At 39.4% G+C, this 247,189-nt stretch overlaps 21 protein-coding genes across 28 annotated transcripts in view; 9 read left to right on the forward strand and 12 right to left on the reverse strand.

Moving 5' to 3' along the window:
• Positions 1-7,989: 7,989 nt before the first annotated feature.
• gpr25 (G protein-coupled receptor 25) lies at positions 7,990-9,211 on the reverse strand. The gene has a single exon (XM_074664911.1). It carries the CDS (start codon positions 9,209-9,211, stop codon positions 8,084-8,086), a length of 1,128 nt encoding a protein of 375 aa, XP_074521012.1. The 3' UTR covers positions 7,990-8,083.
• Positions 9,212-26,180: 16,969 nt separating this feature from the next.
• gdf11 (growth differentiation factor 11) lies at positions 26,181-47,554 on the reverse strand. 2 transcript variants are annotated; one of them, XM_074662923.1, is made up of 3 exons: positions 46,667-47,554; positions 34,093-34,466; positions 26,181-29,556 (listed from the first exon to the last, which is right to left on the reverse strand). In XM_074662923.1, the coding sequence occupies exons 1-3, from the start codon at positions 47,079-47,081 to the stop codon at positions 29,176-29,178; spliced, it is 1,170 nt and encodes a 389-aa protein (XP_074519024.1). In that variant the 5' UTR covers positions 47,082-47,554; the 3' UTR covers positions 26,181-29,175. The 2 variants fall into 2 exon arrangements, with proteins under 2 accessions (XP_074519024.1, XP_074519860.1); XM_074663759.1 differs by having other exon boundaries at positions 26,181-29,553; positions 46,667-47,551.
• Positions 47,555-51,478: 3,924 nt separating this feature from the next.
• On the forward strand, positions 51,479-59,670 carry LOC141786926 (uncharacterized). 3 transcript variants are annotated; one of them, XM_074665372.1, is made up of 6 exons: positions 51,479-51,724; positions 52,019-52,093; positions 54,137-54,172; positions 54,412-54,573; positions 54,707-54,790; positions 57,067-59,670. In XM_074665372.1, exons 1-6 carry the CDS (start codon positions 51,632-51,634, stop codon positions 57,559-57,561), a joined length of 945 nt encoding a protein of 314 aa, XP_074521473.1. In that variant the 5' UTR covers positions 51,479-51,631; the 3' UTR covers positions 57,562-59,670. The 3 variants fall into 3 exon arrangements, with proteins under 3 accessions (XP_074521473.1, XP_074521552.1, XP_074521631.1); XM_074665451.1 differs by lacking the exon at positions 51,479-51,724 and adding an exon at positions 51,743-51,798; XM_074665530.1 differs by lacking the exon at positions 51,479-51,724 and adding an exon at positions 51,747-51,873.
• Positions 59,671-60,345: 675 nt separating this feature from the next.
• avil (advillin) lies at positions 60,346-72,341 on the reverse strand. The gene is made up of 21 exons (XM_074668327.1): positions 72,215-72,341; positions 68,781-68,917; positions 68,497-68,575; positions 68,251-68,325; positions 67,900-68,096; positions 67,710-67,818; positions 66,918-67,028; positions 65,627-65,832; positions 65,425-65,503; positions 65,192-65,290; positions 64,826-64,979; positions 64,590-64,690; positions 63,874-64,011; positions 63,597-63,755; positions 63,276-63,455; positions 62,096-62,253; positions 61,850-61,994; positions 61,580-61,768; positions 61,429-61,503; positions 60,893-61,003; positions 60,346-60,564 (listed from the first exon to the last, which is right to left on the reverse strand). Exons 3-21 carry the CDS (start codon positions 68,554-68,556, stop codon positions 60,451-60,453), a joined length of 2,460 nt encoding a protein of 819 aa, XP_074524428.1. The 5' UTR covers positions 68,557-68,575; positions 68,781-68,917; positions 72,215-72,341; the 3' UTR covers positions 60,346-60,450.
• On the forward strand, positions 72,317-75,689 carry olfml3b (olfactomedin-like 3b). Its single transcript, XM_074668339.1, has 3 exons — positions 72,317-72,491; positions 73,484-73,769; positions 74,280-75,689. Exons 1-3 carry the CDS (start codon positions 72,393-72,395, stop codon positions 75,062-75,064), a joined length of 1,170 nt encoding a protein of 389 aa, XP_074524440.1. The 5' UTR covers positions 72,317-72,392; the 3' UTR covers positions 75,065-75,689.
• A 526-nt stretch (positions 75,690-76,215) lies between these two features.
• cdk2 (cyclin dependent kinase 2) lies at positions 76,216-79,888 on the reverse strand. The gene is made up of 7 exons (XM_074673556.1): positions 79,399-79,888; positions 78,768-78,845; positions 78,537-78,657; positions 78,263-78,433; positions 77,885-77,986; positions 77,592-77,795; positions 76,216-77,163 (listed from the first exon to the last, which is right to left on the reverse strand). The coding sequence occupies exons 1-7, from the start codon at positions 79,512-79,514 to the stop codon at positions 77,059-77,061; spliced, it is 897 nt and encodes a 298-aa protein (XP_074529657.1). The 5' UTR covers positions 79,515-79,888; the 3' UTR covers positions 76,216-77,058.
• Positions 79,889-84,743: 4,855 nt separating this feature from the next.
• Positions 84,744-91,923, forward strand: LOC141793128 (melanocyte protein PMEL-like). The gene is made up of 12 exons (XM_074673541.1): positions 84,744-84,841; positions 86,177-86,272; positions 86,362-86,505; positions 87,123-87,263; positions 87,674-87,835; positions 87,941-88,225; positions 88,321-89,091; positions 89,186-89,302; positions 89,397-89,499; positions 90,085-90,290; positions 90,377-90,467; positions 91,609-91,923. The coding sequence occupies exons 1-12, from the start codon at positions 84,778-84,780 to the stop codon at positions 91,760-91,762; spliced, it is 2,334 nt and encodes a 777-aa protein (XP_074529642.1). The 5' UTR covers positions 84,744-84,777; the 3' UTR covers positions 91,763-91,923.
• A 6,634-nt stretch (positions 91,924-98,557) lies between these two features.
• prph (peripherin) lies at positions 98,558-105,804 on the forward strand. The gene is made up of 9 exons (XM_074673285.1): positions 98,558-99,232; positions 100,741-100,801; positions 101,071-101,166; positions 102,945-103,109; positions 103,197-103,322; positions 103,430-103,650; positions 104,000-104,052; positions 104,853-104,926; positions 105,061-105,804. The coding sequence occupies exons 1-9, from the start codon at positions 98,688-98,690 to the stop codon at positions 105,130-105,132; spliced, it is 1,413 nt and encodes a 470-aa protein (XP_074529386.1). The 5' UTR covers positions 98,558-98,687; the 3' UTR covers positions 105,133-105,804.
• A 776-nt stretch (positions 105,805-106,580) lies between these two features.
• On the forward strand, positions 106,581-116,739 carry timeless (timeless circadian clock). 2 transcript variants are annotated; one of them, XM_074680488.1, is made up of 30 exons: positions 106,581-106,726; positions 107,187-107,317; positions 107,455-107,608; positions 107,834-107,948; positions 108,084-108,146; positions 108,242-108,343; positions 108,454-108,609; positions 108,699-108,832; positions 109,016-109,103; positions 109,206-109,382; positions 109,533-109,750; positions 109,829-109,932; positions 110,033-110,202; positions 110,290-110,415; positions 110,560-110,711; positions 110,796-110,893; positions 110,974-111,094; positions 111,210-111,411; positions 111,485-111,624; positions 111,772-111,851; positions 111,947-112,070; positions 112,192-112,274; positions 112,368-112,522; positions 112,964-113,186; positions 113,422-113,490; positions 113,621-113,739; positions 113,899-114,148; positions 115,949-116,000; positions 116,104-116,162; positions 116,255-116,739. In XM_074680488.1, exons 2-30 carry the CDS (start codon positions 107,221-107,223, stop codon positions 116,383-116,385), a joined length of 3,762 nt encoding a protein of 1,253 aa, XP_074536589.1. In that variant the 5' UTR covers positions 106,581-106,726; positions 107,187-107,220; the 3' UTR covers positions 116,386-116,739. The 2 variants fall into 2 exon arrangements, with proteins under 2 accessions (XP_074536589.1, XP_074536590.1); XM_074680489.1 differs by having other exon boundaries at positions 107,207-107,317.
• Positions 116,740-119,047: 2,308 nt separating this feature from the next.
• LOC141796556 (transmembrane protein 198-like) lies at positions 119,048-132,032 on the forward strand. 3 transcript variants are annotated; one of them, XM_074677749.1, is made up of 5 exons: positions 119,048-119,561; positions 129,376-129,613; positions 129,741-130,316; positions 130,548-130,696; positions 130,803-132,032. In XM_074677749.1, the coding sequence occupies exons 2-5, from the start codon at positions 129,460-129,462 to the stop codon at positions 130,950-130,952; spliced, it is 1,029 nt and encodes a 342-aa protein (XP_074533850.1). In that variant the 5' UTR covers positions 119,048-119,561; positions 129,376-129,459; the 3' UTR covers positions 130,953-132,032. The 3 variants fall into 3 exon arrangements, with proteins under 3 accessions (XP_074533850.1, XP_074533867.1, XP_074533858.1); XM_074677766.1 differs by having other exon boundaries at positions 130,548-130,625; XM_074677757.1 differs by having other exon boundaries at positions 129,459-129,613.
• Positions 132,033-132,476: 444 nt separating this feature from the next.
• mmp19 (matrix metallopeptidase 19) lies at positions 132,477-136,737 on the reverse strand. Its single transcript, XM_074677778.1, has 9 exons — positions 136,570-136,737; positions 136,389-136,474; positions 136,086-136,216; positions 134,832-135,044; positions 134,502-134,747; positions 134,295-134,420; positions 133,748-133,912; positions 133,535-133,662; positions 132,477-132,816 (listed from the first exon to the last, which is right to left on the reverse strand). The coding sequence occupies exons 1-9, from the start codon at positions 136,657-136,659 to the stop codon at positions 132,586-132,588; spliced, it is 1,416 nt and encodes a 471-aa protein (XP_074533879.1). The 5' UTR covers positions 136,660-136,737; the 3' UTR covers positions 132,477-132,585.
• Positions 136,738-142,052: 5,315 nt separating this feature from the next.
• Positions 142,053-153,131, reverse strand: suox (sulfite oxidase). Its single transcript, XM_074679579.1, has 5 exons — positions 152,868-153,131; positions 150,265-150,329; positions 149,819-149,990; positions 147,155-147,427; positions 142,053-144,708 (listed from the first exon to the last, which is right to left on the reverse strand). Exons 2-5 carry the CDS (start codon positions 150,321-150,323, stop codon positions 143,485-143,487), a joined length of 1,728 nt encoding a protein of 575 aa, XP_074535680.1. The 5' UTR covers positions 150,324-150,329; positions 152,868-153,131; the 3' UTR covers positions 142,053-143,484.
• A 2,224-nt stretch (positions 153,132-155,355) lies between these two features.
• On the reverse strand, positions 155,356-161,305 carry mcrs1 (microspherule protein 1). Its single transcript, XM_074672095.1, has 14 exons — positions 161,117-161,305; positions 160,095-160,249; positions 159,818-159,956; positions 159,558-159,722; positions 159,352-159,461; positions 159,147-159,255; positions 158,811-158,949; positions 158,159-158,234; positions 158,042-158,070; positions 157,773-157,865; positions 157,598-157,680; positions 157,377-157,464; positions 155,892-156,019; positions 155,356-155,788 (listed from the first exon to the last, which is right to left on the reverse strand). The coding sequence occupies exons 2-14, from the start codon at positions 160,247-160,249 to the stop codon at positions 155,702-155,704; spliced, it is 1,401 nt and encodes a 466-aa protein (XP_074528196.1). The 5' UTR covers positions 161,117-161,305; the 3' UTR covers positions 155,356-155,701.
• A 606-nt stretch (positions 161,306-161,911) lies between these two features.
• Positions 161,912-168,266, reverse strand: cyp27b1 (cytochrome P450, family 27, subfamily B, polypeptide 1). The gene is made up of 9 exons (XM_074671565.1): positions 167,653-168,266; positions 166,884-167,074; positions 166,299-166,489; positions 165,281-165,481; positions 164,324-164,487; positions 164,067-164,233; positions 163,886-163,967; positions 163,554-163,751; positions 161,912-163,099 (listed from the first exon to the last, which is right to left on the reverse strand). Exons 1-9 carry the CDS (start codon positions 167,887-167,889, stop codon positions 162,986-162,988), a joined length of 1,545 nt encoding a protein of 514 aa, XP_074527666.1. The 5' UTR covers positions 167,890-168,266; the 3' UTR covers positions 161,912-162,985.
• A 10,703-nt stretch (positions 168,267-178,969) lies between these two features.
• Positions 178,970-186,300, reverse strand: mettl1 (methyltransferase 1, tRNA methylguanosine). The gene is made up of 6 exons (XM_074672336.1): positions 186,063-186,300; positions 185,680-185,807; positions 185,402-185,586; positions 181,507-181,620; positions 179,916-180,017; positions 178,970-179,421 (listed from the first exon to the last, which is right to left on the reverse strand). The coding sequence occupies exons 1-6, from the start codon at positions 186,140-186,142 to the stop codon at positions 179,299-179,301; spliced, it is 732 nt and encodes a 243-aa protein (XP_074528437.1). The 5' UTR covers positions 186,143-186,300; the 3' UTR covers positions 178,970-179,298.
• Positions 186,301-187,089: 789 nt separating this feature from the next.
• Positions 187,090-197,881, reverse strand: LOC141787631 (E3 ubiquitin-protein ligase MARCHF9-like). The gene is made up of 4 exons (XM_074666224.1): positions 196,346-197,881; positions 192,825-192,980; positions 191,464-191,656; positions 187,090-189,193 (listed from the first exon to the last, which is right to left on the reverse strand). The coding sequence occupies exons 1-4, from the start codon at positions 196,694-196,696 to the stop codon at positions 188,874-188,876; spliced, it is 1,020 nt and encodes a 339-aa protein (XP_074522325.1). The 5' UTR covers positions 196,697-197,881; the 3' UTR covers positions 187,090-188,873.
• Positions 197,882-201,001: 3,120 nt separating this feature from the next.
• On the forward strand, positions 201,002-209,123 carry cdk4 (cyclin dependent kinase 4). Its single transcript, XM_074666598.1, has 8 exons — positions 201,002-201,260; positions 205,020-205,254; positions 205,351-205,486; positions 205,609-205,776; positions 206,564-206,673; positions 207,186-207,236; positions 207,309-207,444; positions 208,449-209,123. The coding sequence occupies exons 2-8, from the start codon at positions 205,037-205,039 to the stop codon at positions 208,548-208,550; spliced, it is 921 nt and encodes a 306-aa protein (XP_074522699.1). The 5' UTR covers positions 201,002-201,260; positions 205,020-205,036; the 3' UTR covers positions 208,551-209,123.
• Positions 209,124-210,183: 1,060 nt separating this feature from the next.
• Positions 210,184-233,010, forward strand: LOC141787884 (arf-GAP with GTPase, ANK repeat and PH domain-containing protein 1-like). The gene is made up of 20 exons (XM_074666586.1): positions 210,184-211,019; positions 211,540-212,818; positions 218,687-218,745; positions 218,841-218,928; positions 219,970-220,055; positions 220,170-220,311; positions 220,393-220,527; positions 220,611-220,732; positions 220,916-221,068; positions 221,586-221,669; positions 221,958-222,062; positions 222,144-222,312; positions 222,787-222,912; positions 223,021-223,158; positions 223,303-223,362; positions 224,100-224,251; positions 225,981-226,071; positions 227,880-228,102; positions 228,298-228,601; positions 230,420-233,010. The coding sequence occupies exons 2-20, from the start codon at positions 211,627-211,629 to the stop codon at positions 230,690-230,692; spliced, it is 3,702 nt and encodes a 1,233-aa protein (XP_074522687.1). The 5' UTR covers positions 210,184-211,019; positions 211,540-211,626; the 3' UTR covers positions 230,693-233,010.
• Positions 233,011-233,742: 732 nt separating this feature from the next.
• On the reverse strand, positions 233,743-241,050 carry LOC141792169 (phosphatidylinositol 5-phosphate 4-kinase type-2 gamma-like). 2 transcript variants are annotated; one of them, XM_074673004.1, is made up of 10 exons: positions 240,826-241,050; positions 240,636-240,733; positions 239,332-239,428; positions 238,611-238,760; positions 237,762-237,908; positions 237,433-237,471; positions 236,442-236,555; positions 236,105-236,360; positions 235,897-236,000; positions 233,743-234,842 (listed from the first exon to the last, which is right to left on the reverse strand). In XM_074673004.1, exons 1-10 carry the CDS (start codon positions 240,973-240,975, stop codon positions 234,759-234,761), a joined length of 1,239 nt encoding a protein of 412 aa, XP_074529105.1. In that variant the 5' UTR covers positions 240,976-241,050; the 3' UTR covers positions 233,743-234,758. The 2 variants fall into 2 exon arrangements, with proteins under 2 accessions (XP_074529105.1, XP_074529114.1); XM_074673013.1 differs by having other exon boundaries at positions 240,822-240,888.
• Positions 241,051-242,523: 1,473 nt separating this feature from the next.
• LOC141790867 (insulin-like growth factor-binding protein 6) lies at positions 242,524-244,445 on the reverse strand. The gene is made up of 4 exons (XM_074671009.1): positions 244,130-244,445; positions 243,604-243,632; positions 243,395-243,514; positions 242,524-243,302 (listed from the first exon to the last, which is right to left on the reverse strand). The coding sequence occupies exons 1-4, from the start codon at positions 244,443-244,445 to the stop codon at positions 243,198-243,200; spliced, it is 570 nt and encodes a 189-aa protein (XP_074527110.1). The 3' UTR covers positions 242,524-243,197.
• Positions 244,446-247,090: 2,645 nt separating this feature from the next.
• LOC141790862 (SPRY domain-containing protein 3-like) overlaps positions 247,091-247,189 on the forward strand; it is a 15,052-nt gene continuing 14,953 nt past the window's right edge. Inside the window, exon 1 of the mRNA XM_074670983.1 lies at positions 247,091-247,189. This exon is cut by the window's right edge and continues 40 nt beyond it. The gene's annotated coding sequence lies outside the window, so the exon portion shown is untranslated.

Raw genomic sequence — 247,189 nt, forward strand, 5'->3', positions numbered from 1 at the left:
TTATTTATACCCACCAAGAAGGTTTATAAATAACGAGTTCATGAGGTGTTCGTGAACGCCGCACGCATCATCCACGTTTCCGCTACTGTGTGGGCGGTTTACGGGCAGGGGACTCTGAATGATAACAATTTATCATATTTTTACCATCATACCTACTGTAGCATCTGTTATACTGGCCAGATTAATGTTTTGTATTAGAGAAGACAGTGTACACTGTAATAGACTCACAGTAAGTTCACAAATACTTTATTTCAGCCACTAGGCGGCAGGAGTGCGTTGCGTAGACTGTAGAGCCTGCTGTGTGAAAACACGTGAAAAAACAACATAACAATAAGGAGACAGTCGACTCTGCTGAAGTGACCATAAAAAGTCTTTCGATCCCTAGAGCCACAGTTTACTTCGGAATTGTTTGCAGTGCTCTTGTGTCAAACCCAGCAGCAAAGCAAAGAAGTCACTTCATTCATATTTGTTCCAAAGGGAAGTTTTTCCACAGCATGTGGAACACAGCAACATGCAGGTCAGTGGGCTAGCCAAAGACATCATAGCCTGGTGGACAATCAAATAAATTAAATTCATAAATTAAATAAATGGTAGAAAGTTAAGATTTGAAGGTGGCCAGTCTGGAAGCATCCTTTCATTAAAATAGACACAAACTGTGGTCAAAATTCAAACTGAGCTGATTTGGTCCACGATGATAAAGGCTATACCGTTTATCTTCAAATGAGAATGTCCTGTTGTGTTTTACAACCTATCTACTTACTGCCAAAAACTCAGCTGGCAACTTTTGCTTGTATATGGCAGTCAACATTGGTTGACAAGCTGAAGGAGTTTTTTTTTAATATAAATATTGTTGTTTATTGTAAAAATTAGAGACTTGAATGTTATCAATTTTTTAATACAAGTTACCAAAATTTTACTCACTTCAAGTGGTTCTGAAGAACATGTCGTTAGAATAAATATTTGACCAACAGGTTACAAGAAAAGAAGCTGGGTCCATAGTTGTTTTGACTTTCCACCATACTTATGATTTGAATCCAACCCTTTGACAGTTAAGTAGAGCAGGGACTACTGGTTACAGAGTGCTGTTGAAATCAAATGGGTGTAGGGCTGCACGATATTGGGGAAAAAAGTGATATTGCAATATTCTAGTTTCCTGAGATATATACTGTGGTGTTTTCTTAAGTTTACTGCTTCACTCTATTGAGCTGAATTTTCCCTGAAATTATAATTTGTCATCTTATTGCCTCTGTCTCTCTTTGGCTCTGTGAATGTTATGTATGTTAGCAAAGAGTTTTGATCATATCTGTTAATTATTGATATTGATCTATCATACTTTCTGCAAGTGATTCTCGTCACATCAGGTCAGACTTTTTGATAAAGCGCTCCAGCACAGAGGTTCCATCTTTTAAGTTTCCCTCTGTGACCAAATAACATTATGGGCATATTCTTAGAATATGAGCAGACACATAGTGGCCCTCAAATATGGCCTCCTCCCATGTTTTGCCTTTTTTGTAGGATTGAATATTTTGCCAAAGATATGAATCAATGAAAAGTAATGTTTGGAGACATTTCTAGAACAAGCATAATGTAAAGCATATACCATAACCTTTCGATATGAATATTGCACAAACACATATTGTGATGACAATACTGATAATACATATTGTGCAGCCATAAATAGGTACATGGAAAGTTCAAAGAAAAAGTGTTAACTTTGGCAAATCAAAGAAATTGAGAGACTTTTCAAAACTAAAACACATCACTTGAATATGGTGAAAGTAGTCATGGTTTGTAATAGGTGAAAATTTATGAAGCCCTTGATGATATGTAAAACTCTTAAAATGAAAACCACATGGGGCCTTGTTTTTTCAAAATGTAAATGCTGGACCTCTATGTTAACATGTTTTCAATAGTCTTCTCTGATCTGTTGTATCATGTCTTCCTCTAAAGTTAAACAAAGTATTTTCATTAGTCAGTATACTTCCTTTTTGTTTGGTCTAATAAAATGGCAACCACAGAAGCTTCAGTGTTTGTATTTCTCAGGAAGTTGATAAACCGAAAACAATCCTTTAATACTTTTAAACAAAGGAAGATCTGTTGTAAGATGAGCAGGTATCAGCACATACCAGAAGCATGATCATCTTTCATGATTATGTGAAATGCATTAACTGACACTGAAGCCTTGTGGGAGGAAAACAGAGAAGTTATTCATCTGCGAGTCATAAAAAGTACAAAGGTGTCAGGTTTGCCAGCAGATCAGAAAGAAGAAGAAAGATCTTTTTTCTTTTCTCTTTATCAAGAGATCAAATAAAGCTCATGTCAACTTGTGCTGACTTTAATTCGTTAGCAAGGAATCCACAGCTAATCAATCACCTGGTCTGAGAGCTACAACGTCAGTATAAATTGAGAAATTAAAATTTTCTGCACCACATTATGACATTCTACTTTGTCTCTAAATTCAGAGCAGCTTTTCTAGAGCTGGTAAACGTTAGGATAAGCAATTTATATCAACTGATGTTTTTTTGTGTGAACTCTATTGTATAAGTGCACACTCTGTATTATTATTTATAAAATATTTCTAGTAAGAGAAGATGCTAAATCATTATGTATGTATTATGTACATTATATATTATGAACAAGTGGAGAACAGTCTGGCCATTTTGTCACCAAAGACTTCCTATTTAAAGTAATGTGTTGCTCTTGTTCTTGCAGACGTTTCTTGTGACCTTATGTGACCAGGAACACTTGGACGGGAAAATTCTGTGATAGAATTGTATGATCGCAACAGTCATTATTTTATGTCCTGGATTCGACTGAACCGGTAAGTTACCATTAACTGCAATTCTAATTAACTTTTCCTTTCAACCTTCTTTTTCACTAAAAAAAACTCATCATGAAAACTTAGTGTTACTCATATTGTAAGTTAAAACAGTTTTTGCTTGTGGGGGAGTTTTGTAATGAGAAGGCACAGGAACATGATCAGCAGCTGAATGTGAGAACATCTGCAGAATAGTCTCAGAATTAACAGGAACAGAAACTGTCTCACATGTCTGAAGATGGTGATAAGATTCTGTGCCAAGGTCTCACCTTTCACTTTGTGTGTGCCAGACTGGCAAAGCTGAGTTAACGAAATACTTGAGAGGATTAACAAGTAGCGATTACTTAAAAAATACTTATATTATTTTGAAGAAGTCTACAAGTAAGTCCAGAGCACAGACTCTTCAAAACAAAGAACAAAGAATGATAAAGCTCAAATTTTTTCTCAAATCAAAAACTCAAAAATTCACATGTCAACTTTGCAAACAACTTTTAAATTCAGTTTTGAGATTTCCTTTGGTGTGTTTTGATTGGCATTTTTTTGCCTTTGCCATAATTTTTTACATTCAAACACAAACAAATTTAGAAAAGCTTACAACTGTGGAAACTGCCAAATAAAGAGATAACAGCATGACAGATGAGAAGACATAATCAATACTTAATAATTTCTCAGGGGCAAAATTAAAAACTAGGACAATCAAAATTTCAAAAAAATCCCTCAGATACTTTTAATTCATATTTAGGTGTCCCTTTTAAAAAACTCAACCTTCTACATAACCTTATCATCACTGGAGGAAACATTGCTTGGACACGAGCTTCTTAATTTAACCTGAAAATGTCCCACAAAAAAACTTTACTTAATTGGGCTGCACTCTATTTTGTAAAATATTTCAGACCAAATTACTTAAATATGACATATCATGCTGATGCCTGTTTAATACTTACATATAATATAATTAATTTGAAAACAAGACCTTTCGCCCCCTGGATTTTCAAAAAATGAGATATTGTATTTTTTCTGATATCCTAGAACCAGATTTGATGCCTCTGAAAACAGGTCATTGGCATTTGGCCGCGAGATTTCGACCTTCATGACGACACAAGGATCCTCTCTTTTTATTGGAGTAATCTGATAAAGCAGCTCCTCCTCTGTGATGTTAGTTAGTCTCACAACTGCCACCGAGGGATACACCCACCAAGAGCAGAGTATAAACGTATAAACTATACATGTTACATTACTGGTTTGACTCACCACACTGAAGCGTCCTGAGATGATCTGTGTCCAGGTGGATTTTCTTCCTCCTGAGCTGCAGGACAGTCCGGGTCTGACTCGGGGTCCAATACAAAAGGACGACCTACACTCTGCCATTTTATTAGTGCTATCAATGCCTTATGGTGAAGTTTTGGCAAACAGCAAACTCGCTCGATCTGCCCCATCCAATATGGCGATTTTGTAAATACTGCCATGCTGCAAAAACCGCCCCTGGCTCTACCCCCTCCGCCCCTATGATAGAACTGACCAATCAGAGCACAAAGGGCTGTGACGTTGCGAGGTTACTGGAGGTCATTCTCGAAACGGAGCAACGAGATCTTCAGAATGGCCTAAACTGAGGATATTGAGAACGCTATTGTGGGGCAACGAAGGAACTTAATGACTTGTACTGAGGGCAGAAATGCTTTACAGGCATCCTAGTCTGGCATAGTGAAAAGGAGAAACAAGCATGTATGTCCCCTTTAAAGCTCCTGTGAGGACATCTAGTTATGCTTCTACTTTGGCTCCCCGCTGTGTACAGAGCAGTTATTTTTATATGTGTGCTGACTTTGTCTTGTACAGAGGTGTTTTTGAAGGAAAGTTGCTGGACCTTTCTCTTAAAAGCCAATTGTATTACTCACTGTGAGTCTGTACTGTGGGATATGACAACATGGGCTGATTCTGCAGCATGCTGTAACTCCTCTTATCCGACACTTCCCTGCAGCAGTGATCGCATTCATTAAATGTTTTTCCAAATCTTTTGTCACAGAAATTCTTTTTTGCTTTTGAAGGTCATAAAGAGGCTTCAGTAGTAATTTGATTCTTCTTTGCTACTAGCCAAAACCTTCCCACAGGGGGCTTTAATGATCAGACTTTTTACCTTATTGTCAAAGCAGGTTCATTGGTGTTATTACTTACCTGCCATGCACCCCCCCCACACCCCCCCCCACCCCCCCCCGACAGACAGTGTGAGTGTTTTTGTGTGAAAATGTAGAAAACTTTAAAACTGTTTAGATCTTTTGTTAAGTCCATTACCATTTGTATAATCAAGATAATTCTTTGTTCTTTTCACAATAGGGAAATCTATAGTTTCACATCAAGAAAGTATACAGTTCCAACATTACAATGAGAGTATGAATTTGAATGTTATAAGTGTAACCCAGAAAAACTACAAGTTTAACCACAAGTGATATTTTAAAGAACCAATATACAAATATGAAAAGTTTTCTGAGAAGGGTGGGACATGTCGTCCATCAGAGGTGACAGCTTGGCCATCAATCTGCTGTCAGCCACTAACTCCACAGGGTCCAGGGAGCAGCCAAGGACAGAGCTAATAAAGAAAGAAACTCACAAGGACAAAAAAAAATAAATCAACCATCAAACTAAAAAGTATCTCATCATGAAATCAGCAATTAAAACCATTGAAGCGTAACTGTGATGCGATTATTTCACCCTGATTAAAAAACAAAACAACTTGAAAAAGGTATTCATTTGTTTTTTTTTGTTTTTTTGCTGAAAATGTATCTTTACACTAAAAATGAAATACTTTGTACTTAAAATCAGCATTTTCTTAATAAACACAGTATCCTTATAAATATAGATGAATATATGTTAAAATGCTCAGCTAAGTCTTAAGTGTTACCTGCTTTGAGTCATTTTATGGTTCATGCATATATGTGCTCAGTAAAAGAAAAAGCATTTTTCAGAACTAAAAATGCTGATTATCTTCCATTCTGTTTGCGCCACACTTGTCACCAGAAACACATTTCTGTAGTTAGAGAGACAGTTGAGAGAAAAGCTGAGCTTTGATCTCTGAAACGAGTGTGGAAACTTCTGACCCTTTTACCTACAACCTGGTACTCTGACCCGCTTTCTTCAGAGTAAAACCGCTGCCTTCACATCACACACAGAACTGAAAAACAAGTGGGCACATCTGAACATTTGAACTTTCGATAACCAGGTTTTACTTCGGTCACATAAGAAGAGGTTTGATTTTATGGGAACAGAGCAGCTCAGATAGAAGTCAGACAGGCTTGGAAGGTCCCTCATACCTGAGTCACTTTATCAGATCGTGAACAAATGCCAGAGGTAGTGAGAAAAGTTTGACAAGGTAAATGTGTTTTGCTTAGTGTTTTTGTCTGAGCTGCTGTTTTTTAATCACTCTTGTTTACTTTAACCCACAGGTGTAGTTTTGGTTGGGTGTAGCTTGTTTTTCTTACCCAGTGCTTTTGTGTACTCGCCTTTTTTGCCGCAAATACGGGTCAACCTCATAAGTCACACCTCTGTTCTAGTGTTGCAGAGAAGTCTGCATGTTGTTTTATCTTCAATGGCTTGCATGCACTCTGTAATGCCCAGAAAATTCCATCTGTGACATTGCCAATCAGTCAAACTTGAATTATTTGTGAGAGATAAAAAAGAACAAATTCCATGAAGACGATGAAAAATTATAGATATCATTTAACCCCCTATACAGCTATCTATACAGCTCTTTAGCTTTCTTTCTGTCTGTAGATATACAGTGATTAACACATTTACAAAAAATTTAACAACAAAACCATCGTGCATCACCATGTGCTTTAGTTCAGACTCTTTCTTTCTCAGTGAATTCCCTACGCTTCCCCATTTTGAACAGTAGTGAGGAATTTTTGTTCGAATTAATATTTTGTACCGAAAATTCAGCCAGCACACTTAAATTCTCAGAAAACTCAGAAATTTATCGAGAATAACATAAAACCACTAAAACATTATTTTCTGTTCTTAAATCAAAGTATATATGGAAACCATTTTATTTGGCATTTAATAGTACATTTGAACTTTCATTGATAAAAATTTGACTAAAGAGCTTGAACATATTTAAAAATTAACCATTACAGAAACATAGAAAATATTTTAGTAATCAGCAATACACTGTTAATTCAGGGCAGTGATGACAAGCACCTTACACTTAGCTTTGGTCAATATGGCATACGTGGCACATAAAGCTTGTTGGAGCCATACAGACACTTAAAAAACTAACTCCAGATAGCCATATCACTATTATTAAATTACTGCGATAACAGCTTTAAGAAAACTTATTGATCTAATAGTAATAAAGATAAAACAGTTGTTCAAATTTTATGTCATTTCAGTATCACACAATGGCCACAGTTATTGAGTCAGTTGTGGTAAAACTAAATTTAACACATTAAATTGAACACTTAAAGATGTAAAGACAGTTATGACTGTAAATTAAGTTTTAAGTGCAAGTTGGTGTGTTGTAATGTTATCTTGTACATTTAAAAATGCACAAAAATGACCAAATACAACATATTGTATTGTCTGTTATACGTGTCCCCTATTTACTAAGTGAAGTAATACTGCTCAGGCTGAACACTTTCCACACATATTACTAACTTAACTACTTACCTAATATACAGTGTAAGTACCAATGCTAAAGTAAGCATTATAAAACAATCGGCCTTCCCCAAGACTAAAAAAACTCAAACCCCTTCAAAGTTTTTTTAAACTTTATTATTGAAAATCAAATTAATCAAAATAATATATATACATTCAAAGTTTGATATATAAACATAATTCATTTCATTATGGGAAACAATATAAAAATTTATGCACATGTCATTTATGTCACAGAAATTCAAATACCTTTACAGATGGTTTGTAACTTTACATATACTGGACAGATGTAAGTATTTCACACTGCAAACTGTAACACCAGAAGTTTTTCATTCATACATCAAACTAACTGCAATGTAAAAAACATCAGCCATAGCACAAATACGTATTCTTAATAACTGTTGACAATCTGGATAAAGAAAATTTAAGTTAAACATTTTTTACACACTGAAGAAAAATAAAGCCCTACAGACCTGGATTGTGATTCTCATGGATGGTGCTTAATGCTTCAACATTTGTGACCAGTTTTGAAGATTGGGATGAGGAGTGACAGCCTATACATCTGAGAGAATAACAGAACAATAACTTTACCAGCTTCAAGAAAAAGGTACGACATGAGTCTCACTCCTGGTCTTGAGATCTCCCTCCAGTTGTTCCAAAACTCTCTGTCGTGCCAGCGTTAGTGAATGAAGCAGAGGAGTTGTAGCTCTGCAGGGACTTTGTCTTTCCTCTGCATCTGCTGTACAGGATCAGGGCTCGCTGTCTGAAGTGATGGTCCAGGAAAAAGTAGATGGCCGGATTGACACAGCTGTTGAGGAAAGCAAGGCAGCACGAGACAAGGAGCCCGTTTCTCTGCCATGCCTGAGCATCACAGCTCAAATCAGCAGTGGTGAGCTGTGACAAAACAATGATGACTTTAAAGACGTTGTAAGGGAGCCAGGACACCACAAAGACCACAATGATGGAGAAGACCATCTTCAGGGAGTGTCTGCGGCGGGCTTCAGCCCGAGGATTGGCAGCAGAAGCACAGTGCTTGTTGAGATGCTGGATGATGGTGCCATAGCAGATCATGATGATGGAAACTGGAAAGATAAAGGTGAGTAACGCTGTTGTCAGGCTCAGGCCGAGGAAGAAATCAGAGCTGTTGTCTTCCACACAGGATGGACCATCACTGAACTGCTGCACACTTCTGTACATCCAGGATGGGATGCCCAGCACCAGGGAGCTCATCCAGACTGCAACGCATGTGAGCCGAATGCACCCACTGCTCCTCAGGTATCTCGAGTCCATTTGCCTCACCACAGCCAGGTAGCGGTCAAAGCTCATGCAGGTGAGGAAGAAGATGTTGGAGAAGCGGTTCACAGCGATGATGTAGCTGCTCAGCTTGCACAGCAGGTTCCCTATCACCCCAAAGTCCCAGTTTCCATTCTGGCCGGCAGAGATGGCCCACAGAGGCAGAGTGAGGACAAAGACCAGGTCAGCCAGAGCCAGGTTGACAACAAACGTGTCCACAAGACGCCCTCTCCTCCTGCCTTTGCTGCCAACAACAGAGATCACAAAGAGGTTGCCCAGAAAGCCAGTGAAAAATATAAGGTAGTAAAGTAAAGGTAGGAAGACGTTCGAGCCCTGGAGGGAAGAGCCTGGACAGTCCAAAGTGAAATTAAAGGGCAATGGTTCATCCTCGGTTAGGTTGTCTGTGTAACTGTAGTTGTAGTAGTAGTCATATTGTGGATAAGAGTAGGCGGCCATGCTGAGATCACACAGAGGCTCTGCTGTGCAGTTGATTGTTATGTGGAGTGGTTATGAACTTGTGATTTCACAGGAAAACCACAGAGAAAAATAGATCCTTTTTTTTCTGCTTACTTCTCTTTACTCTGCAGCATCTTTGTCTTTCTCAGACTGTCTGAGATGACTTCCTCTAGTTTTCCTCTTATCACTGAAAGAAGCGAGGCAGACAGACTTTATTCTTTGCGGTTTTGAAATAAAGAAAAGAAAGCGAATCAAAAACTAAGGATGCATAGGGTTTCTAATATGTCAAAACATGCAATTATGAGTGCAGAAAACTTCATTATAAACAGAAAATGCTAACCTTTGTTCCAGCAATACACACATTCTACCTAATTTAGTAAGCAGCACCACATCAAGGAAAACAATAGAATAACTATAAAAATTAGTTGATATAAAATATGTCTCACTATATTTAATTCTGTTTACTTACAGTATGCATTGCTTAAAACACTACAGTGAAATGTCTTTTTTCTTTTATTTCACTACATATACATTGTTATGGCTTCTAAACTTCAACAACACAGAGAAAATAAACTTCTCTTCCAAACAAAATTTATTTTCTATTATTGATTTTATTTAATTCGTTATATTTAAACCTTGGATAGTAATCAGAAGTATCACATTAATGTAGTGGAGCCCCTGGGCTGTGTTGATGTGGATGAAAAAAGTTGCAAAAACACCTTATTATTGTTCTTTATAGGTGCATTTAGATGGTTTAAAAATCAGAAAATAAGTTAACAATACAAATACCTTACCTAACATGAATCAAGTCTCAGAATTATAAAAAATGTCTCACATCTACAACGGACGGGTTGCTTAAAGCAGGATAGAGTTTTGCTTGTCTGTATTGTCTCAACAAATATCAAATGAACACAAAGGGAGACCGACCCTGGCCAAGTATGCGCAATGAACGCACAGGAGTGTATGGCATCAGTTTGACCAGTAGGGGGCAGATAGGGTTTACTTTAGTTTCCGTGCCTCTGAATTCAAACTGATTAAGGTGTTGGAGCAGCTGTCACTGCTCTTGAGCTGCCAAAGAAAGATAAGACCTGACTGCTCCCGAGTAAAATATATCAGCATAGAGGAGACAGCTGTGATTTTGTGCCTGTGAAAACAGTTTTTTAACTAATTTTCTTCTAACTTCCGCTAAAAAAATTGATCAGCTTTTAAAAAGCTTTTTACTTTTTTTTAATGTGAGGTCTATAGTTCCTCTTTCAACACTCTTCTTACTTTTGCATTCAGCTGTACTTCCTGTTTTTCCAAGATTTTTGTACACTCCGACAGAATTGATTAATTTTTAGCTGCTTCATTCAATAATATTTGACTTATAAGGGGAACAGTCTCAATGCAGTAAGAGAAATACATCATTTTGAAAGTGAGTTTATCGTCTTTTGATGTGTTGCAATTTGATACAGTTTCATGTGTTCTGAATTAGCTTAAAGCCACATTTTTTGTCCTGTTCCCTGACAGACACACAGTGATAAAGCAGCAATGAAAATTTCAAAAAGTGATGACTTAGCTATGCTAATATTTGGAGGAGAGTGCGTATTTTCTGTGCGTAACATCAGAGCTGATCGTAGATAGAGAAACAAATTTATTCCAATTAAACAGGAAGGAAACTGTTCTGTGTGTGTTGTTTTGGTGTCAAACTTTGAAAGTTTGACTTTTGGTTTACATCTTCACCTCACTGCTGACCTTTTATGGAGGTCAAAATGTTAGGGAAGGATGAGATGGGACAAGATAAGACAAACTTTATAGTACCTAAGAGGAAATATGCTTTAAACCCAAAAGAAACATCTCAGTGAAGCAACCACGACACAAATCAATTCTAAAAAGAAAAGTTAAAAATGAACAAAAAAGAATCTTTATGGTTGTGCAAAAATGTCTGAATGTAGTCAATGATGTGTTTGTGTACGATGATCTGCTATACTGTAGTCAGCCAGGAGTTGTTGATTTACAGATTGCTTTATGCTTCCTTTCTGTATCTCTTCCCTCACATAAAGTTTTAGACACTTAAGTGGTTCACCACTGTTCCTCACAATCTGAGTCACCATCACTTTGCATTTCTCTCACATGAATAATCTGTTAGCTCAGAGTAACCTTTTTATTACTTTGTCTTGGTCAAGGTCCTCTTGTTACTCTTTCTTAGGTTTTCTTTCTGCTGTTAGAGAGGTTTTCTTATCTTATATAATAGTCACAGCAAAGAGTTGTATGTTGTGCTGGTGATAAAGTCGTTATGCTCTACATGTTCTCCAATTCAGTCTGCTGTGTGTGGTGACCCTACGAAATAGTTCAGATAGACACTCGGCTGTTTTGCACAAAGCTTGCATTTGATAATTGATTTTTTTTTTTTACCTTTTGTAGAAGTATTATGCCATTTTTGTATGTATGTTGCTTAGGTGGTCAATTCAATTTTCATGCTCTGAAACTTAAGTTCAAATCTTCTTGAGAGGGACAATATGACTTGTGTGAAAGACTACAATTTACTAACTGCAGGTTAGCTGAGACATGAGCAGGAAAATACGCTCTTTCTATCTTTCTTTCCGAGCAGGCATAATGCAGATTCAAAACCTGTCACCATAAGATGTAAATGATAATGCAGTGCACAGAAAAAAAAACTAAACGGCCTGCAATGAACTTTAAAACACATCTCAAATGAAAACAAAAAACCACAATGAAGCGACCTTAAACTGCCTGACACTGCCTACCACAGTGTGCATCAGCAGCTTATGTTAACCACAAACCAAATGCTGCTGTCTGCCCGGATAGTTTGTTGTGACCCATTTCTTTAGCTGTATCTTTATTCATCATTGACCTCAGCATTTCCTGTCTAGAATTAGCCAGGTGATAGATAGCTTAGATCGACAAGACAGGGGCAGCTTTTGGCGATGGCTGCTGTTTCTTTGTGACATTTGATCAGACCTTTGGGAGGGATTCACTCTGCAGTCCATCCAGCATATATCTACCATATTCCCTTGACGGCCATTTTACTCTGACATCATGCTTGTGAAAGGAGGCTTCAATGCAACAGTGTTATCTGGCTTTCTTTTTTTCAGGGTGAACACCATATGTTAAGAGGCTATGAAATTTCACTGTCTCTCAGGTGACTGTAAACTGAGACATTGATAGTGAAACTCTCGATGTACATGGGGTGAGATTATCAACCCTACACAACATAACTTATAAACAACTGTGCTAAGTTCTAAATGGTCATAACAGCAATGGACTTATATTTGTCAGCAGGCAGTCACACAAGCTTTGTTCACAAGCTAAAGAGATTTGTGACCCAATTCAGTTAGAAAAAACCTGCAGAAAAACAGTCTGTTAGCAAAGCAGCTACTATAACAGATTCTGTCAGACTAATGAAACTTAATGTAAACTCAATTAGTGAACAGTTTATTTCCCATAGGATAACTGAGACAAGGGATGAAAACAGCAGAAGAAGATCAACAATGTCAAAGATTTAAAACCGTAGGGTATGACAAAAATACCTAAAATGACCTGCTGGCATGAAAAACTCAGATCTAGCACTGTCCTGTACATTTTGTCTCTATGCATCATCAGTGTAAACACAACAGAATTACCTACTTTGTTACCAAGTTAGTTCAACAAATGAAATACAGTCATTTCTAAATCAATACTCTCATTTGCCAATCAGCATTTGAGGTAAAATCTAAGTAGGTATAAGTTAATTTCTAAGTAAACTGAATTTGAATTTATTTGATTTTGATTTTGAAAGCATCTGAAATTGACTTGAATGTTTTGAAATTGAAATTCATTTACTGAGAAATAGTGTGTCACCTCCTTGAAAAGTCAACTTGCTATATTCCTTATACTCGAAATACAAAATTAAATTTCAAGAATTTCTGTTTTGTGCCTGATCACTCTTCCTCATGGACACAGATAACTGAATTTGAGGAATATAGAGAGTTGGGTTTTCAAGTAGGTCAAAACACGGTTTCAAAGCAAATAAATTAATTTCCAAAACATTAAACTCAATTGCAGATCATGCTTTTCAAATTCAATATAATAATTCAAATTCAGCCCCTGATGGCACAGATCTCAGCCCACAGAAGGGTTTCTCCAAAACCCTGTCCTGCAATCCAGGCAACGCAGCATAGTTGTACAGTGAATGGCTTCATAGTAAGTTATAAAAGCAACTGTCATTTGCTTTATTTGTGTTTAAAGGTGTATTATCCATCACTCCCTCAGCTTGTCCTTGGACTCTTTCTTACTTTTTTTCAGGATACAAATTTGCGTAACCACCCATTCACTATACATAATCTCTTATAACTTGAGAGAGAATGGATGGTTAATAAAAAGTTTTATTTTATAGTAGCTTGAAAGCTATCAAACCACATTTTTGTTTTGAAATGTGCCTCATGATTGATAATACACTCTTGTCCTTGATCTGTTGATGAGCAGTGAAGAAGTCAGTGTTGTCATCAATGTGGTGTGTGTAGCCCTAGAACAAAAGTATGAATAAGCACAGACTGGGAAACACACACACACACACACACACACACACACACACACACACACACACACACACACACACACACACACACACACACACACACACACACACGTATACAATTTGCTCCTCACTTGTCAAGTGTTAACTTACAGAAAAGGAGTCCATTGTTTGGGTGTGAAAGGTTAGCTGTTAAACTAAATCAGAAGTTCCTTCAACACAAAGGGTTGCGCAGCCTCAGACCTCCCTGCTGTGTTGTTTTAAATGGTCAGGGGCTTTTAACTGTATCTTTTGTCCATAAAAACTCATGCCTTTAAACCCTTTTTATATTTTTCCCTTTTTTTAAAAACTGAATCCTGAACCCTCTGTTCACCAAGTTATTGCTGCGACTTACTTTTTTGAACTGCTATGATCATTTGACATGAATCTAAACAACATTAGATTTGTCACTTTTGATTGCAGTTTATCTTTCCATCTCATCCAATTATACATGGTTTCAAACTTGTCAGAGAGGAGTCGTGTGCCACCTGCCTCTGCATGAAAAAAAAAGCAGCCACAGGAAAAGAAGAGAAGACTATTCTGACTTTGCCCAGCAGCAGTTTCAAGTATGTTTAAGAGAGATTGCAATGAATAAAAGGGAAATCATTACTACTCATGCAGCAACAGCAGGATGGTGTCTCAGCAAGTCTTAAACTCCTCCAAGGAAAGTTAAACTCATGCCTAGCCAATTTCTGAAAGTATTTACGGAGGGGTACCTTATTGTCATGGCAGGTTCATTGAATAGAATAGAACAGAACTTTATTGTCATTATTTATTTATTGTCAGAACAAGTACAACAAATTTTGAGTCACAGCAGCAATCAAGAAAACAAAAGTAAGAAAGTGTATAGAAAGTGCAAAAAGGTCCACAGGAAAATAGATGCTGACAGCTTGTCCATCATTCTCCAGTTCAGCCAGCCTCCACCTCCACAGGGTCCAGGACTGAGCTTCTTCAGTCATGCTCCATCTCTGTCTCCTTGATCCTGTCTGACAATGTGGCGTTGGTGTCTGATGTTAGCTCCGTTAGCCATGTCTGTGAATAGTATGATGCTACTCTGCCCTCTGGTATTCCCTCTGTTGCTGGGTTAGCACAGCTAGCTCGTCCATCTTACGTTCCCAATAACGATGGATGGACGGGCAGGTCCATGTCGTCACTTCTTAGCTCACACCTGAGAACCAGCACGTCATCCTCACCTCCTTCTCCTCACCTTGTGGGAAGACATCAGGCCTTACACCAGTTAGCATTGACATGCTACTGGCTGCTAACACCTGAGTTAACATGTAATAATGCAACCATGGTTACATGTTGGATCTCCAGACAAACTCAGGAGAAAAAGTAGTAAAAAATATCGCTGAAGCCACAAAAAGTTTGGTGTCCATGAACAACAAATGAGCCATACAAAGTAATGATCCACTCCAAATACAAAAATTATGAAAAAGCGACAAAAAAAATTACAAGAAACGGCCAAAGAAGAGAGAGCTGCTGCAAAAGGCAGCCATAGCCAACAGGGCGGCGCCTAGCAAGATCCCATTTTCAAAGATTACAGTTGTCACTGCAGAAGTTGCTGATTCAGTTTCTGTCATGCAACAAAGGGTCATCAAACGATGATGGTCTGGTCTCACTGTTCAAAAGTCTGTGGGCATCACACAAAAGCTTTAATTATTCAGAACAGAGTTGAATTAATTTTATGATAAACCATAAGCTTGTACACTTTGATGGGTCAAAGCCAGCTTGTAATAGAAAAGGCAGTTTCAGCTACTGTTGAGAAACTAGGGTGAGCAAATAATGATGGTGCTAACCATTACAGGTCACAAATCTTAGCAGTGAGATGTTAACTGTTTGAAAAGTGGGGATGATGTAGAAGATGATAATAAGGACTGTCTGAACAAGCTGAAGAAATGCTGGGAGCTAGTGTTCTGAAAAAGTAGTCTTCTTTTGCTGAGTGTCTCTGGCTGATAATAGCAACAGGTAGCCACTCGCTAGCAGTGTTTAGCTAATTTTTGTTCTGGACTTTTCCACAAGAACCATCTAATAAAGAAAAGTGAAAGAGTCTTACTCTGGAAAGTTCAAGTTCAAGTGTATGTAATATTTGTGGTCTGTGGTAGCTCCACAGCAAAATATCAAAGTAGCTCTGGTTTTTCCCATTCAGTAGTTTTATAATAGCTTATTATTAAGTCTTAAGTCTGGACACATATGAGGCTCTAGAAATCTTTGTTGTGTTTGATCGGCATTATCAGTGTGGGGTATTAGATCTTAAATTACTGTTGCTTGTCAAGAACCTTTTTTATGAACTACAGTTTATGACCCACGTGTAACAAGCTTCATTAAAAACATTCAGGTCCAAAATCATCTCCCAATCTCTGCTGTCCATTTATCTTTATCTGTGTGTGTGTGTGTGTGTGTGTGTGTGTGTGTGTGTGTGTGTGTGTGTGTGTGTGTGTGTGTGTGTGTGTGTGTGTGTGTGTCTTTTTGTGCTCTCTAAATTTTGTCATTGTTTGCTGTAGAGATAAAACACTGCCTGTGTGTGGGTGCTCATGGCTGTATGTACTGAAACCATCCTCTATTCATACTTATTACAATCATGCACAATGAATGAGAACACTATAGCGAGGCTGCATGTGGGCTGCTTGCTGATAGTGGAGGTAATAAGCACTGACAGTTTCTTGTCTTGGAAGATAATGACAATACAATCATGGACATTTGTAGGGGCTGAAGACCAGACTGCTGGTTGATGGGTATACTGATCTTGCTGGACTGCTCTTGTCTCCCAGGGGAAAGTTTTAGGAGCAGATGGCTGCCTCAGTAGGCAGGGTTGAGTGTCAGCTGACAGTGAATGATCTTCTCAGCATAGGGGCCACCATATTTGTACGACAGGTCTTGTAAAAACTGAGAACAATGTAGGAACAAACTGTAACAGTTCTTGTGGTCTTTCATTAATAAAAGTGGGTGAAAATTTTGATGTTTATCCCTCTTGCTTGAATTGAGCGGGGCCTCTCTTGCTGCTGTTAGGCAGAATTGATTAGTCGATGACCTTGTCCCAGGGTGAGACCTGGCCTGAAAGGTGGAAGTCTCAGCTGCATTTATGATAAAGTGGCAGATCTCCAGGGTAAGAGGAGAAGAGAGGGCACTGACTTGGTTCTCCCTCAAGTCACTCATCCTCTTTATAGTTTTATGCATGTAATGGGTGGAGGTTTTTTGGCTTTATTTATGTCACTACGCCCACAGGCCTACCAGTTTTAAGCTGTCAAAAGCAGATTGAAGTGGTCACCGTGATTTCATTCTCAGGTTTATTATTAGCTGTGAGGACCTGTTCACATTAGGAGTGTTTTGGGTCAGTAGGTCAAGGGACAGGCTCCCCAACACCTGGGGGACACTGAGTTCATCACTCAGAGAGCCATTAGGAGCAGAAGGCTGGACCCCAACTGCTGACAGACAGCAGGGGTATCACTTCGAACTGAAATAGGAGGCCAGTGGTGAGGATGTGAAATTGTGTGAGCTATTTAAGGTGTGACTGTTTGCAAAGGTGCACAGTATTCAGGAAGGCAGGAGGTGGGTGCCCTCAGAGAAAGAGAGGAAGTGTTGTTGGTTTTTTGGATTGTTATTTAGAAGAGGGCGTATTTGGAGGTAGACTTGATGAATGTGTTGATGGTGGCATTTTGATAGGGGTAATTTTGACCTGACAGGGCCCAGGCTCTCTCATGAATCAAATTGTGTCAGGCAGGCGCTGGAGATGGAGGGCCGCTCATTGTGGCTCTGACACCCATGTGAGGGGCTGAGGCTGCTGGGGGTCAAGTGTGACACCTCATTAGGACGATGTTGATTTAGTGTGGCCACAGCGCAACAGACCTCCTCCCATGGGGTACAGAGAGGCGTTGGAGTGAGGGGGTGGGGAGCAGGGTGCAGGGAGCACTGGACAGAAAATGGGGGGTGACTGCTCTTCGTTGGCAGGGCTGTCATCTGACAGTTTGCAATCATGTACCTTCAAGAAACATACACCACTCTAGCCTCTCTTCAAACATTGCTTATCTCCTGTAAACATATAAAAGCTTTTCTTTAGCCACAAAGATACATCAAACAGTCTTAAGAAATAGGATTCTGTATTTCAGTCCAGTTCTCTTCTTTTTTTGAAGCGGGATCTTGGAAAGCTCTCCCCCCAGTGAACCCAACACCCCCGATAGAATAAATCTGGCCTTTCACCTTTGAGCTTTCGATCTGAAATTGTTTTCTTTGATGTCAAGATTGCTTCCGTCAAGCAGCAGTTGTGCCTCAGCTCAAGTGCAAAACAGGAAATGCTCATATTAGGAATGAGAGATTCATTAGTAGAAACCCTTTTAAAATGTACTTCATCCTGTGCATTCAATTAAATTTGATCAACATTATTTTCAAATCAATTCCAGTGTTAATTTATTTACAAGTAAAACTAAAACAATCAAATTTTTTTATCATAAATTTTTGAAAAAAAAAATAGGACTAAAAAGTAATAAACACACACAAAAGTTATTACAAAAGTAATAACTGCTAATTTCATTGATTTAAAAAGTAGCAAAGAAATGTTTGGTTTCAGTTGCAAAGGTGTTTTTGATTGATGGTAAAAGCAGAAAGCACTGTCATAAACAAAAAGTTTGAAACATATGACTGTGGCACTTACATTGTTTTTTTTCCTAAGACATCATTTAATTTTTAATAGTAGTTTTACCATAATGTCTGGCTTGAATAAACAATTTCAAGTAACAAAGTTTGACAGTATCAGAAGTTAAATGTCTAAAACAAAACTATTATACGATTAAATTCTACTTTTGAATGTATTTTATCCTCTTTCACCACCATCCTACTCTAATAAGGTTAAATTTAATTCTTCCTGCACAGGGGCTAAATCTAAAGAATAAATCACAGTGTGAATCTGTAACTTCAGTTTTGTTTCCATACGAACTTTTATTAAGATCTTGTCCAGCATCAGTCCACAAATAGAGTCTGATGATATTTAATGAATTATTGACTAAAAGCAGTGATGAGAAAAGATAATGACTGTTCAACATGTTTTAACTTTGAACTTTTCATCTAGTGCCCCCGCCTGGCCTTTGTGTTGCATTGCATGCACTCTTCAGCAGGCAAACTTTCCAACTCGCCCCTGTTAGTGACACCATGGTATCTCTGCAAAATTTCACAGGGTGAAGAGATCAAATTTGATTTGAAGATCAATGTGATTTTTTGTCGTTATGTGTCCTGGATGTGTCACTGGAAGCTCTGTGTCTATAGAAAAACAGAGAAAGTTTAATTTACAGTTACTAAATGTTTTACTCAGTTGTCGCCATCAATCTTTTTTTCAGTGCAGGCCATTTTTCAGGTGACTGATGCTCTGATTTGCAAAATCCTAATTTTCAATTCTCAGTTTAAATCGCACAACAAAGCCACACACTGCTGGACTGTCACTGTGTCTTATTGGCTGAGAAAATTAATGTCTGTCTTAATGTCTGCGACTGGTTGAATTTAATAACGCTGTCTCACAGGGGCGTCCACCAAATGTCATAGTTTGTCACCCAGCAGCCCTCCACCCACCCCCCCCCTCTGCATCTCATACAAAAGACAATAAGTAACCCCTCTTTTGCATTAACTCATCATGCATACTTAAATCTAAAATGATGGAAAGCATTGAACTGAATTAGTGTATAAGGAAATGCATGAATAATGAATAACTCTTAAATCACAGTTGTCATGACTTTTTTTGAGAAGGGGGCTGTGATTTTGGGGGTTGCGTTACGTTTGTGCAGATTTCTGACAAAACTAGGGGACTAGAAAGTAAAAAAATGTTAAAAACTAAAAAACCTTGACCCTTTCGCTCCTCAGTCCGTGAGATCTGCTGGCACATGCTCACACACACACACACACACACACACACACACACACACACACACACACACACACACACACACACACACACACACACACACACACAAAGGTGCAAAGGGCCATCTGTCTTTTCTGATGGTACAGATCTGGGAATACAATGAAGGCTTCGTGATGTTTTGCAGATTGTCTTCTAAACTGTGGGCTGCTGTTTGTTGTCAACACTGTCCTCTTTAAAAAAAGGTTTTTTCTTTTTGTCAATGGCGAAAATGATATTTATCACCCTCTTATTAATAAATCCCTCTTGCCAAGAATGAATGATTGATGAATGCTTTTATAGCTGATGCCACAGTCCACTTTTGTTGCCTTTGAGATTTTACTCATTAGTCTGAATAATAACTGTCACTAATTCAAGCTGTTCTCGAATGGCTTTTTGAATAGAAAGAGAGGGAGAGAGTGCGAGGGAGAGGGAGGCAGCAATAGAGAAGAGAGAGGCCTGAGAGATTAACTCCAGTGAGCTCACTCTGAGAGGCCCAGGAACGGCTGAATATTGTTCTAGTGGTGGGGAGATGGGGAGGCGGAGGTGGGAGGGGGGGGCGAGAGGAAAAAAAATCCCTATGCAGCCAGAGAAATGAACTTGATGATCTCAGGGGGGCGGGGGGAGGATCACCATTCCTTGCTCCTGACAATCAAAATTAGATTGGCCAGCACTGTGTCAACACTAGCCTCAGTTAAGGCATGACAGGGGAGGGAGGGAGGGCAACCCCCCGTGGGTGTTTGAGAGTTTGCCATGTGAACTATGGAGACCCCACAGTGCCTTTCACTGACTGCTCAGGCCTCAAAGAAGTCCACAGCCCCTTTTTATTGGCCGGCACTGTAACCCACTGCATCTCTGCCCCGAGTTCCTCTATATATTTTGGGAACCCACTGTCGCTGTTTAAGCTGCTGTTTTCCTCTACAGATAAACCTGTGATGCTGGGATCTCACACTGCTTACACTGCTTACGTACCAAATATTAACTTTGTGTGTGAGTCATTGTGGTTTATCTATCTGCTTTATGTTTTAAACTCACCCCTGCTTTGTCCTCATAACTTTTCCTAACTTTTAGGGTCTGCTGACCTCTGACCCTCAGTGACATAATGTAAATGTATTTAAAATAACTCGATAAAGCACTGACCTCCAGTGTAAACAGGAGGTAAATTAAGACTCACGTGTGTAATTTAAAGAGAGCTACATGAAATTTCTTTGACCCTATGGCTTTGCCCTCATTTGGCCGACTCTAGACTTTTTAAATATCCTTCAAAAAAATCTTTTTCCCAGTTAATATTTTTCTGTCTCTGGGATGTGGGCTGAGGATGTGTAGAGATAAAGGGTTAAGACTGATGATCAGGGGTTGTGTTTTGGAGGTTTGATTGGTGACTTGGAGTGTTTCAGCTCGACCACATTCGAGAGAGAGTGCAGCTGTGTCCCCGTATAACCTTCCCCCCTTTTATTACATCTTATTCGTAACAACTAACAGGATGAATCATCAACTTTCTGTTTCCCAGTTATACAGAAAGACTAATGTCTAATGTCTTACTTTTGCTTCCTGTCTTTAGATTTTCATTCTTTAATCTCCCTCTCATACAAACAGTATATTACCAGCTCTGTATTAAAAAATACAATGTGTTACTATGCAGCTTTAGATTGGGGATTTTTTTGTCATAAAATGCAGATACAGAAATATTGTCCACATGAAGAAATCATGATGATAAGCAGTGAGGACTGCAAGACAGCAGCGTGGGACAAAAGGTTTTGTTTTTTGCTCTGGCGTTCCTGTTGTTGCCAAAAAGAGAGATGTCCGACTGACTTTCAAGTGATCACACACTGCTGTGAGAAGCATTCAAAATAAGTGGAGGAATGTGCAGATTGTCCCAGCAGAGGAGAAGCTTTTCATTGAGGGGTTGTACCTGAGTGAATCAAAGAAAGAATTTATTTTCACACGTTCATTTAACTTCTGTGTTTTCTGTTTTACTTACTCTTACTTTATGCCCTGTTTTAAAAAGAACAATCTCTTTTGTAACATCTTTTGCCTTTATTTGTGTGAGAAAACAAAACAAATCTACTGTATTTACAGGCGTTTATATACGTTTCTTATTAAATGAGCTAAGACAGAGTGATTCAAATATTGTGAAAAATCCTTTTTCAAGTGCAGGTGTGTGCAGTGAACAAACTATTCCTTCCACTTTCAGTGAGCTTTTTTCAAAAAAAAGTATTACTTCATTATCAGCTATCAGCCTTATATTATAGTAGCTTTGTCACATATACTTGATGCTATTTCAAACTGTCAACTAATTAGAAACTGTTAAATCTATATTATTTTTCTATTATCAGCCTTAAAAAGGTCCACAGTATAGAAATGTTGAGACACTAGAAGGATAAACAGTAATAAGCACTAAAACAGTTTATTTTTGTTTTTACTGCTAGTGGAGAGGAAACCCGACAGGGTAAGGGGTGGTGGTCCTGGTGGTCCTGACCTCAGGTCTGTACTCTCAGAACGGTAGAATAGCACACTGACATGCCCCGGCAGGGCAGGCAGGCAGGAGTGTCAGCTGGGCCCACCTCACCTCCATCTATGTGAGAGCCGGTGATCATCAGACCAGATGGTGTGCAGGGAGCACAAAAGAGTGACAGCTGTCATTCAGGCTGCAGGAGCAGACTGTGAACCTCTGACTGGAGAAAAGTGCACTACAAGGAGTACTGTATCCACACCATCAGCTCAGTACAACAAACTGCTCACTCAAACTGGGAAATTTGTTTTATAAAAATGTGGTTTCCCCAACTGTTCAAAAGTAAATCTTATCATGTAGAATGACATGTTAAATCAATAAAGTAAGGTAATCAACTTCTGACTCCAACAATCCTGATGCTACAACAACTCTGATAAAGAAAAGTAACTTTAATATGTAGCTAAAAAAAAGAATCATGAAAATTTAAGTGATTAACCTATCCAACAATGAAAATATCTAAACTAGACTGAAAAGGAAAAAAGTCTGTAAAGGTTTCAAATTCATAAAGGAAGGCTTTCAATGCATTTAAAACAGTCTTTCTGGGGTGTATGTAAATCTAACTGAGTGATCAGTGACTAAATCATTTACTTTAAAACCACAGTGAAACAATTATCTCAGCTGAAACAGAAGATTTTTTCAGATGTAAAGCAGAAAGGTGTTTTATCCAAAAGAGATGAGACATTCTTTGAGAAGTTGGTGTTGGATTTTTTCTGAGTTTATCCCATTGTTTATAATATATTTCTCACTATTATATAGATTGATAGAGTGCAATACAGACACAGTGTGTAATAATCATGAACTCTATGTGACTTTGGTCACTACAAAACCTTGTTTACCTTTATCATAACCTTCATGGGTCTGTGTCTAACCGTTGTGACTCGAAACTTGTGTCTGCAGTTTTTTTCTTTATTCTCTCTCTCTCTCTCTCTCTCTCTCTTTTTTTTTTTTTTACTTTTTTATTGTCATGTGAGATTCTTTCATCCCTGATGAGAGCGTGTGATCTTCCCTGAAAAGTTCCCCACCAAACACCGGCCACTCAGTGAGCCAGACAAAAAGGTGTTACCGAAGACTTTGTCCAGCAATTTAAGCTATTGAGAGCTGCCCCCAATTCACCTCCTTTCTAAACTTTATGGCTATAATTGCCAAAAAGCTCCTCCCAAACTCCCCCTGCCCCCGCCAGCCCTTCTCCAGGGCTTTGTAACACGTTTAATATTCCCATTGTGCTGTATTTTTTCTCTCTCCCTCATGGGCCTCAGTGAAGTAGTTACAGGTTTATATATGAAGTGGGGTCAGAGTTCATCATGTCAGGAGTCTTAGGGCTTTGGGTGCAGGATTCAGCCTCTAACACTTCATTTCCAACTCATACAATTACTCCTAATGTGCCAAAACAATAAACTCATCCATCAATGCCATTCCTTGTCTATGTAGGGCGGATATGACTGAGGGGTACGTCACATTGATGAACTTTAGGGGCAGGGGACTGTTTGAGTGTTTGTTTATGTCAAGTGAGGATTTGTCAAAAGGTTTATGTCATTGCTGGCATCAGTCTCCTCGAGCTTGTACTGGGTGGTCTTTGTCTGTTTGTGTCCATAAAGAGCTTCTTGCTCACTCTCATTTGTTCCCCATTGATTCCCTAAATTAGGTTGATGAGAGGCCCTCCTATCAGGTGGCATATTAATTGGGTCAGGCTGGATCTTATATGACATCCAAATAATGGCAACCCGAACCCCAACACTAAACCTTTGTCTTCTGATTGCTCGCTTTCACCAATTAGCCTCACGGTGAATCTGTTTCTTGCCACCTTTGCTGCCTGTTACTGTTTTCCAAGAAACAGGCGGCCATTGGTGGCTTGGGAAGGGAGAGTCAGTGACTAGTGGTTATTCAGGAGGTATTAGGATCTTTAAATTTCATGTTGTCATCGCAGACATTGATAAGACTCATGTTTCTATAAATTAGCAACAAACTGTTTGCATGTTTTTAATAACTGTGACCATAGATGTATAAAACAAGAATGTTGACTTCACTGTTTTGGCAGTGATAGTGGCTGTTATGTTGGAAGTGAAGTGCTGACTCATTGTAACTCAGTCACTTAAAAACAGTAACACGTCACCAGTTATTGTAACAGATGCTGGTCAGCTCAGTGAGAAACTGTGTGCAAGCTAGGCTACAGTTTTCAACAGATGAGGCCAGTTCTGCCACTTAATTTAGCTAATTTTGACGGACCCCAAACCCAAGTACTGATCCAGATTCAAGTACCTGCAGGCTGCAGTCCTGTTAATACTGCTGGTATATTTTGATTGTCAAAAGTCCAGAGTTACTCTTGTTGCCAAGTTTCACTTGTTACAGTAATTTACTCTACCTGTGGACTTTAGCCTGTAGTTTACACACCTGCACCACGAGGGACATGGGATCTCTGGTCTCCAGTTAGCATGTATGTCTCCCTGCTCTTTCTTTTGGTGCATTTAGTTGCCTTTACCTCGGTAAACTCTGTTTCAAAAGCCGCCACCACCAAGCAGTCCGGGTCGGTTCAGTACGGTTTGGCTCGGTTTGGTACAGTTAAGCCTGATCCCGTTTCCGTTTCCACAGCAAACTGTGCCCTCTCGTGGCAGGCGGCGTGTAAGCTGGATGCCGCAAGCCCCAGCTGTTAAACAATAGCGTGATGCCGTAGCAGCGCGACAAAGTTTACCCCGCTTATAAATCCAATGAAGTAGAAAAACGCCACACAGTAAACAACAAGCATAGAGGGACGACATGCAGCATTTCGTACTCTTTGTGATTGGCATGTAGCTCTTTGATACAAAGTGCAATCAAGCTTTGGTTCAGAGAAGTCTGTGTGCCGCCAAGAGAAATGCAGCTGCTGTGGGGGTAAGTGACGATCCCTTTGACCAATCAACGGTCTGCAGTGTGTTGCTCCACCTTCCAAGAGTGGATCGGTTCAGTCTGGCACCCATACGGAAGGGTCCCAAAAAAAGTAGGCCTGCTCGTCTCGGTTTTTGGGGATCTGTCCCGGGATAAGTCAGTGGAAACGTCACAAAATGCGAGCTGTACTGAGACGAACCGAACTGGTCTGCTTGGTGGAAACGTGGCTAAAGGTATCCACGTGTCTTCAGTAAACGGCATGTCAACCGGGCTGTCACGATCGCTCATTACTTAGTATGCTTGTATTATTGTCTCTTTGAACCCTGCATACCTGAACAGCTGATCAGTCTTGGCAGGCTGAGGAACACATATGTGTTGTTTTACAAATAATGGAGAAACTTATGGGCTTTCTGATGGCAGAGTCAAGTATTAAAAAAGTTTAAGATGTAGAGTGCTCACTTACACAGAGAATTGCTTGCTCTCGCAAAGTTAGTTAGACTACAGGGCAGCTTCAGCCCTGTTTGCAGAAAACTGCAGCCAAGCTATAGTGCCAGTTCCCTACAGTTTCTTGTTCAGGGTGTAGAGTAGTCCACCATTAACTTTTATCAGTTAACCCGCACAACTCTTCGTTATCATACTGATTTATTCCTTTGAACATTTGCTCACGTTTTAGAGAGCCAAGGATGGCAGGAATACACTATGAACATAACACTTGTTTTCGACGAGCAGCAACTGACAAAATAAAGCAAAATGCTGTTCCTGATCAGGTCTTTATAAATAAGGGGTTATGAATATGATGCTGGCCCCAAAAGTTAGTCCCACATGCTTAAGGCCTGGTAAAATAAAAAGAGGAAAAGTATCGGCCAGTGGAGCTGATTCAAACATTAAGACGGATTGAGTTTCTATGTACCTCACCGTTGTGATATTCTGCAGTTTGGTTATGCAAAGATTGTTACTAACTTTGCTAACTTGGGTAAGAGCTATTTTTCTGCTGTTTGGTGGTGAGCAGAAGGTTTAAAGTTAGTGATCAAAGTGTTTATACTGCAAACTAATGAAGGAAAGGTTAGTTTTAGCTGAAGTCTAAGGTGGGTCAAACCATTGGTTTAGGAGCAGGATGAGTTGGACAGATTACATTTCCTGAGTGTGAAATCAAGAAGAAATCCCATAAGCTAAATAAATGATTTATTGTACAAAAGAAATATGACAGTAAATAAACAATAAAAGACAAAAAAATAACAATTGAACAGTTATTCATATGCACAACCATCAAACTACAAAGTTGGGGTGATTTTTTAACTACACAAAGAACAGAGGAATGAAGGGGGAAGTGAGCAAAACATTAGAAGCGGTGAACCTGTCCAAAACATCATAAACGTTAACGTTTGGGTAGGTATTTACATAGAGATATCTTACTCTCATATATTTATATGAAAACATTCTCATACATAGCAGTATACAAACACTTAAAATTTAAAATGCAACTTATCAACAAGCCATAGATGTGGGCACAGCTAATTATTTCTTTTGACCACACATAACCAGAGCCACTACCATCAATCACTCTGTCAATAACTCAATCTGAACCTGAGAGCAAGGGGACCCTGTGGTTTTCATCTACACTTTTTGGGGGGTGGTTTTGGTGGGGTTAGGGGTTCTTATGGGTCAAATGTTTGTACAGATTAGTGGATGACAAATCAAAAAAGTAAGGTTTTAGAAGGCTTAAGTGAGGTAGACAGACTTTGAAATGCATTGTAATTATTATTAATAAATAAACAATTGACCGGTTGAATTATTTCCAACCACTGCCCCTAAATCAGCTTTTTCACCCTTTGAAATGTTCTAGCAAATTCCTGCAATCACAAAAGTTACAGCACACATCATCCTCTACTTTGGCTAACAATCCCTGGATACTCCTCCCATTCTCACATGAGTGCTTTCACTCAAAATACAAACACAAGGCAAAAACATGTCCATGAAAGACAGTAGACACATTGTTTAAGTCAAAAGGACGTAGTCTCTCTAACATGGTAACAGATTAAAGTTGGTGGGAGGGCCATTTCCAGTTAAAGCATTCTATGTTTGTCGATCCAGACACTTATAACGCACATTACTTATCACCCAGAGTGGGCAAGGAGGCCTTTCAGGCCACTGGTACAGTAAGTCCAGGTTCCAGATTAGACAGAAGTGTGTGAGTGTATGGACAGGCCCCCGCTTCAGACAAAAGTCAAGAAAGCGTGATATCAAAAAAGAGGTGATAACCTCTCTAGTTTATGGTTCATCACCAGAAGCTTGAATAGTTTTTTTTCCTTTACTGTACAAGCTCTCTTGTGCTTAATAAAACACAGACAACACTTAAACCTCCTCACGCCATGAACGTCCCATAGTGCAAAATTTATTGTTGGTAAGGTAGAGTGCCCCAAAAAAGGCTTTTTTGTACCCCTTTTTAATATACATATATCATTTATATATAATGTCAGAAGGCTCTTCCTTTATCCAACAGCATAGTGCTTTCGTTTACAACAAAAGGATATCTTTGCTTTGACATCCAGGAGACAAAGACAGACTTCAAGCTAATCTACTCCATATTCAAGCACTAACAATATTTTCTCCAGTAAGATATCAGCAATACAGTTGAGGTGAAGATGGATGGGGTCATTTAAAAACTCAGTCAGATATTTTCTCTACACTAAAGTCAGTGGTTGAGTTACATTCTGTTGATTTTCATAGAAGCTTTTATCTCCATGTTAAGAAATGCAGCTCGAGGATTCTTGGCAGAAACTTAAACCAAAGAAAAGTAATGGAACTGGATGGACATGACTAAAGAAGATGCTACTCTTTTTCTTGATTCATGACTATTTTGTGATGTGACTAATGTGAATGCTGCTGTAAGTATGAGTGTGTAGTGACGCTGTAACCATGTTTTGTGCAATTGTCAGTTCAGTCATTAACTTTCCTGCAAAGTAGCAAACCCTTGAGCGTACTGACAACCCTCTACACACCATTTCCTTTTGGGGCATGAATTTTCTTTCTGTTTGTTATAACATCAATCCATGGCCTCTTTAAGTTATGCAGCAGTGTACTACGTACTCTGAATCACTTAGTTCAGAAACTGAAGGTGGTAAAGTGTGTTTTCCTTTGTTACTTGAGAAGAAAGGAAATTTGTCGGGTTCTTGTCATGTCTGCTCCTTGTCCTCTCCAAGGCGGTGCCGAATGACTCCAGAGTGCACCTCCATTTTATTGTGCATCTCCTCTGTTGTGCACATAAAACCTTAATCTGTATTATCTTTAATGACAGAGCCATAGATGTAGCTGTACCTGCTTCGTCTATCTGCTACGTGAGAGAACTAGGATAGTTTAACCTCTTTTCTCCTTTTCCCTTTTTGAGTTTTACAAGACTGCACATAAAAAAGATCAAAGTAACTGTGAAAGGTTTCGTGGATACTCGAGAATGTCACACCGGGGTGTTATACATTAATAGAGGGTATAGGTTTGGTTTTGGATCTTCTCATCTCTTTACATCTCTAAAGCACATATCTAAACATCTGTAAACACAATTTTGGATTTATACTTCAGGTATAACTTACTATAAACCCTTCTCACATTAGCATTGGGTTTTGATCCTTTTTAAAGTGATGGACTGCAAAAATTAATCTTAAAACGCCCTCTTGGCAAACATTTCTGTGGATCAAAACGCACCCGTCAATCAGTGTATCCGTGAAATTCATCATTTCCAAGATTACCTTGGAACTGAAACTGCGTATGCGTCCCATCATCTTAATCCCCAGACCTGAAATTTCACAAAGATCCCATTTAAAAAAAAAATCTTCAAAATCCACAAAACTAAACACGTACTCTGTAACAACATTTTGTTTCATTTACAATTTCTTGAAGCTGCTCCACTAGGACATCCTCTTAAATCATTCCAAGTACTGATTTTCCATAATTCAGTCTGTTTTTGATTCATGTTTCGTTTATAAATTTTTACATTTTGAATCGATTAAATTACAGAAAAAATGGAAACCAAGTGGGAGGATTTTGTGTCTGTGCAAAAGTGAAATCTGGTGCAGAGGAGTGGGTTCTGGTGCCAGGTGGGCTCCGTAAGGGTTTTCGGTGGTTTGATGCGTTGATGCCTGTACGCAAGTGTGTGTCTCCTTTGAAGCCTAAGAACAGCCACATCTATCCACCACCATCCCTGGGATTTTGCCGTGAATTATCTGCTGCTTGTCATTAAAGTAGAGCATATTAATGGGGGACATCTTGGTTGGGGTACAGCAGGGCCCTGCAGAGCCCCGAGGGTTTGCATGCTGCACGAGGTGGGTATGTGGGTATTTTTGCATGAACATGTACTCGCACTGGCCCGAGCAGTAGTTGGCTTTGTAGCGTTTGGGTGCAATGATCCAGTCCCAGCCAAAAGCCTCAAAATCCACAGTCAGGGGGTAGCGACAGCAGCGGGACTCGGTGGAGTGCTCGTCACAGTCCAGACCGAGGTTTCTCCGAGAACGTTTGGTCGTCTCAAGAACCTTCACTTCCAGGAACGGCTGCTGGAATCAGGGGGAGGAGGAGCAAGACACAGAGAAAGAGGTGGTTATAAGAGAACAACACGGCTAACACATAAGTGAAAATAAAAAAGAAAAACAACAAGATGACAGTTAAACATATACAGTACATGAAATCAAAGCCTATTATCACTTCCAGTTTACTAATAAGTCAGACTTCACAGTGGCTAAAGAACTGGGCTATCATGCACTGCGTTGTGTCTACTTCTTCTGCTTAAAACTTTTTGTCTACAGTCATCAAAGCTAAATAAAGTGCAGGTGGATGATACTCTTCAAACCACGGACAAAATGAGGAAGATCCTGATGACAGAAATCCTCTCCCTCGCTGACAGATTCGGCATTAATTTGAAGAGTTAGTAAATACAGCTTTTTCAAATTTAAAGCATATTTTTTCTCCAAACCTAACCAGAGGTTTTGATATTTGAACCTTAACCAACAAAGATACCTGACTTACTGTGCTTGATATTTTTTTTGACTCTCTCATGACCAACTTTGGGTTATTAGCCTTTCCAAAAATTAAAACTAGGAGTCGATGCAACCTGTAAGCCAAGCTTAAATGAAGCTGAACAACTGTTAATCCACTCTTAAATCATCACTTATTCCCACTTATTTCCATCTCTGTCCTTCTGCAATCAGCTAATGGTTATTAACTATTTCAAATGCTTAATCAACCAAATTCAGGCTCTGTGTTGAATGACCAATCAACTTTCTGCTGCCCAAAAATTAATCTGTTCTCTGTTGTGATTTCAGTTTCATCATTGTAACCCTCCTCTGGTCCAGTCACCTCTAATCCATCTCATCAGAGTCCAACTCCAGCTTCTCAGCTCAACCTGCACCCTTACCACGACACCACCACACTGCAAAAACTGAAATCTTATCAAGTGTTCTTGTTTTATTTTCAGTAGAAAATTCCTTTTTAGACTCAATATGAGCCAAATTCACATGACCAATCCAGAAAATGTCTTGTTTAAAGTTATTTAAGGACAAAAATGAGGTCTGAATTGCTCGTAACCAGTAAAAAAATCTGCCAATGGAACAAAAGAAAAGTTACTTGTATTGAGACATTATTCTATTCTCAAGGAAATTTTCAAGCAATTTTTTCTTGTTCCATTGGCAGATTTTTTTACTGGTTACAAGCGATTCAAACCTCATTTTTGTACTCTGATAACTTGAAACAAGACATTTTTCTGGATTGATAAGTTGAAAGTGGCTCATATCAAGTATAATAAGACAATTTTTACTTTAAAAAAAAGACAAAAACACTTGATAAGATTTCAGTTTTTTTGCAGTGCACCACCAGTGTCGGGACTCCACAGGGCGGGTTTCCATTCCTGCCACCATTTCTATTACATGAAGAAAACATGATGGAGGAACATCCTACACTCATCATGTTCTCTAAACTTCTAAAGTCAACATTGATCATGTTCTCTAATCTTAAACAGCAAATATTGTTCCCATATAATGAAGCCCTCCCTTATTGTATCAATGAGCTGAGCTAGACTAACCACGTCTCAGCTCTAGAAACATACGTCACCTTTGATGTGCCTATGCTATCAGTGCAATCTGTACTAAGCTACAGTTGATTTTGCTCCAACAGAACAGACAAAAAACACATTATCTGAGATGCATTGTACACACGTAGCCAGGCATTTTCAAAAACAAATATCCCCCCATTGTTTTTGAAAATACTTTAGTCCACATGCACCAGGGCAAAGTGCGGCTTGATGCATGCCAAACCCATGTTGGGCAGTGTTTTCAAGACGTAAAACCTGTGCCAGCCAATCAGAATGAGCCCCTGTCATTTAGCTGTGATGTTTAAGAACAGAAAACTTTGTTTACTGGTGTCTCCATTAAACCATGACACGTTTTTAGTGACGTAGAGCTGCATTTTCGTGTGGTTCACAGGCCTAAATGTATAAAAATATCTGTGGTTTCCCAGATACACAGCTACATGTGGACATGGCCTTAATCCTACTCGTGGCTTTATTACATTTAGAAACATTTTGTCTCTGAGGACCAGTAAAGTAAATCATCTCTGTTATATGATAGCTTTGTAATCATTTGCTGGTCAGATTTCTGTTTTGAAGCTGTTTTCTGAGCATAGTATCTTAACTGGACAAAAAGATTCACAGAGTGATTATGCAACAGAGGAGGACTCCCTTTTGAGGTTTGTTCTTCATTCAAACAAACACAAAATCAATCAACAACTGCACATATTCAAGCAATGTACCAACCAACCTAGAAACCACCTTAAAGGCTCAGCATTCAGAGTCAGTGAAATCGATGATTCAGTGGTTAAAAAGTAGAGATTAAAAGCTATTGGAACAAATTAAATTTGAGCTTAAGGTTAAAAATGTGAAAAATGCTTCACCTGTGTTTTGATTTATTCCATAGAGTTGAAAACTTTTCACATTTTGTTGTGGAAAATTATATTTTGAACAAAGCAAAGAAAAGTTTAAAAAAAATTCTAAAGATGAAACTTTTAGCCCATCGCGTGCTGTTATTGTCGCTTCTGCTAGCAGAAGGAGAAAATAACAAAAACATTCCTGCTCAAGCAGGAAAAAGAAATCCTACTGATTAAAAGTTCAGTGTTGACTGTAAAGCCACAAAGATCATGTTTAATCTCAGGGGGCTTTTTGTTATTTCTTGTATCAGTTTAAGATTTAAACAGTTATATCCAAATAGGTAGGAGACTTTTGATGAAGAGCAGAGCTAAGTAAAAATTACACTAATATCATGCAGGTCTTATCTTATTTTCTTAACTCCTCCAGCACAAAGCATTGACCTTTATTCAGCTTCAGATTTTGTCTTGTTTTTGTATAAAAAGCTTGGGGTTGAAGGTGTTAGGGATAATGTGAAAAGCAATAAAAACTTAACTGAAACTCTTTGAGACTCATGGTGTTTGCTCCCTGCTTTACTCAAACTGGCGCTGTGTCAGTGTCACCTTAGCTTCTCCTGCCAACTTTTCTAAAAAGGTCCATCAATTTAAAGAGCAAACAACTAATTCACTTATGTTTAAAAACGTTTAAGTCTTTGAAAATCATTTTCTTACCAATATGAAATACAAATCCATGTTGTTAGACTTTGATAAATCATTGTAAGTTGTCTTCTCCACAGAGAATCTAAGGCTGTGTCTCAAATCGCATTTTCCTTAAGTACACTGACATGAATACACGGTGTACACTTTGTACTTATTAGAACAGTGCACAAAATCTTACAGGGTAGTTTTGTCCCAGATCAAACACTGTGGCTTTACACTTACCGGATATTAGAATCACATTCACAGGTTTTCTTCTGCTACTCATTGATTACAATCATCAACCACTGTCTGATATGTGTTCACACTGTCAGTGTGAACACACATATGCATTAAGAATAATAAGTGTAAATACCGAAGAATGCGATTTTGAACACAGTCTAAGTATTTCTATAAAAGTCTACATTTCGTAATGTGTCTTGTCGTCTGAGACTAAAAAAAGCTGAAAGCTCTCAATCTGAAAAGAGTGACAATCAAATATCTTTGAAGTAAGAGCAGTGGTGAAAACCACATACTCATTTATTGAAACTGGCCCTTTCCAGTGTTGATGGACCATTGTGTATACTCAGTTTGATCCCTGACCCTGAAGGTCATCTGCAGCCTGTCACAACCTTGACCTTTGGGGGAAAGCGAGCGGATCAAATATTTTATTCCTTCATGTTTGTTATACAAAGCCTTACTCTCCCCACAGTGATTCCAGCTGGGCTCGAGCACTGTTTTTTGTGACGCATTCAAAAGAGGAAATGGGCTGAGAGGCCGTTGGGGTGAGACCATGTCAGCTTGGCCTTTAGGGCTTATTTGTAGAAAAAAAAGAGCCCACGAATAAGGAGAAGAAAAGTTTCACTCCTTCTGTGCTTGTTGTGTTTTGTTTTGTTTTGATACTTGCATGTGTTTTTGATCTTTTTTCTTTTTTTCAGTCAAGAAAAATATTGCACACTGCTGTGAGCTCAGAGGGCAGCTTTATTGGCTAAGACACCAGAGCTGACCTCTGATATGTGTTGTGGAGATCTGACCCAAATGTCTGCTTAGTAAATATTTGCTGTTGCTTAACTGGGGGGACTGGCTTACATAATTTAACATGGCTGTTGTGCGTAACATTGAGTCCAACTAACTCTGGGATTTCTCAGTTATTGTTTCTCTAATGCTTTTAAAATAATTCTATGTGCATGAATATTTCCGGTAAATTCAAACACAGCAGCTATGTTTCCTCTGGACTGAATCTTGTAACCTCTTTGTCTTCAAGGGCTTAAAGAATAGAAAAGGTGAGATCTAATCTGTTTTGCTTTTTTTCAACTATCATGGATGAAATTTGCTTTATTACAAGAAAAATGCATGCTTATCTTCAAAGTAATTTTGCAATTGGCTTGATTTCGGCTGCCCTTCTTTGATTTGAATATTCATCGATTTGTGATTTAATGAAAACAACCTCCCACCCAGGCCCTGCCACCCCCCTCTACCCCTGGGACAGGTCTGAGGGTCCTTACCAGCCCCTCCTCCCCTGGTCGCAGAGAGGTAACTGCCAGGTCATTGCCACTCTCATCGAAGGCGTTGATGTCGATCCCCCAGTTGGTGTGAGGCTGTTTGAACCAGTTCTGCAATACGTGTTTAAAGTCAATACTCTGCCAGTGGCCAACTCGGGAGTTCAACTCGATCTTCAGGGAACGGATGCGGATGTGGCGACTGCCCTGCTCCGTGATGGGCTTCAGCCGGAGGATCTGCAAGTAGACGGTGGAGGTCTGCTGTAGCGGCCGCAGGTACACCCATAGCTGGGCCTTCAGCACCTTGGTAAACATCAGTTTGGGGCTAAACTTGAAGAAGCAGCAGCTTGGCTTCCCATTCACTTGCACCAAGGGCTCCGCTGCAGAGAAGAGCACAGGAGCACATGAGGGCAGAAAAGTGTCTTTCATATCTTTAAATCCAGTCCAACCCTGAGTCTGGCTGAAATCTTTAAGAGTATGTACATGGCATTAAAAAAGAAGAAGGCTGCAGTCAGCTGAGACCTATCCATGTTAATAACTGCATTCAAATTACAGAAAAGAAAGGGCCTCTGCTAATCAAGATCATTTTATTACCAAAAGAGGGCCACAGAATCTGAAACTCATCTTTTAAGGTTCCCAAACACTAAAATCTGTCCCGTAGCACAGTGAGGATTTCAAAAGTAAGCAGGCATTGAAAACTCTCTGAAGTGGATATCTGAGACTCACAAATTTGCCTTTTTGTGACACTATGAATTTTTTTTTTATCATTTCTTAGCAGAACTCAAGAGTTGGTTTCATGACATTAAAGAGCTACCCTGTATGGTCACTTTAAAAGTTCAGAGACTTAAAGAAGCCTGCGAGCAATGTTCTGCCATGTTCTGATTAACCTCTGCTGAACACATTATGAAGGATTGTAGGATTTTGTAACTGAGAAATGTCTGCCACCTCCTCAGTAATGTTTTGAAGATGTTACAGTTTAATTGTCTCTTCAATTCAAACAAAAACTTAAGATCATATCAATTTTAGCTTGAGTTTAAGAGCATCAAGTTTTCAGAAAAAGTACGAACCAAACACAAAGTAACATTTGGCTTTTTTCACAACCTCATAAATCAAAGCCACAGAACTCATTCTGGTCTTTACAATGTGTATTTTTATCATGTACTAACTGTAGCCACATTTGCAATATGGCTGTCGGTTATCATATGTGCACATGGTCCTTTCAGTCAGGTTACATTTGTGATTACATCAAGGTTGGACAAACAGATACATTTGCATATTAAAACGTGGATCAAGTAATGGTGGCCTGAGGCCAGATGGTAACCTTAGATTCCCCTGGGTCAGTCGCAAAGAAATGGTCTCACCCTTTTATTACAAAGAGGCAAAATTAAAAAGAACTGCAGGTTTTTTTCAGTGGCTCATCCTTATTGGAACATATGATTGGTATGTGGATTATGGGTTATGTCAAATGAACACAAGGCGTTTCCTAAAATAGGCAGATTTATTCCTGTCATGATCCTTGGCTCTGCTATTTCTATGATTTGCACCACATGTCAAATCTGCACATGCTTCATTTACATATACCTCCATCTGATATAATGACATCCATGCATTGCATTCATACATTCATTTCCATGTAAAGTGTTCATTTATTAAGGGAAATTTATTCTGCATCAATCTGGCATAATGTGAAAACTGATTACAATGGAATATCTAATCTGCCCATTTTCTCTGAGCATATCTGACATGATTTCGGCACATAAACCAACGTTTTCTGACATTTATCTAAAACACGGGGCTTGTTGTCCCTCTTTCGAAAAACTGATTAAAAAGAGTGTATGGATGGACCTGTCAATCATTGCTAAATCTGGGGTTGCTCAGGCAACCTGAAAATGCTTCCTGGGTCAAAAGGTTATTTTGCACCTCAGCCTAGTTAAGAAATGGGATCAGGGGTCAAAACCGTCAGCCTCTTTACATCTCAGGGGTTCTGGGGAGGGGGCTACCCTAATAGCCAGATTGAGTTTGAAGGTCAAGGTCGACCTATGGCAACGGGAATATGTTATTTTTTCCCCAAAATGCTTTTTGTTAAAACATAGAATACAAGGGAAGAGTTGTAAAAAAAATTCAGCAACACACAACAGCCCTGATTCAGCCATGGTTTGTTTTGGTTTGATTAGGGAGGAGACTCTCCAGCCAATAGTGTTTTGTTTATCAAACCTCCATTAACCAGAGGAACACGCTGCACCGGGCTGTTTTTCTTCTTCCCTCTCTCTCCCCTTTTTTTTTTTTTTTACACCAAACAAGTGTTGTAATTGAATTATGGTCATGCATTGAGGGATATGAATTCACTGAGGTACAGATGGACTATCCATTAGAAGAGTCCAGGGTGAACATTGAATAAGGGCCAAGCCAGGGACAGACGTGGTCCTTCAGCCTGTGTTTCCAGGCCCAGTCATTAGTGAGTGTAAATTATACAGTGTCTCACGCTGGACAAACAATATGTCAATGTTCCTTCTGGTGGGTTGCTGGGGTCACAGCAATTAACGTGGGTGGTGTTGTGTTTGTTCATCAGCACAAAACTGGGAATGAATGATTTTGCAGTTTGTTTGGGGTTTACTTGTGATAACTACTTTTTGTTGGGTTCAATCACTGCACATGGAGGACACACACCAGCTCTTTCTCTGCAAACAGATTTGTTTTAACTTTGGTTGAGTTCTGTGAGGTAAAAAAACAAATAACATAACAACCATCAAACACTGTTGAGCTGAAAAGAGTTCCCTTTCTGGAGGAGAGGCCTGGAGTTTCAGGAGTAATCTGAGAAGCAGAGCGGGTACAGGACTGTGGTTATTAAACACACATGCACAACATATGAGCTAAATCATGTTAAACAATGACTGCATTGATAGGTGAAATCAATTTGTGCCTTTATAGATCCTGTAAGTGCATATGTAGGAGTGCAAAGCGTGAAGGTTGAATGCCTGCTGCTTAATTACAGCCCACATCTTGGCAAAGAGCTCTACTTGTGCCAAATGTGCAAAGCTACCTTGTAAAGATCAAAAAAGCAAAGGGACGTTCAATCTGAAATTTGTGAGCAAAGTTAGCTCACAGTTTTTACTGAGGGACTGTTTTATGGCTTAATTTCCTGGACAATTTGCACAGTTATAGTTTGGTTAAGTGTTTCATTTCAGCAGTAAAGATGTCGATTCTGATTATGCATTCAGCACCACCTACTGGAGCAATAAGTCCTCTCTGCTGACTGAAACTGAAGGTGGAGATAGAAAGGTAAATCATTTCTGCTGATAGATAAAAACTCCTCTTTACTTCACTTAAACATGTAAACCAAGTAAAACCCAAAGCAGTGTGGACAGAGGCTGTGTTTTTCCAAAGGAAACAGGCTTGTTTGCTTTCCCTCCTCATGTTTCCAGCCTACTTCATTATTACTGCAGCTTATTTCCCTGTGGTATAATTGCAGCATATGCAGCGCATGAATTTTACTGCCAGCACACAGCAGGCCTGCAGGTGAGCCTATCAAACATCTGGTGGACTCCCTGGGTACCTGTGTCCCATAGTTAGCCCAGAGCCTCCTATACATGTAGGTGAGGGGAGAACTATAGAATATAAGGGTTTATTCACACTGCCATCTGTCCATTTTAATATGACCGCAGCTTGTTTAAAAGTTAAATGCTTCTAATAACCAAATGCAGTAATGTAAGTGGACGGTGCAGGAGCCTCTTTAATTGTTGAAAACAGATGGAGAGGTGGAGTAAAGGTATAGTTAGACAAAGAATCGTTAACATGTGTTACCACTGAGTGCTTTAATGTTGGAAATGTGTTCAAATTGAAGAACTTTGGATTTCTTAAATTAACTTAAAAGTACAATTTGCAAAAAAAAGTCCACTTTTTGTTTGAGAGTCATGCCATGAAATTTAACAACAAAGCTCAAAATAGATAAAAAGATCTAAACCTAAATGGATAACTTGATAAAATTCTTATCAAAGGTCACGAGCATGTTCCCACCACATTTCTGTAACTTCAAGTTTGAAGCTACCTCTTAAACATGAGTCATGTAAAAATGAAGAATCTCTCAGTTAAGAATCAGCAGTTCAGCTGTGACAGAGAGAGAAATGGTCACTTATTGTTAATGGCCAAATGGATAACGCATAATGTTATGAACCCAGATAGGAGTGGAATTTGCATATATATCTATATTTTCTTTTCTTAATGGGAAATGCAAATGTGCCATTTTGTGTTGAGTGTGTGTTTGGGATCCTTCATGTTGAATAAATGTGACTCCAGGGTATCCCCACGCACCTCGGCATATTAATCATCGTGACACGTTCACGACCCTTCTAATAAGACAGGGGCCACAGTGCACCCCCTCAAACATCCCATCCCACCCCAGCCTCACTCCCTCTTTGTCTCTCGGCCAGTCCCAAGGGACAGGAGAAGGGTGGTGGGGGAGGCCTGGCTCGAGCTGGGGATGGAGGAGGAGGGGGTGTGTGTGTGAAGTTAGACCCCCTCATTCAGAAGCCCTCCCCTGGGACAACGGCAGGCACAAGACTCCTATTAGGACTGAGCACAGTAGCCCCCCAGGAGCAACAAAAGACACCTCCTAATGCTCCCTGTTCTAGCTTGGTGAACACATGGAAACATGCAACTGCACATAAACCCAAAACATCCACCGGCTCAGAACAGACAGTCCCCAGCAAACACGCTCACAGCTCATTGTTTAGTGTCCAGGCTGTGTATGTTTGTGTTACGAGGGTTACGATAGTGGGGCATCTCCGGCAGCACGAGGATAAAAAGAGCCAGCGTGCAGTGAACTGCAATAAGGTGGACAGCTGGACAGCAGGAGGCATGCTGGGGTCTCACTGCTTGTGTTTGTGTGCATCCACACAAGCATGCAAGACGTTAACATCAGGGGACAATGTGATGCCATGTCTTCAAAAGTCAAATTCAACACTTTTTAACAGATACTAAATTTCACAGTAGTTTTAGTATAATTCAGTGGTAAAAGTTGTATTTTTTTAATATAGTCACAGGGAACAAAAGGGTAATACTCATTTTTGTTCCTTTTGTATTTAAATCACTTATAATTATAAAGCCATGCTGCACATTAAAATAGAGTTGCATCTTACATGTTGACTGGGTGTTTATTCTTTAAAGGATGTATGGTGTCTGTTTTTGCAAAAACCCTCTGTGAGAACTTAAAACATGTTAAAGCCTCAAACCAAGATGTGGTGTCATTGTCGGGTCTTAGAAGTGACTGATGAAAACTAAGGTGAGGGAGTGAACTCTTGAGTAATTTGTGTCGTTGGGATGCAGACACATAGATTTCCAGACTTTAGAGGTTTGTTTTTTCTCTGAATAAAACAATCCGTTAAAAAGTAATGACGATATTAACTTGAGTGTCTAAAAGAAAAAAAATCAATTAGATGATTGTGTAAAGCTTCAATACTGCATAAAAGAAACCTGGTTAGAACAACAGATGTTAATTAATGGGCAGGGAAGGTGTTTTGATATTTGCTTAAGACCATCCCTGAAAACAAACAAACTCATCTATAATTCTATCATTTGTACAGTCCAAAACAAAGGCAGTACCTGAGGCAAAGTCCTGTTTAGTTTATGTTTAGAGTAACACAAGCATAATCAAGACTGATGACTCTTTCTTCAAAGAATCTCTCAGAGCCTGCCCTTTCCTTTATATACACCCCAATCCAATTGTACAACCAACACAACACACTGTGTTAAAGTTTGACCCTTAAGGTCATGAGTTTTCACAACATTTGTTTGTCGGATAACCATATTTTGAACAAGTGATAAACCTGTTGTCATATCATGCAAAGGAAAACAGAACTACAGGCAGTGACACATCAGCAGATAAACTAGAAACCATAAGAACTAGGTTGCATAGTTCACAAAAAAGGAGATAACAGAGACCAGCATTGTCAGAAAAAAATCTAACACAACATTAACTCACTGTAAAATCATTTAATCTGCACTATCTGATGGTGAGTGAAGTGTATAATCTGTACATTAAGTTGGCAAAACACTATAAATGATTCACCCACTGCCTTTCCAATCAAAAACTGAGTCAAAAGTTATGACGTCTTCCCTCCATTGTGGAGGTAGTAAACTTCATGAAAAGCTATTCTCAGTTCTCAATTCTCAGTTTTTTTTCTCATATCTTATCCATCCCATTATGCCTTTGTGTTTCCTGAAAAGTAAACTTGCTTCACTAGCTTGTCGCACAGTTTGTATTGGTAACTCTACACCTGTATTAACATCATTTTGTAGTTTGTTTGACCATTTCCTGGCAGGGTATCCTTTGCTGAGATGTACCACTTGAAAAATACCAGCTTACCAATTGCAGGTAGCAATTACTAATGGAGTAAACAAATAAAAGCCCATTTCTTAACCATAGGACTCCTCTATGGCATGTGTCCCCCTGAGACACTGCAGCTACTTTATTCAATTCATACTCGACAATTTAACACAGATGAGGATGATGAATATTGTCCTCCTCTCAACCCTGAATCATAATCAACACTGTGGCACTGACTTTTATTAGACTGAAAACCAGAAAACCAACAGCAGTGACAAATTCACATCAAATGAACTTCTACCCGATCAGCTTCAGCTCAGAGATCTGGTTTGAGGATTTAAACTGGATTAACTTGAAATTAATTTTCTGAACTTCTAGTGATGAACAGATGACATAATGAATCTGAAAAAGCTCATCAGTTAGAATACTGCATTGAGTAACGTGTGAGGTCTTGAACAATTTCACCAATTTTATGCAAATTTTGAGGTATTATTTATTATTAATTTGTTTAAATAGTTTAAACCGTATTTAACCATGAAGAGACTCATTGAGATTAAAAATCTCTTTTCTCTTTTCCAAGAGTGTCCTGGCCAAAACAGGCAGCAGCATAGTAACAAATACAACACAATTAAAAACACAACATCAATTTTATGCAGGTGATGCTAAAAAATCCATAAAACTACAATCTTTGAATTGTAACATCATCCGTCACAAAGAAGAAAAGCAAGAACAAAGTTCAGGCCGGTGTTAATACAGAATATAGAATAATGCACTGTATTTAAAGCTAAGTTATTGGCATCACCAGGACTAAATTCTTACTCTGAGCCTTCACAAGCATTCTTCTTATTCAGTAACAGACATGAGCATGCATAAGGCTGTGGCATATTTATTGTTATTGAACATAAAATGAACAACACACACTTTCTTCACACAAGTATTGACCACTGATGAGTTGCATCACCACAAATGCTCATAAAATGTGCCAGATTTCTCGCTGGGAGTCATTCTGTTTGATCGCACTTAGCTAGTGAGAGGAAAAAAATCCCTAAAGCCACCCAAATCTGTCAGAATCTCAGCCAAGAGTTTTCTTCGAAGACAAAGATAGTGTGACCACATCGTGCCAACTCTCCCATCAGGAAGCTTTCTGCTTAACTGTTTCCTTAAGAACCTCCAGGCAGCATAAAATCATCTATGGTCCTCTTTATGAGCTCCCCTTGATCCATCTGTGCTGTACATTATATAAATCAAAACTTGTCCCCAAAGAAATTACTTTGACCAAGCATTTACATCAATTCCGTTATTGAGGTCCTGGGCTGATGTGGGTAGACGAGGCGAATGCACACCCACAGGTGATAAATACAGCTCAAGGGTGCTCTCCTCCGCAGCAGAGAGGAGGCTAATTAAATTTTAATGCAGATAATTGTGAGGTAATCCACCGTTAATTGTGCATCTTTCCGACACAGTGGCTCCCTCCTGGGATCCAGCATTATGCTCATGCAGCATTTCCTTTGCGTAAACGCCTCTTAGATTTAATGGACTCTTCCATAAACACACACTCACTCACACACTCACACACACACAGCCTGGACGTATCCATCAACAATAATCCCCTCAATGATCTCCATTTTATCTTCTCACTCCTCCTCCCTCTCCTCCTCCTCCTCACTCATGTCCCTACACGGGGCTTAATTACTGGTGTGAAGTAATTATTTCCTTTATTAGTGAAACGTAACATCTGTTTCAGGTCTTTTTAATTGTACCTATAAAACCCTTCCATGATTTCTGTCCTTTTAGGATAGGACTGAGCTGCTTGTTGCTCCCTATGGGCTCACTCCCTTCTTCCCTTCAACCCCCTCATGCCTGCACAAGCCACAGTGCACCTAACTCCATCACACTCTTTGAAGCCAAATGGCAAGAAGCATTAATCATTAAAATGATCCGTTTTTTTTTATTATGCAACTGAAGTATTTCTACTTCATTGACTGCAGTCTTGCATCTGTTTCGATAACTTTTCAGTGCTGTATTTTTGGTGAAGCTCGATTAAATTCCAAAGCACCATATTCCCAAAAAAGAGAAGAACACAGAGTGAGAGCAGAGACCGGTACCCGGGAGCGTGGGAATAGGGGAAGGAGTGAGATTCCTGAGGTCCTGGGGAAATTTTGTCCCAGTATTAATAGACTTTGGTCCCTTTGAAATTTTATTAGCCATAAAGTTGACAGTAAGTCGTGCAATTTCTACAGTCCTTACAGACCTTTCTTTCTTACGTTTTTTACTCCTTCTTAAACAAACTGGTCATGCCCCCCCTCCCGGCATCCAAACAAATCAACACCAAAGTTTATCTTTCCCTCGACTGATGCAGGCAACCAAGCAGGGAGAACAGGTGTCATCGTCAAACTGAGACCTCCATGGAATAAATAAATCTATAAAAAACCTCAAATAGTCATCAACTTCCAGCAAACACTGGCAACTGAGCTGAAGACAGTCTGACTTCTGCTGCTCTGTCCTTTTAGCGCTCTCCCTCTTAATTTTTATGGTTCCTGCACCTTCAGGAAATGACCCTTTTATAGGGTCAACACTATAAAAGACTTGTTTTTTTTGTGGGAGTGGTTGGTGGATGTGTGTGTGTGTATGTGTGTGTGTGTGTGGTGGGGGATAAGTGTTCAAGTAACTACCGGTTCGTCTTTGCTGTCAAAGAAAGAGACCCGATGAGGTTAATAGTCTCCTCGTCCAATATATCACATAGCTGTGAACTCTGTGACCCTTTTTGTCAATAGGAGAACTTTTTTCTGGAGTGTGTGTGACTGTGTGGGTGTGACTGAGAGTGTGTGAGCATCCTCATGTGTCTACACAAGTGCGCAAATGTAAAAATTGTATAGATTTGTGTAACTGTGTGTATTTTTGTGTCTTACAGAGTTGTGTTAGCCTCTTCTTTAACTGAATGTGCGTAACCATTACAAGACTACATAAGAGAAGCTGTTTAAAGTTAGCTGATAGATTCATAACCAGCTGGACCAAACTGAGGCATGAGAAATTTTATACTGGGAATAAAAGACTCAAAGACACCTGAGTGGCCTCTCAAAGAGATTCAAAAAGGATTCAGTTTGAGTCTAAACCTGACTTTACACTCTGGAGTAGATGGTTTTCCTTGCAGTGATTGCCTTGCCACTAATTTGGCTTTGATGTGGACATGCAGCATTGTATGTTTGCTTGAATAAATTTAAACTTTGAGTAAAGACTTGAAGAGAAGCTGAGTGAGTGCTGCTCTCTGCTGGATTCTCTGTTGTTGGACAATCACTTAATTAATTAAAATGTCTCTGTAAACAACTTTAACCCAAAAACATGAGGAACAAAACTGCCAAAACCTTTCAAAACAAAACCTTTTGTGCAACGATAGATGATGCAGTTGCAAATTGTGAGTACCACTTTATGGATCTTCTTCCTGACATGTCATGACAAAATCTGTGTTTAATGTTACATGTTGATGGCTTACAAAGAAAACACTTCAATGGCAGCTAATCTGCATCTGACACACACACAGAGACGAAGAGAGAAGAAAAACGGGAAGAAGGAGAGGGTCTGTCATGGTTGAGGAGGGTCTGCTTTAAATGTCCCGGACAGCTGACAAATGAGACCAGTAAGGTCAAATCCTCACCCCACCTTAGGCAAAGCAATCTTAGGTCCAAAATCACACCTTGTCAGCTCTAACAGACAATTAAAGAGATAAATCAAACAAAACACAAAAAGTTCAACTCCTGTGTTAATGTCCTGTGCTACTCGTTGATGAAAATCTCATTCAGAAAGCTGCACAACAAAATGACCCTGATAAACTGCTCCAAACTGAGTCATATTTTAATGCCTGAACAGCGAGCGAAGCGGTTACCTACACAACACACAGCATGGTGGGAGATGCTTCAGTGCCGCACTCTGATATAAATAGCTGTACTTTTCCATGAAATTTCATAGTAATTAGAGACCAAGATGCATGGACCCTCTCAACCCCCACTGCGGCACCCACGTACCTTGAGTGAATACTAAGAAGCAACTCTGGCACAGGTCCAGTTCAGTATGTACTGTGTGAACCCACATGGCCCATCAAAGGCAGTGTGCACCACCGTGAAAAGGGTGATCGGGTTCGAGGTGCGCAGGCAATAGTGTTTGAAGTCCTTCTTCTATCACAGAGACAGAAAAAGGCACTTTTAATCCTGTGGGATCACCAAGGCGCCACAGGCAAAAAGAGATGCACTCATTCTCTCAACTCTTCCATGAGTAGTGGGTAAAAAAGAAGAGGAAGGAGAGGAGAGAAGAGGGGGCTAACTGGAGGGAAGGTGGGGGTGGAGGGACGAGAGGGGGGAGTGGGAAGGAGCAGATGATAGAAACTGCAGCTGACGTAACGAGATGAGGCAAAAAGAACACAGAGGAAGTGCTGTAACATGACGGATACAGTGGTAATGTCAGTTATTAGCTCCTTTGATGCTGGTAGCAATACAGAACTGGCTAATGCCAGGCAGAAAGGCTTTTTTCTGACTCTACATGGTTTAAATTGCATTCAGTGAACGTTTAGCTATCTGAGAGTAGCTGTGACTATGCAGGAGGTGAGATTCATCATTTAGGATATTAGTTTAAAGATATTTTTGACTGTACAGAGCAGGGTGCAAAGCTGTGAGTACATGCAGTATATATCATATATTTACAGGTGGAGAGGGTAATATCTGACATCAGATTGATCTGCACTTTAGAGAAACAACAAATAACAGAGGACCTCTCTGTGGTTTAATACCCAGGACACAGCAAGTAAAGAAGGCAGTGACAGAGGAGACAGAGTCTGAGTGAGAACTTCAAGCAGAAATATCTTTTTGTTGTCCTCTTTGTATTTTTTTTTGTGAAAATGTTTCTAAAAATACCTGCCAAATAACAGTCTGAAAACACCACCCTATCTCACCTATAAAACATCAGCTGTTCATTATATCTACTAAACTGAACTCAATGCCCTCAGAAGAAAAGCTTTTCCTGCAGCCCACATTTTATGTATGAAAGATCTTAGAGTGGAAAAATTAATTAAAAGCATGCTTAAAAGGTGTTAAAAGCTGAGGTGAAGAGTAATTGGAAGAACTGGTTTGCTGAAACTAAAGGGACAGGTGTTTGCATAGGTGAAGACAAAAAAGTGAAAAGTGATTGTTAAAACTGGATCAATCAAAAAAAAAAATCTGCTTAGAGGTAGATAGATCTGGCAACTACGCATATCTTTGTTCCCTCCAGGGAAAAATATTTAGAATGTGTTTTATCCGCCTTGTGCAGAATATATTACGTGTGTAAATGTTGTTGAACCCCACGATTCGCCGGGAAAAGGTCACACACTCCCCTCGACCCTAAGTGATTCTGGGTCTTTGTGTAACTCGTGGTGAAAAAAAAACCGAGCTGCGCCCATAAACTTCGCATTTAAAAGGCAAGTGCGGCCGAGGGGGGCCGGTGCATGAGGGGAACAATAGCAGCTTTTTGGACACACTTTTTCTCACTGCGATGAACAGCAGGGAAACCGGTAGAGGCTCCTATAAAAGAGCGATAGAGCACAGCTGCCGGGGTTCAACAGTAATTTTATAAAATGTCTCCAAGGGGGGCAGCCTGAGGTTTATCTGTGGACTTATGGCCATATATGTGAAGGCGCAAATTGTTGGATTGTAATAATGAGAGCGATCATAACCGTATAATGGGGACTTTTAAGCGAAACAAACAAACAAAAAACAAAAAACAAAAAAGGTATGTGTAATCAATAAAAGTGCACTTGACATTCAAACGAAGCTGTCATGTGTTTACTTTCTGTTAAACACAAATCATGTGAAGAGGAAAAGTTTGACAGCAGGTGGACTGAAGAGTACAGCAGCAACAGCTGCCCTCCCTCAACATTATCACCCTCATCCTCATCATCATTATCATGAAAACAAAAGTTCATCAAGGCATGTTGGAGCTGTCTTTCGGAGGACGGACCTCTTTATGCTGCTGTTTATTGATTTGCTGGTTCCACGCGTAATCTCGGGCCTGTTTTGACAACCGTGGCTCACGGATGAGCAAAGCCATTTGTCTAATTTTATCAGTCCTCTTAAGACACACACAGAGGACCCCGATCTGTATGTAAAAAGTAGGTTAGGTCACTGACCATGCACGCAGTGGAGGCCAGTGTCACTTGAACCTCTCTGCTCCAGCAATTACGCGTAATGACGCATTTGGAGACAATATTGTGGGGCTGTAAAAGCTATTACTCACGCTCAGAAGCCATGGTGATAACGGACTCTGTGGTAGCGTGGTACTCATCCTCCTCCATGAACTCATCCTGGGACGACGCGTCTCCCTGGAAGTCGTGATGGTCCAGCAGCTGCTGGAGCGGAGGCGCCTTGGGCAGCAGCTGATTGACCACTTCCCGGCTGATGTTGGGCGCCTGCTTCAGACGCAGCTTGCTCAAGATCTGGGACTTGATGGTCTCCAGCCTAAGTACTTTGCTCTGCTCCCTCCAAACGCAGGCGGAACACTCGTGGGAACCGGCGTCCTCGTCCAGCAGGGACAGCCCGGCATCCGTGGGCGTCTCGCTGGGAGAGGGCAGCAGTAGATTGGGCTCATCGCTCCCCGACTGTCCCAGAGACACAAGCACCATCAAGCACAGTAAGAAGTTGTATCTCGGCATGGCGACCCGTGGAAAGAGCCAGAACAACTTTTGTTTCTTTCTTCTGCTTTTCCTTTTTTTTTATCCCGTTATATCCTCTTCTGGGTTGCGCGTCGTCCCTTGGCTTATCCTACAGAAGGCAGAGATACAGTGACCTGCATCTAATCCAATACGGTAACCCGAAACTGCTGCTCTTCAGATTTTGCAATAATTTTTCAAAAACAAAAAGTAGGTCCAAGAGTGTCTCGATGCAGGTTGTTTGGACATTAAGTCATCAAATTATCTGTCAAATGAATGCATAGTCCGCTCACATGTAGTGTGATGGTTGTTTAGGTTTTCTTCAGTACAATTTAGTCCAAGGAGGTGTGTGAGTGTTCAGAAGTGTCACTGAAAAATGTGCAAGTGCGGTCAAAAAGGGGCTCTTTATATATCTCAGCTGCCCGGTGTCGTAATCCGTCTCCATTGGCTAAGATTGCAACAAAAGGCTTTTAGGTCTGTCACCAAGTCAAGAGGGACAGAGCGGAGGAAGGGTGCGCACGCTGTTATGAGAGTATAAATGTTTTTACAGTGCACAAACAATGTCTCACATATAAGATTACGCCTAATTAGGTTATTATGAAAACGAGGACTGCGCATTTGTCCTGAAACGCTTTATTTCGGTTTCAATAAAAAAAGGCTTTAAAGATTCCTTCCTCTTTAATTCTTCATACTATATCATGAATCACACAGATCATTTATAGGCTACATTTTTGTTACATTTAACAACTAAACTATCAAGTATTCCTAACAAAAGACTTCCATCTTACTGGCAGAATTTAGAAGTTGCATGAGCTTGCTCTCTGCAAACTGACCGTGAAAGTATTTGTAAAACCTGTGTGGTTAAAACTGATATTTATCCTGACAAACACGCGGTCTAACCAACTGAAATTGGAATTTTAAAGAGGGTACAATCAGCTAATATTAGTATCATAAGGTTTATCGTCTGGTCTTATGATTATCAAATTCAATGTTCTTCAGTTTGCATGCTTCCTGTTATCATATAACTATTTCGACCTCATAAGTTTTGATCCCAGCATGCATTGTGTCAATAAGTGTATCCAGAATAAACATTGTACTTTCAGTAGTGAATCTTAACGTTTTCCGCAATTTACTAAGGACAGTTGAATTTTTAGATTTTTGAGTCACATATTGTCAGTGACCCCATGAACCGGGTCCATCTGTAAACTTGATCATAACAACTACAAACACATAAACCAAATTTGTATTTAGAAACAGAATGCACTGTAACTTGTGATGTCTGTAGCTACAGCAGATTTTTTTCACTATTGTACTTTCTGATGTAGTGAGTTTTCTACCCTCGCTGGCTCACTAGTGTCCTCTGCTGGGGGAAAGCATAACTGCAGCTGCTGAACACATCTGTGTCAATTGGAAAGTGGGAGAAATGAGTAAGATGACTAAGGATTATGCTTCAGCGTATCTTCAGTGACAGCCACATATAACTTTTAATCTGTTAAAGAAACTTTCAGAAATATAGAGTTGTACAAGAAAACTCCATGTTTTATAAAGCTGTAGGAGGCTCATCATACAAGTCATTCCTCCACAATTTGATAAGGAAAAAGTACTCTATTTTCTTGCTATGAATGTTCCTGCTCAGTGTGTTTCTAGACATTCCTGTCCAAATTGATTCAGCAGAGTTAACTGACCATAACAAATGCACAGATAACAGTAACCACCTTGAAGTAATGACAGATGAATAGTTTTAACCTCATGTCTGTATTTAAAAACACTGTAAGAAACTTTGATTTGTTTCATGTGTTCTGGTGACTCTTTTTTCCAAGATGAAGACAGGGATTCGAAGACAGGATTTGCTCGGTGCTGCCCTGTTGGCTATGGCTGCCTTTTGCAGCAGCTCTCTTCTTTGTCTGTTTCTTGTAATTTTTTTGGCTCTCTTTTGTAATCTTTGTATTTGGAGGGGATCATTATTTTGTATGGCTCATTTGTTGGTCATGGACACCAAACTTTTTGTGGCTATAGTGATGTTTTTACTACTTTTTCTCGTGTGTTTGTCTGGAGATCCTACATATAACCATGGCTGCATTGTTTACATGTGAACTCAGCTGTTTGCAGCATGTAGCATGTCAATGCTAACTGGTGTAAGGCCTGATGTCTTCCCACAAGGTGAGGAGAAGGAGGTGAGGACGACGGGCTGGTTCTCAGTTGTGAGCTAAGAAGTGACAACATGGGCCTGTCCTTCCACCCATCGTTACTGGGAACGTAAGATGTATCTCCAATAAGATGGACAAACTAGCCGTGCTAACCCAGAAACAGAGGGAATACCTGAGGGCAGAGTAGCTATTCACAGACATGGCTAACAGAGCTAACATCAGAGCTTCAGCTGCTGTGAGCAGACAGGATCCAGGAGACAGAGATGGAGCATGACTGAAGAAGCTCAGTCCTGGACCCTGTGGAGGTGGAGGCTGGCTGAACTGGAGAATGATGGACAAGCTGTCATCATCTATTTTCTTGCACTTGCTGCTGTTAGTTCAATTTTGTTGTACTTGTACAATGACAATTAAGTTATACTCTAGTTCTATTCAATTCTATTCAATTCTATTCTATTCTATTCTATTCTATTCTATTCTATTCTATTCAGATTCTTTAATGTTTATTTTTTTTCCTTTATCCAAGACAACTTTCCAGGATTTAGACAGGTGTTAACATTTATTGTTATTGAACTACATATAATTATCAGCTGTATCATTAAAACAAAAATTTGTAAACTCAGATTTATTTCTGTATGTCAGCTCACAACAGGTGACCAGACATTCTAGTTTAATATTACCCATCAAATCCCACGTGTTATTATATGGGCTTCTTTGTACCAACAGATGAATGTGTTCAAACTATTTTGTCCTTAAAGAAAAGTGGAAATAGTGATTTTAAAGTGTGGAAAATCCCATGATGGTCCACAGTTAACTTCTGGTTAATCACAGATTAGCTGCATATTGTTTTATCACTTTCAAATGAACCTTAAGTTTCGACATCTATCAGCATGCAAATATCCGTCCATTGCTATCAAAACAATCAAAATCAATGACATATATTGTCCAGAATATTCTCTGGAATAACCTCAAAGGTACATCATGCAAAAAACATCCAGAAAGCGTAAAACAGAAAACCAAGTTCCACAAGCAACAACGGATAAGCATACTGACCTGAATGTAAATTTAGTTAGTATGCTTTCACAGCGAAGAGTCAAATTTTACCCTGACTGAACATTCTGTTTAAAAACATTTGGAGCAGATCTGTCAGTAAAAGACCTGAAGACAACTCACCACAGCCTTGGTCATCTTCATTCCCAAGAAGACAGTCCCATCTTAAGGCTGAGATTTAAGGCTTCAGAGACTTTTTGACTCTTCCAGCACTAAGCTGTAACCAGCTATAACTAAAAATAAAGACATAGTGTTTCAACGGTCCACGGTGAGTTGAAGCTGCAATGGAAGAAAGAGAGATGTGATCCATTAAGCGATTAATCTTAATTAAGGTGGTTATGTGAATTGAAATTACTGGTAAAATACAGTTTATAGCAATAATCATAGTTGAATCCTATTTAGATGCATTGGTTTTATGGATAGAATCAAGGTCACTGGAAGAAGGTAAACCTAATAATTCTGTGGCGGAAATTCACAGGTTGCACTTTGAACATAGTCAGGGATACCCCTGTAATGCACCCTCAGCAGTTGGGGGTTCAGTGCCTTGCTGAAGAGCATAGTTTACTGCTGTATTAGCTACCAGCCCAAGTCCTACACTTGGTCCTTTCTTAAATTTGAACCGGTGACTCTTCAGTTGTCAAGTCAAAACCCAATTGAATGAGCTACTGTTGACCCAACTCAGCGAATAAGAAACACCTGTGCCTTTAATACCAAGACCTGTCAAAACATCAGCTTTTATGAAGGCCTGTGAGGCAGACGCCAGAGCTACACAACTATAAAGTTCACCAAGTATCAGTGTTTTAGCTTTTTTTTTCTAAGTATTTGTAGAATAAGTTAGAGTAACAAAGTATAGATTAAATTTCAAGGGGCATATTTTCTTTGAGTGAACCTACAGCATTTACCTCTCACGTGTAGACAAGAATGATAAAGAAGACTTTACAAGTGAATATACAGCAAATGCTACTTTCCACAACTAAACACACTTTACCAAAAGCTCACCTGAAGATTTCGACCTTTCGTCCCCGATGAGTGTCGGTCCTTCAGAATTTAAATGCTCCATGATGTGCATCTTAACTTTACCACAAAAGAGAAATATGCTATATTTTGGTTAACTCCACACACTGAGCGACTCTCCTCCTCCGTCTGTGGATGATCTCTGACCCCTGTGTGAGTGTGGGTGGAGTGAGGGCGGTGTTAAAAGTGGTTTGGGCCCTTTGGCTTTCCGTAGATCACGGCCTGGGCGTCGGCAATTCACTCAGAGGTACTGCTGCGTAGGAAATAAAACACCCAGAGAAGATCTTAGCAGAGAGCTCGGAGGTGGTATTTATATAAACGAAAGCCTGAAATAAATATTTAAAAATGCACTCAGTCACTCTGGATGGTTCGCCAAAGAAGCGGGCGCTGTCTCGGGGAATAAGCGAGGACGAGTCTCTCCGCAGCTTCATCAAGGAGGTGGGCGTAGAAATCACGTCGTCGTTTGTTTTTGTTTAGAGCTTAAGCTAAAGGCACGTTTGTGAAGACGACCAGTAAATTACGTACTAAAGCATTAACCTTAGAAATGTAGTGAGTCCGGAGTCAGACCAAATTGTTGACGATTTAAGGTAACTTGAGAAGAACAGCTCGTTTTTTCCAGGCTAGTCGCTTCCGTTTACTTCCCCATTACCACTGTCGTGTTAGCTTCTTATGTGTTTTGCCTGTGTGTAATGTTAGTCTCTGTTTGATGCGTGTTTTTGTCTCTTCAATCAGTCTGAGAGCTCGTCCAGGCGTCTAGCACGAAGCGACAGCCGAGCTGGCACCCTGAAGAGGAGGACTGACAGCCAGGTAGGACAGACCGACAATTTCAACGATAATAAGAGCCAGCATCAATTTAACAACACCCATGATCATCTATCATTTCAGGCTAACTACACCTATGAATTATCATAGATGTCTACATGATTCATGAATCCAACATGTTATTGTCGGTGGTGTTATGAAACGTCGTGGAAAGCAGCGTTTACCTTCAGTTTTAGTTGCATATTAAAGGATGTTAGTTTTTGACTTAAATACTGAAACATTTACTAGGAAACATGTTTTTTCAAATGCACTTTAACACCACAAATTCTGAGTGTTTGTGGTATCTCAGAACATAGCAGGGTCTGATTCAGGTATGTTGTTGAGTTTGTTAGAAACTCACATGGGTTTTAAATCACTACAATGATTTTGTGTTTAACAGATAGGGAAAAGATTTTAGATAAATGTTAAATTTTCAAGCAAAACTCCACCCTTACTCACAAAGTACTGTAAGTTCCACTTTGCCCCTTTACCAGTGGATCAAAATAATGAACAGCCTCAGCTTAACCTGAATTTTTCCTCTCAAACTAGTGATACACTAGATTTCACAACACAAGGGTTGTAAGGGTTGCATTGTAACTTGAAGTGTTGTGAGCAGGAAGATTAAGATATGTGGCTGTTTCACAGGCACTTTTTTTTCCAAGTACTAAGAAACATTTGTTGCCAGCTCAGTTTATGTTGAAGAGGAAGACTCATACACTTCAGTATATTAAAGGCTTTACTAGTGTCTTTAGAAGTGAGGACTTGAGTTGTAATGCTCGCTGTCAATTGTGACCTCCATAAGGAGTACAGCAGAGCTACAGTCCAAGTGCAGAATGACTATATACATAGGCATACATATATAGGTAAAGGGGGAGAAATATGGTTTAATAAGCCCAAGCCTGGGCCATTTAAAAGTAGCTCAAGCCTCAAAAAGGTATGTTTCAGGCACAAGTCCAGTGGTCTAATTCTTGTTATGCCCAAAACAAACTTATTATTACGAAAGAGATTTGCGTTTCGCCCTCCAGCCCACTCTGCATTCAGATAATGTGCTGGAGTTACAGAGGGCCTGAACGCACCCTCAGTGCAATTGCACCATGCACTTTAGACCAAGCAGTGTAGATTATTCAAGTTGGGTTGAATTTCTGTCTTTTAGTCTCTTGTGTAATATTTTTCTTTTTTACTTTTATATTACTAAGATAAGAACTATGCCGAGGTAAAGATCTGATCCAGTGAAATCTTCTTGACCTGGAGTTGACAAACTTCTTTTACCTTATAAGGAACGTCAGGTGTATTTTCTGTGCAGAAATATGTTTCCGAACCATTGCTGTCTTTTGAGACTTGTTGCCAGACAGGTGTCTCTGCTTCTATCATACTGTGTTTACACAAGCTCACTTAGTCTGATAGCTGTAATCATGATGTACCAAAGTCTATGACTAGACAGATTTTGTGGTGCAGGAAGATAATCTGATTTAAGGTAAAACAAGTAACTAAAGGTGGACCAGGTGAAATGTGGATGCTCTTTGATGAGAACTTAACCCTCAGCCTTTCTGCTGACATACCTTTGATAAGTGATAACGATGTCAGTGGTAAACAGTAGATATATTTCCCATTTCCATTTGGTGAAAATTATAAGACAGAGAGTATCACTTCACCTTTTTCAAGAAAAGAAATAGATAACCACAATTTGAACACATCAGAGTTTATTCAATACATCTTAACTTTTAGGAGCCAAGGTCTCTCTTAGCTAAATAAATTCTTCAGCATGTCAAAATATAGAGCGTTGTATTGCCACATGCATGCATCCTATCACATATGATCTTTTGCTGTCTCTTATACAATCAAATTTGAGTTATCAAATGCCCAATTTTTTACGAATCCTGTGGTTAATGGATTACTGGTTGCAAAAAATAACATATTAAAAACAAAAATGTGCAGACATGTGCTTGGTTAGGGTTTTGTACTGTAGTTATTTATTTTTAAATGACATTGACAGGGACAGGGACAAAGGATCCTTAACAGTCTCTGAGAAAGTGTCTTTTTTCTTTTCAGACTGAACAGGATCTCTTCATGGGCCTCCCAGAAATGGTGAGCACTTCCTACTGCTGTGACAAATATTGCTATTTTTATAACAAACTCAGCCCTACTCATGTATATGGGTGACTGTGGTGGCATAGATTTCTGTGCATTTGGAGGTATTGCCATGCTTCAAGATGATGCCTCCCACTGATGTCTCTGAGAGCTAAACAATTCCCCACCCACTGGCTGGCATGCATTGGTACCTCTGAAGTTGCCCACGCTCATTTCCAACTGTGCCTGTGTTGTAGCTGGAGCTGCAGGCCAGCTATGACGAGGTGGTGCAGGAGCTGCGTGGGCTGGAGGTCGAGCGAGAGGCTCTGTTGTTCCAGGTGGACGTCCTGCAGGACACACTGGAGGGTGTGGAGGAGCTGCTGGCCGAGGCACAGAGGGAAGCAGGACAGGCTAACACGGTATGACCAGGCCACACTAAACGCTAACAACACATCTGCCACATAGTGACCTCTTGTTTGTTCATCCTTAGTTTTGTGTTGTTGTAAATAAGACACTAAGTCTCTCATTATGCCATCTCTCTCTCTGCATTAGGCGTTGGAACAAGAGCGGGAGGCCAAGAGAAAACTGGAGAGCATGGTGTGCTCTCTGATGCAGGAGGTGGAGAGATTAAAAGAGGTAAAGTGACATTCAGAGAGAGAACATTACATAACACCAGAGAGGCACAGGGTTGTTGAATTTATAAAGAGGTACAGTCTTATTGAACCTGTTACATAACAGATTGTGAGGAATGTGAAAAAGGAGGATGTTGCATGTTTAGTTCAGCCAGTCTCAATCTCACTCTGCTTGCATATGCTAATAAGTAACTGTTGGACTCAACATGGAAGTACCTCGTGTACTTTGGTCTTTAGTTCCACACTGTGTGCTACCAATCAGTTCTCTGTAACAACTCTTTTAACATTTCAGCACAAACAAATCTTTTTTTCTTTCAAAGCAGGATAAGTAGGGGCGCAGATAGCCCAGCTGTCTAGGTCGCACCCTCGAGTGGGTGGCCTGGGTTTTGGGTCAGGCCTGCAGCTTATTTCTCGCTTGTCATTCCCCTCTCTCACCCTGTTTCCATCTCTATCCAATGTCCTGTCCTTTCAATTAAAGGCATAAAGACCCCAAAAAAATGGAAAAAATCAGGGCAAGTAGAGTCAAGGTATTGTTTTCAGGAAATAACGCTTAAAATGATTGTGGTATTATCTGCACATCCATTAAAGACTAATACATTTTAATACTTACGTCTAAACACCAGTAGTTTTCTATTACTGAATATTACCTTTTTTTTTTCAACCAGAAATTTGACCCTCAGGCTAACCCACAAAACAGTAGTGTAACAAATTTTGATAAGGTTTTTAAAACTTGCATGTAAAATGTACTAAATGCAGTAATATAGGCTTGCTCAGGGACAGTAGATGACAGGCTTTAAAGTCAGTTACATTAATTAAGTAAAAACTGGTTATTCTCCATGTAGTTATATGTTGGATTCATGTTTCTACAGGCTCTTCCTGCGTAGGTTCAAGTGTTTCAAAGCTGCTGACTCAGCCTACAGGTTTGGTCACGTGGCTTTTAACAGGTTGTGTTGGTCCTGAATTTGACTCAGAGGCAACTGCGAGTTACTGGTTTGCTCATCACTGCGCTCCACTGCTCCACAGGTGTGGGATAGGCCTGAAAAAATAAGACCTGTGCAGGTTTTGGTACAGAGAAATGTGTTGACTCCATCTGCCTTAAAGTTGTCTGTCTGACTGTGTAAGTTTGTTTTCCCCTTCACCCTGTGAAGTAGGGCTGGGCGATTATGGTAAAAATAAGAATCCCGATTATTTTAAGTGATATTAAAATCACAATTAATATACACAATTATTCATTTATTATTTGAATCTTATTCAAAAACTTCAGTACTGATTTAAACACAACTTTAAAGAACCAGCAAGTGGCACATACAGTATTATTGATACACATAAGTCACACACACTCGCTGTGGCTGCACATGGAACACAGAAGAGCTAAGAAGCACAGGAACTTGCATACATCTACACTGTGTGGCATATTAATTGTTTTTATTCCATTATATTGTTTTTATGATTGTCAGATAGCAAAATTGAAATCACAATTAAAATCCGATTAATTGTCCAGCCCTACTGTGAAGTGATGTGTTTATGACAAGTCGTGTGTGTGTGTGTGTGTGTGTGTGTGGGGGGGGGGGGGGGGGGGGGGGGGGGGGGGGGGGGTCTGTAATCTAAGAGCACATTAGTGCAAATGTATACATTGCATTAACAAAATATACATTACCTTAAATGGAAATCCAAATGTGGAGCATCTACACAGACCATGTGAGTCAAACAGAACTGTAGGATTAATGCAGAGCTCTAAATGCCCTCAAGAGATTCTTATAAAAGCTGCACCATATATCTGGAATGTATTCACAAAAAGAATTCCAATAACTAAAACTACAAAGTATTTAAAGATATTAAAAATTATTGTGTATACAAAGCCTCAACCACTGCTGTCTGTTAAAGTTTCATTTGGTTAATTCAGGAGGATTTTGGGGGTTCACACCTGATTTAAGCTCAACATAATGAAACTGCTCATTCAAAAACAAAGATCAAAGCGTGACATTCAAGGGCCCCCAAGTATAATCTGTCCTTCTGTGAGTTAACATTTAATCGTTTCAAAGGCAGAAGATCATCTGAAAGCCTGACCATCAAAATCTGAAGGGTTTGGAAGTTTTTGTCCTGAAACAAAGTTTTTAAATATTAAAACAAGTTAAATGATCTTGTGATTTCTTTGAGATGAAATCAAACCAGATATAAACTAGAAAATCATCTCAATATCAGATCTTCAAAGTCAACTGTACTCTGTTGGATCGGAAAGGTGACCTTTTTTTTAATGAAGTATTAAAAATGTCTTTGCAGGAAAAAAATAACCATCAGTCTATTCCATTGAGCACGCCCGCACATGTTGAGGAGGCAACAAAAGGACAGGAAGTGGAAAATGATGCTGAGCACCTGACTGAAGCTGCACACAGAGAAGAAAAAGACTCTTCGCTGTGCAAAGGCCGAACAACAGACGAAGAGGAAAAGAGCAAAGAGACAAAGCTGATGAAGATGGTCAACAAGCTCGGCCCCACGCCCACTCTCGCTCTAGACAACCAGGTACTGGAGGACGGGGTCCTGCGGAGGCCCTACGAAAACGGTGTGGAGGGTGGACGGGATTCTTCTCCAGACAGGAACGACTCAGACAGCATAAGTGCCTACGAGGATGCATCTGCTGAGACTCCGGAGCAGGACAGGATTTTTCCAGGTGAAAATCTAGAGCTTCCCCATGATTCAGAAAATAATGAGGTATGCACGACCAACAGCTGCCCGCCAAGTGACCCCAAAAACCCTGAACTGTGTGTCGTGTCTTAACCAATCTGTTCTATCTAGTGCTGGGAGAAAGGTCAAAGGCAATGGAGCTCTTTCATTTTCTGTTTACACACATCACATATTTATAGTTTGCCAAAAGTAACGTCCAAAGTTGTAATTATAGCTTTGAGGGGTAGTCTATCACTAAACTAACTTTACCTATAAAATAGATTAAACTATGTTGATATATCATGTAGCTATTTTTAAATCAAAAAGCAAAAATTAGGCTTTATTTAATTAGCCGTTGTCCTTCATTTGTTTTGTACACAAGTCAAAGAGACTTGGACTCAAGACTCGACTTTTTGATATTTCGCTACATAATGATTAATAGAGAGAATACGGGGCAGCTTGATTGATAATGGAAAAAAAAAGCTTACGTTGCAGCTGTAGTTGTCAATCACTGTAACACAAAGTTTCTGTTTTAAATTTACAACAAAGGAACTCAGGATTCAGGTGATAATGAAACTTAAGACTACTTTAACTTACTTGCCAACAGTTTGTAGTTAATGTCCATCCTAATTTTTTCTTTTCTAATTCATGGATAAGTACAGGAGATACGTTTTTTTGTTGGTCTGTCTCTTGGAAAACCTTTTAAGGAGGTCGGTTTTTACACAAACAGCTGCCAGGACACAAATCAGATTTACCTGTATATACAACAAGTGAGCTCAGGAAGGAATCTGGGCTGTTGCTGTTTGAGCTCTGATCTTAACTACACAACAGAGAGCGAGGATTTTTGGAGGCAGTGTAAACATTTCAGACACCCACAGCCTTGTAGACATTTGTTTTTTTACATAATAAAAGTGACAAGTAGAAGCTCTGATAGAGGTTTTTGGAAACAAATGGTAAATACATACTTTAAATGTTTGCATTGTGGGTAAATTGAAATTTAATTGCTGCCTGAAGTTTTACTTTTTAAATCTTTTTTAAATATTTTAAATTTAGGGAAATTGAATAGGCTGCATTTGCACTTTTTAAGCTCTTATATTGAAAGAAACGACATTCCCTTTAAAAACCAAACATGTCTGCGGTGACTGATCTGCTAACCTGCTGCAGGCCGAGTCCTCTCTGCCTGCACAGCTGAATCTGTATAGTTGCACATACAGTATACAGACGAACTTGCTGAATTAGTCTATGAATGCTGTACTCTCTTTGTATTTAATCACAAAGTTTTACAATTACTTTTACAATGTTACATTTCCTTTTTTAAGCTTCAAGCAAGGATAAAACCCTTTCACCTCATTTAAAAAAGTTTGCATGTGCACCTAAGAATGTAAAATGTTTTTAGTCTACAGAAGACTCAATCCGTCATCAAGTAGTGCTCTGCAAGCTGAGCTTTCTTTGAAGATGATGTTTTTTTATGGGATTTTAGCAGCTTTAAGAAATACTTAAGGGAACATGTAATGTGAAACATAACACGTCTTAAAGGGAAATCATAGTTTCAGTCAGCGGTTGTGGCATATCAGACACAAAAAAGGAACCATATCCAAGCATTAATGAAAGTGTGATTACAGATGATAGACGTCGTGTGGTTTCTGCATTTGGTTGCATGTCATTTTGTGGGTGTTCGGCAGAATAGTCATGATTGTGTGAACTCATTTGTCTTTTTGTATAACTTTATTTACATAAGGTGGGTGCTACTGAAGTGCTGTTACTGTAGTGCTGTGTGGTGGAACCATAGTCAGGTCTTCAACATTCAGGTCATTTACATTAAAGCTGATCAGACGTTCACACATGAACATCCACAATCATTGGTCCACTCCATTTTTTCATCAACTGTACTTTATATATTTCTGTTAGGATTTAATCCATGCTACTTTAATAAATGTTTTACATTTTTTAAGTTCTGTTTTTTCTTATCATTAATGCTTTTTTTGGGGGGAAGGGGGTTCAGCTGAGTACACTGCAGTGGGTTTTTCCAATCCTTTTTTCATTGTGTTGTAACGCAACGATGCAAAAAATGAAGTTCCTAATGTAGTTTGATGCCTTCGGTGGGTGGAGATATTTTTAACATGTTCTGAGCTTTGTATCAAATGTTCACAGGTGACAGTAGGTGACACAGATTTATACTTGTAATCAAAATGACATTCCAGACATATCAAAATAAAAGAAGTAAAAAACAACTGCATTGTGTTTTTATTTTATTCACTTGATTTTGAAACACCCATTGTTAAAGTTCTCAACATCTGAAGCAGTTTTGAAGTGAAAAATCTAGAATCAACACCAAGATCTCTAGTTGTAACAAGCCAAAACCAGCCTTTTTGTATGTTTTTAAGATACATTTGAAGAAAGGATTCTCAGTTTGGGGTAAACCTCTAAAGTGTGTTTAGAAAAAATAAAGGCAACTCCTGAGAAAGAATATGCTTTCCCCAAAAACATAAAATTCTGTACCAAAAAATGACCATTATTGCAGAAATTTTCTGTTCACCATGAACTTAGCAAGTATTTTGTTACCCTTGGATACAGTTTGACCAACAGGTGGCAGTGTATCGTTGTATTAACAAAGTTGTGCTTCCTTAACAGGTTTTGTGTTTGTGGTCTGAGGATTATACAAATTATGGATCTGCTTTCATGACAACTGCCATTAAGTACAACTACCGTGGTGTGTGTTTGGACAGTTTATGTTAACTTTGCTTTAAAAAAATCTGTATAGATAGTATAAATCAAATTTTAATCACATAGAGAGCGTTCATGTGTTCATAGGTGTTTTTAACTGCACAGAGTCAACCAAACATTACTGTATGTTTATATATAACTCAGATCTATGAATTACAATAAAACAGACCCTTCTCAAAAAGTTGAACAAACAATGCTACATTGGAAAGCCAGAAGTAGCATCTTTACATATTTAACTCAAACAGTATTTGTTTAATTATATCAGAGGAGAAAGTGTGATCAAAACATCCCCCTCTCCTTCTTCATGTTCAGCTGTTTCCAACGTGGCAGGCTCACAAAGTCGTCTTTGGTGATCCCGAACACTTCAGCGAAGTCTGAGTCAGAAAGATAATTCTATAGAAAAGGGAGAAGAATAAGATGATGATCATAAATAGATGACATGTCCATGTAAGATCAAAACTCTAATGTACAAAATGAGCAGGTTATTTCTTTTAAGTGGACTCTGGAGGACACGCTGGTTGTGAGTAAGTCCTAAAGCCTGACTGAAAGCATAAAGCTTTATGATTAGGTTTTAGCTTCAATGGCTTGAATGAGTAGATATACTTTTTTATGTTTATATCACTATCTATTAATAGAGGGTTTATCTTTTGGGCCCTGTTTGGTTTTATGACAGAAAACTTGAACATGCTAGGTGCACAATAAAACACACAAACATGCCTACCTCCTTCTGGGTGGGGTCGACCCCTTCAGGCAGCTCATTTGCCTGTTTGTCGACCAAAGCAATGGGTGGCAGGTTTTGGCAGGTTTTCTGACCGTCACCAGAGTTTTGCTCCTTAAAATGATACCGTAAGATTCAGTTAACAATTCAACATCTAAATGCATCATTTTATTCATTCCTCATTTAGTATTGAATCAGGGATTAGATTCATAGTCCAGATTTCTGGAGGTCATAAGGTAAAACACTTATCCATGCAGGTGTTCATTAATCGTCTCACCATCTCATGTCATCAAATAATAAAAGGTTTACAAATGTGCATTTATTAAACTTAGTCTTGCCATTTGATAATTTAAAGCCACTTAAAAGCTGCCCAAAGATAACCCTGAATCAACAAATATATCTCAGTTCTGTGTAAAATGCAACTATTACAGAGTTTCTGCATCCACGGCTTGTACAAAGAATGCATTACACATGCACTGATATGCACTAAATAACAATAATAATAATGAAAAAGCTGAAAATTCAAAGATGAATATTACTTGTCCAGTTGAAATGAGAACAGGTGATGCTCCTTCTCCCAGCTCCTTCTTCAGCTGCTCATAGCTTTTTCCTCCCTGGAAACAAAGACAGTATGTCACCATTAATAAGTGCAGGTGTGTACCCTGTTACGGTTCAAGCCAGACCACTCACACTCCACTTTGAGGGGTCCCAGGCAGTGAACCAGCCTGTAAAGGTGAGAGGCTCAAAGCCCTGCTTGATCAGGGCGATGGGGGTGTCTGGGTCTCTATCACCGGGGTGTGTGCGCAGGTAGTCCTGACTTATGACCACTGATTCTTTGCGCTCAACCTCATTGGTCTCTTTACCAATCCAGAGGAAAATCTGGGATAAAACAAAAAAGAAGCCATGGTCACCAAGAAATATGAATTTAAAAATTCTTTCATTTTCATTACACCCTCATACCTGGTCCCAGGTATCCAGCAGCATGACATCATCCTCATTGAGATCTTCCTGAGTGAACTGAGTGATCTCAGTCACAATGAAGCGTCCCGTCTTATTGGAGCATTCAAACAGGCGCGGCTGATGATCTAAAACTGTCTGCTGTAACCTGTCGACAGCAGCACATGTTTTGTGTGTTACCTTACCTTTAACTCTGCTGAAGCCGATTTTTACATTTTAGCACCATTCACATGCTTGTGTCACCGTCACCTCTTGTCACTTGCATAAGGAGCTTTCCCTCCAAGGAGTTCCCAGAATTCCTCAGGTTCCTGACCCTCTGCTACCAGCTCCTCAGAGCCCCTTTGTGAGCTGTCACCAATCACAGAGCTGACCTCCTTTGCCATGGCTCGCTCATCTCCACTTGACCCCTGTTCACAGAGTTGGATACAATACGTCGTCAGTAGACTTAAAGCTGCATTGCTATACCAAAGGATAACAATGGACAAAAGTAGAGCAGCGTTTCTCAATTTTTTTCAGACCAAGGACCACTTATTCCCCCAGAAAACTCTTGCGGACCACCACAAGCTAAATAGCCCCAGAACAACACTCCAAGAACAAAATCATATGCTATAAACTCGAGTCATACATGTTACAACTTGCTAGGGCTGCAATTAACGATTATTTTGAAAATGGATTATATGCCAATTATTTTTATGATTAAAATTATACATTTTATTTCTTTAATTCCCTTTATTCAGAACAAGTTTTTTTTTCTTTCAAAATGACAGAGACTAGAGTAAAAGTGCACTCACTTCCTCATAGTTTGGTGTTTTGTTTGTTGTTTTCTTTTAGAATGAGGGAGAAAATGGACCTCAAAATCTGAGTATAACTACATTACTGATACATTATTCCAAAATGCTTAAAATTTCTAGTATTTAAATACTTAAGAACTTAGATTTAATTAAATTACTCAATGCTTTTATGAACCAATTTTTGTAGATTTTATTAATTTCTGTTGTAACCGAGCAACTCGCACCCCCACCCCCTCTTTTTTCGTGAATGTTCCATTAAAAAAAAAAAACACAATTTCCTCACTGTGTTTGCGGCCCACTAGGGGGCACTGGCAGACCACTAGTGGTCCGCGGACCACAATTTGAGAAACACTGAAGTAGAGCATTTTGTTCATGGGCTTATGAGACTTTGACAGGACTGATTGACCTTCTAACAGACCCAGAGACAAAGATTTGCTCCCACTGGTGCACATGAACATTACTGAAGATACAGATGACAGGAAATAAAGCTCAGCGTGACTGATGTGGAATCAGAGCTCTGTGCCAACCTGTTCTCCAGCACCAAGAAACTGTACTAATTTGTTTCGATCAGGATCAGCACACTGCTATTCATTCGGTTTAACTGTTCTCCCTCAGTTACTCTTTGAATGCTTTCTTACCTTCCCACACCACAGATAAATCCCTGTCTGGCTCCTCAGAAGAAACACATCATTGGAGTTTAGTGAAGATGCCAGAGCAGGAACCTCAATGGCCTTGGTGTTAGATGGGTCAGATCCATGGACCTGAAACAACCTTATCGGGGGCTCTGGGTCAGACGAACCTTTTCTAGATGTGCCCCCCTAAAAGAAAAGATAAAAATTTGTCTGACATAAAAGTATCATGCACACATAAAAAATAAGAGTTGTGGAGATACCATCAGCCTGAAGAGCATGTGAAAGGTGTAAACATTCTTCATACAGATGTTAATTCCATATGTGTACCTCAAAGATAACCATTTTCCCTTTGAAGATGGTCATGAAGTGTCTTGGTTCTTTGCGCATTGTAACTCTCACTTGAACTGGCTCACCACCATACTGCTGATCCAAATTCACAGCCTGAAACGCCGAGGCAGCCAGCTCATCTTGTGTTGCATGGAGACCCTAAAACAGTTCGCATTAAAGAATTTTATTTTGATCATTTATTATTGTGATAATCAGACAAATCCAAAGTCAGGACATGTATGAGACCACAGGTACAAAAACAAAGCCAGAGCCTCACCTGCCATATGTAGAGCAGGTAGCATTTCCTGTTGTTAACCAGGTAAGTGTAGAGGATCAGGTAGCAGTCTCCTCCATAGAAGTATCCATACATTTCAGGGGCCACAGGCGCAAGCTCCACTTTCTCAATCCTCCACACCTGGCCGCATCAAAAGGTGGTTAAACACAGTGTACTTCACAGTGAGCAGCTCTGAATGTCTTAATTGATAGGTTAAACACAAGGTAGATGATTTCTTCTATCCAAAGTGGGATTAATGACACTCAGTGTTTATTAAAGCCCTTTTAACCATATGTGTTTGGCATGGCGCTGTATGAAGAGCACAAGTGAAAAGGATCATATCATATGTCTGTGTCTGGTCCACCTGTTTCAGAGTCCTGGTGTGAAACATGTTAGTTCACAGTGCAAAAACAACCTATTGGGATGGAGCCCTTTGCAGTTTTATAAGTGTATTTTTTTTTTTTTACTTCCTTATTTTTTAAGTAATATAGACATTTTTATTCCATATCTAAATATCTTATCAAATTAACTTGGTCATTTACAATAACTGTACGGAGATATTGTGGTTAACCGGAGACAAATTTTTTGTACTCTTGACATATTTGGTGAATAAAGGCCATTCTGATTCTGATAAAGGCAATTCTCAATTTGCTGCTGACTTTCTCATAGAATAAAGAAAACAGACCTTCCAAAGTGTAAATCCAGATTGTCACAGTTACCTCCACTTGACCTGTGCCGTTGTCTACCATTCTCTCCTGTGCAGCCACCTCGGGCATCTCATGCATCAGAGAAGCATCAAATTTTTCCTGTGTGATACGAGCTAAACAGAGAATGACAGAAAAACAAACGCTTTACACCACATCTGAGTTTGAAAGGATAATGACATGTTGATAAGGACCAGGAAGTTAATTTAGTGTTTGATGGTTTTTTAATATGAATTTGAGTGCAGACATACCCACTTTCCCTCTTGTATGCACTTTACCCAGACCTTGAGTCTGGTCCTTTATGGTCCACTTCTGGAACAGCTGCTTGAACAGTGCTGACTCCGCCCCATCATTCACAACCTCCACATTGGTAGTGTTTGGATAGTTTTTAGCTTTGATAAACTCCTGTACCAGAGAAAAACAGCAAACACACTCAGCACCCAAATCATCAGGATAATCTACTAAGAATAAACTCCTTCGGTTATGACAATGTTATCTAAAAGCCTGCCATATTAAAGCAGATCTGTTTCACAAAGTGTTAGCTAAGTAAATACCCTGCACGAAAGGACTACCTAACACTGGTTGGTGATACAGGTGTATGTCTGGTGTGGACTCACCAAAGCTCTGCTCATTGCTGCCTGCCTTTCAGCTTTGTTTGCTCTCTTTCCCTTCCACACAAAGATCTTTGTTCCCCCCTGATCCAGGAAGAAGCAGTCCTAAAATAATAACAACATAAAGTAAAAAATTCCAAAAAATGTTATACAATTACAAAATAAACCCTAATCCCACCAGCCTGAGTTTCTACAGTTAAAAATGAAATATTTATTCATGCAAAATTTCACAAACTAACATCATGGTTAAGGTGATCTTGAACCAGTGGTCTGCTAGCAACCTCTGTGACCTTCATCTGGCCCTCGGCGTCGGACACACTTAAAGAAGACAAACAGAAGAATGAGGAGAAGAAAGGGAAAACCCCTAGTTGAGATTTTACACAAATCCTTATTCACTAAAACACATGAGACATGTGATATCACAGTCACAGATCAGCTCACTGGTACAGCATGAGTTTTGACTTCTGTTCCTGGTCAGCAGTTTCATCCGGAGGCCCATCCGTCAGTGGAGCAGTTCTTTCTCCGAGGGCGTCTTTCAGGATCTCCATGCTCTGAGGAGAGTTGCTTTCTGCGTCACCCTCGATGACCTTGATCTCTGCTCGGCCTCCTCTCTCTCTGTCTCTGATATCTTTGGCCAACAGCATACCCTGAGATCAGAGGTACAATGCTGAGTGTCCACAGTAATTCATTACCAGAAACAAGACATACACTAAGTCACATATGAACATCACAATCAATTCTCGCTGGAGGCAGATATTTCAGGTCTAAGAGGATAAACCTGGTGATGCTATCATGGCTATTGTGTTCTAGTTGTGGCTACAGACTTTGTTCAGGTTGATTTATGGGAACTTGAAGAGGTATGGCATTACTACAGGTAAGGAAATGGGGTCAACCTTTTTGAGACCAAGGGCTACCTCAAAGGAATTGAGTAGTATAAAGGGCTACTTGTCTGATAAAAATTTTCTGAACAAAATTGCACAAAGCACTTTTTAATAACAATGATAACAGTAGTAGTAGTAATACAGTGTGAAGAGACTTGTCGCCTCTCAATGCTGATCATTCCACAACTATCATTAATGATTGTAGGAAACATACATTTCTGGAAAGAGCTCCAGTACTTTTTGGGGGGGGGGTACATGCCTCGTGGACTAAGTGGTTCTTGCAGGCACAAGCACATTTCTAAACAATATGGATATCCCCAAACAGCCTCATCTTTTTTATCTGCCATCACACCTTCACATTCCCTGCATAATCACACACACACACCTATCTTCACACACACAGTCTTTTTTTGTTGGTCTTTGTAATTCACAGACACTAACGCAGCCATTTATCTGGTTCCTGTGCTGCCTTGTTGGGCATCACCCTTGTCACACAACTTGAAAACTGAGAAAATAACAAATATATCATAAGGTTTAAAGATATTTAAATATCAAGAGATCAACGCAGACCTCTTGTCAGTGTTCGTTCAGATCAGATACGACAGTGACATCAAAAAGACATAACACAGAGTTTTAATACTTTAAAACAAACTCCTCCATATGACCTTTGACTCTTGTGACATAAAACATCTAGACATCAGAATAATAGGAAGAATAGAAGTTAATTTTCTCTTTTTGCACCACACATAATTCAGGAGTGGGAGTAAATAAAATAAACACATTGCGTTTTACACTGTTCATGTATACTCAGTTACGCACAAGAAGAAGCAGCACAGTTATACAATTCTTACCTTAAGCTTTTCCTGTCGGTTACTCTTGGGTCCATTCCACTGAACAATGGTTTTGCCCATGTCTAACAGAAACACGTCACCAAGGTTAAAGCTCTTCCAGCTCATCTCCACCTGAAACAAACAAGTCAATTTTCACATACCCTGTCCTCTCATATTATCATTATCATGCCATCATATATTATCCATGGTACAACAGGACAGATGTGATACCATACCATACCATACCATACCATACCATACCATACCATACCATACCATACCATACCATACCATACCGTACCATACCATACCATACCGTACCATACCATACCATACCGTACCATGTGACAGATACGATACCATATGATACAACAGGATACCATACAATACAGTACAGCACAATACTAGGCAATATGATGTGACATCAAACAATTTGGTATGATATGGTACAATATGATGCGATATGGTACAGTATAGAACGATATAGTAGGATATATGTATATGTATATCATATGTATATGATACGATATAATACATTAACATACTATACCATATGATATGGGAAGGTACCATACCATATGATACCATATGATACCATACCATATGATAGGACATGATACAATATGATACAATGCGATGCAATGTGATGTGTTACTATAAGATAAGATACAATATGATGTGGTAAGACACAGCATTACTCAATATAAACAATACAATACATTAAAGATATGATAAAATCTGATCTGGTAATAATATAATGACATATAATGCAGCTCATTCTTCTTGAAATCACCACTACAAAGTATTTCTTACTTCATTAGCAATGGCCCTTTTCTTCCCTTTGACACGAAGCAGTCTCTTTACATCATATGTGTTGGTTTCAACATGCTTCATTCCTGAAACCACTCCACCTTTTTTATAACTGCACATAAAAGAATAATCATTTCATTAGACATACTTGTGAGTGTTAAAGATAGCCTACTGTGACAACATTTTCACTCACATTATCCCCTGCTTGAAGTAGCCCCTGAAGGCATCAGACTCGTGGTTCTGAACCTCGCGGTGCTGGACTGGCGTGGAACCCAAGAACTCATCCAGCTGGATGGTGTAAAGAGCTGCTGCACCCTGTTCATCCTGTGAGGAGTGAGAGCCGATCCAGTAGTGGATGTCATAACTCAGAGAGCTGCTCACCTTCTGGGTCTGGGGACACACAGAAAGTAGAAAAAGATAAAACCTTACGAACAAATAAAATAGAATCAACTTTTGTTTTACAACAAAAATAAATATATTTTTATTAAATGAAACACTGGCATACAAAACCCCAAAGATTATCAGCCAGAGTCTCATGACTTACAGACAGGAGCAGGTAGCAGTCACCGATGTAGAAGTTTCCATAACATTTTTCTGGAAGTTGGACCAACTCCATTTTCTGTTGCACAGAGAGAAAAAAAACAGTGTTTTTTATTCATCATTACTTCTGTTTTAGTCATTTTCTCCTGGAGTATCTATTCCTTTTCTTTTAACATCAAACTGAACGACTGATCCAAAAGGAAAAAAAAATCACGTCACTGCAGCAACAACAGCTGTGAAATCAATTTACCTCAATCCTCCAGATAATAATCCCAGGACTGTGAGTTACTGCTTTAAATGTGGACCCCATGTTGGTTGGTTTTCCTCTCCTGGAACAAGAAATTTCCATACAATCAATTTGCTTGTATAGCTTTAAGTACATATGTACAACAACACATATCCTTTAGAATTTTAAAAGTTAATTTTTGTTTTGCCTCTTTTCTTGAGAAACTGAACACTATGTTCAACATGTACGGCCAATTGGAACACAGCAAGCAACAATACAACATGATAATATCCTCAAACACAACCTACTTGATTGTCCTGTTTGCAGACCTTCCTCATCCAACAGCTGATCTGTGATAACAAAAGGCCCTCTTCCTCTCTGAGCCCCTGAAAGATTTGCGTGAGTTTGCATGTTTCAGGGCCTTTCACCTTGTTCTGCCCAATCACTGAGGAAGACACAAACTCCTGTAGGCAAATGTGCTGAAAAAAAGGATTGACACATATTCAAATGAAAACACACACACACACACACACACACACACACACACACACACACACACACACACACACACACACACACACACACACACACACACACACACACACACCTATCTTCACATGGTATCAGTGAGCATCATCATGGCGTCCATTCATTGCACTGCCCACTCACTCCTGTGCCACAACTTTAACACCATATATGGACATGTGTTCAGCTGAGGAAGGACAGACAACCAACAAGCAATATCAAATATATGTGTTTCTAAACTTTCAGAAAAAGAGTACACTAAAATTAATGAAATCCCAGATACAAGTTGGTGTGCACTCGTGTTTTTACTTTTGTTCTTGTAGGTAGCAGAATTCATGTAAAATATAATCAGTGTTTGTGTATCCATTGTGAATGCTATACATGAGATAATGAGATAATGATGATATATTTTTTTACAGAAAAATAGGCACAAGCACTGAACGCGCTGGGGTAGGACATGTGTGTTTGTTTGTGGTTGTGTGGGAGGCCAAGTAACAGCAGGCACCAGAGTGTTCAGTGATTCTGCTGCAGAGAGCAACTTAAAAAATTTCTGGCCAGCTGTCCTCAAATATCTGAACTCAAAATTTCACTCAAGTTTTTAAATCGAAACACATCAACAGTCTGTTGAGAGTTATTGGTGAGTAGACTTCAACAAAGATGTTTTTTGTTGTTTATATAAAATTTGCTGAAGTCTGATTTGAAGGCTGCAGGTTTGAAGAAAACCTTTGACCATAATTTACTTTTCTCTCCTTCTTGGGCATTAGGCTGGAGACTAAGCCACAGCAAGTATAACACACCCCTGACTGAAATCTGAGAATAAGTAGGGCAGAGGTATACAGGTTCACTCTTGTTTTGCTTCACCATCACTGATTTTGATTATGTCATTAGAGCTGTTCATTGTTGGAGAATGTGAAGCTTAATTTGCTGAGTATTTGTTTTCAACAATAACCTGCGTTGTACTGACTGATTAAAGAGCTTCAAGAGTATGTTTTATCACTCTTTTCAAAATATTTAGCACTCACATCTCAGTAAGCAACTTAGTATAGGAGGCAAAACCCTTTTTCAAGGTTTTTAATGGTTATATGCTCTATTATCAGAGGTGAACTCATCAGTGTAACAGGCAGACCCAGCCTGTCATGTAACAGATAGCCACTGTACAGCACATCTGAGACACAGCACCTCAAACCTTATTGGTTTGTCTGATTATTATGATTTTCTGATTGAACTCATTTCTACAGTTGATATTCTACTGATGTGACCTGTTCAAGGATTCTGTGTAGTTTGTTTTCCAGTTTCTGTATAGGCAAATGAAACCAAATAAATATTGTAAAAGAGGGCTATTATTCAAATTCATATTTCCACAGACAAACCTTTAACAAGGGTGAGGTATGATGGTTATTCAGAAGAGTCAGGACTTTACAGTGCAGGGTAATTATTTAAGATGACCACATTGTACAGACAGAATAAACAAAGAGCTTTAGTTGTAGCTTTGGTTTGGACATGTAATGATGTGTGGGACTGTTGGCAAACAAATGAAGTACAGCAGAGCACTGTGGGTAGGAGGTCAGGAACAAGGTCCTTTAACAGAAAGAAAATGGTCACCAGACCTCAACAGAAATGAGAGCTTCTGTTTTTGTAGAATTTTGACACACTTTTTCTGTTTTGATCATTTTTGAGGTTCAGGTTATTCTACAAAATAATATAAAATAGAACTTTTTTTATTATTATTACTATTTTACAGCAAGTTACGTCACATCACAGCAGAGCTTCATTGTTAAACCCTGTTTAAACATTTGAATGTTTTTCAACAGCCTACATAAGCTAAACAAGTATGAGAGTCATGATCTTTTACTTTTATTGTCTTTGGATTAATTTTCAGGGCTGAATATGCTTCTGTGATCCCTCCACATGTTTTTCTTTTCTTTTCTTTTTATTTTTTTTTTAAACTTTTGTTTCGAATTTTTCTGCATGCTGCATGAGCCAAGCAAAATCATTAAAAACTGCAGATTCTGAACCATCACATCACAGCATTCAACTTATTTTCCCCCAATAACAAAAGAAAAAAAAATCAAAAACTGAATTTACATAAGAGGTTCAGAAACAAGACAGTATTACAGGAAGATGTTACCTGCCACCTTTCCTGCTTTAACAGCATTTGTTGGAGGTATCAGGGGTTAAAAGCAGTTTTGATGTCAGTGACAGGTGCGGCACTACTAGACATTAGGTCATATGGTTAAAAAAAAGACCTAAATTATGAGTCATAGTCACATAAAAATCAACAGGACAGGAGGGGTGTTGTGCTATAAGTTAGAACCTGTTTTTTCCAGAGTTTAAGAGCTGAAATCTGTGTGAAAGAGGTGAGCTCTGTCTTTATCAAAGTAAGATGAAGTTTAAAGTAAAACCAGATTGTATAAACACTTCCTCCAACCTCCTCGCTGTCATTCACCTCCTGCTGCTTTGTTTACTGTGTAGACAGCAGCTCGTTATTACAACCAGGCCTCAAACTACAGCGCTCGCTGTTGATTAAAAAAAAAAAGTATTAGAAATTTCAAGCTGCACTTTGCCGTTGAAGGGAGTGGCACACCTGCATGCTGCAGAACTATCTGCAAAAAGGGTGACCAGCTTGTGACATACTGTTGGTTACTACTAAAACTACTAAAGTTCTTCATTGCAGGGATGGTTTATTAGGAGGATTATGTTTGTTGGGGTCTCAATGTGGGCTTCAACTAGGAGAGGAAAGGTGCAGGTTGAACAAATCAGTTACTCAATCATTTCAAGCACATTTGTTGGGGACATACTTTAATCCAGAATTGGTAAGCCAATACATTATTATAAATGGTATCGAGTTATGTCACTTTTGTGTGTTCTGAAAAGTGACCTGTCTTTGATTTGGCAAAAGGTCATGATGTTAACTATTAAAAACTGAGAATACTGGTTTGAACAGGAGCTCAGGCAACATTATGGAAGTTCATGCTGGAATTGTTTATGTAATCACCAAAAAGAGAGTTTAAAACAAGTTGATGGTCCATGGCCTTTCACCTGAACATGAGAAGTGTGCCTCGTAAATCCCAATGACGTGACGTGTCCCCTCCTACTACCACCTGTGGTCCTGTTTAAGTGTTTTAACACATGTCCTGGCCTCCGTAAGACATACATTAGTCCAGGAAAAAGTGTTTTTATATTGACCAATGAGATAAAAGCTGAAGGAGAATATAACCTGTTCTGTCTTTTGTATGGACCATGCGCCTCCATCCACACCAGATGTTTTTGGCTCCTCCCCGACAGCTTAGTAAAACATTCCAGCCCACCTCTGGGAATCTGCTGCCTCCTCCTCACGCTCACTCAACTCTGAGTCAAAATCTGTCCAGGAGCTGAAGGGACTGAGCTGACACACAATGAGAGGACTTGTTGTCTTGGTTACTTTGGCCTGCTTGGCCAGTGCTCAGCACCAAGCTCTGATTGACTATTTGGAGCGGAGGCTGCTCGCTATTGAGGTAAGACTCACTTTACCTCCCTGTTGAGCCCTGCACTCCAGAGTCCCTGGGAAAGGAAACTTCCAGGGACCGGGCACAAGCAATGGAATGCAGATGTGGGCAAATCCTGAGGAAAATGCTGGAAAATACAGCTCTGTGAAACATTAAGGGATAATAAGATCCTTGTCTGGGTGAGGAAGCCGGGGAAAATGTGATTCAAATGTTGATTAATCTAAAAATGGCTATGGTAAAAATAAAGCAAAAAGCTGAAGAAATCCTGCACTTCCTAATGTTACATAATAAGATTTCTACAAATGCATTTTTGATTTTGAAACACTCTCACTTTATTGTCAGCCAAAAGTTATGCAATTGTTACCATTTCAGCAACAGAGTGTGCAAGACACTGCATTTTTGTAAAAAAAAATTTGGCTGTTGAAACTTTTGTCTGCCTATTAGACAAAGCATCTATTATGTGCTCAAAATCAGTATAAGATATTTTGCACACTAATTGTATTCTGTTAAAGATGGAATAAAAAGCATGATATACTCCTTTCTTCCAGGTCTATAGCCATTCAAACATAATTCAATGAACAAAGCTCTCATCACTTTTTATTTCTACACCGCTCTGTCATGTAACTTCAGATTTCTCTGTGGAGGAAATCTGAATCCATTGTTTCCCTGCAGAGAGAGGTCAGAGGTCAGGGCCTGCTGCAGAGTCATGTGGTATTGTTTTTGGGAGACATTTGAGCGGCGTGTTTACTTGCCACGTGTGGCTTGAACCTGGTTATTTGAAGGATGATTGTCCTTCTTGTAATGCCCTTCTGTCCCGGTCTACTCACCAAGCCTTAAAATAACATCAAATTATGGCCTTGTCAAAGTTTTCCAGAAATGTGGTTAACCCTTTTCTACAAAAACAATTAACAATGCATTGCTCAGAGGCAATGAAACAGGACCACTTAACTTGTTTAAAAATTCAGGTTTAACTAATCTGTATCACCTTCTTTTAAAACCAGGACCGGATTTCTCTGTGGCATGAGCAGACCACTCGGTACGCCTCAGAGCTGCGAGAGCTGAAGCAACAGATGGTTTCTCAACTGGAGAACCTGGACAAGGAGAAAGAGACGCTGAGGATGAATCTGGACAGTGTGGGGACCAGGGTGGACCGTGTTGAACGAGAGATGGATTACCTGGAGACCCAGAACGGAGCTCAGCCGTGTGTAGATGTGGATGACAAGCTGATCGAGCAGCAGGTGACGCTGGTGAAGGAGAAGCAGAAAGCAAAGTATTCAAAGTTATCAGGTGAGACAGATGTGCCAGAGCTGCACATGATGAGTTAGACGACCTGTTGGTGAAAAGTTTTCTTTCTTTTTTTTTTTTTTCTTTTTTTAAATTTCATTGAAACAATTACACACACAGGATTACCAGTATGAGACTTTATTGGACCCACCTGTTGGTTAGCTTAGCTTAGCACAATGACTGGAAAATGCTCACATGAATTTTCCCAAATCGTAATAAAATCCATCTGCAAGCAACAAGTCCAGCTCTATAGGTGAAAAACTGTGGACATGAATGAGTGAATCAAGTCTTAATTGTTTTTTGGTAACAGCCAAACACAAACAGCAGAACTTTAAAAGCTAGGCTAACTGTCTCTTAGACATATCCAGGATTGCTTTACATTTATGCAACTTAATTGCCAACTTACCCTCAGAAAACAGTCCATGGTTAATTAAACAATAATAAAAATAAAAATAAAACGTTCAAATGTTATGCAGGTCTTAAGTATTATCACACTTGTCCTCTTACTTCCAGACTGCAGCGACATGATCTCCAGCATAAAGGCCATGAAGATCTTGAAGCGTGTTGGGGGTCCAAAGGGCATGTGGACCAAAGACACCAGCAGAGGCTCTGGGAAAATCTACATTTTTAACAGCACAAATGATGACATCATACATGAGTTTGGGTCCGTACAGGACTTCACTCGCTCACAGGGGCTAACTCTGTCTAAGAACCTGAAGCTGCCTTCTTTCTGGAGTGGAACAGGACATGTCGTCTACAACAATCATGCGTATTACATAACTCAGGATCAGGAGATAAATGTGGTGAAATATAACTTGAAGGACGGCACTGTGACAGACACTGCAGTGTTCCCAGAGCAGGATCATATCCCTGTTTATGGTCTGACTCCTGAGACAATGATGGACCTGGCTGTGGACGAGGAAGGCCTGTGGGCCATTTACTCGACACAGCAGAACGAGAGGCACATCTCTCTGGCAAAACTGGATGTGTACTCGCTGGACATCGAGCAGATGTGGGACACAAATTGTCCGAGAGAGAACGCAGAAGCGGCATTTGTCATCTGTGGCACTTTGTATGTGGTGTACAACACTCAGCAGCCCGGTCGCTCTCGTGTCCAGTGTGTGTTTGATGTCAATGACATGGTGACCAACGAAGAGGCGCCACTGGTTTACTTCCCAAAACGTTATGGAGCACACTCCAGCCTGAAGTACAACCCACAGGAGCAGCTGCTCTATGCCTGGGATGATGGTTACCAGATCCTCTACAAACTTATTATGAAAAAGAAACTAGAAATTTGAGTTTCATAACATCCTCCTGTAACCCACACAAACACACTCATCATACCCTCTTTAAGTACTAAACTAAGGTTTTCATTAATGTGACCTCCTTACCTACAAATCATCACATTTAAGTACTGCTGGCCAATGCATGCTGTAGAGACGTAGTCTCTAATTTGCGCCAAAATCGGCACAAATATAAAGTTTCTCAAGGGAGCTTTAAAGCTTTGTGTGTCCTGATGTTATGAGTACAGTATACTGCATACAGTTTATCTGTGTGGCATTGAATTTTTACATTAAAAAAATCAACAAATCAAGAAGATAACCTTTTTTATACATGCATCTGATGTAACATAATGTCTTAGCATTCCTTTCTTGTTGTAACCAACTGAAGTATTTTTTCACCCATTCATCTTTACTGTTTTTGCTTTTAACTCATCAAACTAATTTTGACCTTTGTGCAGCTAAAATGGTATGGGGGCAGCAGCAGGTAGGGCAGTAAACTTATTTCTCTTCAATTGTTTTTTACGCAAGCTCACAGCACCTTCACAATTCATTTTGAGTTCACTTGTTTCAAGGAGGCTAACTGCTGTATGCTGACATGACAGCCTTCGCTAAAATAGCCAATAAAACTTGTTTTCTTTGATGTTTTTTTGGTTATTTTTGCTATTCATGGTTGTGTGGTGCACCTTTGACTCATATTGAAAAACTATTTAAATTCTGTTGAGGAAGAGACTGTGTGAATGTAACAGCTATAATAATTAAGCAGGTTTCAGTTAAAATACAAAAAGGAAAATTGCATTTCTGGTTTTAAGTTTTGAGGTCGAGCTAAAAAGGTTTTTCTCATCCAGAGTCTGTAATGACAGAAATGAAATGAACAATCACTCCTCGGACCAGAACGAAGCGCCAGTCTGCCAAAGAGTTGATGAAGTGAAACAGTAATTGCATTCGACAACCCAGCAGTTGACTCTTGTGTTTCACTGAGTAACTGGTATGTTTCACTTGGCTTCAGAACTTAAGGGGACACAATTCACTTCATCTCATAACAAAACAGACTGTTATCCTCAAAAGATCCAGACAGAGAGCACAAAGATCATCACATGAAAAAACAGAAGCAGTTATTAAAACAGGTTTATTTTTTCAAACTGTAAAATAAACAATATCAGTTAAAGGTTCATTAGGTTAGAATAAAATCTGGAGTAAGAAAGATGCAAAGCAAATTGAATTCTGTAAAATCTGAATTACAACAGGGAATATTTGTAAATAACTATGTACAAATCTGAGAACATCAGTTCGCTGAGTCATCCTGACAGAAAACCTGAAGAATTTAAAAAGTTCTGTGTAATAAACAAAAGGTGCTGATTTAAAATTCTTCTAGGTCCTTCCAGGGTTCTTCGGACCTTCACTTTAAATCTAACTGAGAGAATGAACTGAAAAGAGCATCCCTTTGGTCTGCTGGTGTTTTAGCCCAAACTCGTCTCACACCTGGCAGTAGATGTGTGACAGCTCGTACAGGGAGAGTCTTCTGCAGCTGCTGCACAGTCTGACAAAGCACAACACTAATGATTTGCACTATCCCACAAACTTCTTCAACCATACTGAACTCTAAAAACATTACTATTTCAATCTGGAAATCCTGAAGCCACCCTGCTTTTAAGTAGGGGATTTTATGGCCTAAAACTGAACTAAAAGTCTCTTTCTAACCTGCACCCTGTCGCAGGACAATCCCAATTAATCTTTACAAACAGCAGTAGAACATAAACATGAAAATGATATTGAAAATCACAGTTATAAAACATTTTCATATATAATAACATTGCAGCTGAGGAACACATCAAACTCTGAGGACACCTGTGGTTTAGAATGCTGGTTTTGGGAATGAACAAATAAGATTCACAGGACCGGACATACTGTAGAGTCCAAATTTTCTGTTCTCTTCAGCACAGACATCACAAGGTGAAGAGGTCTTTATTGCTTGAACATAGATGCCATAAAAATGGCCTGATAGCTTCAACTCAGAGTCTCAGATGAGGAAGGGGCATGGTGACGTCTCGGAAGAATCGATGCACAAGGGCGTTTTTGGCTGATAACCTTTTGTTTGGGTCATATTTCAGCATTTCCTGCAAAAGTACAGGGGTCAATTAATCTGTATCATGTAAAACAACAGAGAAAACTGCAGGTTGAATCCATGTGGCCTGGTTCATCCTTCTGTGATGACTATGGTTTTGAGTTGTGACGTGTGAAACTACATGTTTGTGAGTCAGATTGTCTGTATTCTGTTATTTTCTGCCCGCTTGAGAACAAGAGACTATAGCGAACATTGTGTGAAGTTGGAGCTGACACATGTTGTGCCAATCATACAGCAATTATCACATGTGGCTACAAATCTGTAGTTTGTATTGTAGCTCAATCTGCTTTTTCTCCTTTCCAGTTTCCCTCTGCTGCAGTTATTGAAGACAATATAGAAAAAATGAACCATACCAACAGGGACTGCCCATAATATCATTAATGCTGAATAAACAAATAAACACGTGAAAGATGTTCTCACCCCGAGCAGCTCTCTTCCATCCTCATCAAGAAGAGGCACCACTTTGGACAAATCCTGAAGGGCCCACTTTGGGAAAGACGGTTTGTAGTCAGGCATCGATGTGACTCCTGGCCAGACAGTCTCATCCGGTGTACCCAGGGTGCGGAAGATTCGGAATAGCTGATCAATCTCAGAGTCGCCAGGGAATAAGGCTCGCCTGGTGATCTGAGGAACAGAGAGCAGTAAGAGGTTAGAGGTTTGTGATTTATCTATTATGCATAATGTTCAGAAACAACAGAGCGACAGATAATTACCATTTCAGCAAAGATGCACCCCAGACTCCAGATATCGACTGCGGTGGAGTAATACTTGCAGCCCAGAAGAATCTCTGGTGCTCTGTACCAAAGTGTAACCACCTGGGGAATATCACAAAGTGAGAAGAAAATATTATTTCTAAAGAAAAAAATCTAAGTATCCACAAAAACATTATCAAACAGTGTTATAGTGAAAAGCAATTTGAAAATCATGTGATTTTGACTACAAAATGCTATCATTTTATGATTAGTCAGTTGTGCCTTAACGAAGAGCACCTCATTACCCATTACAGTAAAGAAGACACACCTCAAAACAGACTTACTTCATGAATAGGGATAGATTTATTTTCTGGATAAACAGGGTAGCTTCTTACTTACCTCATGTGTGTATGGGCGGACAGGAACCCCAAAAGCTCTTGCCAAACCAAAGTCTGCAAGCTTGATCTCGCCCTGGGCATTGATGAGGAGGTTTTGGGGCTTCAGGTCTCGATGAAGAACCCTGTGAGAGTGGCAGAAGGCCAGGCCTTGCAGGAGCTGGAAGAGATAGCTCTAACAACACAAACAAACACCCAGGTAAGCCAACTCTGAAACTGTTAATCTATTCATTCGTTGATGAAGGAAGAACTTCTTTGTGAATCTTGGTGAGGTGTACCTTAACCAAAGGCAGCGGTATACCAGTGACTGAGGATGAGTCCATGAACTTTTTGAGATCTTGATGAAGGAACTCAAAAACAAGGTACAGCTTGTTCTCTGTGTGGATGACATCTCGCAGTCTGAAACAACCGACAGGCAAAGGGAGGAAGATTAGCTTTTTAAAAAACACTGCAACAAACAAAACAGAAATTTTAGAAGCATGATTCAGCCGATAGCATCACAAACTTACTTGACGATGTTTGGGTGACTGAGTTCTTTGAGTAGTGAAATCTCTCGGATGGCAGTACTTGGTACTCCCTCTGTTTCCCTACAGAGAAGATACAGAAAATAAACGTTGGTGTTCATGCTTATTGACATTTGTTTTAGCTTGGTGAATAACTGCAAAATATTTCCCAGTTTATCATTATCTTGCAATAATGACTCATTTTCTTGCATAGTTCCACTCAGCAAATTAAAAGAAAAAAATGAAAGAAGAAATAAGTGCAGTTTATAAGCTTCAGTTTGCAGGTCTAATGAGCCCATAAATTCAGAGTAACATCATTACATTAGTGCCAGTGCAAAGTTCAGTAAATGCCAGGCATATTATTGTATGTAATTATAACTGCAGTCAAGTCTGTAAAAGCTACCAAAACGCTTTAACTTGCAGGGATTTATCTGTGTCTTGTCGAAGTTTTGTTAGTAAAATAAAATGCCTTAGATTTCACATTTAGTTGTGTGAAAACATTGTTTCGGTGTCAAAACTCGAAAGGCCAAAAGAATGGTTTAAGTACTACTTATTTAAAGCAAAATTCATCATCTAGCCTTCTGTATCTTGTTGACCTATTTATGTCTCCGTATAAAAACACTGGATGTTGACTTACGTGTCTAGTCTGATTTTCTTTAGAGCAACAGTTTCTCCGGTGACTTTGTTCTTGGCTTTGTAGACCACTCCATACGTTCCTTCGCCTATCTTTTCCACTTTCTGGAAAGTATCCATGTTCAGGGTAAAGACAGAGGGAGTTTTTCTGTTATTTGTCTGGTTGCAGAGCTTTGCCCCTTTGTGTGAGAGCTAAAGGCTGCTCGGTGGCTACAGGCACAAACGAGCAGCGCGAAGACCGACATATAATAACGGCTCGCTCGGTCCCGTACAGGCGGTCCAGACTTAACAGAGACGGGCGGAAAGATGATGAAAAGCTGTCTAAAGTCAGAACCATACAGTAGAACACCGTAGGACCAGGCCACTTAGAATACTTAGTAAAGATAATGCCTAAGAATAGGTAGATTAGCGTGGCGGCTACTCTGTGAAAACACTCAACTGACTGAGCGGCATTTCCCGCGTTCGTACAGGAGCGTTCGTTTTGTGTTCAGGGCACACAGGGAGGGCCGTAACCGGATACTGATTTCAAATTTTTGAATAACCGCTGCAGAAGTTTTCCTTAAGACAGCAGCCACTAGGGAGATTGTCCCATAACATTTCGTAAAATTATACGTAAATAACGTCATTCATTCTCTTAAAACGCCAATACTTGCAAGTGCTAAGATGGGGTCGTACGTTTTCGGGATGATAGGAATAGTATAACGAGCATACCCAAAACCTCTTATTGTACGTCATTACAACGTAGCCGGAAGCAATATTGAGGAAAAAAAACTTTTATTTTAGATTTTATTTTAGATTTTTTATTTAGACTCTTTAAACGAAAAAAAAACACAAGTACAAGCTGCGTTATTGATAAGACCTAAAAAAAAGACGCTATATTAAAATGTGTATCTTACTGGACAGAATATAAGGGGGTTGCAGAGTGGCTCACTCTAGTGGCGGAAAGTCTGAATGGTGCCCGAGCTGCTTATTACATTTTTTTTTTAATTGATATATTTTTAGTTACAAACTGTAAGGCATATAACAGATCATATCCAATCACACTGTGAACATTCGGTTGAGTAGGAAAGGTAACATTAAACAACATTATACAGAACCGTGTATAGTCAATAAAGAAATAAATAAATAGAGAAAAAAATACATTATTTGATTCAGGGTCAAGGGTCAATTAAATTATAAGTTTGTATTTGATCTAGAAACTCTTTTGCATTTGTCGATTTCATAAGTTTTATAGATTTATAATACATTTTAAACTCATAAATGAAACCTTTAAATGCAGGTGGGCACTTGAAAAATTTAGAGTTATGTATGTAATGTTTTGCCAGTATAAGGATTACATTAACCAGCAAGTTGTCTGATCTGTTTTCCAAAACCATTCCATATAAAATATCTACATGTGATTCTAATTTAATTGGTATATTCTTTCTCTCCAACCATAGCTGGATCTGGGACCAAAAGTTTCGAACACATTTACATTCATAAAAATATGGCATGTGGTTTCCACTTCATTTTTACAAAAGATATATTCGTTTCTGTCAAAATTAAATCTTAGTCTTAAAAATTCACTTGAAGGATATATGTTGTTGATAACTTTAAAATGAATTTCCTTGGATTTTGGAAGTATGGCATACTTTAAATATTCTGTTCTTAACTTTTTAACCTTAACTGAGTCGTAATCTTTAAGATCTTGGGTTCTACTGTACTGTTTTGAATAAAGCTCATCAGTTATTGTTTGTCTAATGAACTTGTTATTACATTTTTTGTCAAAAAAAGTAAATCACCTATAAGAAAACTTGGTAATCTGCATATTGAGTTGGAGTGAATAATCACCTCTTTAGCTAATAGCAAGAAAGGTTTTGGAATAGCATTTGCTAGACAAAAAAAAAACAGTTTTGGATAACAAAAAAGGTTCCACTTCATGCTAAAGTCATTATATGAAAGCATGTTTCCATTTGAGTCCATCAAGTCCATAATACACCAAATATTTTTGTCCATCCAGTCCTTGTAATATAAAGGATTATTAAAATCAATTTTCTGTTAATTTCTTCCTCGATAAACCTGATTTGGAAAGTTTTACACTTTTGCCTCTTTAGCACAATGAAGGTAAACTGACCACCCGAGTTTTACAAGTTTACAACCATTAGCGCTAACGAAAAAGCATGGTCTCTATAGCAACTGAGCTTTACTCAGCAACACAGTTTCTACAACAAAAATATTATATTAAGTACTTCAGGGTTAATGTTTGCCGTTGGAGACATTTTTTATTTTGTGGAGAATTCAGTATTTATTTTTTATTCACATGAATAGTGCATTGCATAGGGCGACTAAAGGAGGTCCAGTAAAAACTGTGGCTCAGATCTAATCACAGATTTAAAATAATCTGTAATGAACCATTTTTAATCTTGAAATCTGTTGCTTCTTAGAGGATTAAAAATCCCAATTAAAATCAGTATGACAGAAAGTTTTGGCAATGTTTGAGTGTAAGCCATTTCTGCTGGGTAAATGCTCAGGAAGTTTTAATACCGGGGTTTGTAGGAAAACCTCAAACCAACAGACAGGTAAAATACAAAGAATCAGGGTTGCGAATGAATAAATGTCTGAGTTACATAAGACAAAATAATGAAAGATGAAGACACTAAAAGTATAATTGTTTGTTCTTGCACTGCCCTTGTTGAATAGACAGTTTACTACAATAGTTCAAACTGGCCAAACCAATTATCATGTGCAAATGATATGACAGTCTAGCTCCCCTTTGATCCCTGTTCTGCAGTCACACAGCCCAGTAAATATAACTACTACATTTTGGAAATGTCATTAAAGACCAATGCAGGTGGCGAATCAATGAAATGTTTCAATAAGAAGTTATTCAATGCACCTACAATATTTGTTAAAAAAGTAGTTTTCTCCCCTCTGAGGTGGGAACTTCAATGAAACCTTGAAATATTTATCTATCTTAAATTCTAAATCACACACTTGAGATGTACTCAACACGTACTTTACTTTTTGGTCTATTTATTCATTTGTTCATTTTCTGAACCGCTATTCTTCAAACTTATTTCTCCTACACTGTCATGTTGGCTACACAAAAAGCTGTGTGGACCAGCTTTTAGTTTCCAACTTTTGTTTTGTATCTTTCATCTGTTAACAATACTTCCATCTCTTCTGGTACTTGTTTGGAGACTGTATTGTTTCAAGGGATATTCTCCTTCTGTAAACTCAGGACCAGTGGTAACATAAAGATACACTATATTGAAGCTTAAAAGAAAAGAAGCTCATGGTTAACTATTTGTGGTATGTTAGGTCAGGTGCTCTCTGGGAAGGATTTGTTTCCTCCTGAACTCTGCTTGAGCACATGAGGGGTCACATGTGATGCCGTCTAAACAGTCTCCCAGGCATGAGACAATATGAGTGGAAAAAACAGCCACACTGTTGTAACAGGACGCACAAAGACTCTGTGAACAGAAAAACATAGTTAAGAATGGAGCAAAGTTATTGATAGAAAAAGTTTTATCCACAGTTTTTAGTCTTATTAGATTGCAGTGAGATCTTGATTGATTTTAGTATTGAGGATATTCCTGAAATTGTGCCCCATAGTCTCTCCCTATAGTTTGTCCCCTTACTGTTTAATTTTGTCCTTTTTGTTTATTTTTTTGTACTTTTTGTTTGTATTCAGCGAAAAAGAAAGACTAAAACCTGTTCATTACTCTTCACATGTTTTGCTTTAAAGCTTATGTGATACTTTTAAGTTGGTTGTGGAAAAAAAATAGGAAAATCTAATACTGCCTTTCAATTAAAAAAAAAAAAAGTAAACAAAACCATCAATTTAGATATTCACTTTTTTGATACCATTGTTGATGTCTGATTCGGCTGAAAGGATTTGAATGAAATCTGCTCAATGAAACTGTAGAACTGTAGATTTAGATTTGCACAGGATGTTTATATTTGTTAACTCTTAAGTTAATGAATATGACTCTTAAAGTTGACATCACTACAGTTTATATCTTTCTTGAAGTTTCTGTAACTCATTTTGTTGATTTATTAAAAAAAATTGGATGTTAGATTCAGCCTCAGGAAACCACTGTTACTAAAACCTCTAAATTTAGGTGACTACTTTCATATAATACCACATTTACAGTGCAGGTAGTTGCGGTCTTAGTGTCTTTCACATAAATACTTTTCCTTTTTCAGCAACCTGGGAAATGAACTAAGGCAATCTGTACAACCTAAATAATTCATAGTGATGTGTCACTGATATCTTGTTACAGAATTTATTGATTTCTTCTTTCTGACTCGAAGATGTCAAATCTGGGGTGCTTCATTTAATGAGTTTTGGTTCTTTTTGTGATGGAAATAACAGAGCAACGTAAGAAAAAGCCATTTGTGGGGAGTATAGGAAAACATTTTATTTTTAATACATACAGGGAAATAGATTGCAGGGTATTTCAATCAATTAATTAAATATTTTTTTGTAGCAAATCCCTTTCAGTCAGTCATTTTCTGTGTATGACTTCCTCTCCTGATCGGAGTGTAACTTTATGATCATAAAGGAGGGTATATGTCTTATAAAAGGAGCACGGGTGTGTCTGCAGATTCCTGGAGCTGCAGCAGCCTGAGGTGGACAGCAGGAAACACAGGAAGGGGAGAAGGGGAAATGAAGGGATGCTATTGATTTGCTGGCCACACACTCATCTTGTGACGGCCATGCACTCATAGCTCTAAGGTCATACGTCAAAGGCTGGCATAGCAGGAGCTTTGCTCAAAGTTCTCACTGCGCGCTCTCCCTCTCTTTCTGACCTTAAGCAGGCATCAAGTACATTTTCATTTACACCATGCAGAAAGGAACCATTGATTTTCTGGAAATGCACTTAGAAAATATTACCCCGCTTGAGGGATGTCTGTTCCCTCAGATGAGCTCACTTGAATTATTAACATGCTTTTCACTACAAGACTTTTGAGGCCTTTGAAGTTAGAGCACGCATCCCTCATTGCTTCATTGAAGATGTTGAATTTATGGTGTGTGGAATCAGAATCAGAGAAAAATTAAATGTCATAGTTAAGATATAAAAAATACACTTGGAATAAAATCACAGTGAGCTCTGTAATTTAAGAATGAGTAGAAGTTAAACCTTGAGCCAAAGCTCAGAGTAGGCACAACAATGTGTTGAGTTAACAGGCCTCTCTGCCCTAACAATGTAACAGAGGGGGCGGTGCCGGTTTGCAGACTCCCAGTGATGTCAGAAGCCAGAGAAACTTTATGGTAATTCATGTTCAAACCCCTCTTATAGTAAGAGGGGAGACTTTAGTCAAGTCTCTCTGGGAGTGTTGGGTTTTTTTTAGTCAAGGTGAGGATCAGGGCTCAGAGAGAAGACAACACACAGACAGAATGAGGACGCTGGCACTGGGGCTGCTGGTTCTGACTTTTGCATATGCATCTGCAAGTGGCTCAAGTAAGTGCTTTTACCATCTCTTTCTGAAGCAGAAAATCAGACAAAACAATTGTTTTTGACGTGATCTGTGTAGGACAATACAAAGAGCCTTGTAAGTTCGAACACCAGGTCTTAGGATTTTAAAAAAGTTGTGAAGTTTCAAGAAACTGTGTTTCACAAAATGATTTGCTCGCCTTCAATCACCCTCTGGGAGTAAAAAAAGAAACCAAAGTGAGAGAGACTACAAAAGGTTAAAGTGGACTTACCTTGATCATTAGCCCAGTTATTTTGTAAAGTTTGAAGTAAACAAAGATTAAAAGCTAAATATGGGTCTGAACCACTTTTTAAAGTGGCTTTTTCTGTGTGTGATGTAACACTTTTATAAAACAGTTAAGCTACAGGGCAGGTTGCTGATTATAACTGATGAAAATGACACATTTCTGCTTTTCCTTCAATTACACGCTGAATCCTTTAGTTATCTTATCTTGTTAAGGGCCACGAATTGAGATGGTGAGTGATTTTACGCTCATTTCATGCTCACACACTCTGCGCTCTGTTTAAGAGAAGAAGAGAAGGTATACACACATTTTTCCACAATCACACTGTCTCTTTTAACAATTTTCATTCATGGCTGTATGCCAATCAGAGTGACATTATCCAGATTATGTAAAGCCTAACAATAACTTAGAATAACTTTTCCTCATGCTAAGACATTTGAAAATGGACATTATATTATTGTGTGGGTGTTTTTGTGTAATCACACACACACACACACACACACACACACACACACACACACACACACACACACACACACACACACACACACACACACACACACACACACACACACACACACACACGCATCACTAGCTGAGAAAAAAAAAAAACCCACCCTGTGAGTCAGTGCCTGGGATCCTTCATTCCTCTCACTGGGATTACTGATGCTGCAGCTCAGCTGATAGTCACATGAAAGGGATTGGGAGGGGGGATGCAGATCGTGTGACTCCCACCGCCAAGAACCCCGACAGTCCTCTCACCCCTCAGCAACCCGAAAAACACTCACCTGCTCTGTTCTACACAAATACCTGTAATTAAACTCAAATTTGCTTTCTTATCATGGAAAGCTGAAAAAAACTCTTCATTCTATTTACAAACACATTAACACATGCTTTATGTAAAGCAAACATTTTTACATAAAGCATAAGATAATATGCTGATATAATTGAGAAGTCTCACCCATGTTTTGGGACCGTTGCTCCCGTCCTTTCTTGTGTTAGTTGGGCTGCTTGATGTCATAAGAAAAAAATAGTCTATTTTTTCCCATTCCTAAAAATTTGATTCACAATTTTCCAGAGCCTAAATATGAGTTCACACGTTACCGCTCATGGAACACACGCATGTATCCGTTCTGGAAAGATGGTGACCAGAGGTTCAAGAGCGCATGGACCGGTGAGACTCACTGATCTGTGAACTATGTACAATTCTCAATTCCAGTTGTATCCAAATGACTTTATGACAATGTTTTTCATACTCTACAGGTGGTGAAGTGACTTTTGATTTAAAAAATGATTCGCCCACTCTGACTGGAGCAAAAGCAACCTTCACTATCAACCTCAACTTCCCACATAACCAGACTCTCTCCAATGGGCAGGTGGTCTGGGCACAAAACTGCACTGTTGACGGTAAGGTGACTTTTTTGGCGACACTGAGCCACATGTTTTGTTGTGATTTAATCTAACTTCATTAAAGTACAGAAAACAAACTAAAACAGTTTATTTATTTTTTTTAGAATTAGGATTTAAAGACAATGGTTTAAAAATAAAAGCTTTAAATTATTCACATTACACATTCTTCTGTGAAAGCCTCAGTGAGAAGCTGTCCGCGGTATGGAAAAGGCTGTGTTAACAGTAATACCTCTTTACCATCAATGACAGACAGGTTCTCATTGGTAATGCCTGTGACCACTGCAAGTAGGAAGGTGCTGGACTGGATGACAAACAGCAAGCTGCAGAAACAGAAACAGCCATTCTTACTTTTCTCCATGCAATTATATGCAATGAGTGATACATTAAGCTGTGAAAAGAAAGCAGGTGAGAATTTTTGTCAAAAAAAAACAAGAAGAAGAAGAAGAAGATCTGTAGCAGGAGAGGCATCACTTTGCAAAGCGTGCCAAAATCTGCACAAACAGAAAACTCCTCACAGGAGCTTTTATAAACACTGGTAATGATTTTATGTGCCTTTTAATGACATTTCACAGTGTAATTTTGTTAATGCTTTTACTGTGACTGTGTGGTTACAGGAAAGAACTATCACAAAGGTCAGCCTGTGTATCCTGACAATGACCATGACCACGACTGGACTGGAGTTTTCCCAAATGGTGCAGCATTTCATAAGGGCAAAGACAAGAAGAACCGCTATGTTTATGTGTGGAAAGCATGGGGTAAATATATTTTATCATCGCTAGTTGGTCTGTTTTTGACATAAGGATGGGCCTTAACTGTAAATAACATACTGAAGTAATAGTCTACTTTGGCCGAGGTATGTCCTTAAAAACCTGTTGATTGTTGTAATACAGATGTGACTCTTTTATTTGTTTAGGTTATGAGGAGGAGTACAAAATACAAAAAAAGCTTCTGCTTTCCAGTACAGTTTAATTTAGCACCATACTGGGCATATTATGGGACTTCATTGATTATAAGGTGGTCGCTGTGTCCTTTCAGCTTTCATTCTTCTGGAATCATGGGGATACGTCACAACTGGCCTCAGTCATGAGGATACTACTTGCTTCAAAGATTAACATCACCATCTGTTGCAACAAACGCTAATAAGCCCATTGTTTCTCTATTCCAGGGCGCTACTGGCAGGTTGCAGATGGGCCGTCCTCCTCCCTCACTCTAAACACACGTGACAATCCCTTGGGCTCCTACAACATGGAGGTTGTCATCTATCACTGCCGCAGCAAAGACAAGTTCATCCCTCTCGGCTACGCCTCCACTGTCTTCACAATCACAGGTAACTCATCAATGATATCTGGTCAAGTTCAAGGAAAATTCTCTGATGGCCTTTGTTTCTTTCAAAACCCTCAAATTCACATGTCTACATCTTCTTCATCTTCAGATCAAGTTCCCTTCACCATGTCACTCACCCAAGTGAATGACGTGAACCAGGAGGACCAGAGTTTCATTCAGAAGAAAGCCATCTCATTCAACGTAAAGATTCACGATCCCAGCCAGTATCTCGATGACGCCGACATCAGCTTCAGCTGGGACTTTGGTGACAGCAGTGGTACCCTGATCTCTAGAGAGCTCTCAGTCACTCACACATACCTTGATGCAGGGACGTTCAAACCTCAAGTGGTCCTGATGGCAACTATCCCCCAAACCTGTGGAAGTCCAACTGTTGGTGAGCTTATGTTAGCCCTGCTTTTCACAACTTTTACACCAAAAAATATTCCCTCAGGATGTCAGTGTGCTCAGCTGTTTTAAATTTTTTTTCAGTTGCTCCAATGGGCTCCTCAGCTGCCTCAGAAGTTGTGGTTTCCCCCACCGTGGCAGCTATCCCGACTGCGCCAGCTGATGGGGGAGACATGGCTCAAGATCTCCCTGATTCTGACGCCCCTCCACTGGCTGCCTCCTTGCAGCCGCCTGCAGCAGGCCAAGAAACAGAAGACGCAGGAGAGTCAGATGCAGAAGCTGTTGCTTCAGTAGCTCCTGAAGTCAATGCAGCTGTTGTTCCAGAGGAGCAAGATCTCACCAACACCGCTGCCCCTGCTGCAGGAGCAGATGTTGCAGTTGCTGCTACAGATGCAGCGGCGGCAGTGGTTGAGGTGGCCAACGCTGCCACTGCTGCTCCAGTTGAACCCGCAGTGGCTACAGCTGCAGCTGAAGAAGTTGCACCAGTGATTGCCAATGATGCTGCTGTTGTTCCTGTTGCAGAGGCAGAAGACGGTGCCATTGAGATTGCTGCAGTTGTCACTGTTGCGCCTGCTGCAGAGGGAGTTGAGGATGCTGTTGAGGCTGTTGCTGTTGTCACTGTTGCTCCTGTTGCCACAGAAGCCACAGAACAAGAGGCAACTGTTGTTCCCGGTGTCACCAATGTTGAAGAAGCTGCAGAGATTGTCCAGGAGGAAACAGAAGTCCCTGAGGAAGAAATCATCGTTACTGTTGTCACTCCAGCCACAGATGTGGTAGAGGACACAGCGGCTGTTGCTGATGCTGAGGTGGTGGCTGCAGAGAATGCAGTTGCAGCCACTGTAGTTGCTCCAACAGGTGTGCATTACTCCTTCAATGAGATATGTCAACATTTTTTCTGGTGATCTAGATTTTGGTAAAAATGTTCTCCTGTTTTTTTTCCCAAAAACAGTTGATGCAGATCCAGCACAGGTTGCTCTTGTTGTGGCAAAGAGAGATGTTGAAGATCTAATAGCTGACTGCAACATCTACCGTTATGGCTCCATCGCCACCTCCTTGGATGTTGTCCGTAAGTCAGTAGAGTTTGAGTAGTCATTTTAAATATTCATGTTTAATATTTTACTCAATGTAAATCAGTGTCTCTGTCTCTTTATATTTTGCAGAGGCAATTGAAAGTGTAGAGATTGTACAGATGTCTGGCGTTTTGTCATTAGCGACGGAGTTGGATCAGAATGCTGTGGACGTCACTGTCATCTGTCAGGGAAGGTGAGCAACATCAATCAATTAAAATCAAACAGGATGCTAAGTTCTAAACTCCCCAATAAAACATTGATTGAAAGTGCTCTATGAGTCTAAAGTTTCCAGTTAAACACAATTTTTGTTTTTAGAGCTCATTGGACCTTCACTGAGGCTTGTTGTTGCTTGTACTCAAACACTCGCTCCTCTTTGATCTTTTTGGGGCACAGAGAATATGCACCCTACATATTTTACACACCACCAACCGACAGATGGCAGCAGAGGAATCTGTGCCTATTAACGAACAGTAAGCTCTTATTAATAGCGCACATTATCTGCAACAAAAAAAAAATTATATATATATATATATATATATATATATATCAGCTGAGAATAAACAAATAAAGACCTGCTCCAGCTGCTACTGATGCAGTGCTCAGTGAACTCAGCCAATCGAACACTTCCAAAAATGGAAACCAATAGGTTTCCACTTGTGTCAAATACAAACAGGTGGGAGAGATTTAGTTACTGCTTTCAGCCGAGCATGATATGTGTATTGATTCTGATCTGTTGGTATCATTTATAACTTATATATCAACTGCTCTCCTTTTTTAGTCTGCCAAGAGAGGTGTGCACAGTCATTTCAGATGCTGACTGTGTAACACCGATGGAAACAGTCTGCAGCGAAGCCAGACCCTCTCCAGACTGTCAAATGATCCTTCGTTCTTTCTTCAACGACACCGGAGTGTTTTGTATCAATGTCTCTTTGACTAATGATGTCAGTTTTGCTGAAGCAAGTGCTAGAGTCAGCGTAGCACTAGGTGGGTGGAAGAGAGATGTATTAATATCACCAAATTCTCAATCTATGCCTTTGTCTAATTCATAATGCAATATAATGCAATTTCAGCTACCACAGGTTCCCCAGCAGGAACTGCAGTCACAGTCCTAGGGGTGATGGTTCTTGCATGTGTGGTCTGTTGTTTGGGTTTGATGTACAGGTGAGTTCAAACTATATGAACTTGTTTTGATTTAGAGCCAAAAAATACAAAAGAAAAAAAAAAACAAGCCAAAAGTTACATTATGAAACATAGTGTAATGCAATAAAGTGTAATGTAGCATAACATAGGGTAAAATAACAGGGTAACGGAACATAGTGTGGTGTAACAAAGCGTAATGTGACATAGTGTAGCATAATGTAGCATAACATCGTGTAACATAACATAGTGTAACATAACATAGCGTAACATAACATAGCGCAACATAACATAGCGCAACATAACATAGCGCAACATAACATAGCGCAACATAACATAGCGTAACATAACATAGTGTAAAGTAAAATAGTGTAGTGTAACAAAGCGAAAAAAACTGTGTAACGAAACGTGGTGTAATGCAAAAAGGCATAATGAAATTTAACACACCACCATGAAAGGTAACAAAGCGTAATGTGGCTTAGGGTAATGTAACAAAGTGTAACATGGTGTAAAGTAACAAAGCGCAGCATACTGTGGCATAGTATAACATAATGTAATGCAGCCCAGCGTAATGCAGTCTAACATAATTCCGCCTAACGTAACGCAGCGTAACATGTAATGTTGTGTGAGGTTACAGAATGTTAATATTACATCATGCCAATTAATATTACTATCTATAAATATAGCAAAATGCTTGATAAGTAACCAGGCAAAATGTTACATAATGCAATGTAACATGGCAAAATGCGTTGTAATATAACATAATGAAACATAGAGAAGTGTTATGTAATTTAATGTTGTGTAATCTAAACTACTAAAACATAGCAAAATGCTGTTTTGTTATGTAGCATAATGTTGCAAAATGCTTTATATTTTATATTTTACAATATAACAAAACATAATGAAGTGTCATGTGGTGTAGCTGATGTAAAGTAGTGAAATGCTGTATAGTGCAATGCATGATAACCCAACATGCAGTAATGTAGTCAGTATAGCACAACGTAACCAGGACAGGATTATGTAAAGTAATGCAACAAGTGCAGTGTAACATAATGTTCAGTAATGACAGATAATGTGCTCATTTAAAATAATTGTCTATTTCATATTTTAGTGTTTTGTGTTCTTGCAATCACTGAATTTAACTTCCCTGTGATTCATGTTTCAGACGTTTCAAGCAGTACCAGCCACTCAGAGAGGACAGCCCTTACAATAATGGAGGCAGCTCAGGAGTCACTTCTGTGCCAATGTTGTTGTGGAACTTGTTGAGCCGACATTCAGCAGGAGAAAGTCGTCCACTTCTTCATGGGAGAGTTGTCTAAATATCATCACCAGCTTGTGCATTCAACACCCACAACATTGGCTAAAATACCAGCTTTAACACCTCGTACTTTTACTGTAATATTTGTTACTCTCAGTTAATGCTTGAATCCAGAACCGTTAAGGTGAACAATGCTAAAAGCACCAGCTCCTTGTACAACAACATGCGCTGAAATAAAAAGGAGTTATGAAAATCTTTGAAATGTTTGTAAAGGAACATATTTATTTTGAACTACAATATTTTTATCAATTGGCACTGATAGTTGATAGAAGCCATGAGTTATTATCATATTTGTGGCCAATTCATATTAACCCTTCGAAAAATTAATGTTGATACACTTTCTTTACAATGTATTTTAATCACTCACATCATAGAGCGTTGTTATGTTTGCTACCCTGACAAAAAAATAAAATGAAACTATCAGAATCAGGTTTGTAGCTTTACTTTCCCTCACTTTTGTTTTTCTTTCATGTGCACTCACTATACATACAGAGGGGAAAATATGTATTGAATGCGTCAACTTTTTTTTCATTACATTTATTTCCAAAGATGCAATTCAAACAAAATTTCTACCAGACATTGGTATTCACTCAATAATCCACATATGAAAAAAAATCATGACATTCAGGTCCATAAATAATGATTATGTGGAATTAAGTACGATAACACAGGAAAAAAGTATTGAACACACTAACTGAGACTTATCTAATAATTAGTGGAGAAGCCTTTGTTTGCAATGACAGCTTCCAGAAGCTTCTTGTTTGTTTTAACTAATCGCTCACACTGTTCAGGTGTGATTTTGGACCATTCCTCTGCACAGATTGTCTTTAATTCTTGAATATTCTTTGGTGCCCTCTGGTGAACCCTTTTCTTTAGTTCTTTCCACAAATGTTCAATTGGATTTAAGTCAGGTGATTGACTAGGCCATTCTAACAGATTGGTTTTCTTTTTTTGTAACCATTTGAGAGTCAACTTTGCTGTGTGCTTTGGATCGTTGTCCTGCTGGAAGGTCCAGCCACGTCTCATCTTCATCATCCTGGTGGATGGCAGCAGATTCATGTCAAGAATTTCCCCATACATGGCTCCATTAATTGCTCCGTCAATTATATGAAGTTTGCTAATACCTTGAGATGAGAAACAACCCCATGCCATGATGCTACCACCTCCAAGCTTCACTGTTGGTATCGTGTTTTTTGGCTGATGTGCAGAGCCATTTCTCTTCCAAACATGTTATGTATGTAGTATGACAGCCGAAAAGTTCAATTTTGGTCTCATCTGACCAGACAACATTCTCCCAGTATTCTACAGGCTTGTCAAGACGCTGTTTAGCAAACTTTAAACGAGCTTCAACATGCCTTTTCTTGAGGAATGGAGTCTTGCGGGCTGAGCGTCCATGATTGCTATGGCGGTGGAGTGCATTGCCTATTGTTTTCTCTGTAACAATTGTACCTGCTGCTTCCAAGTCTTTCTGGAGCACTCTCAGGGTGGTCCTTGGCTCGTTGAGTACACTTCTGACTATCTTTCTGACTCCCTGGTCAGAAATCTTGCAAGGAGCTCCTGTGCGTGGCCTGTTGATGGTAAGGTGGCGCTTCTTCCACTTGTGAATAATGGCCCCAACGGTGCTGACTGGAATATTCAGGTGCTTTGATATAAGTCTGTAAACAGTTCCATTCTGATGCTGAACAACAATCAGGTTGCGAATGTCTTCAGAGAGCTCTTTGCCTTTACCCATCACGAGGTGTGTCGTATTCAACTGCTTAGTGAAAAAACACCTTTTTTGTAGGACCATCAATTTGCCCGAGCCCAATTGATGTTGGTTTGCACTAATTGGAAGTTCAAGTAATAATTACTGACAGTTTGCAGGTGGTATGGTGCATTTCCTTTCCAAAGTACACAGCCTTTCAATAGTGTTTTCAATCTTTTTTTCCTGTGTTATCACACTTAATTCCACATAATCATTATTTATGAACCATATATGTTCACATATCAAACAGATTGCCAGTGCAAAATGCTGGCAGTATTTTATTGAGACATTTTGCTGTTGTGAAAGCGCTCATTGATGATTCTAAATGAACAAATATTAGAACCACTGTGTGTCAAAAGAAAGGTGTTCTTAAAGAACTGGATATTAGTAATCATGATGGGTGGCCTTCAGGTGTTTTTTATGAACTTGAGTTAAAAAAAACAACAAAAAAAACAAAAAAAACATGACCTGTTAGTGATGACTGCGGCAAACCAAGGCTGCAAGTGAATGCTGTAGACAGACCTATCATGAACATTAAACATGGCCCCTGTAAGCATTAAATAAAGATATATTTCAAAAGAAGCATGCTTATTGAGACACTGCAGCTGAGCGTGCAAAAAAAAAAAAAAACACTGCAGCCATCATGCCCAGCTCTCTGCACAGTTACAATGATTTATCAAGATGTCGCAGGATACTTTAATGCACAGAGCGAACAGAGCTGCAGACACTAACATGTACATCATATGACTCACTGCAGTGCAGGAAAAAAAAGGCTGACGTCACTGCAGCAAAATGTTTAATGGAAGAAGCTATGGCCTAGCCGACACAGCAGAAACAGGGATGTGGAGTGATGGGAAGTAGAGGAAGCGATAGGATTACAAAGGTTGCATTTTTGAAACGACATAAAGTTCAAAGGCAAAACTGTTGTTCTATGACGCTGTTTCATTTTCTTAAGTGATATTTTATTGCACTATTAAAAAGCAGTCTGCATCTCCAGGCTATGAAATGGGAAGTAAAATGAGCAAAAACTGGGAAGATTTTTTATCAAAACTTTTTAAGGATGCAAGAATTAAGATTGTACAGGTGTAATTCAAGCATGCCTTGCTTCTTTGTGTTTGTCTATATTTACACAAAGAAGTATTTAATCTGAAACATCCCCTGACAGACTCTTGTAACACTGCAGTGCTCCATTACAGTAATTAGCAAACTCAGCAGTAAATCATGCTGGACCGTTAACATGTCTCTGAGTCACATGTACTAAGTGTTGTTCCTCCAGCCCTGTTCACTTCAGACCTGCACTGCAGCCAAGTTCAACCCCAAGCTCTGCAGCAGAGCCATCATTTAACACAAATGATCTCTATCTTAGACCTGACTGTGGCTCAAAAACAGGCCTGCAGCATTTAAAACGATGCAGCATCTCCACCACCTGTTTCAGTCTCAGTAAACCAGCATGACTCCATTACTATTTTATAACCAGGTCAGACTTAAACACCCAATCAAGTCTTTCCAGGACCCAGTGCCTGAAGCTGTAACATCAGAGCAGCTCCAGGGCACCGATGATTTCAAATTACTCCCTTTTGGCCACCACTCCCTAGCAACTGATCTACAGTAGGACGCTGCTTCCTTCATCTGTTCTCATCATAACAGAAGTGGGACAGTCATGATCCAGTGATTATACTGTCTGCAAATACAGTCATACAGCTCATATCTGTGCAGTGAGGTTGCATCTTTTGATGTGCAGATTTGCCATTTGTAAATGAAAGTTTTTGAACCATCCACAAGAGCATCGTGTCTGACCATTGACTAGAGCCTGCACTCAAAAAAACAAGGTTTCATGGAAATTGTTATTTTACTCTGACAGGTTTACACCCATTCTTATTTCAAGATTTTGAAAACAAAAATTACACTTAAAAATTTTACAAGACTTCTGAGACAAAAAGTTTCTTATATGTCGTTTCGAGAAACTTGTTGCAAAATTTTGCTTGCTGAATTTGCAGACATTAGGGCTCATTATTATCAAGTAAATGCATACTTAAGGATAATAGCTTCAAATAGGATTCATATTTAGACTGTAAAATACTTAGATGTACTTTCCATGTTTTCGCCAATTTGTTTCTGATAAAGAGATATCTCTTGGTGGGTGCCGTATTGGAAAAGCTTCCTCGTCCTAACTTTTTTATTTGTTTGAGTTTGGATAAGGCAAAGAGGTGGAGATAAGGCGGGTCTTTTAGCCTCTTCACTAACTGCTAATCCATGTTTAACCACTCAGTAGGTCAGCCATACCCTTAAATGGGCAAAACTTGTAAAATTACTAACTTTGAAAATAACTAGTTATAAAAAAGGTCTCTATATGCCCAGATAGAGCAATGGGCAATTTGAAAAAAAAAAAAAGAGTTGTATGACAATGCTTAAAATAAAATAAAATAAACAAAAACTCAAATTTGTTTGGAAAATGTGGCTCATACAAAGTTTAAAATGATATTTTGACAATTGGACAAATTAATTTTTGAAGAAATTAGTTCTTAAATGAATAAACAATTAGTTATTTTCAATCCATTAAAAAAATAATAAAAAAGGAATGTTTGATGTCTAAAACTGTATTATTGTCCTGTGTAAGTAGCTGTGTAATAAGTTTGGTAATAGATGATGAGCTGGTAGATTTGAACCTCACTGTTGTGGGGTCGTGTCTCGCCCTGAAGATGCAGTAAAGATCACTCCATAACCATAACTAACAAATTTTGAAATTATATTATTAGTTATCTGAAAACTGGTCATCTTAGATATGGAAAACAAAATATCGCTTTTCATATCATCTGTGTTTTGGTGAATTGTTTGGAGTTGAACCTCTTGTGAGGACATCAGTTTCTGTTGAGATTCAGACTTTGAAGATTTACAGCTGTGATTGACATTACATGAAAGCTGTGGTTGTTGATTCTTATGCAGCAGAGTTTTCAGAGCCAATTGTTGTTTGAAACGTGCGCCAAATGTGAATCTAGCATATTGGCTGACCAAGAATGCATTTTCATACAGTAGGTTTGATCCAAATTAACCCATGAGATTGAGTTTTTTCCACCATCAGTGAAATAATGTCAAACATGATACACATGCTGGGAGTTCAATACTTGGAAACAGGATCAGATGTTCTGGCCTCACACCGTCGAAGACGCCTTATTGAATTTCTGCTCCCAGGGGAATCCTCTAAGAACCAGAGCGGTCAATCACTAATGGTAACATCTGGCTGATGGTTAGTGTTACTGACACAGTTCAGTCCAAAATCAGTGAACTGTGTACATCTGTGTTAGTGTGTTTGTGTCCTACTAGTGCACACAATGCTTATTATAGAGTAGAAACGCAGATATCATCTCTGTGCTGCTTAGAAACAGAAGCAGAATCAGATCTGGTGTGAGAATAGAAAGTGAGACGTGCTTCGAGCAGAGACAGAGAGGGTGAGACGGAGGGGGAGGGAGGGAGAGAGTAACTGACCATAAAGCAGGTTGATTAGATTACAGAGCTAAAACCAACATGGGCCATTTATTACACAGAGAGCCAGGCATCTGCAGTAGAGGCAATGCAGACATACATGGAGGAAATCAAGTGTTTCTTAACAGGGAAAAAACGGTGAACTACTAACCAGAGATCCAGATGTTTCACTAAGAATGATGATGATGATGATGCCGAAAAAAAAGTTCTGCCTCCAGATCCAAAATAGAAGCTTCTTAGCTGTTGTGAAACAGTTTGTGTGTCTTGTGAGGAAACTGATTTGAACAGTCATCTATTTCACTGAGAGACCAACAACAGAGGATGAAAAGGATAAAAGATACCCAGCAACACAGACGACACAAAGCAGAGAAAGTGCCACACCCAGGTGCGACAGAGCATGCTCAGAATTACGTCAACTTTATGTGAGATTGGTTCCTTAACTGCAGACAACAATTTAAATGACAACACACACACACACAGATGCGCACACAGACACACATCAAGATGCAGAAAGATATAGGTGTTGCACTAAAGAGTACTGCCAACATGTGTTACAGTTTTACCCAACAGTTTCAAGGTATGATGCTGAAATATAGTATGGCGCTGCATGCATGCCAGGTTACTGCGAGCTTGTTCTCTACTTGATTTAACAATTTGAGTATGGATCTTTGTGAATACGTTTACAGTGTAAGTGTGAAGTCCTTGCATATTGTAGGCAAAACTAAGTTTTGAAAATCAGCCTCTACCGCAGGCTTTTGTATCAAACTGTTGGATATAAAGAATGAAATGAGACTTTGCAAAGTATATTCAGACAGTTATTGTACTGAGGTGAGTCCTTGAGCTTTTGCCCCTGATATAACAAAAGCTTTCTTTCAATAACCAGTGAGGCCATAAGTTATAGCTGAGACTCTACAGAAATGTTGGTAGTTGACTGACAGGCTAACATGGATTACTGGATGTAATGCATTCAAAAGGATAGAATAACTGCAGAGTCATAGTTCTGTCCCAGACGCCCAGAATACCAATAACCTCTTCCATTACTGTAAGAGGAGCGAGAGACAGAGGAGAGAGGGATGGAGACAGGAGGAGGGGAAAAAAATCAAATCAATGTGTGCATGCTATTCAATTAAAGCTACAATTTCACAGTTTCTTTTTAGAGCAAGGTAACAGAATCTATGAGCTCCACACCCGACACAGTTACAAGTGTTCATAAAATAAAAACCCTGTACAGGAACAATGAGGAGGAATAACAGTAAAACCTGGATAAGTGACTACAAAGTGGTGCAAAGTGTCAACGGGTGCATGAATCAGAGTGCCATGGAGGGATGGGCATGAGAAGACATCTTTAGTAATCAAACCAGCAATGTGGAAGCTTGTCTGGCCTCACGCCAAGTGCTCTGGTTAAAGGGTGGAGCTGTGGAGACACAGGGGGAGGCAGAGCAGGGAGAGAGGCAGGGTCTTTCTCTGAAGGGTAGGGAGTGGCCAGAGCTTGTATGCTGATGAGTGATGGAGAAAGGAAGGGTACATGTGGGTGGGGTGACAAGGAAGAAGAGGAGGGAGGGAGAGGCGTGAGGGCGGTGGGGCAGCTTACTTGGAGCATATAAACCTCTTGTGCTCTACAGTCTGATGTCCTGTTGCCTCAAGAGCATCTCCAGCCTCCAGCACTGCATCTTTTCCTAGAGAGAACAGAACAAGGCCAGCCATGAACCCCACCGTCCATACCTCCACTTCCTACAGGCGCACCTTTGGGAGCCCTCACCCCATCTCGATGTCCTCCTACTCACCTGTGTCCTCCCGTATGCCTGTTTCTTCTGGACGCTACATGCGTTCAATGTCTCCTGCAGTTGCAACCCGCTCCACTACCTACCACCAACAGCGCTCTCGCCCCGCCGTCCAGCCTCCCCGTATCAGCTATGACAAGGTGGACTTCACCCTGGCCGAAGCCGTGAACGCGGAGTTCCTCACCACCCGCAGCAACGAGAAGGCTGAGCTGCAGGAGCTCAACGATCGCTTTGCCAGCTTCATCGAGAAGGTGCGCTACCTGGAGCAACAGAATGGCACTCTGCAGCAGGAGCTCAACCAGTTCAAAGGCCAGCAGCAGCACGGGCAGCCCAACCGCGCCACTGAGCTCTTCCAGGAGGAGATGAGAGAGATGAGGCGCCAGATGGATGACATCGGAAAAGAGAGGGACCAGTACCTGCTGGAGAGGGACAACCTGGCTGAGGACATTGTCCAACTCAAGCAGAGGTTGGTACCAACTCAGACATAAAGTGGTGATGCATTCAAAATAAGAAAGTTATAGAGATGGGCAGATGTTTCGATCATTAGATAGGTTGGTTAGCAGACTAAAAGTCTGAAGAACTGTTTCAAGACAAAAAAAAATGAAAAAGTAATTCCAAAACGTGTGAGAAAAAGTTGAATCCTTTTCCCAAAAATGTTGTCCTACAAAGTTTTTCTTTTTTCTTAAATTTACAGAAATATTTCTCTGTTATGTGTTATTTACTCATGTCCTGTTTTTTTAAGCCAGGTGACTGATGTATGAGTTATACCAGACTGTAAAGCGCACACTTAAATCACAGAGAAGCACAGAGTGTCCCAAGGGTGTTCGCCGCTAGAGTCCAGTGTTGATGCTGGTATAGGGCGTGGCACTGTAGATGACTGGACACCACAAAGCATGGCAGCATGATACATGTTATTGCATGGCCTCCTGCACATGCCTGTGTATCTATGACTGTATGTCTTGCACAAGAAAGACAGGACATTAAGGTAGAAGAGCAAAGTGAAAACAGAAAACAACCATAACTTGATTCCAAATTACATAATGACGTGTTAGCTGATGATTCTCTAATTTATCAGATCTTTCTGAGCCATGCACTCACACTGTGAGAGGAGAAAGGATGGGCTGACCAGTCAAAGGGTGGGGCCAGCTCAGGAGCAGAGAGGGGGGAGAGGGAGAGGAAACCAGAGGAAGAGAGGTTGGGTATCAGGCGCGGTGAGAATAGCATCAGAAAAAATCAATGTGACTCAATGACTCCATTAGGTGTGTTTGCAGTGTCCCTCTGTGCTGATGGGAGGATGCCAAAGACCCCATTAGGAAAAAAGGACCCCTGTAACGCAGCATGAATTAAAGATGAGGAAGCAGGACCCACTATGATTCTTTTCCCACTAATTCACTTAATGTCCAGTCCGGACACGACTCGTGTCTGACAGGACAGACTGAACCCAACATCCAGACATCGACCGCACAGACGTCCCATCAGTCACAAAGTGTCCGCAGAGAATGAGGGAACTTTCATTTTTAGTATTTTGTGATGAGTCACTGCATTGACTCATGAATTGTAACTGAGTTTGAAAGAGCTTTATGACATTTTCCGCTCCCATTTTCTTATTTCTGCAGATTTGATTTAATTTTCCAAATGCCTCTCCCATTATCTGTATACTTAATGAAAGTGTGCGTCTAAAACCTTTTTGTGAGTGTGTGCAGATGACCTCACTGAACCCAGGAGAAACCACATTAGATGAAAGGAGCAGCTGTTGATCCCAGTGACTGCACCCCCAAACCCTTTCTTAGGAGGACAGTGAATTAGCTAATTGATCCAGAAAGCTTTTTGCCAGCTGATGCCCCGCAGCAACCCCCAAACATAAAGAGTAATTTTAGATGAACTCACTGTCTTCTATCTTTCTGCTTTGTGTGACAGTCTTGGAGCAAAATCTGACATTGTTTGAAATAATTTGTCTCTCTTCTTACTCTAAAGGCTGGAGGAAGAAGCTCAGAAGAGGGCAGATGCTGAGAATAACCTGTCTGCCTTTCGCAAGGTAAACACTGCTTTTGGTGGACGTTCATTAACATTTTGATTAGCGTGTGTGTTGTCTCAAATAACAGGTCAAAACTGACTATTTCTCTTCATCTGCAACACTTAATGTTGTAACATCTTTGAACTTCCTGAACTCACAAAAGCATTTAGTAACTTCACATCTAAGACAAAAAATAATCGTAATTTTAACTACATTTTTACGTTTGAGCAAAGAGTGACTTGTTTCAACTACAGTAACTTAAACAATGCTTGTGTACTATGTAAAATTAGGATGTGGATGATGCCACACTGTCCCGTCTGGAGCTGGAGAGGAAGATTGAGTCTCTGATGGATGAAATTGAATTCCTCAAGAAGCTTCATGATGAAGTAAGTGATACTCCTCCTCTGCTCTTTTCCACTGTGTTTGTTAAACCAATTATATTTTTATTCTTAGACGTATTTGACAGTTTTCTAGGAGACCTGCAGTAGCATCATTAAGCCCAATCTAGGGCTGGACAATTAATCGGATTTTAATCATGATTTCAATTTTGCCATCTGACAATCATAAAAACAATAAAATCGAAGAAAAACAATTAATATGCCACACAGTGTAGATGTATGCAAGTTCCTGTGCTTCATAGCTCTTCTGTGTTCCATGTGCAGCCACAGCAAGTGTGTGTGACTTATGTGTATCAATAATACTGTATGTGCCACTTGCTGGTTCTTAAAAGTTGTGTTTAAATCAGTACTGAAGTTTTTGAATAAATGAATAATTGTGTATATTAATCGTCATTTCAATATCACTTAAAATAATCTGGATTCTTATTTTTACCGTAATCGCCCAGCCTTAGCCCTAATCTTTAGGGAACAAACACTTCTACATTGGAACAAAGCTAATGTCGGAGAGCCAAAACTGCAGTTCTTCAAATAGCTACTTCAGGCAAGCTACAAATGAAATGAATTCTAATAGCCGGCAATGCTAAAAGGCACACTTAACTTTTCTGCACCATTATATAGACCTGTCCAATGGGAGATATTTTATATCACTGACCTATTTACAGAACAGCTGACCTATCACTGACATGTAAAGAGCTGCGGCGACTTTTCATCAAAAGAAAGAAAGTAAGGTGTAATTAACTGGTTTAAACTCCTACAAGTCAGCAGTGACAAACTAGCCTAACTCTGATTAACCATCATTTTATACCCTGATACAATTAACCTGCTTTTCTGTCAGTGAATGTGTGAGCTACGGTCACAGACTGTATAACTTTGAAAAAGCATCCTTTCCCCACCTCCCTTCTCTTCAGCCACAGAGGAGATTTGTCCAGATTTGACCACAGCAGCCGACATGGTAACAGACAAAATTAATAACTCTAGTCTTCAATAGGATAGCTGATCAACTCTGAGCAATTGACCAAGCATTGCTGGAGAACAGGGCCATTCCATAATCTGAAACACCAATGGTCTTACATCTGACGTTGAAGAGATAAATATTTATCCATAAGCAGGATAAGAAAACTTAGTTGAGTACAAGCTGTTACCTCACAAATTAATTTGCAGAGATTAAGAAAATAGGGTTTATAAGAAAACAGCTACCAGATTAAAGCCAATAACCCCTATGTCAGAAGTAAGTCTATATTCTTCTTAAAGTATAAGTTGTTGGCTCAGTTATGTGACATAAAGATAGACACCAACATAAACACTAGCACATCCAAAGAAGTAATCAATGAAATTCTTTGATTCAGATCTGAGCTATCTGTATTCCCTGTGGCAGCTCATCAATAAGGGAATTTATAATGACCATAATCTGTCAATCTGAGGTTTGTAAGACCTAAGTTTGAGTGTCCTTTCCTGGGCACGATGTCACAGGAAGGCTGCTGCAGTGAGAAAACAAAACTGCATTGCACTCTTTTGACGTGAAAAACCTACATCAGGAGCTAATCAGCAATCAAGGGTCGTGTTATTTGGACTGCAAGCCAGCACAGGGGTCAGGGTTATTCAAGTATCATCTGTAAAAGAGTTGAATGAAATGCATCAACATATATAGAAAAGAGAATGGGTTTATTCACTAAAGCTTAGAAGACTATGATAATAAGATGCAAAAGAACTGAACAGGCTCATTTTTCAGCATTTTCTGATCAATTTTTGTGACCTGATGTCATCAGGAAATCCAGGATGTCCAAGTGAGTGTCCAAACCCATCAGCTGAAGATGGAGGTGGACAGCAGTGCCAGGCCTGACCTAACTGGTGCTCTGAGGGATATCAGGGCCCAGTATGAGAACATTGCCATGAAGAACATGCAGGAATCTGAAGACTGGTACAAGTCCAAGGTCAGCAGATAACATCACTCGTAAAATCAAATGTAGATGCATAAAACAAGCATTCACCATTGTGCTTTGTTTTTCTACTGTGCGTAGTTTGCCGATTTAACTGAGTCTGCAAAGCGAAACACTGATGCTCTGAGGCAGGCCAAGCAGGATGCCAACGAGTCCAGGAGGCAGATTCAGTCCCTCAACTGTGAAATTGATGCTTTGAAGAACACTGTGAGGCCTAACACAATTTTTGAAGACCTATATTACTAAAAATTAGCTGTTACACACATATCACCTGCTCATTGTACTGTGTGTGTGTGTGTCGGCCGCTTTCTCAGAATGAGGCTCTGCTGAGGCAGATGCGTGAAATGGAGGACCAGTTTGGTAATGAGATCACCAACTACCAGGACAACGTGGGTCGGCTGGAGGAGGAGATCCGCCACCTGAAGGAAGAGATGGCTCGCCATCTCCGCGAGTACCAGGACCTCCTTAATGTCAAAATGGCTCTGGACATTGAGATCGCCACTTACCGTAAACTGCTGGAGGGTGAGGAGAGCAGGTAAGAGATAACATGGGTGTTATCAAAAAAAAAAGACAATGTTTTTATCAACTATTTTTTTTTTATAATCTGCCTTGTTTAGATGCACCATGTGTAACATTTAATGCTTGCCCGATTATGATCACAGTGTTACCATCCAATTTCAATCATGATTCACAAGCATGATTATTAACTTGATCGTGATTTGCTGTGTTTGATAAGTAACTTTTAAGTAACTCACCCATAAAATAAAACTTAGTCTCATTGAGGTTTAGTGAATACCAACTCCATAAGTAATGATATGGTACTCTAAATATACAGTTCATTACACATTATTGAATTACACCAACATTTTTTGTTCTTTCTTTAGGATTACTGTTCCCATCATGAGTATGGGCATGAGCAACCACTTTGGTGACCGAGGTAAGTTAAGTGCACATTGTGGAGGAATGAGGATATCTGTTGATAAATATCTGTCAGGTTCTCACTGAAATGCTTCCTTGCTCACCCCTCCCGCCGGGGAAGTGACAGTGGCTTTTGAGAGCTAAAAGCTGCTGTAATGCATTATGAATTTAATCCATCAAAATATCTATCAACAATTTTGTTTGTGCACATCTCATGGGAGGTTTCCTGCTTTGAAGTGGACATAGAGGGCTCATTATGAATAAAGAGTGCTGAGACATGACCTGGCCTTTTGCCTTTCAGACTTTTCTCCTTGATATTGCTCAGTATAAATGTGATGCATTCTGTCCTGGTGATGGGTGTTGTGTATCAATCCTTAACCTACTTTTAGGACTTTTTTGAGAGGTGACAAATTTGGCTCTGTCAGGCACAGAAGACATGGTCTGATATTGCAGCGTTTTTAGATTTTTTTTTTTCAGATATTTTCTCATTGTGCTTGATTTTTTCCTCTTGGCATCATTCCATTTTCGTTGTGTTTGCTCTTGAGAAAATGGTTGACACTTTTTCCAGCACGCTTTTCTTCATTTACATTGTGTGCCTAATATTTTGCTTGTTTGGGGCTTTTGCAGGTTTTCAAATTTTCATTATTTTACTTACAGATTGTTTCAATTGTTGTACACGGTTGGCTCCTGTCAGCCACCGTACATACAACACTGAATCAAATCAAAAAATAAAGGATGGGGCAAAAACAATCCAAAATTGCTATGTTAATGTTTCTGAACGTTAAAACCTCTGAACTGCTTCAATCTGACTTTTCACAGACTATGAACCAGCTCCTGACACCCATGGCAAGAGGACTGTGGTGATTAAGACCGTCGAGACTAGAGATGGAGAGGTGCTTTGATTATTAGAAGACTGCATGATTCATGCAAAAATAACTTGCTTAATGGAATTTGCATCTTGGATATTATGAAAACAGGAAAGCTATACCAGTTCATGAATGTCAACACATTTGTTATTTTTTAACAGGTGGTGAAGGAGTCCAGGAGGGAGAGGGACAGGGAGTCTGCACGAGCTGACAAGGATGACCAAGACGAGTAGATAAAAGCTGATTAGAAAATGTGAAGGCCAGAGCCAATAGAAAATAGTAAACATGAGAAGGATGAAAAATTTTAAACCAAATCTGATCAGCATTCCTCATTTCCAAAAAAATATGTGTTTAACTGACATATTCTGTTAGAAACAATGTCAAATGAATCCCTTTGAGAGTGTCACTCTGGTGCTATTTAAGCCACCCAACTGTTGCTTAACAGCTATATCATGAGGTATTGTGTAGGACTTAGCAAAACCACTTTAAAAACATACCACTTGAGGCCTTGATTTACAGTGCAATTATGTGGAATCCTTAGACAACCACAAGTCTGATGAGTATCATAATAGTGACTTATTTAGGGGGAAATAAATGTAGAACTGTAGTTGTTCAAATCTGACTTACTAACAAAACTCCAGACACTGCCCTTTGGTCAACACACATAATACAGAAAGAAAAGTAACTAACCTATCTGCATTTGTTTTCAGAGCTTTGCAATCCTCTCACTGTGCAAACCAATGAATTACCAAAGTCATTCATAAACATGTGAAAAAAAATAAAATGTTGACATTGAAATATGACAGCCGCCAAGAGAAAAAAAAAAGCTGCTGAATGTGCTTTGCAATGCTGTGAGTTTCTGGCACGACTGATGAATGAAAATGTACGTGAAATAAACTTCATTGGACCAGATTTATGTTGTTTGTCCAGCTTCATTGTGATTTCTTTATAATCTATGCTAATTTATTTTCTTCACTGTCACAACAAAAGATTGGAGGACAGTTTAACAAGGGAGGTTTTTTAGAGGAAATAGTGAAATTATCCCAAATAGTTGAAAGTAGATAATAATATTGAGGAAACATTACCACCATCAAAACACACACGTTTTCACATGAGTGTTTGGAGGAGGTGTAAAAACAGAAAGTCAGACCCAAAAGAAACATACACCCATTCCAGTTTATCTTAAGTTAGATTTTGTAAATACACAGGTAATTCAGACAACTGTACGTGATTAAAAATAAATCAGCAGCCTACCTTCAGGTGAGGTGTCCCCGTTTAACGCTCAGAGCATGCTTTTCGCGTTGGTCCGGGCCTGAGTGTCACTTCAGACTGCATGTCTGCTGTCATATGATAAAAATGTGGTACATTCAACAATTGCCAAAAAGTTCGATAGAACCTTGAGTAATGCACACGAAGAACACCGTTCAACACCGAACGTTCATGCCCTGAATTCAACCTTTCAAGAACGGTTGAGGCGAAACTGCATGTGCGTAACAAAAACCTGGCAAAATAACAACTTTTATTGTTTGAGGCCCTGAATTTGCCCCTTTCCAGCACATCACATACTGTGCATTATTTGACTCAATTCAATATTTGGGGTTTCAGAGTGGGTAAAACAGGAGAGACGTAGCCTGAAATACCAAAAACTGGGCTGAGTGTTTCACATGAGTTGTGACGACATTCTACATCCGCCTACAGTCTTCCTCGCTGGCTTGGCGCGAGACGTTTGACTGGTTGGCGCAGCTTTGGCGACAAAAGCTAAAAACATATCTTGATTTGACACAGCACTCGTTACTGAGCAAACCTGCCGTAAAACTGAACGTCCTGGTAAGTCAGCTCACATTGTTTATGTTCCTAAAACGAACATTATTCGTTTTGTCTTGCTGCTGTGAACTGGAGCTAACTGTCCTGACTTTATAAAACAATCAACAAATAAAGTGCTTCGAGGAGTTGCCGTCTAACAACGTTGCTTAAGTCTGTTCTGGATGTGATTCAATACAAATAGTCGACAGATTTAGATTAAATAAGCTCAGGTTGCTATCTCAATACTCAGACTGCATTAGGTCAGTTATTGTGTAAGTAGAGTGGCCTGAGCAGAGTTTCTGATCAACTCTACTGACAGGTGAGTCAGGTCCAGATGATCTGTTTACATCACATCATGTGCAGGTTGACGCCCATTAGCTAATACGTATTTGATTAACCCTATCCCTTTATATCCAGACCTTAATTTAGAATAAAGCTCTTTTGATATTCAACAGTATGTTTTTCTTTCTTTATTGTTCAATAGACTGGCCCTTTACCTTTCAGCCAGCTGATGGTGCATGGACTTCCTCACAATGAACTGTGAGCTTTTGGCAACGTGCAGTGCTCTGGGCTATCTGGAGGGAGACACTTATCATAAGGAATCTGACTGTTTAGGTGAGTGTCAACTGAAGAGGTTATATAGTTGTGATAGGTCAGAGAGAACCCTGCATTATCCTAGGTAAGGAGATTAAACTGATGCATCTGCATCATCATCTGCATCATCATCTAACTGTTCTGTGAATGTCTTCCAGAGAGTGTGAAAGACTTGATTAGGTATCTACGCCATGAAGATGACACCCGTGATGTCCGCCAGCAGCTGGGTGCCAGCCAGATTGTACAGAATGACCTCCTTCCCATTATCGTACAACATGGACAAGACAAGGCTTTATTTGATGCCTGCATTAGGTATGAAACCTGTTGACCGGAATTTACTCTGGCTGGGAAAAATAATCAGTGTAATTAAAAGGTCTTAAACATTTAAATTTGACAATTCACACAAATGTCAATTCTTTGATACTGTATTGCATTGTAGGTTTGAGGCGTGTTTTATTTTCCACATTTGCTATTTAAACCTTTTTTATGGAAGCTTGAAAGATTTGTTGCTTATATGGATTTTATATTTCCTCTCAGGCTCATGGTCAACCTTACTCAGCCTGCTATGCTTTGCTTTGGGAAAGTCCCAGATGACCCAGTCTTTAGGCATCACTTTTTGCAAGTGACTTCTCATTTGCAGGCTTACAAGGAGGTAATGTGCTTTCAAAACTATTGCTTTTCATTCCTTCACTTTAAGACCAGTGGGGTGTAAAAGAAAATCTTCATGCTTTTAATCTACTTGATGCTATTCAACAAGTAATTTTGTGTGTCTTCCTTTCATTTACAGGCATTTGCCAGTGAGAGAGTGTTTGGCATTTTAAGTGAAATATTATACAACATTTTACAACTGGTGAGTGTTCAGCTGGTAAATATCAACACTTTAATCACCTGATCAGTTTCAGGCATCTCCTCAAAATGGGTTTGATGTATGTGTGTCTCTTTCAGGACTGGGAGCAGAGGCAAGAGGAGGATAACCTGCTGATAGAGAGGATCCTGCTGCTGGTCAGGAATGTACTTCATGTACCAGCAGACCCTTATGAGGAGAAGGTCTGACTCTCAACATAGAAGTGACAGTGCTAAGTTTTTACTTCAGTTAGCAATCTCTTTTACACCGTATCTTGCATGTACTGCTTTTAATCTCTTTGTCTCTTCTATAGAAAGTTGATGATGATGCCAGTGTACATGATCGGCTGCTGTGGGCCATTCACATGAGTGGCTTTGATGACCTGATCAAGTTCCTGGCATCGTCTCAGAGTGAGCAGCAGTGGAGCATGCATGTGCTGGAGATAATCTCCCTCATGTTTAGAGACCAGGTTAGTATTAGAAGCCTCTTAAAGGATACACAAACCATTCTACTGTTCTACTGCTGTTATGTGTCTGATATGTCGTTGTTGCTGTGCAGACACCAGAAGCTTTGGTGAGCGCTGGTCAGGCTCGATCTGCTGAAGAGAAGCATCGAGACTCTCAGGAGCTGGAGGCCCTGAGGCAGAGAGAGCAAGCAGAGAAACGATCTCGAACTTTTCAAAGAGGCACCAGGTATAGTCAGGCTGATCTGCAGTTCTTTTTGTCTTCTTTTCAGGAACAAAAATGTTTGTTCATCTTTCCCAGAAAAATGCTCACATTACTCATTATTTTCCTATGTTTTTTGCAAGCTTTATGTTAAGATACTCTAGTTTTTCGAACTTATGTGTTTCTGATTTTTTCAATGTTTTGTTTCAGACATTCTCGTTTTGGAGGCTCTTATGTTGTCCAAGGGCTGAAGTCAGTTGGGGACAAAGATGTAATTTATCACAGAAATCTTCATCATGTAAGGAGATAACTACTCACAGCTCATCTGTGCATCACACCGCATTAAAGAGCATATTTTGGCACAGATCTTTAACTGTGCCTTCTTTTTCTGTATATTTAGTTCAAAAATTACACTCATGACACGGGCAAAGCACTGAGACGTGTTCCACGGAGGCGTCGACAAGCTCAGGAGTGTAAAGACAAACGCCGTTCAGCCCTAAATGTTCGTCTCTTCCTGCGAGAGTTTTGTGTGGACTTCTTGGAGAACTGCTACAATCACCTCATGTACCTCGTCAAGGTCAGCTGCTATAACTTAAAAGAAAAAAATTGCATGTTCATGCTGTGAAAGTTCTTGAGTTTATTTTAAAACAATTTAAAAACTCACTTTTTTAAAGGAGCATGTTTGATTGTCTGAAATACTTTTTGTTCTGTGTAAACTTCCCTGCAGGAAAGTCTGATTCGAGAGCAAACTCAGCAACACGACGAGACGTACTTCCTCTGGTCACTCAGCTTTTTTATGGCTTTCAACCGTGGCAATGGTTTTCGTGCTGACTTAGTCTCTGAGACAGTGTCCATCCGTGCCTTCCATTTTATTGAGCGCAACATCACCAACTACTACGAGATGATTCTCACAGATCGCAAAGAGGCAACATCCTGGTCACGCAGGTTAGAAGATTTTGTGGAGTTGGGCTGATAAGGAGTCTGTTTCTTGGTCCCAGACTGATGTTTTCTCCTTTCTTCAAGGATGCACCTTGCGCTTAAAGCGTACCAGGAACTGCTGCTGACTGTGAATGAGATGGACCGCTCCCAGGATGAAAACATCCAACAGAGTTCCAACGTTATTAAAAGTAAACTGTTCTGTCTTTTTTTTATTTTAAGTTTGAATTTTTGAAGGGTGTTTGTGTATCACTTAACCTAGTGCATCATCTACTTCTCTTTTTTTTATAGGTAACATATTTTACCTGATGGAATACAGGGAGATATTCCTGACCCTGCTCAGAAAGTATGATGAAACCAAACAACCTCACTCTTATCTCAAAGATCTCGTGGAGTCAACTCATCTGTTCTTGCGTATGCTAGAGCGTTTCTGCAAAGGCCGCAAAAACTTGATGGTTCAAGTAAGATCTTGTGCTGAACTTCTTATGCAACTTCCCCTTATTATGGACTTCTCACAGCAGTGACGCCTGGCTTTCTTGACCCTGCAGAAAAAGAAGATCAGGCGTAAGAAGTCCCGAAGTGGACAAAAGCCACCAGCTGCAGACACGAGTCCAGAGGCCCTGGAGGAGACCTGGAAGATTGTAGAAGAGGAGCTGAAGGCCGTCAGTTTTCAGGTCAGTGTAAAATCCAACCGCAGGTCAGATGCTGTGAGCATTTGATGTTGAGTTGCACGTTTAATGCTGTTGCATTTAGCCAAAAAGTTTCATGTTAAAAGGCCAAAAATCCCCACACTGAATACCTCATTTTTCTGTGTCCAGCTGTCAGAGTCTTTAACTGAGAGCATTGTGCCATTTGATGCTACATCTGAAACGCCACTTGAGGAGCAGCGGACTGAGGCCATGGTGCGGGTACAGGATGCCCTGCTGGCGCGAATGGGGCCAGAAGCGCTGGGACTGCTACGTGCTGCCAGGTTAGCCAGAATCATTTATTAACTCCACTGATAAATCAAACGTGTCAGGTTTATTTTTCACTCTGTATCTGTTGTCATACTAAGGGAGGTGTGGCCAGAGGGAGATGTGTTTGGTTCAGCAGATGTAGAACCTGAGGAGGAGCTAGAACTTCTTAAGCAGATTCTTCAGGCCAACCTACCAAGTAAGCTTTGCACAATATATTTGCCTCATCCTTTTTTTGTCATGGCATCTATGCAACTTTCCGACTTTACTTCATTGCAGGGTCTTCTCCCCTTGAGCCTGTGGTAGATGAGGAGGATGATGGAGCTGAGTTAGAAGAAGAAGAGTTGGAAACTATCCAGATTTCTGAAAAAGAGTTTAACTTTCTAGATTTTATCAAGAGGTGAGAAAAACGTTGAAAGGAGAACTTGAACAAAATAATGCTTGAAATCTTTTAAATGGGAAATGGAACTGTTTTAACCAAATGGATAACCATCTCCTTTTCTTACCTCTCACAGGTTTGCAAACCCTGGCATTGTGCAACCCTACCTCCTCTTATTAAAAACCTACTCAAAAAACACACCTCACACAAACCACTGCATTGCTCGAATGCTGCACCGCTTGGCTGTTGATCTGAAAATGGACGCCCTGCTTTACCAGTTGTCTGTCTTCAACCTTTTCAACAAGATCCTGAATGACCCTGCTGCTGCTGCTTACAAGGTGCAGTAATGACTTAATATACTTACATGAAGTGAGGTTGAGTAGAGGCTAAACTTTATTTTCTTGTTTGCAGGAGCTGGTGACTTTTGCCAAGTTCGTCCTGAACAGGTTTTTCTCAGTGGCAGCAAAAAATGACAAAGCATTTGTTGAGCTTCTTTTCTGGAAGAATGTGGGGGCTGTACGAGAGATGACTGAGGGCTACAACAAGGACGGGTTTGTGTGCATTTAGCACCACACATCATTTAAAGATGACTATTATTAAGATGCATTTGAGTAAAAAGCATATTTTTTTAAACTATAGTTTAAATGATAGAGTTTTAAGGTTTAAAATTATGTTCTTAATTGTCTGAATGATATCAGAGAGGGAAAGAAACCAGCATGGACTGAGGAGGAAGAGGAGGAGTTGCGCAAACTCTATGAGGAGCATCGACATTCTGAAGGTCTGTTTTCTTTTATTTTTAAATCTATTCTGCTATAATTAACAAGATGATGTCGCAAATGATGCCCTTTTTTTGACTGTTCATTTTGGGTTTAGAGCCTGATATAGTGGAGACCCTGCTGCCTTTGCTTAGCAACACCAACCGCAATCGGCGCCAGGTTGTGACACAGCTGGTGCACATGGGTCTGGTGGACAGTGCTAAAGAGCTGAAGAAACCAAAGTATGTCCTCACGACAGAATTAGAGTGTAACGTTTAGACCAACATTTAAAGCAAGGCTTCATGAACTGCTATCACTTACTTAAAAAAAAGGCTTAAGTGTTTTTTCTCTCTCCAATAACAGGAAAGGTACTCGTATTGTTCTTTGGACTGAGGAGCAGGAAGAGGAGCTGCAGATGCTTTTTGAAGAGTACAAAGACTCTGACGGTCAGTACAACTATATTATTACCATGTACCATTTGCCTCTGTTTTTTAAGAACACATTATTTATGAAGTGACTATTTGGTTATATTCAAACAGATGTGCTCGGTAACATCCTGAAGAAGCTAACCGCTAAAAGGTCCCGTGCACGAGTGGTGGACAAAATGCTCAGCCTGGGTTTGGTGTCTGAGAGGCGAGAACTTTACAAGAAGAGGAGTCGAACCACTCGGGGGAAAAGCTCTGGAGGAGGAATGGTAAAATTAATGCAGATTTACTTGGATCTTTTTCAATAATCAGTTTGATGATAAAATACATTAATATATTACAAACATCAAGTGTATGGATTGGTGTAAAAAAATAACATACAGCCTTGTCCACAAAAAGAATGAGATTATGCATTTAATGAAAACAAAATCAGAAATTCATGATTTGCAAAACGGTGAAACCCCAGGATAGCCCAAAGACAACAGATCAAATGACAGAGAAATGTGCTTTTTGGGGTGGGGGTTGCTGTGAAAAACACGCATTTTGATTTTGATAGCTGCAAAGCCTTTCGAAAACAATTTAGATAGTGGTGGCATAAAAGTGATGATAGTTTTGCATTTTTAGCTTCAACTTTTGATGTGTTCCTTTGATCTTTTTTCAATTGACCATAGGGTTTGTCTACAATAACGTTTTCTGTTTTCCTGCATTAGACTGAAGAGGAGTTCCTTGAAAGTCTAACACAAGGCTTTCCTGATGATCCTGTGGACAGAGATGATGAGGATGATGTTGAGTCTGATGAGAGTGATGAGGAGGAAGATGATGAAGAAGAAGAAAAAGAAAATTCACAGAATAGAAAGAGGAGCCGAAGCCAGGACTCCCCAGTCAATAAGAGAGCTGATGTTGGCACCATGGTGTGGGCTCTACAACAGGAAGGTGAGATTAAATGGTCCTGTGTGCCTGCCTTGTTTTTTTTTCTCGTCTTGTTTGTTTTGTTTTTGTTAATGTAAAGTATTTGAACTGGTTTTATGAGAATGTTTTTTTTGCCAGGTAAGACCAGAGAAACTGGCAAAGCTGTATTTAAAAAAAAAGTGTTTTCAAGACTACAACCAGACAATAATGTTGCATTTGATACTTCTGTTGGATTTATACTGTTCTTTTTCTGTAACAGGCTTGTCTGGACCCATGGCGTGGCTTCAGAGGTGTCTTAACAAAACAGCAGAGGACCGTGAAGAGGATGGTAAGTGCCAAAGCAAGGGAGCTGCTTTTTTTGCAACTTTGTTAGATGAGGTTAAAGATCACAGAAAAAAATGGAAGGAGCACATTGTAAATGAGTTCTGTTAATGGGGCTATAATCACCTATTTGCTAGGCTTGTCTCTGGCCGTGCCACTCGTTCCTCTGACTGAGGAAAATGAAGAGGCCATGGAAAACAAGAGCTTCAGGAGGCTGCTGCGAAAACTGGGGGTGCGGGAACCTGCAGATGAACAGGTGTGTTGTTTTTAATGCCATTTACAGACATGACCAGACAATTTCTCTGCTATTGTCTTCTCGATAGTTGTTGGGTTTTTAGTATCTTGTTCATTCTTCTTAGTTTTAAGGGATCTTGAGATTTTGCTGACGTAATATTTTTTATATTTCTGTAATCAGGAGCGCTTTTGGAGGATTCCAGCAAAGATAAACGTGTCCCAGCTCAGAAGTGCAGCTGCATCTCTTAGTCCAAGAGACAAGGAACCTGAGGGAGGTGAAGAGCAAAACAGCTTTTTGACTTCAACCAAAGGAAATGAGAAGGAGCAGATGGATGAGGAAAAGGAAGAGGTCCCAAGTGAACGCAGAGCTCAGGCTCTGAATGCACTGCTACTCACACGCAAGAAGAAACATCACACCTCAGAGCAGACAGGTATGTCTGGGAGTTTCCTGTTCTTGTCTCAGATGACAGCAGTTAATTACAGCTCTGTCTCAAAGTGGTGAGTTAAGTTACATAGTGCACGTGAAATGAGCCTTAAAATGCTCACTGAAGCCAAACTATCAAGAATTTAAATTCATGCTTCCAGAGAATTCAGCCAAAATCCGCTCAAACAGCATTTTTTTTCACATCACACACAGGCACGTCAAGTCCTCTAGCTAAGATCTAAGATTTGATGTGAAGCCTCTGTGTGACTGGATCAATCCTGTTAAACATATTCACTGTTCAGGATGTCTGTAAAACATCCTCAGGTTGCTCCAGGGAGTGGGAGCTGACAGAAAAGGCCCGTTCACCTTAGGAGCTGCTTTAAAAGTCAGCAATAGATCTAAAAATCAATTCTACAAGTTATTGGGCGCCACTGACGGGGTGGTAAAACAAAAGTAATTTGGCTGTGTTTTGAACTAGCTGTTAACTCCTCAAACTGTGTGTTTTTAAAACACAGTTACAGAGAGTTACAGGTATCTGGACAAGGCGATAAAAGGATGTATGACAGCCTCAAGGTTTTCGAGATGAAAATGACTCAGTTATTGATATTTTCCTCATCTGCATAAAACAAGACTGTTTGATAAGGTTGACATGATGGTTCAGACTGAGGTTCTCATGAAAAATGACACCTCATTTTTTTTTTTTTTACATCTGGCAGCAATGATCTTTGCTAGTGAACCCAGATGTGTCATCATTTCTACTAAACCAAAGCTGACAATCAGCCTCAGTCTTATCAAAAATTGACTGCAGAAATTATGAGACAACCAGCATGTGAGGATTTGGACGCAGTCGTCCAAAGTGTTAAAATGGTTAAAATCATTGGGATTTAAAGACAGGTAGAGTTGGTATTTATCCGCATTTAAATGGAAACTCATGGTTGCAGATGATATGTCTCAGGTGTATGAAGTCAGTTCAAGGACTGACCCTAGGAGATCCCCAGCAGGTCAACTTTGCATGTGGTGATTGTGAGCTTCCAATTGCATCGCTAAAAGATTGATCATATAAATAAGAACAAACCAATTTAAAACTGAACCAAACATGCCAACCAGGTGTTTTAGTTGTCCCAGTAAAGTAAAATGATCACCAGTATCAAAATATCATAAAAGGCAGCACTTAAATTTAAAAGAAGTATAACTGAAAATTTTCCAGCATCAGTAGCAATCTGCAGGTCATATAACACTGAAAGGGGGGCTGTCTTTGTGCTGCCTCAATTTTCTTAAGAACTTTAGAGAGAAATGGCAGTTTTGAAACCAGTCTGAAATTACTTATGGAGTCTGGGTCTAATGAGGGTTTTTGCAGGAGAGATTGAACTTTTGCTTGTTAGATGAGTGGGGACAGAACCAGTTGTCAGTGATGTGTTTATAAAGGTGAGACCCAGGTTCAAATCCAGCCTCTGGCCTCTTTCCCTGTGTCACTCCCCACTCTTGCCCTGTTTCTTGCTCTATCCACTGTCATCTATTCTATCAAATTAAAAGCATAAAAGCCCCAAAAATAATTTATGAAAAAAAAAAAGAAATGGTTGTGTCTCATGAAAAGGGGGTAATACGTGTTCTGATGCAGGAAACCTTATTGATTAAAAAAGATGAAAAGTTCCTGACATTTCTAAGGGGAAGAGTCCTTGAAACATTTGCCACTGTGACACGATTCATTTCACTGAACGAGATCCTTGAGTTGTGTCTATTTTTAGCAATCAGGTTGGAAAAGTACTTTGCCCAAAGTACTTTGATAAACTTTTGTTATTATTTTCAGCCCCTGTGCCAGAAGCCAACCCTGTTGAGGATACAGAAAATCCACCTGAGAGGTGAGGGATGATCTTGTGTTTTTGTTATTCTAACCCCTGCAGAGAAATGTCTATTTTTGAGTCTAAATGCTCTTAATGCCTAATCTATTTGTGTCCACATTAGATCCCAGGAGAAGACCTCAGTAAAAAGAAGTCGAGTATTAGATGATGATGAAGATGATGGTAAATGACGTTTATCATTTGTTAAACCACGGGTAAAACTTAAAAAAATATGAATAAACTGCAGCATCACTCACAAAGTGCTGTCTTTACAGAAAGTGACTCCAGTGATGCAATGCATGTCGAGGCCAATGGTGATGCAGAGTCAGAAGAGGAGGATGTATCTGCTCCTGTGAAGCGCAGACGCAAGATGGTATTAATCGATGAAGAGGAAGATGAGGATTAGATGATTTCTTTAATGGACTGTAAAAGCTGTGGACAGGGGAGACATAAAAGGTGTCCCTCTGGAGGAAACTCTGGTAATGGACCACCAAACATCACACACATCAACCTTTAGACCTGCCCCCGTGGATACATAGATCCTAATAAGCAATTTCCTCTTGACACGTAATCAACTAAAAATGATTGGGTCTTTCATGTAGTTATGATCAGTGTTCTGTTTTTGTTTTTTTCTGCATCCTCACCACACAAATACTGCTGTTTAAGAAAGTTTAAACTTTCCTATTGAGTTATAACTCCTCAATTTTATCTCTTTTGGAAAAGTTCTTTATGTTTGACCTTCTCAATAGGTTTATACGCAAGAAATGTTTGTGCTCTCTTACCCTCAGATACAGGAGTTCAATTTGTGTCTATGTATTGATTAAAAAAATCTGCTTTCAGTACTTGGGTTACTTGTGACTTTTTGGGTCATTTTGTTGCATTGCATCATTGAAAACACTAGAGGGCACTTCATGGTTGAAATATTACCTCTGAAAATAGTTTCATGATATTTCAATATGCGAAAAGACTTAGTAAGTCTATTTAGTTCTATTAAAAAAAAACATTTAAAAGAAAATTAACTTCTCCCCATGTTTTAAATTCGAGAGATCTTTAGTGGGTTTAATTATGCTCAACTTAAACTTGGATGGACATCAAACTTTCTTTATACTCTACTCACAATAACCAAAAAATGTCAAAACAACTGTCTGGTTGGGCATTCCTAAAAACACACAGACTCGTTTTACATCTTCTGGCACTGCCTGAAGCCAACCATGTTGTGCAGCTGTGTTGGAGGTGGTCTCTTGTCCATACATCTGGACCATGTTAGTAACTTCCTGTCACAGCATCTGCTCTGCCCCCACCCCACAGAGCCAGCGGCAGACCTGACAACACACAGATACTTCTATGAGTTAAGTTTGCAACCACAGTGATGAGTTGGTGTAGTGCAAGGATCTGAAAGGTAAAGCATTCTCTTTGCATGGACATGCCTCATATATCTGTGTTCAATGTAAAGAAGGTGTGGACGCTGCCTATTAAACAGCCAGTGATGACTCATTGTTTTGAGTGGACACTGAAAAGCAAAAGCCTGGAGACTGTATTGCATAATTGTTTGAAACAGATGTAGGACCACGTCATTTTATCATGCAACCTTTAAGTAAATTGAATCCATGCAGTTGTTGAAAATAAAGACACAGCTTTGCTTTAAAAAAGCTACAAAAACACCTTTGTGTTGTATTTTTGAAGACAGGAGCATGGATTTTCTGAAAAGCCTTATAAGATGCAGTGTTTCACGCATATTCTAACTTCACTTAAATTCAGCCACAAACAGAACTAATGGAATTAGTCATCCATATTAATAGTTTAATCCAAGACAAGCTGGAAAGAGCTTTGCAGTGTTTCTTCTGCTCCAGGTTACTTTAGGACACAGGCCCAATGCTTATGTAAATTGTCACTGAAACACAATTGTCTGTTAATTTTTTGGAGTGGCACAGATTAGTTTTGCTCATATTATTGTTTCTTTTGCCTTGTGCTGGAGCTCAGTTTTTGGTTCATTGCATGATAGATTCTAAAAAGCTTTTTCTTTTACATTATGTGCTTTATTTGGAAGGATAAGTTTTGAAATTCAGAATTTAAACTTGTCTTTTACTATCAGTTATGGAGCAAGTTTTATTCATTTTGTGTAATATTCTAATTTGGACATTATAACAATGTGGAGGTTGATAGAATAATACCTCAATACCCTTTATAGATAGCAAGGAGCCTATAAGCCCCTTTAAAACAAAAAGTTGAAATTTGTTTCAGCAGTGAATTCACATCATATTAATTTAACACTGGATTTCGTGGTTTTGAATGAGAAGACCTTGTGCCTAGTAAAACCTTAATATACAAGTAAGACCTCTTCCTCTGACAGACCCTATGGTGAGTATAAATTGCTGTAATTTATTCTGTAAATCCACAGAAGGCAAGGGGCCTTGTGCTATCTGCTGTAACATTCTCAACAGATCAAATTGGTATTTTTTTCTATTCAGATAGAAACTATGAATACATAAAGTTGAAGTAAATGAAAGACATGGAGGTACAGTGCATGGAGATGGCCTCCCTTCAAATTCTAGCAGGTTGTCTGTCTGGGGCTCATTGAAGACATGGTTTTGACACTTTCATACACGATGACAGTCTGTTTAACAGTTGGAACTGTCTTTGAGTAGCTACAGTTCACATGGGGTGTAAATAAAGATCTAAAAGTACTGAAGCCAGTGCATTAAACCTTAAAGTTACCCCATAATTTAGTTTGACAGCAAATCAGCCAATTCTTAAAATGCTTTTATTGTCTGCGGGAAATAGCCAGTTAGATCTAGGTTTTTAATTCCAAGATCTGCCAGCATTATGTAGAGCTCTAAAGTAAAAGTCCTGCTTTGGAGGGTAAACACTAACTACATGCTTTAGTGTATGTAGACTGCTGGAAATAATATTTCTATTAACTGCGAGTCATGTTACAATAAGGCTAAATGATAATCCGTTGGACCGAATTTAATGAGCTGTAAACTCAGAAAGAGTGAGCTCGTTGATAGTCAGTTGCCGAGTCCCCTCCCTCCCCCTCCGCCCCTCTGCCCTCCCCCCGGGCCCCTCCAACGGTCCAAACTGACGACGCTGCCCCTGGATGGAGATTGAGTTAGGGATTACCTCGGAGGAAGAAGGGGGGAAACTTTTTCCCCTTTTATTTTCAAGTGCTGTTTGATTGTACAGAGAGAAAGGGATAGAGTAGGCGTGTGAGGAGGAGTGTTAAGATTTTCCAGGGAGGACGTTTTTGCGGAGTAGAGTCACAGACGATAACTTAAACGGTTAACTAAAGTTGAGTGAGACACCCGCCGTGAATGGAAACTAGCTAACTCTCCTCACATCTGTGGCCAGTCAAAGCTAGCTTCGCCTGATGAATAATCAACATGGGACATGGTTAAGAGCATAAATATGTCGTTTTGGTGTTTGTAGTTTAATGACGGCTCAGGAGTTTTGAAATCGGAAGAAAACCGGTTTTTCCATGGTACCATATCGCCGCTTTTGTGTGTGTGAATGGTGGAGTGTTTTTCCTGTTTGACAGGGCCGATTGTCAAGAAGTAACGTCACTGCCAAAACAAAGGCTCATCGGTAAGTTTTGAAATCACTTTTTTGTTTTAGAGAGAAGCAACAGGTTTGTTTCTGTGTCTCAAAAGTTTACACATCTAAACTACTTGTTACTTTAATCCAACGGGATGAGTTGTGTGTCAGTGATGATTTGTTAGTTACCATATGTCTATTACTGTAAACAATAGACTTAGTCGCCAATGATAATTGATCATATTTGAGCGATTCAACCTCTGACCCTGATTTATCAGTTCCAGATTCAACAGCTGTCAGGTACCAACCCCACTTCTGTTGCCGGTATCCGTTTACCATTTACAGTAAAAGCACAATGCAACTTGTCCTTCAGTGTTGAACAAAGAGTAGAAAATAACGACCAGGGAATGCAGTGGTTTTAATTGTGGGAACCGAACCAGACACTTTCCTCAGTATTGACTTCATGCATTGGGGTTGGCAAAAGTTGTGGTAGTAGTTTATGTTAAGTTACCTGCAGCTGCAAACAGAAAAAATCATTGCTTATGTGGATTGTTTGGTTTAAGAGAACTCCAGTATAAAATACATAAACTATACATGGCCCAATATTTTCTCATCTCCCTGTGACAGCTGTAGCACTCAGATAGCCCTGGCCTTGTGGTTCTGCTTTGTGATCTAGGGTGGGAGTGCCTCAGGTTCTGTGGGCAGTATGATGACAGCTTACAGGTCCTGTTTTTTACTGGGGACTTCAGTCTGGAGTTACAACCTTCCAATGCACCCCCCATCTACCTGACCTATACTGTGTCAGACTACACCAGATGGTTAGGCCCCTTTCAAAGGGAAGAGAGAGGAAACCCTTCCCTTCTTTCTCGAAAAAAAAAAAAAAAAGAGCGTGGAGGGCAGAGAGTGATGAAAGATAGACTACACATGTTTTGCTGGCACCTCTGAATTAGCATGAGCAAAATGAACAAAGCAGTCTCATTTATGTCCTTGTACTTATAGAATATACTCTATACTAACAAAGCTTTGACACACATTCAAATTTGAGGCTATGAAAAAAACCCAGAGTTGTTGAATTTATTTTGAATCACACTTAAAAAGTTTTCTAAAAGGAAGTTGGACTCGCCATGTAAGAGGCTAAACCTGAAGTTTGGTTTAGCATTATGTTAGAATCAGTTTTTTTTTCATGACCAAAGCAGTTATTTTCTCCCTGAAAAGATATATGCATAGAGTAAAGGTTATATCAAGAAAAATTAGTATTGTATTGGGTTGCCATCTGCATTCTTGCTGTTTCAGATGCCATTGGTTAATGCTGCATATTGTGGAGTGAAGTTCACATAAAAATTAACTTCAAAAGTTTTCATAGTTGATTGAGTTAACACTCCGGCCATGTCAAGCGACATGCACAGGCCTCCTGCATCTGTCCATATGCACAGCACATGGTACGACTGCCCACATTATGGAGTGGCATTCGCTTGTAATTATTAATAACAGCAGTGTTAATTGGAAGATATCTGCTGTTTCAGTCTGCACAAGACCCGTGACTTTCTACTTCTCTGTGTTTAATGGATTTACTTACATTGGACACATTCATTTGTAGATTTATCTAATTATCTTAGAAATTTGTGGTCATAAATGTGGAAAAGAAGGACAAAATGGAATTATCCTTTTTTTCTTCGGTTCCTCTGAATCATAAACAATGAAAGTGGGTATTGTCCCAAAAGGGCATTCTAAAAGGAACTTTTTAAACTAAGGAATAAACTAAAAAGACTCAGAAAATAGGGATAGATGTCATTCTTTATGTTTTTTCTTCTTAAAAGATTGCATACTTAGTAAAACATGTATTGCTTTTGTCATCAAATGCATAAAAGAGAACAGACATAGCTGAGGGTCAAACCCCACAGGCAGAAGGATCTCCCCGGTGCTAGAAAAGCCCCATTGTAATACGAAAACCACATGAAAAAGTGATACCAGTCATTTTCAAACACCCATCCATAGGCTACTTATAGCACTTAAACACTGGTTATAACTGAGACATGAGAGCGGCTTTGAATTTTCTTGGGAGACGAAGCCCAAGCTCGATATTTTAGGATCGTGAGATCCCTGTAGGAGGTACAATTATTGTGGACTGGAATTTGACAAAGAGGGTTAAATGGCTGCTTTAAATGACAGAGCAGCAGACATACATAGGCAATGCACAGAAGTCTGAACTGCTTTCATGTTCTATCCCCCTTATGCCACTAAAACAACCCTATCGAAGAATGAACTCACTTGATCACTGGCCCATTCGATTTTATTTAGACAGTCTGATTGAGCTGATCAACTTTTAGTTGAAGCATCTGAAAGAGCTCAAAGTTTTGATATATTCTACAAGACTATAATAAAGATTTCTCCCAGCTCAGTTCTGCACAGAGGTCAGGACAGCCCTGGGACCAGAAGGACTTTGGTGATGTGTTCAAGGACTTCTCTGCATGATGGGTGGTTCCCTACACTAACCTAGTATTCACCAGCAGCATATATTATCTCATACACAGCCATAATGTCATGCTCTCACATATGGCCATCAGACTCCACCACATGGCCTACTAAATGCTGCTCTCCACCACAAACCCCTAATAGAGCGTTGTGGGACTGCCCCTCCTTGCTTGGTGCACATACTGTAAACTGCTTCCCCTGCTGCTAGGTCAAAACTTCAATTTACTGCAGCGCACTCTTTGAACTTCAGGGATGAATAATAGTTCTTTGCATGGATTTTAACCATGTTAATGAGCATGTATACTGATGTGCGCCATGCACACATGCACCCTTCACATGTGACCCGCTTTAAAAGGCTTCACATTGTGTTTCTGAACTTTTCATGCCTCACTATAAGTAGCTCTTGCAGTCTTAAGTTAAAAGGCCTTCATTGTTTACAGCTGATTCAAACATGGAAGAGATTGAGAGATAACTCGGCAAAACAGCAGGATATCACTCATAGAACATTAGAAAGTGAATGGTGTCCGTTGTGGGATGAGATGACTAGTAATTTGTCCCCAAAGTCGTTAACTGTATTATTGTGTGTCCTTTAAGTGTTTTTATATTAGTAGGAAGTTTATTTCAGTTCAATTTTTTGCAGCTGGGATTTTGAGTGACACATTCTTTTCTTGGTAATGGCCTCTACTTCCAAAAGGTATTCAGCTCGAGGGAATATTGCATGAGATATGGGTTTTGATAACTCAGATTGTGACCCATAATCAGGAAATCCAAAATGTGCCCTGAACAAAATAAAGTGGTTTCAAAATCCAGTTCAGTTTATGTAGGAAAATGCAATGGTTCGGCTCTTAAGTTTACATTTTCCACAGCTCTGTTGTCACAATTTGAGGGAATTTGACAAAACTGAAATATCCTTTCCACTCAGATTTCTTGTTCAAGAGAGATCCAACCACGTGTTGGTTGTGTTCAAACCAATGTGAGGGTTTATTCCTGACAGATACAGTTTTGGATAATGCGTGCACTTTCAAACTGTAAACAGGGGTGAGTTTGTCCCATCCCTGATCAGAAAAAAAAGATGTTCTTGAACTCATGAAACTCTGAAATGGCGTTTGAGTGATGTAATTGAGTGTGCCTTAAGTTGTTTATACGAGTCATGAAAGCAAGCCACGTGCAGAAAGGTTGCCAGACACTCATTTCCATGTGATTATTGTGCATGCAAATGGATCCCATGTGTCATTTTTAGTCAAGACTGGATAGTTGAATAATCCTTCCGTGTGAGTCCTTAGTTATGCAACTGAAAGACAGTGTGAATGCAGGAGAACAGACCCTATCGAAGAATGAGTTTGAAGAAAGGGTCCAGATTAATTTGAGATCTTGTAACCCTCTGCAGAAAACCAGAATAAAGAGAATGAGATTGGTGTGTTTCAGGTAAACCTGATAGAGAAATTTAAAAAATGATTGATAATGACCGGTTAACATAAACTGTTCATGGGCTGGGGAAAGTTCAAATTCATCAATCAGATCTTAGCATGTCTTCACTGATTTCATACCTTATTAGAGTGGATGAGGATAACATGTCAATAACTGTAATAGCATGTGAACATTACAGCACAACCATGCATAGAGGCACCCAGTGATACAATGAAAGTGTTATGTGTGGATTAACCTATGAGCCAGACAGATTACATACTGAATTTCAAAGCACCGTAAATCTCCTGTTCCTGCTGTTTTCTTGGCATGACCAGATTGCGAAGTCTTTTTGTGTTGGCCATGCTAACTTTCTAGTGCAGCTCAGATTTCTTATTACCTGTTTGTCTGATTGTTTGTCCAAATCAAATGAGTTGTACTGTTGAGCTGAGGTGATGTGTGAGGTGAGGTGAGTATTAATGATCTTTAAGTTGGCGTTCTTTCTCTCTGCCACAAAGAGAAGAGTCAGTTCCTGCTGAAACTTGATGTTCCACTTCCTCATCTGGTCCTAAGCTTCCTCTTCCTGTCACAGAGCAGGATGCTATATACTGGCTCATGCCTGTCTCAGTGTAATCCAGAAGGAGAGAGCAGATGTTATTGTAATAATGAGCATGCGTTTATCCTTGCTTATCCAGTTTTATCAGTACGCACAGTATGGTGTCCATTACAACGACCCCACTCTGACAGCACTTTTGCCACGGTGCCTCTTGTCTGGACTCCATCAGCCTCTCAGCTGGGCGGGTTGTTCTGCTGAGGGTGGTTGGCATGATTTACGGCTGCAACTGTGAAGGCAGAATCCAGTGCATCTCTCATTCCTGAGCAGTCTAAGAGAAGTTGTCAGGTCGCCAAACTATCCCAGCAACACAGGTTTTCAGCCTATCAGCTGTCTCTTGTTGTCAAGTCAGAAGAGATCGCAGAACCCTCGGCCGTGTTCATTCACAACCACCCCCGTTTAAACACACCCAAATTAGCTATGTGGGGAACTCATCGTTGGCCCAGCCTGTCTCTAAGCAGCTGAGCACTCAAATCTGTGCTGCTTAACCCCCCGCTGTGTTTGTTCAAGGGGTGGTGGTGGTGGTGGTGGGGTAATACTTGTTTGGAAGTTTTTGTTTCGGGGGCAACGTGATATTCCAGTCGGTCATCTGTAGTTGATCCTTATTGTTGGTTACACATGGTGTCAAAGTGTTGCCTCCTTACTAATTTAAGTGATCTTACTAAACCTTAATATGACATCTTTTTTAATATTGATAAAATAGATTTAAGGGTGTGTGGCACTTTTAAAGTTTTTAATGGTTTAACCAGAGAGTGATGTTTGCCAAACTTAAGTTTCAGCAGATAAATTAGCAAGTCACTGGCTTCACTTTAAGTTACCTGCCTGATTCAGACAAAAAAGAAAAAATGCCCTGGAGTATCGATACTTAAAACGTGGTATTGTTTACTTTTTGAAAAACAGGGAGTATCCATACTTTCTCAGTATCAGTATATTCTGCAACCCTACTTTAACCCAGAATATCTCAACAGCTGTTAGATGGGTTGTTTTGTCTGTTTGACCAACAAGCATGATTATATAACCAATAATAATGTTGGCTTTTTTTATACCAGGATTTCCGCAGGGTCTTAAAAAGTATTAAAAGTTGATAAATTAATTATGGGAAAACTAAGGCCCTTAAAAAGTATTTAAAAGTCTTAATCATAATTTTTTGAGATATTAAATTTTATTGGTTTTCAAACTTTGACTCCAAAAGTATCCATGAACATTCAATTTCCTCCTTGTGACTATAACAAACTAACCTGACATGCCAGATGGACAGTTCCATATGTCCACCATGGAAATAGTCCATTCTGGGCAAGATTTGAAATAACCGCACCTGGTGATTGGACGATCATTCTGGTTGTCACATTCATCACAGACTGATGACATAAAAGGACTGTGCAGACTTTCGAAGTGATCTTGAGAAAGTCTTACCTTTAGATATATGCCTGATCGTTATCCACAACTTAAAATGAGATTATCAGCCCCAAAACAGGTTATTAGTAAATGCTATTTCTTAACTTCCTGATTGGGTCGGACAGGACCAGACTGATTTGCACGTCAGAATCCCCTTGACAACACGCCAGCCAGCCAAGTTTAACATTGAAAGAGAAGATTTATTTTGCAGCAATGGTGGACACTGGAGTGAGACCGTCTGACAGAAAAAAGACGTCACAAACAGCTGTTTGTGATAATGTGCATTCCAACCCTCATGCAGTGGTCTGTTCTTGCTTAAGAGTCTGTCAATAAAATGAAGAGTGAGGTTATGTTAGCTCTACTTGGTAGATGAGCACTGGCAGGACATAACCAGGATTCATTAACATCACAAGTTGTGGATACATCTCAGAGCACCGGGCTGTGAGTAGCACCAAATATTGCCAGCTACTAAACTATGCTACAAAGTTTACAAAGTTTGCTTGTTGTCACGCTTCAGCCAGTAGTGTGATGTGACTGTCAGTGGATACCTTACCCCGTTGTGTTGTATCTGCTAAAAAGTCGTCTTGAACAAAGAAAAGCAGTGTTAAAAAGGGGATTGATCCCCGTTTATTTTCCAAAACAAACACACTCCTTGGTCCTCATGACCGTGGAGCAAGTGCTCTATTGGAAGCGGAGTCCTAATGGGTAGCACTAACGCTGGCTTTACCAGAAAGTCCTAACAACACCTTTAAGTAATGCATTAAAACTTTAATATTTATATACATTATACCTGATTATTTTACCAGGATTAAAAACCTGAAAATTTAATGGCATCCTTTGGTTGTACTCTGTGTTCAGTGGTGAAAAGCAGATGCAGGCAAACTAACAGACCAAAGTTGGCAGTGACTTGGTTAAATGATAGTACCTGTAAGACATGTTAGCATGGCATCAGACTTCAGGTCTTGGCGAATGTGTTTAGTAGGTTGCCAGGTGACTTCAGCTTTTGGAAATTCAGCAGGAATGAGTTGATATCTTTTGAGGCCCTTAAAGAGTCTAGTCACTAAGATAGATAGCTCTGTTTCCAGTTTGGACCCCCTCCCACCATCACTCACCAGCCCCCTGAAGACAAATACTTGGCACCCATCTAAAAGCAAACACTGGGGGAACTACCAGTTTCCTTGGTGCTTCCAGTCATCTCCATGTGGTCTTTTTTTCTGTCCGCATGGTTTCCTCTCAGTGCCACTAGAGGTCACAGCCATGGGCCTCAGAGTCTTTGTTTGGCCTCATAATGGCCCTATTCTCCCACAGCAGCAAGGCCTTCAAGCCTGCTAGACATTGGACACCATTAAGACTAACAAAGAGGAAACGTGAGGCAGATGCACAGAGATATTAGAGTGTAACTCTGTGTGTGTTTGTGTGGGCATGTGTATATAGAGTTATCTTTATTTAAATAGTGAAGATGTTAGCCGGTGGTACGATTAACAAACAGGAGATGCAATAGAAGGGTGGACAAAGGACTCAGTGAATTCCTAATATATCCATTATATTCTGTTATGCTCATTTTAATCTACCTATTTATTTGCCTACAAACTTTGTGAAAGCTGTATTCGGCTGTGCTCAAAAGACCACTGCAGGTAGATAAGCAAACCTTGAAATAGACCTCCTTTCATTCTGTGATGAAGACTTTGTTGTCTTTTTATACCCAGTAACATGCACTGACCCCTTTAAATGTACAGAATGTTATTTGTAAGAGGACTGATCAGTGTAACAGAAGTGCAGCAGGTTACCAAGCAAGGTGAAAGTGTTTCATGTTGACTCTACGCCTTATCTGTGCTATGACATCAATCAAATTCATCTGTCATAAGTTACTGATCGAGTTGATCAATAATTTCAGGCTGAACTCAACTGAAATTTTCAAGTCAATTGCATTTACCACGGCCCAATTCTCTTCTTCTGTGGAACAGTCCTCAAACCAGCATGTAGAGGCAATAACAGTGAGAGATCAAAGTGATACGAAAGGCCCAAACAATGAGGTTCCTGTGTCAGTCAGCTTTTTTTCTTACCTCCTTTTCTGGGTCACACGCAACCTGGGTCCTGGATTACTGGGCAACAGTGGCCACACTAAGACATCAAACACAAACGTATTAACCCATTCTTTACAGATTGTGTCAGAGTGGTACTAATGTTGTGCCTTTCTGCCTCCTCCCTGCATGATATAAAAAGTGCAAAGACAGAATAGTGGGTGGTAATGCTGTAGCATTAATCCTGAAGTGGGATGGAGTCAAATATTTATGTTAGCTTGTTGTGCTTGTTGTGCTTGTTTGTAGCTGGGTGTGTGTCTGTTTTCTGTGAATGCACAATGAAAAATCTTTGTGTGTGTTTTGTGTGTACGTGTGTTGGACCAGAATTTTGTTTATAAGTCATGCAAAGTCACAAACCAGGACCGTGGGTGTTGTTTGGTTCATGAAAGAAAAGAAATCAGTGGCGCGGCTTCTCTGCAGCTGGATCTCTGTACACAGAGGGCTCACACTGTCCTATTCACATCTTTAAGATATTTAAACAGAGTTTCTGGAGGTGGAGACACAACACAGCTGTAATGAGACATAGAACAACACACAAGCCAACCAGTTGTATTCAGACTTTATTGTCGTTAAGACCACAGTGCTAACCTTATAGCCATCATTGTGCCCGTACTCCACCGTATGAGAGTATTTTTAAATATGCCTCATTGATGAAAAATAATTTGCTTTCCAGGCAGTTTGTGATACGTAATTAGATTTTTACCAAACACTTCAACCAAGGAAAATCATATCACATTGTCTCACTTTTTAGTATAAAAGTCTTAATGCTCAGAATGATGTGACTTACACCAAAGCTAAGACTTGAGGCTCTAATGAGAGCCATACACATTCTACCTGTTTTGTTTTTAATTTGATAATAAAATGAGACATAGAAGTTGTTGCTGATGGAAAGCAGAGAATGAGAATGAAAGATAGTTGCTCAAGAAGTACAAGTGACTAAAGAAGAAAAGAGAACTTTCCAACATGCTCTCATTTTTTCCATGTAAAGTCATTCACAGGCAGGACACACAAAACTACAGAGCCCCTTGTCTGAGAAAGAGACGCCAAACACATGAGGCTGGTCTGAGTGTGAGAGAAAATAGATTGAAGAAAAATTCCAGGTGTGGAAGGAGAGGTGCAAGTAGACAGGGGGGAAAGAGAAAGATCTGGAAAGGCACAAGGAGTAAAGGCAGGACTGACTGTTCCCAACTGTTTGTCTCAAGCCGAAAACGTGAGTTTGCTGTAATCGGATCTCAGCTGTGGTGAGCTCATACAAGACGCCTGCCAGCAGACTCAGAAAGAGAAGTCCACCCATGATCCTTTAGCCTGCTGCACTCCTCTGTGGCTCTCCACAGGCCTGCCTGCTTAAATATCACATATGGTTTTACTGGTCTGGGAAGAAAGGGGAATGTCAAAATATCAAAAACATATTTAGATAAATGGTGACTTTCATACTTTAGGGCATGAACATTTGATCTGTACCTGCGCATAAATGGACTATAATGAATCTATTTACATCGCTGTTTGAGGTAAGCTACACAGCCCCTATCAGGGAAAACCCCCAAAAAAGATCAAAACTAGCCATTTAATAATTAAAACAAAGGGAATGATCAAAACAGGCTGATAGCATTCAAAAGAAGGCAGATAATAGCATTAAATAAATAAAAATGATCTGGTACTTCAGATATTGGAGGTAACCATTATAACAAGGTGGAAGATAAAAGGCTCTACAATAAAAGTTTACAATAAAAATTTAAAAGAGATCTCAGAGAGCTCCATAACTGTGAGGGACAAGCCACAAACTTTTAAAATCAGTTTAAAAACTTAGAATAATCAAAAGTTACTGCAAGATTGAAAAGAGGCTGAAGTCATGCCACCATCAACTCCTATTTAAAATTTTGTTGTTTTTTTTTCTTTTCAGTTGCCAAACATGCCCAGATGGATGTAAGATAAAGACAAGAAGTTCTCTCCTTGTCTTGAACTTCCTCCTCCACTCTCACTCAGAATGGCAGATCCCATAGGGCTGAGCTCGGAGGGGGCCGGGGCGGGCGTGTCTGAGGTTGATCCCTGTAGCCTGGAGATTGTGAGGAAGTATGATGTCATCCCTGCCGTCATCTGCTCCATGTGCTGTCTGTTTGGCATCATCTACTGCTTCTTTGGTGAGAAACTAGCTGTCTGAACAAAATGTTTGAAGTATTGATTAACACCCAACTGGTTTCTAATCACTGTGGTCTGTATCTTGTTATAAGTGGATGACACTGATATCTTCTGTGTCCCCTCTCCCAGGTTACCGCTGTTTCAAAGCTGTTATGTTCCTGTCTGGTCTGATGTTTGGCTCCGTCATCATCTTCCTCCTGTGCCACAAGGAGCATGTGCTGGACACGCAGCTGAGTGTGGAGGCCAGCGCAGGAATCGGACTTGGTATAGGCCTTCTGTGTGGTCTAGTCACCATGCTGGTGCGAAGTGTCGGCCTCTTCATGACCGGCCTTCTGCTGGGCCTCCTCCTGGCGCTTGCCACCCTGCTGGTCACTCAGCAGTTCTACACACCCACCACAGTGTGGGTCCCACTGGGGGCTCTCCTGGGAACAGGCATGCTGTTTGCTGTGTTGACGCTGCAGTGGCAGAAGCTCTTCACCATGCTCTCCACTGCTGTGTTTGGAGCAGCCATCATGACGGTGTGTGCTGATTACTTTGTGGAGATGCTAGCTTTGGCCACGCATATTTATGACTGCCTCCGACTCACACCGGGGCCACCTCTCTGCTGGTACAGCTGGGTCATCCTGGGCATCTGGCCTGCCCTCAGCTTCATAGGAGTGCTGGTTCAATGGAAACTGACAGATGACAGTTTCTCACACACCGAGGGTAAGGAGGAAGGAAATAATCATGCTCTTTGAGTGTTATCAAAAAAAAAGCAAAGTCACCAGAAAATTTCTTAAGCTAATGCTTTTTGTAACTTGATACATACTGAAAATAATTATTTGATTTAACAAATCAATAGTTTCTGCTCTTTTCTGTCATAGACTAAAATGATTATTTCTTTCATGTGTAAATGATCTTAAAGGATGTCTCTGAATTTTCTTTCCCTCTTTATAGTTGTCATCAGTCGAAGACAGAAGAGGGTCCAGCTGATGAGGATCCGTGAGAAGGACGCCAATAAGCGGCAGCAGGCAGGTGGGCAGGAAGGCACATACCGCCGTAAACCCACCCCAGTGAAACGTTACGCTGGGGATCTACTGGCACCGGTCAGTGTCACCCAACATGGCGTGTACTGCAAAACTGATGCCATGAATTCTTTATCTCCATACTTTTGTTGTATCTCACTCCTCTGTCCTCTGTTGTTGCTCCCAGAGTTACCTGCAAAGTCTGCGGGACAGACAGATGGGCACCAGCACTTCCCTTAGCAGCCTGGGAACTGCCAACCACACCATGATTGACCTGGACTTTGATACTGGGTCTACTGCGCCCCTAACAACTACAACCCCCATCATCAGGGTCTGAGAATCACTGAGATGTGAAGGGACTGATTGCTGCTCTCTGGTTCTCCAGCTGTTTCAAGTAGAGTAGAATGAACAGTTCCCTGTGCTCAGGGTTTATCTTACTTCCAGATTGACCCAGAGTGGGGACCTGTGTCTCCCTGGGGGTTCAGTGGAAGAGACCAGTCCCTGTGTGAACTCCTGTTTGGTGCAAACTATAACCACTGCAAGCTGCGTGTTTCTCTGAGAGACACTTCAGACTGACATTTACAGAGTAAGGTCCTTAATTTCCTCTTATTTTGTATTAAATGCATAAGAAGCAAGTATGAGCCTCAAGAACGAGTGTGTGTGTCTGTTTTGGTTGAGAGAATGACAAAGATGTGTTTGGAATTACATGTACTGTACTAAAAAATTAGTCATTGTCATGAAGTCTTGTGTTCATTGTTAAATTAATTACATGTCTCTTTTTTAGATGAGTTAGAGTCAAATAGAAAATGTAGTTGAGAAAAAATGGAAGTATGAAAGTGAAGCACAACTAAGCAATGCAAATGAAACAGTCTGTCATTAAGAGCTCTTTGCTTGAGCTTTAGGCCGAATCTTTCCCAGCAGCACTCTTAATTCTGCAACTTTCTTTGTGTGTGTGAGAATACAGTAGGTGAAGATTTGTTGTGCACTGTATGCTCACAGAGTTCATGTTTTGTAATTTATTTTATATAAAGGAAAAATACACGTTAGATTTGGAAAAAAAATTACAAAAAACAAAGCATGTCTGTTGTTAATGTATAGATTTTTAAATAATTATACCTTTCATTGTTTGGAATTCACAGGGACAAAGCTTTGTTACCTGAATGTGTACATACCTGTAGATAGAAATGTCAGAGGAAAATAAATGTGTTTGATACAAAAACAGATTCCTCTCTTTCACTTAAGTCATAGAAATTATGCTGTTTGTCTCTGTACACGTGGCAACACTGGCATTACTCATCAGATTTTCATGAACAAGAGGTCATGGGGAGGATTTCCTTCTCTGTATGTGGTTGGGGTTGCCATGGTGAAAGGGTTTTTTTGTGCTTGTTAGACAATGCAGGGAAGATTAGGCTTTGATCCCAATGAACATTTTACTTGTGAGCCACTTTTGTGGTGCAGGGAATTGGATTCAAGAGGGTGATTTTACTGCTGACATTATGTCTTGTTTAACAAAGAAAATGATTCACTTAAGACACATGTGTGTGCCAGGTGATTTCTCTGAGTCCAGTGTGATTCACAAGATACTGAATGTGTTCAGCTACATTTAAAGTGTTGCATAATAAAGGCTGCACGCTCCCCTCATGTTACATCTTACAGAAAGTATTGAGGCACATAATCCAACACATATGTTTGAGAGAAAAACAAAAAGGCATCCCTTGATTTCTCCCTGAGATCATACAAAAGTTACATAACACACACAGTCACAAAAACAAACTCATTTTTGCTCAGACCCTCCCAGAAAGAAAACAGCATAGAGTCACTTGTTTGAAATCAGATCCAGTGAAATAAAATCTGCACAACTATGAATCACTGCAGTCGAGGTTCCATAGTTGTCAATGCCCTGGAGTGGAACCAGCACCCCCTGCTGGCTGATTACCGCCTTGAACCATCCGCCCTCTGCTGGTGGAGCCCTAGCATTGCATCCAGCGCTCTTTCTTGCTTAGTGGGTATCCTCGGTCGGTTTGCAGCATCTCATTGACGCGCCAGTAATCGTCCCCTTTAAAGAAGAAAACCTTCCCGTTGGTCCAGGTGAAGGCTGCATCCGGACTGGAGGGGACTCCGGAGAAGAGCTTCGAGAGCGGTTTAGGGTAGTGAGATAAGTCGTTGTATTTCAGCTCGTCCCACTGCCAGTGATCTGAACCCTACGAACAGCAAACACAAAGAGGTGAGACAAGAATACAAAGTGGGGGAAAAACTATATTTCCTATTGAATATTTACTTGTAATTAAGTTTATTAAATGTGTAATCATGAAAAGTACTATTTATACTGTTAAAAAAATAAATAAAGAAAATGATAAATATTAAAACTACTGTGAAATGGAGAAAAGAAACGTTTTTCCTAAAGTTTTTTCCAGTATTGAAGTTTATTTTATTTTATTGTATTTTTTAATATATATATTTTTTCTGTATTTTATGCCTTTTTTCCAAAGCTTATTTATAACAGGGCCATGTACAACACAGAAAATATACATCAACTTATACATACACATACACAGATAAATCCATGTTACCACTTGATATATTTTACTAGTTAGTTTAAAGCTAGTTTACATCTGCCATCCCTTAGCAGGTCACAATTTAGACATCACATAGGTCTGTTTGTTGATAAATTAAACTATCTATGAGCGTTTTTTCAAGCTTTCTAAGGATCTTATGTAAACTGAAAGGATGCCAGAATTCCCACAACACCTCTTAAAGGATCTAATGCTTGTGTTATGTGTTTGAACATTTAACTCTAGTGCCCTATAAAGTTATTAAACTCTTGTAAAAGAAAAAAGGAGTGAATGAAAAAGCGGACGTGAAGAAGGAGCTTTTTGTGTGTCTGTGTAAAAATAAAGGGGAGTGATGTTTAGACCATACCTTGATAAAGACCAGCTTCTTGTTCTTCTCCAGGTACAAAGCTGCATCGATATTGTGAGGAATCCGTTGAACCTCTTTGGGAAAACCCCAGTCCAGACTGAAGCCTGTGTACCTCCACACTTTGCTACCTGTATCCACACACAGAACGATGATTGATGTGAACAAGTGAAGGTTTTAACAGCACATAAGTCAACTGAAAGATGTCAACTGTACCTTTAATGAAGTAGGTCTTGTTGGTTCTTGGGGAGTACACAGCAGCACTCAGGTTCCCAGGGAGAGTCGTCCAAAGCCTGGTGATCTTTATCGGTGGATTGTGTCCCATATCAGAGATGGTCCAGACATAATCCCCACTGAATGCAAATGTTTTTTTCCATGGACCTGAAAAGAAAAAAAAAAAAACTGCTAAACTTGTTCTGACATATTTTGGGGTTATAGTGTTGTCCTAAAAATGTAGTCTTGTTAGGACAGAATGGAGGAACATCCCTTTTATCTGTCTCTACCTCTGTCCTACTCTCTGGGCCACCCAGATAAAGCAGAAAGCTTTTCATCAAGAGTCTTGTTTTTTTTTTTTTTTTTTTTTTTTTTTTTGAGATTTCTGCATCTTAAAGCAAGTTTTTCCTTGCTAAAGTTGCTTTTAATAAGTTGTATTTTTGCTGATTGCTGATAAAAATCCAGTGTTTTGTGTTCAGGCACAATGCAGACTGATGGTGTTACTACTGGTAACATCTAACTTCAGTCTCTTTGTAATTTCAGCACTCACCCAGCATGATGGCATCCAGGTCAGCAGTGCAGGGGTCAGGGATACTCTGAGTCTCATGGCTGCTCTCAGTAGGGGTCACAGTGTCTGAGCTGGTTGATCCTGCTAACGGGCTGCTCACGCTTTTTCCTAAAAAGCACAAAGTGGCAAATTTTCAGAGCAAAGAAACTACAGTAATATCATATGTTTTTCACGGGTTTAAACTCTCACCATACAATGCCTGAATGCCTCTGATGTCATCAAAATGCAGCCTGAAGTTGGGCTGGTATCCACCGTAGACCGGAGCCATCAGAGCTCTCTTAAACTCTGAGTGAAGCAAGCCGAGGGCATGCCCAATCTCATGAGCTGCTACAATACGCAGATTAGAGCCATAATACGACCCTTCAGTCCAGTACTCATCATCGTCAAAGTGGACAATACCAGATTCTGGAGACTCAGCGTGGGCCAGAACATGACCTGTAGGAGAGAAATGAAACCTTTAAATCAACAGTTGCTTGTTTTGGATCTGTGAGATCTTGGATTTAGAGGAAATGGACTTACCAGGACCATCAAATGGCACAGGGCAGTAGTTGTCCTTCTTGTGGAAGGAGATCTTAATGTCAGGTCTTCCAAAGCTGACCTCTCTGAACATCAGAGGAGTCACATCACTCCAGTACTTGAAGGCAGAGCGGATCGCTTTGTCCACATCTGATTTCGTCATGTCAGGTGTGTAGTTGTAGATGCGGTAAGTCAAACTTTTCTTTCTCCAACGACCTGGAAGAAATTATTTTAGTGTCCTGATTTACTAGAGAAAACTAGTTTCAGAGACCTGCTTTTCATCAGCATGGTAAAATGTTTCCCTAAAAACATACTCTTCCCCCTTGAGAATTATCATTCCACTGCAAGCAGGTGAAGTTGTATTTTGGTCCTGTTCAAAAGAGCTGACCTCATTAAATCATCCACACTCGAAAAACTTGCAGTAATAATAACATCTCAATTGTTGCTCAATTTTCATGATAAATGTTTTCTGCTTTGAAAGAGTGAATAGTTACTAAAGAACTTAACTAAAAATTAAAAAAAAAAAAAAAGTGAAACAAAAAATACATTATGAACAACATGAAAGAGCAATATTTTTGTGGATTAACAAATTTTCAGGCTATTTTTGTTGAGTCAGGTTTTATAGGGTTAAGAGTTTCTTTCTTTCTTCCTTTCTTTCTTTCTTTCTTTCTTTCTTTCTTTCTTTCTTTCTTTCTTTCTTTCTTTCTTTCTTAACACGTTTGAGAAATCAGCTCAGGACTCTTTCAGTAACAGCAACATTATATTCCAAAAATACAGCGCTTTGAAGTCACTACTTCCTAAAGCTCTCCAAAATATTGAGACCTTTAAATCTTAAATTTGTTTATTTTAAAGGGGGGTCTCTCTTTGCCATCTTCAAGGTTTTATCAAAACAAGACACACTTTTAATAATAATCTCTGACTGTTTTTTCTACTGCTTTCTACATTTTCTGCGGCAAATAATACAGTTTTGTGTTGGTCTGACAAGGAAGAAAATGACTCTGGACTGAGAACTTTGTTTTATAATTGCCTCTTTTAGTTGTGTTTTAAAATTTCAGTATTGTGTTCAACACAAAACATCAACAGTAATCACAACAACAACAATAATAACGCTAACAACAATAATAATAACAATAAAAAAATATCTGAGAATCTGTTATTATTGTTGTTGTTGTTGTTGTTGTTGTTGTTGTTGTTGTTGTTGTTGTTGTTATTTGTTTTTCACTCTGAGAAAATCATGTTTTTTTCCCCTTGACTCACCATTCACTCTGTATTTGTGATGTTTTTTGTTGAAGCCATCCTCCATGCCACAGCGGGGCGCTCTAATCACACTCATTGTAGCTTCATCTAACTCTCCAGTAGATGGCAGGTCGTTCACTCTCTGGAAAACCCTGCAGACAAAAAACACAAACATCTGCAATCTGATTTTGAAACACAAGGCGGGATACTACTACTCTCATCTGAACCCTGAGTTTCTGACAGACCCTGTACAAGCACAACATGTGTTTTATATACAACTAAGTCTGTTTTTCCTCCCCTAAAAAATACTTAAATCTGCCATACCTTAGAGCCTCTATGAGCTGCTCCAGGTTTTCTGGGTTCTGTGGATCAGCATAGTCATCCAGGTAGCCAAACTGCCTCAAATAGGCCTATGTGGAAAGAGGCAGACAACAAATCTGTTATTAAGCATTTTTATACCCATTGTACATTTCTGGTCGTATTTCAAAGAGAATTTAAATCTTACCTTTGCTTCGTTAAGTTCTGTCCACTCCACTGCTGCACCAAAGGCTCCACTGAGGTTAAGCAGCAGCAGCAGCAGCCCTGTGGTCTCCATGTTGAACTTCAAACAAAGAGCTGTCTGACACTAATATCCAGGTCAGATGCTCACAGGCTGAGGAGTGTTCAGAGGAGTCCCACGGCAGACTCTGTTTGTTCTCAGAGTGCTGCAGCAGCTTTAAACTCAGCCTGGGGTGAATGAGTCAGTCCTGTGGCTACGATGATCCACCTCTGAAGAATGAGGATGACAAGAGCAGCCAGCTGACCACAAGCCAACATGTCTGCTGCTGAAGAGTACAGCTGCTCACAAAGACCCCGAGCCCCAGCAGCGGCCCGAACATTAGACAACTTTACAGGGTTTACCTCCTGTGTAAACTCACTCACCCAGGACTAAACTACTCTGTAACACGCATGTTCAAGAACTTCAGCATCTTACCTCTTTGTAGTGAAACAATCCTGTCCGTCTAACAGGGTTTACTGTAGCTCAATTATCGTCCAAACCACAGGTCTCACCTGACACAAATATTTGTTGCTCAAACACAATTTAATCCATTACAAGGTACATCCATGTGTACAGGTAGCTAAACATAGATGACACATGGGTTTGGAATGCAATTACATGGTGCAAACAACAGCAATATCTAATTTTGTGTTAAAAATATGTGATAAATTGAAATTGTGAATGATTCAGCAGTGCACACCTCCAGGTGTTGGGTTTAAGTGGAATCTAGAAGTAATTTCGTCATCTTCAACCAACTAACAACCACTGTTTGAATGTGGGAGGACACTCAATGGCCACTCAATCAAAAAACAAACAAACAAACAAACAAACAGACATGAAAGTCCCTCTTCAGGGACAGGGTTTGGTATGTCTGTTCTGATCTCCTTCTAAAAACTGATGTGGCAACATAAAGGGACCCCTCCTTCCTAAGGTGCGCATTCCAGGAGAAAAAAAAATCATTCTTGTTACCAGGCAACTGTACACTAACAAAAACATTACTCCTGTGACATACATACATTTTTTTTTCAAGTTTGCTGCAATTTTATTCTGCCAGGCTTTTCACAAAGCAGCTAGTCAAAGTCTTCAGATGGAAATGGAAATGTAATTCATCATGTCACAAAGATCAGAAAAAGACTCTTGGGAATATATATTTTTTATTGGTTTAAAAAAAAAAAACGTTACATGACATTGCAGGTAGATATTTTACTGCTCTGTAGTTGAGGGTGTCAGAAGGTAACAGAACAGAAGCAGTAAAATCAAAGAAAACTGGTTTAGCATTAGCTAAAGGTTCAGCTGCTCTCAAGATGGTTATACGGAGGCTTGAATTCAAAACAAAAGTATGGAGGGAATAACTCTTTTTAATGCTGGCTATGATAGAAACGCACATTCAGACACTGGGACAAACATGCCTGATGCTAAAGAAAACTAAAATTAACAATCTTGCAAAAAGGCCCACAGATTCAGTTTGAACTAATGTTTAGATAATAACACATAGAAATTCAAATAAAACCCCTTTCTTGTTTTTAATCTGATTATTTCCAAGGAAAACCTTTTTAATAGATATCTCCTGCAGACCAGACTTCACGATCCTTAATGTATCACAACTTAACACACAGAGAAATCAAACCAAAGCTTTTGTGCACAGGTTAGCATTTATCACCAAAGTGACACATTTCTGTGTACTTGCTTACCAAGGAAGGGACAAAACCCCAGTCAGCTTTTCTGCTTCCCATCAATGCTAGATGTAATATGTGACACAGACACTGTTACTGTCAATGAGATGAAGGATCTGAAAAAAGGAATAAGCCACAAGTGGGAGTAAAGTAAGATTTATTTTTGGATGAGGCTGTTTTGAGCTGGTAATGAGCCATTTGTTCCCCAAAAGCTGCACAAAAACATCATGTTGAAAGGACGTGATCTCGGCAGGGGTTGTTCTCTCACGTACCATGCTTGGTCCATGTTATCCCTATTGATACCAGAGTGGCTGCGGCTTAGGGGTAGAAGTGGATGGTCACCTCTAAATCAGAAAGTAAAGCGTTGGATTCTGGCCCCCGGAGACAATTGCTGAAATGTTTTCAAGCAAGACATTTAGCTCCAAATTCTTCCTGCTGTTGGTTAGATACATAGATGTGATGAGAGAACACTGAAGATGCCTCGATATAGCAGCCCCAACCGTGAATGAGTAAATGTGACAAGGGACCTAAAAGCACTTTAAGTGGTCAGAAGGACTAGAAAAGCACAGTATAATAAATTCAGGTCGATGTACCAAACCAGGTTTCACATTTTACAGCAGAAGTCTTTATTGCCCTGAAGGCTGGATGAGTGTCTCTGCACACTTACTCAGAGCAGCATCGACAACAATTCCCCTAAAATCGTGATCTCCCCATAAACTCTATAAAACCTGTTTGATTGATTTGTTTCATGCAGTTTCCCTCACCGCAGTTTTAGTCATTTGTGACTCAAAGACTGCTCAGAATGAAAAGCTTATAACAAACATGATGAAGAAACACCTTCATAACTAGGTCAACAGTCTGGACAGACAGATAAACAAATAAATTCCACTGCAGATACTCCAGTGAAAATACATTTATCATGTTTAATCAAACTTTCTGTTGCACTGAGCTTCATCTGCAAACACCGTTTGCCTTTGCACACAACGTGACATCTCTCAGATACTCACTCATCCTCCTTTTCTCTCTCCTGGTCATCTTCCTGCCAGCTGCAACATCTTTGTTCACAGGATGGAGTCTGAGTCACTTCATATCCTGTTTCCTCTGTTACCACATCATCAAGGAAACACAAACTAAAAGTAGGACAACATATATGGAAAACTTTAGCCAAGTTTTAGTGTCCTTTTATAGCTCGAACGGTGTTTTCTGAAGGATAGATTTCAGGAGGACTCCAAAACACAAACTTGCTGTTCATATTGAATATTTGCAGATAAATCAAATCCATATAAAAATTTACATGATATTTTAAACTAATTCAGAATGCAGCACCGGAGGTAACTATTGATCTGTTCAACCCCCAAGCAGAGACTGTGAATGTGTTGTTAGGTTATCTTTATATCCCTAAAAGTGTACTGTGAGTTCTTGTTATGACTCCTCTCCCACTCACTGTTTTCACAGCACCCAAACAGTAAAAAAAGGAAATTTGGAAAAGATGAAAACCTGTTCAGAGAAAGAAAGTCATGACAAAGTCTAGACAGTATGAATATAGAGGGATGAGACATCTCTAAATGGTTCCTACTGTGAAATTTCAAACATGCAAAAAAGAGTTTCAATTAATCTTTTTTTTCACGTTACAAAGAAGAAAAAGGTTTGCAAAGCTTCCAACTACATTCACAGAGGATAGTTTCTGCAAGATTTATCCAGGTTCTCTAGATCTTTTAATTAGATGAACCATTTCCGGTCTTTTCTTCTGATTGCATCTCTAAAACAACCCTTGCGCCAATTCCTGTTACTAGCCTGTTGCTTATTAATGTATTTGGTTGAGAGATGTGCCTTCAGGTGCTTTTTTAGCATTACACAACATTTGCAGTAGTCTGTTGTCCCTGTTCCAGCTGTTTTAGATAGTGATGCTTATTTTCATGAAGGCAAATCCTTAGCCACTGAAAACTTAGCACAAAAAGTAAGACAATTTGTGTTTGGTGGATTCTTTCTTTGTTGTACCAAAGCTTCTAGGCAACAAAACCTGTACCATTACAAAGCCTGTTTATTTCTCTCTTCCCACACAAAGGACACACATTTGTGGGAGCTGAGTATGTGGTTTGTGCCAACGAACAATTTGCAAAATCTTCTCTTTCAATGCCAAACAGCTTTTTCTGCATTGACTCTTGTTAAGTGTTGTTTTGATGAATGGGTGATAGAAGTTTGAAGAAACTAGACATATCGTGAGTTTAACTACGTATTCCTTTACAGACAGGACCCTCTGTGGTGTGGGCAGAACCAAACACAGCCACAACAGCCTGGCACCTCCTCCCTCCTCCTCACCCCAGTCACCAGCCTGGTCACACACTGCTGTGGGATGGCAGCCCATTCTTCAACCAGCATATGTCACAGGTCAGCCAGGGTGGTTGTGTTGGTCACTCTTCTTGAGACGCCTAATTTGTGGCTGTCTCTGATCCCTCTTGGCTGTGACATTAGAGATGGTACTAGGTCTCACTCCTAAAATTGCCACAGCTTGAAGTTGTCCTATCACTTGGGCCCTGTCCAGATCAGTCAAATTTGGCATGCTGACACCTACTGACTCTACCCATAAGTGCTGACAATCTGGCACCTGTTTGTCAGCACTCAAAACAAGACAACAAGGAGCTTTAAAGGTGTAGTCAGCGATTGTGTAATCTGCACTATTTGTCAAAATCGCTGTATTTCTCCTCTCCATCCACAAGATATCATCACTGATAGCATGTTGACAAAAAGTCCGGTTTCAATACACAGCCTTGGCTCTGAATTTCAGCAGGTAAATACTGTGGCTCAGACCAAGCCACCAAAACAGGGTACACCCCCACACACCTAGGGGGCGGATCATACTCATGTGTAGATCAGACAGAGGGGGGAGGGGTAGTAGTGTGTTGCGTAGCGTGCGCTGTTAGCGTAAGAAAGCAGTACGATACCAACAGTAGCAATGGCCAAAAACAGCCCAAAAGAAAAAGGACAGAAGAGCATAAAACGTAAAAGAAGGTCTATGACCATAATAGAGGGAAGACCCGGGTCAACATTGGCGTGGGTTTCCAACGGTGGAGGGAACTGCGATTTGACAGAGGTGAAAACGGACGCGGTTGTCGCCGTCTTTCTGTTGGACAGGTAAGCAAGGTTAGCTTTGTGGTGCTTCACATAACAGCAACAGCCGTCAGGCATTCATCTTATAGTCTAATCTGCCAAAATCTACTGTTGTTGTGATGTTATCAATTATGGCAGTCGAGTTGTGGCTACTGTTGTCTGACAAGTCAGGGTTATCAAAGAACCATGAAACCCAAACAATGGTGGCGAGCTAAAGATAGAAATACCTTTAAAACAGCTGAAGTCGGCGTGTGCTTCAGCTAAAACCCTTGAGGACAGCATCCTCCCACTTCGTCATTGCACGTCTTTGATTGGAAAATCTTTATATATCTAAATATAATAAAATCTTTTGCTACAATACTACTAAAACTACTACTCCTACTACAAATTTAAAGTAATAAATACGGCTTCACGTATTATAGCGAACTGGCCCTCGAGCGTTCGCTGGTCCGGCTTCCGCCATGTTCATCAGCTATGCAGTTTTTATGGTCATTTCCATAATGATATTATTTGCAACCAATATTACTGATAGTGTGTGTGTGTGTGTGTGTGTGTGTGTGTGTGTGTGTGTCTGTGTGTGTGTGTGTCTGTGTGTGTGTATGCAGATGTATCTTGATCATCAGAAAAGAAAAACAAAAGAAAGTTTATCAGAGACAGAAGTTCGTTGGTGTAGAATTAGAGTTTTTATTGATCATTTACCTTATCCAAACACCCGGTTACAGTGCTGCTCGACCAGACATGGTTTGTCTTGTGAGTGATTAGCATTTTTTTAGCTCATAACCAGGCATCACTGCTCATTTGAGTTTGTTCCATAACCAGCTAAAACTCCTCACAGGAACTTAAAAGAGAGCATAGAAAACATCAGATCAAAAATCTGTGGGACACACACTTAAACTAGAACTCCTCAGTAACATATACAGATACTTCATAAACAGCTTGAAACAGACCGCAGCAGGCTGACAGATCAAAGGGAAAACGGGAGGTTCATATTTCCCCTCTGAATTGCATATTAAGACTCAAGTATAAATGATCTACATACAGATGCCCTGGGTTATTTTCCTTTAAAAAGTTCCTTTAATAAACTACTCTTTCACAAACGTTATCCAGCAGAAGAGCCAAAATTTAAGAGAAATAAATATCCAGAGTTTTAGATCTTCAGACTAATTTCCGGTCTCTGTAAACATGAGTTTTTATCTCTAAAGTCAAAAACTTATTAAACCTTTAGTAGCCTTCATTTAGAGTTATGACACAGTAATACATCTCATACAAATTAGCATTTGGATGAGATTTCTTCACCTAAATAAATGAGGTTTTTCTGTTAGGGTGTAGGTTAAGTGATGTGACACATTTTATTATTCGTACCTCCACTGCACTGAGTGTCAACACTGATTGAAACGGTAAAGCCTTCACCATGTTGTAGGTGCAGTGTGTAGAAATGAGAATATTCAGCTGAGTCTGGCAGGTCTGCTCACTCCTCCAATGAAGGAACACTGGAGCCCTTGAAGACAAAAAGCTGCTGGGATGAACAAGTATGATCAAACATGTATCAAATTTTGCAGTCAAAAGTAACATTAATTGAATCATTTTTGTGTGTTTTGTGTGGTCACTCATGAAATACGGAAACACACATGAATGTTTGTGTGTTTTGTGCTGTAGTGGAGACATGGTTGTGCAAGTTGGATGTACCTCATTATATCAAATTATCAGGTGATTAAACACCAATTACCAATTAATATTATGTGTGATTTCTGATTACTACACACTGCACCTTTAAGAAATCACAAAGACTCAAACATAACCACATGCTACCTTAAGGTTCAAGTGTAAGTGAATCATCACCCTTTCAAACCAGACACGTTTTGGTTTGATCATTTATGGGCTTTAGCTTAGTTAGAAATGAAAATACGTCAAATCTCCCAGGCGTCATGTTTACAAAAGTTCCTCAGTAAAAAACAGCTTAACTCGCAATGATACTTCATGAAACTGTTTTTCTCCTCCATCACTTTTCTGTCCGAACAACGCATCTAAAACGTCATCCAGTCTGACCTCTCTGTGCCAGAAATCAATCTTTGGATTCTGGATGTGGATTCCACCTTTGAGTCTATTCCTCGCATTCATCTTCTCTGATCTTCACCTTCACGCGGTGCCAGGCGTTACTCAGGACCCCCCGTAGGTTCCAGATGGGAGGAACCGTGTCCGGCTGCATGTTGTAACTGTTGTCCACTGCTTTGCAAACTATCTCCAGCTCCTCCGCCTCTGAAGGGAGTGGAACTGTCACCTCCCACAGCTTCCACGCCCACGCTCTCCCAGGTGCCGGCGAGGGTTCGGGAGCTTGACCCTTGTCACTGCTCCTCAGTTGGGCCACCTGCCAAGTCTTTCCTCCGTCTACAGAAACGTCCACACGCACCACCTCTCTGCCTCCACCGCTCCAGGCGTAACCTTTCACTGTCACTTCCTCAGCGCTGCGGTCCACCACAGCGCCGTCTGCTGGCATGGTGATTGCGGACTGAATTGGAAGCTCCTGAATGGCTGGAGCCGACTTGAAGTCCACAGTGTCCCAGTCTGTCCCAGGGGAGAAGCCCTTGTAGTCGTTCTGCTGCCAGTGGCTGCTGCTTTCCTCTGCGCTCACAACAATCTTCCCCAGCCATTTAACGTTACGTGCACCCACCGTTCCAGGAACCACAACACGGACAGGGAATCCATGGTCAGCAGGGATCGCCTCCCCGTTCATTTCATAAGCGAGGATCACATCACCCTCCTCGCTTATTGCTTTGTTTAGTGGGATTGAAGCACCGTAAGTTGTCCCCGTCACATCTTTGTCCAGTCCCTCAAACTGAACGTGACGCGCCCACTCAGCCACACCCTGAGAGTAGCCAGCAGCTATCAGTACGTCTCTGAGCCGTGCACCGGTCCATGTAGCGTTACTGATGGCAGCAATGCCCCAGTTCAGTCCTTTCACCTGCTTCACTCTGTTCATCTCTGAGCGGCGGTTACCTGCACACTGCAGCGTGGCTGTGATCGTGTGTTTAGGGAACTGAGTCTTCAGCTCCTCTAAGGACAGTGCCAGCGTTCCCTTCGGGAGTCCCTCCACCTGAAGCAAATAAGAATCTGGGTCCACCTGAGGAACAGGCAGGTGGTTTCTCTTGAAGAAGATGGCAGAGGGGGTGATGTAGTTGTCAGAGAGGATTTCAGGAGGCGGCTCAGCATTGAAGGGTTTGAGGCTGTTGATTCTGAGGACAGGGTGGCGCTCTGGGTCCGTGGAGTACGGATCAGATGATTTGACGGTCTGCTGCTTCTTCTGATCCTCTGCACTCAGCTCACCAACCTTAGTGTTGAACACAGGTATACAGTTTTAGATTCACTTTTTAGACTACGTAGGCCTTCGCAAAATCGAAATAGTTAGACCAGTGTTAGTGTCTCTATACTTGCTACCCACACGATTGAGAATAGACTTTAAAATTCTTCTTCTTATCTACAGATCTCTTAATGGTAATGCACCATCATATCTTAAAGAGCTTGTTGTTCCCTATTAACCCCATCACACAGGCCTGCTCCTCCTAAAAGTAGTATGGGAGGTCGAGCCTTCAGTTATCAGACTCTACTCCTTCAGGGACCTGGACCAAGACTTTCTCTGTACTTTTCAGAATAGACTTAAAACTTTCTTTTTTTCGGGCTCAGGTCTGAGGTCTGGGGGGAGCTGACACACTGAGCTCCTGGTTCCCTCTCTTCTGTTAGCCTAACTTTGAATCTTAATGTAGCATTAAAGTTACTGACCATAATTTTTTCCGAAAGCCCCTAAGCTCAATTCGACCTATGGCTAAGTCTCACCCACCAACGCGATGAGCCAATCACAGTGCATACAGCCATACATTGCCATGGGTCAGTTTGGTTTTATCAAGTTTGTCTTAGATTTTGAATTAAAAAATGTTCAAACGGTGTTCATGGTGTATATGCAAATCCGACACAAGTATTCTGAGTGGCTGGGCAACAGGATGATTTTTTTTTACCCTTTTATAAGCCACGTCTCAACAGAGAAAAGTGTCTTCTGTGGATTAAGTTGTGCGGTTGACCACAACATCAACTCAACGTGAGTAAAATAAACAAAGATGTCTCCATCTGTTCCAAGATAAGCTGACATTGTATTTGAGGTAACATATTATCACTCTGCTGGGAAGAAATACAAATTTATATTGTTGTTCATCATATCTCTTTGTTTGTTGGGAGTTCATTGGTCTACTTTGCTCTAGTTTTTGTACTTTGGTAATTGTACATCACCATTAGCTGTTGTCAAACAGGCTTTAGTTAAACTAATGTTAGCTTCTTGAGCTTAGCTTCATTAGCTGATCTGTCATAGCCAAAATAACAAAGGTTGGCAAATGTGCTGGATGATTCAATGTAAATACTGTAGCACCAAACTAACAGAGACATACTCTTGGTAAAGATGGTAAAAAAGCTGTTATATTCTCATGACCAATGCTGAACCTGTGTTTTGTTGTCTAAGATGGTGATGACAAAGAGATACTGTTTATCATGTTTGATAACGTTAAGATCTGTAAATTTTGGCTTGTAACTGAAGCTTTTTATTGATCATCTGAACAATAAAATTATCGATACATTGCTCCATTATCTAGTTTATACCCTTTTGGTGACTTCTAGATGGTATGTGATTTCTCCGTCTCCAAAAATCATCAATAGCATCCTGTGAAACGTCTCCTATCGTGTTGCCTGCCATAGCACCAGTCACTGAATGTTCATTGTTTGTCAAAGTGAGTGGAGGAGGTGTGGTTTAGCCATAGGTAAATTGTTTTGTGGGTTCCTCTGGATTGTTGCTGTGGACAACTTGCTGCTGTGGACCTGCCAGGACCCCGGCTGCAGCTGCAGCCACTACAAAGTCAGCATTAACATCATTACCGCAACACTAATGCTAATTTTCAAATTCAAAATCTGTCCATCACTTTCTCTTTCTGGATCCCTTTATAACAAAGTCAAACGTGAGTCTTGTTCTGCTTGCGATTTCTGCCCTTCAAGAGAAGAAGAAGTTTTACTTGATACTGTAACTTACTAAATGCTGCAAAGTGCTCTCTTTATGGTGGGATTAGATAAAATAAGGTTTATTGTTTTGACTTGATGTCAGGTCTTTGGGAAGTATCACAGTGTTTTTGAAAAGCATCCAGAGATAAACTTTATTGTGATTCGGTGCTTTATAATAATAGATTGTAAGATAGATTTAGATGATAAACAGATGCTGGGTGGGGAATTGCAGAGGTGCAGACTGTTAACATATAATAACCCAAGTTCATGGAGACATTTCTTAAACTGGATCCAAGAGCATTATAAAACTGAGCAAACCTACACTTTGAATGATGGGTCAAAGTTTGGTTGCAAACTGTAATAAATGTTCAAAATCAACACATAGAGCATAACTGTTGTCCTCTGTTTTTTTTTCCAAATCAGATTGTGACTTTGAACCAAAGAGCTTTTCAAACTGAAGCTGCACACTGGTTATATAACTCAAAAAGGAATTCAGTCATGGTTTACACTTGGTACAGACTTAGTTATGCAGGATGTGTCAAATACAAACAGCTGCACCTATCTTTGTGTCCAGTGTTGGGAGCTGCCATTTAAAGTCAGCTTCGTGTATAAAGACTTGATGGGTGAACCTCTTTTTATTTAACATCATCTATTTTATGGCGTCATCTTTGTGCTTGCATCCTCTTCAGTACATTTCTACCATTAACTTCAGAAATTACCCTTACAAACCCATCAGATACCTTATATTCAGAGAGGATTTCCAGCACATGCTCGTGGTTGTGTACAGCATACAGTGCCCAAAAGGGTTCAAGAGCTCCTCCAGCCGCCAGAAGAATCTTATCCCCTCCAGGGTGCATAGCCACAAACTCTGTGATGTCATAGACACCCCCTTTGTAGGTGACCCACACACCATCCTCCAGAGAGCGATGACTGGTAACCTCTTCCTGGGTGAAGACGGGCAGAGCCGAGGTCTTCTCTACAATCTGGACTTCACTGGATTCTGACTGCTCAGCCTGCAGAGAGAGAGGAGACGGTTCTTTTTGTCAATAATTAGCGTTTCTTTTACAGTGTGATCAATGCTCTTCGTGAGCCATGGGTTGGGTTTTATGATCAGGGTGTGAGAATGACGAGAATATCCAGCATATCCCTTCCCATGTCAGCTCAAAGCTGGAAAAGCACCAGGGGAAAACAAAGGTCATGCGTTTTTGTGTACTGGACCGTGACTGTATGTTGTACCTCCAAGTCAAAAGGTGAATATTTCCAGACCAAGTTTAGCTCAAATGAGAGCGTGTGTTCCCCAGTAGCCAACAGCCACAAAGTTCCATGCACAAGCTTTTCACCTCGAAAGAAGACAAGACTAAGTGACTAGGGTTCATTTATCAAGGAAATGTGCCAGCTATACTCAGTAAAACTGTGCATGTGTGTGCTAGTCACTTCATGGCAGACTGCTTTTCCAACTTTGGACAGTACAACAGAGGGCTAGCAAATAGACTGGTCCTGAATCCAGGCACATTACCAACCATCTGCCAACAAACCTCGGACCCTGGAAATGTGAGTATTTTAAATGCTGTGTGCTGTGGAGCAGATGTAAGAGCTTTTCCTCAGTGTCCCCCCTGTCTCTGTGTTAGCTTCAGGATGCTAACTTTAGCTCTGGTTAGCCTGTTGTTTTAGCCTGTAATGTTAGGTAAACAAGCTTAGCTGTTTTCTAAACATTGTGCACTCGGAGCTCGTGGCACAGCTCTCAGTGACGCAGAAGAACGGGGTGGTATCAGAGGTGGCTCATTTACATATGAAGGTAACTGCCACTAAATCAGACCGCTCTGAACAGAGGGGCTATGAGAGCCTGGAAACAGTGCTGCTGTGCTTGATTTATTGGCTTTTTGGACCAAAACATGTTACTACCATTTCATGAAGACATCAATGATCCATATTAAACTGCAGAAAAGGAGCATAATATGGGACCTTTTAAGTATCACAGTGATACTGATACAGATTTTTACATAGTTAAGAATTTAATGGATAAATGTTAGGTTTTGTGTTGCATGTGGCACCAAAGGCTGCAACTGACAAGCATTCGAATGCCAAACAAGTTTTTTTTTCACTTGGGCTTGCAAATGCACCTTCCAGCCTTATTTCCTCTTAACATTAGGCGTTTGTTTATCAAACACCAACATGTTACTGAACTGCTCATGCTTTCTTCTGATAGAGGGTGAGAAGCTTCTGACTCAAGCAAATAAACAGAAACATGAACTATTGTTACCATTTTTACTTCTCTCAATAAAAGCCACTACAGTGTGTTGAAAGAGGCATTCTGCAGCATCACTGTGTTAATCATTAACACCTCAATGTAAGGGAGCTGAAATGCTGCCTGGAGTAGTTGATGTTGCCTTGTGACCGCTGTCACAAGGCAACATCTTTAAAGGTCAGTTAATATTTCTACAGTTGTTTTCCAGCAATGCAGTGAATGAAAGACATTTAACCTTTGTGCTGGTTTGGAATTGCATCAGGTAAGTTATACATGTTGAGTTATAACTGGTTCTAAAACTAACCTCAACTAATACTAATGTGTCTTTATTGTCTATCAGAGCAGACACCATCATGTAAGACAAGATTAATAAGATTTCATGTTTATTTTAAAATGCCTTGAAATCCGTGCCATGAGCTATTTTTCAGATCGAACAATTAATAGCAAGCTGCCAAAAAAGCCATTCTAAAATTAAATATTTTCCATAGGAAAAACTGAACGGTTCAGAGTTCCTCTCACACGTTTTAAACACAACAATATCAGCTATTTATGAAGCTGCTGATGCATCTCTTCATCAGTTTAGGGAGCAGATGTCACAATCTGCTTATGAAATTTACTTTTCAAACTTCCTTATTTCTCTTCTCAGAAGTGATCAAACGTTCGGGTCTGCTCAGATGCCTGTACAGCTTGAGTCACATAAAGTGAGGGAATAAAATCTGAAAGGTGAGTTGATAATGTTGGTCCTGCTCTTCATGTAATAAGCAGAGAACCATAAAAAATTATGACTAAGAGTAAACACTGTTAGCTGTCTTTTCCTGAAGTTAAACTTATGTAACACTTTAGACATTGCAACAGTTTTATAACCAGAGCTGAAAAGTGCAGGATAGGGTTTAGTTGTAATATTTGACTCTGGATCACCGCAAACATGCTTTATCTGGGTTACAACTTTATGCAATCTAACACTGACTTCTGGCTTGTTTCATTGTTCCTAGTTCTATTGTATTGTATGTTGGCAATACACTGGCAAAAAGGTCTTTCTGACCCTATTTTTGCACATCACTGCTTTTCAAATCATTTTTTCTGAACTGTTGTTTTGTTAGGCTCACGTACAAAAAATGTGTTGAATGTTAGTTTCTCAAAGATTTTATATCCTCCTCACTTGATGATGGTGGAGGCCATAAGCCAGCACGGCACCTGTCCCAGCCAGCAGTCCCGCCACAGCATGTCTCCACCTGAGCCTATGAATGTGCTGATATGATCTCTGGTCCTCACCGCTGCTGCTGCTCCAGAGACGAGCTGCACACGATGCCACAACAGGGGTTAATTGAAGTCTGTGAAACAAAAAAAAAAAGAGTTTTACAAATATTTTTGCATAAGGCGACACTCATCAGGTATTACTGTAATACGACTGTCGAAATGTTGTTCATCATAAAGCAAAATAAAAAACAATAAAAATGTATCAGAGTATGTTTTAAATGTTCATGCAATTTTTCTGAACTCAGCTTAAACCCATACTTGTAGAGTAGTGAACAGCTCTTTCACAGCCAATATGAAGGCCAGGTGGAGTGAATATGACGAAAGACGACTTTGTCACCTAATAGTTACCTTTGAGTGTTGACACGGCCACATCGAGTCAGGCTGTAGCAGCGTCTAAGGAGCAGCATTGCACTCTGGAAACAAAATTAAAGTTATCATAGAAGCTAACATATAATTAACCTGTTTTTTTAATAGGTTTTATTATATAGAGTTGATGTCACTGCGTTGATGACATCACTGCTTTAACATACTGCAGGGGCGTGATTATTCTTCATTTATTTACTATTGAGTGTGATGGCGGGAAGTTAGAAAATGCAAAGCAGACCCACAGACTTGGAGCTTGCTTTTTTGTGGATCGTCATTTTCACTGCCAATTAACATTAGTTTTATCTAACCCATCGTCATTTATTGAGCTCCACCCAGTATTTTTTTTTCCAGTTTTGCGTTGGCTCATTTTGGATTTTATTTTTTGGGGGATTCAAACGCATCACAAATAGAAGAGCTTCACTTCAAAGCCGTTCGACAGACAGCCGCAACAGTCCAGATAGTTCTTTGTTGGATTACAACACACATACAACAAATAAGCAGACTGTCAATTAACAAAATTTTTACTGATAACGGGAAAAGTTAAACACAAACATTAAGTTTAACCTTTTTAAATTTTTTAAAAATATTCAGGAAATACTCTTATTTTCAATCAAACAACAGTTCAAAAAAAAAAAAAAAACACAAACACAAATAGTATGTTAAATGTTTGCGCCTCAGGTTGATTCAGTCGTGCCAACTCAAAATGACAACACAACAAATAACATTTCATTTTGTCCTAAGGAAATGAGCAAAGTTAACGGAAGTGTTTGAATAAACATGAGACCATGTTGTCAATCTTATCTAATCCACGACACACAAAGTTTTGAAAAGTTGGTCAAGAGAGTCAAACCAAACAGACAAATTTACTTTCATTTTGCAATCCAATGTTTAAACCCTTAGCTTCAGGCAGGTGACAAAAACCTCGGTGTGGTTTAAATGAGCATGTGTTGGATTACACATCAAGTAGAAGAACATACAGAGCATATAAACTAAGATTATTCTTCCAATACCAGGTACAGTAACAGGTTTTATCAGTATGTCAGCGTGAAGGGAACATATTCATGGTCTCGTATGCATGATTCTTTCTGAACTCAAGTTCAGTGTTTACTGCATTTTTGGCACGTTTCACCAAAGCTGTCCTCTCTCCTCAAAGGGAACTTTTGGAGGCCGTTAAGATGAGCAAGTGATGTGAGCACTTCAACTCCTACTGAATGGACCAACCAGCAGTGACTTTAACTTCAAAAGGAGCCAACCAGCTCAGGGGGAGTGAACAGGTTGAGCTGCAGTTCCCCCCTCTCTACACACACAGATGTAACCAACAGTACAAACACTTCATCTAGCAGGGGACTGAGAAACTAACTGGGACCTATTTCTACTTCATTATCATTACATTACCTTACCTTTTCTATTGACAGTGTGGTGGCTTTTGGGAAAGGAAGAAAGTTTATGACTTTATACAACCCCTACCAGAGTTAAGGAATGAACTGATGCCTTAGAAATGTATTCATACGGATGGATTTGTGTGAGACTAGGAGACCAAAACTGGGAGCCCAAACTGACCTTGAAAATAACAACAAATATTATCCCTGACAGGTAAAATTGTAACATAAATTAGCACAGTTAATGACAGGCAGCATGTGTAATAGCCCTTTATCTTTATCATTCACTGCTGTTTCCACAAGTTATTCTAGGTTATCTCCAACCAGCTCTAACTAAGGCAGCATGCCACAGAGTGATTCACATGGGTCAGTGACTGAGGTGCTACTGGATTTTATTGACTTGATTCTTTTCTAGTGAGAGAAATAACAGTTTTCTCATAGAACAAATATGTGGAGCTATAATGAAGCCATAGATGACAAAAGATGAGCCTTATTCAAAACGATGCAGGATTAATTCACTAATAGGCAAAAAGTGACAACAAGATCTGCCTGAATACCTGATGAATAACTTAAAAAGCGGTCAAGGCAAGGAAAGGAAAGAGAACAGAGCTCCAATGCTGAAAGTTTGGTGGCCATCTGCTAGATTTCCATAAGCGACGTTGGTTGGTCAAAGTTTCCATCCAGCTGTAGATTCTTTAACCTAACACTGGAGTTACATCTTTATGCTATACGATGGAGCACTTTTCATTATGATGAAATGCAGCAACTCATAGTCCGATGAAACCTAAAAACTCTGAGAAATCACCCGAAATATCTATAGGGGTAAACATTAATATAAAACAGGTCGGATAATAATGTATGTATGCTAAAATCACAGCAGTCACATAGAAAGTAGTTTTATTTACGTGGATACAAATGGAAATGAATCGACCGGTTGTTGGCACTGTTGAAGCAGATAAAACGATATTCGGCGATTTTAATTATTTTGACTAATAAGACTTTAATCATGATCAAGATCACCATCCACTTCATCATCATTATCATCACCATTATCATCTTCTGGGCTAATTTAGCAAGCTAACATTCAAGTTAGCTAACCTGTCACTTTTAGCAGTTCTGTAAAACTTCCCCCAAATAGCCCCAAATGTCCGCAAACAGAGCAAATGTTTTGAGTTAAATGTTTCCCCTTCATTTAAAGTTACTCACTCGTGTTGTGTCGATCCCCTCTTGATAAGATACTCCCACGATGTTGGATAGAAAACACTACGTTGCACAACTCTAGGCACCGAGCGAGCTATGTTCAAGACAACTAGTGCTCATGTACCTCCGCCTGTGGGAACCTCACAGCCTCCCTAAAGTCCAGGTGAGATAAGGTCAGGCAATTTAAGTGCGTCGCCTACCAATAAAAATCATGTGAGGAACTTTTACACTCAGAACTAAGCCTTTGGATGTGATATGTTACAGTCGATGAATGATTGATCAGTTTGTCTGCATTGAACACCGAAAATCTCCTAAACGCATCATTAGCACCATCATTTTGCATCACGACGCTAGATATCTAGCATAGTGATGTGCTTGAACTCCATAGACTGTATAAAACTCTGTTTAACCCTGACTCTTTCTTTTTCAGCGAGTTCTCTATACCCTCTCATGTTTCTATAACCAAATTTAAGTCAGATAACTGGAATTCTCTGACAGAGTCAGAAATTATATACAACCACTAAAACACATTATTTTTATTTGGGAGTAAATAACTGTAATTTGTCAATTAAAAAATAAAAATATGATTGCTGTTTAATTCCCTGCTGTTTGGTAAAAAAATAAATAAAATAAAATAAAAGCACCCTTTTCACATGTTTCTGCACAGAACTCATCGATAAAAATAATAATTTAGCATTAAGCATAAAATTTTGATTTAAGAGCTTGTACATCCTGGTGGATTAACTGTAATAGATACCTAAAAAGTCGTCAACTATGTACTGTTAATATATAGTGATGGCAAACACTTTACACTGGGTGGTGGTCTAACACATTTATTGAACAACATGTGCATCTATTTATAAATCGTAACAGCAATGATATTTTGAATTTTACTCAATGCTCTCTGAACAGAAGTGAGAGAGGGACAAATGCATACAGGATTCTCCATCTAGAAAATATTTCACCTTTAGACTGCTGAGATCTCTTCAGCATTTTTTGTGTTTTTTTTTTTTTTAATTCTGATTTAAATAAAGAAATACAATTAGTGATGTTCAACGTCTAAATCAGGCACAGCTATATCAGTGTACAAGTGATTTCTACAAGAGAAGAGGTGAAATGGTGCAGAAAAAGTGTAGTATTTTTTACTAAGAATAACAGAGGAAGTGTAGTAAGGTGGCTGACAGTTGTTGGTCTTCCTTGTTTAAACTTTGCCAGCATATGAACTGTGCCAAGTTTGTGGAGTCCAGTCAAAACACAGCCTGTGGCACATGCCGAGTTAGGCTTGTGTTAATATGGAAACCATGGATTCACCGGACTGTACTGTCTGTGTTTTGATAACAACATGTTCAAAATTTTAAGAATTTCTTATACAAGTTACCATTAACAAAAAACAACACACATTTCTGTTGACAGTGTATGCAGATAATGCTTCATTCTGAGATATTTTGATTTTGTCTTTGCTTCCTCCAGAGTCTTTGTTGCCCCATACACCTAAATGAACTCTGAAGGTGAGAGGCAGACCTGTCTGACATTTTCATGGGAAAAGAGCCAACAGCCTAGTAGCTGCTTAAATAGATGTTAGGTTAAGAAAGAAAGTCTTTCAAAGTGTTTGAGGTGTTAATGCCATTTAAGAATAGATCCATTCTGTTTAAGAGAAAGATATTCATTTCCCTTCTGACACTATTTTATAATAATCTCAAACTAATTTATGTTTTACTGTTTGGGAACACATTTTGGTATTTCTTATGTAATTTGATCCATTTGGTTAACATGTTTTGGATTATTCCTCAGTATTTCAGCTGATGAGAAGATTTCAAAAAATTAAATAAAATAAAAATCTGGGTTGTATTTTACAAAATTACCTGGGGTCAAGTCTGAGCAGGCTGGGCAGACCATCTAATGGCTTCAATTATGATTGTGCTTGTAGGAAACTGTCATTTACTGAGACTATGTATGAGATGTTCCCGAATAAACCTTTTTATTTTCTCTGTCATATAGTGCCATCTGTTGGACACCTTTAAAACTGCAGGAGCATTAAAATGAAGTTAAAAAAAATCTGAGATTTATGTATTTGGAGTGCAAAGGCTGCCAATATGGTTACACTGGTTTCTGTATTCTCACAAAGCTTTTATGCAACTGTTGCATTGTTGGCGTGGCACTTCATAAGTATTGTAACCATCTTATTCTTACGTGAAGCTTTTCATCTATTGCTGTATCACATTCTTGATTTATTTTTACCTTTTCACTCTGGTCAATTCGATGGTTTTAACTGAGCTTAGTATTCCTGCTTTCTTCAGGCTTATTATGTGGAAGACAGAATGCAGTGCTGTAATAATGTTATGGAAGAAAAAGCATGTATTATGAAATATGAAAGACAGATAGGAACCTCATTTTCTGTTTTTGCATTTACTCGGTACACCTTGACTGAGAAGAAGCACTGTCCCAGATCCAAGATTTGCTGTTTTTCAGCCCACACTTTTAGTCTTCAACACTAAAAAAATAACACAACACTGTGTATACAAGTTTAATATCCTGAAAAAGATTTCCTGGTGAATTTAAATACAATAATATGCAAAAAAAAAAAAATCTAAACAGGTTTTACCATTAGAGTGTCTACATTACAACATGGAAAATGTCCAGACAAGTTAAACATGTTATTATAGAGCTCCAGGAATAAGCTGTAGTCTCTGAAAGATTCACATTTCAGAGAAATGTGGCCATTGTTGGTGTGAAATGTGGCAGTACTCCTGCTCTTTCTGAGAAAATCCACTATAAAACAAAGAAGCACAGACTGGATCCAGTGCATCCTAGTTGTCACTCCTCTCTTGCTGGGCTGAGCCTCACTGCTGTGTCATCTTTGCTGCTTCTGCTTTTATTAGTGAGATGAGTTCCAGGTTAATCAGAAACACAAAACGAAGACCTGCGATCTGAACACAGAGATGCAGAATATATTAGCGCCATGCTTCACTTTGGTTGATAATAAAGGATTTCCAGAGGATGAAATTTTAGTAACGGTCAGTCTGCTCTCACCTCCACCACTGAGTTGTTGTTGAGTTTCCACTTGTTTCCTGACAGGACTGGTCTGCCATCTATGTAAATGGGTCGCCTGCCCTCATTGGCTATGAAGAAGTCTCCATTATTCTTCAGCTTGATAATGCCTGTACACAATAATACAGAAGATTGAAATTAAGAGAAATAAAACAGAAATAAATTATATAATAATAACAGATAGGATCTCATTTGCAGCAGTTTTTTTCTTGACAAACTGTAAGTCAACCACAAAGAGCTGTGTTGTCCTTGTTTTTGTTCAGAAATTTGTATGAATACTCAGGAACAGACAGTTGCTCTGAGATGCCTTGTCTAGCCAAAGCTATTTTCTGAAATCAAATCCTCTGTCCTCTAATCACTTGCACAGTTTTTCATGCTTCTGTCACATCCTGTTTAGATTTCTGTAAGGCCCTCAATACAGGCTCATCCAAGGCTTCCCTTTACCAACTTCAATTCTGAAAAATGTTGAGTCTAGACTTAGAACTGGTTCAAGAAAATATGAAGACATACATCAGATCCTACATTGGGTTCCTGTCTATTTTCATTGATCGAAAAATGCCCAGCCAAGCCTCAATCTTTATCAATGAACTTCCCAAGAACCCCTAATGGATCAGCTGATCAGGGTTCAACTCTGCTTTTAAGTTTTTTTCTATTCAATGCTCTGTACTCCTAAATTGTGTTATCTTCTTCTTTTACTTCAGATAGTTGTGAAGCACGTTGTCACTTTGAAGAAAATGTTATATGCATGAAAGCGACTTTCCAAATTATTTAGCAACAGTTGGTAAATAGGCTACTTTGAACAGTATTGGAAGTCAAGGTGGCTGATTGTAAGAATTACTCAATTTTCAAAGATACTGGATCAGTTGTTTGTTTGTGCTGTTCCTGGCCTTCACATTTTAAACATATAAACAGTTTTTTTGTGAGAAGTGCTGTGAAAACCTTCCAATCCATAAAACGAATAGATTTCTTTTGGTCTTGACTGCTTGAAGCCTGAGCACCATTGTATCTGTTATCTATGTGGAGAAAGAAAGTGCACTAGATCTATATTTTACCCTGACAAGAATGCTGTATAGATTTAACCTAGTTACTACATAACAATTTCAAAGTTTAAAAGCTACGGTGCACCAAAAAATATAGTAACTAAGGTCCAAAGGCCAAGAAAAAAACATTTAAGGCTTTAGAGTTTCCAAAAGGTTCTTGAGGGGTAAAAATACATGGCTGATCATTTAAATGTCACACTCTCTATGTTCTTTGCCAATAAATATGATGGAAGTGATAGGGACACTGTAATGCACAAAATGCAATGAATCTGGAGATCCCTTCAGCTCAATAATCTCATCATCGACGAACACAACATTCTACATTGTTCTCTTTCCATTTACCAAGCTACTCTTATTAAAATGTCATGGGTTAACAATATTGTTCTGCACATGCCATCACAGCAGGAAGTTATCTGAGAAAACTCACCCTGTTTTCTTGATATTTTCCAGGCAGGTCCCTCCAGCGAAAGATCTACATCAATAGGCTTGTCCTTGGTGGCTCTGCCCAAAGTGATCTGCATGACCATGAATGAAAACATGATAAGCATATTCAGTGAAAATTCTTCAAAGATGACTGATTCTCCCATTTTTTCCCCCCAAGAACATCTCACAGCACTGCTTCCTTCCAGTTTCTTAAAAATTACTCACCTCTCTTGACCTCATGAGATAGCGTACCATTCTTCCTCGTAGAGCTGCCAGTGTCTGGTTGTCGAAGTCAGGCATGCTCATCCCTGGTGATACACCACATATACACAAGCAATCAATCTCAGACCGGATACATCCATAAAATCACCCTGCCTCTGATCAAAGAGTTATGACCTACCTGTTATACTGTCAACAAGGACCTGCCAACGAGGCAACTCCTGCTCTAGCTGCCGTATCTCCCTTTTCTGATGACGGTCTGAAATCATCAGCTCTGAAAAGGAAAGAGGTAAATTTCTTGAAAGGACATTAATCTAACTGCTGCAAAAGCATCCTAAGAATAACAACAAGAACTTTTTTGTGGTAAGAAAATATTCATTTATGAATTTAAAAGCAAGTCATTCATTAGTAATGAGCTTTATCTTTAACAAGCCTATGCCAGTTTCTCACCATGTTCCAGGACCTCATCTCTGCTCTCCCTGTGTGAAACGAAACAAAGCTTTAAAATTCACAGACACAGTGCTTAGAGAAAAAATGAAACTGCTGCAAAATAGATGAGTGGCCTACTTTAATTTAACATCGTCGACCATCTGCTCAGCATCAGAGAAGTTGAGGACCTGGTCACCTTTAGGGAGAGGCTGAACTGTAACACAATAGTAACAAAGATGGTGATTAACACATAACACATCAGTCTCAGTGATAGCTCTATTACCAAGTAAAATCTGACCCCTTTAACACTTAAATTTTTATTGTAGATGACTCTTTGACTAATTATTTCTAATTACCAAATGTTTAAAAATACATTGGGAGCAGTAGTGAAATTTCTACCAGTAAATGACACTGATCGGAAACTATTAAATTGTCATTACTGAGTTTATCGTCACCTCCTTTTCACCCTCTGGTACACTGCTGCTACTTTTGATCACTATGACAATATGCAGTTTATCAACAATTCTGCAGAGGAGGTTCTCATGTCTACAATCTACCACTCAAGAAACCCTGGAGCAAACCGGGGCCAACCTGTACTATGTCACTAACACTATCTGCTACTCCACTGTCAAAACCTGCAGCCAGTCAGGGTTAAAGCCCAGCACTGCAGAATTAATTTCCATCCTGTCTGTCACCAGCTTCATAAAAACAGTCTCCTGACCAGCACAGTAATCTTAACATAAATTATTTTTCATGTTAAAGCACTAACTTCTGGTTCAGTTTAACTCACCACTCTGATCATCCAGTAGGTAGTATTGCTTTAGCAGCTGCCAGTGAACCAGCAGACTCTTAGGGGTGCGAGACGGGTGAAAGACATCAGGGTGTTTGTTCAGAAGGTCTTGAAACACGTCCAGTTTGGGCTGACTAGTCTATTCAGTGACATGTGAAGCACAAAAAACCTTTTGAATACATTTTTCAGGGTTATAAATGTATTTAATTTAATAGTGTCCTAGAAAAAAAAAGTCATAATAAGACAAAAATGAATTGAATTAGTGAACCACATGCTATCATATCAAATGTCAAGTTTTGTCACAATAATAAAAAAAGACAAGAGAAATTTACTTACCGATCCAATCTTAGCCAGCAGTGACTCCTCAGCCTGACTGAACAGAGCTTTGCTTTGAATCACTGCGATGGCTTCTGGATGAAGCTGCCGCATTGCCTGCCATGCAAGTCTACATGGAGATGTAACAAAAAGAGGATTCAAATATCTTCTCAATCTAATATACAGAGGTGGTGAAGTTGAAACGGCTGCTGACTGAGTTCCTTACTTTGAGATGACAGGATCATAGAGGAGAGCGTACCACCTCTCTTTGATTTCCCGCAACGTGAAACGACAGCTGAACTTGACACCCAGGTGAACAGAGGTGAGGTCTGTGGTCTGGAGAAACACATCAGAATGTAAAACATCATGTAAAACAGATTGGTCCCATAACTCCTAACAGCATCCTTCTGATGAGGTAACTTTTTTGTTCACCTGCAACACAGCATTTATTAGTAACAGGTCATCCGTTGGTTTCCATCGTCCCAAGTCTTTCGTTATATGTAGAGGCTGCTTGCTTTTCTTCATTCGTTTAGTGATGGGTGCAGGGTTCATTACCATAGTGAGGGGTGGTGTGAGAGCTGAACCAGACTTTGTCACCTGAGGGATTTAAAACGAGGGACAGTTATCATCCATTTAACTTCATAGCAGCTTGCAAAAAAAAAAAAGAAATCCTGTATTAATCTTGTAAATACCTTTTTTTTCTCACTAGATGAAGGTTCACTACCTGAGCAACGGACAGGCTCTATAACAGGAGGGCCTTTGACCCTGCTGGATGACTTCACAAGACTGCTCTCCACCAGCTCATCATCAAACTTCCTCCTCTTTATTGACCTGTGGATAATTTTGAACAGAGCACAGTTGGCAACTCTGTAATATCTGGAAAACTTCCAAAAAAGGTTAACACTTTTTTCTCTGTGTTAAGTACCGTAGATCTTGGTTTACTGCAATATAGCAAGGGACAAATCAAACCTTGAGGAACTTCTTCGTTTGGGAACCCCACTGCCAAAGGCTTGTACTGCTGTCCTTTTCACATCTTTTACCCCTAGTGACTCCTCATCCTCTGACCGACTCTGTGTACCAGCTGCTGCCATCGGTGCACCCACTATGGAGTCACCTGCCTGCATCTATTCAGTCACAACATGAAACGCCACAAAAAGACAAATTTAGAGAGACTTTTGATTCCAGAGTTGCAGACCTGATACATGATGAAACTCATTTTTTTGACTCATAAAATAAACTTCTCACAAAAATAAAGGTTTGTTAAAGTTTCTACGCATTAAAGAGAATCCAAGTAAAGTGTGGTCAAGTTGTATTAATTATAAGAAAAATACGACTTCAGGGTAAAATTAAGCCTTTCACTTCGACATGCATCTTTTAAGGGGTAATATTTGTATGATCTGCATATTGCCTGTAAAGCAACTTGCCCAAAAGCGGCATTTAAGCTTTACTCTGCTCTGGCTTAATCATCTGACGATATAGTGGTTTGTGTTTCCCAGTTCATAAGTTCTCATGCCATTTTTTCGGCAACTACCCAGACCTTAGTGTAATTCCAGTGTAATGTTAGCAAACTGGAAACGTAAAGTCAAAATCTTATAGACCTCCGATTTACTTATGGATTTCTTCTGTATGTGACTCTAAGCTTCCATGTATGAGACCATCAGCAGTGAGTGTGTTTATTCACCGAAGCCAGTGGACTGAACATGCAAACGAATTAAGTAACGTCTTTGTTTACAGGCACCGTTAGCCGAATAACTCGTTTTTATTTTCTTCGAATACATTAGACTGTGTGTAATTGAAAGCCATGGTTATACGTATATTAAACAAAGACAGTATTTTGCAACAGCTTCTAACGTCAACAATCATAATATGACCAAAATAATACTGGCTACCTAGCATTAGCTTAGCTTACACAACGTTCTATGGTTCTTACGAGGACTGTTGTTAGTTCATTAGCGAGCTAGCACAATTAGCTTTACCGACTAAAGCCTCACCTTTTCTCGCTATTTTCCCAGTTTTGTTATTAAATCCTTCAACTGCTGTGTGTGTAGTCAGTTATGTGTTTTATTAATATCTCATAAGCTTCACGGCTCACTTGCTACACGGATTCATCGCAACTCTGTTAGCATTAGCTGCTCTGCTAAATGGTTTTCTTCCTGTGACAGTCGGCAAAACAACGTTGCGGCACAATGCTGCCGCCTCCTGGACAGGAGTCTGGTTGTGTTCTGTTAGTTGGAAATTGCTACGCATACACATTTTTTTGTTATCTGAATTTAATGTTTAAGACATTGAGAATGTTAGTTTGATTTAACCACAGAACAAATTCTTATTCATCCATTCCCTACAGCATCTCTCTAGGAGGGCTGCCCTGTTATCTGGATTTTGCCATTTTCCAAAAGTAAAGACATTGACCTTATGTTGTTTCACTTCACTCTTTTCTTTTTGATTTTTTTAAAGAAGTTTTAGACTTTTTTGTGTACCTGATTGAAAAAAAGGTGTGTGCATTGAGCAGGGTTTTGGAGCAAAACAGTCATAGTGATCAATCTTTGGCTTCTGCACTAATGCTTGCATATGCCTCATGGACATGCTGCACAGGAATGTTGATACTTTGAGTTGTATTTCTTGGAAATTACTGCCTACGTGGTTGCAGGTTCTGTACTTCAAACCTTTGACCAGTTTCAAACAGCTAGATCTAATCTGATGCAATTAGAAACATCAAATCCAGTAGCAAATGCATAATTGTGAAAGGGTTTATTTCTTTAGCATACATAGGGCGTCACATATAGAAAACGTGATACTACTAATACAAAATCAACAAAGAACAAGGAAAATCTCCTCTTAAATTGTTTTAATGACATTTACAGTAACAGTTTTAAAGCATGTTAAATTATAATAAATAGTACATCCATGGTATATCACTAGAGTTGGTTTAGTTGTGTTAATAAAAAAAGATAAGTTTGCATTGTGCTGCACAGTTGGATTGTGTCACACATTTACATAAAAAAAAAAACACAGACAGATTAAGATATTAAAAGCATTCCTACACTGGAATAATTTCAACAGCTGCCTTTTCATACAAAAGTACAAATCAGTAAACAGTCCTCCCCATAAGCACCTCGAAATACGCTTTGATTGATATTCTCAATATTTGTCTCTCATTGTGGCTCAGTGTGATCTGGAGAATTCAGAAACTGTACGCCCATGCTCCAATCTTAGAGTCTCCTAATACTCTGAGTTAACTACTTACAGATACATGTCATGTGCTCTTAGCATACTGGGGAAAAACCTATAACAGAAATGCTTGTAAAGTGAATTATTTACACATTACAAATAAAAGGAAAATTCCTTACATAGGTAAGAGACGAGTTCAGAGGATCAGTAATTTATCAGCTTTAAAGAGAGAGGTTAACATATTTAATGAAACATTAGCTCCATATAATGCTACAAATGTCATAAAATACAACATTGAAAGGGTCATATTAAGGTCTGAAGATTGTCTGTACAGATGTACTAAGGAATTTTCACTGGTAAGCTCTGGACTCTAGTGCAAATAAGTGCTTGATGGTGATTTTATCAGGAATAAAAAAAAAAGTTGGAGTAACACCACTCGTGGTGGAAAGCCTTTGTGGTGAACAGTTACTCCCCCTTTTACTATAAATTTGTCCATATCTACATATCAGCCTCAGCATTTTAGGTGACAGGTATGGGGAGCGTTGGCCCCTTGGCCCGTGGAAGGTTGAAGGTCCAAGCTCTAACATGATCCGTGCAAACAGCCACACGATTCCTGCGATAACTCTGCCTGCTGGTGCTCTCTTCTTCTGGGAGGCTTATGTTCTTGTAACAGATTGGCTTGGGAGAGTGGGTCATCGTTCAATAAACTGGAGGCTAATGACATTTTCAGGAACTAGAAGTGTCCGTGTCATGGGCTTTACAGAAGTCCCCTCAGGATCCGGCTTCACGTCAAAGTCTAAGAGGATCTGATGAAAATAGAAAAAGGTAAAACACGTCAATATGAGAAGGGAATGAGAAAAGAAATCTGCTTCCTCAGGTGCAAAGTGCTGGGAAGTGACTCTTAACTAAAATCCCTGGATTAAGCAATCAAACTGAATCATTTGGAACTGGATTTGCACAACTGCTTAATTAAATCCCTTCTTTTAGGTTTCTTTCATTATTCCGGGAAGAGATGAGTAAAGAGGATTTGTGGAAAACACAATCAAACTGGATTTGATGGTAAACATTTAAAACAATAAGTTACATAATTCAATTAATCTGTTGACGTTACTCATTTAATGCTCTCTCCTTTGTTCATTCAAAGTGTTGACTCATCCTGGATTACAACAGACCTTGGTCCTGATATTTTAAAATGGCAACAACTCACACATAGAAAAAACACATTAGTTACCAAGGATTCACAGAACCCAACTGACTCACCCTTGAAAGAGCAAGATACAGCTCCAGCTCAGCGATACGTCGACCTATGCAGCTGCGTTTCCCCACCCCGAAAGGCACGGAGGCATACGGGTGGTGAGTCTGGTCTTTGTTCAGCCATCGATGAGGCTGGAATTCATCTGGATTCGGAAAGACCGCAGGATCCCGAGATGTAGCAAAATGGCACAGAGTAATGAGAGTCTAGAAAGAGATTTAAATGATCAGATGGAGAGTCAGAAATAAAAACTAAATGCTCACATTGAGCCCTGCTCGATGTAGCATTTATCTTCAATGTCCCCAGTCTTAAAGTGGTTGAATTTCCTTAAAATGCTCACATTTTTAGGTATTTGGTATCCTCCAACCTCAATGTCTCTGTCTGTTATGACTCTTGCATTGGCAGGAATTACCGGGTACAACCTGTAATCAAACGTTTCATGGTGAGAAAAAAGCTAAACCTGCACATAAAAAACTCGATAACTAAATTTTTTATCTAACCATCAGCTAGATGTTCAATACCTCAACACTTCTTTCACTGTGGCTTTCAGAAGTGGCATGCGGGCTACATCTGCTGCCACTGGTATTCTTCGACCTCCCAGCACACTCAACACCTCTTCCCGGAGCGAGGCCTGCACCTCAGGGTGCTGTGACAGCTCATATAAGGACCAGGACATGGTGCTGGAGATCTGGGGAGGCAAAAATACACACAAAGATTGCTAAATCTGCAGAAGCAGCTTCCAGAATAAAAGGGGCTGTGGTCAAAGATGAAGAATTACCGTGTCTACTCCTGCAAGGAGCAGCTCTGTGACGTTGCTGTAGACGGTCTTCATCGGCAGCCCGGTCTGAGACAGGAAGTAGGTGAGATAGCGGCCCTCCACTTTTTCTCCGCGGGCGACCTTCTCAGCCTCAGCTGTCAGACGCTGATCAATGTGACCTTTTGCTGGTGGTACAGAAGTTAAAGGATGTTAGGACCCATTACAGATACTTACACAAAGCAGAAAGTGCAGAGCTTTTGGTGTTTGTCTTTTCAATGGTTTGGCATCAAATTATTCATCTTAGTAAATGTCTCAAATCATGCATTATATATCCAGTCAAAAGAAACACATGTTCTAGGACATTTCCAGTCTGTGTCCTTAAGTTGGGGTCAAAGAACTCGACTTCTAGGTCGATATTAACCTTGGTTTAATCCTCATGACTTCTTGTTTGCTGATGAGCTTGTAGTGCGTGAGGGTTAAAGACTGTAATCTCCTGAGTCCTGTTCCAGTTTGCACCAGAATGATTATTTTAAACATGTTCGATATTGACGTCTGGGATCAGGATAAGTCTTTATGTACTGCAAGAGTGAGTGCAACGATAAACCAGTGCTGAGTGGAAACCAGCAGAAGCCTATGAGAAGTGAGGTTGAGATTAAAAATAATTACATGAAGTATGGAGGGCATACAGTATGTTCAATCCCCATGTCTATTTAAGTTCCAATTCCAAATGAAGGGCCAGCTTGTGTACTCTGTCTCCAGCTCATGTAAAAACTGAAGTTTGCTTGTAGGTTCAGTTGGAGCATTTCCAATGTAAATCTGAGATTTTGTTTGTCCATTTTTCATCATATCTTCTTATCTGTTAGTTTTTTAAGTGTGCTTATAAAATACAATTACCAGTCTACAATTTTCAAATCCCCTCAGTTTCTTATGTTTTAATGTTCAAACCAAGCTGAAACGTGAAAGGTAGACATGACCTACCAAAGTCAAACATGAAGTCCCAGCACTGACAGAAGGTGTTCCAGGGTTTAGGAAACAGCTGTCGCAGCCAGCTGGGCATGGCCATGGTGAGAAGTGTCATCACAAACATGGTGTTGATCGACTGGATGAAACGCTCCGTCTCTTCTGGGATGACTTCATCCAAGCAACCGATTCTTGATTCGAATAACACAGAGGAAATACCTGTCAAAAAATAAAGTATGAGATGTGAGGAGCACATAGCATAATGTTTGACAGAAATGAGCACATCTCAGACTTCTGTTTGGGTGCTAAAAGCTTTTAGTGAAGGAAATTAAACCCCTGGAAAAACATCCTAAAACCAATGGTGATAACACCTTTTTGTGTTACATGGCTACTTGTGCTTAAATTTGTTCGATAAATGCAAAATGTAGTTTTTTAACAACTTGTGCTAAATCATAAGTCAAGTTTTTCTCCTTCTAGTTTGTTCACTGTAAGGTAGGTGTTTAATAGCAACACACGTGTCAGTCTAAAGTAACAGCATAGTCTCCATTCAGCTACGGAGGTAAAGGTAATGTTTTAACTCTCTGCATGTGACCACAAAGTCACTGGATTGAAACTGTGTTTAGTCTGGGACTATATAGAAGAATGAATGAATGAAGATTTTTCTTCCTCTTCCTCTGAGTTAAACTGTGGAGGCATTGTTGCAAGACACACTTGTTCTGTTTTCTACTTGACTGTGCATCCTCAGTTAGTTTGCTTGTAAGCAGGTCTTTAAAAGAGGCTCCTTAACAACCTGCGTTACATACACCACACATCTTTACCTCACAAAAAGGTGAGGTAAAGGTTATTTGCCCACTATATATGATGACAATATATTTGGATATGTCGTACTTTGACAGACATGTTATATTCAAACTGTCACCATTATCACATTGCATTTCTTTCTACATGTGGCCTAATTAACAATGTTTACATGATTAGGTACAACCTGCGGTGACGCATGTCATGACCACTCTTAAGTCTTCACATGAAATCTTACCCTCCAGGCCAAAGCGGTAGAACTCGCTGGTGATGTCAGTGACGAGGTTTTCAGAACTCCTGCGAAGCCTCAGTTTTCTGATGAGGTCACTGACCACGCTGTTTAAGGTCTCATCATATGCTTCCACCGCCTTCGGCCGCAGCATGTGTTTCCCCAGGAGACTTCTCACAGTCTGCCATTCCTGCCCTTCGCTAAAATAAAAAGAAATAAAAACTTGTGTTAAAGTAACATCAGTTGTGCTTCTTCAAGGTTTTCCACTTAACTTAATTCAAACAACATAACACCAAATGTCATACACAGATGGGACATACATAATTTAAAGTCTTTTGAGCCTTCTCAGTGTTATGGAATCGGAGACTGCAGTGCAAGACCTCACATTTCTGCTTCTTCATGTTACCTCTCTTAGTGGTTAAATTTCACTCAAAAATTTTAATCAGAGAATAAAATGCTTTATCTTTATTTGATTTAGCAGGTTATGATAATTTTTCTTCAGTGACGATATTGCAGTTGAATGTTAAAAGGCAGAGACTGTTGACAATCGATGGACACACAGAAGGAAGGCTGTGATGACAAAGTGACACTCACGCTGTCAGGAGTCCATAGTGGTGTCCTCTGAGCTCCCTGTAGTCTTTCCATGAGGAGAGGTCAGAGCGCATGGGGTGATGGCCCTCTTGCCTTAGGACTTGCTCAATGAGCGCTGGGTCAGCCACATGAACCGTAAGGATGGGGCCAAAACTGGCCTTCCACATGGGTCCATAGCGGCGAACTCCTTCCAACTGCAGCAGAGAAAATAACATTACTATTTTGGACACACTTTCCTTTTGTCCAAAGGCATAAAACTGACCAGACGTTTTTTTTAAGTCTCTTTTATTGAATGTATTTATTTTAACAGAAACTTTACCTGTATAAATTGATTTTTCTTATACATACAACACAAACTGAAAAGTATTAATAGCAAAAAGCAGGTCTGGATTCTAGGCTTCACAAGTGAACATCATTTACAGATATTTTACAGTCATTCAGCAACAAGCGGAGGGCCAACTTCATTTAAAAAGGCAGAGGCTCTGAGCAGAACCAGACTATTCCATGAGCCGCCATCTGCCATAACAGGACGAAGCCAGAAAGTGAGTTTGAGGAAATTTGACGCTAAACAAAAAATATCCCTGAAGTTGTAATTCATATTATCTCAATAATTTTCTATTGAGATTTTCGCCTCTGCTTGGTGTCATTTTAGTATCCAAGCGCTTCACTCTGTCATCTTTGAACTACAGAGCATCAATAGTTTTGTGCTAAAGTTACCAAGTTCTGTCTCTTCTCTATAATAATTCCTGTGGAGTTTCGTCTCTTTGTTTACCTGCAGCTCGTGCAGCCGTGACAGCCCCCGTTTGACGAATAGGTCCCAGGCGAAGCTGCCCATCGACGGTCCGGGCATATCCTGCAGCGTCTTCGCCGCCTGCCCCTTCGTAGTCGCCCCCTCCGGACCGGCTGAAGCACCCTCAGCCCACCTCTCCATCCACTTGACCAGAGGAAAGGCGCTCCGGCCGGACACTCTGAGAGCTTGTTGCAGCATCCTCCTTAACGTGATGATCATGAAGTGCTGGCCGGCTGCGGCTCATTTTCTTCACCCGGTTTGGAAGCTGTATTTATAACGCTCACGACCTGCTCCTCGAACCCGCGGAGATAAAGCTGTAAATTTTCTTATCCTGAGCCAATCACGGGTGATAATGCAGCGTAGACCCCGCCCATCATAGATGGAGACTGTGGAGGGCGTGAGTTCAGAGTAAGGTGTGTCCAATCAGAGGGCTGAGTCTAGACCATCCCCGATAGCACAGAACACGTGGAGATCCTGAATAAATAATACACGACTTTTCTTCTGCTCTAAAGGCTTATCTTTGCTCTGTGTGCAGCACTTTGCTCCCTGATAGCTCTGCAGACAGTGCAAGTGATAACACACTTGAGGAAATGGTGCCTTGTGTGCTCAAGGGATCACTTACCCTCAAGGCCAATGTTGTTATAGATCCCATGAATGTAGGCCAGTCAAAACTCAGGCAGACAGCTGAATAAACAACCAAAAAAGTGCCACAAATGACCATTTAGGAAAGGATCACTAACATACTTATTATGAATGGGGTGGTTGTTTTTTAAGGGCTTGTATTAACAGAGACATTATTTCAAGCTTTGCTTGGAGAAATAGATGAGGACAGCCGTTGTCTTTGTCAAGCTTGCTGGTGCTTTGTTTACCCACCAGTTCTTTTGCTGACTGGGTAGGTTTCCTAGTGAGGGAGAAAATCCTGACCTGATTTCATTTGAAGTGGATTTTGCAGAGCACCATGTGTGTGGACTGTGAAGTAACAACCCCAGGGTTGTACTTAGAATCTGTTTTGACACTTACTCTTGCTTTTGATATGCACTTTCTTGAAACATTTGACAATCCAGTGAAACAGAGAGCTAGCTGTTGATACATCTGTGGAATAGTTAAGTCTCATGAGAAAGTGGGTTTTGTTTAACTGTTAAAGTACACAGACTTATCTAAAGCCCTATCTACAAGAAAAAGAATCTGCTGACATATTGATCGACAGGACCTAACAAAGCAAAATTACTTTGTAACTCTAAAAATAGATATGCAAAAACCCCAAAGGTTACATCAGGATCTGAATCTTTTAATAATTACAACTGAAAATGGCTTAAATTCTTGAAACCAAATCCTCAATCAATTCTTGATTCAAACCAACTTCCAAATCAACATTAATTCCCTATTTGTTCTCAAAAAGTGGTTATTTGAGGATCTAATTCAGTTAGCTGTGGGCTTGACATCGAAGAACTGAAAATTTGTTCAAGGTTATGCTGCTCCCCTATAATATTAAAATATTTTCTTAAACTGATTGCAATATGGTCAATTCATAGATGTAAACCCACAATGCTTCAGAAGCTAAAATGAAGCAAAAACAGTACCAGCAGCAGCATATATAATAAACCTGTTCTGGTTAACACTGCTCACCGTGTGTAACTGAAAGCTGTGTGTAACTTTTGGCCTGGTGATTTGTGGTGAAATAAATAAACCATAATTAATTGTGTTGGCTGTAATTCTCTTGGCTGTATCAAAGAAAGAAAGAAAGAAAGAAAGAAAGAAAGAAAGAAAAAAAAGAAACTGACCTTGTGATTAAAAAAAGTATTTAAAATAATCACTAGTTCAATATACATAAAACTATAGAAATCACAGACATGACCATGATTTCCAGACAACTAATCAAGGGTATAATCCTTTATTTATGCAGGAGTGTGATGTAGATTTGCAGCACTAAAGACCTGCTCCCTTGTGATTGACAAGCCAGAACTACAAAATGTTAAAATATGCTGAGTAAAACTCTGAGAGACTGCTCTTCAGTGAAATCCTGTCAATAGCCAGCCTGCTTCTGGGTTTACGAGTCACTTTTTTTTTCTGAGACATGACATTTTGGTTTCATTTTCCAGTGGTTTTGATGAGATCTAGTGGAGAAAGCTTTGACCTTTATTGTTTTGTCAGGCAAAGTAAGTATGATTTATTTAGCTTGGTGTGGTGGGAGGAGTTAGTTTCATCCATAAGACCTGCTAAATCACGTGTTTCGATCCAGTCTCGCCTCAAAAAAGTCAAACATCTCTCAAGGTGATGTTAGTAATGAAACACAGATAGTTAAGTGTTCACACAGAGCATGTCAGCTAAGTTGGTACTGAGAAGTCTGTTTCAGACTAAAGCTAGTGCAAAAGAAAAACTGAACCTTTGAGAAAAGCATGACTAAGATGAAAAGCAGCATTAAGACTGTGACATAACAAAGTCAGATTAGGTTGCACAATGATGATCGTGGACAGTAAAGTCGACCAAAATGAACCGTAGATCAAACTCACCACAAACCCTGTTCACCTCCAGGGTGAATGAGGTTAGAAAGGAAGACGGTTTCGAAGCACCACAAGAAATCACTATATTTGAACTCACTATTTACAGTACTTGACCTGAACATGTGAAAAAGACTTGTGCTGCAGAAAACAAGCTATGGTGATGTGATGTGATGAGTAATGAGCATCATGGTGCAAAGATCAAACCTGCCAGGTCAAAAATGCGTCTATACACGAGACAAATACACGCGACTTCCTGAGTTAAAGAAAGACAGTTATCTTCAAGGGTGAGAGATAAACAATGAACTCTGACATTTACAGAGACATATATAACAACTTTCAAACAAGGTCATCAGTGTCATATGGGTCTATTCAAAACAAATCCAAACAAACACTTTGGTGAAATGCTAAAAGGAAAAATTGTATCATCTGTCTGTATAAAGATTGTACATCAGTCTGCCATGAAATCCAAAATTTGAAATTGTATTGTGTCTTTATCCTCTTAGTTTTCACAAACATTTGAATTTCTTTAAAGATTTCTTGGCAGAGATGCTCATCTTTAGCTCCTTGTTCAACAGGCTGGTAATTAAAAGACCACACAAGAAGCTAGCACAAATTAAACTCTCTCCATAAACCAGACATTTTTTTTAAATTAATCTGTCCTGAGTAACAAGGGATTAATATTGATTATGAAAAACATAATAAGAAATCCTGTGAAAGAATGACTTCTTTGTGCTGTGGTGCGGTGCGAACTGATGTGGCCCAGTTGTAGATCATGCTATACAGTACAGCAGGGATAGCCTGAGAGGTATTTCCCATTATTGTGTTGGCCCAGTGCCCAGAAGGGAGGCAGCTATATTCCCAGACTAGTGTGTTAAAGTTCATGGCTACAGTCTGCCTGTCTGGGTGGTATCACAGTGCCTTTACATATATGTGCGCGCTCACACACTCTCACTCTCTCTCTCTCTCTCTCTCTCTCTCTCTCTCACACACACACACACACACACACACACACACACACACACACACACACACACACACACTCACACACACACACACACACACACACACACACACACACACACACACACACAGGTGTGTATGTGGTGCAGATGATTGAGCGAGTGTGTTTTCCCTCACTCAGCAGGCTGATGAGGATGGTGTAATTATGCAAAGCTCTCTATGGTGTTTGAATGACTATGTTTGCTACACAGTCACCCAAAGATGCATTAAATAAGTGCTGTGTGTGTTTTGCCTTTCAAGTCCTGTCAGCTAAGTACTTTAACTTGTAAAGTCCCGACCAGCATGTTTTAAGGTGTTATGAATGGGTTATAAATCATACTTTGTAGAAAATTCTGCTTAACAAAAAAGAAAACCACTTTACTTATTTATTCAAAGATTTGGTTGACAATGTTTTCCCTGCTATGGGTCAAGTTTGCATGCCACTGTTAAGTGGCATACACTCAACCAAATGCACAATTACTACTACTTTGCATTTACTGGTTACAAAATTATTTTACAGATTGTAATCAGTGTGTCTCTGCAGAAGGCCACAAAGTTGAATTTCTTAAACTAACTGAAGGTGTCCCCCAGGGATCGATTTTGGGGCCTATTTTGTTTCCTATCTTCATGAAGATCTGGGTAAAGACTTTCACACAAAAATACAGTTATATGTTGATGATACAGTTATTTACACCCATGCTCTCTCCATAGTAGGGGCAGTGCAGGAACTTCAGGCAGCATTTCAGTTATCACAAGTTTGGTTACTGAACTTAAAATTGGGTTTAAACACTCAAAAAACTAAGTTAATGGTCTTCTCAGAAGCTTGGTCACATTTGCTCGGTGGTTTTGGCATTTTCACATCTGTAAGCGAATCCATAGAAAAAGTTCCCTTGTACAAATTCTTGTCAGGAACTTAAGTTGGGAACGTGTAAGTGAAGATAAGCTTTTCTTTTAGAAACAAGTCACTCATCCTGGAGTTTAACACAATTGCCAAGAAGGCGAAAGCTTCATATTTCTCCAACCTAATCTCCTCCAACAAACACAACCCAAATTCTTTTCCAATAATGATTGCAACCATTTCCTGAAACAGCAAATGATACTATGATGTCCTCTGATGTTTGTGAATGCTCTGTTTTGGTATTGCTGAATCTCAGCACAGCCTTAGGAACGAATGATCACTGTATCCTTATTATCATTATCATTATTATTATTATTATTATTATTATTATTATAGTAATACTTAATTTGTTTAGCTCTTTTCAATACAAGAAACACAGTGCTTCACAATACACAGTAAAAACAAATGAAAACAAAGAAGCCAAGCAGCCAAGCAATGAAATAGATCAACAGATGAAAAACCAAAAAAATCTGGATAAAATAAGATTAAAATAATAATAAATAAAAATAAATATAATAGAATCACAAAATCAAAGCTTTTCTGTAAAAAATTAGTTGAGAAATAAAACAAGGGACTGATTGTGTAAGTCTGATCTCCTCTAGCATTGGGAGACTGAGGCAGTGGGTGGGTGTGTCCGGGATGACCCTGAATTGATTCTCCTCCCATGTATCTGACAGGAATTTTTCTGTCACTTGGTCCTTACATGTCATAAACTGCTGCTCTCTCCAATGGTGTCCTTCAGGGTTCTGCATTGGGTCTCATATTATTTGCTTTGGATTTTCTGACTTTGAGTCACATTATCAGCAAATTCAAATTAATCTCTTATCACTGTTATGCTGACGATATCCAGCTATATGTGCTGTTCAGGCCTGATGACACAGACAAACTGTCTTGCTGATACTGAAGCTTCCAAGGTTGCTCGATGTATTGGTTCCCTCTTTGCTGTCCATCCTAAACTCAGGAATCTTAGTGTTATATTCCATTAGTCTATGAACTTAGACCTTCACATAAAACAGTTGTCTCAGTCATGTTTCTTCCATTTGCTTAACTTGGGTCTGTTGTGTCATATCCTGAAGAAGAACTGATCATTCTTGCTTTTTTCTCTTCTCATCTGGTCTACTGTAATTCACTATTCACCCGCCTTGGTAAATCTTCCCTCCATCATCTTCAATTAGTCCAGAATGCTGTAGCAAGACTTTTGACCAAGTCCAGATGGGCAACCCACAACAACTTAACTTTTCAATGGTATTTTTCAGGCTTTTCACACCTTCATTTTTTTTTAGAGAGGACAGGACAGTGAATAAAGCAGGAAACTGAGCGATAATAGAGGAATAGGCAGCTGTTGGTCTTGAACATAGGTTGGCTAACTTCTTTGGGTGCGCAACCATACCAAGAACATTATGGCACCCCTTACTAAATAAACTTTTATTCCATGTTTCGGTTAACTGTTTCACCTTCAATAACTTCAACCAAATTAGTTTAAATTCACTGTCAACTGTGGAGCTATTTTATGAGATCAGTTACTGCAGCAACTTGGCTCCATGGTTTTATGAATTATGGCTTCTTAATTTTAAGTCCGATCACTTTTTACTCTTTTTTTTTATTTTTTTAATTTTACTAAAGTTAGTAAATTCATAACTAATTTAAAGTGTTATAACTGTTTTAGTTGTTTAATTACTCTACTGCTAAACTACTAAGACTAGCTCTGCATGCATTCCTCAGACACTGTTTGAGATACTTTGGGCGTGCTCAGACACCCAAAGCTGTTTGTTTGAAGTAAACTAACAGTTTGAGGTGCGCTAACAACATTTGCCAAATGCCCAACAGCTGCTTATGAGCACACAGGATATGAGGACGTGGTAATGAAGTTAAAATAGAGCAATCAAATTACTGGATAATGCTTTTTATTGCCATACACAAGGTAATTGAGTAAAAAAATGTGTTTAAGGCGTGGTACCGGGTACCTGAATAGATTAAGTGCACATCTGGAAACCAAATGTGCTCTGTCATATGAGACTGTTTCGTTTTGGCTGTATATAATGTCTGTCCACCAGCATGACAACATTCATGTGAAAGACCAGCTCTTTTTGTTCCTGAGGCTGTATGTAACAGGTGCAGCCCTGTTGTATATAATGAATCATAAAACAGACACTGTCATTTGAGCATTAAAAGGGCTAATGTACATTTACGATGTGATTTTATGCCTTGTTATATTTTGCAGAGCTGGTCCTGCTTATATATGCATCAGAAAATGACCCTTATACCGGTATAAAGCCTTCTTTTCCACAGACACTGGAATTTGATTTTTTTTTTCCTCAGCAGGAGCATGTGTGTATGCTGCAGTCTTTTCACTAGTTCTGCCTTTCATGAGAACCATTTCAACAAGATCTTGGTATTGTGTTTAAAGTAATTGGAAAAAAGAGATTGTGTTTTGTAATATTGACTTTAATGGTGGGAATTCATACAATGATTTGGAGTGACCAAAGTTTTTAAAGGAACAAAATCATGACTAATCTGGAGTATCATAATGTGGGCAAAGTTCAGATCAACCTATAACTAGCATGCAGCACTCTAAACACCACAAGGGAACGCTTGGCATGATGTCTTGACGAGGTCGTCTGATGTAAGCTGGCTTGAATAATGAGCGGTCATGATGTCATGGGAAGCAGGTGTGAATAGTTAGAGAGCTGCAGCTGTTCAACATTTCAACATAATTGCTTGTGTCCATCGGCAGCAACGCTTACCTAAAGATCTGATGAATCATATTTCCTTTATATCAGTTACATATGGTGGTGGAACCAATACGGACTTGAAACATAAATACTTTGTTTCTATTTTTGGTTTGACCCCACTGAAAATCATTTATTTAAAATTAGAGTCTACATTGTTGTTTATATATATACATATATACATATATACATATATATATATACATATATATATATATATATATATATATATATATATATATATATATATATATATATATATATATATATATATAGAAAAGAAGTGATGGAGTGAAACATCATGAAAAAAGGTCAAGTTTTTCCATCAAATATTAAGACTTTTTTTTTATTTTTTGTCATTTTCTAGACTCATTACACCTAAAATAAAAGAAAATGTTTTGAACTTTTCTTTTTAAAACTATTTGATTTTAAATAGAATAGAAAATAAAAAATAACAAAATTTTAATTTAACATTTTTTGTAACAACAGCTCCAAGTGATACATTGCATAATTGAGAGTTGACTCATTGTTCAACTGATTTCTTAGGGAAATTATTAAGTTACATATTACTGAATACGTCTGGAGCAACCCCTCTATCTTGATTTGAAAAGTAATTTCAGTCGGAGTGAGAAAAAGCAGGTTTTGATGATGACTTTTAGTTGAGAAAGACCCAACTATTTCGTACAGGCTCAAAACAATAGGCTGTGTTTTTTCTTTGCGTAACAGCAGCCACAGAAACCAGTACAAGAAAGGAGGAACAGAGGAACATCCTGGAGGCTAACAGAACAATTTTGCTTTGTTACCCTGAAAAGATTAAATCTCAAATTCAAGGAGGTTTCTCGTATGTCCAGCCCAAAAACTCCCAAGAGAGGATTTCAGTGCCAGCCTGAAGGATGGGAGATTGGCTATGATGTGGCTGCATTGATTCTCACCATAATTGTTTATGCCGAGGAAACAAGACAGGATATTCAGCAGAAGTTACCAGCTGAGTTTGATTTACGCTGAGGTTGAGGTTGTCTGGCAGACATACAGCTGGAGCTGTTAAAAAAGGAAGCAGAGATGCTTGGCTAAAGAAAAATAGCTCAGCTCCTTTTTTTTGGTCATTTATCTGTTGATGAATGCAAAAACGAGATAAATGAGAAACCATCCTTATGATAAATGATGAATCCTCTCTGCTGAAAACACAGTAACAGAGTTCCTCATGTTTTTTTAAATATGCTGAGGTCACCTTTTTGCTTCCCACAACATTCCCATCGTAGACCTGTATATCATAGCAAGCAGCTACTCAGCTTAGAAATAAGCATAGGCCACATTCAGCAGCACATTCTGACCTGCAGAAACCACAAGGGTCAAATAAACAATTAATATTTAACAGATATTATCTATATAGTTTACCCTTTATGTTTGTGAAATAATTTAGTTTCATGTTTTATTGCTAGGTAGACACAAACCACACTAGTCCTTACAGTAAAACAAGCTTCTCACTTAAGAAAACAAAGCTAGGCTAACATTAGCAGGAGCTGTGGTCACAGTCTCTCTCTACTCCGTCAGCCCACTATTCTTCACAAAATGTTAGTTTTATGTTTTGTCCTCTTTAATTTTCCACAGCTTAAAACTAAAAATTAAATTAATAAAGCATCAGGTGTTAGAAAAATAGATTAGCAAACAATTTGCTAGGTGTTGTGTATGCCACACAGGGTACTGTTTTTCTTCTTCATCGCTATCAAACATTTACAACTAAGGCAGCAGGAGTTGTCATTGTCAGTAAGGAGGCACCTTTTTTGGTAAAGGGGTTCTTTTAATACCATTACAATTGTGGCAGCAATCTTGTATTTGAGGCTGGTGGTAACGAACGTTTTCTCCTGCCTGAGTCCTCTACTAAGCTAACCTTGGAGGATTATGGTTGTAACAGAATGGTAGAGATTTCAATGTAAGCACTAGAAAAAAAAAATCAAATTTTTTAAACTGCACCTTGCTCAGAAAGTGTGAGCTGACAGCATCAGGGGCAGATTGTTACAAATTCATAGCACTCAAGTGACAGACCATTGACAATGCCTGTGGTCATTATTTTGATATGCTTGCTGTTTGAGAATGCCTAAAAATGGTGTTAAGCATTGTGATTCTTCAGACAACAAGGAGGATGAGTTGTTTAATCAAAGCTAAAACTATAGCCTACCTTACATTTTAATGAAAGTCACAGTGTGTTAGAGCAGGGACACCTGCTCCCATAAACACATTCACAGGCAGATTCACCTTTGACTTCCAACATTTTGACACCAGATGCAAAAAATACTTGGCACATAAAGCAAATGAAACACCCTCATGGCTTTGCTGGTGTTGTCGAATGCTCAGTTATTTACAAATATCAGGTTTTTCTTATTTTTTCTGATGACTTGATAGTACTAAACTGTTGAATGAAGTTCTTTGGCTGAGTCAAATGACATTGTTACTTTGTGGTTGTAAGAAGTGGTCAGAGGGTGGTGGCTTCTCATCAACGTTACAGATTCAGTGCACTTGTGTGTTAAAATTTTTCACACCATAAAACAGTTGGTAAATGCATTATTTAGTTACTAAAAAAGACATGTAGAGTCAGACATTTGAGCAGTAAACTTCAGTGCTGTTGAGCAATTTTGGCTCCTGCAACTGAATTGGGCTTTAATGGAAGGCCATGCTCAATGTTGAAAGCTTTGTTGAAAGTTAGTTAACTTTGTTCTAGTTCAAGTTCCACAGTAGCTTTTTAACTATTAAAGGTTTTTTTTTTTTTTAAGTCAGACTTTTTGCCATGTTCATGATGAGTTCTTCACAAGTAACACATATTTCTGATCCAAACACAGATAAAGAGACTTACAGTACATCTCCCTTTGTGACCTAAAGACAAATGTTTGGGCAAACTCAATTTACTCAAGAATAAATCATTTATCCTTTGCATCAGCAAATTTACTTTTCATGGGAACTGATGACCGCAGCAAGAGGTTGCATCACTATTAACAGATTAAACTATTTCACCACATCCCTGCACTATTTGATTGTAGCAGATGCATTTTGAGTCAGGTGTCTCAGGAAAAACTGCTTCTCAGCAGAGTGAATGCTACATAACATATCTTAAATGACCAAAAACATTCTTTATATTTCAGAAAACCGATGGAAGAGGGACAAATGAGACATTTTGTCAGCCGACTGCTAACTACCAAATATGGACAGATAATGGCTGTATGCCAATACCCTTCTCAAACTATGCATGAGAGATATTTTCCGATATCTTTCAGTGTATGAGTGCTTCATTTACTTCTGCCATCAATTCAAGTTTTCCAGTGTCTGGGTTTCAACCTCTCTGCATGTGCTGTCCTGTTTTTAATCACCACCCCCTGCAGCAGCACGAGGGCCTCAAACCTGCACTGTCCTGCTTCTAAACTTCTGACAAACACCACTAAAATCAAAGTAAGCATAGAGAATCATGTGTCAACAGCAGAAACAGCAAGTAGCTGAAGTAATGAAAGCCTTTTTTAGCTATTGTATGCATTGTAGAAGCATGAATAGATAAGTGAGATTCAATAAGGGATTTTTGTGACATAAGACAAAGCTGCTCGTAGTCTAAATGTACTTTTATTAAAAAAGATTTTCTGGTGTGATGTTTTTGAAAATCATCTTTTTCCTACATTTTCATGGGAAGGGCTTAACAAGCTCTGACCATGACTGTTACAGCCCTCTGTTTGAGCTCTGCTCAGTGCTGCATTCACCTCTCACACGACGTGCTGCAGCAGGCAGGTTTATCTTTAAACCAGATAATGACCCCCAGCAAACAAGAGGGAGTTGATTGTTGGCAAACTTCTCTGTCTAATCCGTTTGATATCCAGCTGCCAAAACCTTGAATTACCACCATGAAGCCAGCACCAAATTATGTCACTGACTGCAAGTTTTCATAATTTCAAAGAGGTTTCAAATGTTACTGAACACCCAGGCCCTGTTATGAAGCAGGATTAGAAATGATAGTACAACTGTTCAACTGTGCTCAGTCAAGACTCTTTTAAATCCAGGACATGGACCAAAATCAAGAAAGAGGCTGTTCTTTTTAATTCAATGCTGATCCGGCTAGCTCAGGAACCTTTGTGAAAAAGCACCAAAATAACAGCAACACAGGGCACAACATGCTGTGGAAAAAAAACAACAACCCAGACCTTTTTGGTTTAATAAAATAATTTCAGATGTACAGGAAATCCAAAACTGTACTCTGAAAGTCTTGCAAAATCAAATGAAAAAAAAATTCAAAGCAAAAATTCTAAAATATCTAATGAAGTCAGCAGAGCGGTCTCATTGTGATCTGCTCTCCTGGTGATGTAAAAATACATAAACGGTGTGAAAAATACTCAACACTCATGTATATGTTGGTCCATTCATCTGTGTACAGGAAAAGCCCTGGCATGTGGCTCCACAGCGCATCAACATCCTTTACAAAGACGGCTGCTTTAGACCGTCTTCTCAGTTTGCCAAATGTCCAAACTGTTCAGTCTTTAACTTGATCTTCAATTCTCCGGAAAACTGCGAGGAAATTCTTCCCTCCATTTCTCTGTACTTTCTTTCCTTCCTCCGTGCAGGTACCCAAACGACTTATGATGATATCACCAACCTGTCAAAATAACCAGTGTATGATGAAGCTCATAGCTTTGCAATTTGTGCAATTATATCTATAAAAATTATATCTAGTTGTCTAAATCTTGGTAGTGAAGCAAATCTACACATTGTTTGAAATGCAGAATTCTTCCTTTCATCAGAAGATATGGACTGATTCCTTTTCTTTCTCCAAATTCTTTAATAGAGCAAAACTATTTAAGGTAGCATGCTGTCTATATGGTGTGCTGTGTAGATTAGCAACCATTTAAAACAGATTTAAAAATAATCACAGACCAATGTGTGAAGTTTCTTACTCTGACCATTTTTCATTCATCGTTTCTGGCAAAAGCCAAAATAAGGCTGCCTTGTTTTCTTAATTATGCCAAATGTTCTTTGAAAGAATTTCAACTCAAGTGTGACTTCTTTTCCTCCACTCCACTTACAAATCAACCTAACATATTTTTAACATGACCTGCAAACATAGACATGCAAAGCTGCACATCAGCGTACCAGCTCTTCATCGGAAACACGTGCAAACAGTGGATGTTCAGTGAAGTGTTTCACCATCCAGAGGTGTACTTCCTCAACATCTGTGATGGTGTACACCAAACCCTGACATGACAAGACAAACAAAGAGAGGTTATTAACACAGTTCTGGGAAAACAACAAGCTTCCCTGCTGACTGAAGCTTCATAAATAAGTCAAAATGTAACTGCTTCATTTATCATGAAACTGATGATTTTCTGGATTCAATATTCTTTTCATAGCATCCAGCTTCTAAGTGAAGTGGTTTATTTCACCACCTCTGCAGAGCAATGGTCAAGATAAAAATAACCCACAGACAACACAGAGGGTAATCACCTATGTCAATGTAGTTTGCTTTTGCAGAATGGACAGATAACATTACTAGAACAGGGCTTTCTTAGAAAACTCAGCAATGGCACACATTTCCACATCATGCATATCAGCCAGTATGATTTTTTTTTTCATCCAGAGAAGTCACAGTCGTGTGCCTGATGTCTTTCTCAGAGGGACTATTATTCAAAAAGGTATTAACAATGATCTGTGATCAGTGTTTGTGTGAAGCTGCCTCTTTAACTGAGTGTTTTTTGACAGCTTTCACACCCACCAGTACACTCATGGCAGCGTGCCAATGCTTAAGGCCAATTTAGAGCTTACACACTCATACACATGCACGGGAATACGCATGCATCAATGCACACAGCAGAGGAAAAACGATAAAGCCAAATTTAGACACAAGCCTTTCATTGTTCCCCCAAAACCTCCATCGGCGCTCACGCCCTGTTCCTGTGTCCCTCTGTTGCTCTGACAGGCAGCAGCAGCTGGGTGTGTGCACAAGTCAACCATTTGCAGAAAGCACTGTTTGCTCAATTTAATTCAGTGAATTGGAGGATTTCTCTATACTGCAATCAATGGGACAAACGGGGGAGGGGGTTAGGCATTCTGTTTTCCAACAAATATAAGATATTCAGATTTTTCAGTGCTGTTTAGCTCATAAAGTAAGTTTCTTTTATCATGTGGGTGATAGAAAAAGTCAAACTTTAAAGAATACATAGGTGAAACTTTAATCTCTGGATTGTTTAAAAACTCATTAGTAGAGTCAGCTGTGTGCTTTTTTGTGAATAGTTGTGAGTGAAAAATGATGATGCCAAAAGCAATTATTTTGCTAGGGCAAGCTGATTTATGTTTCACCTAAACAGATTGACTCCAGATGATTTTGGCAAGATCAAGCTCACTTTTTACTTTACAACACCCAAGATGGTCCTCAATGTTTCAGAGTAATAAAACCATCCAGATTGTGTTTTTTTTTTCTTCATCTTTGGTTCAAAGTTACATAGGGAAGCAACAAAAAATTCAGTAAACACTGTGAAATATTATAATGATGAGAGCTGCTATGCTACATTCAAAGAGACAGCTGTTTTTTGTTATTCTTTAAGAGAATGAATGAATCAAGTTTTTTACACAATACTTTTCAGAGACTAAGTTATATACTAATGGGATATTCGCATATTCTTAAACTGGGGGTTATCTAAAGCTGTGTTTAGAAATATAAATTTAAAAGAATAATTTATACACATACCCCAAGTCTCAGGGTATAGGCGTACTCTGCCAACAATGTGGAGCTGATGATCCTCCATTTGTGCTTGGTCTTCTTAAAGTGAGGATCAGGGAAGAGGAAGAACATCTTACTGAGCTACACGACACAAAAAGAAAAAGTACAGTGAGCACAAAGTGAAACTCTATGAAACTAAATGAACTATTACTTCTTATGCATGAGATCAAACTTAAAAGGTTACCTTTTATTTATCTTCTTTGTTAATTCAGTGCTAAAATAGATAATTATCATCTCTTAAATGTGGCCTTGATTATATTTTGTGGTAAGATTCAGGAGCTGTGGATTGCAAAACTGGAATTTCCCTCCTTGATTTTTTCTTTCCATAAAGATCTCTGTGTCTCTGTTTTTGACAGGACGGCTCCATTGATATTAGTCTGGCTGATACATTAAAAACCATCCCAGTAACTTTTTATTAGTTAAAATAAATAATGTCAAGTATAGACAGAAAGATGTGGGCTTGATCACTGGGGATTGCCCTTAGCCCTGGGGGCTTTGTCAGTGCTGATGGAAGATGGAAAAATGTTCACACTTTGAATTATTTTCAGGTTACAAAACATACTGCAAGGGTGGGGGGAAAAGTAGCAGGCCTTTAGAGTTTGCTGCTTCAACACTTGGTGCATGTGAGGAGGATTGTAATTTGATTTTGAGTACTTGTCTGGTTGGTTGCTTCCTATTTTTCAGCTTTGTAAATCCTGGTGGGGACAGTTTTTTTCATAACTATGAACAAGGGAGACAACTATAAGTCAAACAAGCAGGAGACTATCAATCCCTTGAAAATAAAAGGACTCAAAAGCTGCAGTCAAAACCTGATAGTAGAAAATCAAGCCATATTTTTGTATCAAAAGACACATAACATGAGCTCAGTGTTTTCGATCTCTGCTACAGACCTGAACTCAGGCTGGACAAGAATTAAAGAAAAGGGCTTTTTCACTATCAACAATAATTAAATGCATATTCTTTATGTAAGAGAGTGTCATCGCAGAATTTTGTTTTCATTTCTCTACTTATACTCAGTTGGGGGCATTTGAGGTGAAGATTTTTTTATACAGGGTACCTAAATTTACCCTGGTACACTAAGCCCACTGTGTAATCTAATGCGAGTTTTAAGAAGTCATAGATTACTGCAGCTAATTGGAACGGATAAATGCACTGCTCTATACTCAGCTGATACAATGCCTTGCGTGTCAGTCAATGACCCCATTGTTGGGAAATCCAGGATTTATTGAGCAATCCGTATAAATTAAAGCAGTCCATATGTTAAACATGAGGAAAGTAATTACGTTTCAGTCAGAAACATTCAAGCTGTTATACTTATTGCCTTGGCTGTGCTTGTACAGACTGTCAGCTTTCAGTGAAGGTTATTGCAGGCCACACCAGATGAGCTGTCAAAAGACCAGAGGCTTTTTTCAAATACGAGCTGCATACAGATTAAATATCCTTTACTTTTTTCATTTATAGCAGTACAATAACGGTCAGTGCATCCAAAAATACACATCTTGCTGTACTCTTAGACCAATGGGTTTTGGCTTTTAAAGAAGGGGATGACCTGGTATTATTTACTTACTTTTCAACAGGTCCATTTTCCCCACAGGTCCCTGATCACTCAAAGTGAGTCTACCTGTGCCTGCATGGCCAGTGTGGAGCTCCTGAGTATTTTTTCTCAGCCCAAACTCAATCCTTTGTCTTCATTTTGATTTTGTTTTGCTTCTAGTAGTATGTTTTGAGTATGCACTTTAAAGGGTTTGGGTGTAATTGTTTTCAATTAGGGCAGGACCAAGAGGTGCTTTAAAAGAGCACCCACCATTTTTATTGTGCTCACAATAGTGATGAATGGATCAACTGATTAAATAGTGAAGAAGAGATAGGAACATTAGGCCCCTGATGAAATTAAAAAAAGGACAGATGTTTCACAGATGTGAAGGTGCCTTTTGTCCTAAAACCTTTGAGCTGTATTGTTCCACTCAGGTGAACTTGATGACAATGAGATGGCTCTTATAACAATGTAAATACTGATAAGCCTCAGAGGTTCTTGGATCATACATTCTTCTGTCATCTCTGGAAACACAGCCAACAATTAGTAGCTAAATATGTGAGGGCTGGGCAATTAATCGAAAAACAAAAAGAGCAGACATTTCGAGCTTCTAACCAACATAAAGCTGCCATGTTGGTTTTTTTGGTCCCCCTTGTAATTCCTTCTCCTAATACACATCCCTTTAAAATACAGTACTGGCTGTGTAGTTTTTCTCATAGAAAAGTGAGGTCCCTTGCACAAGCCTGATGGCTTCTTGACCTCTCCTGGCACAATTTTTTATGCATATTCGATTTGATTTTATGTAATTCTTTATTGTGCAAACTAAATAAAAATAAACAAATAAATAAAATAGTTAAATGACAGCCAGCCAGGTGTTGCAAAGCGTAAAGGCTGCCAGAAAACCAGCAGAAGAAAAAGTAGCTACGTGATACTGTCCCATCCAGTCCGCTACACACAGTACGTTAAGATGCAGCTTAGGAAATCAGACTATGAGCTTAGTCAGAACGAGTTCACGCTATTAAAATGCACTTAAACAGTCTAATCAGACCAAGAACTGACTGAGCAGAGCTTGATCAACACACTTAGATAATATGATTGCTATCAGACAGGTAAGATTCAGCAGGACTCGGGAGGTCTTGGAACAGACGTGTTATGAACAATAACTCAAACTGAGCTGACAGCAGCTTGTACCCACCGAAAAGGAATTCTGTGTGTGTTTTTTGGACACACTTTGGCTAAAATAAGGATAACGTTGACCAACATCTAGTGAATTAATTTTTTGTAAGGTTAAGTTATTTTACACTAACACCACAAAACAAAAGTTAGTAATTTTGCTTGCAAGAAATAAAAGTTTATGAAGCTTATGAAAATGTGAAAAAAGAAAAACTTTTTTTAAAGGATTTTTTTTCATATTTTTGCAACATTTTTATTCTTGTTGATAGTTTTTTTTCAATTCTTTTCAATTTGCAATTTCTCTAAATAACCCTTAATTATTCATCTGTGTATGTCCATTTCAGTTACTTGTTTCAAAATTACGCAAATATTTACAGAATAAACTGAGCTGTGAGTGGGATAAATCCACATGAAACGAAATCAAGATAGAAGGTTTATCTTGCTTTTGATTTTTTTCCACAATAGCCCAGCCCTATTGTGAATTACCTCTGGCTATTTTCTCATGTTTTCCTTTCATCCCTCAGTTGCAGAGGGCAGTGGAAAAATCACATAATTGTGCAGTTCTGAAAAGATGTGTAAACTTTAGTTTTTAGAACCAGTCTAAACTGATGTAAAGTGCTGCTTTTGCATTTAAATAACTCATACTGCCCACCTCATTGCCTGTTACATTTCATAGTGCCTTATGTAGATTTACATACTACTAACCATTGTCCTGCACATTTTCGGAGCTCTGCGTTGCATCTTTTGTACCTATTATGAGTTTCATGTTCATTTCATGTTGTGTTTGTACTGTTTTGTGTTGTTTAGGATAATTTTTATCGATTGTTGAAGTGTAATTCCTTTTTGGATCATAATTATTTCCTGTTTTCCTTTTGTGTTCATTGTTTTACCTTTAACCAAAATATCAAAGCATATTCTTTGTAAGTGTAAAACTCACTTGCCAATAAACCTGGTTTTGAATTAATACTTTCAATAAATAAACAATTAATATGGACAACTAGTTCTTGGAGGTTTGTTGGACACACTATCCATCACATTCAAACTGTAGTCAGTTTTCTTCTTGTTCCCCCACCTTATTCAGCAAATTAATGTGAATATTAAATCTATAATAAAACACAATATAGACACACAACTATAATAAAGATTCAAACCCACCTGTCCTTTGGAGAAAAAGTTGGGGAGGTATTTCATGGCATTGCTGCGAAGGCAGGCAATGTTCTGGTATTTCCCTGGCTCAGAGGCACGCAGTGACTGAATTCGATCCTGAACATAGTCAGACACTTTAACTCGGATCTCCAGGCCCAGCATAAGTTTGTCTGGGAAAAGTGGAGATAACTCCACTGAAAGAAGTAGATGAGAGAAATAAAATACCAAAAAGGCGCAAAATGTTAAAAAAAAAAAATAAGTTTGACATACTGAGGTCTGATAAGTACCTAAAAGTCCCCCATATCCACAGCCAATGTCAGCAAATTCAACCCTGGAGGTCTTTTCATCAGAGGGACTTTTAGTGAAGAATTCTGGATACAGCTCGGACCAGTCCATCTTTTCAGGGCAGACAGGGCTGAGGAGGGGAAAGGGGAAGGGTTGTCGTTAAAAACATGAGCAGCTGACAGACAGACTGATGGTACAGCAGAATTTTGATATCCGCAATTTATGTATTTAAGAAAACAGCTAGTCATGTAAGCCACCTCTGATAAATATCTTACACTACCAAAACGTAATGATAGTACGACCATATGGTCAAGTGAGCTGATAACAAGGTGAACAACAAGCCCCATAATCACTGTATGTTGTATCAAACATGGACATCACTCACTAGTCAAACGAGTGATAAGCCATCGGGTTGGAGTGGGCTCGCTGTCTGTAATAACGCTTCTGCGGCATTGACGAACTCATGATGGATTAAAATACAGATGTTACACCAAAATACACTCGAGTTATTCGCGTAGTTTGTAACTAAACACAGATATCGACTTCAAAACGTGAACTCGTGTCACGCTGCTAGAAGTTTACTGCCGGCTGTGAGTCGCAAAAATTTTACGTCACACACATGCAGCGTGTATGACGTTGTTGACTTGGTTGCCAGGTTTGTTAAAAGTGAGCAGCCGGTTGCTAATTCAGTCCCGCTATCTCTACATTAGATATTCAAGCTTCCAAAATGTAAGCCAGGTGCTTAAAGGTATGTCTCCAGGTTAGGCTCACAAGACTAAAAGTGTCAGAAAATGTAGATTTACCCATATTACCTGCTGTGTAGCTTCAAATTCCTTTTTATATAATGTGATGGATGTTTTTATTGGGGTGGACCATTGGTTGCCAAGCAGACAGACAGACTGTTTTCCAAACAGCCTTACACTCATTCATATGTACCTACTACATTTAAATGCAGTGTTAAGTCAGCAGTGTGTGGTAGAAAGTATGCAGTAACTAATACAGTATGCAGTAGTCATATGCAGTGGGCAGTACCTGTCATAGTATGCAGTAAACATTTGGCAGTATGCAGGAATAATGTATGCAATAGACAGCATGCATTATGCAGTATGCAGTACCTACAACAGTATTATTTCATTTTTTTAAAAACTTATTTAATCAGGAAAGCTTCAGTAACATGAAAAATCCTTGCCAAGATATTAGCACATCATAGAACACAGTTAAACTCAAAACAATGACAAAATAAGATCAATTATCCAGTGTATCATCAGAAAAAAGCAGCCAACAAAGCTTTTACAGCCTGATGCATCATCTTCAAAGTAGGCAGTACCTACAGTATATACAATAGGCAGTAGGCAGTACCTAGCAGTTAGGGAAACAGCCTAAAGCTATCAAACCTTTTGCTATGGGCTACCACCCGCTTTGTATGAATGGGGTTGGTAGTAAAGTACTATCCACTGCTTTTGAATTTAGTGAGTAACATGACTGCTCTTTTTTTTAATCTGTTTTGTTGTAAGATACACTAGTTTTCAATTTTAGAAAGCAGCAGTCCACTTGATGAAAACCCTGCTTCCATAATATTCATGTATGGCCTAGAAAAAATAATATGTGTAACCAGGGGGGTTTTAGGTCTTTTGTGACTCGCAATTTATATTAATGCTTATGGTGTGTCACTTTTAAGTCAGTCACTTTGCATCTTGCATTTGGGACCTTTTTGAGGCATGGACGAGTCTGCAAACCCTCTTTATCTGGGGCCACACTATCTACTCTTGCCCGTTATAGTCTAAAGGCAGGTTTGATTGATTCTGTGTTAAAACTACACAGCTTGTGTTTTGGTCTCATACTGCAGTGATCATTTTACTTTTCAATTCTAGTATCCTTCTCTCCTCACTCTGTTAAGACTGTAGTGAAACATTATGTTCTCCTCCCCCTGTGAGACTATGTGAGAGGCTGGCTTATAGACATAGATGTTCTGATGATTTTTTTTTGTTTTTCTAAACTTTGGTTATTGCTTTGTTGGGTTTTTTGTGTTGTGTGATTTTCTGGAATAGAAAAACAAGACATAAATAACCAACTTATTTTGATTCTTGAACTATTTTTGGGAATTGACTGACACTTCAATAGCATGTCATTTATTTAACTGTTGTGAGATAATTCAAAAGCAATATGCCAGAAATCAAATCAGCATAAATTTCATTACATTTCATTTATTACTTTGCATTTTTTGCAAAAGAAAAACAAAGTTTTCCCCTGTATCAATAAATATTTTATTTTAAAAAATGAAAACGTGACAAAACAAAAGACTTTCACTTTAAAGGGGCTGTGAGGACTGTCTTGCAAAGCTAATTTTTTCAGGATAAAGACTCAGTTTTCCAGGAGCGCTTGCTCAAAAAAGAAAAAAAAAAAGAGAAAAAAGAAAGAGATTGTTTTCAGCAGAGAAATACACAGAACCCCCTACTCAATGCCAATCTCTGCCAGCTGGTGCGGTATTGTCACAGGAACTTCGACATACCTTAAATCACTAAGCCCCTGACCGACGTGATCGGGAAGCTGAGAAATAGCATTTAATAATAAACTGTTCTGGCGCTGATAATCTTATTATAAAATGTGGATTATGATCCAGCATGTATCTAGAGGTGAGGCTTTTTCAAGATTGCTTAGAACGTCCTCACAGCCCCTTTCATGGTTAATTTTAGAAAACTGTGTCATATAATTTTTTAAAGTCTGAGTTAAAATTTGCCATGTTGTGGCTTAACCTCAGAAACATGTTGAATAGATCAGAGAGGAATGAGTGACCAGTCATTTCACCATCAAACACTCAATCAAATTAAAAAATAAATAGAAAATAAAATAAAATGAAAAACTATTGTGTGGAATTTTTGTGGGTTTTAAAATCTATTCAAATCTTAAAAAAAGCTTTAAATTCAAAAGTCTTGTTTTTAGTCATACTTTCCTGTGTATTTCTTCAGAAACCCAATTAAAACTGCAAACTTCTCCCTTTACCCAAATACCAAAACATTTTTTGTGCTCCACATTGAGCTCAGGAAGATTATGCATTAATAAAGAAAAACAACATTTAAGACTACAATTTCATTGGCAGTGTTACTGTGGTAGATTAGGATCATTATTTAGATAATCCCATTCTTCACTTTGATCTCCTCCTTTTGCATTAGAGCATTTCTGTCTGAGTGAGCGGGCCTCATACTGTAGTCACTCTCATGACCACCTCTTGGCTGGCAGGCTGCAGGTTGTTTGGTCTTAAATGGCTGAGGATGTGCAGAATAGCGTAGCCACAGTGGTGATGGACAATAGTCCTGATGTGTCGACTTGTCCTCTGTGCACTGTCTGTGACGCTGTGAGAAGAGCTCCTCTCCACACGACCAGCGCCCTTACTGCTCACACTGATGGGGTCACCCAAGTCCTTTGCTTTCTCATAATTCAGCACTTTCCACTGCTGGTTCACTGCCTGCCAGCGCTTAAAGATCCGGTAAACAGACGATCCTTCATGGATTATAAGGCCTGGGAATAAAGGACAAAGGGAGGGAGGTAGGGGGTAGGAAACCAGGTTTACATATAGACAAACACTTGTTTGTTTCAATGAGAATCAGCAAGTGTTTAATGGCACAAGAGGTGTAGAGCTGCAAACTACCATTACTCAAAAATAAAAAGATTAAATTCACAGGACTTGTTTGTGTTTTGGACTCATGTTTTGTTCGAGAAACACGTGTCAGGTGAAATTCTCTCAGAGTAAATAGAAAGGCAGAAACAAAACAAGTACACTTGCGCAAAACAGATATAGTATTTAATTTGTGTTTTGCACTTACAGTAAAAGAATACTCATGTGGCAATACTGAGATTTTATTAGCCCTGTTCACTGTATGGTCTATGTTTTTTAGTGTTGGTTTTGTCTTATCTGGTCATGAATGCAAAACACTTAGAGACTTGTCTGCCAGTACCTCCAGCATCTAGATACTTTCAATGGAACATGCCACAAAAAATCAGAATGGTTCTGGTTTCCATAAATGACTACATGATTCAAAATAAAAATCACCTTTGTTTGATGAGCTCTATTTCTTTCTACAGTGCAATATAAGCGTTAAATTTCTAGTTTTGGTAACATCAATCATTGCTAGGCGCCGCCCTGTTGGCTATGGCTGCCTTTTGCAGCAGCTCTCTCTTCTTTGTCTGTTTCTTGTAATTTTGTAATCTATTTTCTTATGGACCTTATTGCACTTTCTATACACTTTTTTACTTTTGTTTTCTTGATTGCTGCTGTGACTTCAATTTCAATGTACTTGTTACAATGTTACTTGTTTCCTGAATTTCCCTTTGGGATAAATAAAGTATTTTTCATTTCATTTCATTTTCATTTCATTTCAATGACAATAAAGTTCTATTCTATTCTATTCTATTCTATTCTATTCTATTCTATTCTATTCTATTCTATTCTATTCTACTCTAACATCAACTGTTCAATGGAGAGTTAAAATCTGGTTTGGCAAAAGGAGCTGTTTTGGCTTTTTAATGATCTCCTGTGTTTTTTAAGGATCTATCATCAGGACTTTTTACTTTCAAAGGTTGTAATTTTTCTATCAAACACATCTGTGCTTTGTATTGGATGCTCTTTGCTGTACATTGAGCATTAGCATGGTAATGACATAACTGTGAGCATGTTAGTGCCCAGACACTATTCTCAAAGCCCAGCTTCAAGTTTAGTTTCACAGAGCTGCCTGCAGGGCTCCAGCCTGTTATTCTGGTTAATAAGGTGTGTAAAAGATGTGTTAATTGAAAGCCAAATTGGAAACACTCGATTAAGGGATCTTAAATTTACTCATGATTTCCATGCTGGTTTCCTGAGTATTTTTTAATCAGGTGCTAATTGAAGGGAAAGATTTGAATGATTGACCTCCATAGAACTGCTTTATTGTTAAGCCCATAAAACATCCCAGATTTATTGTAAGAGGCTATATATTCACCCCACAAACAAGATCAAGACCAAGATCAAGAGAGAACATGAGACAAGACCAAGACCCTACATTTCAAAGATAATCATCATGAAAGTGAACAAATTATCTTATCTAGTTTGCTAATAAATTAATGTTAAAGCAACAAATGAGGCCTCTGTACTTCTGTTTTCGAAGAACCTTAACGAAACAAGTTCTGTAATCTTATCAAGGATATTCTTTACATTATTGTGAAATATACTTTCACAATAATGTTATTGCCAACTATTTTTGCTGGCAATGTTTCTTGAATTGGTGTCTTTTTCTTGATTGAAGAAACTTACTGTGTGTACATTTTTCTAAATTAGCTGTGTGCACTCATGAGTTTTCATCCTGCCAAGTGTTTCTGTTTGCTTGTTGATTTACAGATAAACTTCTTATGGATTTGGAAACCAAACTTAATTACAGACGAATTTGCGGACATCTCTGGTCTCAAGCAAGTCACTCAATAAGAAAACACTGAGAAGGATGGGACTGTAACCAGGGGGGTAAATATCTGACTAAAACTAAGTTGAAGATATCTCTTGTCTTCTTGGGAGGCAGTTTTCCTTGTTACCACAGTAATGTTGTAGAAAAACAGTCCCTTAGTGGTGGTATTCACTGGTACTGATTAAAAATTCACAGTATAACCAGTGAGTGATACTGACTGAAGACTGAGCAAAAATGCTGTGGATGTGTTAACTCAAAGTCCCCTTCCAAAATCCTTTCATATCATATTACATGAGATATGTTAAAACAAACCACCTGTGATCAGTCATGACACAGCAGCCGCAGAGTGAGTCTTACCTATACAAACCATATCCATGAAGCCGTACATGCCGTAGCAGATCTGGAAGAGAAGATCTTGCCGCTGCCATTTGGCTGAGGGACTGAGCGATGACCACACTAACCAGGAGATACTGGCAATGAGGAACAAGGAGCCCAGGATGATAGCTGCAATCTGCACCTTTTCAATCACAGTCAGAGAAATTCCCTGCCACTAGAAAACAGAGGGAGACAATAAAACATAGAGTGAAACAATGCAATCATGTAGGATACTATAATAGTTCAGGGTTTGTTTTTAAAATGAAATTCAAACTGCTAAAATAAAGTAACCCCCATAAAGACATAATTTTATCTTACTACGTATAGCTAGTGTTTATTCTTAGTATCACCTAACCATACTGTGTTGTATTCTAGTATTGTATCATATCGTAATCTATGCTATTGTATTGTGTTCTATGATATTGTTTTGTTTATTATTGTATGGTAAGGTATGGTACGGTATTGTATCATATTATATTGTGTCATGTAAGTTTGCATCATACTATATTGTTCCGTGCTGTGTTGTGCCATAGCCATCACATATTTGGCTGACAGCTAAACAGTGTTGCTCTCCTCGCCCTGAATCTTCTGGATCTGTTCCTCTTCAGGGAGATAATAAAATTCAGGACATAGCATATAATATAATGTTATAATATTCTCTGTTTTGCCCAAATCAAGTTGTATCATTTAATATGTCATTTAAATCAGCTGTAAAAATGCCCTGGCAGCATGGTTAAAACTGCTTATGGATGTTTTTATTTATTTATTTATTTATTTATATATTTATTTATTTATTGTCACTAGCTTTGATTCGCTCTGGGTTTCTGTACTCAGGGCTTTTTTTACCGTTTTAAGTCATGGACAAAAAACATTCAGTCACTACACAGCCTCATTGAGCCCTTAACACAAGCAATAAAACCTATAATGAAAACACACTTTTATGATGTCTATTCAGAGACTGTAAGTGAATGAAAGAGGGAGCATTTCATCTGACAGTGTTCCAGCATTCAGAGACTGGAATCATCCATCCACACTGTCCATGTGCCACGCACTTAAGTCAAATCAGTGCAAGGTCTTTGAATTGTGTTCTGGGCATCTTCCTTATTATTCCTCGACACTTTCCCCCTCTCCATTTGTCCATGTAAAACTCTATCAATGGCCCTGGGATGGGCAGCTAGCTATTTATCTCCCAGCAGTAATCTGGGGCTAAAATATAACTTTTATTCTTTTCTGGGTTTTATTCACATGGTTTGTTTGAATATTTGCAACCTAATGAATCTTGTTTCCAAAATGCATTTAAAGATGGATACACAGGGGAGAAGAAATGGAGTGAGGGTTTTTACCTGCAGAGGGTTTTTAGTGCTGATGGCTAGGACCTGGTACTTGAAGTAGCAGAGCTCACAGCTCCAGGAGCCTCTCTCACTGATCCAGCGGATAAGGCAGGACTGGTGAGTGCAGCGCACAGAGCCGGCACAGCGACAAGGGCTCAATAACTCTCCCTGGAGGACACAAAACACAACTGCAATTGACACACAGCATTCCTAGAGGACAGTGGTGAGTGTTTGAAGTTTGTGTGTCTGCCATTTGGTTTTGTTTTGTGATTCCAAGAAAATAAAAGGATAAAGGATTTCAGTATCATTGCAGAAATAATTTTTAGTTATTTATTTAACAATGATTTATTATGAAAGTACCACCATTCAACCTGTGCAAACTGTGAAGCTCTCCCATGAATCCATTCAGAAACAAACCACTGGTCCTTTCAGCTTTCTTACTGATCTACATCAGCCTCAAATCTAAATATAAACATTTTGTCAGGCCATAGCTTCTTCATTTGGGTGAAATCTGGTCTGTCTTTGTTTCATCTGAATTTTAAAGAGTCTGTAAGTTATCTCTTGAGACTTCTCTGAGCCCTGTTAGTTGTTAGCAACAAAAGCTAAGGTGACAGCGATGAGATCAAAGATTTCACATCTCTACTACACTTGGTGTTCACTTTCCTTTCTAGCTGACTGTTATTTTTATACTTCTTTTGAATAAAGTGGGAAAAAAACAAGAATATAGGGCATCAATTTTTTTTCTTAAAAAAAGTATTAATTCTATTTTTTATGAATATTGTGTCAGAATGATCAAATTTTTCTCCACTAATTTCACTTTCACTTGGTTTGTTTCCTTGGTGTGTTATGGAACTGAATGAGCACTTCTGTTGATCTGTCACTCACAAATGAGTGTCATTTTCTGGCGGCTCAGTAGGCCTCACAGTATTATCTTATCTTATCTTATCTTATCTTATCTTATCTTATCTTATCTTATCTTATCTTATCTTATCTTATCTTAGTTAGTTAGCTGTTTGCAGCCATGTTTTTGATACGTTTGGAGTGACAATAAGCTCTTACAGAAACAATTAACTTTCTGCAGTGTATGCACATTTTTTTTGTTTTGGCCAAGTAGAGGATAAAATGAAGTGTATCTTTTATTTTATTATTTTTTTTAATAATGAAAGTGATTTTAGCACTATGTTATCTAAGCTAAACCTTTAGAGCTATGCATGTAACAAGCCAAAGTGTACATTTACATCTTGGGCACTTGAGCAACAGACATATAATGCATGAAACTTAATGAGGGTTTACTTTCTAGTTGATTTGATACAGTAGACAATCTGCAGCTAAACCAAATCACAGGACATCTGGCTCAGATTTGTGTTGTCAGTGTGAGACTCCCAGAGGCCCTAGTCCTGACAACACTCTCACACATCTACCTTTATTTCCCGTCTGACTCTGAGTGACGTACATGCTCTTTAATTAGTTAGATATCTGGAGGGGAGAGAAAACTGTCTGAGACGTCCACCAAAGCCTGACTCCTCAAGGTTGATTTTGTCTCGTAGAAGTGCTAAGACCTCTGTGTCTTTGAAAAGAAGAATGCAAAACAAACAACATCTGATGTTCTTCATATAAGACAGTTATTTATTCTGTACCGTGTGTCACCTTCATGTCACACAATGGTACCAGTGAAGGTTTGAAACTGTTTTTCATTTTTCTTTAAAATGACCTACTTTCTTGAATCCACCGCTGAGTCTCTTGATGTGGATATGACTTTATTGTTTAGTACTGTAAATACAAAGCCACTCCTGCCCCATAGTCGGCTCTAATCTGATGGGTCACTGCTCTTTTAAGAACACAGTTCATTAGTCGAAATCACTTTGAATTTATCCTTTATGTCCAAACAAAATTAGAAATTTCTAATAGAACTTGATATTGATTTGAAAATCTTTTATCTCCACAACATTTAAAACAGGATTTCTTCAAAGTGTATACCTAAAAAAAAACACTTAAATATATATATGAATTTTAAAATTATCCTTGGTAATTGTCATTTTGCAAACCAAAGATGTAAAAAAACATTTTTAAGGTATTCTAATTATAAGAAGATCAGCGCCACTGAAAAAAACAAAATTTTAGGGTTTGTGTGAATTGTTTGATCGAAACTCTTAATATCTGAGTTAATATATGAGTGAAAATAAGGCATAGTGAAGTTCTCATGAGACATTTATTCAACTGTAACCATCTAAACTCACTGTGCATCATGACAGTCATCCAACATGACAACAACGTGGTGCCATGCTTTGACGACACAAAGTGGTAACAACACATATTGAGTACAGTGGCTCTTATTGGAAAAAGATAATTATCTTTAAGCAAATTATCTATAATGGGTCAAACATTTCTTCCAGGCATGTATTTTTTTTTCTTTCTGTCCTTATCTCAGAATTTTGAGATTAAAAACAGAATTCTGACTTTAAAGATATTATGAATTCTATGAATGTGAGATTGATTTTTTTTTCTCCAGAATTTTGATAATAAAGTAAGAATTCTGCATTTGTTCAACTCACACTTTGTCAAGGATATGAGACCTAGATAGTAGAAATCGGCTGTGAAGCAAAAATTTTTTTATTATTTTTTTTTAAAAGCAAGGTTTTTTTTCTACTTGAAAATTGTTGTTTCTTTTTTTTCTGGGAAATCAAAAGAAACGCTGACTGCTTATCCTGCATGCAGCTGTCTAATCAGACTTTTACTGAAAACCTGAACTTTTTGAACCTTTTTTCAAGTCAATATGAAAACCTGTTGGCTAGGTGTCTGTATTGTTTCTATATTTTCAAAAAATTTTGCAATCAACATGTTTAAAGGAGCATGTAGCTAATTTTACACAACAAAATCCACATGCCAGTTGAAGAATTACTGCTCAATCATGAATACAGTTGAATAAAGCCATCTGTAGAAGCTCTGTCATATCTGAGAAAATAACCCTGATGATGTCAGAGTGATATAACAAGGGAAATCAGCTTGGAGACTGCACTTTTATTACTCACAGCCTGCACTGAAAAGGCAGACATTGACTTACAAAGGCAGACTTACAAAGAGACACCTTCTAGTTGTATTATGGGAAATGTCAGTTCATGTGTATGAAACTTTGCATACGTTGGTGACTAACGGGTAGGTTATCTTAGTCTCAGCTGCTGCAATTGTACTGACTTTTGTATAAATAGAAATACTGCACGATATTTTCAAAAACTGATGAACTCAAAATTTCCTGGAACATAATGGAGTTACTAGAAATTTACCTCATTCACCTCATTTAACTTGATGCACATGTGAGTTAATATTGATTCAAATAGCAGAGGAGTGATAAAGATGTCCTGGGGTTGACCTGCTTGAACTCACTGCCCTCAGCTGAGAAACACGTGGTGTAAGGCTTCATGAACCAGTGGGCCTGAAGTCCTGAAGTTTCTGCAAGCTTAGTGGACACCAATGTGCCAGGTTTAATAGTTGCCCTTCATGTTTGAACCCATAATACCTAAAATATGTAATCATACCTTCTCTGGCCCCTGGAAACAGATCCGGCACTGTGGGGATCGCATCCCACACTCTGACAGACTCGGGAGGGAAGATGCCTCTAGGCCTCCCCCTTCTCTTTCTCCCTGAGGTTTGGTTCCTTCCTCAAAAGCCATGCTGCGGGGCCAGGGGTCAGAGCCGTAATACTCCTCCTCATCATCCTGGTGAGAGCAGTTCAGGGGTGAACAACCACAGCCCCCTATAGCAAGTCCTCTTATCCTAGTCTGCGTGTCCCGGTCTGTCCCTGTGTCAGTCCTTCTGCTGGATCCGGATCTCATCAGTACTAGCACTTTAAGTTCATTGAAAAACATCCGGATCCGATACTTAAACATTCTTTAGCAGCTTTACAACAATGGCACAGCTGCTCCTAGAAACCCTCCTCAGCTTGGCTGCAGCAGGTCCATCATAAATAATTGTGTTTATGCTTTTTTTGTTATTATTTTGGTGCTAAAGCATTTTAATCCTTTACTCGTAGTTTTACTTAATAAAACAGATTTTGGTCAAAAAAGCATAGGAGAAATATGATAGGCTACCAGCTCAGCCCATAGCTCTTTGCATATCCTGTTGTTATAGCATGTGCACCACCGTCCAGCCAATGGGGAGGGATTATCTCTCGTAGATAGAGGCGTGCTGTTTCTGGACTCAATGGAGGCAGTAAACCATAAAGAGTGAAACACGAACATTAAAGTCTCAGGGGTCCGACAGCATGCTCCCATGTCCACATTTCCAGTCCAGTTGTTTGCTGGTAGCTTCCACGAGCCGAAAATGACTATCTTAAAGCGGCACGAGCTGCCCGCGAGGCTGAATGTTGGTGTCTTTTCTTCTTGAGGTGACTGAAGGGCGATTTTCTCTCGAGTTCCCCTTCTACCCACAGAGGGGTTGAATTACTGGAGATGAAAAACGAGCACTCTTTGTTGTCTCGAGGTGACATCCAGCATTTCTGTAATATCTTCTTCTTGGCTTTTGCTGCAGGTACATCAAACTGACTTTGTCCCACTCCCTTTCGCCTCGAGCTGGTCTGACAACCCGGCCAAAAAGTTACAGTCCAGCCGCGTTCAATACCAGAGATGGATCCTCGAACCCACAATAAAATGTGTCACGACTAGAAGCGGTGCTTCTTCATTTCCCAACCATCTTTGCGCCATAAATCAGGAAGAGGGAGGATGACAGATATGGTGTCCTCGGAAAAAATGAGCCCAGAGTAAACTGCATCCGTCCTGTTCTTCTTGGCTGTTAAATACAGCCCCACCTCTTCATCATCAACATCATCATCACCAGCGTCATGATCATTGTCACTTCTTCAGCGTGGCCCACTTAAGTCAGTGAAACAATACTTACTTGGCAGGCTGGTGCGACGTGTTTAGGAGATCCACGATGCTCAGACTTTTGACCCCAGTAGTAAGCTCGTGCATTCCGGTTGTAACTTGTGAAAACATCCCTTCTTCTGTGCGTTAAGCAGAAATGAGTCAAGTCTGAAGGTCTGAAGCAGTGGGCAGATTGAGGCTGCTGTCCAAGGTGCTGATAATCACGTGACTTTCAGACCACGTGCTGTTGTATTTACGGGCTGATGGAGAAAAAGCAACTAAACAAGAAACCCTGCGTTTTTGAACACAAACTTAAAGATTTGTATCTTAAAGGCGTCTTAAGTCAGAACTTACTATGAAGATACATTTGTATTCATCCATTTTTTAATCCATTCCAGCTGTCTCATTAAATAAAAGATATCTTTTATGTGAGACCCGAGAACAAACGAAGCTCACAAAACGAAAAAAATATACATAAAAGCACAAAATATAAGGAATAGATTTAGCCAGCAGCAGTAACTAGAATTAATGAACACACTAGACAATAAAACTTGCATCGTTTCAAGGAAAAAGAACGACTCTAATATGAGGACAGTTTGCAGTTCAAACTTAAAAGGTGGATAATACCAAAAAGTAGTTAAACCGAAATAAGTGTTTACACAGGGGTTAAAAAAGTTAAATTGGGTATGCTTTGATGATGAGCTCCAAATGAGTGAAGAAAAGAAGTTACAGTAAAACAACAGATGTTCTCTGTTTCTTAATTCAAAATTCATAGGCAATATAAAAGAAATGGCTCTTTAACAAGGTACTTGTGCATTCTAATATGCAATTGCTATGGCTCTTGTAAATACCACAACTTGATCATTTTATTTAGAAATATATTCTCAAACTAATGTTAAATGTTTTCTCCCTGCAATCAGTATGAGACAGATGCTTTATATTGAAAACAAAAATGGAGGTTGTATCTGTGACATAACCCATCCGTTACTGATAAGTAGATTTGAAGCCAAACATCAGCAGAATCCCAATAGGTGGGCTTCAAGCCTCCTTTCTTGCAGCTAAAGGGTGCCCACTCGTAAGTCAGGGGAGCTGTGTCTTGGATGGGGTCAAACTTGTGCTCTTAATATCTTCAAGTAACTCGTCCATTTTCTGCCGCTTATCCTGTTCAGGGTTGCAGGTGGCTGCAGCCTATACCAGCTGTCTTCAGGCAAGAGGTGGGGTACACCCTGGACTGGTCGCCAGTCAACCACAGAGCTCACAACCTGTCATGCACACACTCACATGTCTGGGCAATTTAGAATCACTAATTAACCTTATTAGCAGGTTTTTGAACTGTGGGAGGATGTCAGAATACCGAGAGGGAACCTATACGGGCACAGAGAGAATATGCAAAGTCCACAAAGAAAGGCTCAACTTGCCTGGTCAAGGATTTGAACTGGTGAACTTCCTGTTGTGAGGCAGCAGCCCTAACCATTGTGCCACTATGCAGCCCACGGCAAAGTTATATATAAAATATCCTCATACAGTGTGTGTCAGTGCTGTTCAGACCCAAGCTGTTTTTGAACAAGGACATAAATGTGTAAATATATTAATCAATGCTGTAAAAATCGCCTGTTTTTTAGGTGTGTATGTGGTTAACTGCCTTTCTGCTGCCAACCTCAAGTGGAATCTTGAAGAACTGTACCTTTTGGCATTGCCACATAGGCTTTTTTCTCAGGGCCAGACTTTGTTCCTTGTGTAAGCAGCACCAGACAGCAGGAGACACAAACCCAGGAAATTTCAATGGTCTCAGGTCTTCACAATGAGCTTCTCCTCATCCATGTTGGCTGACTTTCTGGGCCTCTCTTAACCTCTGACCTGTTCAGTCTTGGCCAGGCTCCATTAATCACAGGGTTTTGTTGATGTGGTTAGGTGAAACATAATCTGGCCTCATCACAGTTTTTTTTTAATGAAATTTGAAATAAAATAACAGGATCCTCAACTTGTTTTGTGACTGACTTCCTGAATGCCTTGACTCAAAAACGTGTACTAGTGTTGTAAAGTGTGTTCTTATTAGTGCAGTTTGAAGAGTAATCAGATGAAATGAAGTGAAAGGTTCAAAATGTCAAGCACACACCAAAGTGGGTTCTTAAAAGTGTGCACTTGAAAATGCAGTTTCAAATATGTACAATATGTCTATGATCAAAAACTTCAACGTGGACTCTTAAAAGTGTGTTCTTGAAAGGAGGGACACTTGAGTATTTGTGCATTCAAGTGCGCTTAAAAGAGTGCCATTGTTAAACCCTAATTCAAAAAATATTGAGACTCTGAAGCATGTCCATAGATGGTTCGTAACTCATTTTAACTTTAACTTCTTGTCTAATTGATAAAGGTGCAAACAACATGTGAAGTTTGTCATTGTTGAAAGACTAAATTTATATGAAATAGTTTAAGGAACTGGATCCCTATCAGTTACTTCATCTGTAGTCCTGATGTTGTGTACGTGGCTCATAGTCCTATTTTAGTGACACACAGTATGGGAAAATTAAAAACATCATAACCATTGCTGATATGAAAAATAACTTTTCTGTCAATTATAATTTATTGTTCTTGCTGCCCTGAACAATGAATTAAAACTTACTGCAAGTGTTTGGAGACTATTGTGTTTTTTGTTGTGTTGTTTGTACATTTTGTGGGATTTGCTTTTCTTGTCATTATTTGCATTTTAAAGGGCTGCATCTTAAAAAAAAAAATACAGCCACATGTAAAAATTATAATTCAACTGACAGAAACCCTAAATTTTTATGTGTAGAATGTAAGTGCATGAACGGAAATGATCCCAGTGCTTGTAAGTAACATTTTTTTTTAAGTTTTTAAGTTTTTGTTAATTTTATCATTATTATTTTATCATTGAAAAATACTGTAATTATCTATGTTTTCATGTCGAACTCGACTACGATTTGTTTTCTGAATTTCCTTTATTTCTGCTTATAAATGCAAACTGGTATGATTTAATTTGTTCTTTTGAGCTCTAAACTCGTAGTCTTTTGGATAAATTTAATCTAATTTATTTATTCATTCATTTATTTTTTTTCTAACTCAATAACAACAATTAAAAAACTGAAGTACGAAGAAACTATTGGGGTTTGCTACAGCTCCTGTTTGGGCATACTTTACCGACAACAACAAAAAACAAATTTCTGAATATATCTAAATATGTCTGCAGTAAACATGGGGGCTTATAACCGCATTATAATCGAATTTATCGTCACTAATCCGGATAAAACTGTTTCTGCCATTTTTAACAGAGTTTTAGATAATGAGCTGTGCTGCGTTAGGCCCCGCCCCTCTAGAGTTGCTGGAAGCAACAGGAAGCGACAACCCCAAAACTATTGTAGGCAGGAGGAGAAAACAGAGGAGGCCAAAATCAAACCGGGTATAATTATTCCTCCTCACATCGGATCCACCGCTGGTTTGTAATAAACTTCAGACTTGATCCCGGCCTGCCCCCTCTGACCCGGTTCTGAGGAGTCAATACGTGGCAGATTGAAGAGCATGTCCTTCACACAAAGCTAAAGAAAGCTTCACCTGTAGCTCAGAGGAAACAGACGAGGTAAGACCAGCCTATAACTGTGAGTTACTCAAGCTGACTGTGATTCATGCATGGCACACTGTGGCAGCTCTATGCAGTGTTGTTCCAGATGTGTACATTAAAAGTTAGCTGGCGGTGCTTCGACTCATCCACTCCTGGTTCTACTTTTTTCTACTGTTTTCTCCCCAAGCTCTCCATTTTTGTTTTTAAGGGAGCAAGAAAGTTGTTTCACTGCTTTTTCAGACATTTTAACTCACCAAAGAGTGCTATGGAGGAGCACCACGTGTCACAAAGAGAGGGCTTTCCTTTCCGTCTGTCCTGGCCTGTTTGTCTTTGCCTCCGCCCACCGGCCTCGACAATGTCCGGCTGCATCTGCATTGATCAAGACTTGGATGAGGAATGTTAGGTCTGTGACTGAGCCAGCAGTGATAGGTGATCATCAGGCAGGTGAAGATATTGCTCCCAGAGCTGCAGGAAAACAACAAGGTGTTGAGATTTTTTCCCTCCACATCTGCGCTGCTGTCTTAAGCTGACCTGAAACAAACATTTATAGGATAGCCAGTCAGCTTCTGGCAGGATGACAGACAACATCAGGTCTAATTCGTTTTAGGATAGTTATTTCTGTCTGTGACCTATTTCCCTCAGTCTTGCACTCACTGCCTTCCACTCACTACATATTTTGGTTATAATTTTCCAAATCTTACACTGTAACTTAAGTTACAGACTGTTAGGTTGCTGTTACTTGCGCTCGTTTCATACCAAATCAAAAGGATTTTGACTAAAGCCTATATTCTACCCCCACACCTGCCTCTTCCTGCCTCTTTTAAGTTAATCAGTAAATCTGAAACTTTATTACTCATTTTCTGTTTTTGTCGCTGGTCTGCCTCCCCCTGACACACTTTTGGACTTCCAGTGGAAAGTTGCGTACTCACATTGAGAAAGCGATGGGTGACAAACTCTTAAAGTATGTGGTATAAAGGCTAAGAGGAATTAAATAGCATTAAATGAATTATTGCAAACAGCATCTAAATTTAGTCATGTAATATGAAATCAAGCCAGCTGTTGCACTTAGATTCGTTACCGGTTGGTGATGGGTGGTTTTATGTTTCGCTGAAGAAACTGTTTTCTTATATTAAAGAGTATTTTTTCTATATTTTGATTTATTTCTCACTTCAGATCTGTTTTGAATGCTGTTTGAAGATCTGTTTTTTGCACATTCATGGAATTGTAGTTGCAGTTCTTGTTTGCGGACACTGACTCAACTTTATTTGCAGAACAGGAACGGATGTGGTGTTTTTTTTAATGAATCATGCATTTATCATCAAAAGTTTCGACCGACCACTTCAAATATTGTGGTTTTGGCTGCATGAAAATCTAAAACCCTGATGACAAAATTGCTCAAATTATTTTTCTGTTGATTTCAATCTCTTTATGAATTTTATGTATCCAGTATTTAAGCCCAGTAAAATATCTGTGAGTATTGTCAACCCCATATATTCCCGTCTATTCCAATCTGTAACCTCTTAGAGCAGTTAGGCCGGTTTTATTTTACGAGGTCAGTAGCCTATATCAAGATATTAGGTTCACTTGCATAAAAACAGTTAATCTTCACATTTAGGAAGACGCGCATTCACTTCTTTACTCTACAACTCCAAGGACTTACAACAAATCAGTACTTTCTGAAAAATGTTTAATTTTGTTTTTTATCTCTTCATTTTTTTATTAAGAGGCTGATAGTTTAACTCTAGACACCCATAGCTTTTCTGATTTTAGTGTTACAAACAATGATCCCAAAAGACATAAAAAAGAAAGTCACGCTAAAGCTATTGTGCATCAATAGAGGCTTATAGTGAATTAAATGTGAAATGTCAGCTTTAAAAAAACAGGTTAAAGAAATCAAGTTAAAAAAAAGGCACAGAAGTTGTCTTGATTGTTGTTTAACCTGTTTAATCCCAATCCATGCCCATCCCACGCATGAAAAGATGTTCAGAGCCTCCTCTCCTGCTACCTGGTGAGGCTTATTGCTTTTAGTTACGGAAACTATGGGTGCATTTCATGTCACCTCTGGTTTATGTTAAACTGTTTGTGACTCACTGCTCTGCTGTGAGGGTCAGTGTGCACGCAGCGCTGTCACACATACTAAAAGTCTAATGCCACAGTGAAGAGAGACATCATCTAAAAGTTTTTTTTAATGACACACAATCTACCCAAACTATGTATTGGGCACCCTGTGCCCCCCCTGCCATAACACTGGGCCCCTCCTTGGGGACGTGCCCCCCTGTTTGAGATCCACTATCTTACAACATTACTTACAGAATTGGCTCCTCCCTCACCTGGGGGGAGGGGCAGAGTCCTTGGGGTCCTGGCCTCAGAACAGGGAGCACTAATGTCATGAACTGCATGTTCTGATCCTGTGTGAACTGTACTGAACCAGTACTAAAAACCCCAGAGGGCAGTAGGTGTTGGATGAAGCATAAATGACATAAAGTATCGGGTTAGAAAATTACAGGTTTTAATGTTGGGAACATGTGGGGACAGGTGTATCAAACTGAACACAGGGTGGTTAACAAAAGGAATATGGAGTTAGCTGAAGCTTTGTTTGGTTGAGGGTCGACTGCCTCATATGACACTGAATGGATGGACAGAGTTGGTGGAGAGGTGGGAAGAAACTGATTTGAGCTCTGCAGATATGCGAGGGCTTTGATCTGCATTGCCAGAGTGGCTGCATAAAATCCTGCGTTAAGTCTATTTGCTTTAAACTGGCTTCTCATGCACAGAGTCCTTTGACTCCTCTCATGAGGTCAAGTACTTTGTCCTGTTGTTTACAGATTATAACATTTTTTGGCAGATGCACAGCAGCGGTGATGAATTCCTCTTTTAGTGAAAGTCTTTCGTATATTTAAGCGCTTTGCAGCCAGAGGACCTGGAGAGCTGCACAGAGGCTCCACTTTAATGGAAGCCAGCATGACCAGACATAAAATTTCCGTGCACTTAGCTTTGATGTAGTTGACTCCTGCTACAGGAAGGCTTAAAACAAATTGAGAATTAATAATCTCTTTTATAATATGTTAAGTAGCACTGATCAGTATTTTTAGATTATTGGGACTCCATGGAAGAGGGAGCAGGTGCTTGTGGTTGTGAGGAGATTGATGCAAAACATTTTATTAACAGAGCTGCCCTTTTTAGTCTTTGACCACCTGAAGCATACTAACACCAAATGGTGTACCTTAAGAAGTAATGAGGGGTTCAACATCTTGCCAGACTGGAGGAACTTACTAATGCTCCTCTATTGGTGAAAGACCTCCTCTATGTGAAGACAGAACTGACTTGACATGAAAGAACATTTGAAAATCAATTTGTGAAACCCAAACAAGTGATTCTTGTACTTGGCATTCAAAAAGTGGAAAAAAAATTTGTGACTGCTAATAATTTGAGAAATCAAATTTTAGTTTTCTTTTTACTTTTTGTGTTTTCTGTTTTTTAAAGATGACCACATCAATTTTAACACACTCTTGTACAGCAGCATGTTTTGAAAGTTGAACTCCTGGCAATCATAGGCTGAATTTGGCCCAGACACTGGATGATTTAACCACTTTTCTCCCGCTTGAATCAACTCCCCCAGTTTCTCAGTTGCAATGGTTCCAAAAAAACAACAGTTTGTTGTTTTAAATTAAGTTCTGAACAAACTCACTCCTCTACCAGATCAACAATAAAGGTTTTTAAAATCTCATTTTTGTGCTACAATCATTTAATGACTTGTGCTTTTCTTGTGTATCACAGTCTGTTGGATCCTTGCCATGGCCCATGCAACCACACTCCAGTATGAGCCAGTGGCAGAGATAGGAGGAGGCGCTTACGGGACAGTTTATAAAGCCCGAGACACAGAGAGTGGACAGTTTGTAGCTCTGAAGAGTGTTCGTGTCCAGACGGACCAAAATGGCCTTCCGCTCTCTACGGTCAGGGAGGTGGCTTTGCTGAGAAGACTGGAGCAGTTTGACCATCCCAATGTGGTCAGGTAAGACGGATCAGGGGGTTGTTTTTTGTTGTTGCTGGTTTCATTTGACTCTGAAAACTTCTCACAAAAGTCACTTCTTTTCATTATACTTTACAGGTTAATGGATGTGTGCGCCACCCAGCGGTCAGACCAGGAGACTAAAGTCACTTTGGTGTTTGAACATGTGGACCAAGACCTTAAGACATATCTAGAGAAGGCCCCAGCAGCCGGATTATCCCCTGGACATATCAAAGTTCGAACAAGCACTATCTAAAACTCCAAAGCACTGACCTAAAAACTGTTTTTTTTTTTTTTTTTAACATGTACTCTTCATATATTTTGTTTCTGTTCAAACGAATCTCTGTGTTTTTTCAGGATCTGATGAGGCAGTTGTTGTGTGGTCTTGCATTCCTGCACTCAAACCGAGTGATCCATCGAGACCTGAAACCAGAGAACATTCTGGTGACCAGCAAGGGCCAAGTGAAGCTGGCTGACTTTGGACTGGCCAGGATCTACAGCTGCCACATGGCTCTTACTCCTGTGGTAAGGACTTACCTTGTGCGACCACTGACTTTAGTACATGGACTTGACCTCAGTAACATCACCAACCAGTTTCTGCAGGATAGTTTTAAAGTCTATCCTCAGTGCCGTATTTGAAATGCTGCCTCAATATAGTTTTTGATCAGTCTAACAACAGGCAAAGAGGTGTCACTGAGGTTAACGCTAAATGCTACCGAGTATTCCCCATGTTACGTCAGCTGTGACTCCAGTTATGCATAACATGTAACCTTAATGTCATCACAACTAATGAGTTAGTAACAAAAAAATCACCCCTGTACAATATACAGAGTTTCTTTGAAATGTTTTTGTAGCAGCCTATAGACATGTTTATTGAAGCTGTCCTTGAAATTTGTTGGATGTGAGAGGTAAAGGCCCTGATTTAATAGATCTCCCAGATCCCCGACAATGGTGCCCGATGCCAGACTGATGCCATCTCACTAGAAAACCATCTATGAGGTGGTTTGGCCCAAGAACAATGACTTAGTTTACTCAGTTTTTACAAGTTTGGCAGTTGTAAACTTCTGGTCTTCCAGGTTTTTTACATCGTAAATGTGTGTGCCTAGTTTAATTAACTGATTGGATTCTTCTGACTGCATTAATAGACACATCTGAGTGTTTTCAGCCAACAATGCCAACATACTGATAGTCCGAAGGTATTATTTGCCAATATGACATCTCAGTTCTTCTGTTCAGTATCTTTTTTTCTTATACCTGTTTTAAATCATTTTGTTCCTCCCTTATAAATGGACTTAATATTTTTGTCTCTCAGGTAGTCACATTGTGGTATCGACCTCCTGAGGTTCTGCTGCAGTCCAGTTATGCCACTCCTGTGGATATGTGGAGCACTGGCTGCATTTTTGCTGAAATGTTCAGACGCAAGTGAGTCAACAAAATAATGACCAGACAAACATGTCTGGTCCTCTAAAATCCTGTTCAAAATGTGCATTAGGAACATCAGGTCAACAGTGACACACTACTGTAAATAAGACACACAACATGTGAAATTCAGCCTACTAATTCTGCGAGGAATATTGTGTGACTGAGCTGCCAGATCCGTAGAGAATCAACATTCATTCACAGCAGCATCATCTAGTGGTAAAAATGACTCATAGCTTGAAGACAAAGACCAGCCCTATGCCTTTAAGTAATTGCTTTAGATACAGAGGGAACAATTTTATACTTTTAGCCAATGATAATCAACATTTCAAAAGATTGTCTCTATAAAAAGCTGCAACGTTTTACAAATTATATGAACAGTATATAAGCCAAACTGCTAATATGCTTCTGTAGAGCACCGAGCTCCTGTGTGTTCCTGTTTCAGAGACTTTCAAATCAACAGAACGTAACCTACCTCAGTCTGTTAACTGTGGTTCACCCTCTCTCTTTGGTAGACCTTTGTTCTGTGGAGAATCAGAAGTGGACCAACTTGGGAAAATCTTTGAGTAAGTAACAAACAGTTTTTATCCCATTCCCCTGATTAGGAAGATTCTAATTAAAATGTTTTGTTGCTCCAGAGTCATCGGCTTGGCCCCAGAAGAGGAATGGCCAACTGATGTCACCCTCTCTAGAAATAATTTCCCCCCTCTCTTACCTCGACCAGTCTCAGACTTTGTTCCAGAGATAAATGAGCAGGGGGCACAACTGTTGCAGGTAAGATTTCAGCATGTATTCAGAATGTAAAATGAGGTTTTACTTGCCTCAGGAGGATTCATTTTCTTTAAAGTTTGTACACTCATAGTCTGCTGATAGTCCACAAAAAACCACAAATGTCACCTCTTGGTTTCATATCATACGTTGCAAAACAAATGAAGCCTGACAAATAAAATTTACTCAAATAATCCAATTAAAGGTTCTGTCTGGAGTTATTTGCTTGTGTTGAAACTGATTCGGGAAAGTAACCATGGTGCCTCGATATTACCCACGAAGGCAAAAAAGACCATCAACCTGAATGAAATACTTCTATGCAGTACTTTTTATTGTCTGAAACTGCTGCGTCACGGTAGGCGCTGCAAGAGGTGGCATATCAAATAGACACACTGCTTTTTCACAGGGGTGATCAGAAGGTACTCTCATGCTTTAAAACAATATGCGACTGAAATCATAAAGCTCTGATGGGGCTTAAAGTTTTCTCTTTCCTTTTATTCTGAATGTTTGCTATTTTTTATGCTGTTGTTAACTGTAGGACCACGGGCCCTTGAGCATCGCTATATCGGTCCTCTGTATGTGCTACACATATTGCAGAATTGACAATAAAACTACCTTTAAACAAAACGGACACCCAACCCTCTCCTTCAAAGAGTTATTGTTTAGCTGGTGTGTCATTTTAAAAGTGTTTTCGTATACTTTCTGTCCATCACCCTGATCAATAACTTTCTGTAGTTTCCACTTGTTGCAAAGTATCTGACCTGGCATGTGATCCTACAACAACAGGCTTTTGTTTTAACTTTAATTTTACATAAGTTATTTAAGTCATAATGTGTTGGTTTATGAGCATATCAAAGGCTTGTCATTGAATTTTGTTGTCCACTCACATAGCCTCTGGTTTATGTTAACTTTCTGTTTGTTTTAGTTTCATATGTAGCACTTTATGAATGAACTATATGTAAGACGTGACTATAATGCGTTCCTAATGTGCCACTGCTCTTTCTTCCCAGGAAATGCTGACCTTTGACCCCTTTAAACGAATATCTGCCCTGAAAGCCCTAGAACACCCATATTTCCAAGACGAGGAGACATTGACTGAGACAAAAAGCTGAAAGGTGCTGTAAAACATGCAACCAGAGATAACGGTGTCTACATTTTGACCTGGCCTAAGCATAGAGGATTTAAATTTCATTGCTTTGGGATTTTTTTGTCACCCCTGCATCAAAGAAGGATTTAAGTCTGAGAGATGGAGTAAAAAAAGAAGAAGAGGTAACTTGAGGATCACTGGCAAACATCCCAACATGTAAATGTCACAGTTAATGGTCTTAACATGTCACATCTCTGAGGACAGTACCAGTGTTTTTTATGTTGGCTTTCTGTTTGGGTTGTCATCAGTGGGGACTGATGCACACACTGCCAATCATCCCCTCTGACACGCTGCTCTTGCTATCTTTGTTGAGAGTTCAGACAGAATGATGCTGAGATGTCATCTTTCCTTTTAATAGGCAGAAAAAAGTCTGACAGATGACACCTCAGGGTTAGAAGAGCCAGTTATTAGTGATCCTACTGTATTTGTGATAATATGTAATACCACAAGCCTGTGATGAGGAACTGAGCTGTACCAAAATCATGAGGAAAAAAACCCAGTCTGAAAATTGAAAAAGAATAACGCACAATAAAACATTCATGTCAAAAATACTGGTATTGCCTTTAAATCTGTTGTGCTTTCTGGAGGACAGAAGAGTTGATGTTGTAAATTTTTTGCTCAAACTACCTGAAATCAGACAGGACTACAACACACTTTGATAAAACTAATTTGAATCATATTCAGATTTTTTTGTATATTGTTTTAGATGGCTGTCCCCTTTGAAAAGAGACCTGATTATATGAATGTCAAAGGGGAGGCTGACACATTTTGGGAAAAAAAAAACATAATCAACGCATATTTCTCATTTTGCTTTCTGTGACAGTTATTACTTTGTTTGGAGATCAGTGAAATAACTGTCACGCTAACTGTGTCATTTCATGGTGTACACTTTGTTTTTGAATAAGTTAGCATTTCTATAATCAAAGGAAATGAACATTATCAAAAAAAAGTGCATTTTAAACAAAATATGCAGTGAAACCTATATCCTCCTTCTGATGAGCTCTGAGTCTGCAAATTTAAAGTCTTTATTCTTTCATGTGTCCGACCTAAGTCTCGGATTGACTCTAATAGCAATGCAGAGGGAAAAATTCATGTGTACACATAATCTTCATCCATTTTCCAAAGCAGATATCCACATCTTCTATTTTTGCATAGTGTCTCCACCGTCTGATGGAGGGTTTAGTGTAATCTTGTTTGATGTGGTCTGATATGCTCCAAAACATTCATTTAATTCATACAGGATCTGGAAAGTCTTATTTAGCTGCAAACAAAGCTAATTAGCATGATTTTGGAATCTCTTTTCAGGCAGGTGAATGACTAGGAAATGAGGGGAGAAGGAAGAAAAGTGAAGTAGTTTTTTGAGGAAGGAAAACATTTTGTCTGAAACCAAAACATGCAAAAAACATCATATTTCAGTTTCTCCTTCACAGCAACAACCTTTTCACCAAAACCTCCCTTGGTATCTTTAGTTTTCTCCCCTATAATTTGATTTTTAACCTCTTTTCAGTTACCTATGATTCTGTCTCCCATAACAATGACCCATAGACATCCAGATTCTACCTCCCTGCTCCCTCCCTCTCTCTCAGAGGGGACAGACAGTGTGGCAGGAGGAGGAAGCTGGAGCTGCTCATAAATCGTTTTGAAAAAAGCAGAGACAGGGGAGCTGGAGAGACTGAGCAGATGCATTAGCAGCCAAGGCGCTCTCCCTCCTGCCTCTTTTGTTGTGTCGGCACAGATAAAAATCTGGCCAGCCAGTGCAAGGATCAGCACCAACCGCAGCATCACCAGCACCTCGATACCAGCCTCTCATCCCTTGTCTGGACAGTCTGGATCCGGTGTGGAGCTGCTTGTGAGAAAGGCTAACAGTGGCGGGCTAGCAGGGGCTCTGTGGCAACGAGAAGAAGAGGAGGAAAAAAAGGAGAGGAGGAGGAGGGGCTGTAGTGAGCTGGTGGGCTTCCTCTGCCTCACAGACACATTTTATTGACTTGCTAATTGGATGAGGCGCTCGGAGGAGAGGATGCGGTGAATGAGAGGAGCTGCTCCCCAGAGGAGGGATACAGGCACAAGGAAGCGTTGAAATCTGGCTACTTCATCATCTCTTTTCCAAAAAAATTCGGGGGACATAACAACAGATGTTTTTTCCTGCATCTCTCAGTGACCCTCACACCGTGCATACATAATTTTATGCATGACATTGTCGAATGGAGGCTCCAGCTGCTAGACGCTTCGTGACAAGTGAATGATTTCCATTTTGGTGTCTTTTTGCACCCTCTTCTCTTTTACCATTTTTCTCCCTTTTGGACTCGTCAGCTGGAGCTCTTTTTTTTTCCCCTTAGCCTTGTTGGATATGAATGGTAATCTTGTGGCAAGATAATCCTCATCCCATCAAATGTACCAGGAACTGTGCAATGTATATCCTTCAGGAAAAATGAAGGTATGTTATTAGCCAAAGCCGAGACACACAGTGAAGTAAGGTGGGATTAATCTGCCAATATTCACTGTAGCCTTCGTCAAGAAATGGATCAAGTGAATGTATTGACTGTTGCATAATTCCAGTCTGAAATCAACACAGGAAAAAAATGAATGTCTGCTAATATGCTGCGAGAGTGTGCTTGTTTGATTAAAACCGAATAAATGAGTTTAAAAAGGACAGTGGGGCTGAAAGGGGGGAGATAATGAATGAATCAGTGTTACAGGGCAGTAGTAGTGGTGTGCATTGAGAAGCATTAATGGAGGGATTAAAAAAATAGTCTAGACTTGTTCCATCACTGGGTCAGCCTTTTGTATAGATTCAGAAATTTGCAACCCAAGGCATGCTTTTACATCTCTGACTGTGTGGGTCATTTTTTCATCTGAAAGAAAACTGGGTATCCTGTCAAGAGCACAGGCCCATTCAGCTACAGAAGGTTTGATCAGGTGTTTGTGTTTGATCTGCTCTCTCTCCTCTTCTTCAGTCACCGCTCCATGTTGTCATATCTGAGGCGTGCAGGTCTGGCTAAAGTCAGAGAGCGGCTGTCACCGAGCTGAAGTCTGCTGTCCCAATGAGCAAGGAAAGCAACCCACAGAAACGCACCACTTACCTCATCTCCCTCACTCTGGTGAAGGTTGAGGCTGTGCCAGATGATGTAGCTGAGAACCAGAAGGAGGCTCTTCCTGAGGGGGAAGGGAGCCCCAGGAAGGAGGAGGAGGAGGAGGAGGAGGAAGAGGAGGAGGAAAATGAGGAGCAGAATGTGAAAGATGTGCCTGAAAAGGAGGCCGAACCTGTCAGAGCAGTTGTGGAGGAAAAGGAACCCACACAGGTGAGGCAGGAAGAAGTAGAACAGGTGCAGGTGAAGTATGGGAGCCCCGTGGAGAACTGGGGGAAGCCTGAAAGGAGGGAAACTCCTGGGCAACAAAGAGACGCTGTATCAGCTGGGAAAAGCAAAGACACTTTTTATGTGCACCCACCTGTTAGGCAGATGGTCAAAGTGTACGGCGGACCCTCTGAAGGGACAGTGCGCCGGGAGGGGCCACGCTCAGATACCATGCGCCCAAAGACTGAGCTCTACAGGGAGCCCCCTATGTTGTATCTTAAAGGGGAAAACGGAGCAGATCTAAACAGTCGGTCTCGCTGCAGCCTCCCATTTACTGTCCCACCACCACCACCGATCAGCCAGCGCCCTGAGGTCCTCATGAGGTCACATACAGCAGCAGGAGGAAACTCTGCAGGCTGGAGGGATCTAAGAGAAACTAACACTGGCCTCTATCACTCTGCTAAGACTTTGGATAGGAGAGATAACCGTATGGGAGACCAGTCTCCATTAATGGCAGGTACGACTCTGGGGCCCTACAGAGCATCCTGGGCTGACAGTGATGGCAGGGGGACACTTATCCGCCCTGGAGCTCCCATGAGTGGGGGTTTTTCGGGCATCATGACAAGAGACAGCCCCCAGGCTGAGAGATTTAAGACAGTTTCCGTTTCCTTCCCCGCACCCCCTGCCACTGACACATCAAGGCCTCAGAGAAAAGGTACAAGTCGTACTTTGGATAACAGTGACCTACATTCCCCCTCTGATGACCTAAGGAAAGGAAAGGAGTTACAGGGAGGAACCATCCAGAGAGCTCCTCCCCGAGACCGGAAGATGCTTAAGTTCATCAGTGGCATCTTTACCAAAAGTACAGCTGCACCACCTAGTGCCAATGCTGCTCCACCCCTCTACCCAGCCATGGAGAGAGGCTCGAGTGAAGAGGAAGGTAAGACTTCCCCTGAAAACTCTGACGTGGCTTTTTTTATGAACAAGTGCAAACTTTTTTAACGTTTCTGCTGCAGTTTCATGCATTTAGAGTATTTTTAATAAAAGAGACCCGCGGTGCTGCTCTTCTATTTCCAAACAAGAGACAAAAGTAATAAAAGGGGCAGTTGACCTCATAAACAGACAGTAAAAAATCATATTACTCTTTGAAATAGAGAGAAAGAATCAGTCACAACAACCATCAGTGCTCACTTGGGCTAAAACTGGGGAACTAAGAAGACCATTTTGTGTACTGTGATTACCCAGGATCCCACTGTTACTATCAGCAATATTGTCCTCTAGAGTTGTGTGAACCCAAACCAAAGTATGCTTCAATTTCTGCCCCAGTTGGGCCTTAAAGCTCTTTGAATTCAATATACTTGGGCATTTATATAATTAGGTATTAGTGTTCTAGGATTACCCACAGTTATCTTTAATTATCAGGTGAGGCTTTGTTTATGGGATGTTTATTTTAACGCAAAGTGGATCTAAATTTGGCAAGGGCTAAACATAAATGAATCAACTTTAGTGGTTATTTTCAGTCAGAAGAGGTTGCTATACTGTCTGTGTGCACTGTGGTGGTTTTTAGAAAGATGTTCTTGTAAACACCAAAATGTGAAAATTTGAAGCTTTTCTTAGGAACAGTGTCATCATACAAGACACATCAGCTTCAGCTGACCTGCTGTTCATAACCAACCCGAGCTTTCTATCATAGACTGGGTATAAAATAATTATTGAGACAACACAACAGCTTTTTAGGATGACAAAGGACACATCTGGACAATCACATGCAACAGTTAGGGGCCCCTTAAAGAAATCAACACAGGATGAAAATGATGAGTTCATAGCTGGCTCGAAAAAAAAAAAAGGTCACATTAGTGTGTAAAGGATTTGGGCATGGTGGGTTTTATTTATAAAGGGGATAAAATAACTGAAAGTTTCAGACATCTATTTTAAATTATGTCTTATCTTATAATTAGACAGCTTTCAACCCATTAAGACACACCTTTAAACTCATGCTTGAATGATCTGGAAAATAGGAGAAATGTACAGCTTCTGTCAAGACAAGGACAGAACTTAAAACAACCAAAGATAAATAATCTATTCATTTTTTTATTTTTATTTTTTTAATGCAAATAAAAATATCAAAGCCATCAGATGTGTTGAGTTAGAACTTTTCTTTCCATGACTAAAGCTAGATTTGCAATAAAACATATCTGAAAAATCAATTTAAAAGTATATTAATCTTCAATGAATGCTGCATCAATTTCTAAACACTTCTCTGGCCTAAGAAAGCTGGACAGATTTCTTAAATGTGCAATTAAATTTTTGCAAAAACACAAACATAGAAAACATACAACTAAATCTGTTTTAAAGATAAATATGATTCAAACTTTAAAAACGCTGCAGACAAAGTTTTAAATGCAAGTACAGTTTGTTCCTTTTCAGCTTTGCTGTATGTTACTGCAGGGAATGGGACTGAAATACTGCAGCTGCCAAAGCTTTAATTTTATTATGATGTCTAAGTAATTCAACTAATGTACTCAATGTTTTCAAAAACCCAGACACCAGAAACAAAAAGAAACAAGTCAATTTGGAAAAAAAAAACACTTTATGAAATATTAAAATGTCTCTTTGAAATAAACAAGATGATGCAAGTCTATCAATCTTTAATAATTATTGATATATAATAATAGTCATCTTTGACAGGGTTTGTGGTATTGGAGTACGCTCTGAATAATTTGTCAGTAGTAAGTGGGACATGAATAATTAAGGTTGGGGATACACAGAGCCGTGTTCATGCTGAGGAGTGAGCAGAGCGGGAACCTGTCACTTCCTGCTCTGTGTGTGGAGTTAATCAGCCTTCAAATGGAGCCTATTCATTCATCAAAGCTATATTGTGTTTAAGTGTTTGAAAGTGCCCCAGTCAATGGTGATGCAGCAGAAATATTGAGGTGTTATTGATTGGGAAAATGATTATTATCTGTACAGTAAAAACACGAGGGACATTTTCTGGACTCATGTCAGAACAGGTGGACATCGTGTCTCTGTGGTGCTCACTCTCGTCGCTGTATCCATGATAGACCATTTATTGTATAGAGACCCCGGCTGGAGGCTTCTGGAAAATGGAGTTGCCATGGCAACAGCAAGCCGTGAGATATGCTATTTGGTCTGTTGTGTGACGCCGTCGATGGAAGGAGGGGGTGAAGGGGCGTTAGGATCACCCAAAGATGGGGATGAGGGAGGAATTTTTTTAGAGTTAGAATACTGGTCCTCAGGGATCCAGCAGGAGTCTGTGGCTCCGCCCGAACACAGCGTAACCTAGTGACGTTAAATTATGCATACAGGTGTGTGTGTGTGTGTCTGTGTGTGCATGAAAAAAGTATGGTTTCTGCCCAAATTTCTGTTTCTCTCACATCATTATCCAGACTGTTTTTGGGTGCATGTGTCCTCACTTGCAGTAATTTTTCTTCCTCTGTTCAGCCTCATATCTGCAGATGTGAGTGTGGTGTCCTGCATTACTGTGTGTGTTTTTTTTCTTTGTGTGTGTGTGTGTGTGTGTGTGTGTGTGTGTGTGTGTGTGTGTGTTTTATTAAATCTCCATTCACAGAGGCCCCTCAGCTGCAATTCTACCGAGGTTAGAGCTGAGGCACTCAAAGCAGAATGTTAAGTGCAGCCTGGCAAAGATTTTTTTTCAGAGAGTCACTCAATAAACCTTTAAATACAAAAGTTATCCTTCACAGAGGAAATCTGATGTTTTAGGGATTATCTGGTTCAGGTGGACTTGTTCTCATTGTTCTCATTTAAACTGGTTTTAAAATACTTGAAACTGAAGGGGTTATTAATCTTAATATACCGACTGACTTTTTCTCTTTAGCATAATATGAGAGTAAATGGCTTGTGACTGATGTAATCTATAGAGGGATTATAAGTCTAAGTCATCATGAAGATGTGCACGCATTTTGACAGCAGAAGCAGCGTTTTGCTCAAGGACTGTATAAAACACGGATGTAGTCTCCACAATGTCACCCGCCTTTGAGCTTCCTTTCTAACAGCTACAGGGCGCCCGTCAGTCATGTGAGCTGATCTGTGTCTCTGATTGGACAATCAAACGACCCTAATAACTTCTTAACTGGAGAGTTGGAAACAAAATCACCCAGCATACAGTGTGTGCTGATAGCAAAATCAGAGTTTCTGACCCAAGCTGTTTCGTGAACCAAGCTGAAAAAAATGCTCTTTAATGTAAAAGTCTGTTTTTAAGGCTGGGTGTATAAGTAGTACCTCCAGTCTTTCTGCAGCCAGCCTCAAGAGGATTCGTGATGAACTGCAACTTTTAGCATAGGCTTCATTTTTCTAAACTGGATACTTTTTTTCAATTAAAACTGTTTGCGCATGTGAGGGGGTACCTGGCAGAAAAACAAAAAACGTTGCACAGGGGTTACATCACTGAAAAATGTTCAAGAACCACTGGTTTAGAGGATATTAAGATTGCAAACTCGACCAATCAGAGGCACAGCTCAGCTCACGTGACTGATAAGCGCCCTATAGCTGTACTCGACTTCTAATATGGCCGTGATAGCTGATTTGCTTCAAAAGTCAGTTCCAGAAACAGACAGGTGATGTGGGGGGCTGCGTCCATTAATTATACAGTCTATGGTGATGAACGGCCAAGAGTCACTAGTTAACAGGGTCACGCTTTACACAGAAACACCAGCAACATCTGGGGCTGTGTAATTAAGTGTGCCATCTTAATCGAACCAGTTTACCAGGTTTGACCACTGACTCAATTGTGTGTTTAAATTCCTCTCTGGGGTACACGCTGGATTTCTCCACCAAAAGACTTCTGTCCATCTGGTGTCTGTCCACTTGCTGATTTCTTCTGTCCACTCACTGCTATTTCACAAACCTGGGAGCCATTAACGAAAGGGATGATATTAGGTTAAAAAAATGTGTTTGTTGGTGGTTAACTCCCCCACATTGGTTGACAAACTATTATACACTGCAGTGCTTCTGCACTCAAGTTGTGTGCACATCCGCCCTTGTTGATAAACAAATAATCCCTCTATAGATCGTGAAGCTAAAATATAACAATGATCAGGCTTAAATTTTAGAGCCACTCCAGATGAAGTAAAAACAAAAGCAAAAATAACTTCAGCAGTTGTTGTAATGTTTCCACACTGTGACTCCAGTAAAAAAAAAAAGCATAAATACAGCTAACCTTGCTGTGTGGTGTGTAGCACATTCATTATTAAAGTGTATCAGTGCCAGATCTGATAACGCATGGCTTTCTACACCTACTTCTACACCACAAACACGCACAGCTGGGGGATCATTCTGATCACAGTACAGCTGTGAAGCAGATTAATGTGGTTTTAATATTGCAACTATTTATCACAGTGACACTTGGAGCACATGTAGGTTTTTAATATTAGCACCCAGTAATCACATTGTTGCTGCCAAATGTGTCTTTATCGCTAAAGCCAGAAAATAAACACAGCACTGCTCTGAAATTGAGGTTTTATGCTTTCAGTATGTTGTAACAGATCACTGAAGCAATGCAAAAACACAAGTAAGATTATATTAGGAGCCACTTATAGACAATGAAGGGTTCATTAAGGAATGACTCTTTCTAAACCTTCGAGATTCTGATGTCTGGCTCAGCCTACATATAAAGCCCTATCATTAGATGAGTCACTCAGCAGCATATACCTCCAATCATTTCTAAAAGGGACAACTCATTTTGTCCTGAGATAAGAGAAGATAGAATTAAAAGCAACCAAAATCCTACCCTTAAAACAGTTTGAAAACATCCATCAAAAAGGACATTTGCTTCCAGATTTATCCCTCAAGACTTGTTTCTCATAATAAAACCTCAGTACAGGTGCATTGTGAAGAGAACTTTGTCCAAATCAGTTTTACAAAGCAAAGATCTGGTCTGATGATGAGACTTTGGCTTACAGTCATAATAGAAAACTGTTTTGTAACACTGATGAACATGTAAGGCATTTTTTTTCTTATTTGTCCTCTGTCTGCCAATAATCTACCCCTTTCAGATGACAATTTTCTGATTTTACCTTCTTGATACCAAAAACCAGCATGTTGGATGTTTTCTCTCAGTTGACACGAACTTCAGGAACCCATCACATGGAGGAAAAGAGATGAATGATCACTTACAGTCAAGTAAATCCTTATTTTAAAAAGCAGTGAATAAAGAAGAAAATTTATTGAAAATATTCCCATAACAGACCCAAAAAGTGGTTGTTTCAAACAATATTGTGCTACCCAAGATTGGTGGCATGCTCTCAGACTGGCTTGGACTCATACATTTGTGTTCTTGAATGAATTCTCTGGGACTGCACTCACTGTGGCCGGTCAGACCAAACCCATGGCTAGCAATTTAGAGGCTGGTCTTGAAGCAGCACCATCGAGGGAGAATAATGTGTGTTTTTCTAAGCTAAAGCAAAGTTAACAGCTCAAGTTAACCCACTGTGTCCATTTTTTAAAAACATTTTTAGGGAGTTACTGTCAGTTTCTCTTGATTAGAGCCAGATGTTGGTCTTTAATTTAATGGCGTTAATGTACATGGCTTGTTTGGATGCTTTCAACTTTACATAATGGAGGTTTCAGGTTCTAAAAATAGTTGTTTTTTTAAATGACGTTATACAGCTTATGTTTGACGAGAAGGTTTAGACGGAATGTACTATATCTGTTGAAATACTGTTTAACTCAGCTTTTTGTTCACTGTTTTCATAAGTGAAGTGCCTAACATACTACATCTTTACAGGCACAGCTTATTTTTCAGTTTTGCTGTCTATTTCCTCTCCTGCAGCTGTGTGTACCAGCACTCATGAATGGACAATGAGCCAGACCATCCATGAGCTTCACCTGGTGAGAATTTCAACATGTTAGTCATCACAAACCTGCATGGGCAATTTAACTGCAAATACATGTTTCATGTGTATGTGTTTATGTTTGCTTTACAGGGTGTTTTGGGGGGTCTGTGCAGTGGAAAGTCTGCTCTAATCCACAGGCACCTGACAGGAAGTTACCTACAGCTGGAGAATGCAGAAGGTTTGTCTCACACATCATCACGTGTAACCTATTTTAATTTTCAGCACGGCTTGTGATGTCACCAATGGTCTCAAGTAAGAAATTTCCCTCTAGCTAAGTATCCCATTGGAAGCTCATGAAATGCAGTGAAATAGTAATTTCGTGTCATTTCTAAATGGTAATTGATTCGAAACTGGAGAAACGGCGTGACGTTGTAGTAACTCACTTAAGAAGCTGATATGTGAAACAGAAAGCTTAGTATAAAAGACCCCCTCGCTAACACAACGGTTTCACGGTGGACAAATAGAACCGCACGAGAAGCTAACGGTCCTATTAGCTAGCTAGTTGGTTAGCTTTCATTACATAGCAAATGAGCTGTAAGGTGTTTTACATGCTAATATGATTTGTTGCCCTGGTGAAACATGTCTGGCTATTAATAACACTTTTTTTTCGACGTTTGATCAGTGCAGTTATGAAAATCATGTAACAGGTTTTGTTCCGTTTTTTTTTAATTTTTTTTTTTTATATACGATTCTAAAAGTCTAATTTTTTGACGAGTTTTCACCATTATTTATCAGTTTTAGCTTCTGAGTCGTAAGTGCTGATTTAGTTTCGTTTTTTAATCTATTTTCAACAGATTCAATGTTGATTTTTTCTTTTGGCTAGGAAAGATGATGTGTAGTGAACACTCAAAGATGACAGGAGATTCAAAATTTGGGGAGCAGTTTTGCACATAATTTTCTGGGAAGCATTATTTTACTATTTATTGTAGTTCACAAAAAAACTTTGACGACTATTTTTCCCCAACAGTTGTATAATTTCACTAGATTTTGTAAACGATAATAGCCTTGTTTGTGTGATGTGAATGTCCACCCTGTAAATATGGAGTGCTGACCACCATGTCCTAGAACTGTAATAAAACCTATCAACCCAAAGCGGACAAGCTTCTTGCTCCCACACTGAGCACAATCGACAACTCTAGTACATTAGACTACAAAATTATGAAAGGCCAGGCCATACTTTAATAACTCTAACATATTTCTATTGTGTTTCCACCTGTAGGGCGCCAGTACATCAAGGATGTCCTGGTTGATGGGCAGAGCCACCTGTTGATAATCCAAGAAGAAACAGAACTCCCTGATGCTCAGGTTGGTAGGAAACTGATGTAGACAACTTATAAACTTGGGATGATGAAATCCATACTGTTAGCCTTCTACTTTGTATTTTGAGTTCTGCAGTTTTCCTCTTCCTCTTCTCTACAGTTTGCATCTTGGGTGGATGCAGTTATCTTGGTCTTCAGTTTGGAAAATGAGACCAGCTTCCAGGAAGTTTACAAAATATACCACCAGCTTGCAATCCACCGGCCTGTATCTGAGATTGCTTTCATAGTTGTTGGTACTCAGGGTAAGAGACTCCCGGACAACATGTACTTTGAGTCAGCTGATTACAGAGGCACACTTAAGTTGTGTTTGTGTATTTTTCCAGATAAGATCAGCAGCACCAACCCCAGGGTGATTGACGATGTGCGGGCAAGGCAGCTCTGCTCAGATGTAAGGCGCTGCACCTACTATGAGACATGTGCAACGTATGGCCTCAATGTGAACAGAGTCTTCACAGATGGTAGGTGTTAGGATTCTCCTGTAAAAGATATAGAAATATAAAAGACAACTGCCTTCTTATGATCGTCTCTTTTTATTTCACAGCTGCTCAGAAAATCATCACAGCCAAGAAGCAAGCTGCCATCCTTGCTTCCTGTAAATCCCTGCCAAACTCTCCCAGTCACTCTGGAGGCTCCACTCCAGTGTCAGGAGTGTTTCCAGGACAGGTAAAACTCATGAAAATCATCCCGTGACACACCAAATACATATGTTGACTGTCTTGTTTATTTTTAGTGTCAGGCTATTTTTAAGTGTCCTCTCAGAAGAAACTCAATTATCTCCTCTTTCTGCTCAATTATCACTTCATCGCCTCCCATCTTCCCGGCTTCTGCTTCTACCTCTTACTTTAGGCCAGTAATGGTGGTCAGAGCAGTGATTACTCTTCATCACTCCCCTCCACTCCTGTGATCAGCCACAAAGAGATTGGCAAGGCAGGAAAACAGGAAGGGGCCACGCCTGGATCAGTTCGCAACGCGACACGTAGACGCACACCTCGATTCGCGGTACACACTGGTCAAGCTCTTTTCCCATTGTGCCTTTGCTATTAAACATGTTGCATGTGCCAAGGTTTTAGGCACTTAAAGATAAACTATGGTCTGGTGGAAGAAGCACTGAGTACCATTAATGTCACACGACAGAATGCATTTGTTTTTACAAAACTATTTGTCCATTTGTCCACTCATTCATCATGGTTAAGAGTAGAATGAGGAGACCACTTTGATAAGAAAGCCCTGTTGTACATGTTAATGTTTTCTTTGAGGCTTGCACTGTGTCCTGAGTATGAAGACAAATCAGACCTTAAGTAACTGTGTGCATAATTAAATAGCACATTTGACTGATTCATGCCTGAGAAATTATCATTACTTTGTGTATTAACTGTAGAAATAGTTGAGAGAAAAGTAAGTCATAATCATATGGATGAGTCAAAATCTAAGGTTGATGTGGTGTTGTACCTAAATGATATCCTTTGATATCTTTTCACCTCTGTGACAGTCATTTGGTGTCTTTTCCTCTGCCCAGGGTCGCAGAGGCAGTGACTCAAACAGAAGGAGCGCAGACTTTAAGGGAGATCTGGGCAGTGGACGCTGCATTCCCGTCAAACAGGTGAGAAACATGTTTCCACTTGATGCAGAAACAAATAAGATAAATGTAACGACCCTCTGCAGAGAGCATCACACCAGAAGTCAGTCCAAATCAAATTTGTGAAGGTAGTTTCATCATGTGGGGAGATGAAGTGTTGAGATCTCCCATATTGGTTTGATGAAAAGGAGAGTGGGAGTGTTTTGGCAGCCTGCTGTTAACATGCTCTTGAAATGTGCAAGATGAACACACAAGACATTTTTGCAATATATTCTCACTCTCCAGTTATGTTTTTTTTTTTATCTCCATCAGGGCATCCTGCTGAAGCGCAGTGGGAACTCGTTAAATAAAGAGTGGAAGAAGAAGTATGTGACTCTGTCCAACGATGGCATACTGAGTTATCACTCCAGTGTCAATGTGAGTCAGTGCGTTAACACAGAGCTCTGAAGCATGATGCTGCTGCCTGCAGGTTGTAACGGCTGATGTTTTGCTTGGCAGGACTACATGTTGAACACCCCAGGGAAAGAGATGGACCTCTTGCGAGTGACAGTGAAGGTGCCAGGAAAGAGACCGCCTCGTGCTGTACCTGCTGCACCCACCTGTGGTCTTCCTGCTGGGCTCAATGGGCGTGTCAAAGATGTGCCAGGACCCGAGGGTGTCAGCCCAGGTTAGTAAATATACTTATTGTATGCATATGTGACTTGAGGTTTCTTAGCAAGCATTTAATAAGCTAGGTCTTACTGCATTTGTGCATGATTAAACATTAAGGATAAATCATGTCAAAGCAGTATTTTAATTTATTTCATCGGAAAAGCAAAACAGTTCCAATAAGTGGAACTGAGCTGAGGAAGTTGTAAAGCTGTTGAGAAAACTTCAAAGAGGGGTCAAGTATCTGTGGAAGAAAGGACAAAAAATCACAAGCAAAGCAAAAACCCAGCAAAAGAACAAAAGAGCCTCCTAAGGGATTCTAAAAGTTTTGCGAGAGGGTGTTCAACACTTCAGGACTTTTTTCACTCAGGTTCTGCATCTTTAATTTCCACTGGTGTCCATGCTGATTCAGGTTTTCTTCTTACTTTAAGTGGCTCTGTTTTACATTTCATATCACCCATACATAACTGCGCTCTTGCTTTTATCCCTTCAGTCCCAGTGAGCGCCAGCAGCCTCCTGCAGGTGGAGGAGATGGAGGGACTAGGTGGTGCACTCTTCCTGAGGAGTAATAGAGGAGTGCAATGCCCCTCCACACTGTCCAACCACGCTCATAGTGTTGGTGAGGACAATAACTGTTTGATGAAATGTTGTTTTCTCAAAAAGAATTCATTTTTTTTACAATCAGGTGCATAAAATGTCATATTTATTTGTGTGATCTGGTTGCCAGATTCTGCTGTCGAGGGTGTCTCCAGCTCCTCCTCCACCAAAGACTTTGGCTCCTCTTCTCCAGTCACAGACAGGAAGAAGCATCGAAGAAAGAAAAGCATGAACATGAAAGGAGACGCAACACTCGGACAAGCAGATGGTAAACAGTTAACAGTCCATATGCTTTTGGGATAACACAGACATGAGCGCAATCATCAAGTCTCTAAAAATTAACAACACTTTTTATGAACTTGTTTATTTATTTATGCTTTTTCTTTGATTCTTGTTTTATCTTCTCATTTAGCAAAGCGCAAAATGTGGAAACTTAAAAGCTTTGGTAGCCTAAGAAACGTCAGCAAGACAGGTAAAGTTGAACTTAAAATCTATCAAACTTTTTCATCCTTTTTTTCTTCTGATTTTAAAAGGGCACTATGTCATATCTTGATTTTGTTTTAAAAAAAAGCTTAACTCACAACCTTTAGGCCCATGTTATTTTCACATTATTCCACATGTATTTAATTGAATTCAAATGTTTAGGCAGTATGAAACACTGTATTTTTCAACAAGCACACAGACAATGAGGCTAAATAAAAACAAAAAGGAAAGACATTTTAACACCCCAATCCAATTATACAAACCAAATTAATCAGCCAACTTTTCAAGCCTTGATTTAGTCTTTTAACATGTGACAGTTTTTACTGACATTGTGAAGAACTGAAGATTTTGTTGTCAAGTGTCAAAATTGTTTTGACAACAAATAAAAAAATCACAACAGGGGGATAATCCCTGAGTGGTTTCTAGACTTTCAGGAATGACTGCATGTTTCATTTCTGAACAGTGCTGATCCACTCAAGATCTCCCTTTACCACATACCAACAGCCGACAGTGGGAGGTTTATCTTTGATCCATTTTAACACATTTTGCCAGGGGAAAGAATCCATCCACCACTTCAGATTTATCAAAAAAAAATCGACTCTTAGTAAGAAGGCAGGCTGAGTAACTGCACTGTTTCTGGAAAGCTTCTGCAACTGCTAAATTATTTCTAAATCAGCAGAATAATATCTGCTGGTAATCTCTTAACTTTGTGTTTTCTTGTGTCAGATGAGGATAACTTTGATTTCCTTGTGGTGTCGAGCACTGGCCAGACGTGGCACTTTGAAGCCCAGAGTGTGGAGGAGAGAGACTCCTGGGTCCAAGCCATTGAGAGCCAGATCCTTGCGAGCCTGCAGCTGTGTGAGAGCAACAAGAATAAGGCAAGAACGAACAAAAACCTGACAGTTTTCTAAGTACTCTCAGTTTAACAATGATTATTCACTTTTTTTCTACCTGTGAAACTGATTACTTGCATTAGTTTATGTCTGTTCAGGATGTATAATGAGCCCATTCATCATGTCTTAGTGGATGTTGTTTTAATAGTGTGAACACTTACCATTGCCTTTACACATTACCATACCAAGAATAAATTTGTAGCGGAGTGCAATGATGAAAGGCAAAGGAAACCAAAAGGACAATGAATAAGAGTGTCTTTAATATAGTGAGGCTCCCTTAAGCGTTTACATTGAGTCGCCGAACACAAGCAGAGATGTGTCTTATGTAAATACAATAAAAGAGCAACCCAATGTGATTTGAACGCTTCACATATTAAAATCTGTGGCTAATGACGGTGCATATTTTCTTATGTTCCCTCCAGCACTAGAAAGACAAAGATGAATCATATTCAGCATATTTATTTGCTGTAATAAAATGCTGTTTCTCTGACTCCTCAGCATATTCTCCCCGCACGTGCGAAGCAATTGTGTTATGTTCCTTTCTACCTTAATTTAACTGACAAATGACAAAATGTTGTGCATATTAATACTAATTATTGTCTCAACCAATCTCAGAGAAAATAACCTCTGTTAAAGATGACAAATCAGGCTGTATCTTTTGTTGTTCACAGTGTCTGCAATGCCTTTGTCAGTCTGCTGCTGCACAAAAATTAAGAGTCTGAGGCTCTGTTTATGCAGATCACATACTGTAGTATACTGGCAGCTATAGTGGCATAAAATTATGTTGATGTTAACATCTGCCAGCACCAGCTCTTCAAGTCTGTGAAGCATTTCTCTCTCAGATTTTTATTTGCAGATTTAGAGTTTTAAAAAAAGCTGTGAATTGATTGAAATCCTGCTGTGAAATGTGTAGAGGGATGAGCTGAACGTCATCAAAGTTTGAGCAAAATACAGTAAATTTTAAATTGCTTTGACAGATTGTTCTTCCACATAATTTTGTCCAAAAGGCAGCAATTCACACATGCTCACAAAACCAACCGCCAGTAACAGCAGCCAGTTCATCTTATTTTAGTAAGTGAAAATAGGGAAGGGATAGCGGCCACTGGGCCAAGAGTAAATAAAACACTCATAAAAAGGAAATCTGAGCTCATTATCTTCTCTCAGAAGTCCATTTAGAGAGCAATGTCATATTTCTGTGATGTGCATTTGCACCTTGGGACTTCCAGGGAAAGGAAGTTAACCTCAGCCTTTCTCTCATCTTGTCAGGAAACTTATACAGCTGGATCGTTATGAAGCAGCGAGGGCAGATCATAAAACTATCACTTAAACCTGCTGCATCTGCGTACCTGTATGGTTCAGACTGCCACCTAAAGACTGTGTTAATCTCTGTTCATATTAAATCCTGTAGCAGAGTTAGTCCAATTATCTCCAAAAATGATACTTTCAATTTATATAATGACTCTAAATGATATCTTTAATCCCATGATGCATTGCCTTATTAGCGTTATGAGAGTAGTGTGTCCTAGGAGGCCGGACTCAGTGAATTTAAAGCTTTAAATGGTTATAATAACTATGGCCATCCACCACCGCCTGTTCATTTGAATTATAATAATACTTATTGCTAACGAGAGCAGCTGGCAGAGCTAGCTGCACTCAGTGTTTCTATGCTGCTGTTTCCCTTATTGTGACCATACACACTGTGTGCCCTCCGCAGGCTCGCAGGAACAGCCTGAGTGAAGCAGTGGCTTTGCAAGCAATCCGCAACGCGAAGGGCAACAACTTCTGTGTCGACTGTGATGCTCCAAGTTAGTGACACTCTTCAGTAGATGTTTCCCTCTACAGTACACGTTTTGATCTGGGGCTAGCTCTGGTTGATTACTCATTTCAAACCTCTCGATGTGTCATCAGTCCTCCCACGCACAGTTGTCATTTGTTCCTTGCTCTCTTTTTTTTTTTCCATTTCATGTCTGTGATGATGAAAGGATAATCAACCAGGCTTCATGCAGAAATAAGATTATAAGACATCAATGTGGGGCAAGAAACTGAGACGGATTGGGAGATATTTACACCTGAATTCTGATTTCTTTCCTATCCCAACATTTAAAATCTATATCAACTACAGGCAAAAAAGACACTAGACATTATGTATTCAGCTGGTCAAATTACATAAAGATGTGTGCAAAATCAAATAAAGGTCAATTTTTCAAGTTTCCCCTCAGCTTACCCTCTTAAGACACAGCGTCCACATATTTGGACATTACATTTCTGATTCTCATGATACTCCATTTTTTTAAACTTTGACCTGTTAGCCACATTTAGGGACACAGCCCACATAATCTTTTGGTGAAATCACAACATTACACCCATTTTAGTGGAAAAAAAAAAATCAATGTGTTAAAGTTCATTAACACTAATAACAAACAACTAATAGATAACTCATAACAAAAATAATCAAACTTCCTGTACAAAGACCAAGTTTAGGTATGACACTTATTAGGTCTTACTTGTCCCAAATAGCAAGGTAAATTAAAAATTGCACACAAGCCTAAATACACTTAACAGGCATAACAATATGACCACTGACAGGTGAAGTAAAGAAACGGATTATTACTTCATTGTGGTACCTGAAAGTGGGTGATACTGTGGGCAATGCTCTGTTGGGAAACCTTGTGTCTTGCCATCTATGTAGATGTTTCTTTGAACTGAAAAATGTCATATTTCAAGATAGTGAAAGACAAAAACAATGTCTGAATTGCTTGTAAATAGTAAAAGAAATCTGCCAATGGAGTGAGAAAGAAAATTGTATCATTTCTTGAATTAAGAAATTCTTATTTCAAGAAAAGTCGTTTTTGGTAGTTAACAAGCAAGACAAATCCAAGCAACTTTCTCTTGTGTCCTGCTCTGAGTGTCGACTCGATGCTGGCCCCTAGAGCCGAGGAAAGCCCTTTGACACCTTTGTCAAAACATCCATTTTTACAGCTGGCACAGACATGTTCACAGCCTGGCACAAAAACTTTTTTTTTTTTTTATCTCTGAGCCCCTTCCCCTTTTTCTACACATTGTACAAGGGTTGAATTTCCTCATACTCTTCATTTGATACTTACAGTCTCACAATAAAGGCATGAAAAAGCCCTGAAACTCATTCTCAAAAATAGAGAAACACTCATACTACAAATGTGTTAATGAAACTTGAGATAACTTCTTCATTCCCATTAGCAGAAACGTCTGCCAAGCAACTGTTAATTGTAAGCCAAACAAGAGACTTCACAACATATTGAGCAACCTGCTGCAAAGATAAATAATAATGAACTTTTGTTCTTAGACATGCAGTCAGCAAAAACAGGGTCTTGGATTTCTCCAAACCAAACAAAAATAGTTCAAAAGCTGAATTTTCTGCTAGTGTTGGAACACTTCAGAGAGCCAGAGCTTAAGGGGAGATACTGTCTGGTGTATAGGCTACAGATTTTACAACTGTGCTTGAAAACCTTGCCAAAAGCTAACCATAAACACAAATTTCAAACCTACATATTAATACAGCCCAGCACTGATACAGGTACTTAAAATCATACATTTGGTTTCCAGTGAATCCTGATTTGTTTTCTTTTCCTCTAAGATCCTACCTGGGCCAGTCTGAACCTGGGTGCTCTAATATGCATAGAGTGCTCAGGGATCCACAGAAACCTGGGGACTCACCTATCACGTGTTCGCTCTCTGGACCTTGATGATCTGCCACGAGAACTAACACTAGTTCTCAGCGCCATCGGCAACCACATGGTGAACAGTATATGGGAGGCACGCACTCTGGGCCGCCGTAAACCTGCACCTGATGCTACACGGTAAAAATGACCAATGTGACAGAAAGAAAGAATGTCAAGAGTGCAAGTTTAGTAGAGACTGTGAAACTCTGAAGATGAGTCTAGACGTTGCAGGGACAAGAAGAACTTTTTATTATGTACAGAAGAAAGACTACAAACTCAAAATGTGTTCCTCTGAATATTCATCACATCTCTCTTCTTTCTCTTCTTGCTCAGTGAGGAGCGCGAGTCATGGATCAGGGCCAAGTATGAGCAGAAACTCTTTGTGGCACCGTTGCCTCCTCCCACTCCTGGCGAAGGTCCAGACATCACGCTCTCTGGCCGGCTTCTTCTGGCAGTGATGGAGCACAACCTCCCCAAGCTGCTGCTCCTTTTGGCCCACTGCACTAAGGAGGACATGAATGCCCCCCTCAGCCTGGCCATCTCCTGCAGGTCGCTCATGGCGCTGCGACTGCCTGGCTCTGCCCTGCATGCTGCCTGTCAGCAGGGAGACGTGGTGATGACACAGCTGCTGGTTTGGGTGAGATACCTGTCTCAGACACTGAAATTACCCAATCTTTTGTTTGGAAGGCTGCCTTCATATCACCAGATTATAACAATAAATAGAAATTGAGATGATGGTACAGTTTATTTTCAGCTCAGACAAGGTGTGAAATTGATTAGGAGATATCTAGCATCATGTTCAGTAATCCAAAACCTGCAAATTAATAACTGTTGCCCTTCAAGAACTTCTACGTGATTCCCTCAGCAAATAAAAAGTGTTGAAGTGTCGACTCAGCAGACCACTCAAGGTTGATCTATACGTGTGAAAGGCACTAAAGCTCTCTGAGTCACACCTTTGTTGGAATAATTTCAGACCGTCACGTCAGGTCAAAAGTTGCATATCATTCCACTCTTAATAAGAATGTTAAAATGAAACACACATTTTGTTTATCTTTGTTTTCTTTTGTTCTTGTTATTAACCAGATCTGCTCTTACCAAACAGCAAAGACAAAAACAAGCTACATGTTTTTGCTGAGAAATAATGTATTTTATTTTTATTAATTCTTGTGTTAGCATAAGTTACATGTTCCATCACATTCCTCCTCAACTCTGCTCATGTGGTGAGAAATGCTGCAGGAGGCCAGACCTGTCAGCAGAGCTGTCGGTCATGATGTCACATCCCTCTTTTTCACACTAAAAAAGGCTGCAACTCCTCAGGAAAGACCCTACACATTCCTACAGGACGATACCAAACCATTTTCTGAATGTAGTATCACAGTGTGACTCCTAAACTGGCCCATCTTCAGTCCTGAGTTGTCACCCAATAAAAGCATCTGGGGTGCCATGAAATGAGAAAAAGAACATGAAAGGAGACATTGTATTTGACAACTTTTCACCTTCACCACTCCAGAAACCCATCTTTTCTGTAAGTCAAGAAAAGAGGTGATGCAACACAGTGGTAGATTCCTCTTGTAGCAACTGTTTTGAAGCATGCTGCTGGCATCAAATTTTAAATGAGCACTTTTTTAAATGAACAATTTTTTTAGGTTTACATTTCAGTTAATTATAGAATAATTTCAATGAAAACCAACAAATGCTGTTTTTATTAACATTCACACAATGGTCAAACCCTGCTGGAATTTGGATTGTGACTAAAACTAAAATCTAAAAAAAAAAAAAAACATTTACCCAAAAGTTGGCACTATAACAACTAACCTTCATGACAGGAATCAAGTATGAGAAACATTTAGCATGCATTTTATTTTATTTTATTTTTTTAACCTAAGCTTGATCTGTTATGGTAAAAGAACCAGGCCTTAAGATGCATACTGCAGGCAGTCACCAGGGGGAGCTTTAGAAGTTTTGGCCTCACTTAATGAGAGCTGTTTTTTTCAACACTAAAGCCTCTTTGAATTAAGTTTATTTTTCATTCAGCTCTTCATAGTCTTTTTTTTTCTTTCTTTAAGTTTATTGTTTAATTCATCCCATTATTTTATTTTTCTTTATCTCTTCCCTCATGTCAGTATTTTGTCATGTTATCTGACCGGTAACAAACATGTCAGGATGAGAAAGGCTGGCCACGGACAAAGATTCTTGTTTCTATAGAAATACTTGTAGTATAAACATAATTTTTCTTACCTAAGTAAAAATAATACACAATTTCAGTCTTTGTAGCTTGTGACTAATATTTAAACATGACGACTCCCACAGGACCACCAGAGTAGGACAACAGGAGTTTGAACTTATAGTAATTGTAATACCTCTTAAGGCTGTGTGAATGTCTCATATTTCCCTTCTCCCATGAAGACATAACTGCTCTTCATAATAAATCTATCAGGGTTTTTTTTCTTTTCAGTACGGCTGTGATGTTCGATACCGGGACACTCAGGGGCAGACAGCGCTGGTTCTGGCTCGTAGTGCTGGCAGTCAGGAGTGTATCGACATCTTGCTCCAGCATGGGTGTCCTAATGAACTCTCCCCCTCCGTCTCCTCGGCCGCAGCTGCCGCCTCATCCAGCTTCCCTGTTGCCATGACACCAAACCTGACAGTTGCCACCACGCTGAGGATTTCGCACAAGAGTGGTGCCACCAGTTTGAGCTACAGCACCACAAGAAGAGCAGTGTCATAAAGAGAATGTAGTGTGGTAAAGTGTGTGTGTGTATGTGTGTGTGATTGAACCAAAAGAAATTGAGATGGTTTCCTGATGACACTTTCTACGCAGATGCTAAAGAGAAAAATAAATTACATGAAGATGCCTCTGCATTCAGATTTATAAAGAATGTATTGCACTGTGTACCAGCTGGTATGATTTATATTTCATCATGCAGTCAATATTCTTCTCTTAATTAAGAACGGGAGTTTTGCCTTTGGCCTCAAACAGCATTGCTGAGCATCTCAAGGCCAGAGGAAAAGAACTGCAATAAGTCTTCAGTTTTCAAGTCTGTCTTTCTCTGCTTAGATTTCCAATGTCAAACACATCCACACGTCCTGACTCTTTTGACAACGAATGTGAGTTTGCATATGTTTAACACAGCTGGCTGTCCAGTGCTTAAACAGTGTTGTGTGTGTGTGTTGGAAAAAAAAACAACCTTTACAGTGGCTGAAAAGGGGGCTGTTTTAAAGATAATCAAAATAACTGTATAGAAATGCATTGATAAAATATTATAAATCTAAGAAATTTAAAAGTGCTTCATTTGAAAGATTGTTATTATATGATTTGTACAGTTGTTTCTGTGTATAAAACTCAAAGAGTTCCTTATAAGCTAATGAGAGGTTTCCTGTGCAGCCTCGTGGTTTCCTTTAACTTCCACCTGATTAACTCTTTGACATCCCAGACTGAGATTTCTATGTTCTGTTTGTATCACTGTGTGCGACAGAAACACTGTACATGACGCGTGCATTTTGACTTCACTAGCAGCAGCTCATTAATCAAGGCAAGTGTTTTACTAGATGTGCAACTGAACAAGTGAAATGCCTTGATTTTGATTGAATGTATACAAAAACAGATGGTTTCAGTTCTTTATTTCAAAAACTAATGTGTTTTAGAGCTAATCTATTTGATGGAATGTTAGGGCATTTTATTTTTTATTTAACTACTCCTATTCCTCCTGTGACTAATTAAATAGTATGGTATAGGAGATTTAAACTTGGCAAAGGCGCTGAGCTATAAAACCAAGCCTTTGAAGGACCAGGTGGCTGAAAAATCAACATTACATAGAGGAATGTTGCCCGAACTAATATTTGAAAAAAAGGCATAAAAAAACAAGTCTCCTGCAGTACTGTATGTATTTTTTGTGTTACTCTAAAGACTCACCTGATTGTATTTGTCTGTGATGTAAGCATCTCTCTCTCATTTGTATTTTTTTACTCATGCAATGACTCATAGAGCATTCATCAACAATACACTGAGGCTGAAGCCCAAGCTCTATTTGTGTGTTTTTCTGTGTCCAGGATCCTGGTGAAAAATAAGTTCTCAACAATAACAGGCAACAGGAATGGGAAGAGTTCAGCATGCAATACATGGCAGTAGTATCATCACATATTCTGGTGCACAGGGGCTTCATGTTTCAAACTGAGCTGAGGGCAGGTGGATGCAGCAGTCCAGTGGCAGCACTTCACACTCTCAGAGCATACCAACTTGAGATCCTCTGGATCAAACCAGTTCTTGTTAAGGCCCCTTCTGGCTTTGACCTAGTTCTTTCTAGGTCGGAGTCATACCCTCATTTTAATACCACTGAACCATTGCTGTGGTGGTTACAGTTTTGTGAATTCACTCTTTCAAAGTTATAGCTAAAAAACTTGACATGAATTGGACAAAAAAGGAGAAACTGAATAAAACATGTAACGTTTCCATGAGCTATGAAGAAATTACAAACATTTAGGCTTGCAAACTCTAAAACTGTGTCACTTCTTTCCTAAAATTTGTTCTTTGTGGCTTTTATGTAATTCTCAAAATAATGAAAGGAAGGACAATAGAGAAACTTTGACTCACATGTGACTGTTTTCTAATTAAGGAGCAGGAGTTGGTCCCTTTCAGCTTTTCATAACTCCTGAGTTACAATAGAATTTGGTACCTTATACCATCCCTTGATAGGTATGAGGTTCCTATCAAAAGTAACAAGATCTATGCCCAGATTCACATGTGTAAAAAAAAACGTTCCAAAAATTGCATTTAAATGAGGATAAGGCAGGTGTATAGAGTTAATTTCCTGGGTCTTCCCAGGTGCTCTCGAGCAATGATGAACCTCTAGATCTGAGCTGTGCCCTCACAGATCTGGTTAATCTTGCCTCTCATCAGTTCCTGAATGGATAGTTAGCATCCTCACATTTTAATAAATGTAAGAGGTACCATGAAAAAACACTCCTGGATACTGCTTTGATTGCTAATATATGATCATTTGTCCCACACAGTGCCAAATTGTCTGACATCCATGTTAAGCAACTTATTCTCTTAACTGCTGAGGTCCTAACACATAAAGTTTGTGACATTAATTTTATGTTTATGGTTAGGGCTACTAAACACATTTTTGGAGGTTACAAAAGTTAAAAAAAAGTTTGTGTTTTTATCAGGTTTTAAATCCTGGTTTCAAAGTCTAATTCTGACTTAAATCTCAATATTCTCTAAATTCTGACTTCAATGTTGAAATACTGAGAACAAATTTTAGAGAAACACATGCACCATTAAATTATAAAAACAATGAATCACAGTCTGTGTTTTCTTGCATTCACTGCTCTGACCTTGTAAACATTTGACTCATTTAAATAACAGTTATGATGGTGAATAGTTCATTGCATGCAGAGGTAAAACAAGTGTTATGCAACGTGCAGCTGGATCCATGCTTAAACATTTAAAATGAAAGCTCTTTGATGAAATCACTGTTTAATATTTAGTGAGCTGCAGTGCTTTCTGGATGATGCAAGCTTTTGCAGCATCCGCTGGCACCAACAAAGCACTGCAATGGAGATGCTCAGTGTAGCAAAACAAACACTTCACACTGAAATGAGCACTAATGGAGGTGTGCAAGAATAAATTGTTTTGGCTTTCCAAACACTCCACAAATTTGGACTGTATTTTTAAAATATTAAAATAAAATAAAATGCCCGTGTGGTGCATTTCTGTTCTGAAGAGGAAAAAAAATCAGACAAACAGATCTGGAGGAGTCCAATGACAGAGCCAGTCTTTTTTATTTTCTTTTTTTTTTTTTTAATATCTTGTAATTGCAGTTAATCATGCCATAATAATTGATACATTCATGGGTAATTACATGTTTTTTTAAATAAAGTTTCATTTTTGATCTTAAAATTGTAACTAAAACTATACAGCTCTCCCTGTAGTGGCAGTATTTAACAGCTGGTCTGCTTTCACATACTTCTATTGGTGTCGCTCAATCTGCTTCTGTCTGTTTCGCTCTGAGGGAAAAGTTTATTTTTCCAACTCTTGATCTTTGAGTGGGGTGGTATATTAGTTAGAGTATTATCCGCAAGGCACGCAGGTCAGCTTGATCCCTTAGTTAAAAGATCATCCATAGAGCCAGATCTGAAGCTAGGCTATCAGCCACTGCAGGCGGTGACGGCTTTACAGCATAATTCAGCTAACTTTAACTCATCCTCTGGCTCAAACCCCAACACCTTTGTCTGTGTAAGGGAACACTCTATTTTGACATTTTTTTTAGTGATTTGTAATGTTCATTTCTTTGTTCTTAATCATTCTCTACAAACACTCCATCATTCAGACCAAAACAAGAGTGAGTGTGACTTATAGATTGTAAAAAAAACATGGATAGAACCACAGCTATCCCAAGTGAAGCCAAAATGAAAAGAGCTGTCCATGGTTACAGTCTGTAGTTTATGTCAGTCAGATGGAACTTGGAGACTTAGACGTGCCGTAAAGGGATCTTTAACCTTTTCTTGAACATGTGTTTTGTTTCATAAAACAGCAGTATTGGTGGTGCGGCTGCTTCAAGAGTCAGATCACTTTTGTACAAGCCTTGACTCCACCAGTGCAATGTCTGTATCCATCAAGACTGTATTTTGGCCCCACTTTTCAAAATGGCAGGATATTGAAGCATGATGTCTGTTTGGAACGGCTCATTCAGAACATTTTGAAATTATCAGTAAATACATGATACTGATTGATGTTGATTTGGCTAACATCAAAGAGAACTAGATGATGACCTGAACTGAACTTAATCCTTTCACTCGGCAAAGATCTTTGCGATGAACTCCAGGAAACGTTTAGCATACTGCTCTGGATGAACTGTTGAGATTTCTCCTCCTCCCTGCAAAACACACACACACACAGACACACACAGTGTTGGGTAAATTACTTAAAATAAACCATTAGTTACTCGTTCCTTTCCCAAAAAAAGGAATTGAATCAGTAACATAATTACTCATTCATAGATGTAAATAGTTACCAGGGAAAGTAATTATTGTGTTACTTATTTGGAAAAACCATAAGAACTCAGTTTTTGGGAAATAATGTTCACATGTATGTTTTTGCCTTTTACATCTATGACGTTGAAGTGATGTCTTTTTACTTCTTTCCTGAAAATGATGTTAATGTAGTGCCTGTAGGCCTACCACCATCCTGAAAACGCCATTTTGAACTCGACAGACCGCTCAGCACTCGTGCATATTAAATTTGTAGCTTCTGTCCCGTGTCTGGCTGGGCTAGCCAAGGCTGCAAGACCTGCCGACACTGCCAAGGGATTCTCCCGCTTTTTAACCCAGTCTCTCGCTCCACTTCTGACTTGTAATTTCTCCCAATAGCCCCCTTATTTTTTAGTCTGGTCCTGTCATCTCTAATATATTTTCAAGTCAAAACAAGTCGGCTACTTGTGCCTTACATTCAAAACTCCAAAAGCATCCCCCGTCTAAAAGCCTCCAATTGAGTTGGTTTGATCCAAAGATGCTGCAAGAGATCCTCTCTGGCTGTAGGAGATTCTCTCTGCAGACGCACACAGGTGGCTGTGCAGTTTTTGTTGAAAAGTTTACTTTAGCATCAGCTCTTTGTTAAAAGACATGTCAACATGACTGTATTCATCATTACTTATGGGTCTGCCTGCTTTTCCCCACATTTTTTTGAAGCTTCTCTCCTGTGCCTGGCTGAGCAAGCCAGGTCAGATACATAGTAACAGTAAAAAGTAACACAGTTAGTAACGGCATTAGGTTTAACTCTGTTATTCACTACACTGCACACACACTCACACACGTATACACACACACACAGACACAAAGACAAAAATGAAAGCATCCCGCCACACTTTGAACAGTGGAGATCTAAGGGCAGCATATGCTAACCAATCCCTTTAAAGAGCGCTGGTCTCTCACCCCGTGTTTGACAGCTTTGGCAGCGTGAGCAGCTTTCTTCTTGGTGTCGTACTGTGTCAGCACGTCAATCAGACCCATAAAGTACACCTCCCTGCAGGGAGCACCTGGAGGGATTCACCAGATCTGATGAGTGCAACATTTCTCTGGCTCTGGGTGTATGATGTCATCCTGCAGGCAGGGCGAGGGTATTTTACAGAAAATGACTCACCTATAGCACTTTGGATAGCGTACACATCTATGTAAGGGTCAAACTCTCCTGGTCCCATAGGTTTGAAGCAGTTCATGTAGCCACTAATACCCTCAGGAGAAATGGAGCCATGAGCAGGGAGCAGGCCATTTTCATCCTCATCCTCCTCTTCATCAGTGGACTCCATCTCTTCCTCTTCCTCCTCCCTCTCAGCACGCTCCACGTCATGGATGCCAAGCAGTAGACTGTAGTCCATGATCCTCATACGCACCAGAAACTGGGGTAAAAAGAGGCTTTACTTTAATTGCTGAACGAAAACAAACAATGGTGCTATCCTTTGTCATGCTTATTTTCTTACATCAATATCTCTGTTGAGTTTTTCCATGATCTTGTCCTTTTCTTCATCACTGACATTAACTTTCTGCATGTTGTTCTTAAAGTCGACGTCTTTGTAAGTCGGCAGGTCCTTCTCCTGCAAGCACAAAAGGAAGGTCAGCCACAGTGAAAACACATTTTCAAATGGAAACATGAAAACCTCCGCAACAACAATCAGTGACAGAAAAAAAAAAAAGCTTTGCTGTCCAATAAGAGCAGTTGGCAAGCTCAAGGATTTCCATGTTTCTGCTGCTAAATCTTTTCAGTGTTTCATTGTCTTTCCAATGAAATCCCAACAGAGACACTCAATTCATCTAAAGCCTACTGCTGGCCAATTTTCTGGGACTGCTCTGAAAATGTAAACCTTATATGTCACAACGCCCAGACAACTATTGTTTGCAATACAGAGAAAGTGACCTCCACCGTTGGGCAGAATGCTGGCACAGCAAAATGAAGTTTGTGAAGTAGTTCTGGTTGAGGAAACAACAAGGGAGGGATAAGCTGCGCTCAACAGCAAAAAGTACATACTAACACCTTTACTCCTCTTCTCCCTCCTCAAGAAGTGAAATTCCTCTGGTCAAAAAACCTTGCAGTGCACACATCACTACTCCTTGCGTTACCTTGGTAACATCAACACCTCAGATATCTGTTGCTGCTACTGTGGAAGTTTAAATCCCAAATTTACATTTCTCTATAATGCCGAACCTTGGGTTTCTGCACAAGTATATTATACACAATATATACATATTTCTTATATATTGATTCTGTCTAGAAGTTGCTATAAATTCTAAATCTAAATTTTAACTCATTTTTCTTACAAGTATTTACTTCATTGAAAAAATGCACATTTACTGGTAGCAAATGTTTTCTCTTTCTCTTCGAGACATCTCCACTGAAAACAAATGTGAATGCATCACCTCTGGGAAAAGTACAGTTAAAGCAGAGTCTGGAATACTACATTTACTTGATCTCACCTTCTCTTTAAAGCTTGCTTCACGAGCCATTCGAGAGCCCTTAGAAAAGAAAAACACAGTCTAGTTAACATAACTCAAATACTATGGGAATCCCACAGACAAAGACAAATTATTTTATTAATTGTTATTCATAACATCTATCTGGGCATTATTGTCTTTATATATCATACATCCAACAAAAATATATGATGGATCATATTTTCTACCAAGGTAAAGACTTAATACTTTTTCAGCATGCCTTCTCTTTTCATAAATTCATGCCCACAGTGAATCTTGCTCTGACAGGTGAATCCTCATCAAAAGTGACCTCACACTCCTACATCTTTTACCTTGAGGTCATATTTCCTGTGTACATGCAGTCTGTGGCTGAACATGTTCCTCATTACTAACAGGTAGGTGTCCTCGCTCTCCACGGTGACTCTGTACATGGCCAGGAACTGAGGGAGTAGCGTGTTGCCATGACAGGTGACAATATGCTAGAAGAGGAGTGAGGTGAAAAGACGGTGAATGTTGGGAACATAAAAGAAAAACAACAATCCAGTGTCAGTGTTGCAGATTTACTGTCTCCAGTTTAATCTGAACAGGTTTTCTGTCTGACACTTGAACTGAGGCATCATTAGTTTTACAAGCAACACCTGTGCTTTTCTCATTACAGCAAAACAAACATCAGCTGTGACACAAGGCGTGCTAGGACGGAGCAGATGCAAATATCCTTTACTACAGAGCCAGAAGAAAAAACTGAAATTTGATACATGTCTCTTGAATGCTTTAAAATGTAGTCATGTCTAACTTGAGTCTTTAGAGAGCATGTTGAACTGACATTCTATTTATCTGCTCTTTATTTTTTATGATGATGCTTCCTCACTTTTTGCTCAAATATTACATAAGCTCTGATATTAATTTCTACTTTTTGCTGAAAACGTCTCATTTAGAATCAACCACTTGCCTTCCAGTTTTCACGTTGTAAAACCTTTGCCATGGCAACCACAAAAGTGGAAAATTTTTCTCCTCATGCACAAATAGTACTCAACAAAAAGAGAGGAAAAGGTTTGAGTCATGAAATTAATGTCGGGGTTTTTTGATGAATGGGGTCAATCATAGATGACCCAACAGATTCAAGGTTGTGTTTTTCTATCTGAGAAAGGACACTGCAAACAGATGTTAGCTGTTAGTCATACCTGGTGATACTCTGAGAGCATGTTGTGCATTTCCTCCACCTCCTCACTGGAGATTTCTTTTATTACCAAGGTGCGGTCATAAGATATGAGCAGCAGCCCCACACACTGGCCGTCCTCATCTTTGAAGAGAGGACTGCGAGCCAGAGACACCTGTTGGTGAGAGAGAGGATGACATCTTTGACTCTGAGCACTGAAAACACAACCTCTTTCACCCAGTACAGTTCTCTTGTGTGAAGAATTCACATGAAGGTTGTTCAGAAAATCTAATGGTTGAATTGTATTTGTGTGGGGGTCATAACATCTGAGTGTGAGAAGCTTGGATCTGTTCCTGATTACACCTCATGTTTTAAGACATGTCAGGCATATATTTAGTAGATGAGCAATAGAAAAAATTCTGCTGTCACAGAATGAAGACACACTCCTTATATAAAGTACTTGTGTGCTATGCAAATGTGCACAGAGCAGAGCGGCTGATAACTTTGTGTGCCACCTGGTGCATGCAAACATTACACAAAGACATGCAAATTTGGAGAGAGCATTTCAATTCATGTCTCCTTTTTAAGAAATTAAGACAAAAGGGAAAACCTTGGATGTTTTCTAGATTTAAAACCCAGTGTTGTTTCTCCAAAACATCTTTTTTTCAGCCTAACCTTGTAAAGAAGAGTGTTTTAGTGCACTTTTAAATGGTGCTTTGAAGGGGAATTTAATTATGTAATTTTACCTGGTAATCTTGATCCTCTATTCCAAAATGCTCTCGCAGGTTTCTGAACACTTGTGGACAGTAGTCTTTGAATTTGAACTGTCCTGGAAGGTTCTCTCTGAAGAGCAAACACGTTTTAACACATTAATTAATAATAATACAGCTTGAACACCTGTATCTATCAACACTTCTGCGTAAAATATGCATCACTTAGGGTAAAGTGACAAAAACCTTATGGTTTTTTGGGGAATGAACAGAAGATCAGAAGCCATGGACTTATCACAGATATATACAGTAAGTCACTAAGCAGTAGTTAGTCATATACTGATATTAAAACTGATGCAGAAAACAATGCTTGGGTTGACTAAGAAACTGTATGATGAGGTCGTTTGTTCTGCAAACATCTCTGGTACTGCACTCTGAGCACATCCAGCAGCAACAAAACAGCAAAGGAGATAGTGATCAGTAAGAAAATGAAGAATCACCATAGAAACGTATCAGGTATGATTTCATTCTTTCTTAAAAACAACACGTGTTTTATGTTTTCTAAAAATTAGGAATCTGTAAAATGTTTCCAAATGTATGTGGGTATTAGTGCCAAAAGAGAGTCCATGTGAATATGAACAATTTGAGTAGCTTGCTTAAACACATTTTTGTTAGTTCAGTGGGAGTGTAAAAAAAACCCTGCACTTTTAGAGGTCCAAATTGACAACAGCACAGTACTTCTAGCCAACAGCCTGCAGTTGACTAAAGAAGTTACACAAAGACCCTTGAATCCATGGACGATAACTGCACTTTAACATCAGAAAACATATTTTATTGTTCTGCCCACCTCTGTTTGTAAGTCCCTACACGACCTGAATTCCTGAATGGATTAGAGGATTATTGAGAGCCACTCAAGTTTTCCAGTCACAATCCGTATAGAATATGAAGCTCAAGGCAAGACACAGTGTACTTCCAGCAATAACAGTTCAATCTCTCATTCTGACCCTGAGCTTTTCAGATTCGCCTGTTTAGCTGTTTTCTCTTCTTTTGTCATTTATTTTGTTAGTATAAAACAAGCTGAAAATAATGCTGTGGAAAAATCTTTCCTTTACATGGCCTTGAACCAAGCTCATAACATCTCTATTTTCTTTTAATGTTATTTGTAAGCGGTGTTAGTACTAAATAAAGGCTACTTTATGTGTATAAAATTGTTATTATTCATTGTAAGATGTATCATATAAAGCACAGCCTGACAAAAAAAAAAGGTTAAAAGATATGTAAAAATGTCAGGAAGAAGCAGGATGAAAGTCCCAGCAGGTCAGAGGAGAGAAGAACAGTACTTGTTGAAGAGGTGGTTGTTCACTTTGATCTTGGTGCTGGCTTTGAAGTCGTCTGGCAGCAGCATGACAGGTACGGGCACCTGGCTCAGGTCGTTAATCTGCAAAGGATCATGGTTAAATTCTTAAAAATATGTTCATAGCAGGGCCAATAGAAGCACGTTTGGCTCATGAAAGCAGCACACATACCCACCGAATGATTGACCCCCCACATCAGCACGCTCAGCACGGGGTCACTGGCTCGGAAAACTTCCACTTTCTGCTGCACGAAGTGTTTCTTCTTGGTCTTCCTCTTTCGCGCCAAGATGCTCAAAGGGTTGGAACTGGCCCCCGGGGAAGACATGATATTTTTCACGCGTGTATGTGACTCGTGGTTCTAGTTTTCATCCGAAGCGTCCTCCTGTGTATGTAAAGTAGGCTGAGGTCCGCCGTGTGGAGGCTTTGGGGTGGCAACACCTCCTCCTGCTCCTGCTCCTGCTCCTGCTCCACACTCAGACTTTAGAGGTTTTACGCACGAGCAGAAAAGTACAACAGGTGTAGCAAATCTCCAAAGACAACGCTGACAAAACTCAGAACTACGGTCTTTACGTACCTGTAAAGAAAGAACAGCTTTCAAAAATCCGTACCCCTCGCATGCTTGTGATATGATACTGAGTTTTGGTGTTGTGTGTAATGTACAGTCTGAGGTTTTACCCCGAGATACCAAAATGTTTGCGTTTGTAGGGTTTCTTACTGTAGCCATCTCCATAAACAGTAGTAATAGTTCATTGTGATAAAATGTTAAATATGGGAGTTCTCCAACACCATGTGCCATAAATGGCCTCAATGTGGAGCAGGGGTCAGATAGTATTTTTCCATACTTAAGATTTTTGAGGTCTGAGCTTGAATCTTCTTTAAGATCATTCACTAAATCCCACAGGAGCTGTTTCCCTCGGATATCAGACATTTTGGGTTTATTTGGTTCAGTCTGCAGCCCACTCAAACATATTACAACAATGGATCTGAGTGACTACCCACTTTCAAAGAACTTCTCCGACCAAGCACCGGCTCATAAATCAAATGTAGGGGAGAACAGGGTTGGCTGTCACACTTATCATATCTCGCCACCAGAGGGCGCTGTCTATTAAATTGTGGTATGGATTTTTTTTTTTATATTAAATTTTAAATTTCTAGCTTCTTAGTACTTTACTTCTTGGTGTTTACACAATGAGTCTGTAACAAAACAACTGTTAGCCTTACAAAAGCATGAAGGCAAAGTGATAAGGTTTAGATTGTTACTAGCTAGCTAACTAGTAGTTAGACAGTTGTGAGCCTCAATGGCTGCAACAAATTCAAGTTGGGGTTGGTTGTCTTGTATATTTATTGTTGTATACAGTAGACTGGCCTTAAGATGTTTCTTATTTATGTTTCTTGCTCTCTTTGTTTGTCAAAATGCGTGTATTTATGTATTTGTCAACTTGTCAATGGATTCTTGCCTTTACAAAAATAAAAAAATAAAAATGTGTTGTGACAAACAACCCCATAGTGTGTCACAACCATCCCTGTAATAGGTTTGTTTGTCACGGTGTGTCAGAGTGCCTTTGATAGTTAATTACCTCTTCGGTACAATAAGCTGGAAATTAACCAACACCTTAAGGTTCAATTCAATGTAGAAAAGACTCCTGAAAGATGTTTGATGATGACCAATTCACTCGACACTAAAAAGTGTGACAACCAGCCGTGGTTAAATCTTATGCCTTAGTCTGCATCTTTTTGTTTTTCTCTTCTTTCCACAAGAATTGTAGAGGCGTGTTTAAACAGAATCAATTTTATTTAAAAAATGTAAGAAAATGCAATCTAAATGCTCAAATTCATAGCATCAACATCAATCATTTAGTCATTTAGTGTCAGTCGTTACCCTTCTTAAACCGCCTCTTGATAACAAATCTCCAGAAAAGGTGATTCTGCAGTAAAACTAGGGTGATAAAAATGCATCAGGTACCTGCTCTAGCAGGCAGAAAATGATAAATTATGTTCTCTAAATACCACCAGTATTATACATAAATATAATACATTATTAAAGTAGCATAAATAGGATTAAAAGAGGTTATGTACAACAATCTTAAGTAATACCTTTACAGTGGTTAAAAAATACTGAAATAGTCCTTTTGATACAAATCTTTCTTTTTCTGATCTATGTTTGATGATGAGAAATAGTGAAATTTTTATCACCAAGTTAAAATGCTGAACTCTGATGATAAACAACTTTAATGTGTGTATCCTGTATAACACTTGGCAAGGAAATGTCAGCTTACATAAAATCAATATAAAGCTCCAGCTCAGAAAAGTTAATGCAAAGTGATGTCTGATTAATACTCGTATTATATTCAGTAGAGGGCGCAAACAGACAAAGTAACACCTGGATTTGAAGCAGCTTCTTATTGGTGGAGAGCTGCTCCTGGCTGTTGGAGAGGATGAGACATGAGAGTGCTGAGCTCCTGTAGACGCTGTATGTTGTTCCTTCATCTTTATCTCATGTCAGTCACATGAGATAAGCCTCTGTGTTGGTTCAGACTTTGTGCTTTTTTAACAGCTCAGGTGGCCCTTGTGCCTGGTTGTTGAGGTGAGCGGCATGCCGTTCTGATTCACACACCAGCATCTTCCACGCTGCTTACCTCGAGATGACCAGCACTGCACAGACAGGACACAAAAAGCAGTCACAGATGCAAACACAAACACAAACACGGGTGCATGGGAACTGCAATTGTTTCTTGAAAACTCACCTGCTTCTTTCTGAAGAAACCTCGCTTGTCACAGTTGGGCATGTAGATGTCATGTTGTGAGTTAAACAAATGGGCATTGAGACCTCTGATAAGTGTTGTTAGAAGTTTACGACATGGAGCCTGTAGGCACAGAGATAGTTTGATGAAAGAGAGAGCATGCAGTTATGTTAATAACTCATGATTTAACTATAGATAAGGATGGTTTGTACCTCGTTTGGATCCTCAGTGGGTGCTGCATCTGGGAAAATATTTAGAATAGATCACTCAGTGTTGTGCAAGTTTATATTCCAGTAAAGAAAACGTTTCTTTCATTGTGAGGTCAGATATAACTGTTTTGAAACAGTTATGGCTCTAAAAGCACTAAGAAAGATTTTGGGGACAATCTTGTTGGAACAAAAAACAACTTTTATAAATCAATAAATGAAGCATAAAACAGTTTAATGTGTCAAAGTTTCATCGTCTCTTGTTACTGATGTATTTTTGTTTTACTGAAGCTTGTTTGACAGGACTGAGCTAGTGTGGGAAAAGAAACACTGTGTGTTAACACTGGTGTGCATCTCTGGATATCCACTGACAACTCCAAACTCACAATAACATTGCAGAAAGAATAATTAAAGGCTCAAGTGTTCATAAAAATGAAAAGCAAAGACTTAGAATTGATCCTCAAATTATGAGTGTTTTTCACAAACATTAGCTGTTCCTTACTTCTTCTCAGTCACACAGTATCATTCTCACCTACTGTCTGGGTCTTCTCCGTTGGGCTGATGCTGCTGGCGTTGCTGCATACACCTCTGCCCTCCAACAGAGCACGGAGCGGCCTCGCCTCATCCTCAGGAGGAGCACAACGCAGACCATTGGCACAGCTCAAAGTGTAGACCCCACATGGCTCTCCAGCAGCCAGGGCTGTGGAGTTTGAATCCACAGGCGGATGAGCCTTTGTCGGCTTTGATTTACAGGTGGGGCATCCCCTGGATGGTGTGGTCTGTGGTCTTGGGTTTGGTGAAGCTGGCTGCAGGAGGATCAGTACCAGGATGTTTAAATACAGGATCATTTCACTCTGAAAGTTGTCTGCTAGTAGATAGTAGTAGTCAAGTATCAAACACCTGCTTTCTTTTAATCTTTATGAGGACTTTAGCTCTAAGATCCACCTACTCTGGCTTGTTTTGATGTGTCTCCCTCAAGCCAAGACAGAGTGATAATTTGGCAGACACACACCACTGGCAGCAGCTTTTAAAGAGCTCAAACAAGTGGGGAAAGGTATGGGAGGGTACATGATGAAAGTGTTTGTTTTCCCACAGATTTCCACATAACTGAGCACACCCCATTTTCCCCGACACAAATTCACACGCATGCTCATACCATTTGTTGTCTGTCATCTTTGGTGCAGGTTAGTGGTGTTTTCTGCACACAATCTGACAGAACTGATTGCTGCTCTAGTGCTCTGCCTTTTCCTCAATGACAAGCCCATTTAATCAAAGAGGTGATGCTTACATGTGGCCCTCAAATTATGGCTCAACAAGCTCAAAATTCACCATCTTCAACTGATATAAAAAGAAAGATATCAAATTAATAAAATAAAAAGACAACAGGAAAGATAAAATGAAAAATACATCAGCTGTTGTGAATCTAAGTAAGATTTTCTGGGACTATATTTATGAAAATTTCAACTAAGGCGGAAGTACAACAACTGGAAAAAATCATATTCTTCTTCTTCTGGCACCCCCCCCCCCCCCCCCCCCCATATAATAATAATAATAATAATAATAATGATAATAATAATAATAATAATAATAATAATAATAATAATAATAATAATAATAATAATAATAATAATAATAATAATAATAATAATAATAGATTAATTGATTGATACATAAATAAATAAAAATAAAATTTGTGTATGCAACTTCTTATAGAGATTGTACTATTTTGTAGCTATGAGTGACTAGGGATTAAATTAAAACATTTTTTCAGATTGTAAAGTCAGATAATAGTAACTGTGCCATAAAAAGCAATGCCACATGTGTGAACTGCTGTTCAAATAATGTGGAAAGCAGTAAGCTGGCAACTCAGTGCTCAGCCTTATTTGAATGGTAATACAAATTTGCACAACCAAATTTGCAAAGAAAATTGCTGGCCTCATGAATGCTTAATGTAATGACCATTGTATCCATCTTTAGTCGTACTCCCTGTCTTTGTTTTGAACATTGCCATGACTTTTTTTTTTCAAATAGCAACCACTAAACAAACACCTTGCTTAGTAAGTGTTATTTCAGAGTCTGTAACTGTAGGGTTAAAGAAGAGGAAATGACCGACGCAGAAAGGCTGAAGGAGTGCCACTCAAAGTTGGATGACTAAGACATTAATAGCCATGAGCAAAGTGTCCCACCCTGCAAATTCCACCATCTGTGAGTCACAAACAGATTAAATTAGAAGTCAGGTTCTCAATACCTGACAGCCTGTTCTCAAACATGATGTATTAATATCCAGCTTGTGACCACTGCATCTCAAACAATTAATCTACAGTTATGAATGTACCGCATGAATGTATCCTACTCCAGCAGGATTTCAGAAATGATCTAAAGTACCTCTCAAGAGCAGAAATGAAAACTTGTTAAAATGCTCAAAGAAATGTCAAAAGGCAAAAAAACTGAACTGAGTATCTTAAAGAACTGAAAATACCGCAGCAAAAAGTGTAACATCCACCTCACTCACTTGGAAGAAATTAAATAATCCATGACTTTCTTATAATGCTCTTCACACATTTACTATTACTGTCAAATGTTGTGCTAAGTCTGCCATGACTTCAACTTACATAATTGCATCTTTAACTCCTTTGCAACTGTCTCCCCAAAGGGAGATATTTTTTGTCAAGTAATTACAGATGTGGTGAAAATTATAAGACCACTAAACAGATCCTAAAATGTTGACCTTTTTGCCTCCATGGCATGATTTCATCAGTATGATAAGAAAGGTTAGGATAAGATAAGATAAGACTATGAAACATGCAGATGGCTGCTCTCAGCACAGCAGATATCAGATAATATGAGTCCAACTGTTTTTATCGACTTTTGACTTTAATGTTTAGTGTGTCCACTTTTAGCCGCACTTACAAAAGCACATCTCTCTGACCAAGTGTCAGTATCCCCCGATAACTTTAACACTAATGTTATCCCATGCCTTCTTCAACCTAAGCCTAAGATCCAGTTTATTTTCTAACTCGCCCAAATTTGCTGGATGGGTTTGGGGTCCAGGCATGAGGGATCTAGTCTATCTGACCTAAATCTCTGTGAGATGGCTCTGTTCCATTGTATATAGAGCATAATCATGACTTTGTAGATATTTCAATTGTCTTATGGGTATTTTGCAGGTCAATTTAAACCGCAAACAAACAAACAAACAAACAAACAAACAAAAAAGAAGTGGGAGCTCCAAAGTATGCCATGCGTACTGATTATTTTATGAAGTATGTTTTTTTTTTTAATCTGAAAGAAGCATTAGAGTGGCTATCTTCAGATGTTTATAAATTAAGGTACAACTAAAAACCACATTTAAATATACATTCCCCTCATAACTTATGATTATAGACATTTATCTTTAAAAAGATAATATAAAACCATCAATTTAAAACGAAACGAAAACCAGCGAACACTCACGCGCACGCTCACCCAAACGGCACGGCACAGGTTAAAGAGTACACGCTGTTTTTATCCTGTAATCCCATTGGTTGATGAGGCGGGACTTCCGGTATCGCAGGTTGGACCTATAGTGATAGGCTTCACCTCCTTAAAATTG

The sequence above is a fragment of the Halichoeres trimaculatus genome, unplaced genomic scaffold, assembly GCF_033239565.1.
Source record: "Halichoeres trimaculatus isolate MK-OKI-2021-1 unplaced genomic scaffold, fHalTri1.1 fHalTri1_scaffold_1, whole genome shotgun sequence".
In the NCBI taxonomy this organism is placed as follows: domain Eukaryota; kingdom Metazoa; phylum Chordata; class Actinopteri; order Labriformes; family Labridae; genus Halichoeres; species Halichoeres trimaculatus.

Bases quoted from the DNA above. Each gene is read 5' to 3' on its own strand.
- gpr25 (XM_074664911.1), bottom strand. From the start codon at position 9,211: ATGGCCGCCTACTCTTATCCACAATATGACTACTACTACAACTACAGT.
- gdf11 (XM_074662923.1), bottom strand. From the start codon at position 47,081: ATGCCGAGATACAACTTCTTACTGTGCTTGATGGTGCTTGTGTCTCTG. The intron at 34,467-46,666 runs GTGAGTAATAGC...TCTTCTCTGCAG, and splicing joins TATCACCATGGCTTCTGAGC to CGGAGCCCTTGGTGCAAGTG. The intron at 29,557-34,092 runs GTAAGGACCCTC...CCCTGATTCCAG, and splicing joins GACCAGGGGAGGAGGGGCTG to CAGCCGTTCCTGGAAGTGAA.
- LOC141786926 (XM_074665372.1), top strand. From the start codon at position 51,632: ATGCACTCAGTCACTCTGGATGGTTCGCCAAAGAAGCGGGCGCTGTCT. The intron at 52,094-54,136 runs GTAGGACAGACC...TTTTCTTTTCAG, and splicing joins AGAGGAGGACTGACAGCCAG to ACTGAACAGGATCTCTTCAT. The intron at 54,791-57,066 runs GTAAAGTGACAT...ATGTCTTTGCAG, and splicing joins AGGTGGAGAGATTAAAAGAG to GAAAAAAATAACCATCAGTC.
- avil (XM_074668327.1), bottom strand. From the start codon at position 68,556: ATGGGGTCCACATTTAAAGCAGTAACTCACAGTCCTGGGATTATTATC. The intron at 64,012-64,589 runs GTAACTGTGACA...TGATGCGGCCAG, and splicing joins ACGGCACAGGTCAAGTGGAG to GTGTGGAGGATTGAGAAAGT. The intron at 63,756-63,873 runs GTGAGGCTCTGG...GAACTGTTTTAG, and splicing joins ACCTGCTCTACATATGGCAG to GGTCTCCATGCAACACAAGA.
- olfml3b (XM_074668339.1), top strand. From the start codon at position 72,393: ATGAGAGGACTTGTTGTCTTGGTTACTTTGGCCTGCTTGGCCAGTGCT. The intron at 72,492-73,483 runs GTAAGACTCACT...TTTTAAAACCAG, and splicing joins GGAGGCTGCTCGCTATTGAG to GACCGGATTTCTCTGTGGCA. The intron at 73,770-74,279 runs GTGAGACAGATG...TCTTACTTCCAG, and splicing joins AAAGTATTCAAAGTTATCAG to ACTGCAGCGACATGATCTCC.
- cdk2 (XM_074673556.1), bottom strand. From the start codon at position 79,514: ATGGATACTTTCCAGAAAGTGGAAAAGATAGGCGAAGGAACGTATGGA. The intron at 78,658-78,767 runs GTAAGTTTGTGA...CGGTTGTTTCAG, and splicing joins AGTCACCCAAACATCGTCAA to ACTGCGAGATGTCATCCACA. The intron at 77,987-78,262 runs GTAAGTAAGAAG...GATATTCCCCAG, and splicing joins TCCGCCCATACACACATGAG to GTGGTTACACTTTGGTACAG.
- LOC141793128 (XM_074673541.1), top strand. From the start codon at position 84,778: ATGAGGACGCTGGCACTGGGGCTGCTGGTTCTGACTTTTGCATATGCA. The intron at 87,264-87,673 runs GTAAATATATTT...TCTCTATTCCAG, and splicing joins TTATGTGTGGAAAGCATGGG to GGCGCTACTGGCAGGTTGCA. The intron at 89,500-90,084 runs GTGAGCAACATC...CTCCTTTTTTAG, and splicing joins ACTGTCATCTGTCAGGGAAG to TCTGCCAAGAGAGGTGTGCA.
- prph (XM_074673285.1), top strand. From the start codon at position 98,688: ATGAACCCCACCGTCCATACCTCCACTTCCTACAGGCGCACCTTTGGG. The intron at 103,323-103,429 runs GTGAGGCCTAAC...CCGCTTTCTCAG, and splicing joins TTGATGCTTTGAAGAACACT to AATGAGGCTCTGCTGAGGCA. The intron at 104,927-105,060 runs GTGCTTTGATTA...ATTTTTTAACAG, and splicing joins TCGAGACTAGAGATGGAGAG to GTGGTGAAGGAGTCCAGGAG.
- timeless (XM_074680488.1), top strand. From the start codon at position 107,221: ATGGACTTCCTCACAATGAACTGTGAGCTTTTGGCAACGTGCAGTGCT. The intron at 107,609-107,833 runs GTATGAAACCTG...ATTTCCTCTCAG, and splicing joins TTATTTGATGCCTGCATTAG to GCTCATGGTCAACCTTACTC. The intron at 111,412-111,484 runs GTGCAGTAATGA...TCTTGTTTGCAG, and splicing joins CTGCTGCTGCTGCTTACAAG to GAGCTGGTGACTTTTGCCAA.
- LOC141796556 (XM_074677749.1), top strand. From the start codon at position 129,460: ATGGCAGATCCCATAGGGCTGAGCTCGGAGGGGGCCGGGGCGGGCGTG. The intron at 129,614-129,740 runs GTGAGAAACTAG...CCCCTCTCCCAG, and splicing joins CATCATCTACTGCTTCTTTG to GTTACCGCTGTTTCAAAGCT. The intron at 130,317-130,547 runs GTAAGGAGGAAG...CCCTCTTTATAG, and splicing joins CAGTTTCTCACACACCGAGG to TTGTCATCAGTCGAAGACAG.
- mmp19 (XM_074677778.1), bottom strand. From the start codon at position 136,659: ATGGAGACCACAGGGCTGCTGCTGCTGCTGCTTAACCTCAGTGGAGCC. The intron at 136,217-136,388 runs GTATGGCAGATT...TTTTGTCTGCAG, and splicing joins CAGCTCATAGAGGCTCTAAG to GGTTTTCCAGAGAGTGAACG. The intron at 133,913-134,294 runs GTGAGTGCTGAA...TTTTCTTTTCAG, and splicing joins CCTGGATGCCATCATGCTGG to GTCCATGGAAAAAAACATTT.
- suox (XM_074679579.1), bottom strand. From the start codon at position 150,323: ATGCTGCTCCTTAGACGCTGCTACAGCCTGACTCGATGTGGCCGTGTC. The intron at 147,428-149,818 runs GTGAGGAGGATA...CTCTCTCTGCAG, and splicing joins ATGGCCTCCACCATCATCAA to GCTGAGCAGTCAGAATCCAG. The intron at 144,709-147,154 runs GTATCTGATGGG...TTCAACACTAAG, and splicing joins AAATCCTCTCTGAATATAAG to GTTGGTGAGCTGAGTGCAGA.
- mcrs1 (XM_074672095.1), bottom strand. From the start codon at position 160,249: ATGCAGGCAGGTGACTCCATAGTGGGTGCACCGATGGCAGCAGCTGGT. The intron at 159,256-159,351 runs GTAAGGAACTCA...ATCTCCATGTAG, and splicing joins TATGATCCTGTCATCTCAAA to ACTTGCATGGCAGGCAATGC. The intron at 157,866-158,041 runs GTGAGAAACTGG...TTTCCTTTTCAG, and splicing joins AGATGAGGTCCTGGAACATG to AGCTGATGATTTCAGACCGT.
- cyp27b1 (XM_074671565.1), bottom strand. From the start codon at position 167,889: ATGATCATCACGTTAAGGAGGATGCTGCAACAAGCTCTCAGAGTGTCC. The intron at 165,482-166,298 runs GTAAGATTTCAT...ATTTTTTGACAG, and splicing joins CTACCGCTTTGGCCTGGAGG to GTATTTCCTCTGTGTTATTC. The intron at 164,234-164,323 runs GTAATTCTTCAT...TTGCCTCCCCAG, and splicing joins TCCTTGCAGGAGTAGACACG to ATCTCCAGCACCATGTCCTG.
- mettl1 (XM_074672336.1), bottom strand. From the start codon at position 186,142: ATGAGTTCGTCAATGCCGCAGAAGCGTTATTACAGACAGCGAGCCCAC. The intron at 181,621-185,401 runs GTGGGTTTGAAT...TGTGTCGTGTAG, and splicing joins ACTTTTTCTCCAAAGGACAG to CTCAGTAAGATGTTCTTCCT. The intron at 179,422-179,915 runs GTACGCTGATGT...TTATTTTGACAG, and splicing joins GTGTTTCCGATGAAGAGCTG to GTTGGTGATATCATCATAAG.
- LOC141787631 (XM_074666224.1), bottom strand. From the start codon at position 196,696: ATGTTTAAGTATCGGATCCGGATGTTTTTCAATGAACTTAAAGTGCTA. The intron at 191,657-192,824 runs GTAAAAACCCTC...TCTGTTTTCTAG, and splicing joins GCACTAAAAACCCTCTGCAG to TGGCAGGGAATTTCTCTGAC. The intron at 189,194-191,463 runs GTAAGACTCACT...CTTTATTCCCAG, and splicing joins CATGGATATGGTTTGTATAG to GCCTTATAATCCATGAAGGA.
- cdk4 (XM_074666598.1), top strand. From the start codon at position 205,037: ATGGCCCATGCAACCACACTCCAGTATGAGCCAGTGGCAGAGATAGGA. The intron at 205,777-206,563 runs GTAAGGACTTAC...TTTGTCTCTCAG, and splicing joins ACATGGCTCTTACTCCTGTG to GTAGTCACATTGTGGTATCG. The intron at 207,237-207,308 runs GTAAGTAACAAA...TTGTTGCTCCAG, and splicing joins CAACTTGGGAAAATCTTTGA to AGTCATCGGCTTGGCCCCAG.
- LOC141787884 (XM_074666586.1), top strand. From the start codon at position 211,627: ATGAGCAAGGAAAGCAACCCACAGAAACGCACCACTTACCTCATCTCC. The intron at 221,670-221,957 runs GTGAGAAACATG...TATCTCCATCAG, and splicing joins GCTGCATTCCCGTCAAACAG to GGCATCCTGCTGAAGCGCAG. The intron at 228,103-228,297 runs GTAAAAATGACC...CTTCTTGCTCAG, and splicing joins CCTGCACCTGATGCTACACG to TGAGGAGCGCGAGTCATGGA.
- LOC141792169 (XM_074673004.1), bottom strand. From the start codon at position 240,975: ATGTCTTCCCCGGGGGCCAGTTCCAACCCTTTGAGCATCTTGGCGCGA. The intron at 237,472-237,761 runs GTAAAAGATGTA...TTCTTTTCTAAG, and splicing joins ACAGGAAATATGACCTCAAG to GGCTCTCGAATGGCTCGTGA. The intron at 234,843-235,896 runs GTGAGAGACCAG...TGTGTTTTGCAG, and splicing joins CCAAAGCTGTCAAACACGGG to GGAGGAGGAGAAATCTCAAC.
- LOC141790867 (XM_074671009.1), bottom strand. From the start codon at position 244,445: ATGATCCTGTATTTAAACATCCTGGTACTGATCCTCCTGCAGCCAGCT. The intron at 243,633-244,129 runs GTGAGAATGATA...ATATTTTCCCAG, and splicing joins GGAGAAGACCCAGACAGTAG to ATGCAGCACCCACTGAGGAT. The intron at 243,303-243,394 runs GTGAGTTTTCAA...CTGTCTGTGCAG, and splicing joins GTTTCTTCAGAAAGAAGCAG to TGCTGGTCATCTCGAGGTAA.